Source organism: Eschscholzia californica, unplaced genomic scaffold (genome assembly GCF_041429995.1).
Source record: "Eschscholzia californica isolate CP2 unplaced genomic scaffold, dmEscCali1.0.p SCAF_6, whole genome shotgun sequence".
Taxonomy (NCBI): domain Eukaryota; kingdom Viridiplantae; phylum Streptophyta; class Magnoliopsida; order Ranunculales; family Papaveraceae; genus Eschscholzia; species Eschscholzia californica.
The window spans coordinates 42,693,895-42,901,816 of record NW_028238483.1 but is presented as its reverse complement, the minus strand read 5'-3'; the positions used below and the strand labels follow the sequence as shown (position 1 = coordinate 42,901,816).

General features: G+C 36.2%; 23 protein-coding genes across 31 annotated transcripts; 12 read left to right on the top strand and 11 right to left on the bottom strand.

Annotated features, from left to right (window-relative positions):
* Nucleotides 1–2,215: 2,215 nt before the first annotated feature.
* LOC147535234 (UDP-galactose/UDP-glucose transporter 2-like) lies at nt 2,216–5,971 on the top strand. Its single transcript, XM_086648212.1, has 7 exons — nt 2,216–2,687; nt 2,975–3,003; nt 3,091–3,292; nt 3,883–4,125; nt 4,542–4,643; nt 5,247–5,354; nt 5,426–5,971. Exons 1-7 carry the CDS (start codon nt 2,562–2,564, stop codon nt 5,678–5,680), a joined length of 1,065 nt encoding a protein of 354 aa, XP_086504338.1. The 5' UTR covers nt 2,216–2,561; the 3' UTR covers nt 5,681–5,971.
* An 833-nt stretch (nt 5,972–6,804) lies between these two features.
* On the bottom strand, nt 6,805–14,104 carry TWN2 (valyl-tRNA synthetase / valine-tRNA ligase (VALRS)). The gene is made up of 21 exons (XM_086648210.1): nt 13,600–14,104; nt 13,320–13,367; nt 13,163–13,225; nt 12,915–13,081; nt 12,758–12,830; nt 12,016–12,081; nt 11,853–11,936; nt 11,362–11,439; nt 11,171–11,254; nt 10,956–11,035; nt 10,743–10,800; nt 10,355–10,657; nt 10,063–10,233; nt 9,713–9,912; nt 9,189–9,591; nt 8,801–9,052; nt 8,203–8,706; nt 7,817–7,923; nt 7,558–7,657; nt 7,332–7,477; nt 6,805–7,190 (listed from the first exon to the last, which is right to left on the bottom strand). The coding sequence occupies exons 1-21, from the start codon at nt 13,627–13,629 to the stop codon at nt 7,022–7,024; spliced, it is 3,186 nt and encodes a 1,061-aa protein (XP_086504336.1). The 5' UTR covers nt 13,630–14,104; the 3' UTR covers nt 6,805–7,021.
* Nucleotides 14,105–17,240: 3,136 nt separating this feature from the next.
* Nucleotides 17,241–24,519, top strand: ABCB28 (non-intrinsic ABC protein 8). 2 transcript variants are annotated; one of them, XR_015227143.1, is made up of 17 exons: nt 17,253–17,892; nt 18,770–18,957; nt 19,218–19,241; nt 19,936–20,037; nt 20,193–20,283; nt 20,815–20,915; nt 21,321–21,371; nt 21,456–21,584; nt 21,795–21,857; nt 21,929–22,205; nt 22,450–22,598; nt 22,683–22,772; nt 23,013–23,147; nt 23,225–23,281; nt 23,363–23,419; nt 23,871–24,173; nt 24,266–24,519. XR_015227143.1 is itself a non-coding variant. In XM_086645038.1 (16 exons), exons 1-16 carry the CDS (start codon nt 17,475–17,477, stop codon nt 24,105–24,107), a joined length of 2,169 nt encoding a protein of 722 aa, XP_086501164.1. In that variant the 5' UTR covers nt 17,241–17,474; the 3' UTR covers nt 24,108–24,519. The 2 variants fall into 2 exon arrangements, 1 of the variants encoding a protein (XP_086501164.1); XM_086645038.1 differs by having other exon boundaries at nt 17,241–17,892; nt 23,871–24,519.
* A 1,432-nt stretch (nt 24,520–25,951) lies between these two features.
* On the top strand, nt 25,952–33,997 carry LOC147535231 (two-component response regulator ORR26-like). 2 transcript variants are annotated; one of them, XM_086649353.1, is made up of 9 exons: nt 25,952–26,037; nt 26,153–26,237; nt 28,095–28,248; nt 32,000–32,157; nt 32,274–32,621; nt 32,709–32,785; nt 33,056–33,433; nt 33,531–33,680; nt 33,795–33,997. In XM_086649353.1, the coding sequence occupies exons 4-9, from the start codon at nt 32,091–32,093 to the stop codon at nt 33,843–33,845; spliced, it is 1,071 nt and encodes a 356-aa protein (XP_086505479.1). In that variant the 5' UTR covers nt 25,952–26,037; nt 26,153–26,237; nt 28,095–28,248; nt 32,000–32,090; the 3' UTR covers nt 33,846–33,997. The 2 variants fall into 2 exon arrangements, with proteins under 2 accessions (XP_086505479.1, XP_086505481.1); XM_086649355.1 differs by lacking the exons at nt 26,153–26,237; nt 28,095–28,248.
* Nucleotides 33,998–47,324: 13,327 nt separating this feature from the next.
* On the top strand, nt 47,325–48,523 carry LOC147535230 (uncharacterized). Its single transcript, XM_086645786.1, has 2 exons — nt 47,325–47,603; nt 47,715–48,523. Exons 1-2 carry the CDS (start codon nt 47,325–47,327, stop codon nt 48,408–48,410), a joined length of 975 nt encoding a protein of 324 aa, XP_086501912.1. The 3' UTR covers nt 48,411–48,523.
* Nucleotides 48,524–51,955: 3,432 nt separating this feature from the next.
* LOC147535229 (uncharacterized) lies at nt 51,956–56,524 on the bottom strand. Of its 2 annotated transcripts, none has more exons than XM_086648837.1 (9): nt 56,256–56,524; nt 55,579–55,724; nt 55,244–55,331; nt 54,357–55,080; nt 53,965–54,018; nt 53,510–53,607; nt 53,147–53,272; nt 52,747–52,836; nt 51,956–52,340 (listed from the first exon to the last, which is right to left on the bottom strand). In XM_086648837.1, exons 1-9 carry the CDS (start codon nt 56,316–56,318, stop codon nt 52,224–52,226), a joined length of 1,506 nt encoding a protein of 501 aa, XP_086504963.1. In that variant the 5' UTR covers nt 56,319–56,524; the 3' UTR covers nt 51,956–52,223. The 2 variants fall into 2 exon arrangements, with proteins under 2 accessions (XP_086504963.1, XP_086504964.1); XM_086648838.1 differs by having other exon boundaries at nt 55,579–55,677; nt 56,256–56,472.
* A 5,813-nt stretch (nt 56,525–62,337) lies between these two features.
* Nucleotides 62,338–65,483, bottom strand: LOC147535228 (uncharacterized). Its single transcript, XM_086645076.1, has 6 exons — nt 65,232–65,483; nt 64,570–64,722; nt 63,995–64,435; nt 63,785–63,861; nt 62,843–63,703; nt 62,338–62,748 (listed from the first exon to the last, which is right to left on the bottom strand). The coding sequence occupies exons 1-6, from the start codon at nt 65,389–65,391 to the stop codon at nt 62,569–62,571; spliced, it is 1,872 nt and encodes a 623-aa protein (XP_086501202.1). The 5' UTR covers nt 65,392–65,483; the 3' UTR covers nt 62,338–62,568.
* Nucleotides 65,484–73,444: 7,961 nt separating this feature from the next.
* Nucleotides 73,445–78,784, bottom strand: LOC147535227 (uncharacterized). The gene is made up of 7 exons (XM_086647906.1): nt 78,524–78,784; nt 76,313–76,465; nt 75,458–75,862; nt 75,270–75,346; nt 74,996–75,146; nt 73,832–74,916; nt 73,445–73,731 (listed from the first exon to the last, which is right to left on the bottom strand). Exons 1-7 carry the CDS (start codon nt 78,696–78,698, stop codon nt 73,654–73,656), a joined length of 2,124 nt encoding a protein of 707 aa, XP_086504032.1. The 5' UTR covers nt 78,699–78,784; the 3' UTR covers nt 73,445–73,653.
* A 4,614-nt stretch (nt 78,785–83,398) lies between these two features.
* Nucleotides 83,399–88,339, bottom strand: LOC147535226 (uncharacterized). The gene is made up of 7 exons (XM_086648502.1): nt 88,028–88,339; nt 86,146–86,298; nt 85,457–85,861; nt 85,254–85,330; nt 84,983–85,154; nt 83,844–84,874; nt 83,399–83,756 (listed from the first exon to the last, which is right to left on the bottom strand). Exons 1-7 carry the CDS (start codon nt 88,176–88,178, stop codon nt 83,679–83,681), a joined length of 2,067 nt encoding a protein of 688 aa, XP_086504628.1. The 5' UTR covers nt 88,179–88,339; the 3' UTR covers nt 83,399–83,678.
* Nucleotides 88,340–92,792: 4,453 nt separating this feature from the next.
* LOC147535225 (uncharacterized) lies at nt 92,793–100,014 on the bottom strand. 2 transcript variants are annotated; one of them, XM_086647493.1, is made up of 16 exons: nt 99,539–100,014; nt 99,388–99,441; nt 98,990–99,126; nt 98,751–98,884; nt 98,419–98,457; nt 98,201–98,293; nt 97,958–98,074; nt 97,601–97,696; nt 96,860–96,973; nt 96,713–96,766; nt 96,482–96,529; nt 95,999–96,149; nt 94,775–94,940; nt 94,094–94,163; nt 93,734–94,005; nt 92,793–93,261 (listed from the first exon to the last, which is right to left on the bottom strand). In XM_086647493.1, exons 3-15 carry the CDS (start codon nt 99,063–99,065, stop codon nt 93,748–93,750), a joined length of 1,416 nt encoding a protein of 471 aa, XP_086503619.1. In that variant the 5' UTR covers nt 99,066–99,126; nt 99,388–99,441; nt 99,539–100,014; the 3' UTR covers nt 92,793–93,261; nt 93,734–93,747. The 2 variants fall into 2 exon arrangements, with proteins under 2 accessions (XP_086503619.1, XP_086503620.1); XM_086647494.1 differs by having other exon boundaries at nt 92,793–93,258; nt 99,539–99,715.
* NPQ6 (YCF20-like protein (DUF565)) lies at nt 99,832–101,642 on the top strand. The gene is made up of 3 exons (XM_086647495.1): nt 99,832–99,931; nt 100,067–100,100; nt 100,741–101,642. The coding sequence occupies exon 3, from the start codon at nt 100,772–100,774 to the stop codon at nt 101,237–101,239; it is 468 nt and encodes a 155-aa protein (XP_086503621.1). The 5' UTR covers nt 99,832–99,931; nt 100,067–100,100; nt 100,741–100,771; the 3' UTR covers nt 101,240–101,642.
* Nucleotides 101,643–103,651: 2,009 nt separating this feature from the next.
* Nucleotides 103,652–114,640, bottom strand: NRPD1A (nuclear RNA polymerase D1A). 2 transcript variants are annotated; one of them, XR_015227399.1, is made up of 20 exons: nt 114,492–114,640; nt 113,512–113,639; nt 112,409–112,529; nt 112,145–112,260; nt 111,594–111,662; nt 111,224–111,469; nt 110,462–110,617; nt 110,238–110,351; nt 108,261–110,141; nt 107,865–108,034; nt 107,703–107,763; nt 107,509–107,624; nt 107,279–107,406; nt 106,244–106,503; nt 105,846–106,019; nt 105,590–105,727; nt 104,969–105,279; nt 104,564–104,675; nt 104,238–104,447; nt 103,652–103,886 (listed from the first exon to the last, which is right to left on the bottom strand). XR_015227399.1 is itself a non-coding variant. In XM_086646824.1 (19 exons), the coding sequence occupies exons 2-19, from the start codon at nt 113,596–113,598 to the stop codon at nt 104,289–104,291; spliced, it is 4,419 nt and encodes a 1,472-aa protein (XP_086502950.1). In that variant the 5' UTR covers nt 113,599–113,639; nt 114,492–114,640; the 3' UTR covers nt 103,652–104,288. The 2 variants fall into 2 exon arrangements, 1 of the variants encoding a protein (XP_086502950.1); XM_086646824.1 differs by having other exon boundaries at nt 103,652–104,447.
* Nucleotides 114,641–123,998: 9,358 nt separating this feature from the next.
* Nucleotides 123,999–127,715, top strand: PEPKR1 (phosphoenolpyruvate carboxylase-related kinase 1). Its single transcript, XM_086646823.1, has 5 exons — nt 123,999–124,276; nt 124,849–125,771; nt 125,996–126,292; nt 126,568–126,981; nt 127,246–127,715. The coding sequence occupies exons 2-5, from the start codon at nt 125,183–125,185 to the stop codon at nt 127,524–127,526; spliced, it is 1,581 nt and encodes a 526-aa protein (XP_086502949.1). The 5' UTR covers nt 123,999–124,276; nt 124,849–125,182; the 3' UTR covers nt 127,527–127,715.
* A 365-nt stretch (nt 127,716–128,080) lies between these two features.
* LOC147535221 (SET domain-containing protein) lies at nt 128,081–136,034 on the top strand. 2 transcript variants are annotated; one of them, XM_086646822.1, is made up of 17 exons: nt 128,081–128,310; nt 128,425–128,524; nt 128,629–128,803; nt 128,898–129,003; nt 129,778–129,854; nt 130,593–130,619; nt 131,154–131,323; nt 131,509–131,622; nt 132,276–132,356; nt 132,648–132,712; nt 133,005–133,061; nt 133,268–133,339; nt 133,515–133,763; nt 134,371–134,486; nt 135,035–135,130; nt 135,396–135,589; nt 135,708–136,034. In XM_086646822.1, exons 1-16 carry the CDS (start codon nt 128,260–128,262, stop codon nt 135,550–135,552), a joined length of 1,713 nt encoding a protein of 570 aa, XP_086502948.1. In that variant the 5' UTR covers nt 128,081–128,259; the 3' UTR covers nt 135,553–135,589; nt 135,708–136,034. The 2 variants fall into 2 exon arrangements, with proteins under 2 accessions (XP_086502948.1, XP_086502946.1); XM_086646820.1 differs by lacking the exon at nt 135,708–136,034 and having other exon boundaries at nt 135,396–135,683.
* A 3,552-nt stretch (nt 136,035–139,586) lies between these two features.
* On the top strand, nt 139,587–144,828 carry LOC147535220 (SPX domain-containing membrane protein At4g22990-like). 2 transcript variants are annotated; one of them, XM_086646260.1, is made up of 11 exons: nt 139,587–139,873; nt 140,284–140,357; nt 141,061–141,181; nt 141,260–141,571; nt 142,045–142,149; nt 142,259–142,713; nt 142,875–143,170; nt 143,370–143,545; nt 143,711–143,901; nt 144,052–144,185; nt 144,269–144,828. In XM_086646260.1, exons 2-11 carry the CDS (start codon nt 140,305–140,307, stop codon nt 144,505–144,507), a joined length of 2,082 nt encoding a protein of 693 aa, XP_086502386.1. In that variant the 5' UTR covers nt 139,587–139,873; nt 140,284–140,304; the 3' UTR covers nt 144,508–144,828. The 2 variants fall into 2 exon arrangements, with proteins under 2 accessions (XP_086502386.1, XP_086502387.1); XM_086646261.1 differs by having other exon boundaries at nt 139,598–139,864.
* Nucleotides 144,829–146,659: 1,831 nt separating this feature from the next.
* Nucleotides 146,660–150,084, top strand: LOC147535219 (protein DJ-1 homolog B-like). Its single transcript, XM_086646819.1, has 8 exons — nt 146,660–147,094; nt 147,187–147,387; nt 147,841–147,990; nt 148,648–148,830; nt 148,926–149,009; nt 149,096–149,296; nt 149,486–149,626; nt 149,723–150,084. Exons 1-8 carry the CDS (start codon nt 147,056–147,058, stop codon nt 149,759–149,761), a joined length of 1,038 nt encoding a protein of 345 aa, XP_086502945.1. The 5' UTR covers nt 146,660–147,055; the 3' UTR covers nt 149,762–150,084.
* A 1,812-nt stretch (nt 150,085–151,896) lies between these two features.
* Nucleotides 151,897–156,735, top strand: LOC147535218 (Glucose-methanol-choline (GMC) oxidoreductase family protein). Of its 2 annotated transcripts, XM_086646816.1 has the most exons (6): nt 151,897–153,037; nt 153,549–154,190; nt 154,459–154,853; nt 155,532–155,821; nt 155,977–156,252; nt 156,484–156,735. In XM_086646816.1, exons 1-6 carry the CDS (start codon nt 152,953–152,955, stop codon nt 156,539–156,541), a joined length of 1,746 nt encoding a protein of 581 aa, XP_086502942.1. In that variant the 5' UTR covers nt 151,897–152,952; the 3' UTR covers nt 156,542–156,735. The 2 variants fall into 2 exon arrangements, with proteins under 2 accessions (XP_086502942.1, XP_086502943.1); XM_086646817.1 differs by lacking the exon at nt 156,484–156,735 and having other exon boundaries at nt 152,585–153,037; nt 155,977–156,256.
* A 1,103-nt stretch (nt 156,736–157,838) lies between these two features.
* Nucleotides 157,839–159,413, bottom strand: LOC147535217 (ubiquitin-related modifier 1 homolog 2-like). The gene is made up of 4 exons (XM_086646818.1): nt 159,256–159,413; nt 158,519–158,591; nt 158,327–158,409; nt 157,839–158,193 (listed from the first exon to the last, which is right to left on the bottom strand). The coding sequence occupies exons 1-4, from the start codon at nt 159,276–159,278 to the stop codon at nt 158,076–158,078; spliced, it is 297 nt and encodes a 98-aa protein (XP_086502944.1). The 5' UTR covers nt 159,279–159,413; the 3' UTR covers nt 157,839–158,075.
* A 1,549-nt stretch (nt 159,414–160,962) lies between these two features.
* LOC147535216 (hydroxymethylglutaryl-CoA synthase-like) lies at nt 160,963–166,528 on the top strand. Its single transcript, XM_086648493.1, has 12 exons — nt 160,963–161,376; nt 162,317–162,423; nt 163,217–163,349; nt 163,869–164,012; nt 164,177–164,335; nt 164,591–164,664; nt 164,753–164,828; nt 164,909–164,964; nt 165,106–165,193; nt 165,306–165,446; nt 165,595–165,744; nt 166,151–166,528. Exons 1-12 carry the CDS (start codon nt 161,305–161,307, stop codon nt 166,361–166,363), a joined length of 1,413 nt encoding a protein of 470 aa, XP_086504619.1. The 5' UTR covers nt 160,963–161,304; the 3' UTR covers nt 166,364–166,528.
* Nucleotides 166,529–176,053: 9,525 nt separating this feature from the next.
* LOC147535215 (transcription factor TCP19-like) lies at nt 176,054–177,783 on the top strand. The gene has a single exon (XM_086646814.1). The coding sequence runs from the start codon at nt 176,388–176,390 to the stop codon at nt 177,621–177,623; it is 1,236 nt and encodes a 411-aa protein (XP_086502940.1). The 5' UTR covers nt 176,054–176,387; the 3' UTR covers nt 177,624–177,783.
* Nucleotides 177,784–180,559: 2,776 nt separating this feature from the next.
* On the bottom strand, nt 180,560–183,033 carry NRS/ER (nucleotide-rhamnose synthase/epimerase-reductase). Its single transcript, XM_086646815.1, has 2 exons — nt 182,441–183,033; nt 180,560–181,193 (listed from the first exon to the last, which is right to left on the bottom strand). Exons 1-2 carry the CDS (start codon nt 182,897–182,899, stop codon nt 180,741–180,743), a joined length of 912 nt encoding a protein of 303 aa, XP_086502941.1. The 5' UTR covers nt 182,900–183,033; the 3' UTR covers nt 180,560–180,740.
* A 2,103-nt stretch (nt 183,034–185,136) lies between these two features.
* LOC147535213 (phospholipase D gamma 1-like) lies at nt 185,137–190,534 on the bottom strand. The gene is made up of 10 exons (XM_086646812.1): nt 188,305–190,534; nt 188,087–188,203; nt 187,781–187,975; nt 187,294–187,545; nt 187,144–187,212; nt 186,908–187,055; nt 186,625–186,773; nt 186,349–186,525; nt 186,051–186,248; nt 185,137–185,738 (listed from the first exon to the last, which is right to left on the bottom strand). Exons 1-10 carry the CDS (start codon nt 190,081–190,083, stop codon nt 185,445–185,447), a joined length of 3,378 nt encoding a protein of 1,125 aa, XP_086502938.1. The 5' UTR covers nt 190,084–190,534; the 3' UTR covers nt 185,137–185,444.
* Nucleotides 190,535–193,137: 2,603 nt separating this feature from the next.
* On the bottom strand, nt 193,138–199,935 carry LOC147535212 (subtilisin-like protease SBT4.14). Its single transcript, XM_086646592.1, has 12 exons — nt 199,907–199,935; nt 198,950–199,829; nt 198,765–198,856; nt 198,563–198,660; nt 198,249–198,392; nt 197,604–197,709; nt 195,677–196,190; nt 195,063–195,163; nt 194,659–194,886; nt 194,457–194,565; nt 194,106–194,319; nt 193,138–193,805 (listed from the first exon to the last, which is right to left on the bottom strand). The coding sequence occupies exons 2-12, from the start codon at nt 199,070–199,072 to the stop codon at nt 193,255–193,257; spliced, it is 2,280 nt and encodes a 759-aa protein (XP_086502718.1). The 5' UTR covers nt 199,073–199,829; nt 199,907–199,935; the 3' UTR covers nt 193,138–193,254.
* Nucleotides 199,936–207,922: the final 7,987 nt, after the last annotated feature.

The following is a 207,922-nucleotide window of genomic DNA, read 5'->3' as shown; positions in this document are numbered from 1 at the left end:
TTTTTCGTTTCAGTAGAGTATTCTGATTTTGAGTAACTTACCTAATTCTTTCATGACTACAACAGTTTTGATTGTGAGACAACCATATTAGCTAGGTTGCCCTATTTTTAAATGCCCAATGGCCATTTATTAGTATTTCTTAATTTATTCATTTTTAATTTTGTTTTCTTAGTATTTTGGGGCTCACAATTTCTCAAAGGCCAAACCATTTTGCACAAACTTTGACATTTGGTACTGAAATTTTGGTTGGGTCAACATAATTTTAAATTAACACTTTAATTTACAAAGTAATCTCATTAATTTGAGTAATTAACAATTATAAACAACTTTGCTTTCATTCCCAGTAAATCTTCAATTTCAAGGACCGTTGCTTCTTTTGTTTATTCATTCCATTACACGTAAAATAAAGTCAACATCTTCCTCTATAATCACAACCACATTAGCTGTAAATTTAGAGTTTAATCTATATTTAAATACTGTTGACAATAAACATAAATATTCCTCACGGCCATAATTTTAAATAAACATTATATGTATTTAATGTTTATCAATTTCAAATAAACATTACACTCAAAACAAAATAAAATTGGAAAAAAAAGGCAAAAGAATTTTAGATAGGAAGTAAGACACCAAAAAATGAAAAATAAAGAACAACAAATTACCCTTCATATTAATCACGATAATAATGATAGTAATTATTATATAATAATGACAATAATTAGAAGAAACTAAGTAATTTGTTTAGAGTTGTTCTGCATAATCTGTTAAGAAACTATTTTGTAGTTTTTTTCTTATCTATGTGAATGTAAGTAATGTAATTATGCGATGTATTTTATTCTTATAATATACAATGATTACACACGTACGAATAATTAAAAGAAAGAACATATTTCAACAAAAGAAAGTTAAAAAAAAGAATATTTTTGTTGAGAGCATGTCTTTCAAAGGACGAACTACCACCGTTGGGTTGTTGATACATAAACAGTCGCAAGTATTTTATATAAGAAGGATTATTAGTCTAAAAATATTAGTGGACAAAATAGTTTATTGATCAAATTTGGAGATAAACAAGCCAATTAATCATTTTTAGGGACTATTTAGTACTCAGTACTTTGATTTGACCCAATCCCTTTGGGTTGACTCTAGATATTGACATCTTGACTTTGTAGGCACTAAAATCTATTGTAGCCGTCGTGGGGGCCTACTTAGCCTAACTGGTATACATATCAACTTCAATGGCTTTGATTGGACAATAGAAAATAAAATATCTACAATCTTAAACATAGAGATACAAAAATTTATCTTCTAAAATAACATTATTACGATAGATAATCATGTACGATTTATAATCTTAAATATACAGATACAAAAATTTATCTTTCAAAATAACATAATTACGATAGATAATCATGTACATCGTACATTATTTAGTTTAGATGCATCACAAAGATAGAATACGTTCATAACTTTTATGGAACAGTTTTATTATACCCATGACTTATACTCTTAATAACGCAGTTTCGATAATCAGAATTTTCACCTCTGCTGAAAATTATGTTTGTGACTTTTTTGTTCTATAATAAATACCGGATCCCTACACCAAAAAATTGTATCGTAGACGAGGTGTCTTTTTTTTTTCTTAACATGGATTTAGAAGTTATTGGAACAAATGACATTAATAACCTCACGAATTTTTTATTTTTTTTTCACCTCCCTCTCTCTAAAAAAAAAATTTTTTTTTTTTCACCTCCCTCTCTCTCTCTCTAAACTCCGGAGAGGGAGGTGAAATTTATTTATTTATTTTTTCTTTTAGAGAGAGAGAGAGGAGAGATGAAAAAAAAATTTTTTTTTTTTAGGTTTGCCGGCGACCTTCCCGGAGAAGATGATGAGTTGGCAGGTTTTAACGAGGTGGCAGAGAGAGAAAACATGTTGTAGGAGAGAGAAAAGAAATGGAAGAGAGAGAGTAACGGTGTTATAACGGGAGGGGGCCATATGGACATTTCTCCTAAAGTAGGGGGCTAGACAGGAAGCTGGTCACAAAGTAGGGGGCCATTAAGGAAATAACCCTAAAAAAAACCATCAAACTACTTTTGAGGGTGAATGAAAACTGTCAAGAACAAAATCAACAATTGTTTTAATAATTTTAGAGTAATACACAACTAATTAACTAGCTAGTTGTGCCTAAATATATAGCCCCTTACCATGGGTTCAATTTATGCGCCACCTGTTTTTAAATAGTGACACCCCTCCCTCCTCTCTCTCTCTCTCTCTTTCTTTCTATAAAAGTCTAGAGAGAGAAAATCTCCGCCAAAAATAAAAAAGGAAATTAAAACCTCTCTCTCTTTCCTTGTCTATGGTGATACCTTCCTTGTTAGTTTGATAAAATAGTAATCCCCTTTTTAATTTCTTTACTTGTATATCCTCTTTGACATGCAAACCCAATATTATCTTCCCCTTCTAAACCACACCCTTTCCTCTTTCTCTCCTTAAAAATCACTTCTCACAATCCCCTTTCTTCTTCCTTCTTTCTTTTTTTCTCATTGAAGGAAATTACAGAGAAAATGAAGAACGAAGAACAAGTTAGGTCTTTGTTTGGGATTTCTCTAACTAGTAGACCTATTTGGCAACAATTTCTTATTTGTTCTTCTGGGTTTTTCTTTGGGTACCTCGTTAATGGCGTTTGTGAGGTTAGTTCTAATTTATTTTCACAACCCTTTTCTCAGAAACCCTTTTTTCTTCTTCTTAGTTCACAAATAGTAAAATTTAGGGTTTATATTCAACTAATTCTTGCATAAAGAAAATTTCCCATGTTTAATCCATCTTAGGGTTCATTCTTAGAACTCCCCCATGGAAATCTCAGCAAGGTTTTGGGGAAATTTTGATTTTTTTTTTTTTATACCTTGACTAGGAATTTTGACTTTTTAATCCTTTCTTAGTTGACCGTTTCAACTTAATTTTATTGCATTTGTTTCAGGAATATGTGTATAATAGACTTCAATTCAGGTATCAAAACTAACTACTGTGTTTCAATTTCATATTTTTTTTTAGGTTTTGATGATGATGGTATGTTTGTGGTTTGTTTTGTTGCAGCTATGGTTGGTATTTTACATTTGTACAAGGTTTTGTGTATTTGGTACTAATTTACTTACAAGGGTTTACCACAAAACAAATGGTGAATCCATGGAAGACTTATTGGAAGCTCTCTGCTGTTCTTATGGGTTCCCATGGATTAACTAAAGGATCTTTGGCTTTTCTCAATTACCCAGCTCAGCTTATGTTCAAATCCACTAAGGTAAAATTGATTTTGATTTTTTTAGGTTTACTTGACTTTTGAATTAATATCTATATGATCTTAGTTAAGAGAATTATGGGTTTTTTTTTTTTTTAATTATAAACTATAGGTTGCTTTTCTTTGTTTTGTAGTTATGAGTGATTATAGAGTCAAGTCAACTAATGGTTTCCGAAAAATCAAAGTTTGTTTTTGTCTTGTTTTCATTTAAAAAGTTTGGCGAAATCCCATTTGGACTCTATGGACTAATCCCAAGTTAGGTCAAATTGTTGAAATGATTTCTTTTTGAAACTTGATTTTGATGAATTTCCTATCACTAGTTTCTTACTATAAATTCTTATCGATATTGTGTCATTTTACAAGCTCAATTCTTCCTCCTTTGGCTAGTTATTCGTAATTTGAAATTCTTTTTATGGATCTTGGGGGGCTCCATTGGCCTAGTTCACGGGGCCACACGATTAGATGGTGTTGGATCGCGCCGGTAATTAGGCTGTATCGCCAGTTCTTTTCATTGATGTAATTAAACGTTTGCGGAAGAACTTTTCGTGTGAGTTTTTACCTGATTTGTGAGTTAAACAACTTCGGTAATTCAGGTTTTGCCAGTGATGATAATGGGAGCTTTCATTCCGGGTCTAAGACGGAAATACCCACTCCACGAATACATTTCAGCTATTCTCTTGGTAATCGGATTAATCCTTTTCACATTAGCGGATGCTAATACATCTCCTAACTTCAGTATGATTGGTGTTGTAATGGTATCGGGAGCTCTTGTAATGGATGCATTTCTTGGTAATTTGCAAGAAGCAATTTTTACCATGAATCCTGAAACAACTCAGGTAATTAGCATTTTTCAATTCATTACGTTTATGTGAGTACTAAAACTAAGTGAAAAGTAGTTCATGGAAAATGTGAGTTCTTTATTTTTATCAAGAAAAGAAATATTCTTTTTGGTTAATTTACAATAAGTAACTTTTACCATAAAATATTGAAACAACTCATGTGATCATCATTTCCACCTTTACTTTTATATGAAAGTTGAAAACTGAAATTAATATGGGTTGATGGAAATAGTGGTTTATTACTTAATTCGACTCTCTCTCTTTCTTTCTGTTAAGTTCGGGGTCATCCAACTCAAAACCATTTGCCAGTGAGTGGGGAGGACCTAGACATTATATTCTTGGTTGCTAGATTGGCTTGCTCCCATTTGGGACTATTCTCACACATTCTCTCTCTCTCTCTGAGAACACTACAGATGGAGATGTTATTCTGTTCTACTGTTGTTGGGTTGCCTTTCTTGATTCCGCCAATGCTTTTAACAGGAGAGCTCTTTAAAGCCTGGACTTCATGTTATCAGGTAAATGAAAGCTTACAAACATTCATAGTATTTTTATTGTATCTGCTTCTCCATTGATAATACCAGTACATTTTCTATACAACCAAATTCAATAACTTAAATGCACACTGGTAGCACTAAGGACCATTCTAGGCCAACTCCCTCGAAGTTCGCTTCGGACACTGTCAGAGAGTCCTCTCCCAGTGATGGTGATTATCAAATGGGGATGTGTGTAGCTAAACCCCAAAAAATATCAGGACCTACAGCACTTGGATTCCAACCACTTCACCGGGCACGAAAGAAGTGATCTGACTTAAAGCATTGATGACTCTACTCATACCACCATAAATGATCCTTTATTATTATTATTATTATATCGGCCATTAATAATATTTTTTGAAGTTGTGGAACTTTTCTTGGATTACATTCCTCACTTGTGTTAGCTTTTATAGGGTCTAGGAGGAAAATAAAATACACAATCCTAGAACGTTTGACCTCACTTGAACAATTAATTTTGACAAGACGGTCCTCTTAACGAGGACGTGAAATTTGTGGCAAATAGAGTAGTTTTGTAATTTCGAATTGAAAAATGAAAATTAACATCTTCAATTTGTTTCCGTGCAGCATCCATACGTATACGGAGTACTGGTATTTGAAGCTATGGCTACCTTTGTGGGCCAAGTATCTGTGTTGTCCCTCATTGCAATCTTTGGTGCTGCTACGACTGCTATGGTAATCTCTCTCATTCTCTCTCTCTCCCCCACACACACACCAACCATATTAATCAAACTCTGTCCTTGCAGATAACAACCGCAAGGAAAGCAGTAACACTGTTATTGTCATACCTTATATTTACGAAGCCATTAACAGAACAACACGGAACGGGGCTTCTACTCATAGCCATGGGCATTGTATTGAAGATGTTGCCCGAAAACAAGGTTACTATGGCAAGACATCCTCCTCCTAATAAGGAAATCTCAATGAAATCTTCTTTCCGAGACGAGAAAAACCAGATAGAAAACTACAATGAGGATGAAGAAAAGAGGCCCTTAGTCTGAAAATTTCCTCTTTGGTTTGTGTTCTGGTGATGTTAAATGGGAAAAATATAGAGAGGAGAAGAAGGTAGGGAAAGGGTTTGAGTTGTTTGTTGTTACGGTTGAAGCCAAGGTGATAAACAAAAGAAAAGAGTATACAATTGAGAAAGGTAAAAACTACTTTTACTCAATGAAATTTAGAAGGTAGAAAATTGTCTCTTTTTCATTCTTTTGTTGTTTACGTTTTGGAGGGTTCTTTTGTAAGGAAGAAAAACCTTTGCTTTTCTTAATATATTTCTTACTTCGGAATACAAACTTTATTAGTAATCTAATACAATTACATCAGTCCGATTTCAAACTTCAGAATCAACAACATTTGACATATAGAGTTGAATCCAAGTACGAGAAGTGTGTTCTTTGTCGCAACACACCATGAATGAAGTTCTAAAAATAATTCCGTTTCCAACGAGGTATAACAACGAGGTACAACGTTTTCTTAGGATAATGTTTTCTCGAAAGCCATTATAGTTCGTGTCTATGTACCGAAACTTTATTAGTAATCTAATACAATTACATCAGTCCGATTTCAAACTTCAGAATCAACAACATTTGACATATAGAGTTGAATCCAAGTACGAGAAGTGTGTTCTTTGTCGCAACACACCATGAATGAAGTTCTAAAAATACACCATGAATGAAGTTCTAAAAATAATTCCGTTTCCAACGAGGTATAACAACGAGGTACAACGTTTTCTTAGGATAATGTTTTCTCGAAAGCCATTATAGTTCGTGTCTATGTACCGAAACATGTGAACTTTATTTGGCTCGCCCCACCAATTTCAACTCTACAAGTCAAGATAGTGGAATTAAAATAGGTGAGCTCGAGCCGAATTTGTGAACAAAACTTGACACGACCACACTGTTTTGAACTTTAGTAACTTTAAGTGAAGTTACTCTAGTCAAAAACAGTAAACTCGAAACCAAATATGATTCAATAACTGGACTCAAGCCCACCCCTTTCAACTCAAGTATTACTCCAGTAAAAAAAAAGCACCTTGGAATTAATTGTATATTTTCAGGTTCAGCTAGTCAGATTAGATAGGTTCGAAATAAATTGAACCGGAAATTTAAAGTGGTCGGCAACTGAATTTCCATTGTAAGTCACCAAAATGCAATTACGAGATCAAGTTCAATAACCAAACAAAACTTCTGTTTATAACAGAAAAAAAAAAGTTAAAATTCAATCACATTGAACAATTAAAAAAAAAATCCAAAACTTCTGTTTCAATTTTTTAAGATCATTTTCACTCTGCACATTACAAAGTCAAGGTAAAACCTAGTCAGAACTGATGTGAGATTATTCTATTAATTACCTTCGGCGATGATATGTTCCAATTTCTTGCTTGCTTCATCAACAATCTTAAGTTCTTGCACCAGCTTCTCTAACTTCGCAATATTCTCGTCATCAACATGTTTTGGAACCTTCTGTTTATAACCAGATGCACTCATCTTCTGCGTCAAGCTTTCTTGTTGCCTGTCGAATACATAGATGATTAGAGGGCGCGAAGAGTCGGATAGAAATGTCAATTCCGAAATTCAAAAACAACTTTCGTAGGTCGAATGCGGATTAGTTCTTAGTGTTTGAGATAGTTGGAATAAATGGAAAAAGTCTTACCTTAGTATCTCATCTTTCTTTTTAAGGAGCTTTTCACGTTCGGCTTCTGCATTTAGTGATCCTTGCAGTAGGAGATAAACGGAAAGATGTTCGTTTACAACATCAACAGCACACTGGGCAAGTCTGTTGTCGTTCTCGCCCAGAACCTGCAAAAAGTTCGACCAGATATGAAGATTTTTAGTTGCTATAAAACATATTGATATGGAAATATGGAGAATAAACTAACCTCTAAAGATGATATAGAGCCAAGAGTTGATATCTCAAGTTCACGGCTTCTAATGATCTCTGCTACAGCGTCCTTCCGGGAAACCACAAAAGAGGGTCGTCTGAAAAAAGAAATACGAAGTCAAATATTTAAGTCGTCACCATTACCAGTGCCTTAATCCAATTTTAGATCCACTAAAATGCTGAAGCGGGCAAAACTAATGAGTAGAACTGAAAATCTAATCGGTTCAATTAAAACAATTGAAACGTTGGATTTATACCTTTCGTGTCTTTCATTTGGAGATAACTGAGAACGAAGAGATCTAAGTGATTTCACTGTAGATTCAACGAGATCCATCTCATACTCAACTGTTTCGTTTGTCCATTCCTGTTAGACAAGATCCACACAAATCAGATGCTGCAAAATCAATGAAGTAACCATCACACCGGAAATGTACACGGGAAAAGGGTATGGGAATTAAGCCGATCAGAGGATTATCAACTTATATACAAATAAGTATGGAAACCACGACTCCAAAGACATCAAAACAATCAAGAAAAAACGGATCGATGAGGATCCTAAGCAGGAGTTCATTTCTGAGAGAACCACCCAAAATCTATTACTAAACACATTCATCTTGTTCATCATTGTGGATAACAATCTCACCTTAACAACTGAAGGGTAATCGGAAACCATTATTGATCCCTTCTTGGCGCTGGTTCCGGCTGCTTGAGGAAGACGCTGCCATAATTCTTCGGTTACGAATGGCATAAATGGATGGAGCAATCGCAACCCATTGTCCAAACATACCCACAGAGTATCACGTGCAGCTTTCCTTTCAGATTCAAACCTGGGATTATCCCCAGCGAAGTAAGGTTTAACTGCTTCAATAAACATGTCACATAATTGGAATTGCCACCACGAATATACTGCACTAGATGCATCAGAAAACTCGTAAGATTCAAGAGCTGACACGATCTTAGATATGGCTTTGTTCAGTACAGATAATATCCACTTGCAGCTGAAAGGCATAGACTCCACTGCTAGACTCGAGGGAGGAATGTAATTATCTCCAAGCTTGGTCATGGCAAATCGGATAGCGTTCCATAGTTTGTTACACCATTGCCTGTAACCAACTACTCTTTGGATATCCAAATTTATCTTGTCTGACTGAAAAAACAATACATAAACAAATAAGTATTTAACACGTCCAAGGAAAATATATTAGAAAAAAAAACAGAAGACTATGAGCAGATAATAGAACCTGAGCTGTGTATGAAACTAGGGCGAAACGAAGAGCATCTGCTCCACATTCAGCAATACCATTAGGGAAGTCTTTGACTTGTCCTTCTTTGGCAACAACGAGTTCATTAGGATCAAGGTTACCCTCTTCCAGCCTTTTGTGGAGGCCTTCCAAGGATATCCCATTTATTACTTCGAGGGGATCAATAACATTCCCCAACGACTTTGACATTTTACGGCCATGTGCATCACGAATCATTGGATGCAAGTATACCTACAAACAATTTTCAATGTATCCTTAGCATTTAGTATTATTTTACAAGGGAATCTTAACTAGATTAGGAGTTTTTTTAGCAATAATTTTGATTCCTCGTGCATCTACAGGACTTTTATAGGAATATTCTACTTACTTTTCTAAACGGCACATCACCTCCGAGTTGCATTCCCAGCATTACCATGCGAGCAACCCAGAAGAAGAGAATGTCGTGTCCAGTTTCAAGAACTGAAGTTGGATAAAATGCCTTTAGATCGTCGGTGTTATCTGGCCAACCCAGTACAGATAATGGAAATATTCCAGAAGAAAACCAGGTATCTAACACATCAGGATCTTGTGCCATCTGAAATTTCTTTCCACCAAAGATTTTGTTCGCCTCAGAAAGAGCTTCCTCTTCGTTCCTCCCAACCACCCAGTGCTCTGGGTTTGAGCCAAACTCATCTGTTTGGTCATCTTCCAATGTAACATACCAAGCTGGAATTCGGTGTCCCCACCAAAGCTGCCTCGAGATGCACCAATCATGGATTTTTTCCAACCATCTAGAATAATTACCACCAGTTAGACTATATTTCCCAAAATTAAGATATTTCGATTTAAATTGATAGTTCTTTTGATTTCATTTTTCAAAATTAGGGAAGGAGTATATCATTCAACTGGCACCTGTTCCACTCAGCATTATAATGCTTTGGAATGATCTCTATCTTTTTATTGTTGTTATCCATAACAGCATCAAGAGCTTGCTTTCCCATATCCTTACAATTAACAAACCATTGTGGTTTTATCATCGGTTCCACAACATCATTAGTTCTGGAACAAACGCCAAGACGCATATCATTGTTCTGCGCCCCTCTGTAAAGACCCTAAAAAGAGACTTCAATTAGGATAAACATACTTCCCAGGACTAAGAAACAAATTAGCTAAAATTGCTATGACTAAGTATAGATAGATGCCAGAATGTTCAATTACAAGATTATACAAATATACAATGAGACATTGAGTTGCAAGACTACCTTCTTCTGCAATGCTTCAATAACAGCAACACGAGCTCTGAATCGTGGCATACCCACAAACTCTGAACCACCATTGCTATTTATTTTTCCATCATCTGTGAAGATATTTATAAACTCAAGATCATGCCGTTCTCCAACTCCGAAATCATTTGGATCGTGAGCCGGTGTGATCTGGCAAGAACCATGAAGAATAATGATTAGTATATTAAAAAGGGGCGAAGATTAGAAAACAACAGAAACTATTTTAGATGGCCAAAATTGATTAACAGTCGCTCAAAGAGTTACAATTTACCTTAACAGCACCAGTACCAAACTTTGGATCAACAATTACATCATCGAAAACAATGGGCAATAGCCTTCCATTGAATGGATGAATCGCATGCTTACCACGTAGATGACTGTATCGCTCATCATTAGGATGTACGGCAATACCAGTATCACCTAGCATCGTTTCTACTCTTGTTGTGGCAACAACTATTTCACCCAATTCTCCTTCCAGAGGGTAAGCAAAAGACGTTAAAACACCAAATTCCACTGGATCTGCATACCCAGGTACCTTTAACAGAGTCCTTTCTTTTATATCCTTGTAGTCTACCTATAAAACAAAGCAATGTCAGATCTCAGGAATTTGAATGCCCAGGAAGTTAGTTACTTGAATCCTTTGAATATCATTATCATACTTCAATCTCAGATATTGCCGTCCTCAGGATGCAATCCCAGTTCACAATCCGGTTGTTCCTGATAAAACAAATACCAAATAAAAATTGCTGGTTTTTTATCACTGGAAGAAAAATCTTGCAGATCGTTATTAAAGTGAGCTATATGATCGTTATTTGCTACATAACACATGCAGGCAAATAAAGAAGGTACAAAAATTTATTTGTCAAGAATACCTATAGATAAGTTTATCTCTAAAAAGTCGAACAAAACCTTCAGTCACCGCCTTTGATCTTTTCTCATCCATTGTGAAGCACTGTTGAGAAAGAGAAATAAAAGAAAAATGGGAAAATGCGAGTAAGTATAATTAGCTTATGGGAAGAAAGAGTATGCTATTCTTACTAGACAAATAAATGCTTCAAATTGATCAGAAATGTAAAGAATCTCTAACCTCACGAGACCAGTCAAGAGATGCACCTAACCGCCGCTCCTGATTTAATATGGTACCTCCATATTCGTTTTTCCACTTCCAAACCTTTAGAAACGTCAAAGATCCACAGGAGATTAAGAAACAGCACAACGAACAAGTTATAAGTACTCGAGAATTTCTCCTAAAGTTGGGATCAACTCATGAAAACTCACTTCTGAAACAAATCTTTCACGCCCAACATCATGCCTAGTCAAATTACTTTCACGCATTAACTTTTTCTCCACAACAACCTGCATGACATTGAAAGTTCAAAACATTAAACATTGCTCGACATAACATCATTAGTTACACATAAAAGGAGATTTTGGTTTGCTCTCCAGATCGTGTGTACTAGCAATCAGTATTCACACAAAAAAAGACAACGCAAAAGCGTGTGTCTCCATATTAGAAAATGTTATTGCAGTTAAACAAGCCGAAAACTGTTCATCATATTAGAAAATATTTTCATTCATAAGTTGTCTTTTGCTCAGACACGCAAAAGCATGCGTTTTTTTCTAACAGAACAGAGATGTGAAATAAACTAATTTACAGTTAAACACTAGATAGAGTTAAAATATACATAAAATCATGTAACCAACCTTAATAAATAAGAAAAACAAAACTGGACAAGTAAGAAAAAGAGCAAAAGAGAGAAAGGAGGAACCTGTGTTGCTATGCCAGCATGGTCCATTCCTGGAATCCACAAAACATTGTATCCTGACATCCGCCTCCAACGGATGATCGTGTCCTGCATTAGCAAACAAAAGAAAAAAAAATCAATATTATGAAATAGAAGTAATAGAAAAAGAAACGTAAAAGCTCGAAACCTGTATGGCAGCCGTAAGAGCATGACCGATATGTAGGGCACCAGTCACATTGGGTGGTGGCAAAACCTGCAAAAGACCACATAGATGTAGGTTATTGGAATAATATTATACTCCATAAAAGGCAACCCCCAAGCATAGTCTTACATCCTTCACTTTTTCCGTGGCATACGAGAAATTTAAAGTCGGAAGTTCTTACAATGACTATTTAGACATATAAATACTTGATACTACTACAAGAAAGAATAACTTATCTTGCCACTACCACGTAACCTTCACCACTCAGCACCATTTTATTATGTTAATCAAATATTTAATGTTACAGTAAAGAGTTCTCCTATAAGATGAATGCAACTAATTGCTGAGTTCTAGAATCACATCAATTTCAAATTGAGTTTTAGGAAAATGAAGTTGTCAAACCCCTAGTTTTATAGCGTGGTTGATACCAAACACTTAGTGATTCCACATAACCTCATATCTAGCAACAAAACCAGTGTCACCCACCATATAATATATGGAAATCATAATCCTATATAATCGACCAGTAGATGATTTCCAATTGAAAAGCAAAACTACTGTGGATTCAAAACAATTTGCAATTTTTACTGAATCTTAAAAAATACAGGAGACGCGATATCCCTGCTATTCAGTGATTAAATACAAAAACGAACACCTATAAAGCATGACAAACTGACAACAGCAACAAAATCAAATCCAATATATTGGTTTTCTTCCAGAAACTCACAATCACAAAAGGAGGTTTCGAACTATTGGCATCTGCGACAAATAAACCTGATTTCTCCCACCACGCGTACCATCTACAACAGAAACACACATAAGTATAGTTTACCAAGGAGAAGTCAAGTTAACTTATGTAGTACTTAAACGAAATTTGAACTTACGATTTCTCAACAGCAGCTGGACTATATTGCTTAGCCATTTGACGAGAAAGATGTTTCTTCTCACCAGGATTAGTATCTGGATCAACATAATCTTCGGGGTTTTCTTCCCCCGCGTCTCTCTTTACATTTTTCCTTTCACTCTTTTTTGGGTTTGCTGCTTTTTGTGCCTATAGTGATAAAACAACTTCTTACAAAACGATCTAAATAAAACAATACCCGCCAGCATTACGTATTGAAACCTAATATACCTGAAGTTTTGCTGCTTCTGCTTTTTGTTGAGCCTTAAGTTTCTTCAATTCTTTCTCTCTCGCCTAACCCAGAACATTGAAATTCAGATTTTAACATTAGTAGGTAAACAATCAAAGTAAATGAGATTTAATTAAAATGTGGGTATCTAAGAAACACCTTTTCTTCCTTCTTTTTCTTTCTTTCAAGATCTTCTGGTGTCTCCTCCTGAATCGACAAATTAAATACACTTATTAGAAATCTAACAAGAAAAACTACACCTCCCCTTAGTTAGATATGAAGAAATTAGGTTAAATTGAACTTCAAATTGGATTAAATTTAGACTAACAAACTTCAGTGAACTCGAAATTAGAAACTGGGTATCAACCAAAATCAAGAATTACAATCTAGAGAGAGAGAGAGAGAGAGAAAGGGTTGCCCCCTTGATGCTCAGACATACCTTGGTATCGATATTGGGTTGCTCAGACATCGTGTGGGAGATGATGAATTACAGAGAGATGGCGATGAGGGAAAAAGAACGACTCGTCAGAGAAGAGGAAGGTGATAATGATTTAGGGTTTATTCGTGGGACTTTTTAGGATTTATAGGCAACTGAGGTTGCCCCCTTTTTAATGTTCCATTAGGGTTGACCCCCTTAAAACTAACTGAAAACGTGAGACGGCGTTTCCCCATACGCAAATATTGACCGATATTACCCCCGACATGCTTCTTCCTCTTTTGCAACTTTCTTCGGTCCCTGTCGACTTCTTTTACACACAAACACATTCATGAACGGTACGATTTCAATTGCAACAATCAATAAACTGTTAGGTTTTTATTGTCGAATCGTCAGTTGAGTTTTTAATATAAATATTTGAAATTCTTTATTTCATAAATTAAAACTGTTTGTCCTTTTGCAATCTTTGTGTTCCCAAAAGGGAATTAGTTGTGGAAATCTATGACCTAATGTTCGGAGGATAAATGGTCTCTCATAAGAACTTGATGCTTAAGTTGAAATCTATCGTAGTAAATAACAAATAGCCACACCATAAAGGAAGGCGAACAATCGTATGTTTGTAACTTTTTGTTTGTTAAAGTGTTTGTAATAATTGTTTCTTCAAAATAATCTTGTTGTTACGGACGATCGGTCGGCTATTTTTGGTCCAATCCTTAGTGGTTTTACTAAACCGCCAGTAGACACTAACCCGATCAAATAGTCACCCAAATTATTTCAACTTGGTTGGATTCAACTTGATTGAGTTCAATTGATCGATACAACCAAACTTAATCAACTAAAAATTGATTAAACTTTTACGCTTTTACTTTTAGTTTTTGACATAAAAACAAAAAGTTGTAAGAGCATCTCCAATGCAAGACTCAATCTTAAAATCTTAAGTGTCAGGAATTTAGAGTTTTTTTTGAGAAAAAATCTCTCCAATGCAAAATTCAATTGAGATCTTAAGATGACGTGGAAGCATTAAGTTTTAAGATGTCTCAACTAGAAACTCTAATTTTGAGATCTCTTTTGAGAGTCTTAAGTGTCCTAGTCATCAAATTTAATTTTTGGACCAATAGAAAGTCTTTCTTACTCAACCACTTTTTCATATTAAATGTATGTATGACATGTGTATCTATTAGAGTTTTTTAGAGTGTTGCATTGGAGAAGGACTTGAATTAGAGACACTCAAGTTAGCCACATATGAAAGAGAATCTTAATTGAGACTCAACACATGAGCCAAATAATTTTTTTTTTTAAAGTTTTGCATTGGAGGTGTTCTAAGTTCAAATATAAAGTTAATCATAAAACTATTCTATATGATTTTAAAAACTTGATTCGTTATAGTGGTGGGAATCGATCTGGGTCGGTCTATACCGGACTCTAACTTCATCAAATCGGTTGACTCAGACATAAAATGTTGGTGACTACCTATTTATTTAGGCGGTCACTTTCAAGAATTGTTTGTCCATTGACCGTCCAATACCATTTATTTTACCGGGTTAGTCGAACACCAGACGGTCTCGGTTTGGGCTTTCCAGTAACAAGTTACAAATTAAAACTTATAATTTCATTTTCGTTTGCGTGAAGCAACCCTCAAACAACAACTATGAATCAAGCCAGTAAGTATGAATGAAACCAGTAAGTAACTAAGCATGCATCGAACTAGTAAGACTGAAGATTCAAAGAAAAACATCACACAAAGTTATACAAGCCTTCTTAGTACGATGCTCGATGCAAAATTTCTAATGGATGGGAAGATTCAGAGGGAGGAGAATATAAATGGAGAAGGAAAAGACCTAAGATGATCAGAGATTCCATTCTAGATGGAGAAATCAAAGAGAGACTGAAGAGTGTGAGGGATCGAAATCGCGGGTCAAGAAGTCAAGAGAACCGGGTCACTGACCGTAAGTTAAACCTTCACCTGTTAGTATTTTTATGGGTACCGATGACGTTTTTGGGCTTAACCTGTGACAAAAGATAAAACACACGTGACCGTAAGATCCTTGGGGCACCGGGATGGTGCCGGCCTAAGGGGGCTCCGATGGTGAAGTCAGTAAACTTGACAAATATTGAATACAAATTGTAAACTAGAGTTTGAGCTATCGAGATAAATATGTTATCTGAGTAAGACGATCGTTGAGAGAAAAGGTGATACAACCGGGTGTATGCTTGCCTAGTTCTCTGGTCACCGAGTGAGATAAAATACTTGTTTCTTGAGATCGTTAGGAGTGATGAAGGTCAACCATCCTCCTTGATAAAACAGTTGTCAAAAGAGAGAAAGATCAGTCGCCTTCCCTGATCAGGTGGTCGTCCGGAGAGAGAAAGATCAGTCGTCTTTCTTGACCAGGTGGTCATCTGGAGAGGGGAAGATTAGTCGTCTTCCTTGACAAAGTGAACGTAAGTTGTTTACTAGAGGGTTAGGTGATCTTGGTGAGAGAAAGTAGTCGATTGGTTCCCCAAAAGTTGGATGTCGGGTGTTGTTCCTCGTAATTGGATGATTTAATCGATAGTTGAAGTCGTCCGACTGTCTCCTTTGGTCAATTGCCACCTTGTGGTGAGATGTTGTCATGAGTGCGGTAACACATGAAGCTATCTTCATGAATACAAATATTGTAACTCTCATCCAACGGATATGGGGATGATATCCTTGGCCAACCATTATCTTGAATAATAGTAACGCCTCAACAGGCATAGGAGACAAATGTCCGCTTAGGAAATAACGACCAATCTTTTTGTCCAGGGCTGTCTTCTTTATCTAGGGCCAACTTCTTTGTTCAATGCGCGAGCCACCCATGATGCTTGAAGATGAATGGGACATACCCATTTGTCATTTGGTTTATGAGTTTGACCCTCATGTGGGCCCATTAATCGTGGATTTCACGGGGGTGCTCCTGATAACGTGTTTTGGCCCATACAAAGAGTCTCAAGACTTGTAGTCGACAACCGTTCAGGTTCGGAATTTAGGTTTACTTACTGGGAGCTTGGAACAAAAGAGAAAAAGAGAATTACGGTTGCTTAGGGAGGTAGTTGTAAAGAACTGGGCTTTAAGGTCGTTATGGTCTTCTATATCTAACGACCATCATAAGTCTATAAAATCCGATGGTTTATAACATCTGAAAATGAAGTCGGGTTTATTCTTTCACTAATACCGATCACACATTTAGAAGGGCCATACTTGTCGGTTGGTTAACCGACGTTCAGTCGACATAAAATTTTGACCGTTACCCTGCCAATTCGCTATGACCTGCGTACGTTGGCACTTTTCTCTCGTACAGACTGTGTAGTGGCCTTCTAGTTTTTTTTTCCGCTACTAATTGGTTAGATTACAATCCACGCTAGATTATTAATTTGTTATAATATATTAATTTGTTATATATTGATCTGTTCGACTTGGGCAGTTTTTAAAAATTGAAGTCAAAACCAAAAGAAGTCATTTATAGTTGGTAAGCTTTTTGATGGAGGCGATCGAAAAGAACGTTCACCCCACTCAAAAATCAAATAGTTCGTTTGGATGGGTTCGATCTCATTGATGTGGCCGACCCATGTTCACCCCAACTTGCTATGAGGACCATATGTTATTTCATTTAAAATAAAATGGCACTACTTTTGCTTCCATTTTAAAAAAATAAAAAAAAGTGAGTAATTTTCATGCCTTCAATTTTGGATTGAAAAAGCCCTAGCTTTCTACCCATCCATAATAAGGTAGAGTACAAAAATCCAACGGCTCAAGAGTTGAAGAAAATAGTGGTTGAAGATTTTCTCAACTACTAGTTCACTACATAAAAAACCGCGAAAAATCAATTCATTCATCCCTAACAATTCCATCTCTCACTCTAATGGCTTCAACTACAAATCCCCATTTCTCAATTACCCAAACTCTTTTCAGACGCCAAAATCATTCCTTTCTCAAAACCCCCAAATTAAACTTCTCATTTTCTCCCCAACCATTAAAACTTCTCTCTGTAAATCATTTACCCTATCATTCACAATCAAGTTTCTCTTCTAAATCAAGAAGAAGATTGAAATTCTCTGTGAATTCTTATGTAGCTGCTCCTGCATCTGATTCTAATATTAGTGATAGTGAACCTAAATTAGAGGGTTTGGATTCTTCTAGTGAAATTAGTCGATCTTCAAGTGCTATTAGTTGGGGTTTTGTTTGGAGTCTTATGGTTCGGCATAAATTAAGGCTTGCTGTTTCAGTTGGTGCTCTTGTTGGTTGTACTTCTTGTACTCTTTCTATGCCTATTTTTTCAGGTACTATATATATTTATATCTCTTTCTCTCTTTGATTTCATTAGTGAATTTTGTAATTTGAGTTTATGGGTTTTCAGAAATTGTGGGAAAGCTTTGATTTTGGGTTAAATTTGTTTTATTTTGAATTATGTAACAAATTTGATAAAAGTTCAATGTTTATGAAGATGGAATTTGAGTTCATAATTCACTAGTTGATCAGCCACTAAGTTAAGTTTGGATTAAGGACCTTTAATCACCAATGACCTCACGCCACCACAAACTAGCTTCCATCTTCATCCTCACTATCAACCATCCGCACCATTAACCACCACTATCTTCATCTTCTCCATCAACCACCATCATTTGTAATCAAAGGGGAAAAGCCCCTCTGCCGGCGTGCTGGCTGGAGAGCGGTTATTATAATAGAAAGAGAGAGAGAGAGGGGGATGGGGCTGGTGAATATGGAGATGAAGATGGTGAACGAGAAGATGGTGGGTTGTTAATTGTGAAGATGGTGGGTGGTGAAGGTGAAGATGGTGGTGGTGTTAAGTTTGTGCAGGTGGTGGCCGGAGGTGGTGGTTTAAGTCTCTTCCACTAGGTTGCCCCACATTAAAGTAGTAGCCTCAATTTTTTACCTTTCACGTAAAAAAAAATTCGGCCGCCACTGCTTTTTATGCAAGGGCCTTGATGTTTTTTTCCTCTTTTCTTTTGTCTGGGACTCTGGGGTTACTATGAACTTAGGAGTAATAATTATCCCCTCCTTTCACAAAGATGCATATATGATAACTTCTCTATCCATTACTGATGTTTAATCAGGGATAATTACCTTATCCTTCAATTGAAAATTGTAAATCCTCACTTCATATTCTTTTACTGACCGGTGATGCTAAATTTGCAGGACAATTTTTCGAAGTGCTCATAGGAGCAAGACCAGAGCCTTTGTGGCAATTGCTCAGTAAGGTTGGAGTACTTTACGTTATGGAGCCTATTTTCACCGTTCTTTTCGTTATAAATATGACTAGCATCTGGGAGGATGTGATGGCCGCATTAAGAGCACGTGCCTTCAGAAGAATATTAATCCAAAAGGTAAGCTAGTTGGTTTAGACCCTAAGAAATCATGTGAGAATCGATTAAGCCAAGCTCCCCAAGTACTTTTATTTCTTGACAATGATATTTGGTTTCTTTAGCTCTTTAGATTACTAAATTAATTGTGAATATATTCGAAGTGTCATTCTACAATTTTGACATTGTGATCACTGGTTGTATGGCGGAGCATCCCCCAATCCATATTGAAGTATTTTTTTGTCCTTTTGAAACTTACCATTTTGTGTTATTTCTTACTGCAGGTGGAGTTTTTTGACCGCTACAAGGTATGGGCAGTATGGCAGTTTTTTTTTTTCTTTTGTAGTATAGTTTACAATTATGATTCACAAGCAAGATTTGTACATTTGTTTGACCAATGCTCTAACTCAGTATAGTTTCAAAGTAGTAACTTGATCATGTCAGATTTTAGTAGTCTGGGAAAATTTGTGCTTTATGTTTGTATCTAAATATCTGGCATGCACGTATTATCGAGGAAAGTATGTTTTAAGAGACAACCTTGTGGGGAAAATTAATCTGTAGTTGTTAATAAGTCTTACTTGCCTAGGGTTGCTTGAATAAACTGATTGTCTGCTGGCAGCCTGTGATACGTAAATTGTACACTGAGTAATTTGTCAGTGTAGGAAGTAGATGTGCATAGTCTGCTGGAAAGTTGTTAGTTGTTTGGTGAAGTGGAGATTTAAACTAATATATGGGTGCGAGAGTTAACTCTTTATTTTCTCGTTAACCAAGTGAAATGACGGGACGGTTCTTTTGCACCTTCTCCTTAGAGAGATATAAATCCATGTCCTCCCACAAGTCCAATACTGTGCTTGACAGGGACTTATTCTACTGTCTAGATACTCTATCATTTAATCATGTTTGTGTATTTGTAGTTTCATGGTTAGCTAGATGCCACTAAAAGCTGTTATCCTCGTATCTCTAGACCACTGAACGACACATTTATTTTATTGTCTTATACAGGTTGGAGAACTGACAGGGTTGATAACATCTGATTTAGGTGCCCTAAAAGATGTTGTCAGTGAAAATATATCACGTGATCGCGGTTTTAGAGCAATTTCTGAGGCAAGCTACTCTATACTAACCAAATGTGAGCTTTACGCTCTGTTCTATTTTGCATGTCTGTTGGGTATTTGGTTATGTCCCTAAGCTTACACAGGTCTACTTTGCTATCTCCAACTTTAAAGATTTGATTGTGAAATGCATCTCTGCTGTTGCAGGTTGGAGGTACAATATTCATTCTTTTTACGCTTGCCCCTCAACTTGCTCCTATTTTGGGGCTACTAATATTTTCCGTCTCCCTTTTAGTAGGTAAGAATTTTTTTTCTGCATTGTTAGGTATCACTGATGGTTTTGTTTGCGAAACCATCTTAGTTCGAAATCCAATATTCCCACTAAAATTTTGCATGTTTAGTTTTTCAAGTTCTTCCGCAATCTATTACCAGAGTATGAAATTTGTAACAGAGGCCGTACAATTTGGGCTTCTTAGTTCTATATATCGTGTTTTGACTTGACCAAGATATATGAATTACCTATTTGAATTCATGATTTTTTAAGTTATGTTTTCTGGACACATGAGATTTTCTACCAATTTATGACTACTTTTGTTCATCAGTGTCAAACATTTTCTTGTTGATGTCAGCGAGCACTGTATTAGCTCATATTTTTGTTAACCTTTTCTCCATAACAATGACTCATTTTTCTTCTTGTACTTCAAAATTTCTAAACACATGTTTAGTTGCTTCCTTAAAGGTTTATTCATCCTTACTCTACTCTACTTATGCGTCTTCTTTGATTTTATGTTTATGTACTTGCTATTGACATAATCTCATACCTCAACAGCTCTATACAAGAGGTCCACTATACCTGTCTTCAAAGCACATGGGATGGCCCAAGCATCTATGTCTGATTGTGCAAGTGAAACATTTTCAGCCATTCGAACAGTAAGTTTTTAAAATTGTCCGAGTTTGTATTGTGATAACGACGCCTATCTAGAAATATTTGCAAATGTAATTTCAATCTATTTAACATGGACACCGTGATAATTGGTGCCCTACTCGTCTCCAATATAGAGTGAAGAAGGTGCACTAAACAGGGATATAGCCGCGCACACACAGATTCTCGTCTAGTTATTAGGTCCTTTATCTTACTTACAGTTTTCTACTTTTAATGTTAACAGAGAGTCTTATCTTATGGTCTCACAATTCCGCAAGTACATAAGAAAGCTTTCACATACCCGCTAAAGTGACCGAGATTATTCGACACGAGAACTTACTGAAAAGTAGCTTCATAGTTCTGAAAGGCCAGATTCTCCAGGATAAATATTTCCTACTGTTTTGTACTTGTAGGTCAGATCCTTTGGTGGGGAAAAACGTCAAATGTCGATGTTTGGCAAACAAGTAAGTTGATGATGTTTTCACTAATAAAAAAAATTATTTAAGTCCTCTACAAGTATTAAGTTTCTATGGATTTGAGCTCGACAGATTCTAGGCTACAAGACTAGTGGCATAAAGCTTGGAACTTTCAAATCGGCAAATGAGTCCCTCACTCGAGTAGTAATCTACATTTCATTGATGTCTTTATACTGCCTCGGTGGAAGTAAGGTGAAAGCGGTAAGGATTTCCACTTCTAGTACCTATCCTTTGTTTGATCGCGATCTACAGATATGGTTAATGAATACAATCAGGACTTCATGGACAGAAAAGCTGATATGCTTTCTCCGAAAGCGCTTTGTTTTGGACTTTTAGGGTTTGCAACTATACTATCTACTGATACAAAACCACTTGTTTGAAATCTGAAGTGTTCGTATGAATTTCGTACAGGGTGAATTATCTGTTGGGACTGTAGCATCTTTTATCGGATACACCTTCACCTTGACTTTCGCTGTGAGTTATTTTACCAATCCATTTTGACCATATTCATCCTTTATGTTGCTAAAACTTCGGAACCGGTTCAGGTGCAAGGGTTGGTTAACACATTTGGTGATCTACGCGGAAGTCTTGCTGCAGTGGAGCGGATTAACTCTTTCTTATCTGGGACAGAAATTGATAAATCCCTTGCTTATGGCTTAGAAAGAGAACTTCGTAAAAAAGATGCCTATACTGACAGTCTAGGAATATACAAAAATGATGAGTCCACAGAGAAAACAGATCTAAGCACACATTACATGTCGGACTTGAAATCCCTTACTAATGGGTGTAACATAGCTTGGAACGGCGACATTTCTCTAGAAGGTATTTTTCTGGTTGCATATTTTGTTCCCATCATCCTCATATGCTTAATATAAGTTTCGCAGCTCCATAACAAATCGTATTCATCTTTTGGTGAAAGGCTACGTTTTCTTCGAAGTTTGTAGAAAATGTGGTGTCTTAGTTTATGTTGAGTTGAATTTTAGTCCTTGAATTCTATTGAGCTGTGTTTGTTCATACGAGTTCTTATTCATCTGTCAAAGTAAAAGAACTCATGTTTCTTTTCTAGATGTTCATTTCTCGTATCCTCTGAGGCCCGATGTGGAAGTCCTAAACGGCATTAGCTTAAGGCTTAAATGTGGAACCATAACGGCTCTTGTGGGTTCCAGTGGAGCAGGAAAAAGTACAATAGTACAACTATTGGCTCGTTTCTATGAGGTATAATTTCCGTTTTTTAAAGTTGATTTCGTTAATCATGGAAATAGTAGTATGAATTTACCATCCACACTTTGTTTTCCGCAGCCGACCAGAGGTCGCATAACTGTAGCAGGCGAGGATGTCCGAACATTTAATAAGAGTGAATGGGCTCGTGTTGTCTCTATAGTGAATCAGGTAAATTGATCAAAACACATGTACTTGATTTCACAATTCAACATATTCTAGTCAAGGTATTTCTTTGTTTTTTTTGAGTTTAACTTTTAGCACGTAAACTTTTTTTGGCCGATTCCGTGTTCGAAAAATGATTTATAGAGAAGGACACTTTCCACCATTTGTTTTTTGTTAGAAGAATTCGTTAAATTTCAATCTTCGTGTACTAATGAAGGTAAATTCATTTCTGAAAACTTGACATAGGAACCTGTGCTATTCTCGGTTTCTGTTGGAGAAAATATCGCGTATGGTCTGCCAGATGATAACGTCTCTAAGGATGATGTTATAAAAGCAGCCAAGGCTGCTAATGCTCATGAGTTCATAATTTCCCTTCCTCAGGTTTTGTTTTCTTCGATATTTTTGTGATGGTTATTCATCCCTTTCTCTTACCGCTGACGAGTTTTGTTTGATTGAAGGGTTACGACACACAAGTAGGTGAGCGTGGAGGCCTCTTGAGTGGAGGACAACGACAGGTAAGTTTAAAGAAAAAAACAAAGTTTTGGTAACAGTAAAACATTTAGATAGTGTTGAAGTTGAGCTTAACTGATGTGCAGAGAATTGCCATTGCCAGAGCTCTGCTCAAGAATGCTCCAATTCTGATACTCGATGAGGTATCTTCTTTTATGCTACTCAATTTATATCAATATATAGGAGTTCGAAATTGTCGACCTAACACTGCTCAAGAAGATTACAGCACAAAACCGGTGGTAGGGCTATGGTCAGAAGGATGGCTAAATTGGCCATAATCCCTCATCTCTAATCACATGGTAAGACCAACCATGTGTTTGGGCGAGTGAGGCCATAAACCTAACCTCACTAACCTCATTATGTATCAACGACGGGTTGACCTTTTGTTCAAACCCACTGGGTTAAACTCCTTGTTGTGAATCATGACCGCTTCTCTTAACTGTTTCTGAAGCGGTATCTTGCTCTAAAAATCTTTTTAAGATAGGGCACTTTCGTGGGTCCTATTATAGGAGTTATGTTGACTAATGTTAAAAATTTGGTTACAAAAGTTGCACTCTTCATGTGTTAATCCTTCGAAATTGTTTTGTTATGTAGGCAACAAGTGCTTTAGACACAGTAAGTGAGAAGTTAGTCCAGGATGCACTTAACCTTTTAATGAAAGGAAGAACAACTTTGGTTATCGCTCATCGGTTAAGCACGGTTCAAAATGCACATCAAATAGCTTTGTGTTCTGATGGCAAGATTGCAGAGTTGGGTACCCACTCGCAGTTATTAGCAAAAGATGGTCTATATGCATCATTGGTTGGAACTCAACGACTTGCATTCGAGTAACTCCAAATTGCTCGACAACTTCTACTGTCGATCATCTTCATCACTATATCTTTTTGATAGTTATTCGTAAGTCGAAATTATGATTCTTCTACAACTTCACTACCTCGATCCGCAATCATATTATAAGTTATCACTATTATGATTGTGCTTTCTTCTAGCTTAAAGACTCGACAAAGGGCTGGGAAAGATCGACAACAACAGACAACAAAAACAAGAAAGAGTTCGACGAGATTGTAGTTTTGTTTGTGTTACTTAAGATTTTCCCACCCTACTCTTTATAACATGTGAAAAAGGTGAGAATGTATTATAGTTCCATTATGTAAGTTTTCATTATTTCATGTAAAAATTGTGAAAAACATTTGAGCGCAAAAAAAATATGAAATACAAATCAATCTATACCACTTCATGACTACAAGCTGTTTCTTGTTCAGTCACAACCACTTCCACCATCACCACCACCAACATTACCACTGAGACGGGAGCAAGCACCACCTCTACTACAAGGACTAGATTTAAGATCTTACCGTTACCCAAAAAAAATTATTGTATTCGTTCTCTCTCTCTCTCTCTCTCTCTCCCTCTCTTATACTTCGGCTACTGCTGAATTGTTACTCCCTCTCTTATACTTCGGCTACTGCTGAATTGTTACTGGTACTTGTTAGAAATGTACTTGTCATAAGAGAGTCGGTAGAGCAACTTGCTTGAATCGATTATAATATCTCAAACCATAGTTTTAAGTAATTATTTTCCCTTTGAAATTTTAGTTCTTATACATAGTATTTGTTTCGTTTTTTTTCATCCTTTTAACATCATTTTAACATGTGTATCTTGAGAACCTACTTTAGAAAAGAAGGAAACCGAAAACAAAAACCCTCACAAAACAAAATGGAAAACCAGAATCCTAAAACCGGAAAAGTCAAACTAGAGTTTTGACTAGTTTTGCGTCTTTCTTTTCTAAAGTAGCTCAAGAGGTAAGACTTTCTCCACACGATTGAAAATTCGAAGAGATGTTCATACACTGATAAGAGATGATAGTCAAAGCGCGCATTAAAGGCCTAATCTTTGAGATCTTTAGTTTTTTTTTTTCTTAATCATGATTTATAATTAATCATGATTTATAATTATAGTTTAATAATTTATTATTGTATAACGTGCTAATGGAGAACTACACTTCAGTTCCTAACATATCTTTTGGCTGACACAAAGTTGATAATGATTAGGAAACTCCTAGAATAACAATACCTGTAATGGCTTTTACAAAATTATAAATAATTATCTTGTAATTAACAAATTCACCTACAACTGTTAGCTGAAGTTAACTGACAGTTAATATCTATAACCATATTTCTAAATCAAAAGGTCACGTGTCTCTAACAAAATGAAGAAATTATCCACACCCCTTACATAAAAAGAATATCTCGTTTTATCATCACATCTTATTAACTTCCTTTTTTGTGTATAATAAAATATAATCATATGAAAAGTTTGCATTTTAACAAAAAAAAATGAATCGAAGAGTGTTTCATTATATAAGATCCTTAAACAATAAGGGATTGGAGATTTATTTTTTAAAATTACTGCCTTCGAGTCACGTAAGATGAAAACAATATATTTGTGAAAATTGAGCCTCTTACGTGTGACATTCAAAGCGGAATATTAGAAAAATATAAGCACATTGAGTCGCAGGTATTTGTAAAAACTAGAACCTTAGGATCCACGTCAGACGGGATAACTATTTCTTGAAACCTATGGTTTTCCAAAACTAGGTACTCACTGTCGCGGTTTGGAGAGATAACTATGGGCTTTAAGTCTATATAAAAAGATACACCATAGATGTTTTCTCTGCCATTCCTAAGAAAATTTCTATATGAAATGATAGACATAACGTCTGAGATACACAAAGAGCAGGTCAAGAGGCTCGAAAACGATGGTAAGTTTCTCTGATTTTGATTGTCCAAATTATTTTACTTATAAATGACTTTTATCCTCTAATTTATGCTTGGAACTAAGTTTTTCCAAAATTTCTTTCACATTTTTTTTTATAGTACTAAAATACCATGTCAGTAGCGATGTTGGTGAAGTGAAACAATCTAGGAATTTGTGGTATGGGAAAGCAACTGCCAAAATATGGTAACTATATCTCTCATTATATTTCAGAGTGTTTTTTTTTTAATTTTTAGTGCAAAATATTTTTACTCCGCCCAATTTTTTTTCTTAATTGTCAAGACGCAGGTAGTGTTTTTTTTTTCAAAACTCGATTAGAAACCTAATTTGATATTTGAATTGACTCGGGAGAATTTAAGGTTGTTTGATTATTTATGTGACTCATGCACCAGATTCGTTAGAATAATTGATTGAGGCTAATTTTAGTTTTATTTGAATCAAATATAAAATAAATCTGAATTAAAATTATTAATCTTAAATGACTATTGATACCCTAACCATAATAAGTTTGACCTAGATGACTCAAATTCAGATAAATCTGATCCTAATGGATTTGGGCAGTTTACGGATCGAATCAAGGGTTATCCAGATTGGCTCAGATGCTAAAAAGCCATAACCGAAAAGTGTGGTTCGTTGCATGGATTTGTTTGATGGATGACCGAAAAAACCAAAACAAATCATGTATTGATGTCTGTTATATATTATATACATAACGGTATATGATGGGCATGGTGAATGGTGAAGATTTAATGGTTAAATCAGTTCCATTAAAACATCAAAACACTCTCATATTGAAAAAAAATCATAAAATAAAACAAATAAGCCTTAATTCTTTTTCATGGTAGAGATATATATAATGATTAAGTTAAGCTTTAAAGTCGAAATTTTTTCCCGTTGAAAATTAATCATGTGGTTCGGCTATCCAACTGAACCAAACAGTTCAGGTATAGTTTGGTTCTGTAACTGAACTAAACCACTAATGGATTGGTACGATTAAGTTTTCCACTGACCGGCCCTCCCAGTCCGCTTATGGATAGACCCTAAAAGTCGATTATGATTCCAATGTATAGCCCAAATTAATTCTAATGAAAATTCCCTGTAAAATTGATAGAATAGATTTTCATTAATTGACCTAACACCATTGTGTATTTCTATCCTTAGAGCATTTCCAATGGGACACTCTAACAAACACTCTATAAATCCTAATTGTCAAGTGTCAATAGAGATTCTCTTTCCTAAATGTTAATATAGAGACACTCTAATTTTTGTTGATCTCCAATGGAGATCTAAGTTTCTATACTTAATACGCATGTCCATCTTTAATTCAATAGATAAAAAGTGGTTGAAAAGCAAAGTTTTCTATTGGTTGGAATATTAAAGTAACACTTAGAGCATCTCCAATGGGACACTTAACAAACACTCTAAAAATCCTAAGTGTCAAGGGTCAAAAGAGATTCTCTTTCCTAGATGTCAATATAGAGACACTCTAATTTTTGTTGGTCTCCAATGGAGATCTCTAAAGACTCCATAAGTAATACACATGTCCCTCTTTAATTCAATAGATAAAAAGTAGTTGAAAAGTAAGGGTTTCTATTGGTTGAAATATTAAAGTAACATTTAGAGAGTCTCAAGTAGACACTCTCATTTTAGAGTTTCTCTCTCTAGACACTCTATAATAAATGTTTCCACCTCACATTAGAGTGTCTAACAAGGTGTTCCATTGGAGATGGTTTTTTAACAAAAACTCTCAAAAATCAAATGTGGCACTCTAAGTGTTAGAGATTGAGTGTCCCATTGGAGATGCTCTTAGAGAGTCTCAAGTAGACACTCTCATTTTAGAGTTTCTCTCTCTAGACACTCTATAATAAATGTGTCCACCTCATATTAGAGTGTCTAACAAAATGTTCCATTGGAGATGGTTTTTTAACAAAATCTCTCAAAAATCAAATGTGGCACTCTAAGTGTTAGAGATTAAGTGTCCCATTGGAGAAGCTCTTACACCTTCCATTTTCTTTTCTTTCATTTCCCATACAAAATTTACAGGGGAACAGAGGTCTCTCTTTCGAGGTCTTCTTTAAGTTCTCCATATGGATGCCAACATGCCTAATTCTAAAACTCATTGTTTTTGTTATCGAGCTTTGTTGGTCGGAAGCAACACTAATGATCTTCTGCATATTGAGATTCTATCAGTATGAAGGTATATCTTCACTTTTCAAAGAAAATATCTATTTAGGTTTTTGGGTTTCCTTTCAATTACCAATTCAGTAACCCTAAAGGGTGTTTGATTTTTTTAAAAAAAATCTCTATTTACATTTTTAGATTTCAAATCTATTAATTAAATTGAAAGAGTTCCAGTTGTTTTATTTTTTTCAAATTTAGATCTAGGTGGTGTTTTTTTATTTGTCTGTATTGTCTGACTCCAAATTGACTAAAAGTCAACTCAAATCATCCCTGTTGACGAGTTAGACATAACGAGTCTGCAAAAACAAAAAACATTTTGAGAGCTGGCTTGAAACAATTCAAATCTCGACTCAGATTTCCGATTGATCTAGAAAAAACAGACTGCTTAAACGATGTTTACATATTTAAATTTTAGAGGTTTATTTAGCATAAATCAAAGAGGATTTTGGCATAAGTTTTTACTCGGAGGAATATCAAAACTAAGGTGGGTTCGATGTTGTCTTAATGGATGTTCGCATCGAATGACGAATTTTTATCGTTAATTTCTTGTTTTCCCTGTACTTAATTATATGTATTTAGGTTTAAAAATGTATTTGGTTTTTCAATGAAATAGATATTTTGATCACTTCTAACTTCGAATAATAAATTGACAAGAAGAAAATAAATTTAAACTTATTTACATATTTAAATAAAATATTAAAAAAAGTGAAATGGAGTGAATCCCCTTCACCGTTGGGAGTCCCACCTAACCATTGAAGACTCCCAACGGTAATAAAATGGGGTTGGGTTCGCTGGGAGCCCCTCGGCTCCCCGGTTGGAGACCAATGGGCTGGGACTGGGGAATTTGGAGCTCCAGTCCAACACATTGGACCTGCTCTAACTAAGAATTAATATGGAAAGCAAAATTTCTTCGGAAAGTTTTAAAGGCACCTCTCTTTAGTGTTAAAGGTGCCTCCTTGTCTCGCAACTTTCCTTCCAAAATTTGCCTGCCCCTAACACTTAGAGGGGAGCACCGAGCACCTCTCTTTAGTTCTTCTAAACAATCTTTGGTCTTGTATGTTTTTCATTATCTTGTCCCTTCTATACAAACTTTTTAGGGAAATTTTAAAAGGCCCCCCGTTTTTGTTAAAAGGCCTCCCCGCTAAAAGCGCCTCTCATTATAACCCATTTGGTTATAGGGCCCCCTCTACAAAAGAGCACCTCCTTCATCAATATTTGACCTAACGGCAAAGTTAACGCCGTTAGGTCAAACTTAACCCAAGACCGGTGATGTGGACCACGCCACATCATCATCTTCTCCGGCACGGTCGCCGGCCGGCCAAACTTCCGGCCGGCGACCTTCAAAAATTTTTTTTTTTTTTTTTCTTTCTCTCCTCTCTCTCTCTCTAAGAACTCCGGCGAAGGAACCCTTCGCCGGAGTTCTTAGAGAGAGAGAGAGAGGAGAGAAAGAAAAAAAATTTTTTTTTTTTTTTTATTTGAAGGTCGCCGGCCGGACAATTTCCGGCCGGCGACCTTGCCGGAGAAGGTGATGATGTGGCGTGGTCAAATGATGTGGGTGAAATACATCTTTAAAGGGGGTTTTTTTCACCCATTCAAAGAGGGGGCCCTTTAACCAAGCTAAGTCAAAGGTTTTTTTACCAAGTCAACGAAACCATGGGGAGGCCTTTTAACAAAAACGGGGAGGCCTTTTAAAATCTCCCAACTTTTTATTTCAAATATGCCACACACGAAAACAACCGTTATCTTTTTTGATATTTCTGAAACAATCGAAGAACAAATAAAGTATTTGGTTTTATGTCGTACAATAATCACTTCTAAATGACATGTTTAAACTCAGAAAATATTATATAACAATGTTGATTAGTTTACAAGCAAATAGATCAGGATAAGAAGAAGAAAATCAGTTAGATTTAAAATAGGATATTTGTGAAGGTATTAAATAGTAAACCTAAAGTAGTAAAACTAATTAAAGACTAACAAGTCAATTACAGTGAAGATTCTTAATACTACTTTTTTTGACACAAGTTTTTTTCTCATTTTAAAGCCAACCTAGTTAGAGTGACACATTTCAAAATATTCTAAAAATAAGTAATAAATGTTTTCCTACTTTAATTTTTTTTTTCTTTTGCTTTTTCACTATGTAAATTCTCTAGAATCTTTCAACTTATCTCATTTTCTCTCTACCCATATTATATAAGGGTCACCCTAGCTTATTATCTTTATCACAACACACATAGGAGAACACAACTCTCTTTCTCTATATTTTTCACTTTCAATAAGTCTTCTTCATATCATGGATAATAAAAATCATGGTGATGAAAGAAAAAATGATGAAGGTAACAAATCAAGCAATAGTTTCAAGGGTCTAGGTTTTGGTTATCGAGCATTGGTTGTCGAAAGCAACAGTAAGCATCTTATGTACATTCAGATGATCCTTAAATATCATCAATATGAAGGTATATATTTTTTCATTTATAAATGTAAAATTGTAATTTTCAGAAATTAAGGAGTACTCTAATGACTTCATATTACATATATATAGCCTATAATATTAAATCTAAAAGTACATTTAGAGATGGTTATTAATGGAGAGGGAGAGTGGTCTATAATTATGGTGTTCTTAAGCTTGCTTTTGTGTTGATGGGAGAAGATCCAAAGGATATCTTCACTTTTTAAAGAAAAAATCTATCTAGTTTTTTTTTTTAATTCTCTTTTTACATTTTTAGATTTTAGATGTGTTAATTTAATTGTATGAGTTCCATGTTGATTTTTTTTTTCAAAATAAGATGAAAGTGATGTTTTTTTCATTGTTTGCATCAATTGAGTCCAAATTGACCAAAAGTCAACTCAAATATCTATATAGACCAGTCAGACGAAAATGGACATTTTGAAATCTAAATGGAAATATTTACCCATTGAGTCAGATTTCTGATCTGACTCGAAAAAACAAACAAACAGAGCTGCTTACATATTTAGAATTTAGAGTCTTATTTAGCATAAAACAAAAACATTTTGGATTTAACTTTTAGAATAAAAAAATCTTTTAGGGTCAAAATAAAAACTGTTTAGGGCAAAATAATTCCCTTCCCTATATTTTCCCTAAAAATGTTCCTTTCAATTTTGTTCTGCATATTTGTTTCATTTTTTTGCAGCCACCTTTTTATTTTGTAACAACAAAATTGTAGTCCTTAGGACCTTAAGTTATATGTTTTAAGTACTTTGTGAAATCTTGATTTTGACTTTATAAAGTAGTCCTTTAATCATCTAAAAAGTAATGGCGAACTTCGATAAGGAGTTGACAATCTTTGGGGTTATTGATAACTCTAAATAGCGTAAGCTCGGTTTGTATCTCCTATTTTTTTAAAATTCATTTCCATGTAGTCCATGTAGAGCCTTTTAGTGGCATGTTTTAGTCCTCTTCTCCATTACTTATTGGAAAAGTACTGAGATACTGGTTCAGGTACAAGATACTATCATTATCGCGTGGATGATTAAACATCTCAATAGGCTTTCAGTCGGTAGTACATATATGAAGCATTTGGTTACGTCTCATGTCAATGACTACTACCACTACTAGTTGTCCCTTTTCTTAGATTTTAACCTTGATACTTATCCTATGAAAGCTATGAGAATTATACATCTAGTTAGGTTTATATGTTGGTCATAATAACCCACAAAAAAGAAATCCAAAATATTGGCTTTATCTATCATTTTATGTAGATCACTAGTCTTCCCCAAATTGATGAACGTCTCTATTTTCTTTTCAGTACGACTGCACAGAGTGAGAGGGAAGCATTCTCTTTACTAAAGGAGAATCAACACCTAGGTGGATTCGACGTTGTCTTGGTCGATGATCTCATGCCAGGAATGAAAGGATTTGCACTCATGCAATCTATAATGTATGGATTTGGGATCCCCGTTGTTCGTAAGTCTCACACTCAACTTCATTTTCTCTCTTCTTTCTAGCTAGATTAGAATATATACGTGTAGAAAATTAGATTGATAGTATATACATTGACTTGAGTTACTCTTGGAATACAGTAATGTCAGCCGACCCAATTGTCGAAACTAGATACAATGCTTCACATCTAAGTTACTGTCATTTTATCCTAAAGCCTATAAAGTATGAAGGAGAGATTAAAAACATATGGAAATATGCTTTTAAAGCAAAGATAAATGGTAATACGGATGAGATTGTGGAAAATGTTCGAAAAAGAGCACGACACTGTCGCTGGGAAAGGCAAGACACTAGTACGGATACAATATCATCAGGTACTCCGAACTTAGAAGTGGAAAATAAAGAAAATGAAGAAAAAAAGCGAAGTCTAAAGTGGGATTATGAGCTCCATAACAACTTCTTAGATGCTGTCTACGAAATTGGCTTGGAAAGTAAGAGCTATTCAAACTAACTTGATTTTGTAAAATACTTACTATTTTGGATTCTTTAACCCTAATTCGATTACTGTCGTGAAACAGATGCTGGGCCTAGACTTATAGAACTAACGATGAATAAGCCGGGTCTAACAAGACCACAAATTGCTAGCCACTGGCAGGTTCGTTTCTACTCTCTATATATATACCTTTAATCTCATCACACGCACACACCCCTACACACATATATACATATATCCAACTTTTTATCATGTTTGTGTGAGAATAGTCCCACATGGAAAAAGGGGCATCTAATCAATTATATAATGTTTAGGTCTTCTCTACTCACAACAAATTGGTTTGAATTGGATGACCACAAACTTAACAGTTTGATATTTTTCAGAAGTTAATTTGGTGAGAATGATCTTTGTATATACATATATATTTTGCAGAAATTTCGTAACTTGACGAAAAAACTTGAACGTGAAAACGAAGAGATATATTTAGGACCAAAGCGTATGGAGGTTGAACCATTAACCATACCTAAATATGTTTCGGATTATCAGTTCTCGACAAGTTTCTTAGAAAAAACATTCCCCAGATTCCGTGAAGCCACAGTTACACCCAACCAGCAACAGAGACATTCTGAAGCGAACCGTCTAGTCTTGAGTTCACTTACTCAAAACACAGCTCCCTTTGGTGCATTTCCCGTCAATCATCATATTGGAGAATCAATGCAAACTGCTCCAACACCACAACCACCAGCACCATTTGAAGTTGTTCAAGAACCCTTCAGAGCTGAAGAAGTTCCTTTTCGCGACGGTTTTCAGGTTAGTAAACAATACTTAAATTCTTCCATTTAAGTTAATGATTTTGATAAGTTCTAGTTTAAGTTTTCCTAGTGATCACTTTGTTGAATCAATGCAGAGAGGGTTGGAAGTAGTCAACAAACCATCTATTCCAGCAGCAGAAGCTGTTCTAGCAGCAGTAGCCGTTCCAGCAGGAGTGCCAATTGAAGATGATTTTTTCGAGGGTTTGCCCGATTTATATTCTTTGGATTCTCAATTTGGTGATCAGGCATGTTTAACTTCTTATGCTAACCTACTTAGTTTGTTGCATTTAAGTTCATGAATTTGATGATTTCAAAATGTAAGTTTTCTTATTAAGAATATTGTCTTTCAATCAATGCAGAGAGAACCCGGAGAAACAATTGGCGACCCAAACTTCGGTTTTTTGTTGTAAATGGCAACATCCTGCAGCAATGAGTAATTTAGATGTGGCAAGAAGGAGAAATATTGTGAACCTTTTGAGTTTGAAGTTATTAGTAACTTTGCTTTTGCTACATTATATGTAATTGGTGTTGCTTTTTGAAACTGCTTTTACATATTTGCAAATGGTTCTCCTATATGTGGCTAAAAGTGAAAGACTGACAACAGTTTGAAGAAAAAGTGTAGTAAAAAACTTGTAACCCTTTTATAAACAACTCCTACTTATTCTAATAATAATAATTTCCTAGTTAATTTTGAAACCAAGTTTTGCTCTACCAAAACAAAGTTTTTTGGTAAAAATAAAATACACAAAAAAAGAGTAGAAGTGAAATAGTTTAAACCAGGGCCGGCCCTGACAATGTGGTGGCCCGAAGCGAACGGTTAGAATGTGGCCCCTATACATTTCTTCATATTCATAGTTCATAAGCCATATAAAACGATAAATTTATAAAAAATAAAAAAAAAGTGGAGTTTCATGGTGATGTTCTAATTCTAATTTTTATTAAGAACACTTTGATTATCATTTCATATGCGACCTCACAATAAATCTTGTAAGAAAACAAAAGTTACTGGACTGGCTAGTCATCCTTTTTATTCTTGTAAGTAAACACTTAAAATAAAAGACTCAATCAAAACAAACTGTGGACACCTAGGTTTATTTTTGTAAAGCTAATCCATGTTTTCTTTTTTTTGGATAATAGTGAAATTTCATTGGAAAATGATGACAGTGAGTAGGAAGATTACAAAAGAAATTATCCCAAAACAAAAAAACAATTACGTAGAAATTAAAATTTGCCAATTTGGTGGAGTACTCTTCTTCCTATTTAACGGGGACTAGTGAAAACTATTAGTTGCTCGGGAGATATGTACTTCTTAGTGGAGATCACATCATTCCTCTCCAAACAAAGAGCTGATAAGATAGCAAAAGGAGAACAATAAATCAAGAATGATCTCAAAACTCTGTTTTTAATTTTTCTGGCAGCAACTATCACGCCTTCAATAGAATCATAAGAACTGTTTGTTTAGAAACGACCATAAAGATTGGATCAAAATAAATTTCTTTCTGTATAGACAATTAGAAACAAATAGTTGCAGGATTCTTCTTTGAGCATACAAAGTATACATCTATTAATCTCTTACCCCTTTTGGGAAGAGAGTTCGTAGCAGGGAATTGCTTTATGCCGAATAGCCCAAAGAAAGAACGAGATTTTAGATGGAACCAATATGTTCCAAATTTTACCTTTAGAAGATACTCTAGAGGGGTTAGAAGGAAAAAATTTGTTACTCTAAATGTTTATACAACAGAGTTAGAGGAGAAGAGGTCATTGTTCGACAAAATCCATGCTCTTGTGCTAGATAAATTGGAAAGTGGGGTGCGAAAAGCATTTAAACGAAGAAGAAGATCTGAAGCTGCAATGGCTTGAGTGGAGGAAAAATTGTTTGGCATCCTCAAGTTCCAATCAAAATAATTAGGATATTCAACTATTACCTCCGCAAGAGAAAAATTCTTAGATTTTGATTTCTTCCACAAAAGAAGACTCAAGGTCGTTGATTCAAAACAAGTATCCTCCTAAAATGAAGATTTAATGTCGTCATTGATATGCATGATAGAGAATACAGTCAAAGCATTGAAGGCCTAATCTTTGAGATCTTTAGTTTTTTCCTAATAATTATTTATAATTACAGTTTAATAATTATAACTGTTAGAACTAAAAGTCGCGGAAGCTATCGAACCTATCCTAGAAATTGATCCGATTATGAAGATTAATCGAAAAGCTAAGTCAAAATCAAATATGCGAACAGAATTTAACGAGGTTCGGCTTTAAAGCCTACGTCCTCGGGCGAACAAGAAATCTTTATTGAAGGATAGATGAAGACGACTAACACAACCCGCAAGTTCGTCCCAAGATGGTACCGCATAGAAATTAACCTTCTATACTAGATCTTCGACCCCGACCGAGAAATTTAACACCGCTAAAAAACTATGAAAAATTTCTCTCACTCTTGCTCTCTCTCTAGCTCTCTAAAGAAGAGTTGTTGTTGCTTGTGTTGGTGTGTTGATTACAAAGCACTCAACCCTTATTTATATATATTATAAGCCAAAAAATTGGAAACTGCCTATTGAGCCAAAAAATTGGAAACCATCCCAATTTGGAAACTGCCTATTGCTGCCTCTTAAACCTCCTCTTCAATTTTTAGAAACTGCCTCTTACAATTCTCCACCTCGTACACAATTTGATATACTTCAAATTTTGGACGAACACCAGGATACTCCTTGTAAGATATATCTTCTTTTTGTAACTTCATCCGACTGCACCATATGACCATGGTTGCCTACGTACCCTTTTACAGGATCAAGCCTACCGTAGTTCTACCAACCATTCACATAAAGATTATTTTGTCGCCATTACGCCCTTTCGGGCAACTTAACACGAGCCGATTTGTAGCAATTCCAGACAATGCTGAAACTTGCTACATGTCACCACTTTAGTCAACATGTCCGCGGGATTCTCATCCGTGTGTACCTTCATGAGAGAAACATCACCTTCCTCTATGACATCTCGTACAAAGTGATACCTGACATCGATATGCTTAGTACGAGCATGATGAATCTGATTCTTCGCCAAGTGGATCGCACTTTGACTATCACACCATACATCTACGCACTCCTGCTTAATCCCTAGATCATCCAGAAGACCCCACAACCACAATGCTTCCTTCACACCCTCGGCCATAGCCATATACTCGGCCTCCGTAGTAGATAACGCAACTGTAGATTGTAACATCGATCGCCAACTAACTGGAGCACCATGTACCCTAAATACATAACCAGTAGTAGATCGTCTTCTATCGAGATCGCCAGCATAATCCGAGTCAACATAACCGCTTACCTGACATGTGTCTCCACCAAAGCACAAACCCGTATCAACAGTACCCTTCAAGTACCTCAAGACCCACTTCACAGCTTCCCAATGTGTCTTTCCCGGGTTTGCCATAAACCTACTAACCACACTGACCGCCTGTGAAATATCCGGACGAGTACACACCATAGCATACATCAAACTGCCAACTGCACTAGCATACGGTACACGATCCATATGATCCTTTTCCACCGTAGTAGTGGGAGATTGTTTTCCCGAGAGCCTGAAGTGTGGTGCCAAAGGTGTTGACACCGCCTTCGCATTCTGCATCCCGAATCGAGTACTACTCGTTCGACGTAACCTTTCTGATTCAAGTACAGTTTCTTACTTGACCGCTCTCTCTTAATCTCCATTCCCAGTATTTTCTTTGCAGCGCCCATGTCTTTCATCTCAAACTCTTGACTGAGTTGAGATTTCAACTTATTTATCTCCACCATGCTTCGAGAAGCAATAAGCATGTCATCCACATACAAAAGGAGATAAATAAAGTCACCTTCGCGAAGCTTTTTGATGTATACACAACAATCATAGTCACTTCTGCGAAAACCATGCTTTAGCATGAAAAAATCAAATCGTTTGTACCATTGGCGAGGGGATTGTTTCAATCCGTAAAGAGACTTCCTCAAACGACATACTTGATTTTCTTTACCCTCAACCTTGTATCCCTCAGGTTGAGCCATATAAATTTCTTCTTCCAAATCACCGTGCAAGAAGGCGGTTTTAACATCGAGTTGTTTCAGCTCAAGATCACTATGAGCAACAATACTCAATAGCACCCGAATAGAAGTATGTTTCACGACCGGTGAGAAAATCTCATTGTAGTCGACCCCTTCTTTCTGTGCATAACCCTTGGCCACTAGTCTTGCCTTATACCTTGTACCCTTGATCTCGGAAGAATCCTCTTTCTTCTTGTACACCCATTTACAACCAATAACAGACTTTCCTTCGGGCAATGGGACAACTTCCCATGTCTTGTTCTTGTGAAGAGACTCCATCTCTTCTTGCATAGCAACCAACCAACTCTCTCTTTCCTCCGCGGTAATAGCTTGTTTGAAGGTGACCGGCTCGTCGTCTTCCACCGAGAGTGCATATTCAACAAGATTTGCCTGCCCATAATGCCTAAGAGGTTTGTCTGACCCTAACCTCTGTACCGGCTTATATAACCGTTTCGGCCTAGTGTGTACCGAAACATCCAGCTGTTGTTGTTGTAAAACTTGTGTATCTTCCCCTTGAACCTCCTCATGATCGGGTTCATCAATTTCCTCATCCTGAGTATTATCCTGATGCTCCACCTGATCATGATTCCTAGAAACCGGTTGGTCTTCGGTTTCTACTTCCACTACTTGAGCTTTGGTAGACCCAACATCACCACAGCTAGGCACCGTAGCTTTCGCCATAGCTACAATAGACGACTCATCAAACACCACATCTCTGCTGATTACAAACTTCTTGTCTTCCGTACACCATAGCCTATAACCCTTGACTCCTGTAGCATATCCTAAGAAAATTGCCTTCTTTGCTCTATTGTCAAGTTTGTTACCTTTAACATGGTAATAGGCCGTACAACCGAAAACCCTAAGTCTCCCGTAATCTGCATGTTCACCTGACCATACCTCGTAAGGTATGCCGCCATCTAAAGAAGAATGTGGAGACCTGTTCACAATATAACAAGCTGTAGCAACAGATTCTGCCCACCATTCTACGCCTAATCCCGAATTGGAGCGCATACATCTAGCCTTCTCAAGTAGTGTACGGTTCAATCTCTCTGCGACTCCATTCTGTTGAGGTGTGTTTACTACTGTCCAGTGCCTCACAATGCCTTCCTGATTACAAAACTCCTTGAATGCCCCATCCGTGTACTCGGTCCCATTATCCGACCTTAACGTCTTCAGCTTTCGACCAGTTTTGTTCTCAACCATTGCTTTCCACACCAGGAATGTGTTGAATACCTCATTCTTATGCTTCAGAAAATAAAGCCAGACAAATCTCGAATGATCATCAACGAATGTAACAAAATACCTGGAACCACCCTTGGAAGGTAACTTTGCCGGTCCCCAGACATCGGTGTGTACGTAGTCTAACACCTCTTTGCTCCTGTGCTTGCTTGTAGAGAACGTCACCCTGTGTGCCTTCCCGAACACACAATGCTCACAAAACTCCATGCAAGGCTTCTTCATGTCCTTCAACAAGCCTTTCCCGCACATCAAAGATAGACCCTTTTCTGACATATGCCCAAGGCGCATATGCCAAAGCCTCGTACTAGCCGTTGGATCCCTTCCACTGATTCCTACTGCTACATCTCCAGTAATTGTTGTCCCCAAAAGTTTGTATAAATTACCGTAACGAGTACCTCTCATTACCACCAAAGAACCCTTAACGACTTTTATGGAGCCATTCTCTATAATTATCTTACAGCAGTTCCGCTCCAACACACCAAGGGAAATTAGATTTTTCCGCAAATCGGGTATGTGTCTTACGTCCGTCAATGTTCTCACCACTCCATCGTGCATCTTGATACGTATTGTTCCGAGTCCCACAGTTTTACATATACTATCATCACCCAGTATAACTGTACCACCATCTATACTCCTATAGGTAGTAAACAACTCCCTATTTGGACACATATGGTGTGACGCCCCTGAATCAAGCATCCACTTATCGAAGATCTTCTCAGACACCTCTGTCACCGAGAAACATTCGTCCGCCTCTTCTGACACATATCCCGCCTCTTGCATCTCTTGTTTCTCCTTGTAGCCTTCGTTCTTTTGCTTCAACTTTCTCTTTGGACAAGCCGCTTTAAAGTGGCCAAGCTCACCACAACTAAAGCACATTTTCTTGAAAGAGCCTCTAGGTTTGGATCTAGATTTCCCGCCCTTTCCCTTTCCCCTTTCATTACTCCTCCCCCTCGTTACAAACAACCCTTGTGCTTGATCCTTGTCTACTCCACCCGACGCCATACTGCTAGTAGCAACCTTACGAAGGTCATCCGCTAATAGCGAATTTCTCGTCTCTTCCATGCTTAGACTATCACCAACAAGCATCAAAGTTTGAACAAGGTTCTCATAGGATTTAGGCAATGAAAGTAACAATATGAGGGCTTGGTCCTCATCCTCAACCTTAACATCGATATCCTTCAAATCTGAGATAATCCTGTCAAACCTATTCACATATTCCTGAATAGAAGAACCCTCTTCCATTCTACATGTGAATAATTTGGATTTTAAGTAGACCCGATTCGTTAAAGTTTTCGTTATGAAACTGCTTTCTAGCTTTAACCACACACCCGCCGCCGTTGTTTCTTCGTCTACTAGGAACGCCACGTCCCTCTCAAGACACAACATAATGGTAGCCCGTGCTTCGAGATCTAACTCTTCCCAATCCTCATCTGACATATCTCCTGGTTTCTTTCCCGTCAACGTCTTGTGTAATTTCTGCGAGATTAACAGATTCTTCATCTGCATCCGCCAATAAGAAAAATCGTTTTTCCCATTGAACATCTCTATCTCATATTTCCCTGATTTGACCATACCACTTCTCGATCCCATCTTCTCTTCGTTCAATTTCAACAAGGCTCTGATACCAATTGTTATAATTAAAAGTCGCGGAAGCTATCGAACCTATCCTAGAAATTGATCCGATTATGAAGATTAATCGAAAAGCTAAGTCAAAATCAAATATGCGAACAGAATTTAACGAGGTTCGGCTTTAAAGCCTACGTCCTCGGGCGAACAAGAAATCTTTATTGAAGGATAGATGAAGACGACTAACACAACCCGCAAGTTCGTCCCAAGATGGTACCGCATAGAAATTAACCTTCTATACTAGATCTTCGACGACCGAGAAATTTAACACCGCTAAAAAACTATGAAAAATTTCTCTCACTCTTGCTCTCTCTCTAGCTCTCTAAAGAAGAGTTGTTGTTGCTTGTGTTGGTGTGTTGATTACAAAGCACTCAACCCCTATTTATATATATTATAAGCCAAGAAATTGGAAACTGCCTATTGAGCCAAAAAATTGGAAACCATCTCAATTTGGAAACTGCCTATTGCTGCCTCTTAAACCTCCTCTTCAATTTTTAGAAACTGCCTCTTACAATAACTGTATAACATGCGAATGGAGAACTACACTTCAGTTCCAAGTATATCTTTTGGCGTGACAGAAAGTTGATAATGATTAAGGAACTCTTGGAATAATTATAGATGTCATAACTTTTACAAAATTATAAGTAATTCTCTTGTACTTAACAAATTCACCCACGACTGTTAGTTGAAGTTAACTGACAGTTTATATCTAGGGCGTTTCTGTAAGCACGGGGTCAAATGGTTGTAAGCGGGCGGCTATGTCATGGACTCAAGTAAATGACCATTGACCCGAGTTCTTTTCAACCTACCATTTCTATTTAAAGATTCATCATCAAAATCATCCTAATAAACGTAAGGAAATCCACCCAATTAACACTCCTGAAGCTATAAATCCACAAATAACGGCTGCCCATGGTTCAACTACAGAACAACCGTGAACCGACAGTGACGACGGAAAATCCACCTAACAATTCATTACAAACATAGTAACATTCCAATGACCAACTAGTAATCTTTTCCCAAATAGGGTTGCAAGAGCAGCTGTACAACCATCTACAGTTGTTGTTACTGCTGTTCTTCCTATAGCACTCCATTGACCATAATAATAAGTTTCGGTTCCGCCATTATTGTAAGCTTTCAAGATATTAAAAAATGAACCTGGGTTAAAATTCAGTGGCGTGGCTGAGAATTCAGGGGGCTGGTGCGAAATTTTAATCGGGGCCCCTTACTTAGAAGTCTCTTCTGACGGCCAACAAAAAACTTAACATAAGACTATCAACCATTTAGCCTAAATCAGGTCTGCCTACAAAAAAAAATTACATTGGGCCTTAGAGTGCCTACAAAGAAAATAACATGAAGTCTCCATGCTCTAAGAAAACGCAAAAAAGAATTCAGGGGCCCGGTGCGAAATTTTAATCGGGGCCCCTTACTTAGAAGTCTCTTCTGACGACCAACAAAAGACATAATAACATAAGACTATCAACCATTTAGCCTAAATCAGGTCTGCCTACAAAAAAAAATTACATTGGGCCTTAGAGTGCCTACAAAGAAAATAACTGAAGTCTCTCCATGCTCTAAAAAAACGCAAAAAACAACTTCGGATGCTCCTGGTCGGATTTGAACCTGCAACCTCCGTTGCCTGAGCCGTGTGGCAAACCAGCTGAGCTGTTTTGTTGATATGATGTAGAGTGGTGTTTAAATTATTTTATGATCTCTATATAAATTTTTCAGAAAAGGGGCCCTTAGGGAGAGGGGGCCCGGTGCCGTCGCACCGCTCGCACCCCCTCACCCACGCCCCTGGGTTAAATCCATACCAACCAAACCAGAGCAAAAAAAATACCCAAATTTACTAAAGAAGCACTATGGCCTTTTAGGGCAACTGATCTACCAGTATGATCAAATTTACCAATTCTTGGTCCTTCAATGAGAGTACGAGAGATTAGGTGGAGAGTTGAGTTTCAGTTTTAGAGAGGGCTTTAGAGAGAGAAACGTCTGGTGAAAAGAAAACCAAAATCCGGTGAGAAGGTTAAAGTGGGCATTAGAGGGAAAAGTTAGGACGCCGGGTGCCTATAGATTTTCCGGCACCTATAGAAAATCTAGTTGTTGGGGTCGGTGCTTATAGAGTGTTAGAGAATAGATAGTCTATGAGTGTCTTGAATGAATAGTCCCACATTGGATGGGCTAATATTGTGACTCTCTTGTAGAGCCTATATAAAGGGCCAAAGATGTAATAGCTAAATCCAATAACTATCAATACAACTCTTCTCTCCCTCTCATATTTATTTTATCTTACATGGTATCAAGAGCTTATATACTCTAAAGAGTTAGATCCTTGGGTTTTCCGATTAACCGGCGGCGGTAGTCCGTCAATGGCTACCGTCCGCCGGAGTGTTGCCGGAGCATTACCGAAATAGTTTTCTAGTTTACTTTTTCAATCTAAATAAGTTAAATCTTTTTTTTAGTAGTCAAGTTTCAAAGATTTTGAGTCTTCATGTAAGTCTTCAACAATGGTTTTCACCATTAAAGTTTGAAGGATTGAAGATCAATCTTTAATTCTTAGATCTATCTATCCCTACTTGTTAATAGTAGGAGATGAAGATCTAAAAGAGTATAACCAAACAACTATATTTGTTCAACTTTCATGGTAGCCTTCTTTTCAAACCCACAATATCATAAATCAATCTCTACCCCCATAACTTATTCTTCTTGGTGGTTGTTTTACACACTTTATATAGATCTTAAAGTTCACAAGTATCATCACTTTCAACCCCATTTCTCTACTTCATTTTTCTAAAAATAACAATGAAAATATGAGAAGTCAAAACAGAGACAAGGTCTCATTTCCTCCCTACTTATTCTACTACTAATTTCCTCTCTTCATCCATCATCTAAATCTACTACTCATGCTACGGCGTTTTGAATTTCACTCTTTGTCTTAACCTCACTACTCATACTACTCATAAATTTCGGCTAACATTCGTTTCTTGTTTGGTGTTAACAGTAGTAGTGGTGGTACTGTGAGGGAATGGAGTTTTTATTGTGGGAGTTTGTCTTTGTAATTGGATTTGTGTGCTTTCCTTCTCTTTTCTTTTCTTCCTAAAGATAGAATGAAGAGTTGTTTTCTAACAAAGATGAGGCTATGATTTTTAGTGAGTTGTTAGAGAGAGAAAGTGAGAGAGAAGAAGAAGAAGGCAGCTGCTGTCCTTGAATCAGAAAAAAAAAAAAAAAAAAAAATGGGGAAGGAGATTTAGGGTTTCAACTTCTAATTACGTGGGTGCCTACAAAATTTCGGTTGACTAAGTTTCAAATGGTTTGGCCTCTTCCCTGGTGTGCTCTCAAGAATGATGTTAAAACTTTGGTGCTTTCAACAAAAAAAAAAAAAAAAAACATAAGAATTGTGTTGCCTTTAACTTGGTGTGATGATGTGTTCAAGTGTGCCTCTAAAATCTTTTTCATACTTTACCTTTCTCACTCTAAATTTCTTACAAATCTTTCTTCTTAAATCCCTAATGGGCCAAGCTATTAAGCTTTTCTTTTCTCTATCAAGCCCAAATGAGCCAAGCTATTTAGCTTTTCTTTTCTCTATCAAGCCCAAATGGGCCAAGCTTTTAAGCTTCCCTCTTTCAACTATTTCTCTTTCAAGCCCAAGTGGGCCAAGTTATTAAACTTTTCTTTTCTCTTCTCAAGCCCAAGTGGGCCAAGTTATTAAGCTTTTCTTTTCTCTTCTCAAGCCCAACTGGGCCAACCTTTTTTTTTTCTCTTTCAAGCCCAAGTATGCTAAGCTATTAAGCTTTTCTTTAAGCTTTCTCTCTTCTCAAGCCCAAGTGGGCCAAGCTATTGAGCTTATCTCTTTTCTCTTTCAAGTCCAAGTAGGCTAAAACTACCACTACTCTACATCTTATTTCTCTCAAGCACACACATCAAAAGCTACACCAACATTAGTAGTACGAATTTGAAGCATCATCAAGGAAAATCTACTCAAACTCATGGTCTTCCACACTTGCAAGTCCCATTAGTTTGAGGGGGAGTATTATGGAGGAAGCCTATGGAGGAAGCCAAATCACCACTGATTCAAGAGAAGAACAAAAGTTGTTTTGCCTTTTTTATTAAATGTTAATGTAATGAGTGAAGTTTATTGTATCAAACCATTGCACTTATCAATCTGGATAAGTACATTGGTTTGAGGGGGAGTGTTAGAGAATAGATAGTCTATGAGTGTCTTGAATGAATAGTCCCACATTGGATGGGCTAATATTGTGACTCTCTTGTAGAGCCTATATAAAGGGCCAAAGATGTAATAGCTAAATCCAATAACTATCAATACAACTCTTCTCTCCCTCTCATATTTATTTTATCTTACATAGAGCCACCCCTTACAGCCATTTGGTCCACTGCTAATAGAAGCACCCTAATATCAAAGACCCTGTTCCTAATAAACCAAAAGGTTCACGTCTCTTTCACAAATTGAGGAAATTATCCACGCCCCTCACTGGAAAAAGAATATCGTGTTTTATCATCACATCCTAACTTCTTTTATCATAAAAATAGAATCATTGAAAAGTTTGCATTTTAACCAAAAAAATATATCAAAGAGTGTTTCATTATATAAGATCTTAAACAACAAGGGATTGGAGAATTATTGTTTAAAATTACTGTCGTCGAGTCACGTGAGATGAAAATGGTATATTTGTAAAAATTGAGCCTCTTACGATGTGACACTCAAAGCGGGATATTAGAATAGTTTAAGCACTTTGAGTAAGAGAGGTATTTCTAGAAACTATAACCTTAAGATCCACGTCAGACGGGAGACGTATTTCTTGAAAACTATGGTTTTTCAAAACTAGGGGCTCACCGCCGCAGTTTGGAGAGATAACTATGGGCTTTAGGTCTATAAAAAGATACACCATAGACGCTTTCTCTGATATCATATAAAAATTTCTATCTGAAATGATAGATGTGACGTCTGAGATACACAAAAAGCAGGTCAAGTGGCTTGAAAACGGTGGTAAGTCTTTCTGATTTTATCCAAATTATTTTACTTTAAATGAATTTTATCCTCTAATTTATGTTTGGAACTAAGTTCTTTCCAAAATTTCTTCACCATTTTTTATAGTATTGAAATACCATGTTAGTGGTGATGTTGGTGAAGTGAAACAATCTAGGAATGTGTGGCATGGGAAAGCAACTGTCGAGCCTACTTGGTTATCCCATAAACATGGTAACCAAATCTCTCGCTGTATTTCAGAGTATTTATTTATTTATTTTTATTTTCTAGAGCAAAATATCTTTACTCTGCTCCAATTTCTTTTCTTGATTGTCAAGATGTAGGTAGTGTTTGTTTTTTTTCAAAATTCGATTGGAAATCTAATTTGATATTGGAATTGACTCGGGAGGATTTAAGGTTGTTTGATTATTTATCTGACTCATGCATTAGATTCCTTTGAATAGTTGATTGAGGCCGATTTTAGTTGTATTCGAGTCAGATATAAAATAAGTCCGAATTAAAAAATTATTAATCTTAAATGACCATTCTGACCCTAACCATAATAAGTTCGACCTAGATGACTCAAGTTAGATAAATCTGATCCTAACGACTTTGGGCAGTTTATGGACCGAACCAAGGGTTGCCCGGATTGGCTCTGTTGCTAAAAGGCCATAACCGAGAAGTTTGGTTTGTTGCATGGATTTATTTGATGGATGACCGACAAAACCGAACCAAACCATGTTGATGTCTGTTATATATTATATACGAAACGATATATGATGGGCATGGTGGGTGGTGGAGATTTAATGGTTAAGTCAGTTCCATCAAAATATCAAAACACTCACATATTGAAAAAAAATCATAAAATAAAAAAAAAACAAAACAAATAAGCCTTAATTCTTGTTCATGGTTAGATATATAACGGTTAATTTGGTTTTGAAGTCGAAATTTTGTCAAAAGTCAATTTAATGAGAATGATCTTCGTATATACATATTTGCAGAAATTTCGTAACTTGACGAAGAAACTTGAACGTGAAAACGAAGAGATATATTAAATACCAAAGCCTGTAGAGGTTGAATCTTTAACTATACCTGAATATGCTTCAGATTATCAGTTATCGACAAGTTTCTTAGAAAATGCATTCCCCAGATTCCGCGAAGCCATAGTTTCACCCAATTTCCAACAAAGATATTCTGAAGTGAACCGTCTAGTCTTGAGTTCACTTACTCGAAACACAACTCCCTTTGGTGCATTTCCAGTAGGGGTGGGAATCGGTCCGGGTCGAGTCGGTCGGGTTCATGTCATTCATCGGGTCGGGCTTTGAAACTCTCTGTCCATTCAGGCTTTCGGGTTTAATCGGGCGGGTAATTTAAAAAATCTTAGTGCCCAAAACCTATCTAAATCCGTCAAATTTTTCGGGCTTCTCGGGTATCGGGCGGTCGAGTATCGGATTTTCACCAAAGTTTCAAAATATCTCGGTCGAAATGACCAAAATATTTCTTTTCCGATGATACCGAAATTTCTATCGAACTAAAATTCAATTAATTTTTCTCTTAACAACGTTGTGTCAATGGCACTCCACGTGGACAACAGTATATGTATATATATATATATATATATATATATCTATATTATACACTTCAAATACTTTTAAAATATATCTATATATATGTTATACATGCATACATACAAGCAAACATACATATAATGTGTATAGGTATTATCGTATAAATGGATGTCATTATTAAGCTGGTTATGTCGAGTAAAGATTATCGGGCGGGATGCCGAGTAGCACTTCACAACCCGTACCCGACCCGTTGATTTCATCGGATCGGTCGGGTTAAACCCGCCATCGGGTTTCGGGTACCCGCGGGCTCTAACAGACTCGGGTACCCGTGATGGCTTTTAGGTTTACAGACTTTTTTCCCAGCCCTAATTTCCAGTCAATCATCATATTGCAGAACAAATGCAAACTGCTCCAACACCACAACCACCAGCACCAACAGCACAACAACCAACACCAACACCACAACCAGCAGCACCAACACCACAACCACCAGCACCAACACCACAACCACCAGCACCAACACCAGTAGAAGTTGTTCAAGAACCCTTCAGAGTTGAAGAAGTTCCTTTTTGCGACGGTTTTTTTCCAACTTCAAGTTCTTTTCATGGGCTACACCCTCTTCCACCATTCGACAGGTTTTCTGACATAGAAAATTTGAATTCTTTTACTGTTGATCAGGCAAGTTGAACTTATTTTATAAACCTATCTACTTTCTTCCATTTAAGTTAAAGATTTTGATGATTTTTATTCGAGTTTGTCTTAATGTTTTACTTTGTTGAATCAATGCAGAGAGGATTAGGAGAACTAGATGTTGATCCAAGCACAACAGTAGGAGTTGTTCCAGCAATACCATTGCAAGATGCACAAGTTCCCTTCGAGGGTTTGCCGGATTTCAGAACTTCAAGTTCTTTTGTTGGGTTAAACCCTCTCCCATCATTCGATGATTCCTCGACTTCAGAAAATCTAATTACTTCTATTGGTTGTCAGGTTAGTAAACAATACTTAAAATCTTCCATTAAGTTAATGATTTTGATAAATTCTAGTTTAAGTTTTCCTAGTGATCACTTTGTTGAATCAAATGCAGAGAGGGTTGAAAGAAGTAGTCGGCGAGCCAGCTACTGCAGCAGCAGAAGCTGTTCCAGCAGGAAGTTGGGGCTGGAGTTAGCATTTAGAGCCGTGTTGCAGGAAGTTGAGCTTGGTCTTGATTCGATGAATATCAAGCTACTTCTTGCCAAACCACATCAGAAATTACCATGGAGGGCGAGGCGTTTATGGAAGAGAGTTCAGAGGCTAAGAGGCCAATTTTGGAGTTTTCGGGTTTTTCATGTCTACAGAGAAGCAAACCAAGCTGCTGATTATTTGTCAAAGATGAAGCTCAGATGGGGGGTAAATTACTTGAATATTGGTCAATTGCCGGTGGAATTAGTCAACATTGTTAATGCGGATTCTAGAGGGACAGTGAGAATGAGGAAAGGGTGGGGCTAATGAAAAGATGTAACTTTTGATTTCTTTGCTGTTTTTTGATTTCTTATTTCCTTGTATTCGGTTCGGGCTTCTCCCGCTTATCATTATAAAAAAAAAAAAACCCTCTCCCATCATTCGATGATTCGTCGACTTCAGAAAATCTAATTACTTCTATTGGTTGTCAGGTTAGTAACCAATACTTAAAATATTCCATTTAAGTTAATGATTTTGATAAATTCTAGTTTAAGTTTTCCTAGTGATCACTTTGTTGAATCAATGCAGAGAGGGTTGAAAGTAGTAGTCGGCCAGCCAGCTACTGCAGCAGCAGTAGCTGTTCCAGCAGCAGTTCCAATTGAAGATGATTTTGTCGAGGGTTTGCCTGATTTATATCCTTTCAATTCTACTGGGAAGATTGTACCATTCGAGGATTTTCGAATATAGAAAGTCCGGATTCTTGGTCATCAGGCATGTTTAACTTCTTCTATGAACCAGTTCAACAAAGAAAAAAAAAACTTCTTCTATGAACCTACTTAGTTTCTTGCATTTAAGTTAATGACTTTGATGGTTTCAAAATGTAATTTTTCTTATTAATAATACCGTCTTTCAATCAATGCAGAGAGAACCCGGAGAAGCAAATGGCGACCCGAACTTCGGTTTTTTGTTGTAATGGTAACATCCTGCAGCAATGAGTAATTTCATGATAATGATTGTTGGTTTGTTTAGATGTGGTAGCTAGATGGAGAAAGGTTATGTTTGTCGGATCGAGAACCATAGTGAGTTTTAGTCATTTGGTTTTAATTTACTAAGAGAAACAACACTGAGGTTATTGTGAACCTCTTGAGTTTGAAGTTATTTGTAACTTTGCTTTTGCTACATTTTATGTATTTGGTGTTACTTTTGAATCTGCTTTTACATATTTGCAAAATCTAAGGCCACAGTCCAAGATTAAACACCACAGTTCTCGTATATGTGGCTAAAAGTGAAAGACTTACAACAGTTTCAACAAAACACTGTACTACTGTAGTATGCCCTTTTATAAACAACTACTTATTCCAATACTAATTGCCTTGTTAACTTTTGTAACCAAGTTTTGCTCTACCAAAATAGTTTTTTTGATAAAAATATAATACACAATAAAAAGAAAAGAATAGAAGAGGAAATAGTATAAATAAAAGACTCAATCAAGACAAACCATTTCATCAAAAAAAAAAAAAAAAAAGACAAACCATGGGCACCTAGGTTTATTTTTGTAAAGCTAATCAATTTTCTTTTGGATAATAGTGAGATTTGATTGAAAAATGATGACAGTGGTCATCTCCAAGATTACAAAAGAAATTGGCCCAAGAGAAAAAAACAATTACATAGAAATTAAAATTTGTCAATTTTGTGGAGTGCTCTTCTTCCAAACCAACGGGGAACTCCATTAGAGAATCAATCCTTTAGTGAAAACTATTGGTTGCTCGGGAGATCTGTACTTCTCATTGAAGATCCAATCATTCCTCTCCAAGCAAAGAGGTCACAAGATAGCAAAAGGAGAACAATCAATCAAGAACGATCTCAAAACTCTGTATTTAACTTTCCTGGCAACAACTATCATCTCTTCAACCGAAACACAAAAATTAAAGTTTTGTTGGAAATTACCATAACAATTGGACCAAATTAAATTTCTTTGTGTATGGGCAATTAGAATCTTCGAGCATACAAAGTAGTATACATAAGTTAATCTCATACCCCTTTTGGGAATAGAGTTCGTAACAGGAAATTGCTTTATGCCGAATAGCCCAAGGAAAGAACGAGATCTTAGATGGAACCCATTAGTTCCAAATTTTACCTTTGGAAGATACTGTAGAGGAACTAGAAGTAGAAATTTATTGCTCTTAATGTTTATACAAGGAGTTAGAGGAGAAGAGATCATTGTTCGATAAAGTCCGTACTCTTGTGCTTAGACAAATTGGAAAGTGGGGTGCAGAAAGCATTTAAACGAAGAAGATCTGAAGGCTGAAGCTGCAATGGCTTGAGTGGAGGAAAAATTGTTTGACATCCTCAAGTTCCAATGAAAATAATTAGGATGTTCAACTATTACCTCCGCAAGAGAAAAATTCTTAGATTTTGATTTCTTCCGCAAAAGAAGACTCAAGGCAGTTGATTCAAGCCAAGCATCCTCCTAAAATGAAGATTTAGTGTCGTCATTGATATCGATGATAGAGAGAGCTTTAATAATCGGTAAAGTTAAGATTATATTTATATCTCTCTATGGACCTCCAAACTTGATCAGGACATAAGAGTTAGAAAACAAACTCCTGCATTGCCTCCATATCTGTTTTGGATAATCTGAGTCTGTAAACCCTTCGGCTCATTACCATAATGCCGAAACCATTCACTAAGGAGAGTCACATTCACCTGTTTAACTATACGAATGAATGACTATCCGACTATTCGACGTCCGATCCGCATCCATATTCGAACTTTAAAAAAATATTTGAAATTTCGGATATCGAATACGAATATTCCTTAACGAATATCTGCTTATCGGATATCGGATACGGACGGATACACTAATATTCAATCCGGTAAATATCCTTATCTGATAAGTAATATAAAAAAATAATAAAAATTTAAATTTATTCATAATAATATATAAAATGTATGGTTGAGATTTATTATTTAGATATAATGGTTACAAGTTTAAAGAAAAAATTTTAAATTTTGTTAAAATTTCGGATATAGGATATTATCCGATATCCAGTAATATTATCCGATTCGGATATTGATTTATAATGTCTGTCGGACAATTATCGGATAGCTTATCGGATTCGGATACCGATATGTCTATATCCGATCCGATAAGCTACCGTTTGGAGGGGTCGAGCCCTAACCCACCATTCGTAGTAGCTACACACTCTACTCCAACTTCTCCTATAAAGTTTCTTTTTATTAGGCCCCCCACCACCAGCAAAGAAATTCAGGAAATAGGTTTTTCATTTTCTTTGCAATACTAACTGGAATCCAGAAGATAGAAAGAAGAGAGGCGTAGAAGCAATCACACTCCTATGAGTCTGCCACTTTCAGGTAAAACATTCTTCTTCCAAGGAGCTAGTTTCTTTTCAATTTCTTCAAGGGTAGGTGTCCAAAAAGAAATAAGTAACCCACTTCACTTGGACATAGCCATTGTGTAGCACCCAAGTGAAGTTTTAAATGCACCTGTCTTGTCTTGGTCTAGAAACCCTAGACGGAGGATCCTAAACAAAATTTCGTCTAGAGAGGGATCTGTTTACCGACCGACAGTCTTTCATCAGACAAAGGTGATGGTGGTAAAAGTAGGGTGTGGGTGGTATGTTCGAATAGAGGTGAGTGGTTGTAAAAGTGGCGAAATTTGCATATAGAACTTCCCTAAAACATTTCACTTTCAACATAATTACAGATCTAGGGCACCACCAACAGAATCACAAGATTCCCCAAACTCCACAGCTACAAAACCAGAAAACCTGCTATTTCTATCAACAACTAAATAATCACCTCACTATTTCATTTGGGTTCAATTTAACCCAAAAATATTACAAAAAAAATGGAAGTACGAATTGTAAACTAAATTAACATAAAAATGAGTTCAGATAAGATTCTTGGGAGGAATATGACATAATATAATTCATTACTTCTCATTCTTTCCTCTGTAATACAATTCCCCTAAGCTAGCTTTGACAAAATTGGTATTACAGTAGGACTTTCTGTTTTGTTTTCCTCAGAAAATAGCACTTTACGAGTGTTTAATGTTTAACAATACAACATTGTGATTCTCTGTACCTCGAGAATGTATAGAGAACCATCGGTAGATACTCAAGCTGTTGGAGCATATTCTTGAATAGCTGAGGCTAGTTTATTCCTCTCGTCCTCTGTTTTCGTCCTTAACAAGTAAGTCCTAGCTACAACTTCACCACCCCCATCAGCATTACTCTATTACAATAAAAAGAAACACAATAAAGCGGCCGAGCAAAATAGTTTTGAGGTACCGATGTGCAGCCGTGCCATGGACCTGCCAGGGCGTGCCATGTCCACTACTTATTGGTGAACTGATCGAAGGGAGGTTGGGATAGTCCGGCTATGGCGCGACACTGTAGCGGGCCGAGCCATCTGGATGTGGCAGGTCGGAACGAGTCACCGTGACCAATAAACAGGTTGTCAGGCCGTTTTCGGGCCGACATGGCCCAAGGGCAACCTCTAGGGCTACGGCTGATCGACGTGTAATCGGTGAGGAGACCGTCAAACTCGATTTTAAACATTAAAAATATATTATATATATTATTGGATGAATAACTTAAAGAGATATAAGTGTAGCAAAAAGAGGTGTAAGATGACTTACCGAAGTATGGAATATTGCAGCTATGGCATTCTTTAGCAAATTCGTTTTGATTCCTGGATATAACAAAGCATTGAGCAACACCTTTCCAACCTGCAGTTAAGTAGATAACATTGTTGAAAGGTCGAATAAACTAAAAAAGGCAACAAAGAAGTGTGCGAATATTAAGTTAAAGATATAGCATATGCCATTTCGTACTAGGGTCGCAGACAATATAAGCCAAGTTTACTCGAACTAGTGAAACGGAAAATGAAAATTGGAGTACCTCAAGGTTCACATATAGATGGAAATTTCAACTATCAGTAATCATTTTGTAATTTGTTTTATCATAATCTGACAATCTAAGATAAGTAGGATACATAACAGTAGAACCTGGCATCCAAGGATATAAGACAAAACTTACATCGTTCCGAACAATTACTGTTGGCTTTGACTCTTTAGTAGCTTTACTAATACCCTCTTTACACTTGATAGAAAGCTGACCCATGCCTTTGTCTTTCCACGTATCTTTATCAGCAGGATCAGTTGACTGAACAAACAAATAAACGGTAAATAATGATGCCTTAAACATTGTGAAGAATCAACGCTCGAAATAAATCCAATGGTAAAACAATTCGGAAATCCTTGTCATAGAATCAACGGTAGCATTTCCTTTTCCCCTTTACTCTTTATTATATGATAACCTGGCAAACTTCCAACTCCTATCACAACTGTAGACTAAATCAAGGAGCCCCAAAATTTAATCCAGGGTTTGTAAGGAACAGACCTTTATATAAAGCTTGCATTTGACTTCATGAACGACGATGATACCCTTCTCTTCAGTCTTCTTAACTGATGGGCTGCTAGGTTTCTCCACTTCATCTTCTGATATCCATCAAAAAGAATTTCAGTTGTCACTCGTCAACTATGAACAAAAGCTCACATAGTAGCTAACAATACAAAATACTATATCCATTCGTTTTCTTTTAATATGCCTGCAAGACAACAAAGCTCAAATTTGCCCTTAAAGTATACGTATCAAGACGGGCCTAGAGGCTCTAGATCGCTTATATCGTTGTTTAGCAATAGAATAAGCATAGAATATCTAACATAAATTTGAACATCATGGGTTCAGACTGCGGCAAAAATTGGAAAAGACACTAAACTAAATAATATACGATCAAGGAAGTAAAAAATTATTTGTTTCATCACTGAAAACCAAAATTGTGGTTTCTGTCTCACCGGCATCTGCGTCATCTGAAGCGTCACGATTTACAGGCACCGAACTTGGGCTTCCTGTGAGAGAAACAGAGTAAGTTGTCAGTACCAACTGCACCAATACATACGATTAAACAATGTGTATCTCATCTAATATATAACTAATAATTTTATGCAAGAAAGAAGAAAAAATAGTGAGAGCGTTTTATTTATTTGCCAAGTCTCGCCGAACCCAAAGTATATTATACAAAAACCAATTTATGGTAGTTTCAATGTGATTTACTTTCGAGAGATACCTATTGGTTCGTTACTTACTCTTTTCTAGTCTTTAGGTGACTTGGAACTATTTCAATTTCCAACCATTATTGGCAAGACTAAAAATTTTACCATCAGAATTACAAAAGGTAAAGACCTACCAAACAAGACGGGTGATTGACTGTTTTTCAGTAAACCGGAGTTCCACGAACTCGCAAAGCTTGGAGATGAACCAATTTGACCAAAAACACTATTATTATTTAGCTGAAACTTTGCTTCAGGATTCTTCTTTTCAGGTTCCAATTTTTTCTCTGTTCCCTGCGAAAAGGTTGAACCGCCTAGGCCAAAAACACTATTATTATTTAGCTGAAACTTTGATTCAGGATTCTTCTTTTCAGGTTCCGCTTTGTTCTCGGTTCCCTGCGAAAAGGTTGAACCGCTTAGACCAAAAATACTATTATTGTTTAGCTGAAACTTTGCTTCAGGATTCTTCTTTTCAGGTTCCGCTTTCTTCTCAGTTCCCTGCGAAAAGGTTGAACTGGCTAGACCAAAAACACTATTATTATTTGGCTGAAACTTCGCTTCAGGATTCTTCTTTTCAGGTTCTACTTTCTTCTCGGTTCCCTGCGAGAAGGTTGAACCGGCTAGACCAAAACCACTATTATTAGGTTGAAACTTTATTTCATGATTCTTTGCTTCAGAACCCACTTTTTTATCAGACCCAGGCATAAAAGTCGAACCAGCTAGACCAAACACATTATTGTTATTAAGTTCAAAATTTCCCTCGTTACTCTTTGCTTCTGTTACTATTTTCTCGGCTTCATGCGCACTTCCTGGTTTTGCTGGATTTGCTTTGATCCAAGCAACAACATCACTGAATTTCTCCTACAATGAGGGAATACATCGAGATAGAGGAATTACATTACAGTGATACGCAATGGTGGTAATGAACCCATGAAACCACATTAAGAAACATACGTCGATGAGTCAAATTCAACATTCTTGAACTAAAAAATTGTTAAAAGAAATAACAGGTAAGATGTTCCACCTTTATGTGTGAAGCATGTGTTAGATAATCTTGAACACCATCTTCCCAAAGTTCATCTGGATGATCTTGTAACTGTGACTGAACCCAGCTGTTCACACAATTAAATAAAAACATGACGATACCCGAAGAGTAAATTTTGAACATTTAAACAGAACATCTACCAAATTATATTCACTTGAGCATCCATTTCAAATTCTATCCAACGGTGGACTCTCTATAATACATGGACACACCCACTATCTGGATGATGACCCAAACATTAAAAAACACGACAAAAATGAAAAACCTAGAAATTGAAGCACATGTTGTTGCAGTACAGGGTTTTAACTATGAACCTTAGAAATTGCTTGTTTAGAGCTCTCACGTGCTGGCGAGATGATTCAGCCCGTTGGACATCTAAATGGACCCGTTCACCCTCCTTCGATGGTTCTGCCCTGTTCGGATCAAAAGGGGACCCTGCTATTATTCTTTTACTCTTGAACTGCAACAATTATGAACAAAACAAAGCTTTACAAGTGCATAACTAACCGAATCTTCTAAAACCTAAATAAATATAGGTTAGTAGCTTTTGTCTTGAACTTTCTCTGATGATTAATGAATGAAACCCATATTCTCAGTTGAAATCAAGTAACCAGTCTCTTCTAAAATGCTTATGTCGATTAAAAAGAAATAATTTCCAAGAAGAAGCATCTAATTGAAGCTTTCAAATCAAAACCCTGTCAAAAAATCAATTAAAAATCGATTTTTTTTTTTTGAAAGGTAAAAATCCAAACTTTGAACATTCCAAGAAACAAAAACCCTAGCTTGATAAGCCCTAAGCGAGTAAAAGATCGAAAGCCCTAAAAATAAAATTGGTATAAACCCAAACAATTTGAGCTCCAAATAACATTTAAGAAACAAAAGAGAAAATCAATTGGATTAAACAGGAGAAGATTCAGATAAATAGAATTACAGTGTGATAGAGAGATAGGGGAAGAAGAAAGAAATTAGGGTTTTGAAGAAGGGAACTCACAACATTGTCGTTAGAATCTGGAGCTGGTCCAGATTGAGAGGCAAAACGCTTCGTTCCCTTCATTGCAGAAGTTATTAAGATCTGAAATGGGTTCGTTCTGATTGAGAGGGAGATTCGAAAACTGAAACTGAGAGGAAGTTCAAGCTAAAATAAGGGTTTTTCACAACTTTGGGGTTTTCTCGATATCTATTCTTCAGAAATGGAGTATTTCAAAATCTTTTACATTTTTGTGGGCTTAAAAGAAAATATTGAGTGGCTAATTTCAGGCTATTAGTTTTATTAGTATCAATGAACTTTAATCTAATATAGGGAAAAGACGAAACTGACCTTATTGCAAACGAGATTGCAAACCAGTTTGCAAAGCTCTGCAAACCAGATTTTGCAAAGCTTTTCAAGACAAATCAAATTGCAAAGCTCTGCAAACCAGATTGCAAAGTGTGTGCAAAGTCATTGCAAGGCAAACCAGATTGCAAAGCAATGCAAACGGGATTACAAAGCTCTGCAAACGGGATTACAAAGCTCTGCAAACCAGATTGCAAAGCTCTGTAAACTAGATTGCAAAGCAGCGCAAACCAGTTTGGAAAGCTTCCCAAGCTAAGATTCTAAGGGCAATTTCGACATAAAAATGGGAGTGCTTTTAGAATTGTCATTCAAGACTATTTCCAAACTATAATATGAGGCCTAAAAGAACAAATAGATAACGTGTCTTTTTGACAAAACATGAAATTGGGCCTCCGACCCAATTTCTTGTATTTGATGTCTGAATGTATCATGTACGAATGCCTGTTAAAAAACCGAGTGCTAATTTTTTTTTTTTGAAACCATTGAAACCCTTTTCATTCGTAAGTGAATAAATCACTGATTTACATGGATAATGTTAATTATTTCTCTCTTCAAACATCATGAGAGTTGCATACCTTTAAATGCAAAGTGCCTCATAATGAGAAAGAAATTGGACTAGACACGACACAAGAAAAAGAAGGACAAAAATGAAAGGATCCTATAGATCACGGATGAAAAGACCCTAAAGGTCACCAAAATAACAGAAAATACAAAATAAGAATAAACTAATTTACATCCCCATCACATTCGCCGGAAAGCTGCCAATTTCGCCGGAAAACCGCCATTATCGCCGGAAAATTGTCGCGGGGAAAACTGTTGTCGTCGTCGGAAACCGTCGCATCACCGGAGAACTGTCACCATCACAGAAAATCGTCGCCTCTGCTGAATTCTTCACCGAACTCATCTTACTTTCAGATATATGACCTAATTCACCAACAATATCACTACTTCCTTCTAATTCAACAGAAACTTTAACATAACCGTCATCATTTGAAAAGAAACCGACGAAGAACGAGAAGAAGAAGAAGAAAAAGAGTTCACTAGATCCACCTCCACAACTAATTCTTTAGAAGTTTATGTTTGTGAATTATGTATATTTGATGATTGTTCTTGATCAAACGAATTTCAATCTTTCTTTCCCGTCTCCATCAAATAGAGAGAGAAAGGAAGAGATCTGATTCTCTTGCCACTTCGTTAAGGGAAAATGAAAATTGAAACCCTAATTAAAGGAAGAGCATAAATGATAGAGATAAAAGACCGTTTAGACTTCGTTTGGGTAAAAATTTGTGGCAAGGGTTGTAGTTGTTGATGCAGAGAGAAGAATTAGGATTTGAATGTGAGATTTGAATTAGGGTTGTAGATGTAGTTGCAGAGAGAGATCAAGAGGAAGAAGAAGAAGATATTTTCCGACGGTAACCGCCACCGGAGGCGGCGCCACCAGGGAGCAAATCGCTCCGCCCGACTCTACATCAATATAACTATCCCGAGTGCTAATTTTTGAAAAATAGTTCGCGTGCTAATAGAGTCATCCATATATAAAAATATGGTGGGAGTGTCAAACACCCTGTTAAATTCATCCCAATATTTAGAATTGAAATTCTGTTCAGTTTAAGTTACTTTTTATTTTGGTTTAGATTTATTATGTTTCGGTTTGCTTTTGTTTCTAGGATTTGAAGGTGTTCTACTTTAGGATTTGATTTTCGATTTTTCTTTGAGATGAGGGTGAAACATGATTATTTGTTCGATTTGCTTCTGTTCGAGATTTTTCTCTAACTTCCGAAATGTTTAATTTACTTCCTGATTATTTGATTTATTTGCACAAATTACTGTTCCTCTTTTTATATATAAGATAGTAGAATGTTTTGAGCAAAGAAACAAATAACCAAAACAAAATGTAGTTTTATTGGTAAAAACAAAATAGTATATTTTAACATACTATCCTATATTGTTTTTCTTTTTGTTACAAGTCCATGGTGTATTGTTGGACAAACAAACAGGTGGTCGAAATACACTATTTTTTTTTTTGAAAGAAGGTCGAAATACACTATGGTACGACGGAAACAAATATGTATTCTTTCATATATTTTTACTTGAGAAAAATGGGAAGAAGGGTGAAAAAAAAAACTATGCGTCGGTGACAAACAATAACATGTATTCATGTGGGAACAAACAATTTCAAGAAGAAAAATAGTTATAAGTTAAATACAAACAACTCTTTGTTGTGGATGAACAATAGTATATTTTTACTTGACAAACAACTTTATGTTGCATATAATAGTGGGAAAATGGTGAATAGAAAATAATTAGGAAAAACCCGCGAAGTAAACGTTCAGATAGATAAGTAAAAATTAGTCAAAAAAAATAGATAGGAAAAAGACATGAGAAAAACAATTTTGGGATTTCACCCCCAGTGGACTAAACAACAACTTTTTGAAGGTGTAATGAATTTTTATGCCATTTCTGAAATATTTTTAGATTAAATTGCTATTTCCCCTATTCTTTTTTTTTTTTACCATTAAGTAATTATTCCAATTTTAACATAAAATAATTAGAATATATGCAAATATAGTCTTCAAATAACGGGTAATCTTACAAAGATTAGCTTTATCACGAATTCACGATATAACTTAGAAAATTATTTATGTAGCATTACTCTAGCAATATTGATAGATATGTGACATCTGTATAAAATAATGTTCAGTTTTACAAAAGAATATATGTAATAATCAATCTTATCTATCTATCAAATCTTTTTCAAATAATGCTTTATTTTACGGAGACTTGTGTAATTATGATGAGATGTGAAAATATCTTTGCGTTTGTACAATGATATGTAAAATTATGATGAGATTTAGGTAAATATATTCATATGGTGCAGTTGTTTCTTTAGTCCATTGAATTTAACAAATCTTGTCATTTAATAATTTGAATATGACAAAATTTATATACGTAGTCTGAAATATATCTACTTCACTATATAAATATCAGTATAATTATGACTAAATTCACTAAAATCTTCTAATGATTTACGAATTCTGTACATAGACAAAAATAATGCTCAACTTCCAAAGATAAAGGGTGATGTGACAATATCCCCTGGAGCAATCCTTTATTCTGAGACAAATCTTTTGAAATTTGAATCAAATTCAATTTGTAACCTTTTATTTATCCAGGGGAGTTATGCCCTAAACAAGTTTCAATCTCAAAGCAATGAGTCTTCACTTATAAAATATCCTTACATTTAAAACCTAGATTTTATTTCCGATATGAGTTTACCGAAGGGATAACAATATGCAAACACACGTGTCAAAGACGTAAATTACACATAATCTGATAATTAATCGACGAGAAACAGTGTGCATAATATGAAATAATGCTTAGACAGATACTACTATATAAAGAACAGTAGCAAAAGAGTTTGACTAGTCTCTTCATCAATGTGAAGAGGACCAAATCATCCTCTTTACCATGCTCATCCATGATCCATTCCTCCTTCTGCAATCTCTAAGCTTCAATTCTATGCATATATCTTTCTCAATAGAGACGAACGCTAAATAAAGGTAATATATTTCTTCAACTGGAAATACAAATTTCTCTATAGTTTGTTCTCTTATTATTCATATTTTACCAAGGTTGTCAATAATTATATAATCACCGATCTTGTTTTCACAAGTTTATGTTTATTTTGTTGGAGGGCAAGAATCATTTTGACAACGCATTTTGTTAGACATATTTAAATGAGAACTCCTATAAGTAATTTGTCTTTACATATAAATTCTTCGTAAATAATCCTACAGTAAAATTTTCCATAGAGATGATAAAGTTATTTTGCATTTCGGTACCATGCACGAAGATAATATTTACCAAAATAACACATTAAAAATCAAGTCCAGCCCTCTACCATTTACCCGGCAAAAGTCCAAATTTAACTAATAATTATTTAAGGTGTTTTAAAATTTAAATTTCTCGAAAACTTACATATCATTATAAAGAACTTTATTATCCTCTGCACCAAATTTCAAATGCTTCCTACGTATCTCTTCTTCCCACGAATTTGGCTGGACTCAAATGCCCATGGATATTTAAGGTCCGGGAATGACTTGTTAATAAAAATCATACCTCTTCTTCGAAGAATATCCTTGGTCTAAAGAGCTTTAGACTCATTGCTAGCACCAACGAAATTCACTCAGGAGAGCCACATTAACCTATATATGAATCATATACCTTGTAACTCTCTACTCGACTTCTCTAATGAATCTTCTTAAGGTCATCTGGCAGAAAAGTTTTATTGCGATTAGTTTGTTTTATCATCTTTCATGTGTTTATGATTAACGAAGATTGTAGATTAACAATAAGAGTTTGACGCATACCCATAATTTTTATTCAAGAACATACACAGTTCTTTTATAAAAGCTTTATGAGGATTCTGGTGTTAGAGAAGTCACTGTAAAGAGAAAAAAAAGTAGTAGAAAGAGAGGGCGAAAAGTTCAAATTCAAACTGCCTTGAGATGATATATCTAATTGTTAGATGTGTAGCGATTTTCTCGACAACCTGCAGTGGTTAATTACTTAATTTGCACACATCTTGCAGTGAATTGCAAGCAACTTGCAGTAGTTTGCAATAGTTTACAAGCAATTTATGATGGTTTGCAAACAAATACTTTGGAACAACACTCAAAAGAAAAACAAAAAAACTTTGGAATAGTTTCACAAAAATATAAGTTTGAGAATGGGTTGCATTTTAAAAAATTACTTTGGTTTCATTGCATTTGAATTTTTAACCAAACAAAATACAAATATGTAGATTTTTAACTAAATAATCTACAAATGTGTGCCGTTTATCCAAACTAAAATAGAACTTGTATTTTTAACAAAAAAAACTTGAAATTACGCCCCTTGAAATTTGGTTGGGCGCCTCAAAATTTGGCCAGAGGAAAAATGGATTGTGTTGGGTGTTGGTTGGGGCCATCCAAACCAGGTTGAAGTATCCAGGATTGGGCCAACCCAGGTTAGCTTATGCCCTGGCCCAACTCGAGACTAAAACTTGAACCGTTGAACTTGAGCCAGGTCAGTTTGGCCTCCGGAGTCACTAACGCTTCAGGCCAGTCCAAGTCAAAACTTCATTTTTTTTAAAAAAAAAAAATTACGTTTTGAAAAAAGAAATAAATTTAATGTTCTTATTTTTTCAAATAAAATTTTGAAAATATCAAACGAGTAGTTTCATCCCCCATAAATCTTTTGGGTTTTAAAAATTCTATCTCTACACATATTCAATAAAATTAAGACTCCCATCTTCTGCAATTGTTTTATACCATCTTCAATACTTGATTACTTTAATAATGGTAGAGCTAGAAGATGAAGATTACAAAGTTAGAAGATAAAAATTAAAAAGCAGAAAGATAAAATTTTTGGTGGAAATGAAGGAAAATGATTTGGTATTTATAGATAAAAGGATGTAAAACCCCCTAACTTGGAGTCCCTTTTAAAAGATTAAATATCTGACCGTTGAAACGGACCGAGCAGCCTGGTCCGACGGGCTTTGCTCAACCCGGGCTTCCTGTCGGGCCAGCCCCCGACGCCTGGTTCAGAAAAAGGGCCAGCCTGGGCCAAGATAAACACCACTAGATATGTACATACATAATGTATTTTTTTTATGAACAGTTTGGGACCAGTGACAATAGTGAAGGCTATAAGGCTAACCACCAACAAATAATTGCAGCCAACAAAAAAATAATACAGATTAAAACTGAACAAAACTCATGTTTTATATCACAATTTTATTTAAAAACATATTAAGTTTAGGTTCTGATCATGTCTATATTAAAACTGGCTAAAATGTTACTTCAAATTCAAATACCCAAATCTAGAGAATGTATATAACAGAGAAGAGATAGAAGAGAGAGATCAGAAGGAGAAGGAGAGAGAGAGAGAGAGAGAGAGAGAGAGAGAGAGAGAAGAGAAGAGAATTAAACTAGTTTCTCCACAACCCGATGTCGTCCGATACGGTGTAAGCTTCTTGATCCACCCAGCGGCCCACGACTCGTTGATGAACATGATTTGGAGCTCCCAGCTGAATATTGTCATCAGGTGGTGCCACATTATGCACACCCAAATTGAAGGCTTGGTCAAGAAATTGTTCTTCAAAGTCTCTCTGCAGTAATACACCAATATATATATATATAATTGAAAAAGTTTGAAGAAATCAAGTTAAAGTAAACTTAAACTCTAAGAGGATTACTACTTGCCTTCTCACCGACCCGCTTCATCTTCCTCACAATTGTCTCACCGAATTGTTCAAGTTTGGAGAGTAACGGGTTTGAGTTCAAACCTTCAAATGGATTCACTCCATGCTGGTTTACTGGTGTACCTTCTGGTAGTGGTGAAATAGTACTATTCTGGTGCTCACCAAAAACAACTGCATTTTCAGTTAAAAAACCAGGAGTTGTGAACATAGAATACCCACCGGGGAGGTTCGAAAAAGATGATACTTCTCTTCCTGCAGCTGCAACAACTCCAAAATCATTTCTCACTCCCATGTTTTCTTCACCATGAACCATCTGCTCCATCAGACCCATACCGCTTCTTGAATCTTGCAGCACACCGTTAACGTTATAAAGATTATGGGAAGGCGGTAATGGACTTGTTCTAACACCTTGACATGATGATGATTCCATGTCGAATATTCCAGTAGGATAAGCATAGTTAGGGTTGAGGTTATCAACAAATTGATGACTTAGAGATGGTACCAATGCATCATTTCCATAAGTAGTAATACTTAACAATGGTGGTTGCAGCATTGATTCTTGAGGAACAAGCTCTCCAAATTGAAGTGGCTCAGTCATGTACCCACTTGATGCATCAAAATTAGCGAAAGTATCGGAATGAGTCTGCGGGGGAATCTGAGAATCAACACCATGAGAGATACCTCCTAGTCCTAGCAGTTGGGACGACTCGGGAAATTGGGTTGTTGGTTGTTGGGGATCTGTTATTGTTAAAAGATTGTTTGAGGCAACGACGACCGGTGCAGATGTACTTTCACCACGCAAAGCATTTTGTTTATTCTTTTTGTTGATTTCCTTTGCCCTTTTTAAGAAAATACGGTATTTCTGCAAAATCATATGTTACTATTTGTGTAATACATGTATCATTTTAAACTTTTAAACTATACGAGGACTCGAACAAATTACCTGCAGATGGCTGGCAACATTTTCTCTCCTTATATTAGGCACTTTCATTAACTCATGTATCTTTTTCGGCACAACCTCTGATTCGATAAAGAAGAAACAAAAAGATATTAGTTGTTTTAGCGTTAGAGAATCGAACTCATGAAAAAATAGAAAGAAACTTTAGTAATATATATATATGAATGTCAAAAAAGGAAATGTAATATCTCTTACTATCGGTGCCAATGGTTGCGATGGCATCCAAGAACTTGTTATGAAGATTGTAATCCCACACCACTCTGGGCTTCTTTTGTGAGGATTTGGGTTTAAATTTTTGTTTACTTTGGACATTATGAAGCATTCCTTTGGGTCCCCTACATTTATTCTTTTGCACCCGAAAATTAGAAGCAGTATTCAGGGACGACGATGATCCAGAACCACTTTTATCCTCCACAATTTGATGTAGTGTACCATCTTCAACATTTCCCTCAATTGGTGGGTTTGATATTTGAACCATAATAAGTTGTGTGTTGTTCATCATTTTACCTCTCTTTCTTTTAATCACATGTTGCCATAACTCTTCTTGGATCAGTTTCAGGGTTATCGGCTTAGCTAGAAAACAACAAGCTCCAAGTTGTAGTCCTCGCTTTGCGACACCCTCATTGCCAGACATCACTGTACTCAAAGAATAATGTACGTATATACCGTTAGAAGCTACCCTTTTTAGACCTAAACCGACATTTAATAAACCAGACAACGAATCAAGCTAGGGCTATTATGTCAAGGGTTTAATATAGAATTAGACTTACGAATGATAGGAATATCGAATTCCTTCTGTATGTGATGCATGAGTTGAAACCCGTTCATGCCTGGCATGTGAACGTCAGTCAGAACAAGATCGAATCCGCCTCGAGTATCCCTCAATGCTTCTAAAGCTTCATTGCCGTTCTTGGCAGCCTTAACTGAAGGTACAAACAAAAAAAAAAGATGAGAAATCGAGAACTTTTCATTTTCACATAATAATAATAATAATAAAATTATAAGTGTTGATCTAATTTTGAATTATTTGTGAAACTTTGAGTACTATTGTTATAATAAAAATAAATTTACTGATTAACAAAATACTGAAAATAAGTATAAGTCTAATCATGGATTGTTTGTGAAATTAGGAGTATTATTCTTATCATGAACACAAAGACAATTAAATACTTTGTTGAATTATTAATTATTTCAATAAATGAGCTTCTTAAAGAAAAAGGGTACATTTTTCTTTTAGACAAAAGGTTCATTTCCTTCATACAAAAATCATCATAAAATCTATTCCCTACTACTAAAATGAAATATTCAATAAGATCGAGAAAATATTTTTGAGTGAAAATCTACTACTACTATACTGTCATCCTAACCAGGCGAATCGGACAGATTAAAACTATCTCCACTAATTAATAATCACTATTTGAGAATGATATACCTTTACATTGGGAAGTTGCAAGCTTCATTGCATAGACAAAACGACATGTAACATCATCGTCGACAATCAAAACACGTAAACCAGCACAATGAAACTTTCTAGTAGAACGACCTGAATCCCTCGCTCCTTTGTACATTGTTATCATCTTGTTAACATCCATGGCTAGCCTAGAGAGAGTGAAGGAGAGAAAAAGAGAGAGCTAGATTTAGACTTAGTGATGAGTAGAGAAGAAAGCTAGAAATGGCTCAGGGTTTCTAAGACAACAGATTGAACCATTTTATAAAGGAATTAGAGAGAGAGAGAGAGAGTACCAAATCCCTACAGATAATGACATATTTAATGCAAAGCTGGGACACTATCTTTAAATTCTAGATGATAATTTTGTCAAACCAATATCTATAAAATTCCAAGTAAATCCTTGGGATTGTGTTTAGTTACCTTTTTTTTCTTTCCCTTAATATTTGCAAACTATTTAAATTGAGTAAATATGTAATTGTTAGTTTGGTGGTTTTCTAAAAGCTAATTGTATTAACAAAAATGTTGTTTGGCCCGAAAATGAGGGCACACCTCAGTCCGGAAGCTGACGTGGCTAGCTCCCATTAGTTTAGAAATATTGGGAGGAAAGCGTCAAGCCTAATGGGCCGGCCACATCAGCTTTCGGGTTGTAGTCGGCCCCCTATTTTCGAGCCACACAACATTTCTCTTGTTTTAACTAGACCATTTTATGTGATATTTTGCTACTTAAGTAGAATACAAGTTTAATATATAATAGGTATTTAGGTATTAACTTTTTTTCTATTCTTAACTATGAAATATAAGATAAGGGTATTAACTTATTAAAAATAGAAAAGAAAAATAACTTAATATATATTAAGAAAACTTTTAGGATTTTGACCATAAAGTTTAAAGATGTGTAAGAATAGAAAGAATTATTAATTTAACATGTATTAAGAAATAAGCACATATTAAGACAATCCTAATTGCATTTAATTCATGGATTTGATTTTCCGGTTCTATCTTTCTGCTTTTGAGCTTATTCCGTCCAGCACACAGTCTGGTGGCCCTAGTTTCATCCCCATCTCATATGGGTCCTCCCGGCATATCAAATCACTACCGTTAAATTTATTGATTGGTCCTTCATCAATACGAAATTTCTATTGGAGTCAGTTGACTAAACACAGTTGACCGACGATTTTTTAGACTTTCCAATGAGTTGGGACCACTGCTAATCAACAGTCTTGATTTTATATGCTGGTGGGACCGACACTACAAAAACACAGTTTCTTGCCGACCACGATTTCCAACGGCACTATATAAAACCGTCGGCGATGATATTATAGTCTACTAGTATAGGCCGTTGGCAGCGGATGACCACTGCCAACACTTTCTATGAAAAACTGATGGCAAATATCACCCCGTGTTTCGCTTCACCGACGACCTAAAAACGTTAGTAAATAGAACCTACGGCGACGGTTTCCTATTGCTTGACGAAGAACCCGCACAAATTTTTTGGCTGAAACTTTGCGAGCAGTGGCAGAAATTTTGCGAAGTTCATTTTCCAGCGGGAAGTATTTCATTTTTTGCTGGCAGTGGAAAACATTTTCCTGAAACTTGTTTCATTTGAGACATGCTGACAGTTTTCTCTTTTGCCGTCAGGACAAAGCTTCTTATGCCCTAGGGTGCGGGATCGAACTGTTTTATCCCCAACTTCTTTTTTCTGTTAACTCTTTCCTCAATCTCTCTTTTCTCTCGAAAAAGTTGCCTAGCTATTTAAGCTTCAATCTCCTGTTCCTCAATCTCTACCCCGATTAACAGTTGAAAACTAGGTATTAAGTTGTTCTAGTTTTTTTACTGTCCCAATTTTGTTTCTTTCCTTTTTCTTTACTTGAATTAATTTACCGTCCGCAATAGAGCAGGCTTTTACACGGGAAAGGGTTTCCCAGGAAATGAGTTATAAGCTGCCAACGGTAATTTGAATTAATTATGGTTCGCTGAGTTACACCTAACAACCGTTTAGCGGACTAAATGCCAACACTTTTATGCCGTCCTCAGTATTCCTTGTGGGCTTTTTTCGATGACAAAAACGGGTAGGCAATAACATTGACTTTTGAAGTGCCATGTTGTTGTAAACTTCATGAGCCTAGGTTATGCGGGAAAGCTCAGAGGTTAGTAAGTGTACTTTACTCTTTAGAACCACTCGTGGAGTCTTTGGGGCGAAAAAACTTCATACCTATATAGCACGTGGAATTGTACACCAAAATCATTAAAATATGGGAATCGCTTAAATGACGCCCCAAACCTTAGTAATTATCGTTATTGTCCCTGATTTAGACACCTCAGGCCAAAGGCCACACGTACGGTTTTGTTCTTGGCGAAGGTGAAGGATATGGTGCCTAAAGTCTGAAGGAATGGTATCCTTCCGAAGGAGTGTCCTTCGACCAAGGATGCAATGCGTGCAATTTGGCTATTAGGATCTTAATGACCTTATTCGGAAGATCATTAGTCCGGTCCAATTAGGGGTCGTAATGCTTAGCTAGAAGCCAACTACGATCGTCGAATCAAGAGTTGATTCGCGGCTAACATAGACCGGATCCTACAAGGGTTACACAACAGAATAATGATTTGAACGGAGAGAATTGACTAGATGGATGAAGGCAAATAAGTGGATTGGATCCGTTATTGGTAAGTCCTGAAAGATTCGGAGAAGTCCGAAAGAGATAAACATGTCCGGGCCCAAAAGGGAGGCCCGGAATGGCTTTAAGGAAGCCGGCCATGTGATGGCCGGCCAAGGCAATAGGGCCGGCCATGTGATGGCCGGCTAGGCCCTAAGTGGGCCGGCCAAGGAAGCCCATAAAGGGCTATGTTGGCCGGCCACACTTAAGTGACCCAATGGAGGGTATTTTGGGTGTTGCCTAATAATTAGGTTTATGGAATCCTAGTTTGAGTCTAATACCTCTTCTAGGGACTTCTATATATACCTAATTATACAACCTAAAGGGGAGACAGAAAACTGAGTGTCTGAAAGAGTTTCAGAATATACATCTCAGAGAGAGAGAGAGAGAAAAGGAGTTTTCTCAAGTATCTAGTCAAGAAGAAGGAGTTCTTCATCTCAACCTTCAAGAAGGTCCTAGCTGACTGGAAGGAGGGAGTTCAAGTCATTATTCGGTGTCTCAAGTAGAGGAGCTACACTTGGAGCTCTTATCTTCCGAATACTGATCGGAATTTAGTTCGTGGGAAAGCGATTAAGAGGTAATCATCTTTCCAATCTAGTTCATTGGTATGTTCATGTATAGATCCTGAAATTAGTGTTAAACATATGATGTTTGAGATTCTGCTACCAACACTAATAGACAATTAGGTGTATGAGATACACTAGGTTATTCCCCATCAGAAGGTTCCACGAGCCTACTCAAAAGGCCTCGAAACTTACTTAGCTTGAGCGTTCACCTATATCTTATGCTCTAGACACTCTTGTGAGAGTGAAAAGTCGTCCTCAACTCTGATATCATTTGTGACGCCCTAAGCCTTAGTAGTTATCGATATTGTCTTTGTTGTAGACACCTCAAGCCTGAGCGCACAGGTACGGGGTTTTATTCTGGACGGAGGCTCTATTAACTCACACAAAAAGTCTCGATACTTACTAAGCTTGAGCCTTCACCTATATCCCAAGCTTAATTTGGACACTCTTGTGAGTGATGATATCACAACCCAGACTCGAGCCGCTATCTAGGACTCTTTGTCTTCTTTAATTTTTCAAATGACCCAATACCCACATGCCTCTATGATTGTTGTCTCCTCTTTTCTTCTCTAATTTTATAAAGAAGCCAAAACGCATCTAATCTTATATGATGGTGTGGACCAGCCTTCTGAGCTGCTAGTGATACTGTCCGCTTCGACACACCTGAGCCTCACGGTTTTAAAAGGCCTCACTAAGGAACGGTGCTTAACCTCTTAAGAGGAGCACCACACTACGTCTCATCACTAATGGGATTGATTTACAACACACACTCCCAAGACCACGTCACAGTAGAGCAAATCGTGCTGATAACGTATTATAGGATAGTGCGGACCAGCCTTTTGGACTGTTAGTGATACTGTCTGCTTTGGCACACCTGGGTCTTAAGGTTTTAAAAGGCCTCACTAGGGAAGGGTGCTTAACCTCTTAAGAGGAGCACCACACTCCGTCTCACCACCGATGTGGGATTGCTTTACAACATCTAAGACTATTTTCCTTAATTTTTTCTCATTTTTCCCACATGATTCTTTTCTCTCGCTCCTTTATCTCAAAAGACAAAAATACACTTATGACTATTTGTGTCATTTTCTCCTGAAATTTAAATGACAAAATTGCCCTTGCAATGAAAACACACACATCATACATGACACACCTTTGTTAGAATAGTCCATGGGTATAAGGCCCAAAATAATGTTCAGGGTTATTTAAATAGGTTTTTAGGGTCCAATCTTCCCAAAAAAAATAGGTTTTTAGTCCTTTTGCACTCGGGACATAATAACCCTTACTATATAAAAAAATACTGTCCATGTCCCGTTCAGATTTCCCGCTACTTTTTTAATTGGGGTCGGATCGATTTTGAAACAACATGTTTCAAGCATGATTTAGGGTGTTAAATAGGAATAACAGATATTTTCCAAATCAGATTTTCTCTCTTATCCTTTCAGATTTGGAAACCAAATCAAAACAACCTCTTCCCGAATCAGATCAAGGACCAAATTTTTCTGGGATCAATTTAACGTGATTTGGGGTTAATATACAAAACATATATATCACTTTCTCTCACATAACTTTCAGATTTGGAAAGAGTATATTTTTATGAGATCAATTTAGCGTGATTTGGGGTTTAATATACATAACGTATATATCACTTTCTCTCACTTAACTTTCAGATTTGAAAAGAGTATATTTTTCTGGGTTCAATTTAGAGTGATTTGGGGGTTAATATACATAACGTATATATCACTTTCTCTCACTTAACTTTCAGATTTGGAAAGAGTATCTTTTCTGGGATCTATTTAGCATGATTTGGGGGTCAATATACGTAACATATATATATATATATATCATTTTCTATCATTTAATTTTCATTTTTTACTTATACATAACCAAACATCCCTTACAAATTATAAAACATGTTCATAAATTATGTACTATTTACAACATTACAAAAGCATTTGTTTTCGTTTTTACTCATACATAACCACACATCAAATACAAATTATGAAATACGTTCGTAAATTATGTGTTATTTATGACGAGTAAACCATCATTTGTCATGTATACAACGTAATTTATCTGATGGTTCACATTATTTATACCAGAACTTAATAATTTTTACACATGTACACTGCAGTATCTTCTCAACTATCTGAGTCATTCAACAAACAACAGTTACATGCTTTAAATCATTCTTGACAAGCTTGAAATCATGTTCTGTGTTTAAATCATTGGATGAATCTGTAGGAATGTCCATTAGTAATAGCTAAACTACAAAACAAAAATGTAAATAATTGTCAACAATACGTATCATTTATGAAAAACTACAATGAAAAATGTTATAAAGTATATGTACTGTTTAATAAATCTCATCATGTGTTGGAGACAACAGAACTTTAGTTTGAATGACAAGGCTACTGTTATGTGAAAAAAATATATGTAAGATAAAATAAATTACATACAATTTTAGAAACGTTACACACTGTTTATCTTCTGTTACAATAAAATTGTACGGAATCTTCACTGGTTCAAATGTGTAAAGCGCAATAAAATACATATAATTGTTTGATCAATACACATTGTTTACATTTTGTCACAATAACATTGTACAGAATCTTCTCTGGTTCAAATGTGTCATGTTTAATAAATTACACATAATTTCTTTTAAATTACACATCGTTTACATTCTGTTACAAAAAAACGTACGGAACCTTTTTGGTTCAGAAATGGTACAGTTACCGGGATCTGATATCAAGAAATCTTCTAAACATCAAGATCTATAACCTAAATCTAATGAAAAATAAAATAATGCGTGGATACAGACATAACATAATCGAAGATAATGAATTAGTAAACAAGGATTTAACATTAACATCATAAATCGGTTATGAAGATCTTAAAGAGAGAAAATCATGAATAATGATGAATATTTGAAAAGACGATACAGAGATGAAACCGATTATAATGAAAATTATAAATATCTTTACAGATGATGATGAAGACATTAAATAGAATGATTAAACTTTTTACTTTAACCTCAGAAGTAACTGTTGATCTTAAAAATAAAACAAACTGAATCTTTGATGATGGAAATCGAAATAATTGATGGAGGTTTCAACTAGTGTAATAGATTGGAAGGAGATTTCGAGCTTCTTCAAATCCAGATTGAGTAGAGTTTTCGATTTTAGAGAGAGAAAAGTAATGGTTTCCGTTTTGAAGAAGAAAGAAGATAATGGTTTATGGTAATAAGATCGTGATTGGAGAGAGAAGGTGGGAGATGAAAACGGAAAACGGATATTTGGGGATTTTGATGGAAAATGAGTTTTTGTTTATATAGAAGGTTAGTTTAGGTATTATGATTTAATATGAAATCTAGGGATTTGTGTTTTCTCTAGAGATGGGTACAAATGGACTAGATTCCATTTTTTTTTTAATATTTTGGTTTATAAACCCATTTTAAGATTAGAGAGGATTAAAAGTGTGTTTAAGGGTAGATTTTTGGACCCTAGACCCAAAAATTATTGTTAGAATGATACTACTTGGAGTTAGGATCACCACTTTGACCCAAGCTGACTTGGACTTCATCTATTTTATAAGGAGTCCTTTGAGATGATTAACTTTTGTTGTCAAAGGTCCGAGTTTCTCTTCAAGATTAGGGAACTTATATTTGGGTTAATTTCAATTTAGTCCACAAATTGTGAACAATTAAAAATTTGATCCCAAAATTTGTCTAGTGTTTCAATTCTGTCCCCTAAACCACACCCCTTTTCTTTTTTACCCATATTTGATCATTTCCCCATTTCTTATGCGCCGAAAGAGTTGATAGATAATGTCGCTCGTAGACGATCAACAGTGATTGACGGTGACCTTCAACATAAATAAATTAAAAAGTAATCTCATCTAGTTCTCTACCCCACCACCACCATTTCTTACTTTCTTTCCTCTCCTCTTGCCCTCTCACTCTGTCTCAGCAAGTAAAAAACCTACTAATAAGGTTTGAGCTTCTTGAAATCAAATTAGGGTTTCTTCTTGCTGTGAGAGAGGGAGAGCAAAGCGAGAGAGAGAGAGAGAGAGAGAGAGAGAGCCAAAAGAAAAGGAGGGAAAGAAGTAAAGAGAGAAAAATGGTGGTAGTGGTGTTGGTGGTGAGAGGAAGGGGTGAGACTAAACATTTTTATGTGGAAGGGTCGTCTGTCGACGGCCTTTCTCGGCAAATCATCCGACCCATAATAACGAAAAGAAAGGGTAGAGAGGGAAAACTTTTGAAGTAGCTAGGGGTAAAAGAGGGACCGGAAAATCTGACTAACAAAAATTTGGTCTTGAGGGCCAAATTAGAACATTGGACATGTATGGGGGATCAAATCTTCCGTTTCGTCAGAAATCAGGGGCGAAGTTGGAATTAACCATGTGTCTTCAGAATACACTTTTAGTATAGGTTTGATATGCTGCAGTTTCTTGGCAAACACAAAACCAGGGGAGCCAGTGAATTTGAGGTTGGTCCAACTCCCAAGCATCTTTGAAGGAGATAATTTACTAAAGATAAATTTTGGAAAGGCTAGGTAGAAATTCATTAAAAGGGAGAAGAGTACAATTATGCTTAACAGGTTAACAATTACTATAATCCAAAACACAAACAAGAAGCAAAGCTTCACTGCATATCATTCTCCCTCGGCACAAGCAGATCTTCGATAAGAAATCATCTTATATATATTCCTCCAATAACTGATTTCGCTTCTTTTGCAGTCCTTGTCTAGGTATCATCGACGATTTCTTCTTCTTTCAGTATTCCCAAGCCTTGAATCCCCTTCTTCTTGGGCCCAAGTTCCAGCCCACTTTCCTGCTTTCTTCTCGAATCCAACTAACCTTTAGTGACACTTCAAACATGAGAGAACTCCTGTACTGATTAAGCTTTTGTCACAAATCCAAAAACTGTTTTACAAACTGAGTTTTTTCATAGTAATATTAACCTTAAACACCAAAGTACTTAAACGACTAAAACAACAAAGTACTTAAACTAAAACAAGAAATTAATATCCAAATACATAGAAAGTTTGATATTAAGTTTCTACATGAACATAAACAATTTATCTACTAGCTGAACTTCACAACACAACACGACCCCGATCGATCGAATATAAGCTCCTCCATCCTCCCATCCACGAATAACCAGTCGATCGATCTTCTTGACGAAACTCACAGCTGCATATTGTCATCATTAGCTTGCATAAAGTCGCTCACATCAAAGTCCATATCGAACTCTCCATATCCATTCTGCATTCATTAACCAAAATAATTTTGAGTTACCTTAAACTGTAGCTAATAAGTTTAAATTAAAGAACGTAAGTATCTATAAGAAACTAGTAAGTCATGCCTTGTCACCAATGTCCGCCAGAGTTTCGAAAAATGAATTGCTGAAGTCTTCTTCGTTGAATAGTAGTTCATTTGAGTTGAGTGATACAATAGGACTCAAGTTTTCTAAATCAAATAGACCGTCCAAATCATTCCATTCGTCTTGCTCTTGTGGTGCAGCTTCCGCTGGCGGTGGTGGTGTCAGCACTGGTGTAGGAATTCTAGTCTCTTGTACAACTTGATACCCTCCATTCTGCATAGGTGGCACATATTCCTGCACTAATGGTGTCAATGGTGTTTGAGAGATAGGGTTTTGTACTGATTCATATCCTCCATTTTGTATAGGTGCCACATATTCCTGCACTAGTGGTGCCACTGGTGTTTGAAAGCTTGGGTTTTGTACTGACTCATACCCTCCATTTTGCATAGGTGGTGAATAACTCTGTTCTGATGGTACCAGGGGTGTCTGAAAGCTAGGGTTTGGTAGTAATTCATACCCTCCATTCTGCATAGTTGGTGCATATTCAAGCACGGATGGTGCCGATGGTGGTTGAAAGCTAGGGTTTTGTACTGATTCATAGCCTCCATTCTGCAGTGGTGGTGCATATTCCTGCACTGCTGGTGACATTGATGTTCGAAAGCTCGTCTCATGCACAAACTGGTACCCATCATTCTGCACTAGTGGTGATTCAAGTGTTGAAAATCTAGGTTGTTGTACAAATTGGTACCCTCCATTTTGCAGTGGTGGTGTTCGCATGGTAGGCTGTTCTGGTATAGCTAGATTACCAAACATTGGTGGTAAGAGTTGGTTTGTTGGACCCGATGAACTAATCATTGGATATTGAGGAACGAACGATGGTCTCATATTATCTAACCCAGAATTGACATTTACCATGTTACGATTATCGATAGGTCCTCTGGCGAAAAACATTCTTTGTCTTGCCAAATTTTGTTCATGAACCATCTTCATAACACCCCTACCACTTTTCGATCTTTTTATCATCATATGCCTTCTTACATATTCAGATGAATATTCCAGACCGAAGTCGTTCCTGTATCGTTGTTGAAGACCCTCACCCGACTGAACCTGGGTTGCATTATATCCACCTGATACATCAAATTCAACATAAGGAGATATGCAAGCATTATAAGTAAAACAATGACTGAACTTGTGGAGACAACTTACAAAATCGCGGAAGTGCCTGCTGGACATTCACCAAAGATGAAGGATATTCTGAAGCAGCACCGGACGTAACAAAAGCTTCGTATGCTAAAGATGTCGTAATGTTTTTGACTTCCTCGTCATCTTTGTATTTTTTCAAGAAATTGCGGAATTTCTGCATATTTAAATATTATAAAGAAAATTAAATAATGTAGGACGGAATTTCTCCAGAAAGAAAAGTGAAATTTCTTGACTAATCGAATGCAGATTTAACTCCCAATATGGAGGAGAAACAAACCTGCAAATGACTTGCAATGTTTTCTCTTGTTAGTCCAGGAACTTTCATATAATCGAAAATCTTTTTTGGGACCACATCTAGTTCATCACAAAGGAAAAAAAAGTAGGGTTAGATATTCAAAACCATGTATGAATTAAAAAGAAAAATTAAACTTTAGGCTTTAAAAAACCAAAGATTATGTATCTTACTATCAAAGCCTATCCTTTCAATTGCTTCCAAGAACAGGTTGTGTAGCCTGTCATTCCACACCACCCTTTTCTTCTTTGGTTTGGCAGCTTCATTTTTTCGTGGCCTTAATTGTTTAGAACGACGTTTCTCCTTGTCTTCCTTACGCCTACTACATGTTCTTACCCTTGAGTTCACTTCATGTTCAGAAGGCGAAGATCCACTATTTTTCACTTCTTCCATTGCCACGTCCTGTGGTGGAATCTGTATAAAACTTGTTCTTTCGTTCATTGGATTCATCTTATTCTTCCGAGCATGCTGCCATATAATTCGAACATCATGCAGACTGACAGGCTTCGTGAGAAATAAACTAGCTCCACGTTGAATTCCTTGGCTTGCAATTTCTTTACTGGTATCTCCAGTCATCACTGTGTTCAATCGAAAAGCGTCTTTAAATTTAGTATGAACATTTTCTCAAGCTATTTTAACTTTTAAACTTTACCATAGAACAATATATTTCTTTATGACGACCTCTATATATATCAAGATAACATGGTAGAAACCGTAGCCAATACTTTTTATCAATTGTAAAGACATACACACCATGATACTATTAGCAACAGCTTTTGTGTTTGCAATGTATTTTTATATTGTTGCTAACAGTGTCACTCTTTATGGTGACATAACAACAACAATAATAATAATAGGATAAAAATTATTTTCTTAGATAGAGATTTAAACTGTAGATTTCCACAAAGAATAATAAAAACTGGTAAAGTAAGAAAGTTCTATCCTGGATGAAACATTGTAATTATTATTCTATCAGTATCGAAGTTAAGAAGCTTTTAAAGTATGAAAGGCGAAGAGAAGTTACTTACTAATGACAGGTACATCAAATTCCTGGTGAATGTGATACATGAGTTCAAACCCATCCATCTCTGGCATGTGAATATCAGTCAGAACAAGATCAAATCCACCTTTTGTCGCTCTCAGCACTTCTAAAGCATCCTTTCCTCTCGGAACAGCCTTCACTGAAAGTTGTAGAGACACGAGATTAAAACCATCTTAGAAGCTACAAAATTGAGAATCCTAAGAATGTCTTTTTTTCATATTTACATTAATGTTGATTGTATTCTATAAGATGAACAAGATAAGTGAAATATGATTGTTCATTTAACATTCACTTGTGTTATTTAAAATTGTTTGAGTCTAAACCTATCTCCCCGAGTTTGATACGGCCTTAGTTGTTCATTATAGCACAATAACACTCACGGTAATGCCTTGTCGATGGGACATACAACGCGTGATCTTATTTATTTGTGAGACATCATTTCCTATGTTAGAAATTTTGTCATATAATACAGTAGCTTTTGTACAACGTGTCTTCACTGCATATTTTAACATCTCGGGAATTTTTGTATTAGGTGATTCACCTCATTTGGTATTGTTTGATTATTCTTTTAATTGATCAGAGTGCTTGTTTTGATCTTTTAGTAGATAAATAGTATTACAAGATGAAAGCTTTCACTTTGTCACTTCCATTTGCCTTTGGTTTTCGTTTGGGGTTAATTCTGTCCTGGCCTGTCAGAGTCTAGACCAACTGACTATTTTTCCCCCAATTGTGTCAATGTTTCTATCTTGGCTCCCAATTCTGCCCAGAATTTTTTTTTGACCCCTATTTTTGTCAAACCTACCAATTTTGCCATTTTGGTATTTATTGATTTTTTTTTATTTCTTTTTCAAATTCTTTCACTTTCTTATTTCCCTCTCCTTTCTTCCACCTAATCGCTTTCTTTCCTCCAAGTCGTCAGTCTTGCACCTATCTTATCTCTTCCATTTGCACAGTCATCTGCATAAGATCGTTGCCTGACAATCCTTGTCAGCGACTTTGTTTTTTCCCTCTCTTATCCTTTTTTTCTCTCTTATCTTTTTCTTATTCTTCCTTGAAAACCTTTTTGTACAGTGAAAAGAAAAAATCCTCATTTCACTATATAAAAGGGATTTTTCCCCTTTCGTACAGTGTAGGGGATATTATCGCCTTTCATTACAGTAAAGAGGGAAGCACTTGTTCGCTATACAAAGGGGATTTTTGCCCTTCGTGCAATAGAAAGGTTATTTTGACATATTTTTTTTAACAGAATGTAGTTTGGGGAACCAAAATTTTAGTTGGTCAAAATATGGGGCCCAAAAGGGGAGTTTCTCACAAGATATGGGGTCAAATAGGAATCACGTCTATAAAAAATGATCCTTTTAGATTCTTTTTTGTTGAAAATCTATTTAGATCTTAAAAACTAACAAATTATATAATAAACTAAATCAAAATAATAAGCAAAAAAAATTCAATAAATAAACAAAAAAAAGTCTAAAATCTTAAGAGTAAGAGTAAGAAATTAAATTTAAAATTCGAAAAAGAAAAGAATAAATCCAAATGTTTTCACAATATCTGCATGATTTCATTAAAATAGATAGTTAGTAATGAGGATAAAAGGTAAATGCAAGACAAATTTTGCAGCTTCAAAAACATTGAGCAAATATTTAACCTTCTTTAAGAAGAAAATAAGAATCTTTCTTTGGACCAACATGCAACTAAACAAAGATCAAAGGACTAGGTGATTGAAAATTTATAAAATAACAAAAGTTATAGAAGATATGCAAGAAATCCTAATGACAATAGGTATAAACATGACATGCAGATGAAGATCCATCTCGAAAATGGGTCATTTAAGATACATCCCTTCAAAGACATGAACCAAATATATTTGATATAACGAGTAAGGATCTATTACAAATCCTACTCTGATCATAACCAAAACAACAAGCAGCGAGTGAGTTGAGTTTGTCACAGCCAACTTGATAAACTCATTATTATTATCAAGAGACCGTGTATTTCAAGCTCACTCTCTCATTAATACACCGCTTACACAATAATGAGAGTAAAAAATAATGCATGCAGTATGAAACTACTGACAGACGCTAAGTTAGTCAAAATCAACTTGATAAACAGATTAAAACCAGAAGGTCGGAGGTTAAACTCCAATCTCCCCAAAATGCAAAATTTTGAAATAAAAATTGAAACCAACATTATATACCTTCATATTGGGAAGTCTTAAGCTTCATCCCCGTGACAAAGAGACAAGTCTTATCATCATCAACAACTAAAACACGAAGACCAGCACCAGGAAATCCACTAGAACCTCCAGTACTTCGATTCACTCCTGGGTATGAAGATATTTTTTCATTAATATCCATGGCTAAACTTAACATGGAGAAAAATGAAGAGGGTTGTTTTCTTTCAGAGTTTAAGAAGAAGAAAGCTAGAAATCACACAATGTTTCATCAACCACAACACCTCTTTTTATAGTGGTGAGATAGAGAAAAAGATGACAAGGGGATGAGAGAAAAAAAAAATCTTAAAAGATTTCGATAGTAAATTTTGACACATAATCTTTGTAGTTCACTTTTTATCTTGAAATTTAATTTACTTCTGGTTTTTCAGATTTTTTTCATTTTGATTTTTTCTAATCTATGTGCTAATGTGGTTTTAGATTCTAACTAGTTAGGTTATTGTGAAAGTAAATAATGAATATACATAACGAATAACACATAAATATATAATTTATCACTAAAATCTTCGTCATGTTATTCCTCTCTAAAGGAAATAGGAAAAACATGAAATGTATATATATATTTTGTAAGTTTGAGAAAATAAAATAAAAAGCAAGAAAAAGGAAAAGAGGATTTTGAGCTAATCTTTTGTTCTTCTACACATGAACTTACTTACCATTTTTCGAAAATGGTCAGCGACATATTTATTCTGTTTGATCTCCAATCATTTTGTACGTATTTTGGTGTTCACGTAAATATCTATAAGTACGTGTTATATAGTTAATAGTTTGATTAAACAACGAAAGTTAAATGAAGGCTAGGTAGTTGATTTTGTAAACAAAAGGAAAATTAAATCATTCTCAATATAACATTTAAGAAATTTCATTAGATAAATATCTATTATATAAAATTCTATTATATAAAACAGAAGGGAAAACGATGACTGGGACAAACATCCTTTGTTAATAAAGGATATTGTCTAGGGATCTGTTGGTTTTTACATAATGGTCCTTCGTGAAATGGACGAACGGATTACTTTGCAATATGCTGACTTGGTTTTGAGGAAGATTCTGAATACCACGTGAGGAAGATTATGGAAAGTTTCTTAGCAAAAAATATGATTATGGAAAGTTGGTTTGATCTCCTTGGAACTTCAATCATTTAGAAGAGTTGGACAAGGTCTTCGATGATTATTTTCATCGTAAATCACTGGCAGAAAGCAATATACCCAAGACATACTAGAGGAATTTAAGCTCTTGAAGGTAATTTGTTATTGAACCTGTATTTCGAGGTTATCAATCCATCCATCCCTTATTGTATTAACATATTTTTATGATTCTTTAGGCTGTGATTGATGAATTGGGCAAGGACGGTTGGGCGTTCCTTAAATCTCTCCACAGAAACATCTATACTAATCCTCAATGAACATTGAATTTGAGAAAATTATAGAAGGTAAACCTCTGGTTGTATTTTACATGTATGAACAGGTGGGCATGGACAACGTGGTCAACAAGATGGATTTGGTTTGTCAAAATAAAAAACAAGATGGATTTGGAAACACTAAAGAGAATATCTATGAGGTAAATAGGTAATCAAAGTATAACACATTGTTTCTAACAATTTTCCTTATATTGTTATACTGTTGATAGATTGATGCCTTCCTAGAGACATCAGTTTACCAAACATTTTACGACCATTTAAGTAAGAAAGTTTGATATGTTTTTTGATTTTGCAGAAGTATGACTGGATTGAAGCATTTTATCATATAAATTGTCGCTGATTGAATGAATGTCACTTGAGATACTACTCTATCCAGTATTAATCTTTTGGTGTACATAATACATGATCTCACATATTGATTTCTTAGTTAGTATTAAAGTTTCTGAAACACTTTTTTTTCTTTGTTTTCACGTGATTTTTGTTTTACTTGTAGTGTTTTTATTTTACTGCTCATGAGAGCAAGACATGAGTAACACGAAATAACCTTAGATACGTAGCACATTTACAATAAAATATGCAACTACATAAAAATGCTCCACAAATTCTACCGTGCCAGAGGCACGGGATATACTCTAGTCTTTTAATATTCCACATTACATTTCATCTTAATTTTCCTGAGTTATGCCTCGGCGAATTGCTCCTGCAAGGAGCCAGTTGTATCTCGTACGTACATATATAAAAGAAGCTACCTTGCATAGACTCTTCAAACATTTGATTTTGAGATTTTAAAAACAAAGCTTTAGAAATATGGAATCTTCTTGTTTGAATTCTATTATGTGAAACCAAAATGCATTTGCAGGATTCCTACAAGAACTCTAAACAAATCTTGGGGTCAAGCAAACCAAGTATCTAACATCATTGATTTTATCTCCTATCTGAAGGCTAAAGACCACAAGAGTTCCTTCAGATTTGCTATTATTTGGAGAAATTCAAGGATTTGTTGAAAGGAAAAAAACAACTATAGAGAACTCTTTTTTTTTTTATGAGAGAACTATAGAGAACTCTATCGCCACATCAAAAGGACTTCTGCATTATTGGAGCAGCACAACGAAAGTTGGAACAAAAATACTCATTAAACATTGTGTAATGCTGTTGCCTTAGAAATTTGCTACGGTTTTATCCTCATAAAGAGAAACCAAACCCCGAAAAGCAACAAGTATTTTGCACCACAATTTATAAACTATGGTGTGACTAAATTCGTGGTTGAAGGCATACTTAAGAAAATTGTTTTCGCTGTAATATTTAACTTCACTTTGACAATATGGTTCCAAGTTTATATTTAAGACTGGTAATTTTTTTTTTAGAGAATGTAAAATAGTTTCATTGATCAAAGAAAAGCAGAGTGGTAGCTAAGCTAACCATCCCTAAGACAAAAAAAAAAAAAAGTGAAAGATCACATTAGAACTGGCTTATAGCCTCACCATGACATCCCAATTACTATCAAATTGACTGAAATGAGTATTGCTAATCCAATCCTGATTCGAGGCCCAAAAGTAAATTATATTCTGCACCTTGACGATTGTATTCTCTAGGGATTGTTCAATATCGTCTTCTTCCTCCAAAACTCGGTGATTCCTCTCGAGTCAGATTGTCCATATGATGGCTGGAGGGATACACAACTGAATAAAAGACTTTCTATCTGTAATCTTTGAAACTTTCCAATTACTAAGAACTTGAGAAATGGTATGGACCTTAATGCCGAAAGGATGATAAAGATATATTGAACCCTGTTAATGTAAACAAAATAGTTAGTTGAGGGTGTCTTTTTCATATTGTGTTCTGTTAGGGACTTACTAGTAGGTTCTGCACTCATGTGGACTCATTTGTAATTCCGTTACTTCTTCCTCTATTTAAACAGAACAGTTGCCCTAATTTGGGCATCTTGTTTTCAGCACTAACATGGTATCAGAGCCATTCCTCTAAAATCCTCTTTGGGTCTTGTGTTCTTCATCTCGACTTCTTCTTCATTTTTCTTGCCTCAATGGCCGACACCCCCATTCAAGCTTCTTCTTCTCCTATTGCTTCTTCTTCATCACCTTTTTCAAATGTTTCAACTCTTCCCACCCTCAACTAACTATTTTGTTTACATTAACAACTGGTTCCTGTGTATTTCTTGGTCCCAATCTCATTATGTGGACATCAAAGACTCAACCAACTGTGGCGAGATCATCTACAGAGGCTGAATTTCGTGCTGTTTCTCATACTTGTGCTGAGATTCGATGGTTGACAAACTTGCTATTCGAATTGGGGATTACTTCTTCATCAACTCCAGTGATCTATTGTGATAACATCAGCACCACCTATCTCTCTCTAAATCCTATTCTACACTAGAAAACCAAGCATGCTGCCATTGATTTCTTCTTTGTTCGAGAACAAGTTAAAGCTGGTAATATCAGAGTACACTACCTTCCAGGAGAATCTCAAGTTGCAGACATCTTCACCAAAGGATTGCCATCACCAAGGTTTACTGAGTTGAAGTTCAAGCTCTCACTCGTTAATGGCCGTTCGGCTTGAGGGGGGGTGTTAATGTAAACAAACTAGTTAGTTGAGGGTGTCTTTTTCATATTGTGTTATGTTAGGGACTTACTAGTAGGTTCTGCACTCATGTGGACTCATTTGTAATTCCGTTACTTCTTCCTCTATTTAAACAGAACAGTTGCCCTAATTTGGGCATCTTGTTTTCAGCACTAACAAACCCGACCCATACTTTAGATGTGAATGGGCAAAGGAGAAAAAGGTGAGAAGAGGTTTCACAGTTTAACTTACACAGAGAACATCCGTTTGGCATAGTGGATCCTCTTTTTATCATCATATCCATGGTCGGGACACCATCTAACATAATAGTCCAGAGAAGAAATGACGCCTTTGATGGGATAAATTTATGCACCTTCAGACTGGTAAATTTACTAAAGACAATTTTTGGAAAGGCGAAATAGAATTCATTAAAAGGGGAACGGTGCCGATATGCATAGCACCCTAGTACAGAAAAGTGAGACCGATAAACGACCTTAACAAAGAGGGGGGGATAGTGAAATAAAATATCAACAAACAATCCAAAACACAAACAAGAGACATTCTCCCCTCAACTATCAGAACTTCGAATTTCAATGCTAAATCTTTTGTTGTCCTTCCAATGTCTGGTTTCGCTTCTTTGTTGTCCTAGTCCAATTTTCCTTGACGATTAGTACTTCTTTCCATTCAAATCACTCTCCATTTCTCTAATGGGGTTATATTTCTCATAATTTTCAGCAACTATGAATCCCCTTCTTCTCACGCCCAAGTTCCGACCCACTTCCCCGCTTTCTTCTCGGATCATTTACCTTTAGCATTGTTTCCGTCTTTGTAGAGATTCCCCAACATGAAAGAACTCCTGCACTAAGCTTTTTTTCACCAATATTCCAAAACTATTTACATACTAGTTCTCTTCACAGTCTCATTCAAATTAAACAACTAAATACTTAAAGATAGGTACTAAAACAAGAAATATGCAACTACATAGAAAGTTCGATATTAAGTTTCTATATGAAAATAAACTAGTTATCCGCTGCTGATTTCCATAACATAGCCCGATCGATCGAATATAAGCTCCTCCATCCTCCCATCTATTAATGACCTGTCGATCGATCGTCTTGATGAAACTCACGGCTGCGCATTGTCATTGTTAGCTTGCATAAGTTCGCTCATATCAAAGTTTGCATCAAACTCTCCATATCCATTCTGCATTAATTCACAAAAATATTTTTTTAAAAACCTTATAAGTATAGCTAATAAGTTTAAATTAAAGAATGTAAGTATGAGTCATGCCTTATCACCAATCTGCTCCAGAGCTTCCATAAATGAAGTGCTTAAGTCGTCTTCATTGAATACTAGGTCGTTTGAGTTCAGTGCTGCAATAGGACCAAAGCTTTCTACATTAAACAGACTCTCAAACTCATTCCATCCATTTTGCTCTTTTGCTGCAGCTTCCACTGGCGGTGGTGGTGTCAGCACTGGTGTACGAATACTAGTCTCTGGTACAACTTGGTACCCTCCATTCTGCACTAGTGGTGCCAATGGTGCTTGAATACTAGGGTTTTGTACTGATTCATACCCTCCATTCTGCATAGGTGGCGCACAATCCTGCACTAGTGGTGCCAATGGTGTTTGAAAGCTAGGGTTTTGTACTGACTCGTAACCTCCATTCTGCATAGGTTGTTCATATTCTTGCACTGCTTGTGCCAATTGCATTTGAAAGCTAGGGTTTTGTACTGATTCATACCCTCCATTCTGCATAGGTGGTGCATATTCATGCACAGATGGTGCCAAGGGTACTTGAAAGCTAGGGTTTTGTGCAAATTGATACCCTTCATTCTGCATTGCTGATGGAAGTGTTGGAAACCTTGGTTGTTGAACAAATTGGTATCCTCCATTCTGCAGTGCTGATGAAAATTCCTGTACTCTTGGTGGCATATTTGGTGTTTGAATGGAACCATATTCTGGTACAGCTAGATTACCAAACGTTGGCGGTAAGAGTTGGCTTGTAGTTACAACCCCACCACTTTGGTTTATAGGACGTGATGAACCGATGACAGGATATTGAGGAACAAATGATGATCTCATATTTCCTATACCAGAATTAGCATTATAATCAATACGTCCTCTGCCATAAATCCTTTCATTTCTTGCCAAATTTTCTTCGTGAACCATCTGCATAACACCCCTACCACTTGTCGATCTTTTAATCAACATATGCCTCCTAACATATTCAGATGAAAATTCCAGACCGAAGTTGTTATCAATCATGTTCTGTTGTTGAAGAGCTTGTCCAGACTGAACTTGGGTTGTATTATAGCCCCCTGATGGATGCATTGAAAGACATTAGAATGAAATACCCAAATACTAGAAAAACAAAAAACGTGATCGAACGTTATTTCCAAATTATAGTAGGAATCGTATCAGCAAACCTTGTTGGGATGATACGGAGAATCCCGGAACTGATTGATGGGCATTCGTCAAATACGAAGGATGATCTGAAGCAGCTTCAGACGTAACAAAGGCTTGGTATGCTGAAGGCGCTGTAGTAAGGTTAAGGTATTCTTCGTCAACTTTGTGTTTTTTCAAGAACTTACGAAATTTCTGCAAATATATATATATATCAAAAAGAAAATTAGATAATGATCGATAATGTGTAAAGAAATAAACAAGAACCCAATATGGATAACTTAACAAATTAACCTGCAAATGACTTGCAATGTTTTCTCTTGTTAGTCCAGGGACCCTCATAAAATTGAAAATCTTTTTCGGCACCACATCTAGTTTATCACCACAAGAAAAAAGTTAGGGTTAGATATTAAAAACCATGTAAGAATTGAAGAAAATAATAAGATTAGTTTCACATATATAATGGACTAAAAAAACAGTGATTATGTATTTCTTACAATCAAACCCTATTTTTTCAACTGCTTCCAAGAACAGGTTGTGTAGCCTGTCAGTCCAAACCACCCTTTTTTTCTTTGGTTTGCCAACTGCAGGTTTTAGTTGCCTTCGTTCTTTACGATTCTTCCCCTTCTCTTCCTTACTCCTCTTACAAATTTTCACCCTTGAGCTCATCACTTGATGTTCGGAAGGCGGTGGTGATCCACTATTATTCCCTTCTTTCATTACCTCTTCCAGTGGTGAAATTTGCACAGAACTTTTTTCGATTGTTCCACCACTCTTATTCTTAAGAGCATGTTGCCATATAGTTCTAACATCATGAAGGGTGACAGGCTTCGTGAGATATAAACTAGCCCCACATTGGACTCCTTTGTCTGCAATTTCCGTACTGGTATCTCCAGTAATCACTGTATTCCATCAAAGAGCAATCTTCAGTTTAGTATTCAAGATATTTACTTCATAAAATCTTACCAACAAAGATAATCAGTAAGAAAATAAGTAACGACATAAACTGTCATCTTTGGTGACAAATAATGTGGCAGGTCTAGGCTGTCGCGAATAACAAGTTAACAGGCGACGGTATTACTCGTCCCCAAATATTTATTTTCATTAAATGTATGAGAAATTTATTCCTAAGCCACATTTAACAAACTAAGAAGGAAGGTTTAACTTAATTTCTAACTGGACTTACAAACGACAGGCAGATTGAATTCCTGGTGAATGCGATCCATGAGATCAAAGCCATCCATTCCTGGCATGTGAATATCAGTCACGACAACATCAAATCCACCTCTTGTTTCCCTCAGCACTTCTAAAGCTTCATTTCCTCCGGGAACAGCCCTCACTGAAAGTTGTAAAGACACAAGATCAAAATCATTTTATAAGCTACCTAATTATAACATTGATTACCATAAGTGAGATATGATTTCATTAACTTGTTTTATCAAAGTACTTCACATTTTATAGATTATAACAAAGAGAATCATTATTGGGTAACATAACATGGATCTCGATCGTTGTAGTGTGACATTATCTCCCTGCATTTGATGTGCCTTAACGCCTTAAGTAAGTCCGATGTGACATTAGTTATTCATTAAGGGCAATTTATTTTCAATAGTATATGCATGGGATTCTAAGAATATTTTTTTACAATAATAGGTTTCCTTAAAGTGAAAACCCTAAGAATATTCGCGCAATGCCTCGCTAATGAGACATACAACGCGGCTTCTTCTGTGTCACTGAAGTTATTTATTAACTCTTACCCGATATCTTAATAACACGTAACAAAATTAATCACCTGGATGATTAGGGGTTCACAATGCAGTAGCCCGAAGAAGAAGAAATTAAGAATACTTATGTAATAGGCCGCCTCTTTGAGGAAACACAGATTTTTCGGAGTATATATAAATTTTTGGGTTGAATTGTTTCCTTTCGTTAATTTCCTCAAACACTCACCACCCTTAGTATACGTTTGGTTAGTCTTTTTCTTCCCTCTTGTCCCCTTCTCACCACCACTAGCAACTCTGGCGCCACCATGAACTCTGGCATCGCCACCAACTCTGGCAGAGCTATCACCACTTTCTTCTCTCCTCATCTTCTTTTTCTCTCTCTTATCCCCTCCTCTTGTCCCTTATCTTCCTTCCCCCCTCTCTTATCTCCTCTTTTGTTTGAGCAAAGGAAATCGCCCCTTTGTCTTGGATTTGGGGGTTCCATATACTATCGAAGCAACCTTCTTCCAAATCTAGAACCCCCAGATCCAGCAGAAGCAACCCTCGTTTGGATCTGAGACCCCCAGATCTAGTTGAAGCAACCTTTGGCTGGATATGGAACCCCTAGATCCAAACAAAAGGCCCTCCCCTTCGTCAGAATTTAGAGAGAGGCATGCATGGAGAGAGAGAGAGAGACAACAGAAGAGAGAGAAAGATAGAGAGATCGATGAAGATGAGAAGGGCAATATATAAAAATAATTCTGGCGGTGGTCGCCCGCCGGTCGTCCGTGATGGGACGAAAGAGGAGAAGAAGACCGGAAAAAAATGAGGGAAAATCATATTTTTCTACCCAAATAGTCTTGTTTCCCCGAAAAATATTTTTGTTTTGTTTTCGAAAACACCCACCATGCATGTTATAAATATGATACAGGTCAGATAGGGAGAGAGCTAGGGGGCATGCAACTAAAGAAATCCAGAACATTACATAGACAAGAAACAAGATCAATGAAGACATGAAGTGATGATTTACTACAAATCCTCCTCTCATTTAACCAAAATAACAGGCAGGGCCGCAAGGGTAAACCATTAGCTAGTGAGTTGAGTTTGTCACAGCCAACTTGATAAACTCATTATTATCAAGAGACAGTGTGTTTCAAGCTCACTGTCCAATAAATATACCACCTAAACAAAACAAAAAATGAAAGTAAACAATGACGCATGCAGCAGAATGAAATTGCTGACAGGCGCTGAGTTAGTCAAAATCAACTTGATAAACAGATTAAAACGAGGAGGTTGGAGGTTAAAGTCCAATCTCCCCAAAATGCAACATTCCGAAATGAATACAAAATCTAACATAGTATATACCTTCATAGAGGGAAATCTTGAGCTTCATCCCCATCAGATAGAGACAAGTCATATCATCGTCAACAACTAAAACACGAACACCCGCACCAGGAAATTCACTAGAACTTCCATTCGGTCCTGGGTATGAAGCTATTTTTTCATTAATATCCATGGCTAAACCTAACTTGGAGAAAAATGAAGATGGTAGTTTTCTTTCAGAGTTTAAGAAGAAGAAAGCTAGAAATGAGACACTGTTTCATCAACCATTAGCACCTCTATTTATAGTGGTGAGATAGAGAAAAAGGTGAAAAAGGAGAGAATCCCTAAAAGAGTGGGATAGTGAGCTTTCACACATAATCTTTGTAGTCTCACTTTTTATTTTGGAATTTAATGGCTTCCCTTTTTTACTAATTGTTGATTGCTTTTGTTATTTTGGCTAATTTAAGTGGTAAAGTGGTTTGAGATTTAACTAGTTAGGCCATTGTGAAAGTAGATAATGAATGCACTTAGCTAATAACATATAAATATGTAATATATGCACACGCGTTTTATTAGAAAAAAAAAGATAACTAGAAAAGGAAAGAGGATTTAGGCTTTTCGTTATTTCATGTGAAAAACTTAGGAAGGTTCGAAAACAAGCTGCGATACGTTTGTTGTGCTCTACAATCATTTTGCACCATACTTCTTGTGTCGTTATATGGTAATATATGCACGTGTAAGCAGAGGTTAAAAATTTCAGATACGACAATAAAAGTTCGGTAAAACACGAATAAATTTTGTAAACAAAAGGAAAAAGAATTAAAATGTGATTTTGTCCGATAAAAATATTCAAGATTCCACATTGCATTTGGTTTTACACTATATCCAATTTAGTTATGATTACAGTAACATTTTTATCCTAAATTATCTTCTCTTTGATATATTATGATTATGTTAGTCTAAGTATCTTTAAACCATCTCAATTAAAGAGTTGCAACAAATGTTTGATCCTAATAACACTAGGCAAAATAGAGAATCTTTAGTTTAAAAAGTTACTATAAAGAGTCATTAACACAATATATCAATTACCCTACTACTAAGATTTACACACATAATCTTCATTTAATTCAAGGATTTGACTTCTTCAAAGATCTTCAATTGGTTCTATCTAGTTAGTGTTTTCTCTCTCTAAATTTTCTCTATCTAACTTTTCTTACAAGTATCTAAAAACAGAGCCATATAATGAAGCGTGTACAAATACTTTTGGATTGGAGAATCACAAAAAACCAGGCCCTGTTTTTTTTTCTCAGTACACAGTTTTGATACTATTGGCCCACAAACTCACATTGGTCCCACCTAAAGACTAATTAGAACCGTTCAGATTGTATTCTTCTAATTAGGATGATGCACCTTATGTACACTGAATACAAGATATCTTTAGGGTTTTGTTTTTCTCATTTATGGGAAGTGAATTTATGACATTTAGATTGGAAGAGAATTATCTCATCAAAAAAAAGATTGGAAGATAATTGGGTGGGGCCAAATCCAATTAGAGACCACCCATGGTTTTTGGAACTGGTTTTGAGTTGACTAAAAAATAGGGCTGATTGCCAATATGGGTCCGGCTATAGGCGCCTGCCTAAATTGTTATTAGCGCCGTAGAGAATAGATTGACCTTAGTCAATTTCAGTTGACCCCTAGCATCTATAGGCGCGAGTCAAGAAGTCAAGAGGACCGGGTCGTTGACCGGAAGTCAGACCTTCACCTGTTTATTTTTATGGACATCGAGGACGTCTTTGGGCTTAACCTGTTACAAGAAACGAAACAAATGTAACCGTAAGGTCTTTGGGGGACACCGGGATGGTGTCGGCCAAAGATACTCCGACGGTCAGCTCAGTAAACTTGTGAGAAAAGTAATAGACACGTGAATGATATCCCTGGAATGTTACCGTCGAGGGAGACGGTCACGAGTATGGCACGACTTGTAGAGTGGTCGGAGCTCGATCTCTACAAATAGAGTGACTTGCTTGGAGAGAGAATAAGACAGTTTATAAGGTTTGTCGTTTGATGAGGCAGCCCTTGTGAGGTATGTCGTTGAGTAAGACAACCCTAGTGTGGTCTGCCTCTTTCAGTGGTATGTACCGTAAATAAAACGGAACACCTTCCTTAGTGAAGGGTCGACCTTGTATAGGAAATCACGTGGACGATAAAGGAGTCGGACCTTCTAGCTAAAGCGGGCAGTCTCTTAGGAGAGATAAAGTAGCTTGCCTCCTTTATAATGTAGTCGTCAGGAGAAAGAGAAGGATGGGTCGTCAACCCTTCTTCATAAGTAGTCACCTGGTCGTCCATAGAAGGAAAGATAAGTCGCCTTTCCTTGATAAAGTGGTCGCCTGGTGTCCAAAGAGAGAAAGATAGGTCACCCTTCCTTAATAAAGTGGTTGTCTGATCGTCTAAAGAGAAAAATAGTAGCAGTCGTAGATTGCTCGCAAGAGGTTTGGACGATCGAGAAAGCGAAAGTACGTAGTAGGTTGATTGCCCGAGAATTGGATGTATTAGGTGATAATTCGATGTGTTTGGCGATATCAAATGATTCATATCATCTTCTTCTCAGAAGGCGGTTGTCCCCTCCTCAACAGATCTCCCTCTGTATATTCATTGAGGATACGTTCCTCCCTTCGTATATCCGTTAAGGAGACGTTACAGTCATTCAAGATGAAATTATCTCAAATAAATCAATTGGGGGGGTTACCATATCCGTATTTATGGTGAGAGTTAAATGCGTGCTTGATGATCAAATGATTCATATCATCTTCTTCTCAGAAGGCGGTTGTCCCCTCCTCAACAGATCTCCCTCTGTATATTCATTGAGGATACGTTCCTCCCTTCGTATATCCGTTAAGGAGACGTTACAGTCATTCAAGATGAAATTATCTCAAATAAATCAATTGGGGGGGTTACCATATCCGTATTTATGGTGAGAGTTAAATGCGTGCTTTGCTATTGCTTCGGGTGTCCAAAGTAGATGGCCCGAGTCCATTAGTCATTAATTTATGGGTGTGGTCACTGTGTAGGCCCGTTAATCGTGGATTTCTAGGGGCGCTCCTGATGACGGACTTTGGTCAATACATGCAACACTTCAGACTTTGTACTATGGTAGTAAAGTAGAAAAATTTGTTTTTCAACCAAAAAATGTAGAAAAACTTGTTATGTTACGCTTTTATATAATTGATGACGTCGTTGTCTTTAGCAAAAAGAATTTCAAATTTTACAGATTGAGGTGCGCCTCGAGGCACCCCCTCGCCTTGTGAGAACAAACTGCCTTGAGGTGTAAAAGCAGATTTTAAAACCTTGCTTGTGAGTGGCATATGCCGAAGTAGAGTACATTCCCATTTTTTCAATGAAGGTTCCTCTCACTGCAGCTGAGAAAACATCTGTCAACCAAATTTTTCAAATGACAATGTAGATGCAAATTAGGAGCAAAGAGTTGGTATGGATGTCGGGGCATTTTGTGACTGAATGTGTTTGAATCTCGAGACAGGCTAGTCGATTGGTTAAGAAAATTGGAAGAATGCATAAGTTTGTGATTTTGATAGACAAACCTTCGCTTAAAAAAAGTGTGAATAAACCGAAATTACAACTAATTTGTTAAAGAAGTGGTGCGTACGAAATCCACACACCAAAAAAAATGAAAAGTAGCACAAAAAAGTTTAAGTGTCCATTCAATCTCAAAAGGGATACCGGGTGGTGGGTGAAGGTGGTAGTTGTGTCTGGAATTCATAACACGAGTTAGCAAAACCTCTTCTCGGCCATGCATATACTAATAGGTTGTTTTTTTTGTTGCAAAACTAATAGGTTGAGTTGTGAAGTATACAATATGTAGTTTGAGATACATAGTTTGAATCAAGAAGTGCAATACAACAATTGATCAAGTTGTTAGCTATACACAATTTTGTTTATCATTTTCGAGGAATGAAGACATGCATGAAGTCACTAACTTATTTTGGGCATACCCCGACTCAATTCTTTCACAAGTTCCAATTTCGTCACCTGCCATTCGACACTGAACTCTACGAGTCCTCTCACTCCCGATAGGATACACGCGTTTATCCATGGCTCACATATAACCTAGGGTGGAAAAAGAAACATAACTAATAACAATAACTATGATAATTTAACGTAAACTTACTTCTCGGATCAAACATTCCAATAGCAATTGGAGGAGACATTCTGAAGGGTCACTGGCCAGAGATGGTCTGAAGTAACTTCAACAAACACGGACTATCTCCTCCGAAAGAATTCAGACCGACCAATCCGTTTGGAGCGTATTCAGTTCAGACAAGTCAGTCCAAAAGGAACTCATGAAAGACGGTCGAAGTAAGTCTTTTTACAAACGGACTCAGCTCCCCGTGACCAAACGGACTGGAACGAGTCTGAAACCTGAACAAAAGAATTTAGATTTGTAAAATATTACCTAAAAAGAGGAATGGAGGTCACTGCAAAGGCTTCTTCATCACCAAAAGCGCAAAGAGCCAGAGAAAGATCACAGGACAAGAAGATTGTCTCAGAAGCTACTTCAAACAAGAAATTAGGGAAGAAGAAGAAATCAGAGGGAGGAGGGAGAGAAGAATTTATGACATAAAGGGTTTAGGTTTGGACAGTTAGAACAAGCCCTAGCCTATGCAACCCTAAGAGATGGACTGAAACTGAAGAGATGCCTGCCTGCCTAGAATCCCATCAATTTTACCATTCAAGACAAATAACAATTACCATCTGAACAAGAAGAAATGTAAACTGAACCATGGAAATATAAATTAAGCAAATTTATTCAAGCCAAACTGATCATAACAAAAACTTATATCAAATATATGACCTCGAATATGTAATCGGGGGAATGTGTTCAATCGAAATGTTTCAAAATTTATAAGAGAGCAGTTTTACAGAGGAGTGCCTCTGAAAACCCTATTCAAACAAAAAAATAACGACTTATTATTCGACAATCATAACCAAACCCAATTACCGATCGTGCACCCAGTATATTTAGAACGTTTCCGACCTGCTACTATTATCATCCTTGGGCAACTCAGCCGTCCAAAATGGTCTGTCAGTAACTCCACCCTCATGAACTTAAGATTCTTGTTGCCATCACATGATGAACTCGTGAATTATTTCATCCAACCTGCATGATCACAGTAGTAAAGTCATCGCGAAATGTTCCAATATTTCCGGCACGATAAGCTCCAATGGTGACTGCCCCACTTCAATCGCGAAGTTTACTGCTGTAAAATTGCCAGGAAGTAGTATTATCAAAATACTGACATGAGCATGAGATGATAACTCAGGGAAAAATAAAGTGATGCAAAATGGAAGTTTCATGTGCAAGGCACTGAGTCCCACATTGCTCGCGAATACCTTCCAAACATGGGTTATAATACAACACCTAGTTTTACTGGTAGGTAACGGCTAGGCCTACTGGATGAGTTTGGCGCCTAGATTGGTCAGATGCAAAAGCTTGGAGTGGTTTTTAGGGTAGGCCCATGCCAAGGAAAAACTTGTAAAACGTGGAACTAGACTGGAGTCGGCCTCGGGGCGTGGTGCCTAAATGAAGGACAATATGGTTGGTAATGGGATTGGTGTTGCATAATAAAGAAACCAATTTCTTTATGCACATGAATCGCTTTAAGCATAGACAAAAGGTACGTAAGAAGAAAACAACGATTCTCAAATGAAACACTATTATAAGGAACGTACCGAAGTGAGGCAATCTATACATCGTGGTTGGTTGAGCCGAGTAATCTTTCTTCTTCCTTTGGTGTGTCAATCATGGAAAGCTGTGAGTTTTGTTTAAGTGCCATTTTGTTTGATTCGTTTTCTACTCGGAAAAAAACCCACTGAAATCGTCTTAACATCTCCAAGGCGGTAATTGTGAATACAGTAATGTAGTTATGACGGAGATGGGCGGATAGTTTGTATGTCCATGTGCAACGTAGAATGAGGTTGCTTCCTACTAACCAATAATAAACCTGCAAATAAATATCCATACTTTACTTATTAAACAACAAAATTCACGTTTTTTGCCTGAGAAGCGATAATAATAGAGTAAAAGCTTACCCATTGCTGTCCATGTAACAAGTTCGATAAGAGACTTGGGTTTCTGAACTTGAAAATCCGAGTTGGGGTACTGAAACAAAAATTGAGCACAGGCATGACATATTCTACCTTTTAACGATTTTCAGAGTAGTAGGACTTAAACTAGAACTGGCCCAGTCCGTAATGAGGGATGGATGTGAGCGTGAAATACATCATTGTGGGTTTCCAACTCAAAACAAATCGGTTATGAGTTGGAATGGCCCTTAATTCGTTCTACATGCAACTCCCAAGGTAGTGTTGGTCCATTTAGGAATATTCTCAACACGCCCTCTCATGTACCACTCACTTGAACCGGGCACTTGTTAATATTTTATAATTTTTCCTTGGGACATCGGGTTCATGTGATGAATTGACGTATCATTTACAGGCCTAACTCTCATACAAACTATGTTAGTTTCCAACTCTAAGCCAATTGATTTTTTAACTTTCAAGTTAGAAGGGTACAATCTTGATACTAACAAATGAGGACACTTTTATCTCATTGTGGCTCCTAATAAAACAAGGAAATTCCAAAACTATAGTTTTACGCCTTTGAGAGAAGGGCCACTAGGGGGACTCAACGCACACGACTTCATGTGCCACTAACAGATAAAGACGAGAGAAAAATAAATTGCATTGAAGGTGAAAAAAAGTTCTTCATACCTTAAGTCCCAATCTCGAGTTATATCCCAATAAAATGAATATAGAGAGTTTACAACACTTGAAAAGAGCCAAAGAGGGCGATAATATAATGTCCAGTTATCAGGTAAGACATGATATTTAAGGGCTGAAAGGAAAATCACCGGGATAGCCGTCGAATATTTTAAAGCTGGAGCAAGTGAAAAATATAATTACTGAGATAGAACAATTGCCAGAAAAGTGTCATTAAAAAAAAACTGAATGAGTAGATTCCGAAACACACAATCAAAAAAGAACAACTGAGCAATATTTCTTCATCAAAGAATGCTGGATTTAACTGAACCCACAATTAAATTTAAGGAAAGTTGAAAAAAATAGAATAGAATGGCATTATCATTTATTTATTTTCATTCAAAAAATTGGTAATGTAGAATATACGATATGATACTTCTATCATAGTCGTTATATGGAACAGAAGAAAATGGAAAACATGGCATTATCAATTTTTGTTGCTGATTCTCATTGATGATTTCATTTTAGTGATCATTAAAATTAGCTATTAATACCAAATGACATAACCAAATAAGAGGAAGATTGAAGAATTTAGAGAATGTTTTTATAATATGTGATCGCTAAAATGAGCCATTAATACCAAATATAAAAACTAACAACAGGAAGATTGAAGAATCTGGAGAATATTTTGTAATGTGATACAAACTGCATAATCTTGATATATAATGAAAAAAGAAGCTCCTCAATTTCCAGGATCCGCTCATAATAATTATAAGCAAAAAAGGTAATTATAGATAAATAGATATGTATATTATATATATATATATATATATATATATATATATATATATATATATGAATAATAAGTAATCAGACTAATTACTAGTGTTGAGAATAATGGACAAATATAGGTGGAGGGGCAATGGGGCATAGAAGGCCCACGAGAGCATCTGACTGGGCTTACCTTGCACTGGTCTACTAGCCGTGAGGGCTTTAGAGGTGTTTGAATTACCAATTTGTAATCGGCAACTAAATAATGACCAAAAAAAAGCAAGTCGCTGAGTTATTTTTCGTATTACTTTACTATCATATTCACTAAATTTATTGCTTCCCAGCTATAGATGTTGGTTAGTTTTAGTCTTCGGTGAGTGCTACATCAACTAATGTGCACAATCTCTCTGCAAAACAATAACACAAAGCTGAGAAGAAAAAGAAATTGTAAAAATAGGATCTTACCATTAAAAAGACTTGTCTTTTCTCTAGTATCCTTGTATTGCCGAAGGCATTGGAAAAAACGACAAATGTATGGGAAAACCAACACCAAAGGAATTGCAACTGAATGACTACCACATATGGAGTCAGCTTCAAACCATGCAATAGTAGCGACCTGCAAATAATTACATTAAGTTTGATCGAATGAAAGCTAAAAATAAGGAAGCAATATAAGAATGTTCCTGGCCAAGTCCTAAAGGAGTGCCAACTAGGCACAACCAACTACATCCTAAAGAATTTTCTGAATAATTTGATAAAGGAATCTAATATTTTTGTTGTTTTGCATGCTTTTATCTCTCTGATGAAGTAAGGTCCTAAAACACGTCTTCATATCTGATTAGATGGTTGGAGAAGGAAAATATGAATCCTGTAAAAAGTTCATTTCAAGTACCCAACATGGGTTAACTAAATAATTCACCTACCAATTTCAACATTTAAAAAGCTAACCTGTCGATGAACCATTCGGCAGACAGAACGCTCCAAATCCGAGAAAACCTGCAACAAGAAGAGTAGAAGACACATAAACAACTAAAGATAAAGACGAGCAAGCTACCATGTACCATACAGTCTTTACCAGCCAATTCAAGGAATTGTCCAGCTGACGTAGTAAATGCGGGGTAACTCGAAATATGCCTCATATTCCTGAAGTGTGTTTACATCGACTAATTGGATGCATACCTTTGACATGGAGGTGAAGATATCAGCCAAGAAAAAGTCTGGAAATGTTATTGCCTGTGTTCATTTTGACTCAGTTAGCACTGAAAAGATAAAAGAGAACATGAAAATTCTTGCTTCTCGGAATATTAAAAAGAGTACGGAAATTACCTGCAATGGAAGCACTATACGCCAAAATGTCCTCAGGAAGAAGTAGCGAGATGATAAGTAGAAAATATCAAAGGGGAAAACAAGAACCATTGCAAGAGCAGCATATAAGAGCACCTACAAAAATTTGAAAAGAAAACTGTTTAGACAATCTTCATGCTACTTGAGATTTTCTTATTCAATAAAAAAGGATCTTAACATATACTTTTCTGGTATAGAAAACAAGATGCTAATAATTGTCGTTTTCATAATCTTCAAGAGTAAAGCACGTGATTATTATACATCTGATGATAATTTTATAACATGAACTAGATTGTTCCAACTAAAGACAACACAAAGTTCCTTCAGGTGGCATAATGTCATCGTGCCAAATTGCAGTATTTCCAAAGATACGCCTGTATAACCTAGTAAATGAGCCAATATGTTCCAATATACAACCATTATACCGAGCCCCAATAAAATTTGTAATTCTGAAAAAGACCTGTTTTTCTTTTCATAGTTTTCTTCAGATTTACCTATTGTTCGAGCACTTAACCCAACCTAAATCTAGTTTCTAAATACTCCACTTTATACATGCCAATGTCATGATTTTACAAGTTATCGTCTCTCAGACCTTGGACCCATATATGTCCTTCACCATGAAATGTTGTAGTAGTTAACATACAAAAAACTATATTTTGAAGAAGTATATTATTATTAGTCAATCAGATATCGAATGCAATTAAAAGGAAGTAGATATTACACTGGCTGTGATGCGGCCAACGAGACTTCTCCATGAGAATAAAGGTAAAGGTATGCTGTCATGCTGGTTGGGACAATGATTGTCATCCAAGTCGCACACTGTAAATCCCAATGAATAATTTATATAGAAGAAGAAAACAAATCAATATTAAGTCTTAAACAAATAAACAGTAAAAAATTTCGTAATAAAGTATTATCTGACGAAAGCATACAAGTCGACTGAAATCAGTGTTTTTAAATGTCAGAGGCACAATAAAAAGCATAAATATATATAAATTTGTTTATTCTTGAGGATCTTGGATGATGAAAGTAAACAGAGCAATGATATAAACCATGTGGAGTTAGTTGGCGATGACCTACCCTCCATATTTCTCTGTGGGTGAGATGACTTTGATCAAGGTCAAATATTTTTGAATAATTCACACTGGATTGAGCAAACACCCATAGATTAACTCCCCAAAGCCAAACCATCATGGTCTGCATCATCCGGAGTTGAAAAAAGAAGACATAATGATGCGAAATCCGAGCAATTAAAACAATCCAATGGTACTAAATGAAGCTTAGATTGATCGTCATATTCCGTATGAACAAAAGTAAACTTACCACAAGAAGAAGAGGATTAAAATACAAAAATGCCTCGTACAAAAACAGGTCCCTCAAATCTACACTCATTCTCATAACCGAATCCCAACTAAGCTGCAACCAGAAAATGAATAAATACATCATAATCCATCTTTTCACACCTCCGAATCAAAGAGTAGTATCAACAATTGCCTATTATGTTGTTGTAAATTTTATCACATAAGAGGTATATAACTGACCTTACAACAACAAACACCCCAGATTAGAAACAAGAGGACCTGTAAAATCAATTCCAAATGAATCTTTAACAAAGTTAAGGGATACTATAAGATAATTGCATGAAAATACATACAAATAAATAAATACACATATGTGTGTCAGTGTGTGTGTCTGTGTGTTATAAGATTGTGCCAGCCAGCCCCATGGGCTGCTAGGGATACTGCCCCTTTTGGCACTTCAGGCCTCACGGATTTAAAACATGTCACCAAGAAAGGGTCTTATAAGGGGCACGACACTTCGGCCTCCCAAAGATTTGGAATTTCGTTACAACAATATACAATTCAATCCTGACCTTGAATCTCCATAAGAAAATCGGTGACGGCATTATTACAGGTGAGTGCATTTGCAAAGTTCCAGTCTTCATTTCACTTGAGTCTACTAGAGGCAGAAGAGACTCGTCCACGGCGATTCCTAAATCACTTATACCTAGAATTAAACAATATAATTAAACTTTCACTATAACAAATGCAATTACAACAAAAAAACGGATAAACTAGTTGGTTCCTATAGACAGCCCAAATTTTCTCTTACCAAGATCAAGAGCTCTACTACCAGAACGTCGTAGATGAGGGCTATTCGCGGAGATCATCAAAGGACCTCCAAGCATAGATGAAGATAACAAATAACTTTTAGGACGATTCTTAAATCTCTCACCCTATAATTAAACCCTACAAGCAGAAGATATAGTAGAAACATCAAAAAGTTTAGACCCCAAACTTCCTAAGAAAAGGCCTAATTGAATAAAAACAATCCAACATTTTGAACTAAGTTTGAAGGTGAAGCCTATAACTGAATCAAAAACTTGATTTAGATGATGACCCATTATTTAAAATTAACATAATTGGCTTCAAATCAGAATTACTAATCAAATTAATCAGTAATCAAACACAAAATAAGAACAGCATAAATAAAAGGGGAGTGGAAATTACTAGTTTCTGCAACTATGGAGACTCCAAAGCTTCAATATTTGGGAATTCCCTCTTCTGCAATTAAAAAGAACATAAGAAAGAAGAAATCATCTTCCTCAATAACATAAAAAAAAAAAATCCCCAGATTAAGTTAATGGGTGAAGAAACTCACAAATGTTGAAGTTAATTTTTGTTTTAAGTTTTGTTTCCAAAAATCATCAAATGAAATTTGATGAAATGGGTAAGTGAAAACTTAATTTTCCTGATTTTGTTCTTCTTCTTCTACTAATTTTCGGGAGGGATTAGAGATCTCAAAGTTTCTTTCTTTTAAAGTAAGAACATTTAGATTAATGGCGATTTTGTCCCTATTTAACGTTTTTCAAATGAAATCGAATCGGGACGAGTTTATGAGTCAAATCAACCGAGTTAGGTCTATACAACAACTAGCCATCTAGGGATAGATAATGGGATTCCTCTAAATTTTTCTGAGTGAAAACCCCCAAATTTGCATCAAATTGGGTATTCAGCCATTAGGGCTTTTTTTTCCACAGAAATCAGTAAAAAGGTCTTCCTTTTGTTCTTTCTTTCATTAATTAATGATATTTGAGAGATTGGTTTTTGATTATTTTTTTATAGAGTTAGGTTTTCATTTAGATTTTGGTTTTTTAGTCTAATAAATATTCAGTTTTTTTTTTCTCAGGTTTCTGGTTCAGTAAAATCCATCAACTCTTCAGGTAAGAAAGAAGAGCTCTTACTTACATCTGGGTTTCTCTTATTCTTTCATTTTTAGTTCTTATTACATGTGTACATAAACTGGAATTAGACTGAGAACCAAAACCCTAGCTGAAACTTGAATTCAAAAAACAGAAAATCAAGTTCTTCATAGTTAAAGTGGAAACCAGTTATAGTTGAATAGTATAAGTATGATTAAAGTGAATCCTTATTTACTTTTAAAGTAGTGAATCCTTTACCAGTTTCAGTTCATTCGCCGATTTTCCGGATTTTGAGATTGAGCTTTGTAAAATGGATATTGCCCAAGTTATACGTGATAGTCCCACATCGCTCACAAGAGTGTCCAGAGCTTGGGCTATAAGTGAACACTCAAAAGCTTAGTAAGTGTTGAGGCCTTTTGTGTGGGCTTGCAGAGCGTTTGCCAAGAACAAAACCCCGTACCTGCAGGTTTGGACTTGAGGTGTCTAAAGCAGAGACAATATCGATAACTACTGAGGCTTGGGGCATTACATTTTTTAAATCTAGACTTGTGGTTGTAATTTGTAAAAGCTTGCGGAAATGCATATGCTTTTTTCGCAGATATCCATGTTTTTACTTCCTCCTGTTTAAGTCTTATAATTACGGTAGAACTTTTCCGTTCAGAGGAAAGAAACTCAGACTACACGGTTCTCCAATGGCATATGGATTGAGCCTGATACACCCAGACCTCATCAACTTCAGCTCAACTCTTGGAACGAAAGTCCCTCGTGAAAGAAATAGAGCTTTCACTTCGAGAACTTCACCTGGTTTTATCAGTATTCGAGCCGTGCAAGATAATGAAGGTCCAAGGAGACTCGTTGACATAATTCGTATTGTTCCAGATATCTCCAAGAACTACTTCAAAAGCCCTTCTCGAAGAGCTTTATTTGGAGGAATCTCTTTATTGGGTGGATTTTATGTGGCTCAAACAATTTCTCTCTCTTTTGGGGCTTTAGGAGTTAACGACGTAATTGCTGCTGTTTTATGTGTTCTTCTCACTGAATATGTAACGAGGTTTTATTATAGCCGACCCAAGGTAACTTTTCCTCTTGCTCTACTCAACAATTTTAAGATGGGTTTTACTTATGGTCTCTTCATTGATGCTTTCAAGCTTGCTAGTTAAGTTGGAAACCTCACAAGAAAACATCAATGAGTTTGCCATTATACATTTATACTACTAAATTGTCTCTCCCAATGTCTTGATATCATGGAACTGCCTAGCTGATCATGGTTTTCGCTCTTTTGGTGTAAGAACCACAAATTTTCCCATTCCATCTAAATGCTTATAATTTAGATGAAAAGGGGATTGAATTGCAGTTATCAGAAAGCTCTTTCTCCATTTCCCTCGTCGATGTTTCCTGCTTTCCCTATATTTCTTGTTTCGGGCACATTATAGTAAGAAAAATATCGTAACTGCAGACATTAGTTTTTTTATAGAATTATTGATTTGGAACTTCTATTTGTCAATGATTCCTATCATTTTGTAAAAGAGGAAGCAATTTTTCTATGTAAATACATTTCTTATCTGTTTTGATCTTCGAGTAATTCGTTTGAGTTCTCCCTTTATTTTTATTGGTTAAGACTTCAAATTCATTGTGTGTACTTCCATTGGTTATATCAATACAAACTCTCATTCTTTCTTTGGTTTTTCATTTTTATTTGTTTTGAGTGATCGAACGGTGTGTTCCGTTTACCTGCTTTAGAAGTGGGTAAACAACATTGGCCTCATAATGTGGTAAAATTATGTTGAATCGGCCAGGTTGATTTATATGTAATGAAGGTAACAAAATGATTTGATTTCTGAGTTAACTCGGCAGAGATGGAGTCTCAATTAGAGGGCAATTCGGGTATTTTTGTACAGTGGTGTATGAAGTACTTTTCTTGTATGGAAATTGGGTGCATAAAAACGTGAATTACACGCCTGGTTGGCATCAAAACCCTAACTTCACTATCTTCAACTCTAATCAAGATCCTTTGATTTTTTTTTTTTAACTCTTTTTTTTATTTTTTACATTTTACCATGAACCAACCCAAACTAGATTCTAAGAATAAGTAATACATTAATTTTTAAATGAAATCAATTTTTTGAGATTTTATATTGTTGAATTTGAATAAAAAATAGTAAATCCAAAAAGGATTTAGACATTCGTAGTGAAATAGTAATCAGGCATTCTCAACGAAAAAAGAAAAAAAAATAGTAATCAAGCTGTCAAATATGTATATATATGTTGCCTGTCACATCTTAAAATTCTTAGAGTTCGTGGAATCTACATATCAATTGTCATGTCGTTGTAGATAATGGTAACAATATCCTTTATTTTCGACTAAATTTAATATGAATTATATATAAGATTTTCTTACATCAAAAACATTTAAGAAAGTTGTATTGATAATAAGAAATGAGTTAAACAATTCAACTAAATGAATAATATCTAATTGACTTCATAGCTCAAGTTTATCTTCTCATTGGGACTTTAGAGGGTTGGGATTTAGTCAGCTTTGACTTCTTACCTTTTTGACTTTTGTTGAGAGTTGAAAATGTAAAATATATTTGTCAAGTCACTCTCAAAGCTGGACCCAAATATTTTAATTTTAAATTTCAGATTCCAAACATCAGACTTTGAGATAATTGAGAAAAAAATCCTTGAAAAAAGAATCCCATAAATACGTATAAATCTGTCTAGTAGCTCGTTTGGTGGTACATCTACTCGGCGATAGAAATGAAATGGCTTTGTTGCATTTATGTTAATGTCTCAATATTTTTGTAACGACTCCCACAATTAATATAAAAAAGATAAAAATACAGGTAAAGTCCTATGCTTGCCCTACGGAAAAAAAATTGGCCCCAAATCCGTAGAGAAAATAGTCGCATCTCCTAGTTCCTTTTCGGCCATTTTTATTTTTCGGCCATTTTTATTTGAGTTGAACTTTTAGCAACTTATAATATTGTTTTTGAGAGTCAATCGATCAGGGTGGTGAAGTAGCTTATAATCTGTCAACAAAAAAGTAGCTTATAAAAGCAAGTCATTTTCCATTACAATCATCTTATTATATATAACTCAACTTTATCTTCAAAAAAAAAAACTCAGACTGACATAACTATCTCTTTTATCTTCATGAAATCTTGGATGTAGAGGATATTTTGGGATAGGTTATTGCAACTTGTACAAATTTTAGAAGGAAAATTATATTTTAAACCCAAAAACATTTGAGTAAGTGGGATTTACAAATTTAAAAATAAAAAATAAATATTTTTATAGTCAAAACTGAAATGGTCAAGTTACACAAAGATAACAACTAATCAGTTGGATGGATGGTAGCAGATGTGCTTCTTATTGTGGAAAGTTTCACTTTCAGGGAACTTTATTTTTTTTGTTGAAAGGTTCGGGGAACTTTATAAAAATGAAAAAAATTGTGTATTTAAAAGGCAGATAATTTGATGATAGTAACAAGATGTACCACTCTTCATCAAAAAAAAAAAACAAGATGTACAACAATTTTCAACAAAAGAAAAAAGCCAACATACCACAAAGAATATAGAACAAAATATATTATAAAGTCAAATTGATCGGGATTGCACTAGCTTGCAGGTTAAATTCATCCGAATACATGAGAATATGTAAAATGTAGAGAGAGAAAGATAGAGGGGCGAAGAACTGTAGCATAACGCCTGCTTCAGCAGAGCACTAACCCAAATGCACAACTATTCACGAATGACCCAAGAAACCCCACTACCTCTCTCTTAGCTAAGAGACGCGCTACATGTAGAACTGCATTGTATACAACGGATTCAGAACTAAGTTAAACTTTTCAGAGAGTTCAGCAATTTGGGTATTGGTTGGTGCTTTTTTATACAACTAGCATTAAACCGTTGAAAACCCGTGGTAAACGATTTGGTTGTAGAAATAGACTTTCTCCCAAGACAAACTTAGATATTTGGTTGTAGAAATAGACTTTCTCCTAAGACAGACTTATATATTTGGTTGTTGAAATAGACTTTCTCCTAACACGAACTTAGATATTTGGTTGTAATAGACTTTCTCCTAAGACGAACTTAGATATTTGGTTGTAGAAATAGACTTTCTCCTAAGATGAACTTAGGAAACGCAGACAAAATTTACCTCCCAGGGACTTCACCCATTCCTCCGATGTTTGAAAGGTCACAACAGACATCACCTTTGAAACCGCATCTTCACTAATTCAAGGCATTGAGGTGAGATTCTCTTCGCAGCACCTAATATACACTTTTGGTACGAGAAATCTTCAACTGTTCCATCTTCTCTTACCAAGTGGAAGCAACGAGATTTTTTGTGCTTTAGATGATAGCCGACCTATTAACAACATTGAGGACAAGATCATTATGAAATGATTTGCTGAATGTAAGGAATGTGAACAGAATGTAACAATGGTGAACAAAGAAAATATAGTACTTTTCCTTCAAAGTTACCTTGATGCTTATTGATCCAGCTCCAATTTTCTCTAGTCCTTGAGGGTGATATAGTAAAGCTTTCATTAAGACAGCCTTATCGGATTCACTTACGCATTCATCAATTTGGTACCTTCAATAAGGGAAAAAGTACAGAAATTCAATAGGACTTCACTTGATACTAAAACTTGATGAAATAACACGGTAATAACGGCAAAAAGAAGAAATCAAAACAATCTCTAATGTTGTACTCCATAGAACCCAAGCCTTCACTTGTATAGGCTTAGACGCCACTGAGTAAATATCATATGTTTAGAATTTCATTCATGAGAGAAACGGTTAGATGAATAGGTTCGCAGGCAAACAGAGGTTTGATGGCAAATCCACTAACAAGATTCAAATAAAAGTAAGGTGTCGATAACTTACTTCTTTAAGATGCTCTGCAAAGAAGAGCACATGTCCAAAACTTCATTTTCTGAGGGAAGTTTTCTGCCTGATTTAAGCGTGGAACCGAGTTTTATTTTCTGTCCCACAGAAATACCTTTGTCTGATTTAGGAATGGAGTTGAACTTTTTATGTGCTTTCGTGGCATATGGATAACGAGTCTTGTCGCCCCATTTGTCTTTGTTCCAAACATTATTCACGATAGGAGAGCTCTTATCTATAGTATCTCCTTCAGAACTTGATGAAACACACGATAGATTAAAGATATCCACTGGTGTATCAAGTTCAGGGCCCTGAAAAATAGTGTTTAAAGAATTAAACCAATGATATATCATAACAACCATTAACATGAAATAGTTTCTATAACGTTAAGAAAAAATACGGTAAAATGTCAAATGTCGGAGTTTAAGTATACGAAAACCAAGACGAATAAAGCAATAACTGATACCAAAAAAAAAAGAAGCTAGACTGTAGAAAAGGGACATATTGTTCAGAAATTTTTAAAACGTAGCTTATTGTGAATTTGTATCCTTCACCTTTAATTAGCTAATCCGCTTCCAATCAATACATTTAGTTAGCTATTTCAGGGAAGATAATATTTACCTCTCCAGTGTATAAAATATCAAAACTTCCTCCAGTGCCAACAGGGGCCCGTTTTCCCCATGCCAAAGAATCTAAAGTACCAACAAGATCATCCGATGCCTCCTCCTTGGCAGCTTTGATGAAGGACTTAATAGGATTCTACAAAGTGTAAACATATAAGCCAACTATTTTTATTTTTATGTAATATTAATCATTTAAGTGAGGTAACAAGGATATAGTAAAGCTTGCAATATTAACATATAGGAAAAGAACTAACAGTAAAGCATGCCCGTATGAAGGGAGATGAGATGGATGTCTGGTCCCTTTGCCACGTTATGCCTTTTGCATTTAAACCAAGAAACTCTCCTGAGGCAGAAAGCCGATCTGCAACGAGCAGCAAATGCTCTTCAAGTATAGACTTCCCAATCTCGGATGTTGCGGATTTCAAATTCTACATTTCAAACAGCCCGTCAGTCATAAAGCATGATGAATAATCAAGATTGGCACATGGGGCTGCAACCCAACTACTGTGTCCATCCAAAGTCCAGGAGGTCGTGGCTTCGGGGGTACTAATAAAGTTCATGTTGTTTCACAGAGTTATGTGCATATTTCATCCTTACGATGTAACGAGAACAAAAATTGAAATGTTGAAAGAGCTTTATGAGTGGAACTCACTTGAAGAAAGTATTTCCATGTAGCACTTATCCCGTAAGCTCGAAATACTTCATTGGTGTTATCGGGATGACTGCGTTGCCAATCAATTACATCCATTAATGGAAGACATGAGTTCTGAAGGGAACCCCAGAAATCAACTTTCTTGCATGTGGTGGACATTGAAACTCTAAGATACAGTTCACCAAAAGAACTCATACGAGACCTTGATGCCCGTGGAAAATCATTCCACAATATCTCTACTTTCTCGAACTCTGAGAACCCTATACACCAAATAAAACATAAACTGAAGGTCAACAAATAAAACACATAAAATGGGTGTTGCTAGGCACGAGTAACTAACCAACGCATTCATTCAAATAAACAAAATCAAACTTCATGTGGTAAGTTCGTAAAAGAAAATTAGTGAAATGTAACGTACAACGTCAAAAAAAATGATCAATGTGGAATCAAAATTATTCACATGATCGCATCCATACAATTATTTTACAACTTAAATGATTCCTTTCTACAATATGACCTCATAAGTAACTCTGAAATTTGTCATAGAAATAAAACCATAAATGAGAAGAAATTTCAACAGTTTGCGATATAAGCAATTAAGTTGACATACTAGATTCAAACAGCATATCAGACGTGCAAACCCTTTGAAGGATGGCAACGCCATGTAAAATAGAACAGAAACTATCACCAAAGAAAAATAGTCAACTTCTGGAATCTATAGAAACCTTTAATTATCACTAAAACGTGAAAAGAAAATTGAGAATATGTTTCATTTTCTAGCCAAATTTTAGATAATAGTGGAAAAGAGACGATCATGGACTAATGACAATAAATTGAAACAAGTATCATATTGGTAGAATGTAGTTCCTCATAAAGCTGAAATAAAGTCATTTTCTATCAGTTGCATGTCAGAATGGTAATAATTTGATGCACAAATGTGTTTCTTGGTTCCCCATACCAGTTTGACCACACTGTAAGAATTGGTTGAAGCCTTAAAAAAAATTCAGTCGAAAAGGATAATGGTGAAATATTTACCTCTAACAACGGTTCTTAGAAGAACCGGCATCACCAGATTACGAACCAAGTCTATTGGCACATCAAACCCCTTTTGGGCTTCAACTTCCACCGTGATGCAAAATGGATTAGCATCAATTTCACAAACCCTGTTACGCGGTCAGACAAGTCAAACAAAATTTATAAAGTAAAGTTTGTCTAGTTATTGTTTATTTATACTACCTATTATGTAATTATTCACAGAACATTACCTGCTTATAATCCGCAAGCTTGGAAATTGGACCTTTTTATCCTCGGGAAATCTACATTTTTGATTTAGGGTGCGTACAATTGATTGCACATTTAGACCTCTCCTCTTCAGGCTTTCCTGAAAAAGAAAAAAAGAAAAAAAATATTGGTATAAAACTGGGAATGTGCATAATTCAGCATATCTAACAAGTCCTACCTCGTCAATGTGAAAATGCACTACCCATGGACTGTAACGCGTTGACGGTTCACTAGAAAAGCTAATATCCAGGGTTAAATAAAAAGATAATTAGACTCGCAAATCAAAATATCACTTAGCTGACTAAGATCAATGAAAACATAATCAGGAAAAAAAACTCACATAATCATTACGTTAGAAACAACATCTGAAAGGAAAACTCTCTCCAAATGATTCTTGACTTCCATAGCTCCATACTCGAAACCGTAATTCCATCTTTCAAGTTTCTTTGATAAAAAGAGCGATATTGTTTGACCAGCAGTTGCCTTTTTTGTACCGGACTTCAATACTTTCTGTATAAAAGAGTTGGAAGTTTATCAAATAGTGTTCGTATTTTTTTTGACAAAAATTCATCAAAATAAAGTTAGGCGCCATAGTATGAGTGTTTAATAAATACTAATTCACAAGTGCTAAAGAAATGTTCAAATAACAAATCATCGCTAATATCATAACAATGAGCCAATGACAATAACGAAGAGTTTCTACATTCTAGTTAAAACAAAGGGAAAGGAAGAAGACCTTTAGCTTCAGCAGTGCAGAATCTTCCACTGTAGACACCGGTGTATCCAAGGCACTGTATGCAGCTTCAGAGAGGGAACATGCAGCCAATGAGCCAACTGGTTGACTAGCAACTCCATCAAAACCACAGTCATTGCCAGAAAGACCGGAAGGTGCATTACCCACAACAGATGAGGGCATATGACCATAAGAGAACTGCACCAGTTGATTTCCATATGCATTTCTCACTGTTCCATCATAGGCAACGAAAAGATCGCGCATATAAAACATAAGGTTCCGGGTTAAAGTTCCTGGAAGGTCAGCATTGTCACCAAAAGATGTAGACCGGTTTGAAATAGAGTGAACAAAACACTCCAAAGGGTCCAAACCGCTGAGAAAAGAGTTCTCCACCACGGCATAAGGAATGTTAGACCCACAAGTATCATCATTGCTATCATTCCATGAAGTACAAGAGAGTTTTCTGGGGAGCTTGAAAGATAATGGTACATTTGAATGTTGTAAGCCAAGGCATAGCCCTTGCTGAACTAATTTTAGAACACTGCCTTTGCTTCCAGACTTTACCATAGCAAGCATTGAGTTATCCCTGGTTGCGTAGCGATATATGAGATTTTGAAGATCACGAAAAACTTCCTTGTACGCAGTAACAGAAACTTGACTTAAACCCCTCTTGCTGAAATTACACCCCCTATGATCCCCTTCAAAAGCTTCGCCACTTTCATGATCTTCTCCATACTTAATATCATGTTCCATGGTTGGATCTACCAAGAAGTCTTTGATGTGAAATGCATCATTTGCTTCCTTTAAACCAAAACTTACTTCCTCAATCATATTTCTTCGGGAGTTTGAATTAGGAGAAAGGTAAATATCGCGAAGAGATACACTCAAACCCCTCAGTGATATCCATTCCAAAAGAACTGCCTGCGCAGAAAAGAGGATGTCTAGAGTTTTACTCCCATATCGGTTGACAAGACTAGAGAAAATGTTACCATCTACATCTTGCAGCCAAGCAGACTCGTGAGTAGAAGACAAAATCTCGCCCTTGGATATGCAAACACCATTCATTGGAAAATCAAAATCGAAGTCATGAGGTAGCAGCATGCTCAATAACTGCTTGCCTGTCCATATAGGACTCTGAAGTATCGGGGATCTAAGAATAGCAGGAGACAGAGGTTGAAAAGAATGAGTAGACAGCATTTCTAGTTGCTGGATATCTGGTTTGCTTAAGAAAATGTCATTCTCTCTTACCAAATAAGCAGCAGCTAAGCTATCATGACTTAATGAAAGTAAGCTCCGACCATTTTGCCCATTGATTAACTGCTGATCTAATGCAACAAGTTCCCTAAGCTCAACTCTAGATTCAAGGGACTGAGGAACATAACAGTGAATGCAATCACCGTCGAAATCACCACGTAATGGAGAACAACATAGTGGATTTAAGGAAGCTGTTGAATTTGACGGAAGGATCTTAACCGATAAAGCTATAAGAGAATGTTGATGCACAGAAGGCGGTCTATTTATCAACACGAGATCTCCGTCAACCAATTGCCTATAGATGGTGTCTCCAATTTCCAGCTGCTCTATCTTCCGTACGCAAACTAGGCGACCTTTTCTCCTCACAAATAACTCTCTTTTTTCGGGAGCCCAAGAATCACTTGTTTTTTTTAGTTTTTCCATGTTTAGTGAGTTGAGAATATCGGGAACTAATAGCTTTTGTGAAATATCAAGCGGTATACCAATTTCAGAGAGTTTAATCCTTGGATCACCAACAATGGTCATTCGGAATGCATGATCGGTTCGCTTGCCAAGTATAACATCTTTAAACCATTTCAATCCAGACTTGCTAGAAGCTGGATCGCCTGCGGATGACTTTTCCTTTAGTAGCTGCAGAGAAAAGTGCACACGTACAGAGATAATAAATTAGGCCATAAATTTCCAGTCTCAGGCGATAGTCAAATTACTCGATATTGATTTACTTGCCTTGGAAACACTCAGACAGTCATTGACACGTACACCAAGCTCATCAGGGTTCCTTTTGAAGTCAACCAGCCTGTTGTAATCAACGAGCCTTCTGTAAGCTTTGGTACGTGCATCCTGGAATAAGTATGCAAAACCTCATAAGATAAGAAACAACCAGCATCCATTACGGAGATAAACGGATAGTAGTTAATCTTAACTTACATAAACCATAAAGCATTACTTACAAAAATCAATTTCTGCCCATTAGATGCCACATGCATCATCTCCTCGACACGGTTAATATTGGGAGTAACTGGAATAGAAGTAATAAAAGCTAACTCCGGTTTTGAAATAATTTTTTTAATGAAGTCCATATCCACATCTTTCAATATATGATACACCTAAAAGACAAAGGGTAATAGGAAGAAAAAAAACAGAGTCAAACAGGTTTACATAAGAAACTCAAACCATGAGAAACGGTATGACTTGTGAGACTGATATAAGTAATTAATATGTTTCTTTCGTATCATCATGTCGGCCATGAAGCAGCCTGCATGATCACATCGTCCAGTGGCATCGAGTCGTTACAAATTAAAAGAACTCCTTTTTCTAATATTAGAAAACTACAATAAAAAGACAAGGTCAGTAATTCCTCGGCAATTAATCACAACTAAACCAATGGACTCCCTTTCAGATCCGACGCACAAGGAACATAATTCTCCACTGTTTCAATTTTACCTTCTGGCTTCCTAACAACAGTGATCTTATCCAGTTTCAGGATATCCAAACATCTATAGCACTGCGACATAATGGATATCAGACTCATCTAGATTGCTACTCTTCCGTGCCGAAAAATAACAAGAGAGATAAAGAACATGTATGTAAGATGCCAGACTCAAGTCCCACTCTCAAGAATATCGGAATGCATGATGGTCCACAAAAATACATGTAATGTAAGATGCCATAGTACAAGAAAATAATCCAACCAAGCAAGCATCTAATATTACCTGAAATGGTGATAGAGTTCTTTTATTAGGTCTGTACGCAGTTTCCTCTTGTTGTAGTTGTTGTTGTGGGTTTTCTTTGATAAAATCCCAATAATCTCCTGGAAGGACTTCATCAAGATTTTTATTTAAGAACCTCTGTGGCAATCTGTCATTAACTTCCACTGTTATCGCAGAAGCATTCTTTCCAAAGAGATCCTTAGAAGCAAGTTTAAACTTCATTCGTGGGTACCACTTGGTTGCTTCTCGCTGTAACATGAATATTTTATGTTTCTAGTAAATCATATGAGAAGGAAAACGATATAGTTGGACAAACTTAATTCAATAGGTAAAAAGTAGAAGAAATGGAGACAAAAAAGTGCAACAAACTTACAACACAGTATTTACAGCCCCAAGACTGATCGTCTATCAATGTTGACTTCTTCAACATTGCCATTGAGCCCTGTATACATATTACAAAGCTAGATCAAGACTGCTGATACCAGCAAAAATTATGATTCGGTACTTGCATATAAGAACATAAACTATAAGAAAAAATTGCAATAATAAAAAAGGTCTGCTCTTCGAATCAACAGTACTCCAATCTCAAATCTCAACCAATCTTAAGCTAAGAAGAAATAAATGTTGGTAAAACAATGTGGTTCCCTTGTACTATTTGAATCCTTGTGTCAACAGGTGGTAAATTAATCTTTCGGCGATTGAGAGATATTTGGAACCTAGCGGCCAGTAAAACTAATCCTTTTCTACCCTTTGTGATATCATTAATTACTAAAGAGAATGGGTTAGTGTTAAGTTCATTGGGCAGAAGGCACTCTGGATCAAGGCCTCCGGTATAAACTAGAAGGTCGCAACCAATTCAACTGCCCATTGATGTAGCTTTCCTAATTAATACTAAAGGAAAAGCATAGAGAATTAGGTACCTACCTTGTCTTTCCTAATGGTTTTGCAACCAGGGCACACTTTATTCAAAATTTGAACAACTTCCGACACGAAGTAAGGATGGAAAAGATCTGCCGGTAATGTGATGATCCCACAGTGACCTGCAAAAAAAATTGTGTAAGTTGGAACTTTTGAGTAAACAAAAGCAATATAGCCATCAGTAAATCTAATTCAGGTGACATAGCAACTTTTGAGTAAACAAAAGCAATATAGCCATCAGTAAAGCAATATAGCAATATAGACCCACACCTTCGCAGCTTTTAACGTCAAATGCCCCGCACGTCGCACACTGAGCTGATAGATTTGGCACACCCAACTTAGGGTCGGTGACATCGTTGGCAGCTTCGATGTTTATAACGGAGAATTTTTCCTGCAGTACATAAGAAAGATATAACACAAGATTTTAAAGGAAAAGGATGCACATTAAAAGATGATGAAGTATTTCCGGTATTACAAAAACTCGGGGAAAGTATAAGAACTCTAGCATTACAATGTGCATATGCAAAAAAATTTCTATATGAAACTCAAGTATGACTAAAGCATTCTCCTCTGTGAAATTTCAGTCGCTGACATAATTTTCCAGCATAGCTTGGTCTCTGACCACAAGTCAAGTAATACTGTCTATGTGTGCGCACGATTACATATATGTTTTTACCAAAATATAAATCTTTAAATCAAAAATCACTCCATTTTACAAGCTCTATGCCCTTCAGATGAACGCCTAAAAGATGGATAAATTTTAGACAGTTTTGTTTGTCGCTAGTTTTCTATAACCTTTTCATAATAGTTTTTGATAATGTTAAAATCTTAGAAGGGACTAAATCTTGGGTATGATCTATTACAGGGCATTGCAAATATGTTCCTTCTTTGTATTGTCGCTAGTTTTTGTTTGTCCTCGAATACACCAACACCTAAAAAGCTCTTGTGTCATCTCATGTGCAACCCACAAAATCAAATTACAGGGCATTGCAAATATGTTCCTTCTTTGTATTCTTCAGGGTCTTAGGAAGAGCTTAACCAGTAGCACAACTAATAAGTAATAACTCGTTGGACATCTTTTTGATGTTACATGCAGCAGAATAACTACAGAGAAAAATAAATTAACCAGTTCAATCTTTCTTAAATTGTAAAAATAATTTCATGGATCTTACAAACTCACAACTTAGATCCACCAACTTATGATTCTATAATCATATCATTTCGAGAACTGAACTCAAAGCGGATAAAACTAATCCAAGAACCTCCATATCAAAGGAGACAGTGCTAGATTACTAATTTAATATTTATGTCTCTCAAGCCCAGAAGTAATCACATTATATAGCACTGGGAGTAAAATGGAGTAGCTCACATACCGCTTCCTTTTCTGTCAAAACGCTAAACTTTATTCCTTTCAAGACCCCAGGCAATACTGGTTGCTCTAAAATTACGTCGCTGTCCATGATTTTAGGCTACTCTTCTTCTTGCGAACATTTCCATCAATCTATATCATAATACTTGATAGATTTAGAACAAAGTGAAAAAACAAACATTTGAAATCAACTGTGCACAGTTTCACTGAAGGACCATCTACAAGATAAGGAATATCAATATTAAAGATACGAAAAGATAAAACTAATTTGTACAGTTCTTGATGTAGGTGCAGGCTATGTTGTCTCGGGCGCGAGGCGAGGCGAGGCGACAGAACCATCGCCTTGCCTAAGCGAGCTTAGGCGAGCTGAGGCGTTTGTCTCAAACAAATAGTATATATATATTTAGTAATACATACATACCTAAGTACCTAACATAAAAATAACAAAATAAACACTCAAATGCCAAAATTAAAGGTATAAAGCTTAACATCCAAGCATTCAAAAACATTGTTAAGACTACTAAGTACTAACTAGTAAATAACATTAGTTAAGACTTAAGATTAAGAATAAGTAAAAATAAAATAAAATTAGTTGCTGAAAATTATAAAAAAAACAGCAAAAAAAGAGATTTTAATAGTATTAATAAGTTAGTAACTACTAACTACTAAGTACTAACTAGTAAATAACATAGGTTAAGACTTAAGATTAAGAATAAGTAAAAAAAAAAAAAAATTAGTTGCTGAAAATTATAAAAAAAAACAGCCAAAAAAAGAGATTTTAATAGTATTAATAAGTTAGTAACTACTAACTAACTAGTAAATAACATAGGTTATGACTTAAGATTAAGAATAAGTAAACAAAAAAAAAATTAGTTGCTGAAAATAAAATAAAAAACAGCAAAAAAATCGATTTTAAAAGTTCTTGAAAAAGAAACAAGAAGAGGGAGAAGATGAACAGGTTAGAACTTAGAATAACCGACTTACCTGATGATATTGATGAAGATTGATGAAGATTGAAGGAGAAGAAGATGAAGTTTCGGTTTCAAGAGCCGTCCGTGAGGTTTAGAGAGAGAAACAGATTAGGGAATCTGTCTTTGATTTGGGCTAAAGCCCTAAAAAAAAAAAAAAAAAAACTGAGGGCACCACCCTAACGACTTGGGCCGCCTCACGCTTCCCCTGGGGCGCCTAAAGGCGCTCGCCTAAGCGGCTAAAGGCGCCACCAGGGGAAATCTGGGTTTCTCGCCTCAATTTTAAGCGCCTCTTCCATCAACCTGGCGCTTAAGCTCGCCTAGGCGACGCCTTTTACAACATAGGGTGCAGGGGGTTTACATATAACGAATCCAAAGACACGTTAGCGAGTAGTTTTGCTCGTTTCTCCATTGATCCTAAAGATACGGTTCGTCCCCTTAACATATTCACTCTAATAAATCGGCGTATATTTATGAAGGGATCGGGCAGCCTAATGATCAATAAAAATCCCATACAAATTTCAAGTTCACACTTCCATTAGATTTTCTGCACTAGACCTAACACTAAAGAAGATTCTTTCCGAATCAAACTTCCCCGTATCAATAGTTGTAAATTGAAATAACTAGGTATGACCCGGAACAACTAAAGCACCGAATCGAAAGGCGAAAAACATTGTTATTGGCTTATAGCATTGTCTAATTATTAATTTTCAAACAATAAGATTATCTAAATTCCAACATTAATTAAAAATTGAAGATAAACTTCAACAGAACCCTGAAATTTTTTCCTCTCTATGAAATGGGGACCTGTTTTCTTCCATCTTTTCCACTAACACTTTTGTAGGGAGAATTACTGAAACCCCCAACTTTTCATAATACACATTACTAAACCCCCACCTTTTATTTATAATTACTGAAACCCCCACCTTTTCATAATTTACATTACTGAAACCCCCACCTTTTCATAATACACATTACTGAAACCCCATCTGTTTTTATGAAAAGGGGTGGGTTTCAGTAAGTATATTATGAAAAGGTGGGGGTTTTAGTAATTATAAATAAAAGGTGGGGTTTCAGTAATGTGTATTATGAAAAGGTGGGGGTTTCAGGGTTTGAAGAAATGCTCTCACTTAGAGATAGAAAGAGGTAATGAGAGAGATCAGAATAAACAAATACAACTACAAATAAGAAGAGTATGAGTAAACCCCTAGTAACTTTTTCAAGATAGAAAACTACAAACCCATTATAAGAAACAAAGAAACCCTAAGGCCATGTTTGGCGCGCGGGAATGGAATGTCATTCCCAGGAATCACATTCCCGTAATGCGATTCCCGGGAATCAGATTATTTTGGTTTAATGTTTGGTTCGACCAGGAATAGGAATTCCATTCCCGATGGATTCCTAACTTGTTGTTTGGTTTGTGTAGGAATAGGAATGTACTTTTTTACGAAAGTCCGGTTATATCCTTTTACTTAAACTACATAAATTATAAGTCAACTTTGTTATATATTTTAATCAGTATTGTCTATTCAAAGTTATAGATATGAAATAGTAACGTAATACACTAATTTAAGTTGTATTTAAAGATTTATTTAAAATAAATAAGGTCTCGACTAATTTTTTTAAACGTTATGAAATCAATTTTTAATGGACAAGGAGCAAGAGAGAAGAAATAAAACTAGAGATATGAAGAGAGAGAGAGGGTGGGAGAGAGAGATAGAGTGAATTGCTATGGTGGTGGTTGAAACCCTAGGTTTTTAATTTTTTAATAAAAATATTATGAGAATGACGATTTTAATATTAGTCATTCTAATATTTTATCAAGGATTGTTTTGTCCGGAAATATTAAATCAAATCATTCCCGGGAATGGGAATCACAAACCCACCCCCCTCCCTAGGTTTGCTATTACCCCATTTAGGGGGAATCCCATTCCTCCGGGAATAGGATTCCCCCTGCATTCTCGCGAGCCAAACATAATCGGGAATGTGATTCCCAGGAATCACATTCCATTCCCACGCGATTCCCGCGTGCCAAACGTGGCCTAAGATCAAAGCTAGAAACAACCCATACCAGATCTTGATTCAACAAAAACAAATCAAAATTCAAAAAACAGAAACTAAAAACAACCCATAAATTAGTAATGTGCTTTAAGAATTACTATGAAAGATCTAGAGAGAGAAACAAACCTGGAGAGAACCATTATGGAGATGATGAAGAAGAAGGGAGTTTGTCTGAACTCTGGTTGGGCTCTTCCTCCACCCAAAGCCGTCAATTTGGGTGTTGGGTTCTTCTCTCTGTTCTGGCGGTTCTCTCTCTCTCTCTTTTTCTTTCTAAATAAAAACTCTATATTGGTTACTTTTCAATGTTTCATCCTTACCAAACAAAAACAAATCAATGAAGTCCTTACATAATTTGTGGTATTAATTAGATGCCCTTTTCTATATTAGTCAACACGGTTCTCCCCACTTTCTCCTGTCCACGTCAATATTATACTTATTTTTTTTTTAAAATGTCGTGGTGATATTATGTGCGAAATTATTTCGTTTCCCAATCGGCTACTTTTTTTTTGGAAGTGGACTACGATCTACGTTAGTCGTTACATATGCCATTGATACATCATACATGTGATAAACTCGATAACCGCACACTCAAATTCAAACAAGACCGGACCTATAGTCCAACTAGACAATTACCTAAAGTCCAATTACATTATTTATATTTTATGCGAATAACAGAGAGAGAACATGATTGAAAAAAAATATTCTTTGTTTATATTATTTACACCAAACATAATGTGAAGTAAAAATAAAAATTATGACACAATGGTAAATCTTACATGTCTATTTAATACATTTAGTTCCATTCAATATTCTTACATGTGTTAAATTTTCCTAAAAAATATTAAAGTTGTCTTACTTCTCTTAAAGAACTTGGGGATGGATATGAATCTTAACATGTTTATTAAAGGGAAATGCTAAATGTACAAAGAATCTTTGACAAGATTCTTGACAAAATACTAAGTGAACGGTCCCGATCAAAGTCAAACTTTGAAAATCTTTGATCAATTTTTGTCTTTTAGTGAAAATCAGTCATTAAGTTATGAATTTTGTCAAGGACTTTGTACATGTAGCACTCCCGTTTATTAAATCCCAGCTTATGTGTATCTAGGAAAATAGGAATACAGACGCAACATCACACTGTTTGTTTCCCATTTTCCAACTATTGTCGAGTTGTACTAGGCAAGACATGACAAATGTGAATACTTGGATCAAAATCTAGTTGTATTCGTGATTTTCAAATATATTTATTGGATCAAAATCTAGTGTATTCATAATTTTCAAATATATTTATGTTTGAATGGATCTTGAATATGAAATCATATTATTCACTTGTAAGATTAGATCTCACACAGAATGTATTTGTTGTAACAATAATCAACTTTATATTTTCTATTATGTGAATTAAAATTATAATTTTTGTAGCGTTCAAGTCTTAGCAGTTGTCAATATTGTCTCTGTTTACCATTTCACACAGGTGCGAGAGTTTTGTTCATGGCGAAGACTCCACGAGCCCCTCCAAAAAGCCGTAACACTTACTAAACTTGAGCGTACACCTATGACTCATGACGCGGGACACTCTCATGAGCGATCTGAGATTATCACGATCCCCTCACCTCAGGGAAGAGTTGTCTTCGGCTCAGGTACCACTTGTGACGTCCAAAACCTTAGCAATTATCGAGTCGACACAGTCAAGCCGTCGAGGAAGGCTCTTCGCTGAGGGACGGGGGAATCGTAATATTCTCGTATCCCTCGCGAGAGTGTCCGAAGCTTGGCCTACAAGTCTACTCTCAAGCTTAATAAGTATGAGAAATTTTTTTGGGGGGGGGGGGGGGGTGGGAGTGGGGGGGTTGTGTAGCCTTCGCCAAGAACAAAATCTCGTGTCTGTGTGAGGTGCGAAAATCGAGGCCAATAACATTAACTGCTAAGATTTGGGGCGTCACAAATTCTCACTCTCAGCGATAGATATTTTTGTTCCCAGTAACATAAAAAGTTTCAGTGAATCCCTTTAAAATTTTGAATGTCCCGCCACAACTTTAAAGAACCCAACATCTTCTTCACCATCTCCATCACCATCATCGTCACAATCACGATTACAATCACAATCACAGACTATCATCACCAAAACAACAACCCACACTACATATTAGATACTCAATAATAATATACATATAATATACACTAGATAGATATTTAATAAGTATACTTCACTTTAATTTTTAAAAAGTAGAAAATCAGATTAATCTTTTGAGATCAGATAAGTTATGGATTTGTCTGAAAACTATCAGATGTAGATGCATATAATAAATGTACTACTCGTTTAGATATCGAATAATTATAAGATTTTCAAACACATGTTAAGTTACAAACTGAACTATCTGTTCTATTAAACATCCGTTGACACCCGTCAGATCTAATACGGGTCTGCCCGACCCAACCCGATCCAATACTATTATGTATCTCATACATAATGTATTTGTGGTGGCAATAATCAACTTTATATTTTATGTTACGTGTGTCAAAATAATAATTTCTGTGACGCCCAAGTCTTAGCAGTTGTTGGTATTGTCCCCGCTTTTACTACCTCACACAAGTGCAAGATTTTTTTGTTTTGGTGAAGGCTCCACAAACCCCTCCAAAATGTCTTGTCACTTACTAAACTTATGCGTGCACCTAGGCCATGCGCGGCCGCGCGGGACACTCTCGTGAGCGATGTAACAATCTCCCCACCTCAACGAAGAACCGTCTTCGCCTCTGAAACCACTTGTGACACCCCAAACTTAGTAGTTAATAATATCACTACATCTCGATAACTGTTAAGGCTTGAGGCGTGACAAGTGATATCTCGGTCGAGAAAGACTCATAACAGATAGTGGGGGAATTGTGATAGTCATCATCAGGGTTGGACCGATCCTAATGAACGTCAAAGTAAGGGAATATGTACGAGACAAAAACCAATGAAACTCATCTCAACTCAACTCTTTGAAAAGACTTTTGTTTTAGTTCCTAAAATCCAAACGTGACTGAACTTCCTTTCCTTTCCTCTCCTAGAAAAACACCGCCCTCTTTTGACACACTTCTCAATTCCACTCTCTCTCTCTAAACTTTCTCTCACTAAAACTTTCTGAGAATCCAACTCTCCACCCACAGTGATTTCTTCTTGAAGTTCCCTTAAACGAGGATTCTGTATAGGAGATACTATCTACTCTAAAGTTCTGACCTTTATCTCTCCAAGTTTCTCAAAATCCCCTTTTCTTCTCCGATTTCAAAGACCTAATAAGAGCAAGCAAAAGTATTGATTTTTCTACTTCCTCGCTGAACTTTGTGCGTTAAGTTTATCTTCAATTTTTTTACTTTTTTTAAGAGGTTATTGTTGTTGCATGTTTATGTGAACTTCCTAAATTTATTTTTCTATTAGTGTTCTTGCATGTTAGATATTAATTTTTTAGTTTTGATTTTAGTTCAGTCTAGTACCAATTTATTAGTTTTGATTTGTGTGGATGATATAGGTTTTTTAGATTTGGTAATAGATGATCTACATTGTCCATGATTTTAGGTCGCTGTCAAAACGCTAAACTTTATTCCTTTCAAGACCCCAGGCAATACTGGTTGCTCTAAAATTACGTCGCTGTCCATGATTTTAGGCTACTCTTCTTCTTGCGAACATTTCCATCAATCTATATCATAATACTTGATAGATTTAGAACAAAGTGAAAAAACAAACATTTGAAATCAACTGTGCACAGTTTCACTGAAGGACCATCTACAAGATAAGGAATATCAATATTAAAGATACGAAAAGATAAAACTAATTTGTACAGTTCTTGATGTAGGTGCAGGGGGTTTACGTATAACAAATCCAAAGACACGTTACCGAGTAGTTATGCTTGTTTCTCCATTGATCCTAAAGATACGGTTCGTCCCGTTAACATATTCACTCTAATAAATCAGCGTATATTTATGAAGGGATCGGGCAGCCTAATGATCAATAAAAATCCCATCCAAATTTCAAGTTCACACTTCCATTAGATTTTCTGCACTAGACCTAACACTAAAGAAGATTCTTTCCGAATCAAACTTCCCCGTATCAATAGTTGTAAATTGAAATAACTAGGTATGACCCGGAACAACTAAAGCACCGAATCGAAAGGCGAAAAACATTGTTATAGGCTTATAGCATTGTCTAATTATTAATGTTGAAACAATAAGATTATCTAAATTCCAACATTAATCAAAAAGTTCTGCTCAACTAAAAATAGAAAAAAAAAATCATTAATCATCCTAATACTAAAACTAATAGTTCACTATTAAACAATGTAGATCATCTGTTACCAAATCTAAAAAACCTATATCATCCACACAAATCAAAACTAATAAATTGGTACTAGACTGGACTAAAATCAAAACTAAAAAATTAATATCTAACATGCAAGAACACTAATAGAGAAATAAATTTAGGAAGTTCACATAAACATGCAACAACAATAACCTCTTAAAACAAGTAAAAAAAAAATTGAAGATAAACTTACCGCACAAAGTTCAGCGAGGAAGTAGAAAAATCAATACTTTTGCTTGCTCTTATTAGGTCTTTGAAATCGGAGAAGAAAAGGGGATTTTGAGAAACTTGGAGAGATAAAGGTCGGAACTTTAGAGTAGATAGGAGTATCTCCTATACAGAATCCTCGTTTAAGGGAACTTCAAGAAGAAATCATAGAAACGAAAAAAGCCCAGCTCTACCATAGATTAGGCTCGTAGTCAGACGAGCTGAGCTGCAAGAAGTCTACTCGTCGTTGAGTCTTTCCGTCTGCGAGAATAGCCACCCACTTTGATTATCCAGACGAGTCCTAGAACGCTTTGTTTTCAACATTCATGGCCATCGGTCGTCGTTCGAATCGGGGGGAGGAGAGTTGGATTCTCAGAAAGTTTTAGTGAGAGAAAGTTTAGAGAAAGAGAGAGTGGAATTGAGAAGTGTGTCAAAAGAGGGAGGTAGGGAATTGTTTTTCTAGGAGAGGGAAGGAAAGGAAGTTGAGTCACGTTTGGATTTTAGGAACTAAAACAAAAGTCTTTCCAAAGAGTTGAGTTGAGATGAGTTTCATTGGTTTTTATCTCGTACATATTTCCTTACTTTGACGTTCATTAGGGTCGGTCCAACCCTGATGATGACTATCACAATTCCCCTATTATCTGTTATGAGTCTTTCTCAACCGAGATATCACTTGTCACGCCTCAAACCTTAACAGTTATCGAGATGTGGTGATATTATTAACTACTAAGTTTGGGGTGTCACAAGTGGTTTCAGAGGCGAAGACGGTTCTTCGTTGAGGTGGGGAGATTGTTACATCGCTCACGAGAGTGTCCCGCGCATGACCATAGATGCACGCTTAAGTTTAGTAAGTGACAAGACATTTTGGAGGGGTTTGTGGAGCCTTCACCAAAAAAATCCTGCACTTGTGTGAGGTAGTAAAAGCGGGGACAATACCAACAACTGCTAAGACTTGGGCGTCACAGAAATTATTATTTTGACGCACGTAACATAAAATATAAAGTTGATTATTGTCACCACAAATACATTATGTCTGAGATACATAATAGTATTGGATCTGGTTGGGTCGGGCAGACCCGTATTAGATCTGACGGGTGTCAACGGATGTTTAATAGAACAGATAGTTCAGTTTGTAACTTAACATGTGTTTGAAAATCTTATGGTTATTTGATATCTAAACGAGTAGTACATTTATTATATGTATCTACATCTGATAGTTTTCAGAAAAATCCATAATTTATCTGATCTCATAAGATTAATCCGATTTTCTACTTTTTTTAAATTAAAGTGAAATATACTTATTAAATATCTATCTAGTGTATATTATATGTATATTATTATTGAGTATCTAATATGTAGTGTGGGTTGTTGTTTTGGCCATGATAGTCTGTGATTGTGACGATGATGGTGAAGAAGATGTTTGGTTCTTTAAAGTTGGGGCGGGACATTCAAAATTTTGAAGGGATTCACTGATATTTTTATGTTACTTAGAACAAAAATATTTATCGCTAAGAGTGAGAATTTGTGACGCCCCAAATCTTAACAGTTAATGTTATTGCCCTCGATTTTCGTACCTCACACAGACACGAGATTTTGTTCTTGGCGAAGACCACCCCCCCCCCAAAAAAAAAGTCTCATACTTATTAAGCTTGAGAGTACACCTGTAGGCCAAACTCCGGACACTCTCGCGAGGGATACGAGAATATTACGATTCCCCCGAACCCTCGGCGAAGAGCCTTCCTCGACTGTGTCCTACTCGATAACTGCTAAGACTTTGGACGTCACAAGTGGTACCAGAGTCGAAGACAACTCTTCCCTAGGGTGAGGGGGTCGTGATAATCTCACATCGCTCGTGAGAGTGTCCCGCAACATGAGTCATAAGTGTACGCTCAAGCTTAGTAAGTGTTACGCCTTTTTGGAGGGACTCGTGGAGTCTTCACCAAGAACAAAAATCTCGCACCTGTGTGAAATGGTAAAAACAGAGACAATATCGACAACTGCTAAGACTTGAACGCCACAAATATTATTATTTTAATACACGTAATAAAAAATATAAACTTGATTATTGTTACAACAAATACATTCTCGGTGAAATCTAATCTTATAAGTTACAAGTGAATAATATGACATTCATATTCAAGATCCATTACAAACATAAATATATTTGAAAATTATGAATAAAACTATATTTTGATCCAATAAATGTATTTGAAAATCATGAATACAACTAGATTTTGACCCAAGTATTCAGATTTGTCATGTCTTGGCAAGTACAACTCGACAATAGTTGGAAAATGAGAAAAAAAAAAAATGTGATGTTGCGTCTGTTTTCCTATTGCTTTTATAGGAAATTGATTTTCAAACATCTTCATGTTTTCATATTTTCCTAGATACACATAAGCTCGGATTTAATAAACATGTTAAGATTCATATCCATCCCCAAGTTCTTTAAGAGAAGTAAGACAACTTTAATATTTGTTAGGAAAATTTAACACATGTAAGAATATTGAATGGAACTAAATGTATTAAATACACATGTAAGATTTACCATTGTGTCATAATTTTTACTTTTACTTCACATTATGTTTGGTGTAAATAATATGAACAAAAAACGTTTTTTCTCTCTTGTTCTCTCTCCTATTCGCATAAAATATAAATAATGTAGTTGGATTTTAAGTCATTGTCTAGTTGAGCTAAAGGTCCGGTCTTGTTTGAGTTTGAGTGAGCGGTTATCGAACTTATCACATCTATGATGTATCAATGCCATATGTAACGACTAACGTCCATTGTAGTCGACTTCCCAAAAAAAAAAAAAAAAAAAAAAAAAGTAGCCCAATGACAAACGAAATAATTTCGCACATAATATCACCATGACATCTTTCAAAAACAAATAATATAATATTGACCTGGACAGGAGAAAGTGGGGAGAACCGCGTTGACTAATATAGAAAAGGGCATCTAATTAATACCACAAATTATGTAAGGACTTTATTGATTTGTTTTTGTTTGGTAAGGATGAAACATTGAAAAGTAACCAATATAGAGTTTTTATTTAGAGAGAAAAAGAGAGAGAGAGAGAACCGCCAGAACAGAGAGAAGAACCCAACACCCAAATTGACGGCTTTGGGTGGAGGAAGTGCCCAACCAGAGTTCAGACAAACTCCCTTCTTCTTCATCATCTCCATAATGGTTCTCTCCAGGTTTGTTTCTCTCTCTAGATCTTTCATAGTAATTCTTAAAGCACATTACTAATTTGTGGGTTGTTTTTAGTTTCTGTTTTTTGAATTTTGATTTGTTTTTGTTGAATCAAGATCTGGTATGGGTTATTTCTAGCTTTGATCTTAGGGTTTCTTTGTTTGTTATAATGGGTTTGTAGTTTTCTATCTTGAAAAAATTACTAGGGGTTTACTCATACTCTTCTTATTTGTAGTTATATTTGTTTATTCTGATCTCTCATAACCTCTTGCTATCTCTAAGTGAGAGCATTTCTTCAAACCCGGTACCGGTTCGATCTCCATTTTACAAAATTGTTAGTGGAAAAGAAGGAAGAAAACAGGTCCCCATTTCACAGAGAGGAAAAAATTTCAGGGTTCTGTTGAAATTTAACTGGAGTACTTTTTGAAACCAATAACGTTGATAGAAGCTGGGTTTTGAGAACCCATGTAAGATTTAGGGTTATACTAAACAGTTTTGTTGTGGATTTATATTTGGAAGAATGAAATTTGGAGTTTTAAAGGTGAAACCTTTAATGTTTTTGTCTTGATTTTGACAGGAAATAAAATAGGGAGGTGATGAAGAAAGTCTAATCTCTGTAAGGGTTTTAATCTTCAATTCTCGGGGTTTGTTCAGATTGGTTAGTTTTCTTCACTACCAACATCAATTGTGAAACTTCGACGATAAGTTTGGGTTTTGACTCATTTTAAGGGAGGTTGGTTGATTGTGTTTCTTCATAATTGATCTCATTTTTGACTTCGAATCTTAGTTTCACATTTGCTCCAAAAAAGGGGTTTCTGTTATAACTAGACTATTAGATAGATTGAGAAAAAGCTGCCAACTTAATTGATAGTTTTATCTAGAGAGAGAGAAAGGGTTCTGTGAGGTTTGGCATGGCTGTTGCCCACAACAGCGGCTCGAACTTGGCATTGATCCATTCCTGCAACTGTTATGGAGTTTCAACACTTACTCATACGATTTTGGACACAGAAAAATTCGCTCGTTTAGAAGATCGGTACCGTTTGGGAGATCAATTGGGGTTGGGCCAATTTGGTGTTATCCGTTCTTGCTTAGATAAATTAAATGGAGAGATCTTGGCTTGTAAATCCATTTCGAAAGAGAGGTTAGTAACACTTGATGATCTTCGAAGTGTCAAGCTTGAGATTGAAATAATGACAAGGTTATCCGGGCATCCAAATGTTGTGGGTCTAAAGGCAGTTTACGAGGACGAGGATTACGTGCATCTAGTAATGGAACTTTGTGCTGGTGGGGAGCTTTTCCATCATTTAGAGAAACATGGAAGGTTCTCCGAGTCTGAGGGTAGGGTTCTTTTCAGACATCTAATGCAGGTGGTTGTTTATTGTCATGACAAGGGAGTTGTTCATAGAGATCTGAAACCCGAGAACATTCTCTTGGCGATGAAGGATTCAACCTCATCCATTAAATTGGCGGATTTTGGTCTTGCAACCTATATCCAACCGGGTAAACTCTATTTCCGCTTGTGATGTTAGGGTTGCATAGTTCTTGAATACAATCATAGTAACCCAAAGTTAAGACGGTATTCTAGTTTCTTGAATACAATCATAGTAACCCAAAGTTAAGACGGTATTCTAGTTTCTGAAAGCTTATTTTGACCATGAACCTCAGATGAGCTTTGATCATTTTATCACTTAAAGTTTTGTTTAAATGTAAGTTTGTTCGTACAGGGCAGAAGCTGCGTGGAACTGTTGGAAGTCCATTCTATATCGCTCCCGAGGTTCTCTCTGGGGGCTATAATCAGGCAGCTGATGTCTGGAGTGCTGGTGTTATCCTTTACATTCTTCTCAGTGGGATGCCGCCTTTTTGGGGAAAGACAAAGTCGAGGATATTTGATGCGGTTAGGGCTGCTGATCTGAGGTTCCCATCTGATCCTTGGGATCGAGTATCTGCATCTGCCAAGGACTTGATTACTCAAATGCTCTGTACTGATCCTGCCAAACGGATCACTGCCTCTCAGGTTCTAGGTATGAATTTTGAATTTGAACTTATAGTCTGAGTTCAGGATACTTCTCTAATTAGCAAAAGTTTTCATTTGAAAGTTGTTTGGTATGGAAGTGAAGTCTTTTTATAGTAGTAACTGCTCTTGAGAGCAGATATTTGGAAGCAACTCTAAGGATGCTTTATAACTTCTTACGTAGCAGTTTTTTTTTAATAACCTGATATACTTAATACAATTTGATTCCTCAAATATGCATTTCTCTGAGTTGCCTCCATCATAGTGACACCCTTTTCCTTGCAGATCACTCGTGGATTATGGACTGTGTGTTGCAGGAGAACAGAAGCTGTGAACCACAAAACATATTTGGGCGAGCGGAGTTGAGTCAAGGCTCTTTCTCCCCACCATTCATCTCTAGGAATCAAGATGTTAGCTTTGGTTACGAATCTCCTGTCCGTAGCGATGCACAGTCTGAGCAATCACCGACATTCACTTGCCGATCATCATTTTCGTCTTTCTTGCTTGATGCTTCGACTCCTCCTTCAGCTGTTCGACGTTTCTCCTTCCGGAGTTGTGAATCAAGCAGTCCGGATTTAACTTCTCATGTTCTTTCTTTTCCAAGCTTTGCATTTTCTGGCCCAAGTTCTCCAGTTAATGAAGTGAACAAGATATCAAGTGTCAGAGTCGATGATTCAGCAGTTTTTGCCATTCGGAGAGGTACCCTATCTTTTTCTCTTTCTATCTTTAAAGCAATGTCAATATTTTTGTCCCCAGTATCTGAGTCCGACTCATCCATATCTATTCTATTCTAGGAAAAAGATAATAGAATATCTGACTAAAAATAGTTCAAATCGAAAGTTATCAGCGAGTTAGAAATGGAAAATAAGACAAACAGCTTACTACCTGACTTGGGTCGAATAAGGTATCGAGTCATATATCGGATCATTCTACCTAACTTCCAGGCTTTCTTTTATCGTGCAGAGACAAGCTTGGGGAAGTTTTCGATATCTTCGGATCCATCTATATGCTTAGTTCACGATAACGATGAAACAAACAACAAGAAGAAGTCATCTGAGATTCGACGAGTTGGTGAAACAATAAGTGGAACAAGAGCAACAAGCCTCCTTAGTAGGAGGAACAATACGATAGGACTGGGAGAGCTGGAGCAACTGGATCTAATGGTTACTGAATCAGTTATCCGGTGGGCATCGTGTACTCATGATCCAAGTGCTCAATCTCTGAGATCTTCCCTTGTTTGTTGAACTTCATTTTGATGATACTGTGTGAAGAAAAAAAAAAACCAATTTGAAGAAATTGAGTAAAGACCCCATGTCATGTGTGTGAAATTGTGATTGATCTAAAAATGTAAAACCTATTTGAATCTGAATTTTTAATTGGGGACTTGTTGATTGTGTTAACTGTGATTGATGAATTAAAGTTGCTTTTCCTTATTTGAACTGGTTTTAGGGATCAACAGCCATACCCGAATTGTTGCTCGTTGGTTTCAGTGAACTTCAATTACATCCTTCAATCTTGAAAAAATGTGAAAACCTAGGGACTCTTGAATGTGTTTTTTCCTCTCTTTTCTTCCCTATGTTATACTGTCAATTCCAAAGTGTGAGTAATTTCTTCTTTTCGCACTCTTCTACAGGGCAGTCTTGTTTTGTCGCACTACCCGTTTTATAGGACATGCAGTAAGTGAGGGAGTAAGGTGGTTGACACTTTAAACATTTTTGATGTCATTGTATGGTACGACGTTCTATATCATACCTATAAATTACACGATATAAACACAAAAGAGTAATATAGGAACCCCAGAAACCGAACTTAGGACTTGTTGGATTTAGGGAAGGGCCCATCCGTCCATATCCGTGGACTGAAAGGGCCATGACTAAAGCTCTCATATAGCTAGGAAAACTCACTCTATGCCCCAAACACTCGAAAATAAAAAACAGTGAAGAGTGGAGTTTTGTCGCTCGAAGTTTCAAACACCAAATGGAAAATCACGAAGAAGCCAAAATCCAACCATTTCTTCAATGGTTACAGGTATCTCTCTCTCTCTCTCTAAATTCTCTAGAATTTCTCTCTCTCTAGATTCTCTCTCTACCTTTGAAGTTCTGAAAAAACATCTTGAACTGAAGAACTCTATACAAATCGCAGGCAAACAAAGTTGAATTACGTGGTTGCAAGATCAAATATTGTGGACCTAACAAAGGATTCGGTCTCTTCTCCTCTTCAAACTCCATCATCAACTCTGACGGTAACTCAAACTTCCAATCATTTCATTGTTTTACTTCAAATTTTAGTTGTTGTTGTTGTTGTTGAAATTGATAATCGATCTTTTATATGTAAAATTATGTTCAGGAATTCTTCTAGTAGTTCCACTAGAATTATCAATAACACCAATGAGAGTACTTCAAGATCCTTATTTAGGACCTAAATGTAGAGCCATGTTTGAACAAGGAGATGTTGATGATCGCTTCTTAATGATTTTGTTCTTAACTGTTGAGCGTCTTCGTAAGAACTCTTTGTGGAAACCGTAAGTTTTGTTTTATTAATTTCTATCTATTTTGTTTTTTTGAATTTCAAGTGTGAAGTTGTTGAGAATTGTTTGTTCTTTATCTGGTATTTAGGTATATTGATATGCTTCCACTTACATTTGGGAATTCGCTATGGTTCACTGATGATGAGTTGTTGGAGTTAAAGGGGACTACATTGTATCGAGCAACTCTATTGCAGGTAAAATACACACAATCAAGAAAAGCCCGAGTGTTTAACATTACCAACCAATTACTCTAGCGGCCCGAGCACTTATACACTACCACCTTGATGTGCTATGATTCTATCAGACATGGCTTATTTGAAACCTGCAAAGTGGGAACTCCACGAAACCCACTAGCCGCAGAATAGCAGGAACAACCCATCTATTTTTTTTACTAATTAAAATTTATTTATGCATAAAAATAAAAGGTTAATTGTATGCACCATGCATGGGACTTATTGGCGGAATAAAGCTTAAGATCCATAGTAGACCACTTAAGTGGCTCAAATCAAGTAAGAACTTGAGTTGCAAAGTAGGTCATTTTAATTGTACAAGTATACCCACTTTAGTTGGTTGGCAATATGTGTCTCTCTCCACTGGGGTGACTAGCGTTCGAATTTTACTTGTTCAATAAAAATAAAAATAAGAAGGCTTAAATGAACAAGAGGGACCAATTTCTAGGAAAGGAAAATAAAACAAAGATTGGAAAAGTTGACACGGGAAGACATGGACAATTTGTGGCACGTGTCTGTCCGAGCTAATAAATCTGTGATCTCCTTTGTCCTCATAAATTGTAGCTTGTTAATTACCACAAACTGTAGCATATTGAACCATTGGAGCTATCGTAGTAGTTTTATATAATATTTGGTTGTCGGTATCTTTACTTTGTAGTAGGTTTAGATGTTGGTTGTTTAGCTCTGTATGATGAAAAATATTTTTCTCCAATAGCTGAAGTCAGGTTTCTGTAACAGAAGAAGAAGTTGCAGTCTTTGTACGAAGAAAAAGTGAAGGATTTGGTTAAGGAGCTTCTTGACGGGGAAGCTGAAAGGTAAATGGTTTTTTGCTTCATTATTCTCTGTCTCTTTTGGTTAAATTTTACGTCTTGGTAAATCACTTAAGTTATGTTGATGTGGATTACAAGGGTAGATTAGTTTGCTGATTTGTAGCTTCGTGTTAAAAATTCGTAAGCAATAAGACGATTATGGTTTAGTTTCAACTGATAAGGTTAGAATAATCACCAAAATTGTGATGAAAGACTTAGAGAATCTTATGCTCTAAACTTGAGGCTGACTTCATGTATCTTCTACCGAAGAATTTGAGACCTACTAACAATGCCGAAACATGCACGCTAGTCATCTAGTTACCACAGCGTCACTTAAGTTATGCATGTCAACGTCAATGAAACAGTACTTCATGCAAACATTAATTATGCTATAAGTACGGTCATGGGTGATGCTCCTGAATGTATATTTGTATAATGTAGCACCACAGCTCTTCTGTTGACCATTAAATGAAGAGATAAATAAGTTAGTGTGTAATCAATTGTACCATAATCATAACATTCTTTATCTCATTATATTTTCACCTGTAGTTCATTAAATGCGTTCCCATACTTGTCATTTCGTTAACGCTGAATACAGCGTCTGTTCAATATCTGTTCGCTTGTTTTATCAATTTTTTAAACGCTATTATTACATGGTTTGGTACTTAACTCATTATTGCTTTCTAAGAATTTCCTATCTCGATTTGATACTAAGGGTATTGTTTATGTTTGTTGTCTTACCAGAGAGGTGTGCTTCGAAGATTTCCTTTGGTATGCATCTTATTAATGATTTCTCCGACTCTTTTATTTTACATTCCAATTATCTCTCGAGCATAGTGCTACAGGGTATGTAGCTATTACTATTAACTAACTCAATACAGGTTAGACATGTGATATCTTTCATTTCTGAAGTGTATTTAATCATTATTACTAAACAATTGTCGATAATTGGGAATCTCAATATGGTTCGATGTTTTCGAGACGGCGTATTATTTGTTAAGTTGGGCTAGTTCTAAGATTGTAAGCCATTTTAGCTTTTTAGTTGGTAATGCTATAACTGGGACTTCGTTACGTTGAAATTAAAAGTCCGTACACTGTAGTATTGCCCTGGACCTATTTACTGAGTTCTTCTACTCCATCTTGACCGAGATTTTCCTCTTCTTTGCTACATCTAAGCATAAAATAATATAAAAGGGTCTTTCTAACCTTGTCTGATCAAATCATATGAAAGTTTAACATTTTATTCGACAAACAGATTATCAGTTATTTTTTAAATCTGATTGTTCCATCTCTGAATGTCAATAGGGCCAACTCCATATTTTGGACTCGTGCTCTGAACATACCTTTTCCGCATAGTTACGTTTTCCCACAAATTGTGGGAGAAGAGAGTTGTTCTCCATCCATCAGTGGAGTAGCTGGAGCCCCCACTTCAAGTAGTTCTAGTGAAGTTGTTACTCCTCTCATGGGTGAAATAGGTGATGCCATATCTGACTGATTGTTAATCTTGTCATTCTTTTGTAGTTACTGTTTATCTTATCAGTCTCTCGTTACCCTATACTTTGACTTTTTTTTTTAATGAAGAATGAAAGATACCGGCTTATGTTTTGGACAAACAATTTTAGCATCCAAGTTAAACTGACAGGACCTAATTTTCATTTAGGTGGCAATGGTTGTGATGTTGAAAAACAAGTTGCTGAAATAACATTAAATTCAAAAAACGGAGAACCTGTTTGGGTTGAGGGCCTTGTACCTGGTATTGACTTCTGCAATCATGGTAATCAGCTAGCCCATATTGTTTCATAATTGTTGTTCTTCTTCATATTCCATTACTGTTTCTATTATGGTTCTATTATAACTTGACCGAGTTGTAACTGTTGTATTACATTATCATTTGAGTATTCTGCATGGCCTTTTACTGTTTCCTATCTGCCTTACAACATAAGTACTTACAAATTAACACTGTCTTAATTCCATGGAGGCACTGTAACAAATTATTTGAATGGCATTTAGTAGGAGATGGTTGCCTCATGTTAAAAAGTTCTCTTCTAGTAGATTGTGCATATAAATGTTATAGTTATCTTATCATTTTTTATTTAATGTCAACATTTTTAATACTGAAGTGATTTCAACTCTCCGAGTATGAGTTCTTGAATCCGCCACTGCCAAAATAAAATCCTTTGTCATTTTTTGTCTGGATTTTTTTTCCTGAAACTGCGAATGTATTCTTGTACGATTCTCTTAGAGCTTTTTGCTTAAAATGGATGTGAAGCTTGGACTCCAGGTATATTATATTACAATTCACTACTTAAAGAAGCACTTGGAAACTTTCTAATAGCGTCAGATTGGAGATCTGAGCTTGATTGTAAGTTCTATTTAAGAACTATGACATATTTCTAATGCTACCTAACTTTCGGGTATGTTTTCCAGCTATAAAGGCTGCAGCAACATGGGAAGTTGATGGGGCAGGATTGACCACTGGAGTTCCTGCATCTATGTACCTCATATCAGGTTAATTTCTAGTGCATTTGTTCGTGTTGCCTATCTCAATATGTTCTAAGTTTGAGTTTTCCGAATCCTAGAAATCGAGATGCTCTATGCTGGAAATCTCTACCAGGCTTTCTTGGCATTCTATCTATTTGATTTTCACATTGAAAACATTATTTGCATTCTTACTTTATTTGGACTTTTCGTGTAAATCCAATAGCCACCCATAGAGCTTGATAGTGAAATGTTAATCAATTCTTTAGTATCTACTCCTTTCGTATAAAAACTAAATTTTCCCTTTTATATTCTGAGAAGCTGAACAGAGTCCAATTCAAACTGATAAAGAGATATTCATAAGTTATGGTAACAAAGGGAACGAGGTACATCTGAGCTGAATATTTGATGTCATTTTAAGATTTTACCTTGTTTGTTCACGGGTGATATTTCTTGGTTCTGAAGTGGGAAACTACTTTCTTTTATTAGACTAAAATAAGCTAAATGCACGTAATATAGTCTCAGGTACTTCAGTACATCAGTCTAATGATTGATTGGTAGAAAATCGAGAATGTTTAGATTCTTCCTTAAGGTGTTCGCTCTTGTCCACTGACAAACTTTTGATAACAGTATAACTTTGCTTCTCTAAAGCTTCTGAACTACTCGTATGTTTTTCAGGAGCTACTGTATCTGTATGGATTTGTCATTGATGATAATCCAGATGACTATCTCATGGTAATGACCTTTAACAATGTCTGTGATGTTTTCAATCAATATACAAGTTTTCTTCTTGGAAGTAGAATAAGTAGAACCTTCTCTTGGTTATTGTAGAACACTCTTTAACTCTCTAAACATTTTGATGATTCAGATATTATGGTTCTCTCGTTCTCCAAAATTTTTGTATATTAACACGAAATATCTGGTTTTGCTGAGCATTACAGGTTCATTATCCTGTAGAAGCTCTCCAGAGTCTTCCTTTTGCTGATTCCAAAGCACAACTTTTAGAAGTACAGGTCAGTAATTTGTCTATAAAGCTTTATATGTAGTGAAATTTTTTATATCTTGCTAAACACTTGCAAGTTCCGTTTATTTTTTACCTAACTTTCCAAAGCATATTTCGAAGTGTCCTTTTCTGATTTTTTTTTTTTTAATAAATAATTCTCTCGTAAACCTAATTGGTATTTGCAGAAATCTGAAATGAGATGTCTTCTACCAAGAAGTTTACTAGCTGGTGGATTTTTTTCTGCCGACTCGTCACAAATTGAAGACAGTAGTCAGTCCCAGAATAGTAATGTTTGCAGCTATAGTTGGTGTGGGCAGCGAAAGATACCTTCTTATTTGAATAAACTGGTTTTTCCTGAGGAGTTCTTGACTACCTTGAGAACCATAGCTATGAAAGAGGAAGAGCTTTTTAAAGTTTCGTCACTGCTGGAAGAGGTTCATTACCACCAAGAACTTTCTGTTTAAATTATTGCCTTTTTTGAGTTTGTTAAACCTAGAATCTTTTTTGATGCATGCAAAATTATAAATTCAGTTTTTCTATAGTTGAATTTGGACGGGATGATCTATCCAAGAAGTTCAAGATTTTCAATTGTGGTAGTAAAAATTCTCTGCCTGTATGATCTAATAAGAAACAGCTTATAAAGGGCGTTTAATATAAAGAAAGCTATAAAATTTCAAAAGAAAAATAAAGAAAGCTGTTTGGAGCATTGAACTAGTAATAGGACTGTTTGCTTACTTTCTTTTTTTACTCTCCTCATTCTGGTTTTGCTCATTCAACATAAACTAGTGAGAGTGCTCCGACTTGGACGTGCTTAGCCAACCATACATTTATTCCGTGTACCTTTCTTATGCCTTTGAACCATTAAAAGAATTTGTGGTAATCTATAACATATAATTCAAAAGTAGTCGGGAACTTGGCATTTCCAGTTATTGGTACTTATTCTCGATTAGCTTTAACCAAGCACATTTACAGAGAGCTTATGTGTAGTGCATATAACCCACTAATCCTCGTTTGCTGTTCTTTTTTTTCTTTTTCTTTCAGCTTGTTGGAGGGGAAGAAGAAAAGCAGCCATCTGATTCAGATGTTAGGGCAGCAGTATGGGAGGTTTGTGGCGATTCAGGTGCTCTGCAATTGCTTGTTGATCTTCTTCAAACAAAGTAAGTATCTCAAACCAACTGATTAGTCGTCATTTGGGATCATCCTTTGAATAAATTATTATTAATAACAGTAATAACAATAATTATGGATTGATGGGAACCCAGCACATTAAAAAGCCCCATGCCGGTATTCCCCCATCTTTTGTTCTTACAGTGTAATTAACAAACAATATTTCTAAATCTGGACCAATATTTCGAGTGAAAATAACTGGACGAAGTCGCCTGTGGATTTTATGAATTGATCAAGTCTAATTCTGTATTTCTTGAACTATTTTCCTGGAATTATAATTCACTCCACTACCTTATTTGCATGTATGGTGATGATTACAATTAGTTGTATTTGTTAAAACATAATTGTAATAAGTAGAAGTAATTCGAAGTACAACTTAACTTACAGGAAGATCTAGACTCTAGTTGTAATTCCTCTTAGTTATATGACCAAAAAAATCTCCACATAGAACTTCTAATTTAAAACTGTAGCATTCAACTTTTATGAGCATATAATTTATATTCACTCTGTGAAATTTCTGAGGTTTTTCATTTACCAGGATGATGGAGCTTGAAGATGGTTCTGGCACCGAAACTTCTGATACCGAGCTGCTTGAAAAGGTTCAAGTGATAGAGATATCTGATGGGTACGTGAGGTATGTCAAGTAATCCTCCTTTAGGTTCTAGTAAGTACTATACTATCTTTATTTGGTTTGACTTACATATTTTGGAGAAATAAACTCTTCTGCGTGCTATGTTTATTCCCCTAAATGCTTATAATATATTGACTATATATCCTCTATTGGACAGAAGAAAATGTGGGGTATTGAGTGAAGAGTGACTTTTATTTGATCGCCTTACTATAATCAGATGCATATCAATATCTTTAGTTCTATACTGACGTATCATGAAATTTTGCAGAGAAGATACTGAAAATGCAAGTGGAAAGAAGCTGATCAGCAGAAACAGTTGGTGTGGTATAATTTATCGACGGGGGCAAAAGCAACTCACTCGTCTGTTCTTGAAGGAAGCTGAGAAAGCTCTGCAACTATGCTTAACTGAGAACAGAGCTGAGTGATGAAACAAACATTTTTGACATTTACATTTCGATAAAGGTCGAGTTTAATTACTTCACTGGCTCTAAAACATTTGAATCCTACATAAAATATTTGAATGCTACTTCAATGACATTTCATCTTTGACCTTCAATCTTGAACAAACTTTTGGCAACAGAAAGGATTTGAAGCCTTGTGAATTAAAGTGTAGTGGAAAGTGCTACAAAAGCATTGTTGATAGAGGGCAAAAAAAGTGTAATAGAAACTGATGCAAAAGCGTATTTTGCAAGTGCCCCGGTTTTTCGGTGCACCTACATCATCCTGTAAGATGGCCGATGGAAAAATCGGGCAATATAGAACTCTCCTCCAGCCTGTCTATTTTTACACCTTTCTTTTCTTATTTGTCTTTCTAGTTTCTATCATTTGATTGTTTTTGTAGAGAATTATTATTGTGTACTTTGCCTATTTTTATGGAAAAATCGGGCAATACAGGATGTATTTTTCATATTTTCTATTTTTATAGCAAGAGATGTTCATTGTCGGCAGGCCCGTGCGGTGCCCAGTGCGAGCAGGGCGCCCGTGCGGTGCCCAGTGCGAGCAGGGCGCCCACACTGGGCCCACCACAACGTGGGGCCCAAAATTTTTTAGTTTTCCACTATAGTACTTTCCAGCTGTATGTCGCTTGTTTATTAAGGTCGCGGTTTTGGGGAATAAAGAAAATTCTCCGGGGAATAAAGACTAAAGGAGCATATTTACATTTTAGACCGAAAATTTACAAAGTTGTATCTTGCCCCCCTAATCTTCATCTTTCACTAAGTTTATCTTCTTCTTCTCTCTAAAAACCCTAATCCAAGAAACCTAATAGTAGTACTACAAATCAGAATCCCGAATAAATCAAGAGAAGAAGATTGAGGAATTTAAAGACCAACGGGGTTCTTCCTCCATCAAATTCGTGTTGGAATGGATACTAAATCATTGTCAATCAACTCACCCAATTTTGATATAACATCACTTTGTAGGTTTCAAACTAATTGGATTTTTGAAGGTGTATGAATATTTCTTCTAAATCTCAATTTGTAACCCTAATCCAAGAAACCTAATAGTAGTACTACAAATCAGAATCCCGAATAAATCAAGAGAAGAAGATTGAGGAATTTAGAGACCAACGGGGTTCTTCTTCCATCAAATTCGTGTTGGAATGGATACTAAATCATTGTCAATCAACTCACCCAATTTTGATATAACATCACTTTGTAGGTTTCAAACTAATTGGATTTTTGAAGGTGTATGAATATTACTTCTAAAACTCAATTTGTAACCCTAATTCCTCAATCTTCTTCTCTTAATTTATTAGGAATTTTGATTTGTAGTACTATTATTGAGTTTCTTGGATTAGGGTTTTTAGAGAGAAGAAGAAGAAGATAAACTTAATGGAAGATGAAGATGAAGATTAGGGGGCAAGATACAACTTTGTAAATTTTTGGGTTAAAAGTAAATATGCTCCCTTAGTCTTTATTCCCCGAAGAATTTTCTTTATTCCCCAAAGCCGTGGCCTTATTAAAATACTAAAGTGTTTCCGATTAAAAACAATAAAGTAAGTTTGAAGAAGTCAAATTAAAAAAGGAATTGAGGGTACATATATTGAAGGTAAATAGGGGCGCACTCTCAGCATGCATTACTCTTTCTCTCTCTAATTTCTATTCTTATTAATCTTTCTCTCTCTAGTTTTTTTTTTTTTTCACTTTTCCTTTATCCTCTCTTTTCTTTATCAGGAAAGTGATTTACTTGATACTAAAAAAATATGGTAGTGTATTGGTGCAACAATACACCGGGTGGAACAAGGAAATCACTTTCTTAATTAAATTTTTTCTATAAATTGTAGGTTCAATAATTTTTTTAATTATCCTATTCAAGTCTTCTTTCAAACCCTTTGAACAAAAAAAAGTCTTCCTCCAAATTAATACTAGTGTATTGGTAGTGTGTTCTTTGTGAGTGCATTATTCTATAAAATTATATTGAAGTTGAAATAATTGCATCAATATCACCAGATAATATATCTTTTTTCTATTTTTATTTCTCTTCTTGTTGTTATTTAGTCGTTATAATTTGTTTTTGATGGAACTAGGCAAACGCCTTAATATCAGCTACTAGAGCAATAATTCATTGCTCTAGTTTGAAGAAAGAAGAACATTTTGATGTTGAAGCAGATGACTTGTTTGTGGAGTTGATGAATAAATGATCAATTATCTTTATAGTCAAATTATTTTGAATTCGTTATCATTTTTTGTATAATTTGTTATATCTTGATGATACGAAGGGCCCAAACTAAATTTTTGCACAGGGCCCCCAAATTCTCAGGCACGGCCCTGATTGTCGGTTCCGATTCGCTTTTGCGACAAGTATACTTTGCCTGGTTATATTGTCACTTAGTTATGTCCTGTTGTGTACTGAGTGTACATTTGGTCGAATTCCAGTGATGACATACATCCCATTGCTACGCTTCTTTGCATATATGTTATAGTTTATTCGCTGTGCGGTTGTCTCATATCGCTTGCAAGAGAGTCTCGATTATAGGTGCACGCTCAAGTTTTGTAAGCGGCAAGGCTTTTTGGATGGGATCGTGTAACAAAATCTGTTTGAGTGTCTTGTCTGCCACAAGCACCTAAGCTTGCCATGTCGACACGGCACATGTTAGCACCACCCTATGTCACGTTGGGTGGTTTTTTTGCTGAACCACTACTATCATTTTTTAGAAAGGGAGGTGGGTATATCATTTTTCAACGTTACTCGGTAGTCAGTTAAGTCCTGGATGTCACACCACCTAAAATCGGTTAAAAGATTTGGCGCTAAAATCTCTTTTTTTTTTTTCTTCTTTGGACATTGAAAATCAATTACTTTTGAAGTTTCAACAATATTTAAAAGTATTTTTGTTTAAATTAAGAAGCATTTTTCACGTTTTTTCTTATGCATTCCTCTTTTACATAGTCCAATACTCCAATAACAAACGAAATTGCACTTGAATCTTCAAGAAAATGTTTTATTAGTTTGTTACTCCTTACATTTTTGTGATGATTGTTATTCTGTTGAAAATATTTTTTCTCCTTTCCACAATTTATTCCTATTTCATCCAGTTTTATGAATCTTGCATGCAATAAGGACAAAATTTGATTCATTCTTATTTTTAAGGCCACATTAAGAAGTAATTCAGAGTTGTAGTTTTGTTGAGATAATCAAATGGTATGAGATGTGTACGCTAAAATGTGGTTATCGTATCAAACATGTCTATTTTACTAAGCAAGGGTTTTTTCCTGTCAATATTGAGTATGTATACTTAAAGCAGTAATAATATTGTAACGTACTGCTATAGTCACATTTTTTCAAGATAAATCAATGTCGTGACAGAATTATCAGATCCAGTTCTCCAGTTGGTGACTATGTTTTGCAATTTTGTTATTTAAACAATAATTTGAATAATTAAGCTATTTTTTGTATCAAAAAAATTATGTATTGAAAAGTTTTATTGAAACAATAACTCTAAAATGGCTTAAAATGGGCTAGTCTATATTAAAACAATAAACATAGATCATCCACCTATTTGATTTTCTAATAAGAAAGAGAAAATAGGAAAAAAGTCAATCTATCAAAGCTAAGTATCTCCCTTTGTACTTGAACGGACCAAATCAATCTAATTCAAAAGATATATCTTATAGTCAGAAATAAAAATATCATATAATAGTAAAACAAAAGAAATACAATATAATAAAAAATAGTTAATTTTTAAAATTAAAAATTATTGATTTGGTTATTTGGCCGAACCAAACTATTCAGGGCAGATTGGCTTAGATTGAATAATTAAACAAACAAGTCTTTCAGATTAGTTTGTGGATTGAACTGAAAAGATTAATTTCTGAAGCGTTATACAACCCTATTGTCAAATTATCTAGACGATCAAGTGGGGATGGAACAACTAGCCTTGTTGATAATGAAATTTATAGGATTAGACACATTAAGCCAAGTTTGTAAGAGTGACATACCATATTTATATCAACATAATGTTGGAAGTATGTTGTTATCCATTTGTTTTTGCAAAGTGATTTTTCTATTGAGAGAATATACATCTCTCACATATTCTATATATACTCTTATTTTTTATTTCACAAGATATTTTAATATAAAAATCCTTACTTTTAGTAAAAAAGAAAAAGTTGCCTATTTTGTGGCTTATAAATCTACTAGAGTTATGTGCTGGGTAGAATCAAACAGTTTCCATTGATTTTTTTTTTTCCTTCTTTCTTACTATAAAGTGTTCATTTTGGAAATAGTAGAATCAACAAGGTGAAGAAGGTTTATGCAATTTCCCTTCTTTCTCTTTCTTCATTTCATTTTCATAATCTTCTTTTTTGCATGAATGTTTATTTTTCTTAATTTGTTTTGAATCCCAAGTTCTATATTGATATTCAAAATTTGGGTAACTTCAAAAGGAATTGAAGTCAAGCTTTTGTAGTAATCTATGGTGGAAATGAATTGATTTAGTGACAAATGAAAGAAGATTTTAGTAGATTGATGAAATTCATTTAGATTTTGTAAAATGGGTTTTTGTATTTGTCTCTGTTTTGACAATTAAAAGCATGGTCCATGGACTGTAATTAGGCAATGTGGTGTTTGTGTTTATGTCTGAAGGGATTTGTTTAAATTTGAGAGAGAAGTTCAATTAGAAAGATGGTGTTTAAATTTGATTTCTATTTTGTTTGTAGTGTTATTGAGCTTACTAAAAGATGGTTGCATTTGGGAAGAAATTGAGGGAAAGACAAATTCAAGAATGGCAAAAGTATGTTTTTCTTCATCTATTTAACATCCCATATTGATTGATTCGTCAATGTTTTTAGCCATTATCTTGTGAACAAATCAAACATCATTAGCAATCCTTGGATAGAGAATTCATCTTGGTTCGACAATTTCTTTTGTAAGTGAGAATAGTTCAACATGGACCAAGAAAATCTCAAAAGCAAGAATTTAGTATCTAGGATCAAAACCTCATTGCCAATTGGGTTTGAGTTGGATGTTTACAAACTTAACAAGGTAAAATAGCTAAGCCAAAACATTACAGCCCGAAAAACTAAAAGACCAGAACTCTTCATGACACCCAACAAAGAGACACATGAAGGCTCAAAGAAAGCCCCGGTTGAGGGGCGTGAGAGACTAGTCTCACATGGACCAAGAGAAGTTTCTTTTTTTCTCGCGAAAGACCAACCGAAGTCTCGTGACCATGAACATAGTATCTAGGACCTCTCCATTCGTTACCAGCTGGTCCTGAGTTGGATGCTCACAAACTTATACTCCACTTCATTATCTAATGCCTTAAGATGGCTTCCCGATGAAGTTTTTTCACTTTTATCATTCAACCTCAATATGTATGATATTCATATCTACGACTATGAGCTGAATCTTTATATGAATAACGATTCAGTTTTGTTTGCATTTCTTCATTAATATTTTGTTTTACTAGTTAGTCTTTATCCGTATGTGTCTAGTTATTACATCAACTACAAGTTGATGAAGAAGAAAGTAAATCAATTTAATCAACAACTCATAGCTGGAGCTCAAGATCGTCGTCATGTCCTCAAAGAATTCTCTCGAATGCTGGATACTGAGGTTGAGTGAAACCATTTCTGTTAATTTTTATTAGATATCTCAAGTCGTGGGAATCTTTAACATTTCATTTTTATTCAGATTGAAAAGATTGTTCTGTTCCTTTTGGAACAACAAGGGGTACTAGCGAGCAGGATAGCGAAGCTTGGAGAAAGTCATGCAGAACTTCTGCAACAACCTGATATATCCAATATATCTGAACTTCGAGAAGCATATAGAGAAGCGGGCCGTGAACTTTTAAAGCTTCTGAATTTTGTTGAGATGAATGCAATTGGAATACGTAAGATACTGAAGAAGTTTGACAAACGTTTTGGTTACAGATTCACTGATTACTATGTTTCCTCTCGTGCAAATCATCCTTACTCGGAGCTCCAACAAGTGTTCAAGCAAGTGGTAGGGTATCGATTTCAGACTCGATCATTTCGTTTAGCAACATAGCGATCATTAGGGACATCTAGGGGTCCTTCAAACCCTTCAAGTCAAACTTTTTTCCATTTTAAATGTGACCATGGTACTACGTGTGAGAATAGTCTCGCATGAGAGTAGGGCGATCTAGCAACCAAGAATATAATGTCTAGGTCCTCTCCGCTCATTGCCAATTGGTTTTGAGTTGGATGACCACAAACTTAACACTACAAATTCATATATCTCGGCTGAAAATTTCAGTTAATAAGGCACTTACACCAAATTCCACACACCATGGATATTTATGCTTATTTCAGTCGAAATCATGACTTGACATGTACATGAACAATGATTCTTATTGAAATATGGGAAACCCACACTCTAGATAAAATTCATACATACTATTACTCCTCTAGAATGCCTAATGTTTGGGTAATACTTGCGCTTCAACGAACGTGCAGGGCATTGGAGCTGTTGTGGGGGCTATATCTCGCAATCTAGCAGAGCTTCGGGATCATCAAGGGAGCTATCACTCAATCTATGATCAACCTGCTTTTTCATTTCAGGTTTTCTCTAACTTCCATTCCGATTACAACCTATCGTTTTTTTAGTTATTGGGGAATATGGTTAAAACTTAAAACTTGCAGAGATAATATATCACGTAATTATCTGCAGGATCCTGTTATTGATTCAATAAAAACAGCAGTGGACAGGCTAACTCATTCCACAAACTTCCTCCACTTTTTAGGACAACATGCACTTATTGTGCAAGAAGAGTTGCCAACGCCCTCCAACGAACAAGTTAATGACGAAAGATACCATTTTATGTCCCTTGTATTGAACTTAGCAAACACGTTTCTTTATATGGTCAACACGTATATTGTTGTCCCAACAGCTGATAACTACTCCATGAACCTCGGAGCTCAAGCAACAGTTTGTGGCATAGTGATTGGAGCAATGGCCATAGCACAGGTGTTTTCTTCTGTCTATTTCAGTGCATGGTCAAATAGATCATACTTTAGACCTCTTGTATTTAGCAGTATTGTTCTTTTCGCCGGGAATGTTTTATATGCATTGGCATATGATATCAATTCAATTGCAGTTCTTCTAATTGGCCGTCTTTTATGCGGGTAAGGCTTTTCCTTGTTTCTCCGATATTTGAGTGAAATTTCTTGTTCCTTTTCCTTCATTTTCTGTTTAGACGTATCACATATTCTATCCATATCCGAAATCTATCTCGGGATATATATGATTTTATAGAATTTACATGATTAATTTATAACTGTTTTAGGTTCGGATCTGCGAGAGCTGTAAATAGGCGTTATATCAGTGATTGTGTACCTCTTAAAATACGGATGCAGGCTTCGGCAGGATTTGTTAGTGCCAGTGCTCTTGGGATGGCGTGTGGTCCTGCTCTTGCCGGCTTACTTCAAACTAATTTTAAGCTTTTCAAGTTAACATTTAATGAAGATACTTTACCAGGATGGGTTATGGCTTTGTCATGGTTAATCTACTTAGTATGGTTGTGGATTTCATTTAGAGAACCTGCTCGTGAAACTGATGAAGGTCCACAAGAAGCTAATTCTCGTAAGCAAAACTCTGATCTTGAGAAACCGTATTCATTAACCTAGTTCCATATTTGAAGCCTATTAATATTCTTGTGTAATGTATAGAATGTCGACTACATATTTCACGAAATTCTAGCAAGACCGTAATCTATATCAAAATAGTAAATTACTGTCTTGGTAAGCAAAACCGTGATTGTGTTATATGACATAAATTACAGAAAATAGTGCGTTAGAAAAAGGACTCGTGCAACCTCTTCTCTTAAGTCAGAAAGAAGACGATGACGATGAAGATGGAGAACAAGAATGTGATGTTAGTGATGAAGCTTCTGAAGATTCACACTCTCCTGCAACTTCAATTTCAGCAGCATATAGATTACTTACACCGTCTGTCAAGGTTCAAACCTAATTCTTGTTTCTTTCCTAAAACTTCAAAATGATATTTCCTAGTATCCGCCAACTCTTTTTTTGTCCCTTCGTATAGTTGTCATACCATATTTTTACTACATAAATATGATTCATGAAAGTAAATATATATCACTTTCGTCCGAAATCGTTTCAGGTCCAATTATTTATCTATTTCATGCTCAAATATGCAATGGAGATTTTGCTCTCAGAATCCAGCGTCGTTACCACATACTACTTTAGCTGGTCAACTAGTACAGTGGCCGTCTTCCTTGCGTGTCTTGGTTTAACAGTTCTTCCTGTAAATATTCTCGTCGGAAGTTATATTAGTAACATGTTTGAAGCCAGGTAAACTTTCCAACAGAAACTCAGAAAGATATACATAATTATATTGTTTAGCCCAACTTGGCGAATCTTTCAGATAGTATGACAAAATCATAAGAAAGAATGTGATTCAATATTATATGTTCTTCATCTTACCCGTTGATTTGATTGTAGGCAAATATTACTGGCATCGGAAGTAATGGTATGCATCGGTATATTGCTAAGCTTTAATGTAGTAAGCACGTATTCTGTGCCGCAATATATATCCTCTGCTCTTATCACCTTTGTCTCAGCCGAAGTTCTTGAAGGTAATCTTTTCTCATTCCCTAGCTTTACTTTGAAATTTGATTCGAACTCCTAAGCCAACAATGTGATTTCTTGATTAAACTAGGTGTGAATCTATCACTTCTATCGAGAGTGATGTCATCAAGGCTAGCCCGTGGGACATACAACGGAGGATTACTTTCGACAGAAGCTGGGACATTAGCTCGGGTTGTGGCAGATGGTACAATAACATTGGCAGGGTATTTAGGTGAAGGAAAGTTATTGAATGTCACCTTAATTCCTTCACTTATCATCTGTGTTGGCTCTATAATTGCCACTTTCTTCACCTACAACACTCTCTACTAATCATCCCATCTTATTTCCACTTGTATTTAAATCTCTATAACTTCATACGTTCTCTAACCAAGTCTTCTCTAAGAAAAATGAATAATGATATCGACCTCCCCTGGCACTGTGATACATTCAGCTCGAGGTTATAGTCGTAGATCTTTACGTGATACAGTTAGACGTGACACTGTCTTGTTCATGTCTTTCCAAAATTCAATATGTAATAAGTTTAGTTCAAACTTTGATGTTTCAGCTAGGGTTGATTAAGTCATGGCTCTTTTTAAATAATCAAATGTGAATATAGCAGTAGTACAATTCATTTAATGAGTTCTTTCTTTAGTACTTGGTTACACTTCTTTCTTTGATCTCCTTTTTTTTCTGTTCGAATTTTTTTCCTTTTTCCTGTTTGATAGCCAATAAATGTTGTTTCAGTAAAAATGTGTAAATAATGGGAGCCCATTATTTTAGGATAATAAATTTAGGTGGTCAATATATGGACAACCGATTATTTTAGATGGACAACTATTTTTGAGTCCCAACCTAATTGACTTTGATTTAATAAGGGGCAATTCTATAAGGCCTTGATATCAAAACCTAATTAATTTGAGGACTATAAACAAATGTACTAATAGATTAATTAGATTAGAAACTCTAATTGTCATTCATCTTCTTCATCATTCTCCTTCATCATCAATCACCTCCATCCCAACACCAACAAAACTCTTTCAACAAAAAAAAAACACCAACAAAACCCCCACCATCACCACTACACCTTCACTGGTCACAATATTTTCACCTACCACCGAATTCACCAATTAATACCATCATTATCACTACCATGACCATCACTAGCTAACATCTTAATCTTCTCCTTGACAAACACCTAGTGATTAAGAATGAAGAGATTGTGGTAAGATGAACTTCTGGTAGCTTATTCCACCAATTCAATGGCTTAAACATATAGAGGATCAAAGTCTTAGTGATTACTCCGATTTCACCATTATCACAACCGTCATTTTCAAATTTCCCGCATTTCCCTTTTAAATGCCCCTATAGAAACCAATTCCATCCCAAAATCAAACTTCAGAACTTACCCATACCACTCAAGAAGAAGATGATGGAACATGATTATCATGAATACCATGTGCTGATTTTGTAATTGTACTAGAGAGGCACAAAAGTACCAATTTCATCAGCATATACCTTATTTCATCATGGTGTGATGGATCATCTTCATCTGGACTCGTCTTTGCATCGAGAAGGTTGATAGAAATCGAACGAAATCAATTCCATTTTGTCTAGGTCTAATCTGTTTATAGCTTCAGTGAAGGTGGCTTCTTGATTTGGTAGGTCACTAGTTTATAAAATTTCTGCAACTAAAGACGGCAAGACATCGATGCACTTGGGTAGTTTAGGGTTTTGGGATTCATGACATTTTCATGTCAAATTGAGAAGAATTCAGATCAAAAGAACGGTGGAAATACAACTCGTTCTATTGATTTCCCACATTTGTAACTATATGAGAAGGAGAAGAAGATGAGGGTGAGTTGAGTTCTTCCAGCTTGTTTGAAACCATATAAATCTATAAAAGCTCCTGAGAAAACAAGATTAATTCGTAAAAGAAAAAGAGGGTTAGGCAGTTCAAAAAGAGGGAGGACTTAATAAAAGCTATAAGTCTTGGAGGACATAAGTGAAAAATAATGAAGTGATGTCCCCTAAAAGATATTGTGTCCACGTAAAATAGTTGTCCACATAAGATAATTAGTTGTCCATATATTGCCCACCTAAATTTAGAGGTGAAAGAGGTTTTAGGCATTCAATTTCTAGGTGTACGAAATTGGAGCGGGTAATAAATTTAAATCACGTATACATTGGTAAAACTACCTACCTATATGTGATATCTTTAAAAAGATAAATGTAAAATAAACGAAACTGCATTTTGATTAACACGTATTACTCGATAACATTTTGATTGTTAATGTCCCACAGAGAAATAGAATAATTTGAGATAAGCAATAGAGAGAATCAGATAAATAACTAAATGAGGGTAATTTTGGAAAGTAAAAAAAAATTATTAACAATCAAGGGAGGAATTTTTTTTTTTTTTTTGGAAACTCACTAGTTAAACCTTGAAACAAACATACTTAAAGTCCAACTAAACTTAAACCATGGATTCCATCACTTCTCGGAATCGAACTTGGGATCTCTAGAACTTTGAAGTTTATGTCAACACTTTCGACCACTTGAACAACCAAGTGCCAACCAATGAAATGTTAACAAAGGGAGTTAAATTTAAGTAAAATACAAGGTTGAAAAGACAATTGGTCACAAATTAGGAACCCAAACCTTATTTCTTGTTTTGTTATGGTTAGTTATTTTTAGTGCATTTTGTACCAAGAATTAAAATAGAAGTAGTTTGGTGTAATAAGTAAGATCCCTATTCATTCGTGAATGAGTCATGAATTCCTTGACGTTTTCTCACTCTTCACTTGAACCCTCCTCCCTCTTATAAAACCAACATTTTCTTCATCTTCTTAAACGACAAACTCTCTCTGTTTCATCAAAAATGGCTTATTCCACTACTACTACTACTCATCCCAATAAGGTATAGTAAATCATCTCTTTCTCCTTTTTTTTTTTTTTCATTTTTCATCATCATTGGATTGGATTGGATTTCTGAACTTTGTAACTAATTAGGTGTTGTTTGCAATTGGACATGGCAATGAACCTATGGAGTCGGTGACGATTATTGACGTTCTTCGTAGAGCTGGAGCTGAAGTTACTGTTGCCTCGGTTGAAAATACTAATGTTGTTGAAATGGGGTTCAAGATTAAACTTGTTGCTGATGATCATATTACTGCATTTACTCATACTACTTTCGATCTTATTACTCTTCCGGTTTGCTTCACTCCCTCTCTCTTTCTCTCTTTCGGAGTTGGTTTAACATGCATGAAACTCTAGGCAGGAATATGATGTGGCTTCCCATAATTTTCTAGACTCCTTAGACTTGGCGCACATCCCAACAATTCATTCCACTAGTTAGACAAGTTCAGATGTGGACAGTCTGTCTCCTCAACTGATGTTTAACACCAACTGGCCTAAATCTTAGTCAAACTTTCTTAAGTAGTGACTTGTCTAACTAGTAGGTTATATCGTTAGACCCTCGGTTTAGCAAATCTTGGTTATTTTGTAATTACTCTTTAGGATTCGTAGCTACGTTTTGTTATGTTTCGTTGTTATAATTGGTAGAGTTTGTTTCAGAAAATAATTTTTATTTGACTCTAAAATTTTCGAAATATATATATATATATCCATCTTAATTTCTTTAATTTTTTTTTTTGTTGAATTTAGGGGGGAATTAAAGGTTGTGAATCTCTAAGAGATTGCAAGGTTCTAGAAAACATGGTGAAACAACAAATAGAGAAAGAGAGGATTCTTTCTGCAATCTGTGCAGCTCCTGCAATTACTCTTGAACCATGGGAGGTGTTGAAGGGAAAGGAAGTATGATTTTATCACCATACTCAAAATCTTTTTTTTTTTTTCCTTAATGCATCTCTTTTGGCTTGAAATAAAAAATGTCTTTGATGTGAGTGTATATAACAAAAATGGTGAGTGCATTTAAAATTTCCCTCAGTCGACTTAAAACCAAGACATCTAAAGCGGTTGCTTCGGGACCCAAGCCGAAGAATAGCCCACTATAAGCAACCATGAGGTATACAAGATTATAAGAAAAAAACATAAAGAACTCCACTCTAGGCACGCGCAAAAATATTTAGCACATAGAAACTACGTGGTGTATATGTGAAGGTTGGATTGAACTTTCCGAGACAAAACTCAGGATCTTTTAAGTGGTGTTTGTTTTTTCTCATTGTCTGAATTTGACTCATCTAAATATTAAATCATTTGAATCAAATAAAAATATTAACAGTCATTTAGATGATTTATAGACATCACAAGTTTGACTAAAAAAAGAACATTTCAAAATCTAGCTCAAGTTAATTCAAACTTCGAGTTAGATTTCAACTCTGACTTAGAAAAAAGAAACACTACTTTAGTGCTTTTAGAAGGAAAGCATTGTGGAACTAGGTCTGTTATGTCATAATTTAACCGATTTTTATCGTCATGTGATTCTTATTTTTCGTGTCTTTGAGTGAAAAGGTCACTTGTTTTCCGGGTCTGAAGGATAAACTATCTCCTGAGGTGAAATATGTTGAATCAAGAGTACACCATTATGGGCAACTTGTGACCAGTCAAGCACCTGGTACAGGAATGGAGTTTTCTGTAGCACTAGTTCAGACATTATATGGAAAAGAAAAATATGATGAAATTGCTAAACAATTGGTGAGACAATAAAAAAATACTCTTGTTTATACTAATTCTATACGCCATACATTATTTATTGTCCTAACTCGTTAGAGATATTTGTTTTTACTCAGATACTACGTCCCCGATATGGAATAGAATATGAGTTCACTGAGTTTAATCCGACAGCGTGGACATTCAACGGTATAGAGCCACAGGTACTATCAAAGTGTAGTATAATTCGATGTGGAATTATATATGGATTTTCTTATATTTCTTTTTCAACTCATTTGATTGGGAACAGGTCCTTGTACCGATCGTCAATGACATAGATGCAATCGAAGCTACAATAATCATCGACATTCTTCGACGAGGAGGTGCAAATGTTATAGTGGCATCTCTTGAAAACGAGTTAGAAATTGTGGCTTCTCGGAACATAAAAATTGTAGCCGATGTGCTCTTCTCTGTGTTAGCTGAACAATCTTTTGACCTTATTGTGTTACCGGTAAGTTGTGTTTAGATTTTAAACTAGGTAATTAACAAGTCGGTCGTCCACTCAAAATGTCGGTCGTCCACTCAAATTGTGTTTGTTTTCTTCAAAGTCTAATACAAGTCGATCAGATGATTCAGATTAAGACAATGCACCTTAACTTTCTTATCAAAATATTTCTTAAGAATAGATCTTTTCTTCTAGGGCGGACTTCATGGTGCCCAAGCTCTTGCAAAATCGGAAAAGTTGATAGATTTGCTCAAGCAGCAAGCAAAATCAGGAAAACTCTATGGAGCAATAAGTTATTCTCCCGCTATCGTTCTAAATCCCAACGGCTTACTCGAGGTATACTCTGAACCATGTTTCAATAATCATTATTTCTCCAATTTTGACATTGTCGTATATTTTTTGATGTATGAATGTCTATTACTCGAATTATAGGGAAAAAAAAGCTATTGGGTATCCAAACACGTACAATGAGCTATCCGATAAGAGCGAAGATGAGATCAGAGTGTTGATTGACGGAAACCTTATAACTAGTAGAAGCCCAGGGACCTCTATGGAATTTGCTTTAGTAATGGTACAAAAGTTCTTTGGACACGAAGAAGCTATGAAACTTGCTAAACGTATTCTCTTCATAGATCCTAATCCTAAACTCGCCTAGTTTCAATCGGCCAATCAAAGTTTGAGTGTATTTCTAAATACCAAATAAGTTCTCTAGGCGGGGGCAGTTCATGGTTTTGCTAAGTTTATCTTTATTTACGAAGATTTATGTGATACTTCATAAGTTAGGGAACTTGTTTATGCTTGTTGTTTAGTACAATTTGCCTCGTGACTATTGTTTTTATCAGAGGTAAAATAGTCATTTGAAGTTATTTTAGATACTCCACTTGCGTCTTATATGAGTCTCATTTTTATGATTTTAATGAACGGACGTAGTTATTTCGACAAAAAGAAATGGACCAATCAAGTCACCTATTTGCTTTATATTAGATTGAGTTGTTAGGAGTTGTTTGTTCTTTGTTGCTTGATTGTTTGGGAAGTATTTCTTTTTTCTGATTTTAATGAATGGATGTAGTTATTTCAACAAAAAGATATGGACCCATGTTTTTCAAACTGACAATTTTATTTTAGTTAAGAGCACCATCTACCTAGGAGAAATGGAAATATAAAGGATTCAGCTACTCTCATAAATTGTAGTAGTTGGGTTTCATTAAAACCTCCTCTTAGGTTTTTCTTCATCTAGGAACTTCCAAGTCCATAATTCTTTTTTGTTTTGAACAAGTTTTTTTAGTTCAACAAAAAAAAAAAAACAAGCTTTTTTTTTTTTTTTGTTGAAAGAACAACAAAGTAGTTTAGATACCCTTTTTTTAACTATTGGAAATTTCAATTTCTTTTGGTTTCTATTAAATTTTTGGGGTATTTTACGAAAAGATCGTAGATAAGTGCCGTATTTTGCGAAAGGAACACGACCGCTTATTATTTTGCAATGGGATCGTGGACTAGGATTGACCAGTTAAGTTTTAACACCGTTAACTCTATCTACATTACTTAAAAAGTTATGGTTATATTTAAGTAAAGTTGTCTAATCTGACATTTGTTTTACACGAATATATCTTCTTCTGTTCATCTTCGATCTTTTTTTTTTCTCCAACCTTTGATTTTCATTGGATAATAAAGAGGTGTTGCGGATTGATCTTGTTTAACTCTTGATTTTCTTTCTTCAAAAAAGTCAGCATCTTTCTTGGCTGAAATCACTAAGTACGTAAGAGTTTTTTGCTTTGCGTTTTAGGGTTTTTTTTACTTTGTGTTTTAGGGTTTATTACTTTGTATTTTAGAGTTTTTACTTTGATTTTCACTGTATTTTAGGTTTTTTTTTACTTTGTGTTTTAGGGTTTATTACTTTGTTTTAGGGTTTATGTCAGATTAGGCAACTTTACTTAAATATAACCACAACTTATTAAGCAATGTAGTTAGTACTAACGTTGTTAATATTTAACAGTGTCAAAACTTAACGGCGTTAAAATTTAACTGGTCAATCATAGTCCACGACCCCTTTACAAAATAATAAACGGTCATGTCCCTTTCGCAAAACACAGTACTTATCTACGACCCTTTCGCAAAATATTAATCCGATGAGCTAACTCCGTTATTTTTTAACATATGATCAAAAGAATGTTTGAGTTTTTTCTTTACATAATTTTTTAATAAAACATTCTAAATTTAGGAAAATAGATTTTAAATTGTTGATTTTTGAATCGATCTGATCTTCACATTGACACCTTGTAATCATCCCATGCCCTGATCAAAGAAATAGTACTATGGTCTAATTTTTCTATAATTTTTATATAAATTTTGAAAAACAATTTTGTGTTTTGGATTGCAACCCAACTCTAAAAGTAACTATCTTTTTTTTTTTTCTTTCGGGAAGAACAACTATCTTTCTCTTAATTTGCTTACTTTTTCTGTTTCCTTGCCTAAAAGCTGAAATTGATGGATTTGGTCACAATTAAATTAGAGTTAAGAGGGGTAGATGGGTACCATTAGGTCTGCAATAAATAGTGACTAGGACCTCTTCCTTAATGAGCAATCCTTATACACCATTGATATTGGATAGTTATACAACGTGGTTAGAAAAATGATCTTATATAATTGATGTAATACAGTTGTGTGCGATCAAATCGATTTCCACGTTATTTAAATAAAATCTATTTGTGGACCTCAACGTAATTAAGGAAGCCTAACGTAATTGATTTGTAGATGCATCATCAAAAGTTATTATTGCCATCTGTTGTTGTTTTCAATATTTTTGAGATTTGGAACAGTAAAATATCCAAAATTAATATTGAGATTCAGAACGATAACAAATCCAAAATCATTATTGAGATAACCAGTAGTGGAACGCAGAGACAATCACCCCACATACCTAACTTAGTATCCATTGTTACTGTAGTCCTTTTTATTTTCGAAAAACACTAGCTAGGGAAGGAACAAATTCTTATTTGTTACCATGTAATGTCACGCTAATAATGTTTGTTTTGTACTTTTGTGTTATATTATGTTGTTAACTAAATATGGGTCGAACATTTAAAATATAACAATAAGAAGAGAGACATACCACTGTCATTATTTTTGTTTCAAATGGTTATTTATCTTTATGATTTCTATTGTTGGTCATTTTTCAACCATATTTATTTCCACAAAAGCTTTTATAAACACCACTTTTTTTTGTGGTTTCTAAAAAATATTTATGATTAATGATATAATTACCCTTATAAGAACCACAACAAGGTGGAAAAAGACATGCTTGTAGACATATAGAGCTCTGAGTGAGAGAGTGAAGTTAAAGAGAGAAAGTAGAGAGAGAGGGAATGAAAGGGTAATTGATCTCATGCATTTTACATTTCAACAAGTATATAAAAAAGAAGAAGAGAGAGTTGAAATCTTTAAATGAGTGAAAGTTGATAATTTTTAAATTAGTGAGGTTTCTTTAAAACTTTCTTTTGTTGAAAGAGGTTTCTTTAAAACTTGGGGGGGTTAAAGTGCTCTTTGTACTTGTGTTTATAGTCGGCGTTATCATCGATTATATTCAAGACTTTTAATTATTTAAAGGACATCCGTCCTTATTCACTCATCTTCAATTCATACCCACCATTTCCCTCTAAACAAAAATGGCCATCTTTGAGTTCTCACTCAGATTGGTTGGAATTCTTACCATACTATTCTCTTTTCATGGCTTTTGCTCCTCTCAACAAGGTATGTTAATTTATTTACTTACATTTTTGGATCATATATTTTTCCCATATAAATTGAAACAATAATGTAAAAGTTCTGCGATTTTGATTTCAATCATCTTATGGTTTTCGAATAATAAGGATACATAATTTTTGTTTTTCGTAAATTTCGTGTTTTAGAATTTGAAACAATTAGTTGTGAATTTAGGTTTCAAGCACATTTTTTGTAAATAGAGATATTTTCTTATGAAATGATGGGTTTCCCCTTCATGTCAGGTTTCTTATTAAAGCATATCTATCGAGTGAAAATTGAAAACAGAATGTCGTTGTTTCAAATTTTTATGATATTTCAAAGTCAAATGTTAATGAATTTTTTTTCACAATTATTCTTTTAAAAAAGTTCATAGTTTTTCTTTATAAAATTTTAAATATGTTGTTACTTGTTATGAAATTGAGATAATAATGTAGCAATTGGGATTTTTTTTTTATCCTTGTGACAAACTTTTTATACGTATGCGTACATGTATTTGCAGATCCAAATTACAGCTTTGTTCAACACGCAACATCAGCACCAAATGTGTCATACTATGACTACATAATCGTCGGTGGAGGAACGGCAGGCTGCCCATTAGCCGCTACTCTATCATCGAACTACAAAGTTTTATTAATCGAAAGAGGTGGATCACCTTATGGAAACCCAAACATCACAAATTTAAGTTCATTTGGTTATCCACTTTCGGATCCCTCTCCTACTTCACCTTCACAACGATTTATATCAGAAGACGGTGTAATTAACGCACGTGGCCGAGTTTTAGGTGGAGGAAGTTGTTTAAATGCGGGCTTTTATACACGGGCAGCCCCTGAATATGTTAGAGATGTCGGATGGGATGGTAAACTCGTAAATGAATCGTATAAATGGGTAGAGAAAATTGTAGCATTCGAACCTCAAATGCTAGGGTGGCAAACGGCAGTAAGAGATGGATTATTAGAAGTTGGCATTTTACCTAATAATGGATTTACTTATGATCATATTAATGGTACTAAAGTTGGTGGTTCAATCTTTGATCGTAATGGACATCGACATACTGCCGCCGATTTACTTCAATATGCTAACCCTAAAGGACTTACTGTTTTATTACATGCCACAGTCCACAAGATCTTGATTAGAACCAAAGGTAACTATTTTATGTCGACATTGTACGATAAAAATTCAGAAATTCTTAAGTGTTGCAAAACCAATTATTAAAACAATTGACAAAATACAAATGAAATCCGAGAAGCAAAATCTATATAACAAAAAGAGAAGTCTAAAAACATATTTATTTTGAAAACAGTAAGATTCGAACTCTAACAATCAGTGTCATTTAAATGAAGTGTGCTTCAAAATGAGTGAAAACACAAGTTATAGAGTTCTAAACTTGTTGACTATTTATGTGGAAATAGGGAGAGCAAGGCCAAAGGCACACGGAGTCTTATTCATGGATGAAAATGGAGTGATGCATAGAGCTTACTTGAACAAAAAAGGTTCATCAAAAAATGAGATCATCATATCTGCAGGAGCATTGGGGAGTCCTCAATTGTTAATGTTAAGTGGTGTGGGACCAGCTGAACATTTAAGGTCCCACAATATTGATGTAGTAGTTGACCAACCATTAGTAGGTCAAGGGATGTCAGACAATCCAATGAATGCCATATATGTCCCTTCACCTCTTGAAGTTGAAGTCTCACTCATTCAAGTTGTGGGTATTACTCAACTTGGTACATATATTGAAGCTGCTAGTGGTGAAAATTTTGCTTCTGGTGGACCTCAAAGAGATTTTGGCATGTTTTCACCACAGGTATATATATATTTCTTCACCTTTATAGGTGCTTTTTTTTTAGGGTTTATGAATATTTTAGGGAGTCTTTTGGAATTTTTCACCTTTTCAGGTATGTATATACAAAAAATCTCAGTATAAGATTTTTTTTATACGTCTCTCTCTCGTTAAGAAAACGTAAGTTTTTGCCCGGCCACTATCTTGTCCGGGAATGTGGTTGGCTAAGATATAAAGAGAGACCAGGCCTGAGTTAGAGGCACAACATTCTATCTCGGTTGTTCTCATTGACTCTCAGCTCTTGGTTTTGGTTCCCTCTCGTGCTAAGTCTGAACTTGTCTATACAGAAACCCCACCAGAATAAAAACTAGAGTTCTAGAAATTGAGTGAAAATCCTAATATGGTTTCCTCTTGAAACTAGAGGAAACTCTCGATCTGGGTAGTAATGGGACTATCATCTTTGATATAACAGTTTACTGATTTTTGTAAAAAATGATTAAGATCTTCAGATCCACATTTTGCAAAAAGAACAAAAGAAATAATAACGTGAATTTTCAACTCCCGCTAATTTCATAGTTTGATTAAATGTATCGTCTTAAGTTCTTAACCAAAAATCTGATGAGTTCATGAGAACAAGATAATTTTTAGTAGTAATAGTTAAGAGATGAGGTTAATTTGTGGATGTGAATTATTGATAAACAGACAGGGCAAATCTCAATTGTGCCACCAAAGCAAAGAACACCAGAAGCAATAAACAAAGCAGTGGAGTTGATGAATAGTCTTGATTCAAGAGCTTTTAGAGGAGGATTTATACTTGAAAAAATCATGGGTCCAATCTCAACTGGTCATCTTGAGCTCACAACCAAGAACCCTAATGCCAACCCATCTGTCACTTTCAATTACTTCAAAGAACCTCAAGATCTACAAAGATGTGTTGATGGTGTCAAAACCATTGAGAAGGTTGTCCAATCTAAAGCTTTCTCAAAGTTCAGGTATATCTATCACCTCTTCGCCCCGTATTATTCTTACACTTCGTTTACACCCTTGCGTTCTATCATTTCCCACCACCATTACAATGAATATTTTCGTATAGTATTTCGTTTTTCCAACACAACGACATATCTAACTAACTATGTGAAAAGTATAGGTACCCTTACTTATCATGGCAAGCTCTAGTAAACATGACAGCAGGATTTCCAGTGAACTTGCTACCAAGACACAACAATACTTCAACATCATATGAACAATTTTGTAAAGATACAGTGATGACAATATGGCATTACCATGGAGGTTGTCAAGTTGGTAGAGTTGTCGATCACGACTATAAAGTTCTTGGTGTCGATGCTCTTCGTGTTATAGATGGTTCGACATTTCACTATTCACCCGGTACTAATCCTCAAGCGACAGTTATGATGCTCGGAAGGTAAATATGTTTGTCTATTCCGTACCACCAATACCGCCGATATTTGCTACAAACTTTTTGCTAGGGTCTATACCGTAACTATATATCATTAAACAGTCGAGAGTTCTACAAATTATCACCTTTTCTTACATATTATGGCGTACGCTTTAGTTATCGAATTGTTTCACTAGTAAATATATCATAGCTAGAGTTATTTGTAACGACACTCTCTGAATGATAACGATGATGTAGGTACATGGGCATAAGGATTCTTGATGATAGGATTACAACAGAAGAAAGATCTGCTTAAGAAATACTTAATCTCAGGGTCCTAAAAGGAAGAAAAATACTTGAAAGGGTGTTTTTGTCTTTCTTTTGTTTACTCTTTTTTCAGTTTTTGGTTTTGGAAGTCTATGAACTTCACAATTAAGCTTTTCAAATTTTAGGGTTGTTTATGTAAAGTGAAAAAAGGAAATATAATTAAATAAATAGTTGTCTTTTATCTTTTTCTTGTTTAGTTGTGTCTTATATGATTAATGATATTTAATGAGTTAGGCTCATATTAAATGAGTTAGGCTTGGTGTCAACCCACTATTATCATGGTAATCTTTTGCCAACTCTTTGTGTCCAACAAAGGCCAAATGATATCAAGCAAAAGATGTAGTCTTGGGTGAGGTGTGGTTCTGGGTCTCTCTCACCCCAAAAGCTAGCTCAAGCGCTAAGATTTTTTCCATACCTAGTGGTGGTGGTTTTGAGCCTCTCTTACTCCTAAAACTAGCTCAAGGGGTAAGGTTTTTCGCAAAAGCTAGTCAGTCTTGGGTAAGGTTTTGTTGCCACATTTCGTGATCTCTTCATCAAAAGAAAGCATCTCTTCAATCTCAACATGAAGCATGACAGAGAGATATATCTAGAGAGATTTAGAGAGAGAAAGAGAGAAGTCTAATAATGGAAACCAGAATCTAACATGTTGGCAAACGAACATTTCAAGACTTAGCCCATCCTGAGACTGAAAAGAAGGAAAGGAAAAAAAGGATGCTGGGACTTCAAATGTGGGGGCAAAAGCAAACAGAGAATTTGGATATCCATAGGATAACTCTAATTGGATATGCCATTTTACCAGGGCTTATTCTAACTTTTTAGGGTCTGTAAAGAGAAGAAATGTCTTATAAAGCTCAACCCACATCCATCCAAGAAAACCCAAGAAGCGAAAAATGGTGGAAGCGAGTCAAATCGGTTTCTACTTTCGACTACTACTACTACTATAAGCTAACTAGTTGTAGGGCGTCTCTCCATTGGCAGGTAGTAGCTATCTCCTAGCTACTCCCGTGAAAAATGCAGCTAGTTGCTAGTTTATGATCTTTTACCCCGCCAAAGGAGAGTTGCCCTCTGACTACTTCAGCTTAATACTTCTCATGTTTCCTTCATAGGTTTATATGTATATCTATGTGTGTGTGTGTGTGTATCTAGTCTCAGTGGTTGTGATTGTGTTCATGACATCATTAGAAACTAAAAGTTCGAGTGTTTATATTTCCCATCGGGTCACTCAATTAGGTGTTAATCGAAGAACATACGTGACACTGACAGTATCACACAAAGAGAGTAGATCATTAGCATCAAGAACCATTTTCTTATGGATTAGACATTCAGGATCTTGAAATAGAATCCAAATACAGAGTCAAAGTAGAACAGTAGCGAGTAGCAATTCACTTACTATATTGAAAGTTTCAATATCGTTAAAACAGAGAAAGTATGATAATTCATACCTTCGTGAGTCGTGACAGATCTTAACTAAGTTGACCATACTTGGTGTATAATCATAAGTATGACATAACAGGTGTCCATATTTATCCACCATGTAAAGTCGAGATAAAAACTATAACATCCTTGTCTTCTAAAGTTGTATCGAGCTGCCCACTTAGTTCCCAATCACAATCATTTATTAGAACTAAAACACCAGGTCTCCTGCAAGTATTATTCAAGAAATGTCAATACAAGACCGAGAGGAAGAACGAAACGGGAAAAACAAGATTCTGTGAGAAATGGTAGTATTTCCACGATCATTTTGAGGAACCCTTTTTTGTTTGTTGGAACTTACACTGTATCTCCTTTCATGAACATTTCAGGCCTCTCCTTGATTAGATTAGTTCGAACCCAAGACAGCAAGCCTCTCATTGTCAACTGAGACGATTACAGGAAAGCTTAAAGCTTGAGTTAAAGTTTAGAGAGAGAAAGAACATACTTCAATCAATGTAAGCGTTTTGTTAAGATAAGAGGAAGAGGGAGTTACCTTCTCATTTCCAACTTGATCAACTACAACATTATGGATTTTCACTGATTGGCAAAGAAGCTCGAGTCCACCACTGCAACGGAATAACACATTAATGACCAAAATGGACCAAAGCAAGAGAAAAACATAAGCACGAGTAATTCAGAACTGCAAACGAGGACCATGATAGGACCCAAGATTATGTTAGCATAGGGAGCATGATTGATGATACCTCGCGGATAAGCTTACTTTCTATAGCCCGTAATTTGGATCGTCTTTGGTCAAAGAAGAGTCTAAAGAGCGACTAGGTTGTTAGCTAGCTTATTGAACAAACCAAACAAAAGCATGAATCAAATTGTATGTAGTATGACCCTCGTTCTAATTTCGAAACAAGTCTCTACTGAATAAAGAAAACCATATCATTTTATCTCAAAGGGTAATTGATCTCTCCCTGAGTCGGTATTATCTTCTTAAAAAGGAAAATTGGGAACTAAATTAAGCCCAAATTGGATTTTTGATCAACAATTCAAATATTTGGTTATGCATCAGCTACAAGTTTCAGTATTTAGTATTTTGTGCATCAATACAGTGCTATGCACCAAAGAAAATGACCTAATTTCTGGTTTGAATTGAGTTGTTATGGGGTAAAAGATTAAATTGGGATATCAAGGCTGAGAATTCATAACAGAGTTAATCAGAAATTAGAGTTGAGATGAATGCAAATTTGCAACTAAAATCAAGAAATAGAGAAGAATTACCCGAATTCGAGAGTAAGTTGCATCTTTCAAATTTGGCTCTTCAAGGGGTTCTCTGAAAACCCTAGTTTTTGCTCCAAGCTTGGACTTCGTTTTCCAAGCAATAAATTCGCGGGATTACCTTCCCGGGAATGGCTGAGGGCGCCCCTCCTTTTCACGGTGGGCCTCATAATTTGTTAATGCCGCTGCTTTAGAAACGACAATGTTTAGTGACACCCATTATAAAACTTCCTAATTTTTTTTTTTTTTGTAAAGATATCACTCTTCTTCTTCACCACCATAACGGCTCCACTTCTATCGACAACCACCACTATTTTCGACGTTGGTGGTGCTGACCAATGGGAGTGACTTGTGACGGTGAAGACGAACAGGCGAGAGAGAGAGAGAGAGAGGATGACCATATAAATATATTCTTAGGTCTTTAAGATTAGTCTACCCTTTTGCAACCAAAAAGAAACACATAGTCTGCACTCTAGGATTAGCACCATGCCCACCCAATAATATGAAAATTAAGACAGGACTTGTCGATTTGGACCAACATGAGCCATTATAAACTATTATGCAGTACCCATCATATTCAAATTTGACTTGTAAACCAAAGAGTTGGTAGTTCGATATTAAAGTTGTGTAGTTATTGTTTTTCAGAATTCATACGTAACATGTTGTATCTTCTTTTTCTTTAGTAAAATTTGTATTTATATCATAATTAGGGATCTAAAAATAAGTAAGTAGATCGAACAACAAGATAAGCAATTATGGTAGCTAGGTTTGTCAACTTAAATTTAGCTAAGGAGAAGTGTGAATACTCTCTACCTAAACTAAAATATGGATCACAAGATCCAATTCCATCAAATCTGGGGCTGGAATTTGAACCTTTCCAAAATGACAGCCGAGTATAAAACACAAATATAAAAAATTGGGATTCTTTTTCTTTGAATCACATGTTGTGCATGTGCACAAATGGACAGCCATCTCTTTATTATTTTATAGACACACAAAGATTTTCGATCTACTTATCACACTCCCCGAGTCACAGTCGGGACGCAAATATTTTTTTTATTATCCATGATTAACTAGAATATGAAAATTTAGAGACTCAATTTTTAGTAGTAAATAGATTGTTTTACGAGGCAATTCACTTACTATTCTAGTATTAAAAAGAAAAGTAGATGCAATCTAGTGGCGAAAAAAGTTAGTCGGAAATATTAAAAAGGCCAATTCACTTCTTCCATCACCGAAGAATTTTACAACAAAAAAAATACCGAAGAAAACAAGATAATTGACCGTTTCAAATGTCAAAATTGTGAGAGCAATTATAGATAACTCTGCACGAACTTAAACTAATCTATAAAATATAATAAGATATTAGATTTGACATATTACTTATATAATTGGAGAGGAGTGTATTTTTTTTTTTTTAATATATTCTCATCTTTAACATTTAAAATTTTACCTCTCAAACTTATCTCTGAATGGTCGAGAATATATCTTCCAAACTTGTCTCCAGAAATTGAGATTATACATTTGATAGGACTATATGTGCTCGTCGAACGCGGATAATACCCTTACACATAAGTATTCTTGAACATTGAGGTCAACCATGATATTTTATTTTGAGCATTTTGTTGTCGAAGAAAATACAATTTAAATTCATACTATACTTTACTTCGGTTAAAATCTTTTAAACTCTTTAACATTAGCTCCCTATTTGTGATTAACTAGACATGTTTAACATTCATAAGTGTGAAACAGTTTGTTTTATTCTTCGTAAGGCTAAAACGAATCGGTAGACATTTATAGGGGCAAAATGATCGTTTAGTCCCAATTAGGGCCTAAAAAAGAATTAATTAACAGATGAGAATCATGACCAAAATGGGGAAAAATTCTCCCGTTCGCCTTCTTTTAAGGTCCCTCTCGCTACCACCAACTCTGCATTTGTAATTCCCGTCTCTTCTCTCTCTCTCTCTCTACTTTCTCTCTCTAACTTTGAGCTCCAATCTTTTGGTTCCTGAGAAAGAAATTTGGAGAAGTTAATCAAGAGGTAGCACTAGCATGGGTTCAAATCAGAAAGATGTTGGAATTCTCGCCATGGAAATCTATTTCCCTCCTACTTGTGTTCAACAGGTAAAGAAGAATATTGATAGATCAATCCATCTCATTTTCTGTTTTTTTGTTTCTTTATTGATTGGTTTCAAGGCAGTAAGAAATGTCATCTTTGATACTAAAATTCTTCATTTTGATCTTAAAATTCTTGTTTTACTTGACGATAATATAGTAAAAATTGAATCTTTGATCTGGATTTGGTTTTCTAATTGTAGGGTTCTATTTATAAGATTGATTCTGGTTGAATTTTTAGTCTTAATTTGTTCACATACCCTTTTCCTGTTAAATATTGTTTTTGAACAAAATGCTGGATGAGAACAGATTTAAACCTTCAAAATATTCACATAAGATGTTTGATTTTTGAACCTCCCCAAATTCAAGTAAGTGGTGATAGGAAAGAGTAACACTAGAAGAGGCTACAAATCATAGCCTACTCCAGGCCTACACGAAATCAATAGTCTCTATTTTCAAGTCGACTCTCTTTTCCTCTCCTGATGGACATTTAAACTTTCAATGAATGGTTGATTCCTATTTAGGTATGGGGTAGGTCTACATTTGTAACCTCTTCTATCAAAAAAGAAAAATGACTGAAGAGGGTTCAAAAATAAACCTACTCCAGACCTAAATAGGGTTCAACCGTCCGTCAAGAGAGTGAAGAAGTTCATCAAGGGAGGGAGAGTTGACCCGAAAATTAGAACCGTTGATTTCGTTTAGGTCTAGGGTAGGCTTTGACTTTTAGTCTTTTATAGCATTGCTCAAAGGGAGATGTTGCATACTGATCATATTTGCTTTATAATTTGATTTTTATGTTAGTGTTTTTAAAATTAGTTAATTGCTTAAAGTAGCTTGTTCGCTTGAAGTTCCTTTTATCCTCTCCATCTATTAGAACTTGCTAGAGCATATGACAAAATGTTGTGTATTATGTCATTCACCTTTTTCTACTTGTTACATGGATGTATAGGAAGCTTTGGAGGCTCATGATGGTGCGAGTAAAGGAAAATACACTATTGGACTCGGACAAGATTGCATGGCATTTTGTTCAGAGTTGGAAGACGTCATTTCAATGAGGTTTGTGCTATTTATTTTATCCCAAACGCCATCGTATTAAAGAACACGTCAACCTAGTAGGCTAGTATTTTGTAGAGATAACAAGAAAGGTCGGTTGTTAGATTTTGAGAAACCTGAAAAGAAATATAAGTTTCATAGTTAGCAATAATTTTGAATCTAAAGCAAAGGAATAAGTTTCTTCGTGGTAACCCGACTGTATCATTCTTCTCAAAATATCAACGGTGATAAGAATATTGGAAAAACTAGATTATAAGTATAAGTAATTTATATTTGCTTCGCCTTCAAATAAACTCAATTAACGGTACTACGGTGGTAAAAGTACAACTCATAATTATTTTGATGCTACATGTGGAGTAATGGTCCAAATAAACAGAGGAGAATTGACACAAACTTTATACCAATGGAAAACGCGGACAAGGATACTTCACGTATTTTCCTTTAGATGCATAGTCCCAACTCCCAACGTCTATGCCAATAAACATGAGTAGATGAAAATTTTGAACTGAACCTACCTATTATTTTGTACATTTTGACACCGCTAACCAAGATTTTGTTGTTCTTTGGTAACTAAGTGGACCTTCTTATATGATTAACTATTCAGCAGTTAGTAATTTCTTTTTTTGCTTTCCACTGAAACTTTAATTTGCTAGAAACTCGCGTAGTTGTTGACACGGTGGCAACATGTGAATTTTAAGGGTGTTGCTCGGTTGCCCCAATTTGTTGGACTATTGGTCATTCTTGGTTTTTGTGAATTTGGACATTTGGTTATTGATGGAGCCCTACGTTTTTCTAGTTTGACAGCTGTTGCTTCCCTCCTTGAAAAGTACAAAATTGACCCTAAGCAGATTGGACGTCTGGAAGTCGGCAGTGAGACCGTGATAGATAAGAGCAAGTCCATAAAGACCTTCCTGATGCAAATCTTTGAGGTTATCTTTCAAACCCCTAAATTACTGTGCTATATTCAAATTAAAGTTGGTGCCAATTGAATTTGTAATGTCCAGAGGTTAATAATGATAAATTTAAACACTCGAAGATCTAGTATTCCGTATTGAGTTGTGCATAGGAACATACTCAATGAACTGACTATTCAGATATGTGAAAGGTTAGTAACCTTGGCTGCTGGTATCAGAAATAGCAGCTATATTGTGCTCCTTATACCTCAGCTTCAGAAGTCATGTTCATATAAACCTTATTCGTTATTAATGAAAGCTTTAGAACCCTGAGTTCCAGATTTGTTAAATTATAGACTTAGATTCTAATTCCGTTTAATAGAAGATGAAACAAAAATCAAAATTGCCGTAATTTGCTCCGCTTTGTTTTCGATATTATAATTTCCTTATTTGGAATAGAAGATTTACTCATTCAAGTTACATATGAATTGATCTCCACAACTTCTTTATTTTCCACTCTACTGCTCCTAAGTTTTTCATCTATAAAACATGCAGGAATGCGATAATACCGATATTGAAGGAGTTGATTCAACAAATGCTTGCTACGGAGGAACTGCAGCTTTATTTAACGTTGTGAATTGGGTTGAGAGTAGTTGCTGGGATGGACGTTATGGACTTGTCGTGTGCACTGATAGTGCGGTATGGACTTTCTTATTTAAGAATTGGTATTAATTGTTTGACATTAGTAATTTAGTATCATGTCTAAATAAGTTAGTAAAAATTTGCATACCACGCGAAACTTTTATTCAAGATCAAGGTATTCTTTAAATTATTTTCACATTAAGAAGCTTGCCCGTTTTTAGGTTTACGCAGAAGGCCCAGCTCGGCCCACTGGAGGAGCAGCTGCTGTTGCTATGTTGATAGGTCCAGATGCTCCAATTGCATTTGAGAGCAAATACAGAGGCTCACACATGTCTCATGTCTATGACTTTTACAAGCCCAACCTTGCGAGTGAATACCCGGTATACACTCATCTCTTCTTTTCTTTCTTATTTTCTTCCCAATTTACGTATTAATTATAAATTTTTAGAATTTCCCGATACCTAATTCAATCTCTCCGAACGAAAGAAGAACTTCCTGTGCATCGGCAAAACATAAATCTCACTGTTTCTATCGATAATAAACAATTGGCTCTATGTTTGCTAATACCTTATGTATCATATCATAAAAAAACTATTTTGTCAATGAATTGTACTCATTCGTAAGTTCCCTTGTAGGTCGTTGATGGAAAGCTTTCACAAACGTGCTATCTAATGGCGCTTGATTCCTGCTACAAACGTTTATGCGCCAAGTATGACACCATTAAGTGGAATTGTTTTGGTTATTATTTTATTATGCTTTATTTCGTATTAAATGATTTCTTTCCTTAATCTCTATAGGTATGAGAAATTCGAGGGCAAGCAATTTTCAATTTCAGATGCAGATTACTTTGTATTTCATTCTCCTTATAATAAGGTACCAATTTGCACGTCGATTTTCTTGTACGGTCCAATTTATGAATCTAAATTCAACTGTTTGTTGAACTGTAAATGCAGCTTGTGCAGAAAAGCTTTGCTCGATTATGCTTCATGGACTACTTAAGAAATGCCAAGTATGAACTTATCATAACATTTTTTTAGAGAAACAATCATAATTAAGTACACAGCTTATTTACACCATTCTTTCTAAACTGAACTGCATAAGGAGGTTAATATTGCAGTACGGTAACTAATATTTTGCTTTTATTGGCCAGTTCAATTGAGGAATCTTCGAAAGAAAAACTTGCCCCATTTGCAGCTTTATCTGGCGAAGAGAGCTATGCTAGTCGAGATCTTGAAAAAGTAATTCTAGATCTTCTAACACAATCTAATTAGAATTTGTGGTTTACTATTTGCAGCGTTCTTTTCTTCTCTCTCTCTCTCTTGAATGTTTAGTTTGTATTGTGCTCAACAGGCATCCCAGACTGTTGCAAAAGGTCTATACGATGAAAAGGTACAACCAACCACTTTGTTACCGAAACAAGTCGGCAATATGTACACTGCTTCACTCTATGCCGCATTTGCATCTCTTTTGCACAACAAAAATAGCTCACTGGTAACATTTTCTACCACTTTCTTTGTTTCACTGGTTGAGTCCATACATATATATTTGTGTGTGTGTGTGTGTGTGTGTGTTTGTGGAGAGAGAGAGAGAGAGAGAGAGAGAGAGAGATTGTAATTTGATATTTTGTTTACTTTTACAGGATGGTAAGCGGGTAGTAATGTTCTCGTATGGAAGTGGTTTAAGTTCAACAATGTTCTCATTCCGACTTAAGGAAGGTTCGCATCCATTCAGCTTGTCAAACATTGCAACTGTAATGAATGTCGCCAAGAAGTTGGAATCAAGACATGAGGTATTACTTTTGCTCTTTCAATTACCAAGTAAAGATTTTCATAGAGCACGTGTCAAGTCATAAATTTTTCTACCTTACAAAAAGTAAAAGTTCAATGCACTCAATTAATTTTACCAATTTTAATGTTACTCGGGGAAAGAATTTAGGACTCTCCAAGAGTTACACGAACGTTTCAATGTGACTCCAAGAGTCATCTTAATCGTGAGCCCCCCACTAGCCATCTCTCATACCTTCGTCTTTGTCCTCTCCATCCAAACTTAAACCTAAGATTAACTTGCATAGTCTTGTTATATCAAAATTATGAACTTCCTTTACTGCATGATCCATTTCATATTTTGTTCCTACGTGAATATACCGATTTTCTTCAAAATGCAGTTTTGATGAACCCAATTCTTTCATATAACAGGTTACACCCGAAAAATTTGTCGAAACAATGCAACTGATGGAGCACAGATATGGAGGTAAGGACTTCGTAACAAGCAAGGACACAAGCCTTATACCATCGGGCACTTTCTATCTCACTGAAGTCGACTCCATGTATCGAAGATTCTATTCCAAGAAGAAAAGTGAAGCAACCACCACAACTGCTGATAATGGTGCAGTTCTCAATGGTCACTGAAAATGTTAAAGAAGAGAAGGAACGTTTGGTAGCAGAGAGAAGCCAGCAAAGGTTTTAATTGTGATTTTGGGTTTTTAATGTTTTGTTGATAATCTTTTTAGACGATTAATGGCTTTCTGAACTCTGTTTTCGATTCATATTAGCAAGTTTAACTGGATTTTTTCATCCTTTCTTGACTAATTTACCCTCCCCTATTAGTTTTGCGGGAAACTTGGAATTATGTCCATGAACAATTAAGCTAAAGAGTTGGCCTCAAAATTGTGCCTCATCATCTACAACAAAGCTATGGTTTCGATAAATTTTCTTCTTCCGAAGCTCTATTCCAAGTGGACCTCTTCCATCTAAGTATTTTCAGGAAGTCAATGTCAAAATCTTAGTAATTGTCGATATCGATAGTTAACATTACACGGGAAACCATTGGATGTAGCTACCTGATCATGTTAAGGTGAGAAGCATCGATATCAAATTCCTTCCTATATGGGAAGAACTCTATAGGATAATAGGATATAGGATGGGGGGCCATTCACTATCCCTAACGTGAATGTTCTAGAAACCTGGGCCATACTTATATATACCGTCACGCCATTTCATTAAAGCACTCAAAAACACGTGTTGACTAGACATTAGTTGATACAGCAAAATTTTGGAACAATAAAGTAGTCACTATAAAATGAGAGTGGGACCCAGCACGGGTAAGTTTCTTTCGAAGATGGGACCACATAGGGAGAAGTGTGGGTCGCGGTCATCAACCAAAAGGGCGTAGCAAACGAGGTGTATGTATTGGTGGGGTTCTGTTTGGTGGTGGTGGACCAGCAACACCCCAAGACATCAAAAACTGGTAGGGACCACTAATTTTGTGTGGTAAATGAGGAACTACCAAATTCAATTTAACACTTTGACCACACCTCCACCCTCCACGTGTCCTCCATCGAGTGTTGTGTGGGGGTCCTTTTTCGCTCACTTACTGATGTGGCCTGCGTTTAACCTCTCATCTCTCTTTTATTTTCCCCAAGGAAAATATGCATTCATGTACGACGGGTTCGCGACCATCCTATGTCCTCAATAGTTTGTACCCGCCTGATCGGAAAAGCTTAAGCAGACGGATGCAGACATAAGTCCTTATCCAGTGATCTGATCGAGTCGATCCGCCTATATAGTCTGCCCGACCGATCCCATACATACCCATCCGTTTATCCTACCTGTTATACCCGCGCCAATATGATTGGTTTTAAGCCTTCAGATCTGTAAGGGGCTACAACCATTAGATTTCAAGAGTAAAAATATAACCCTATAAATCACTTTTCTTAATTTTGTCTTGCTTCTGTACTTCTATAGTTTCTCTCTCCTCCAAAATCTCAATATCTAATCAGTAACCCAAAAATCCGACCGTAATCCATGAGAAGAAGAATAGAATCGATCGTAATCCATGAGAAATCTTAATGATTATCTTTTAATAATGTATTCATATATTTTTTTGAATTGTAAAGTGGAAGCTAAGAAAGTTGTATTTAGCTACTAAACAATTTTAATTTCGAATAAAAATTTCTTTATTTCTTCATTAGTGACCGGTGCCAGACCGGCCGATACCCGGTTGTCCGATTATCAAAATAGTCACGTACGGGGGAGGGAGCACTTATTTGGAGAAAGATCCTAAATGTCCACCCGTTTTTCTGGATGTCGGAGTGGACACTTAGGACTTGTGCGCGTTCCACCAGACCGGATTGAGTTAGTATCCGTTTCTCGCCGGTCTGGACCGATCCCCGCTCCTAGTTTAGTGTGTAATAATTCTTGACTTGACGGTAGAGTTAATGTTAGATTCTCTTTTTAGCCCAAAAAATTGACCAACTCATCCTCTTGCTCCATTTTCGTCTGTCATTTTGCCCCAATGCCTACCAAAATTCTCGAGATCTCCTTGCCCTTGTCTTTCTCCCAACTTGGTTGTTTTTCTCTTCTCCCCCTCTAAAATTTTTCGTGAAGGTTAAGTCCATGCCCACGCTTCAATATCAATCCTCATCCTTACGTTAAGTCTGCGTGATTAGAAGTCAATTTTGTCATGGATAATTAAACCTACCCGGTCGAAAACACCTACTACTAACCAAACTCCCTAGAAATCAATCTACTCAAGATTATCGATCTATATTACCTCTCCTTACAATCCAAAGCTTGTATACCAAAAGTTAGCACGGTATTTCAAATGTCTTTAGAGTGTTAGCCAAAATGAGAGGTAGGATGGGATAACAAACTAATTACCAACCCTAGCTATCACCCTCTAGTCGGCCTATTGACTAACTAATTAAAATTACCACAAAAATGATAGGCAAGTAAATCTAAAACTAAATTTCATATGTGAATTTTTGGCCCGAAATGGTAATCACAGTTCATCAAGTCAAAAGATAAGTTTGGCATCTCCTACTTAAAACAAACCTTAAGAGTAGATGGATCAAGTTGACGAGCCCATTTAACTACTTCACTAAAATTGACACATTCACCTCTAATTAAAATATGAAATACTCCATAATAATAATAATAAACTGTCTCCCGTAATTGTTTTAAAAAACATGAGGAACAATGTCTAAAATATTAATGAAATTTTTTAATTGAGACAACAATTATATAGAGTTGAATTATGTTCTTGTTAGTGGAGCAACATACATGTTACAATTACATGATCAAATATGGATGTTGCATGGACTATTCATGTATAATTTGTCATCACATTTTCTATATGCTGAACAATATTATTTTAAATCGTTTAGGTTGGATCAATGGATAGAGAGGGCTCCTTTCATAGAGCACAGGTATTTAGCTCGAAAAATTTAGATTAAAATCCACTCTAACACTATCTTTGGGAAATATATATCATCTTCTATTCTTCTAAAAGCAAATAAAGAATCTCAATAACATAGAAGGAAAAGCTCGTGGGGTTTCAACTTTCAAGTTCAGGGAAAGTTCAACAAAATATTCATCAATTTTGGTAAAAACAATAAAATTAGAAACGAATAAAAAGTTAACGCTACAAACTAAATAACTCAAGCAAAAAATGAGCCATCAACTGTTATAACTGAAAATCGCGGAAGCTATCGAACCTATCCTAGAAATTGATCCGATTATGATGATTAATCGAAAAGCTAAGTCAAAATCAAATATGCGAACAGAATTTAACGAGGTTCGGCTTTAAAGCCTACGTCCTCGGGCGAACAAGAAATCTTTATTGAAGGATAGATGAAGACGACTAACACAATCCGCAAGTTCGTCCCAAGATGGTACCGTATAGTAATAACCTTCTATACTAAATCTTCGACGACCGAGAAATTTAACACCGCTCAAAAACTATGAAAAATTTCTCTCACTCTTGCTCTCTCTCTCTAGCTCTCTAAAGAAGAGTTGTTGTTGCTTGTGTTGGTTGATGTATAACAAAGCACTCAAGCCCCTTTTTATAATACTATAAGCCGGTGGAAAAATTGGAAACCATCCAATTTTTGGAAACTAAATTGGAAACCGCCTATGCTTTGGAAAATTGGAAACCGCCTAGCTTTGGAAACTGCCTCAAATTGTTTCAATCCAAACCGCCTCTTACAATTCTCCACCTCGTACACAATTTGATATACGTCAAATTTTGGACGAACACCAGGATACTCCTTGTAAGATATATCTGCTTCTTGTAACTTCATCCGACTGCACCATATGACCATGGTTGCCTACGTACCCTTTTACAGGATCAAGCCTACCGTAGTTCTACCAACCCTTCACATAAAGATTACCTTGTCGCCATTACGCCCTTTCGGGCAACTTAACACGAGCCGATTTGCAGCAATTCCAGACAATGCTGAAACTTGCTACACGTCACCACTTTAGTCAACATGTCCGCGGGATTCTCATCTGTGTGTACCTTCATGAGAGAAACATCACCTTCCTCTATGACATCTCGTACAAAGTGATACCTGACATCGATATGCTTAGTGCGGGCATGGTGAACCTGATTCTTCGCCAAGTGGATCGCACTTTGACTATCACACCATACATCCACGCACTCTTGCTTAATCCCTAGATCATCCAGAAGACCCCACAACCACAATGCTTCCTTCACACCCTCGGCCATAGCCATATACTCGGCCTCCGTAGTAGATAACGCAACTGTAGATTGTAACATCGATCGCCAACTAACTGGAGCACCATGTACCCTAAATACATAACCAGTAGTAGATCGTCTTCTATCTAGATCGCCAGCATAGTCCGAGTCAACATAACCGCTTACCTGACATGTGTCTCCACCAAAGCACAAACCCGTATCAACGGTACCCTTCAAGTACCTCAAGACCCACTTCACAGCTTCCCAATGTGTCTTCCCCGGGTTTGCCATAAACCTGCTAACCACACTGACCGCCTGTGAAATATCTGGACGAGTACACACCATAGCGTACATCAAACTGCCAACTGCACTAGCATACGGTACACGATCCATATGATCCTTCTCCACCGTAGTAGTGGGAGATTGTTTTCCCGAGAGCCTGAAGTGTGGTGCCAAAGGTGTTGACACCGCCTTCGCATTCTGCATCCCGAACCGAGAAACTACTCGTTCGATGTAACCTTTCTGATTCAAGTACAGTTTCTTACTTGACCGCTCTCTCTTAATCTCCATTCCCAGTATCTTCTTTGCAGCGCCCATGTCTTTCATCTCAAACTCTTGACTGAGTTGAGATTTCAACTTATCTATCTCCACCATGCTTCGAGAAGCAATAAGCATGTCATCCACATACAAAAGGAGATAAATAAAGTCACCTTCGCGAAGTTTCTTGATGTATACACAACAATCATAGTCACTTCTGCGAAAACCATGCTTTAGCATGAAAAAATCAAATCGTTTGTACCATTGGCGAGGGGATTGTTTCAATCCGTAAAGAGATTTCCTCAAACGACATACTTGATTTTCTTTGCCCTCAACCTTGTATCCCTCTGGTTGAGCCATATAAATTTCTTCTTCCAAATCTCCGTGCAAGAAGGCGGTTTTAACATCGAGTTGTTCCAGCTCAAGATCCCTGTGAGCAACAATACTCAATAGCACCCGAATAGAAGTATGTTTCACGACCGGTGAGAAAATCTCATTGTAGTCGACCCCTTCTTTCTGTGCATAACCCTTGGCCACTAGTCTTGCCTTATACCTTGTACCCTTGATCTCGGAAGAATCCTCTTTCTTCTTGTACACCCATTTACAACCAATAATAGACTTACCTTCGGGCAATGGGACAACCTCCCATGTCTTGTTCTTGTGAAGAGACTCCATCTCTTCTTGCATAGCAACCAACCAACTCTCTCTATCCTCCGCGGTAATAGCTTGTTTGAAGGTGACCGGCTCGTCGTCTTCCACCGAGAGTGCATATTCAACAAGATTTGCCTGCCCATAATGCCTAAGAGGTTTGTCTGACCCTAACCTCTGTACCGGCTTATATAACCGTTTCGGCCTAGTGTGTACCGAAACATCCTGCTGTTGTTGTTGTAAAACTTGTGTACCTTCCCCTTGAACCTCCTCATGACCGGGTTCATCAATTTTCTCATCCTGAGTATTATCCTGATGCTCCACCTGATCATGATTCCTAGAAACCCGTTGGTCTTCGGCTTCTACTTCCACTACTTGAGCTTTAGTAGACCCAACATCACCACAACTAGGCACCGTAGCTTTCGCCATAGCTACAATAGATGACTCATCAAACACCACATCTCTGCTGATTACAAACTTCTTGTCTTCCGTACACCATAGCCGATAACCCTTGACTCCTGTAGCATATCCTAAGAAAATTGCCTTCTTTGCTCTATTGTCAAGTTTGTTACCTTTAACATGGTAATAGGCCGTACAACCGAAAACCTTAAGTCTCCCGTAATCTGCATGTTCACCTGACCACACCTCGTAAGGTATGCCGCCATCTAAAGAAGAATGTGGAGACCTGTTCACAATATAACAAGCTGTAGCAACAGATTCTGCCCACCATTCTACGCCTAGTCCCGAATTGGAGCGCATACATCTAGCCTTCTCAAGTAGTGTACGGTTCAATCTCTCTGCGACTCCATTCTGCTGAGGTGTGTTTACTACTGTCCAGTGCCTCACAATGCCTTCCTGATTACAAAACTCCTTGAATGCCCCATCCGTGTACTCGGTCCCATTATCCGACCTTAACGTCTTCAGCTTTCGACCAGTTTTGTTCTCTACCATTGCTTTCCACACCAGGAATGTGTTGAATACCTCATTCTTATGCTTCAGAAAATAAAGCCAGACAAATCTCGAATGATCATCAACGAATGTAACAAAATACCTGGAACCACCCTTGGAAGGTAACTTTGCCGGTCCCCAGACATCGGTGTGTACGTAGTCTAATACCTCTTTGCTCCTGTGCTTGCTTGTAGAGAACGTCACCCTGTGTGCCTTCCCGAACACACAATGCTCACAAAACTCCATGCAAGGCTTCTTCATGTCCTTCAACAAGCCTTTCCCGCACATCAAAGATAGACCCTTTTCTGACATATGCCCAAGGCGCATATGCCAAAGCCTCGTACTAGCCGTTGGATCCCTTCCACTGATTCCTACTGCTACATCTCCCGTAATTGTTGTCCCCAAAAGTTTGTATAAATTACCGTAACGAGTACCTCTCATTACCACCAAAGAACCCTTAACGACTTTTATGGAGCCATTCTCTATAATTATCTTACAGCCGTTCCGCTCCAACACACCAAGGGAAATTAGATTTTTCCGCAAATCGGGTATGTGTCTTACGTCCGTCAATGTTCTCACCACTCCATCGTGCATCTTGATCCGTATTGTTCCGAGTCCCACAGTTTTACATATACTATCATCACCCAGTATAACTGTACCACCATCTATACTCCTATAGGTAGTAAACAACTCCCTATTTGGGCACATATGGTGTGACGCCCCTGAATCAAGCATCCACTTATCGAAGATCTTCTCAGACACCTCTGTCACCGAGAAACATTCGTCCGCCTCTTCTGACACATATCCCGCCTCTTGCATCTCTTGTTTCTCCTTGTAGCCTTCGTTCTTTTGCTTCAACTTTCTCTTTGGACAAGCCGCTTTAAAGTGGCCAAGCTCACCACAACTAAAGCACGTTTTCTTGAAAGAGCCTCTAGATTTGGATCTAGATTTCCCGCCCTTTCCCTTTCCCCTTTCATTACTCCTCCCCCTTGTTACAAACAACCCTTGTGCTTGTTCCTTGTCTACTCCACCCGACGCCATACTGCTAGTAGCAACCTTACGAAGGTCATCCGCTAATAGCGAATTTCTCGTCTCTTCCATGCTTAGACTATCACCAACAAGCATCAAAGTTTGAACAAGGTTCTCATAGGATTTAGGTAATGAAAGTAACAATATGAGGGCTTGGTCCTCATCCTCAACCTTAACATCAATATCCTTCAAATCTGAGATAATCCTGTCAAACCTATTCACATATTCCTGAATAGAAGAACCCTCTTCCATTCTACATGTGAATAATTTGGATTTTAAGTAGACCCGATTCGTTAAAGTTTTCGTCATGAAACTGCTTTCTAGCTTTAACCACACACCCGCCGCCGTTGTTTCTCCGTCTACTAGGAACGCCACGTCCCTCTCAAGACACAACATAATGGTAGCCCGTGCTTCGAGATCTAACTCCTCCCAATCCTCATCTGACATATCTCCTGGTTTCTTTCCCGTCAACGTCTTGTGTAATTTCTGCGAGATTAACAAATTCTTCATCTGCATCCGCCAATAAGAAAAATCGTTTTTCCCATTGAACTTCTCTATCTCATATTTCCCTGATTTGACCGTACCACTTCTCGATTCCATCTTCTCTTCGTTCAATCTCAACAAGGCTCTGGTACCAATTGTTATAACTGAAAATCGCGGAAGCTATCGAACCTATCCTAGAAATTGATCCGATTATGAAGATTAATCGAAAAGCTAAGTCAAAATCAAATATGCGAACAGAATTTAACGAGGTTCGGCTTTAAAGCCTACGTCCTCGGGCGAACAAGAAATCTTTATTGAAGGATAGATGAAGACGACTAACACAATCCGCAAGTTCGTCCCAAGATGGTACCGTATAGTAATAACCTTCTATACTAAATCTTCGATGACCGAGAAATTTAACACCGCTCAAAAACTATGAAAAATTTCTCTCACTCTTGCTCTCTCTCTCTAGCTCTCTAAAGAAGAGTTGTTGTTGCTTGTGTTGGTTGATGTATAACAAAGCACTCAAGCCCCTTTTTATAATACTATAAGCCGGTGGAAAAATTGGAAACCATCCAATTTTTGGAAACTAAATTGGAAACCGCCTATGCTTTGGAAAATTGGAAACCGCCTAGCTTTGGAAACTGCCTCAAATTGTTTCAATCCAAACCGCCTCTTACATCAACTTATACACAAATATTGAAATTTAACAAAGTATTTCAGTAATGAGTTGTAGTACTTTTTTTTTTTTGTTGAAAATGAGTTGTAGTACTTGTTTAAAAAAAATTGACTACGAAAGTCATTACGAAAACATTGATACATAAATATATGTTATAAGTACTATAATCGCCGAAATTAAACTTTACAAAAATGAACCTATAACCCAACTAAACTAAACTAACAACCTAAAGCCCAACCCATAAACTACTTTATTTATACATTTAATAACTCAAATTCAACCAACAATAAATTTCACTTCACCTGAAAATCAAATTTTGGACCTCTATAATATTAAAATAATAATTGACCACCAAATGTTCATCAATGTCCACAAAAATTCACGGATGTCTACGAAAGTCGAAAAATATGTTTTTGAAATGTTCATACAAATATATTATTTCATGTGATGAAACAATAATAATAATATTAAAATAATAAATACCCACCAAATGTCCATCAATTTCCACAAATATTCACAGATGTCTACGAAAGTCGAAAAATATATTTTTGAAATGTTCATGCAAATATATCATTTCATGATTAAACATTAATAATGATATTAAAATAATAAATGTCCATCAATGTTTGTAGATATTTAGAGATGTCTACGAAAGTCGAAAAATATATTTTGGAAATGATCTTGCAAATTTATTATTTCGTGTGATTAAACAATAATAATAATATTAAAATAGTTAATGTCCATCAATGTCTGCATATATTCAGAGATGTCTATGAAAGTCGAAAATATATTTTTGATTAGTATAAATATAATATGCATTACACATTTTGTCAATGGATTCAAGATCTTGAAATTCCCCCAGGACATTTTGTCTATGGATCAAATGTCTTGAAAATGTCTATAAAGACATTTTGTCTATAATAAATCACCCGAAATGCCCCCAGGACATTTTATCTACAAACTTCAATGTCTTGAAAATGTCTACAAAGATATTTTGTCTATAATAAATCACTCGAAATGTCTTGAAATGTCTACGAGACATTTTGTCTTATAAATGTCTGCGAAAGTCCCTATCCATTACCCCTCTAATGGACTGGGCTTTTTCTTCGTGGGTTTTTGGAGCCATCACCACCAAACCCTTTGACCCAAATTCTGTTGGAGCGTGGATATTCCCTCCTCATCTGGTCCCTTAGTTGCTGTAGCGTCCACGTGTCTGTATCAAATGGGTCCCCAAAATTGTATGACAACCGTTGATCTTTCTATTATATCGGATTGTGTATTATTATTTAATAACAACTCTTAGTTTAGGGGTGTAGAAACAGAAAACCACTTTCTCTCTCTCTCTCCATCTCTCTGTATGAGAAGTTCATATTTCTCAAGGCAAAGAGGGCTTTCAATCTAGGGTTTATTTTTCTTCTTCTTCTTCTTACCTTATCTTTCACCCTCTTTAATATCATTTAGTCTTTGTATTGTTAATAAGAAATTACTAGTAGAAGATTAACACCTCTGTTTCTCTCTCTAGAAATACTATTGCTTTTTGGGTTTTCTCTGTATTTTCAAGTTTCAGTTTTTCTGTTGTTGGGTATACAGTGTTTCTGGAATTGTAGATTTAGGGTTTTCTTTTGTTCTATATGATGGATTCGATTCAGAAACAAGAAGTTGAAGAAGAAGAAGATGATAAAACTTCATTAAATCAAAACCCAAATCACCAAATAGAAGAAGGAGAAAAGGGTACTTCTTCTTTTGATCAATCAAATGCACAAACTACAGAACCCGTTCAGTTTCTCTCTCTAAAAGATGAACCAACTGAACAAGAGGAGAAATTTCATGGGGGTTTACCAGTTTTGCCAATGGAGATGCCTGTGGCAACAAAGACAACAACAGCAAAAAGGGCTTCAACTAAAGATCGTCACACGAAAGTTGAAGGTCGAGGAAGAAGGATTAGGATGCCTGCAACTTGTGCCGCTAGGATTTTTCAACTTACTCGAGAATTAGGGCACAAATCCGATGGTGAAACCATTCGGTGGCTATTAGAACATGCCGAACCTTCAATCATCGCTGCTACAGGAACTGGTACTATCCCTGCTATTGCTGTTTCCGTCGGCGGCACTTTGAAAATCCCTACTACATCTTCGGCAGCTACTCAAGGCGGCGCCGCCGCTGGTGATGGTGGTGAAAGTGCTACAAAGAAGCGGAAGAGACCCGTTTCTAGTGAGTTTTGTGAACCCAGTGATAGGGTTTCTGTTTCTTCTGGTTTAGCACCGATTGGTGGTGGTGTTGCTGGTGGTGGCGGTATAGGTGTAGGAGGCGGCGGTATAGGTGGTGGTTTAGGTGTAGGAGGCAGCGGTGGTGTTGCTTATCAAGGGCTTATTCCGATGTGGGCTGTGAGTGGTGGAGCATTTTGGATGATACCACAAACAACCACCACTGGCACCACCAACATTAGTGGATCTTCTTCTTCTTCTTCAAATCAACCTCCACAGTTATGGGCGTTTCAACCAACTCCTCTGGTTAATATATCAGCAAGACCCATTTCTTCATTTGTTTCATCTATGCAACCAACAGGTATTAATCTATTTCAAGTTCAAACTCCTCTTCCTGTTTCCTCCTCCATTAACAATAATCAAATTCCAATTCCAATTTCATCAACACCACCATCATCTGTTTCCCCTGTGACTTCATCTTCTCCTAAATCTTCAACCATGGCACCACCAACTTCATCAACTCCTCCTCCAACACAAATGCTTAGAGATTTTTCTTTAGAAATTTATGATAAAAAGGAGCTTCAATTCATGGGTCATTCTTCAAATCAACATCTTCAACAAGATCAGAATACCACAACTACTAGTACTAGTTCAAAATCATGAAGAACAATTTATGTGATTTTTGTTCTGTCATTATAAAAGGTTAGATTTTTACCTTTTTTAAAAACTTGGGTGTTAGGTTTTCTCATGATTCTTCATAGAAAAGTCTCATAGCTCTGTAATTCATCAGCAGCCATTAATGAACTTTTCATCACTTTCTGGATTTTTTTTTTTGCCCCTTTCTTTCATTCTAATGTGGAAGTTGAAAGTTTGAAACTGGTAGAAATTGGGTGTGTATTTCGTACGTGTGAATGGCATGTGTGTAAATTTAGTTAGTTGATTTCACACGCTTGTGATTAGGGGGGGTCCACATTTATATATTGCTGTGTCAACACGAATTTAAAAAAGTTACTCGTGGACCGTGCTGAAACTGTTTAAAGTTGTGTGGCCCATTTAATGTGGGTAGGGGGGGCCCATAACTCCTCCCAACCATTCATCCTCATCTATATGGCTATTGCGGGCCTACTAAATTTGGATGGTTGGATTTTACGAAGAATGTGTGGCTCAGATCATAAGCAAGAGCTTTGCTGACTGTGACTTGGGTGAGTACAGTCAGAATAAGACGTGGCATATGCCACTTGTCATTATTTTTTAGTTTAGAATGAGAATGATAGTAATCAATTTCTTAACTTGTTCTACCTCGCCTTAACTTAGGTTGAGAAATCATAGTTAGAAAATCAAGAGAGAAGTGGTGCAGTTGATTTGAAATTATCCTTTTGTTCTATCACTAAAACCAAATTTATAGATCTGACTCGGATAAATAAAGATTGTGGGAGTCTGATTTGTTTTGGCCACTGAATAAAAGGTATTGTAAGACAATATTTGTAAAATATTTGTAAATCAGACGTGTTTATATTTGACGATTACATTAGAGTTGGTTTGCAACTCAAACACTTTGAAATGAAATCCAATCAAACTACTTAGACCATTCAATCTAAATTAAGAAAAGTAAATAACATCTTAAACAATTAGATATTTTTCAATTTTTTGGAGTTGAATTGGCATAAGAATATAGTGCCCTACTAGACTTGCACTCAAACCAGAAGAAGAAAAACAGATGCTCCATGCTATTGGGTAAGTGGGGCCATCCATGGAGGAGGGAGGAGGTGGTGGTAGGACCCATCCCCACCATCACCACAACTAACGAGTATCCCCACCACCAACCTATTCTATCTAATTAAAGTAGGTCCCGTATATAGTTTTCTATAGCATGGACCATCCATCATCTCTACTAATTGATTTCATAAGATAATAACATTCATTAACCGTTGGATTGTTCCTACTATAATCTTCACCATTGATTCTTGAAACTATGGCGACCAAATCAATGGACATTATAAAAAATAGGTGGAGACATTAGCTTCTTACCTTCCAGTATGGGGGGGCCCTGGCCCTATCTATTACTTATAAGTACACAAATAACTGGGGTCGCCTGCCTTCTTTCCGTTGGGTATTAGAAAGGCTACCATTTTTAGATTGGCCAGTTTCCATTGTGCGGTTCTTCCTGTACCTTGTGTACCATTGGTAACCATACAAGAGAATATAAAGTAAGAGAAAAATGCAGCCTACCAAGTAGTGGTGCTCATCGCCTGGGTCGGTCCAGCCGTCCGGGCTTCAAACTAGCGCTACTATGCGCCGTCAAGCCGTTGAACCATATATCCCAGGTCGGTTTGGGTACAGGACCAAGCCTACTAAACCCCGGATCAAGCTAGGTCGGGCTTGGTTTTTTTTTTTTTTGTCGAAATTGGTCGGGGCTTGGCTGGGACACTAAATTGGTCCGTCAGTGAAGAGTAAGTCTATAAGCTTCTACTTTCAACAAAAAAAAAGTCTATAAGCTTCTAATTTTTCTCTGAAGTATCAAATTTCTTCTTTAAAACTTGTTAGAAGAAGAGAAATGAAGGGAGAGTTCTTTCTCGAAGGGAGCACAATTCTTCACAAGATAAGTTTGCTTGTTTTTGGAATTCATTGGAGATTGACCTAAACATCTCATTCAAATTGGCTGAAAAACAAAGAGATGTGAATAATCATAAGTGCATCGAACTCATTATTTATTTTAAGAAATTGACTACGATCTACGTTAATCATTACAAGGTATTGATTTATCATTAAGATGTGATAAGCACTATAACCGCCGAAGTTAGGCCTAAAGCCCAACAACAAAATGAAATCATCAAGCTCATCATGAATGCTTATAAGTATGTGAAAAAAAAAATTGAGAGGAACCGAGCCAGACCGGACCAGACTGGCCCGTCGAGTTCGAAATCAAAACCAGCCCAGAGCCCCGGACCAAAACATAACGGGCTGGCTTGGCCCATCTACTTGTCGGGCGGACCAGACTGGCCCGTTGATAACCGATATTGAGTGCCCTTCATTTGGAAGTTGAAATAGTGCAATTTGTTAATCTAGACTGGGCGGGGAAACACGGGCGGTGCTTTTATCCGGAAAGCAAAGGTGGTAGGGGTGTCCATAAGTTTCCCCACGCTTGTACCCAAATTTTAGTTCGAGTAAGAGCTGTGATGCATCTTAATTCTTAAGCTTGTAGTTCCTTTCCGTTTCAGCCATTAGAACAACAATATCTCCCAAACTCTCGATTGTTTTCATATCAGACACAGTAAGAGCATTTCAAAAGCAAAAAAATGACCAACTTTTTCCCATGTAGTAGGAAAAAATAGTAGGGAGGCAGAGTAATTCATATATCGGGCACCAATATCTGTCAGAACTTCGCTCTAATTAGGTGATAACATGTCCCTCTCATGCAGAGAGCAGGATCCAAGTCTTGGTGATGGAGGTTTCAGATCCTCCATAAACCAGTCAGCCGGTACAAAGATAACTTGGAGTGTCTGGTTGTGACTTGTGGTTGATAACAAAAAAAAAGCAGGAAACCTATAGGCATTAACTTTTGAGCAACTTAGGATATAATCAACAACAGCAAAATCTAATGGAACGGAAAACCTCATCAATGAGTTTATTATGATCCAAGTCGATAAGAATTACAGCAAATACATGCAACAAAATAACCTAGCGTGCAAAATGGAGTGCAATGGTTTATTATCCAATCTTCTTGAACTAAACATAAAACAAAAATATGAGAAGATAAACGGAGAGAAAAACGTACGTGTTTCAAGCTGCAGTAGTCTTCTGGTTTGGCTTGAACACATACTTTATGAGTGATTCCTTGATGGATAAGAGTTCAGGGAACTCATTCTTCAGTTTGGAGGCGTCTAGTTCATTGTTACTCCTCGGGGCAACAATTACTTTTGCTTGCTCTTCTAGGTTGAAGTTCTTCCATGTGAAGTTTGGGTCGATATAGTCCTTGTACATCTGCAAGATCTCGTTGTGGCTAACCACTTCAGGGTTTGTGAAGTTCCATATCCCGGTAAGGTTTCTCTTTGCCATCTCAATTGATATCGGAAGGAGTTCATCCAATATCGTCATTGAGTTGGGAATATCAACCACTTTGTCGTATCGAGTAATCTTCGTGATGAAGTTGCGGGGATTGGTCAAGTCGGATGATATTGGCATCCTTACACGAAGGGTGCATACATTCTCATAGTTCTTGAGTAATTCTTCTACCTGGAAAATTCAAGGACGGAATAACTTATTAAAAAAGGCCTCATGATGCTTGGACTAAATGCAACTAATCGTTTAAGAAAGTGCATGAGTTGTTGTTTTGGCAAGTTTACAGCAAAAATGGAAGAAATTACTGCCAATTATCTCAATTAAACATTGCATCGATGAGATTGAAGTACTTCTATAAAAAGAAATCGAGATATCGTTCTAAATTTCACAATTCATTATTGCCTATACTTATGCACGTATACGTAGTTTTGCACACATGTTTGAAACTAGTTAGCGGGCTCAATAATAGAACATAATTACTATGGAATATTACAGGTTTACAGATTGTAAATTACCCTGTATTTAGAAGCAATATAAACATATGATCTGTTTAATTTTAGAAACATGTTCAAAGTTATGCACATCGGATTTTCACACAGTCTAAATTGGTACTACGCCTATAACACTCATCCTCTTCATCCAAAGACAACGATACGTTGAAATGGTAGAAGTAGAACTATAGGGACCTACAGACGTATGGGAGGTGTCATCGATCTGGAAGGCCCTTTTGGGTTGTCTTGGCCTTTGCCCCCCCCCCCCCCCCCCCCATCAAAACTTACAAACTGACTACCTACCTCTTCCACAACCGACATAGGATTACCCAACACCCCTGATTGCATAAACACATCATCTAATAGAAATATCTAACGGATTGTGGGGTTGAATCTTATTGGTTTTTATGCGCGAGCCATTAGGTATCAATAGTATCGTTGATGGAAAAAAATGTGATGGTGAAATATATTAACTCTGATTGAGAACTAATTTCCAATTATAAAGAGAAAGATCTTGACTAATCACTACTTTGAACCATATCTTTCTCATGAAACACCTCAATAAGCATATATAATGTATTTAGCTAGAAGACATGTTCTAATTCTCAATCAACAAATATTTCTGAATACGATCCCATCAAATATTCATAGTGAAGCAAATCACATTTCAAAATTTGGATTCAGAAACTTACATACAAAATTTTCACAAGCTAAAAAGATCAAATATTTTCTAATTCAAAATGTTGAAAAATGAAATCAACCGATCCATATTCTAATCAAAAGATTAATCAAGTACTACATTTATAGTATCAAATTACTACCTTTGGCAAGAAATCAATAAAGATCTTAACTAAAACTAAATATGCACAAATCAAGTAAAAATCAGATCTAATTTAACAAAATAAGTGAGATAGAAAAAAGAATACTGACCATAGCTTTAGTTTTGGAATAAAAAGATCCAATGAAATTAGGAGTATCTTCTTCTTTGAATCCAATTCCTGATCCAAGAGTATGATTTTGATCATACTCAAAAATGCAACCAGTAGCATAATTAATCAAAACCAAACCTTTGTCTCTACAAACATCAGCTAGGGTTAGGGTACCAACAACATTAGTTCTAATAGTTTCAACTTTATGAGATTCACACCAATCAACATTAGGTCTACCAGTAACACCAGCAGCATTAAAAACATGAGTTGGTTTTATAGTTTCAAGATCTGAAACTAATGAATTTCGATCTTCAAGTCTACCTGATCCATATACATAGGTAATTCCTTGAGCTTCACAGAGCTTACCTAGTAAACCTCCGATCCAACCAGTTCGACCATAGATCAAGAACTTGAATGGTTCATCTGATGCAGATGAACTGTTGGTGGTTGGCAAACCCATGTTTCCCAAGTAAGAGTTTTAGAGAGAGAGAGAGAATCAGGCGAAGAAGAAGAGAGAAATGGGTGATGAGATCCGATCTGGTGGTCATCGGACACCATGTGTTTTTAAATTGAGAGGCGAGCTGGAGGACGGGTATCTGATGTATCCGGGTGTATTTTCGAAAAGTAGTTGATTTGGGTATCGACGAATCACCTTCGGATACGTGGAACATAGACTTTCGGGAAGAAGACCAAAATTGGCTTAGGGTCCGTTTGATAGATAGAAACATCACTTTGGATGAATGTTTAGCTGTTTGATTCAACTAAAACGTTAGAAAATCAATTTTTTCGTAGAAAAAAAATCTGGTAAAAGAGGTCCAAAATTTTACCACATATTACATGATAAAATGGTTTGCCCACCCTCTCCCTATTCCATCGCGTGACTCACTCTCTCTCTCTTTCTCAGTATGTCTTACTCTCACGATCTCTCTTACAACCTCATCTCATCTCTGTAAATCTAACTTGATTTATTATTGAAATCAAGAATAACCTAACTCTTATTTGATTTTCTCTGCAACAGTTTAATTTATTTAAATATTCACATGATTGATTCTAATATTTTATGAACCCTAGTTTCTTGGCAACACTTCAAGTGATTTAAGTACTATAAGAATACTTTCGGAAAGAACAAGAAGAAATGTTATTTGGAAAACGAAATAAGGGAATAAGCTCGTTTGGATGTGCGTATGGAGGTGGCTACGACGGTAGGTGTCGAGGTGGCTATGTAAATGATGATTTACCCCCGTATTAACAAAATAGTTTCTTTGTAGTTTTCATAAAATGTCGTACTAGCTCAATTTGTAGTTTTAGTAAAATATTATATTAGTTTTAATTTGTACTCAAGTATTGTACAATTAGTTTCTAATAAATTAATTATATTATTATTTACTAAAAATGAGTTAAAAATAAAATTTGATGCGATAAATAGTGATTTGGTGAAATTTTAGAGTCCTGTATTTCGAACCAAAAATCCGAAAACACCATAAAAATTTGGTATAGTTTTGTTTATGGACTTCTTTTATGCGAACCCTTGGAGATGCTCTGTTAACCACAGTTGTTAAGAGATAGAGAGGAGAGAGATAGAAAGATGGAATGATGATGACTTCCTACTAGGCAGACCTACATGGAGAGACAGAACAGGTAGGGGAGAACTTGAGGAGAAATTTTCCTATTTTTTGTTAAAAAGGCCAAGTACACGCGTTAAAATTTTAATTAAAACTTAATAATTCAAAGCAAATTCAAATTTTGACACATGCAGAAAAATCAACACAACCTAAGAGTGAGACAGATACAATTACAATTACATTTTTTTGGACCAAAATATTTTACATTCTATGCTAAAGAAATCGTTTTCTACTTTGATGTAACTTATAAAGAAAGTGAAAACATTTCATAATATTTTTTTTTACATTTCATGATATCACCATGGCTTAAGATTCAAGCTAGGTTTATTTTTTTTTGTTGAACTTTTAAGATAGTTTATGGTTGCTCATCAAAAAAAAAAAAGATAGTTTATGGTTCAAACATAAAAGAAAATATGTTTTTAGTTTCCAAGAAAACCCATACAGTCCGGAGTTACAAAATTCTTAACTTTACTAATTTTACAAGTCTTATCAACTCATTAGGCGATAGCTACGCTAAATCACATGTTGATCTCCATCGAGCTCAAGCAAGGCTATATGTGGAGCGAGTGAGTATATCGACAACTTATATTTTCTAATGCAATTTTCATTACTTTTGAAACAACATAGTATACTGCATAAGGTTTTGTAGATACATCTATCTTTTGGCAATATAAATTAAGTTCATTCCAACTTCTCAGTCTCACTTGCTCAATGTATCTTACAAGTATATAACCTAATCTTTCCACATAAAGTTGTTCTAATGACATTGTAGATATGAAGATTGCTAAGTAATAAAAAATTACAAAGAAAAACAACTTTTATAAATAAAATGTCATGAAATAAACAAGTGAAAACAAACTGAGTCATTTTTCATGAATGGTTTAATTAGTGTTTTAAAGCCATGCAATATTAACCTTTCATCTCTAAAGTATCATACATGAATTTTACCGATGCTCATAACACTTCCAAAGCCAGTCTTACCAAGAGAGAAAGGTTCAGCTGCATCATGACCTCTTAAAAACCAATCCTAGACTTGCCACAAAAGAAAGAAACAACCCAAATCAAGCTAAGCTAGTTTCAAGTGAAAATTAGTGTGCATATAGACACATTTCATAACCAAAATATGATATCTAATTATTACAATAAGCTTGAGCTGATCTGAAACCAATTTAACTTGTGTAATACAACATCTCACCCACAATAAATCGCGTATGGATATCAACTGAAGCAATAGATTATGATGCTATTTTCACAAACAAAAGGTTGTCAATTTATCAACATCCGGGTCAGCGAAGAAGACGGTTCTGAAACTTCCCGAAAGGAATCATTAAGGCATTAAAGAGTTAAATTTTTCTAAGTTTAATTATTATAATGGGTATGGGTTTATATGGTAAGATTTTCTTGAATGGCAAAAAATGTACCGGTTATGTTACCTCCAACATCCGGAAAGGTTTCACACCCGGGAATAGGCCTAACTTTGCCCTTTCGATCAACCTCAACCGGGTACTTCATGAGATGTGCTCTCATCTCTGTTACGTCCTCAGCTGCGAACTGTTTCCAATTGTATTCCCCCATTGATCTAACTCTTCTCACGCATTCTAAGCTCTCTGGTTGTGTAAAGCAATCCTCGAGAACTCCAATATGCTCTGCCCATAATGACATCCTATAACCGTAAATCTGAACAGATAACATGAAGTGGAATCAGATAATAAGGTTAGCAAAATATATCAATTTCAAGAACTATTTTCTGAGTTGCTGTCGAACTACTGCGAGTCATAAGCTCTGCCCATGATGACCATGTATTAGTGCTTGACTTTTTTTAGATTAAGAGCTCAGTATTTGTAAGCCGGTTTGGTTCTTAATGATTTAGTCTAATTCAAAACAAAACATTTAGGGTTCAAAGTAGTTCCAAGTTCAGTTCAGCTCTCCTAGTAAACTGGTTATCTCTTGAGATTTCAAGGTTATGTTTAGCGTTCAATCAAAGCTTACTTGTCCATGAGGACTAGATCGTTGTTTCGCCCATGTATGCTGAGGCTGGTAGGCCCCCATTGCTATCTCAGTATCTCTTGTGCCCTCCATAGATCGTTGATTGATGTTTGCAGACCCAATTATAAGATACTCATCATCCACTATCATTCCTTTTGAATGAACATATATCATGAAGCGTCGACTCTTTCGCGCTAGTGCCTACAGTGGCCAAGATGCAAATTGATTCAAATTATGGACAACCAACTTTAAGAGATAAAGAAAACGAGAAACATTTTGTATAGGTGGATTTGAGAAATACTTGAGGAGTGTTTGCTGCAGTAGGACTTCCACCAAATGAAGCCTCACTACCATCCAAAGCCTCGCGATTGCCTAAGCAGAAGAAGTTCAAATAGTCCTGTGGATGGGCCACATTCTCAAGTCCAACCTCTTCCAGGGCCTTGTAAATTGTTTCATACATCATTTGCATTGTCTTATGCTGAAAAATCAACATTCGTCGTGTTAATAATTGCACACCAAGGGTTTGAGACTTAGAGTTATTATCAACTTTGAGTAATCAGTAGTTGTTGGAGCGTACCTGCCAAAAGAGAATCCTTTGTGTAGCAGCACCTGTTGGAACACCCTCGGGCCACATCGGGATAACTATATACGCAGCAAATCTTTCATTCTCTCTGATTTTATTTGCAATCTTAAGAGCAATTTCCATTGGTATTAAATTGTTTGCACCTGAAATATAGAAATTCTTAAAGTTTGGTTTGCGTGAAAAGAAACTGAAATCTTAGAAGGGTCTGAATATCACAAAAAGTGAGATAGAGACAGTCATATCAACATCATAATCTAAGCGATATATATAGGCATACCTAGTTCTTTGTACTGAGTCCAATTATAAGATGACCCAAGGAAATACTGATTCTCGATATAAATGAAATGTTGAGCAGCTCGGATGGCCTTTACATATGCTGTGTGAATGCTCATATCAATTAAAACATTCTTCCCACAAACCAAGTTCTGTTGCATAAAAGGTAACCGATGAGTTAAATTTAGTGACGAAATAAGCTTAAACCATGAAGAAGTATTACAATTTTATCTTCCTCACCTTGCTTGTAGCATCTTTTGGATCCTTTGGAAATCCTTTTACAGAATTTGAATCAATTGAACGAAAAATCTAGAAGTCAAAAGGAAAATATAAGTTCCTGTAAACCGATAGATAATTGCAAAAGTCATTCCAGAAGGGGAAGCTATTTACCTGAACATGCCAATTCTCTGGATCATCATCGGTTAAGCATGAAGCTTCGTTAATTCCAACAATCTCCGGCATTCTTTCTATCTTCAATAGCATATCATCACCAGATGATTTTTTTAGCTTTTTTAACCCATGTTTTTTTGAAGCCTTCATCCAACGCTCCTCAAAGTTGGTAAGAACATCATACGCTGCCGGGCCATCAATCTTAGAGTGCATATCGTGCCATGGTTCTCTTGGACAACCAGTAGTTGGACCCTGAAAAATTCAACAACAAAGAAAAGATAATCTAAGAACACAAATTTATATCTGCCTACCAACTTGCCTCAGTCCTCGTTAGTTGACCAAGTTGACATCCGAGATTCCGACTACCACACAATACTTAAATATAAGTAAGTTCTCAAGGTACAACTAATTCCCCATATTCAATTCAGAAAACTGACAAAAAGTGTATAAAACTTGAATCATAGAAGAACAATGATTGAAATATCACCGTGAAATTGGGTTGGTGATAGTCATCTTTATGCAGTGTTTCTAATGTTCTAAATATGGGATGTTTTGGATTATCATATCGCCCATCACATAAATCAAGTCCTCCCACAAAAGCTACAATTTTTCTCCTATTGTTGCCTGCATCAGCATCCACGATAACAGTCTTCTGATGATGTGTATAGATTGTTCCAACTTCCTGATAATAAAAAATTGAGAACAAGTTGGACATATTTTTGTTCAGTTTGGATAATAAAACAGAAGCTAATACAAAATTTTAGAAAAATACAAATAATCATTTATATATTACCTGCTGTTTAGCCCAGCTATGCCGTTTTCCAGCAGACCTAGGACAGAGCATCACTTGCACCGAAGAGTGCTTGAAGAAGCGACGAGTCTCTTCATCATGAGTTGCCATGAGTCCATCCTATACATCGACAAATATTATACTCCAGTTTAGAATCAACAAACTGCATAGAATCCAAGATGAATGGAAAAAGATATACAAAATAATGCTGCTTTTGTTACCGTATTATAACCCAAGATGCTCCTTGAAGTAGGATCATCCCATATAAGAAGCAGAACTCTCACTCCTTCCTGTGACTTAGACTTAATAAGATCTCCTAGAGTGTACTCAGGTCCATGACCAGCATCTCTGATCAATCTGACTTTATGATAAACTGACCATCCTGTTATATAGATTAAACGACGAGCCTTACTTATTGAATCCATAATGTCACGCCAACATTTCCCATGATCATAGTGCTTGTCGTTATCAAGCTTTAAGGAGGGAAGGAACCCATCGGGGACATGAGCATCTTGATAGAGGGTAACTTTTCCACCTTTTCTAAGTGGAAAATATGTACCAGGAACCCCAGTGTAATCTGGACCAGCTCCTACACCACTATGGAAAACTGTCAATTGTTGAATCGGGGTATACTGAATTGAAAGCCTCAACTGAGCCCCTGGTTTACAAGGTTTCCCACTGTTATTGAGAATATCAAATACTCCTTCGACTTTTGCTCCATAGTAGATTTGCTCTACTGGGATTAGAACATTCCCTATAACCTGTGAACCCAAAAAGTCATTATCTTTAACAACAAAGACTACTTCAGCACCATTATGTGCAACTGGAACACTAAAATGTTGCATCCAAATTGGGTTCTCGCTATTAGTCATCACAAACGTCCTACCAATTACAGCATTAGCTATCGAAATTGTGACATAAGGATCACTTGTTATCTTATCCACTTTTCCTCCCATTGGTAAACTTCCAATCATATCTGTTAACTTTTTATGAAACATGTCCATATTTGGAAGATTTCTCGCATCACAAACCCATATATCCAAATTCCCATGTAACAACAATACTTTTAAAGAACCTCGTTTAGATGGTGAAGCAGGGACCATCTGTAAAGGTCCAACAGGCACCATTTGCAGTTGATTATAGTGTGAACTATTATCAAATGAGGATGAAGATCCATAACCAGAATGAACTGGTGCACTTGAAGAATGATAAGAAGCATCACCACTACTCGGATACGAGTGATTAGGAGGAGGAGGATAAATATAGCTATCTCGATCATACCTTTTACTATGGCTGTGAAGAGAAGGAGCAGAAGTCAACACAGGCCGCATCGATGGCACTTGAGCAGGAGCAGGATGTTGATCAGACAAATGCAGATTACTTAAAGATTCATCCAGATGAGGATAACCAGCACCAGAATCTTTTTTCGGCGATACCCCATTATTAACAGAGGCTGAACTATCCTGCCTTTGATAAGCTGGGAAGCTATTAGCATGGACAGGAAGCGATGGATTATCATTACTAGAAGAAGGATAGTGAAAACTACCATGGTGTTGTAAGCTTGATTGATGAGAAAGTTGAGGAACAGGTGGTGGTGCACTTGGGGCTACTACACTAGGATTGGGATTTGGATTGAGATTAGGATTGGGATTGGGATTTGGATTAAGATTAGGATTAGGGTATGGATATGGTGGGTATGAGGGGTAAGGAGAATAGGGATATTGGAGATTAGGGTTTGGAGGTGCATAATAAGGAGGAGGAGGTACAGGGGGGTATGGCTGTTGATAATCAAGAGGTGGAGATGGATTAGGGTAAGCATGAGGAGGAGGAGGTTGATGATATGGGTAAGGGTAGTAATTAGGATATGGAAGATCAGGTCTAGGAGGATATGAAATTGGAGCATATGGATCTGAATTTGGTGGTGGTGGTGGTTGTTGACTTGGTGGTGGATATCTATAAGGATCTCCATAAGGAAATGAAGAAGGATTATGATTATCCATTAATCAAAATTAAAAAAATTTCTACTACAATTATACCTATAAAAGTTAGAATGAAGATTTTTTTTTTTTGAATTCTAATCAAATCAGATCAATCAATTAAGAACAGATCAACAATAACAGGTATCTGAATTGAATGTGAGATTGAAACTGAGGTATAGAAACAGAGAGAGAGAGGTGGTGAAGATGATGATGATCCTTGCCTGGTTTTGTTGCGTCTGTCTCGTTTCTTTCTCGGTAGTAACGAACCTCTATGATCTTCTCCTACGTTTCTTTTTTCCATTTTGCCGTGCTAGTAGTTGCTACTAGGAGAAAAACTACCTTCATTTTGATTTTTGGTCAGAATCCAAAAAGTATTAAAAAATGCTACTTGGTCCCATTTTCTTGGTCAAAAATGTTGTTTGCCCCGAAACAGGGCCGACCTCAGCCCGAAAGCTCATGTGACCGACACCCATTCATCCAAACATGTGGAGAGGAAAACCCTTGGACCATTGGGAGCCGGTCACATCAGCTTTCGGGCCGAGGTCAGTTCTCATTTTGAGGCCAAACGACGTTTCTCTTTTCTTATCGTAGATCAAACCAAAGGATGATGTGACATACGCATACTAGAAAATTAAGCATGTTCTGTTATTTCTGGCGAAATATTAGCAGACAAAAGGTTTGAGTCTGTAACACCCATGAAAAAATACGAAAAATGAAAAAGGACCTATCACTACACTCTATTGTTTAGGTGAGGAATATGACAAGTGATATTTTAATCTTAATTTTAAATTGTGAAAGCATTAAAATACCCCTTGTCTTAATTGTGGGGAGTGTACTGGGGAGTTCTTCCAAAAAAAAAGATATTCAAATGAACATTTTGATTTCCTGATTGATGGAACCTAATAACTGTTATGGACAAATTCCTATATGGTCCTCATATTAAGACATTTTACTTTTAGGCCCTATATTTTGGCAGAGAGAAATTTCGGCCCCCTAACTAATTCTGTTACTAATCAAGTCGATAATGTTGAAAGATGATATTAAGTAGTCCATATCAAATTGCTTGTATAAATTAGTCGTTTAGAGAGTCGGAGCTAATGATGGGTTGGTCTGGACTAGAACCTATGTTTATTCACCAGATAAAAAATTGAACAACCATATCTCTAACACTGGAAAGTATGTAGCCAAAGTTAAAACGCTTGCAAACTGAGAAAGGGATGTAAGGATTCAAATCGGCTTAACTATCATTATTAGTGTTGGCTTAAGAAATTTGCTAAGAGCGCTTTGGCAACCCCAACCTCTTATTTCATATTCTTCAAATAAAGGTCACAATGCCAAACTCTTCCGTTTGAATTTTTCATCAGATTAACACAATGTCATCATCTTGATTAATTCTTATAAGACAAACCTAATACGAATTAATTAAAGGATTATTTATCCTTTTAAGACAACTTCCACGATTTAGTTTTCGACGTGTTTACTTTTTATACCCTTCCATCAAAACCTTCATTTTTTTCTCTATTCAAATACTAAGATTTCTTCCTTCCTTTTAAGACAACTTCCACGATTTAGTTTTCGACGTGTTTACTTTTTATACCCTTCCATCAAAACCTTCATTTTTTTCTCTATTCAAATACTAAGATTTCTTCCTGATGGTGAAATATAATTAATAAGTAGTTTTCGTAACAAAAAATGAATGGATGCAATTCCACTTGTATAGAGGCCGCATAGTATGACGAACTTCGAATTCTTGGTCTCCGAACTTAAATTTTCTTGTTTCCCCTAAACATTTGGGGCTATTAAGAACTTTCTTATTCTTGGTAGAAATATGGAGATTCATATACAGAAGTTTTATTTAATTTTCACTTTAAAACAAGTACTCCAATACACATATGCATTAATTTGGATGCTAACATCTGACTTCGGAATAGAATGGAGCTAAGTACTGTTTTTTTCGAGCCAGATAAGTGAAAGTGAGTGTAACTCCTCGAATGATTGGCTCGCCATGTTTGATCAAACAATTTGCTCTAGCAGGTTTTTGAGGCTCAATATATCTGGGGTCGTACAATGTATTGTTATAAAACAGAGGACAACTAACTAGCAAGTTGTATTGAGGGCATTCACATTTATTTGTTATGTCAACTTCATACATGATATATCCATTTTCAGGTCTTTTTGGTACCCTTCCTTGATATATTGATATATCAGACGTTCTACAAAAGGCAGCCTCTGTACCTATACACATATAAGTAACTTTCGTTAATGAAAACCTAGACGATCATTATTAAGAGATGCACCTCTAATATTCTACCACAACCCAAACAACATATATGAATTATACTACGTTACCTGGATCCACGAATAAGATAAACACAAGGAAAGCAAAGAAAAGCCTAAACGTCATCGTCATGGTTGAGTTTTGTATGGTAGGGTTTTATTAGTTTTGATTTTGGGATGGTGAATGTAATGAAACCATGACAATGTTTATAAATATTGAAAGGTCCCATAGTTAGAGAATCTAATGAGAAATCTTTAGAGTAGATGAATAAAAAGTTGTCATATTGGAGAACAAGAGATATGTTTAGATTTAGTTTTACTGATGAAAACTCAACCTAGCTTAGTTTTCAATAACCCAGGACCTAGCCCCTCATTCTTCCATAATCAGAAAGATTCTTTTCGAGTTTGATTTTGTTTATTTGGAATCTGAGTTATCCTACTTATTTTTTTATTTTTACCTTTATTCTTTATTTCTATTTTCTTTCTCTCTTTTCTTTTTATTCCCTTCCATCATTCCTTTAGTCCCATATGTTTGATTTTGTAGTTGTAGAATCTTTGTTTATTTCCTCTATCCCTACCCCTGTACAACGTTTGAATCAATAGAGGACTTTTTCTTCCAATATGCCTACACGTGGAGCCTGTTTTGAAGTAGATTACTGTCCTTGTCAAAATTTTGAAGCAGATTTTACCGTCGCGTTTACAGAGGTTGGATATTTTGCGTTCACAATGTGATCAGAGATGCAGATAACTCAGAATTGTGAACTACAAAGAAGCTAGCTAAACCCACTAGTCTAAATATTATACAAGCGAACATGATTCTTTAAAAAAATGTTCACAAAGAAACAAGAATCATCATCCATAATAGTCATTGAAATTTATTTGAATGTTGATTCAAATTTGAAACTACAACAAATTTTAATAATACTCTGAAGTGTATACAACAATAGGACTTCTAACAGTATGAATATCACTCTTCCAAACAAGTGAACCAGATATTATTTCTTCATCTTTACCTACTTTCTTTGCTCTTACCACAACTGTGAAACTTTTCTTCTGAAACCTTTTAGTGAAGATCAAACTCATGGGCCTTACTGTAATCTCAACATTTTTAGGCCCATTAATTGTAGCATTATATATTGATCTAATTGGGCCCACATTTGTTACTCTTCTTCTGAAAATAGCAACTCCTGGCTTTGAATCAGTTGTTTTCATACTTAGTTGCATTGTTGGGTAATTTAGGGCATCAGTTCCTTTTGGAGGTGGTAATTGTGAGCAATTTACAGTTTTAGAACCAACTATGACTCTAATTGGGCCATTCTTATAACCTTCATTACATAAGAATTGGATATAGGTTAGTTGATCCATATCATAGATTAAACCAGGGTGAACAGCTTGTAGTGGATTTAGTTGACCTGCTCCATATGAGAATTCCGCGCCTGGGTTGACTTTTGAACTCATCGGTATCGCTGTTATAAAATAAAAATGATCTTGAAGTAGAAAGAAACATAAGAGTAGTGCTACATTAACTCTTTACTTGACTTCCTACTTGACCTTTATGCGGAGATGAGTATTTTCTCGTCTCGAAAGTATCTAAACAATGCAGATGACCCAAAGGGTCATGGCTCAAGTAGTGAATGCTTCGGTTTAGGAGAGAAATTTAGTTAGGCTCAATCACCGGCAAATAAAAATTAGCATAAAATCATTTCAGGGGGTGTTAAGATAAGATCGGAATGGCAAAATACAATGAATATTGATGTTAAACGTACCAGTTGTAATGATAGCAGATTTAATGGCAGCAGGAGACCACCCCGGATGGAATGACTTGACATAGGCAGCTATACCAGCTACGTGTGGGCAAGCCATAGACGTACCAGACATAATCGTGTATTTAGAGTGTTGTGTATCACCTTCTAAACCAGTAAGCGTTCTGAAAGGCGTATATGCAGCTAATATATCAATACCAGGTGCAGAAATATCGGGCTGTATAAAAATAGAACAATTTTAATGACAACGAAAACAAAGAACAATCAGTCGATAAAGAAAAGGCAACGGTTTTTAAAACCGATGTTGTAACTTTCTCTTTACTGTCATTGTAAATAACCGTTGTTGTTACTTACTTTCAATACGTGATGGGAACCCATACTCGGCCCACGAGATGAAAAGGATGCCACAACAGGAGCTAAAACACGAACCTCTTGAGTCCTATATATCACAGCCGAAGGCGATCTGCATAGATGAAAAAGACTATTATTATTATGGTTCTATCTATATATGAGAGCCAAAACAAGAAAGTTAAGAAGTTGGAACAGAAAATTTTACTTTGTGGAACGGATGTAATCTGTAACAATATCGGCAGCGGTGTAGTTGATCATGGTTCCAGGAGCCATGAAAATTTGGGCAGTATCAGGATTATATGAGCTTTTGACAAGGGTTCCAATTCCTCCAACTTTTTTAACAACAGAATCAACTCCCCATTGTTGTAATTCACATAGAACCAATTTCCCTTTCACCTTCTTTGGGTCCAGTGAGTCTTCCATACAATACATACTGAAATATTCACACAATTAAAACATTTTTTTTTGTTCTAAACTTCATTATTTTATTTTTTTATCTCATTAGAATCGTCTCACGTAAGAGACCCAAGTTCTGGCAGATTCTTCTCTGTAAATAGAACATAATACGTATGAGGGTATTTGGCATATCGTTGGATAAGCAACACGTACCTTTCTCCAAAGGGATCTCCAGAGGAATTGAAACCAGCATTGGCCCCGTTAATTAGAGGATACAATTTTTGCTTTGGTTCGAAGGAGTTAATTCCAATTCCCTATATGAAAGAAAAATATAATTTTGATTATTCTGTCAAAATGTTTTTTGAGTTTGCTACTTCAATGGGTTGATAGTCTTGGGGTGACACCATTAATAAGCTAACGGAGACTAAAATAGTTTATGTTTTGTCTCAAGGCCTAAATTGATCTGACTCAAGATCTGAATTGTCTCAAGGCCTAAATTGATCTGACTCAAGGTCTGAATTGACTCAAGGCCTGAATTGATCCGAGTGGTATTTTAGAATGTTTGTTTTATCTGACTCGTCTGATTGACTGATTTAGGCGTACTAACGGATTTTGGGTCCATTTGAATATTCAGGCGAATCAAATTCAACAATGTGAAAGAAAAAAAGCAAACACTATTGGAATCTAGTGGACGTATTGATCCAGACGAGTACCCTAATGAATCAGTTTACTTTTTTAGGTTGTTGTCACGTTAGAATCTCTCTTAAAAAAGTACTTGAACGTAAAACGGATTTATGTAATGACCATGTATGAAAAGAAAGACTTACAGATAGAAACTTGCCATTACCCAACATAACTTTACTGATAAACTGTCTGTTAATACCAGTGGCAGCTACTGTTAAAATCCATGGGGCATGATTAACAACAGAAGCCAAAGATGGTCCATCATTTCCACCTGAAGCAACTGTCAATATTCCTTTTTTCATTGCATGAAATGATCCAATTCCAATTGAGTCCTTTAAATAATTTTCAGATGAACCCCCAATAGATATAGATATTATATCTACTCCATCTTCAATTGCTGATTCAAAACCAGCTAATAAATCCATATCTGAACAACCTGAATTTGCCCAACATACTTTGTACATTGCTATTCTTGCTGATGGTACTGCTCCTCTTGCCGTTCCTTTTGCTAGTCCATTCAGACTCGCGCCTCTTACTACGTTTCCTGCTAATGTTGATGATGTATGAGATCCATGACCTTCGACATCGACCGGTGATAGTATGTCTGACGGATCCGGGAATCCGTCAAGTTTGAAGTATTTTGCTCCTATCAGCTTGCTTCACAAAACGAAATTGTAATTTAGGATGATATATATTTGCACTATTTTGAATGGAGAAGTTGCGGGTGAAATTGCGCGCCTATAAAATCCTAAAGTCAGTTGACTGTAGTCAAGGGCACTACAGCGCTTTTATAAGAAAACAATGGGGCGCCTTCAAAATTTCTGTTTTGCTATAATTCGGAGCTTCCTATCCTATTTAGTTTTAGTAATATGTCTTTTCAAAATGAGATCTACCCATATAGTAGCGGACAACCTTTTTTTCCTAAGAAACCGAATAGTCTGTCGGGGTGCAAAATCTTGGCTGTTGAGGGATGATGTATATAACTTTAAAAGATACTTTAAATTTCTTTTCAGAATTGCTTAACTTTCTTTTCCCCTTATAGTGACACTAAAAAGTTCTTTATAACGGCAAAAAGTTAAACGGAGTACTAAGATACAAGTAGAAATAACAGTTTCATGCCTTTAATTTTGATAAATGTAGATGGTGTAACCTTCTTTTTGTTTTTCTTTTGTTGAACTCTTTTATTTGTTATGCACATTTATACTTTCTTTTATTTTATTTTCTTTTCACAATAAGGGCATTTATAATTCTTTTTATGGGAAGGATTCCTAATTCAAATATTAGTGTTGCAATATACTTATCTAAATTGGTGAAGTATTTTCTTTTCAAATATGTCTATGTTAAGTAGGTTTACAAATGTTTTAGAATCATCAACTATATTTTGTAGTGACAAATGATGCTTATAATTAAGACAGACAACAATCAAATTTATAACAAGAGAGATAAGAGATATGGTATAAGAAAAATGATAGAGAACAAGAAAACCCAGACATACTCTAGACATACATCCTATGTGGCTTGCTGTGATTCGTGTTTTTGATGATTCTAATTCACTAGACAACTAATTACAGCAAGCCACATAGGACGTATGTCTGGGGTATGTCTGGATTTTCTTGTTCTCTATCATTTCTCATGGTATAACAAGAGAGATAAGAGATATAGTCGTAAGCGAGCTGGTCTCTTTATTGTCTCATTATGTATATATATTGAGCTAGCTCTAGATCGTATTTTTACACTTGATTCTAAATTCTAATCCTGATACACATGTATTGCCTCATTATACAAATGTACATCAACAAAAATCACCTATTCAAACTCTACTAGACTATTACATGATTTCAAACTTCATGATCCTATGAATTAGTCTAGGTTCATAAAGTGACCTAGCTTACCACAATTATAAAAAGAGAAAAAGAAAAGATAGTTGGTGAAATATGTATAAATAGCAACATTTCAAGCTAAAAGGACAACCTAGCATTTTTTTTTTGTAGTTTAGGCCAATTAACTGCAAGAAACCAAAGCTTTTAATCCAAGATTAGTTAAAGAGAATGAGAAAAACTTAAAACTTACTTGTTACACCCAGAGAAGTTAGTAAAAGGTCCACAAGATCCCTTCCATTTTGCAGGTGGTGGACCAAATCCCTTATCACTAAAGCTCTCTGATCCTGGTGTAATCCCTATAATCAAATCAAAGTACCCATTTTATCAATTCTTTATTCACATCTATTAATGAACATTAGCTTATTACATACAATAAAATTTGTCAAGTTTTGGAAGGAAGGGTAGATGAAATTCCATATATATACCTTCCTAAAATCCATAAATGCATATACACTGCGAAAATACTAGTTGGCCCGAAAATGAGCGTCAATCATAGCCCAAAAGTGGGCGTGGCTAGCTTCCATTGGTGCACACATGTGAAGAGGAAAACACTCGGACCAATGGACGCCTACCACCATAGATTTCAGGTTGTGGTCTGCCCCCATTTTTGAGCCAAATAGCATTTCTCGACCGCAGATAGAGATTGCCATGAGTTAAATGCAGGACTATATTCCAAGTTGTTTTTTTTCGTTGAAATGACTATATTCCAAGTTAGAAAAACATATTAATACAATTAGATGAACTATTCATCTTTTTTTTTTTTTTTTGTTGAAAGATGAAATATTAGTCTATGATAATGCATGTTAAAATAGCCTTTATATGCACAAACACACACCTGTGTCTAATAAACCCACAATAATTTTGCTCTCAACTTTCAAATTCCTCTTAATATTTTGAGTAAATCCCATAAAGTCCCATGTTTTCGTCGTGTGAAGTTTGTGGTATCGATTAGGGTAGACTGAAATCACACCGGATGAACCTACAAAAAAATTTAATCAGAAATTGTAAAATTCAAACATGGTATCAGCCAGTAAATTAGAGATGTAAATGTTACAACCCACCCAAAGTGTACTTGAAAAAACAACCCATTAAATGAAATTACATAATGATATCATGAAGATCATATATATTATATAATGTACTACTTACTTTCAAGTTTTTTAGCCTCTTGAGGAGATAGTTTTGCAGCAATTGCATTGAAGTGTTTTGTGTAGCTATGTACTATGGAGTCCTTAGCAGCACCAACACTATATATAATCATTCACACAATCCCTAATTACAACTCCATCAATTCATTCATTCTAGAGAGAGAGAGAAAGAGAGAAATATATATAGAGAGAGAGAGTACCACCTTCCACAGACATCAGAGAGAAGATTTACATGAAAATCAGCAATATTATCCTTAACAACAGGAGGATCGCCCATATATACAATATAGAAATCCTGAAAAATTAAGACCCATATTTATTATCAAGACACAATTAGTTTCTACTTATATGGTGGAGTAATTAATTAGAGAAAAATGTAATAATTAACCTTTTGTAGATCTCCATTTACAGGAAAAACACACATACTGATAATCAAAATGATCTTAATAAGAAGAACAAGTAAATAACAACAACATTTAAAAACTTGTATAGATTCAAATACTCTAGACATGTTAATTAATTATAGAATCAATCAATACTCTATTTCTCTCTCTATTACACACACACATACATATACACACTTTCTCTCTTTCTTCTCTCTCTCTCTCTGTAGATGTGCCCTTTGTAATAACTGGGTCAGGGGGTGAATCTAAATATAAACAGTTATATTTGTTAGAGAGATGAAAGACTTGTTTGAAGAAAAGAGTTTTGAATGGGAAATTTAGGGTGTGGTTTTGGTTGGTGCAAAAACATATAAGAAACCAAAGACTCGGGATCATCCCCCATCACTCTTACGCCATGTTTGTTTATTCACTAAATTCTCCCATCATTTAACTACACCCCTCAACAAGTTCATTAATTTTTAAATGCACCCCCCTACTTTGGGATTGTTTGCTTCACAATTTGAAATTTGCATAATTCAATTTTATGTTATTTTTCCTAATAATGGATTGGTTGTATCTGTATATGTACTGGTTGTGATAGTATTACATCTCTTGCCAGAGCAGTGCATAGTCTAGGATATTGGCCCCCATTCTCAAGCTTAGTAAGTGACGTGGTTTTTTTGGGTGGATTCGTAAAACTTTCACCGAGAACAAAACTCTGCATCTGTAAAGCTTGGGTCTAAGTGTTTAAGGTGGGGAGAATATAATGTATTGCGAAAGCTAGTGGTGTCATAGCGATAGAAGAACAAAATTCCAAGTGATTTTGAAATCGAGAATCACTAGTCGTGTCTCATGTGCGTGTGATCAAGTTTTAGCTGAACCAACCTGAAATTAACAAAGAAATGTAATCATATTCAGAGTTGAATTTCAGGGGGGGGGGGGGGGGGGGGGGGGGAATATACCTTCATGGCTTGATCAAACGAATTTCAACAATAAAAGATTATTGGAGTTAAATTCTATATATGAAATCATCAATTTTTAAATAATTGAACTCACTAGGTTGAACCAAACGACCCTTAGAAGTCAATTTAATGTTTGATTAATAGCCGTTGGATTAAAGTATTCTATTACTCATGCATGAAGACTTGGGATTTATTTCATCATAAAAACAGAGAAACTGATAGATTGGAAGTAAAGAAACCATATCCATACACTTCTCCTGTTCTCTCGTCTCAAGTCTTTCTATTAATTACTTCATAATATTCTAACTTTAAATTGACATAACTACCCTATTCATCTTAATTTTTACTCATCTCATCACCAAATTATTTTGTTTTTATAGCCAAGGGTACAAAAGATGGAACGAAATTTTAATTTTGTCTGAAATTTTGGTCAGTTTAAAAGTGAAAACGTTTCATAAGTAAACATTTTGGTTGTTAGTGTGAAAATCTTACAAATCTACATAAATGATAACAATATGGTGCAATTATGTATAATGAAGCATAAAAATGGTGTTTGTAACACATTAACAGAATCTATTAATTTGAGGGAGTATTAACAATTACACAGTTACGTCTAGAGGTAAATTGAACACCTTTTTTGCTATAACATTCAAAAGATAACATTTTTACCGATAATAGTTAATAGTCAATAAACTATATTAGTTTATTAAGGTATCGCCAATTACACAGTTATATCAGGAGTGTTACTCAGATAAAATCAATTTAACCAGTTAAGTCAGGGTAAATCGTTCAAATAGATTTCAAAACATTAAAAACATAACATATAAATCAAGAGATATCTCTGGGAAATGAAGATGATAAAGATGAAGGAAGAAATATGTTTCTTTTTTCTTTTTTTTTTTAGTACAAGCCAAACTTTCATTAATAAGTGATAACGATCACGAAGTTACATTGTACATAATTCTTATTTCTCTCCTCAACTTCATAAGAGTTACATAAGATAAGTACATAGTACTTTCAAATGTAAAGTACCTCATTAAGGGACAGAAATTGACATGACACAGACGCAAAAAGACCCTAAAGATCGACAAAAAAGATCCTGAAGATCGAGAATTAAAGACCCTAAAGGTCGAGAATGAAAAGACCCTAAAGGTCGACAAAGATTGAAAAAAACTAAAACAAACACCGCCGCTTTCACCGGAAACCACCAATGTCGCCGGAAAACCTCCACTGTCGCCAGAGAACCGCCACCGTCGCCGGAAAACCGCCACTATCGCAACCCACTGTCCACCATAAACGCCATAACAACACCCCCATAAACACGACTGCCATGAACATCGCCACCATCATCCCAGAGAACCACCAATCCTCATCCCAGCACCGCCACTAATCACCCCTCCACCAGATCCGTCCACTATCCCACCATAAACACCATAACACCACCACCAGAAGCACCACCACCATGAACATCACCACCATCATCCCAAACCACCACCAATCCTCATCCCAACACTGCCTCTATCACCCCCACACTAGATCCGTCCACTATCCCACAACTAAACCCGCAACCACCACCATGACAGCAACCCTAAACACCACCATAAAACCATCGCCACCACAACCAGATCATTCCATACTCAAATCTCATCACCCCAAAACCATAAAACAATACAAGAGAGAGAAAGAGGGAAAAATAGAGGAAACCCTCGCCAGATCTAGCGAGGATTGAACAATACAGAGACTGATTAACGAAGAAACTTTGAAGGCGAAATCAGATTTAGAGAACAGAGAAAGAGAAGAAGAAATGAAATCAAGATATGTTTCTAATATTAGTTTCTCCGAATTTTTTTGCTATATTTCTTAGTGTTTGGGGCATCTACATTAAGGGTTATTAGACGCCGTTACTTTTTGAACGATAAAGGTAATCAAATTAGTTCCAAAAGAAATATATATTCATGTCCCAAATTTATCATCTGATATTTATGTTTGGCCCTTCCTCAAAATAACTCTTGTATATAAGCTATAAGTGTTGCCGCCTAGATACCTTATAAAGTAGTATATGCTCTTTTAATTGGTAAAATCTAGCTTGATGTTTTTGTTGTTTCTTCTCGTACTCAAACTTAATGTTGTTAACCACTCCTAATTAAGGGTAGCAAATAGCAATTTATAAGTCTAAAATATTGATTTCCAATAACCCAAAGTCAATAATTTCAATCATCTTAATTGACAAAGTTATCTATACAATATACATGCATGGAATGAATGTTTGATGTAAGTTTGAGTAGTCTCCATTTCAAAGCAAAGATTACTTCCCATCAAATCCTGTTACATTTACAAGTAATTTGCATATTTAATAGAGAATATATGCAAGAATTCCAGTTTAGTACATGATTTATGACCAGAATCCTGTTTGTGTTGGGTTTAGACAATAGTTGGGCCCATTTGGGTGATTCCATGGTTGGGCCCATTACCATCTAATAATTAATTGAGAAGTGAGCCTCACCCACTCACTACTAGTCAAGACAATTTGTCTTCTAGTTAGCACATGGGTGGGGTCCACCTCTAGATGTAAGATGGCATTCAAAGCTCTCTTTCTCTAGACAATTAATGTCCCACATCTCTCAACTAGTGAAACTAAATGTGCCTTATAATAAGTTGCTTGACAACTCATTGTAAAGCACATGGTGGAGTAGAAAAGGCTCCCACACGCGCGCGCACACATGTGAGGCATTTGGGCTTTTAACCAATTTGGTCTCTTTGGTTATTTGGGCTATTTGGACCACTTTGGTTATTTGGGCTATTTGGACCACTTGGGTTGTTTGGGCTATTTGGGCTTATGGGCCTTTGGGCCTTTGGGCCTTTGGTCCTTTGGCCCTTTGGGCCGTGGCCCGTGAGCCCGTGAGCCCGTGAGCCCGTGAGCCCGTGAGCCCGTGAGCCCGTGAGCCCGTGTGCCCGTGAGCCCGTGTGCCCGTGTGCCCGTGTGCCCGTGTGCTCGGGTGCTCGGGTGCTTGGGTGCTTGGGTGCTCGGGTGCTTGGGTGCTTGGGTGCTTGGGTGCTCGGGTGCTTGGGTGCTTGGGAGCTTGGGTGCTTGGGTGCTTGGGTGCTTGGGAGCTTGGGAGCTTATAGTGAAAAGACTCTTTTGCCACGAAGAGTAGTTTTTCTCAAACTCGGATGTTGACTAAGTCGGTGGGATTAACCTAATCAGTATTTGAGTATATCTCTAACTGATTTCGTAGGGTTAATTAGTTTCCGAGTTTCTCTCCCACTCCCTTAACTTCTCTACCACGTTTCCTAGGCGGTTAGGGTTTTCTCAGAGGCTATATATACCGGCCGAACTCAAGAGAGAAAATACACAACTCAATTTCGGCTATCTTCCTCTCCCTGACTGTTCAAGCTTTCGAGTTCTGTTATCTCCATTACTATCTCTGTTAGTGCAGACAGAGGAAGTAAGCTGTGGTCAATCCTTGGGGAGTGATCGGAATCAAGTAATTAGCACCCCGGTTACTCCGAAATCACTTTCAAGGCAGTGGCCTCCATACCACGACACAGTGAATTAGTTGTTTTCTATCCGACAGTTCCATTGATCTACCCTAGTTTTCCAACAATTTGAAAGTGATTTTCTGATCAATGGCTGCTGTTAATCTCAAAACCCTACCTGATATGTCAATGATGATCCCTCTTGATGGAACTAACTACAAGAGGTGGTCACAGAAGCTGCTTATCTTCTTCGAACAACTCGAAGTTGATTATATTCTGTTCGAGGATTTATCTACTGGTTCTTCAATCGACATCGATATTACCCCTGTTAAGGATAGGTCTTCTACTTCGAATGGTGATGTTGTCAAACAACAGAAAGACAACAAAATCGTTCGAGGACATCTGCTGAATCATATGGACAACAAGTTATTCGACTTGTTTGTCAACTACAAATCTGCTAAGGATATCTGGGATACCCTTCAAAAGAAATACGGAGCTGACGATGCTGGAAGGAAGAAGTACATCGTGGGAAAGTGGTTACAGTTCCAAATCAACGATGACTCTTCCATCATGGAGCAGGTTCATGTCTATGAGAACCTGGTTGCTGAAATACTTGCTGAAGGCATGAAGATGTGTGAAATCCTTCAAGCCAATGTTCTGCTGGAAAAGTTTCCTCAATCCTGGAGTGACTACAGAAACCATCTGAAGCACAAGAAGAAGGACATGTCCCTTCAGGAGTTGATCAGTCACATGAGGACTGAAGAGGCAAATCGCCTCAAGGATAAGTTTGCTAACCTCTCTTTGAATTCCCCTTCTGCTAACTTGGTTGAATCTGTTCCCTCTGGAAACAAAGACAGGTCCAAAACTAATAAGAAGAAGAAGAAGTCTGGAAAGAGTAAGACTGGAGGAGTCAAGTCCAACTCGAAGATCCAGAAATCGAAAGGTCTCTGCTATGTCTGTGGAAAATCAGGACACAAAGCATACCAGTGCAACCAGAGGAAGGACCAACGCTCAAACGTTGCTGTACTGAATATCGCTGAACCTGAAGAGATCATTGCTGCAGTAGCCGAGACTTGTTTGGTGGAAAGCAAACATGAATGGGTGCTAGACACAGGAGCTTCCAGGCATATGTGTGCAAACAGAGAGATGTTTCAGACCTTCGAGGAGATGAACGATGGATCCAGCGTCTACATGGGCAACTCTGCAAAAGCTGGAATCGTGGGCAAAGGAAAGGTTCTTCTGAAACTCACCTCTGGAAAGAATCTGTCTCTGAACGATGTTCTCTACGTGCCCACCCTAAGGAGGAATCTGATCTCGGGATCTCTTCTCAACAAAGCTGGTCTAAAATTAGTTTTTGAGTCTGATAAAATTGTAATTTCTAAGAATGGAGTCTTTGTTGGGAAGGGATATCTGAGTGGGGGCCTTTTTGTAGTGAACGTCGATTCAGAAATTAATAATACTACTAGTTCTGCTTATATCGTTGAGTCTTCCAATTTATGGCATGGTAGACTAGGACACGTTAATTACGCTTCTATTAAGAAACTTAAAGAGAATGGCATCATCAGTGCAGACGATCTTGATGATCACACTAGATGTCCCATATGTGTAGAAGCTAAACATGCAAAACTGTCCTTTAAGAATGTCACAATTAGAACGACAGAACTTTTAGAACTAGTACACTCAGACTTAGCTGATTTCAGAAACCTAGCTAGCAGAGGAGGTAAGAGATACTACATTACCTTCATAGATGACTACTCAAGGTACACGAAAGTTTACCTCTTGAGGTCTAAGGATGAAGCTGAAGAAGCTTTTCTGAATTATAAGGCTGAAGTAGAAAACCAACTAGACAGAAAAATAAAGAGGTTTAGGTCTGACAGGGGAGGAGAGTATAACTCTAACACCCTTAAATCCTTCTGTGAAAAACATGGAATCATCCATGAATTTAGTGCTCCTTATACGCCACAACAGAATGGTGTTGCGGAGAGGAAAAACAGGACACTCAAAAACATGATGAATGCCATGCTTCTAAGCTCAGGATTACCCGATGAACTGTGGGGGGAGGCGATCTTATCTGCCTGCCACATACTCAACAGAGTACCCCACAAAGGGCTAGACAAAACACCTTATGAATTATGGAAAGGTTATGCACCTAACCTGAAATTTCTAAGAGTGTGGGGGTGTCTGGCCAAAGTGGGTATACCTGACTTTAGGAAAGTCAGTGTCGGACCAAAGACAGTTGATTCTGTATTTATTGGTTATGCTCAAAATAGTGCAGCCTATAGATTCATGTTATTGGAAGATGAAACAATAACGGAATCTAGAGATGCTGAATTCTTTGAGCATGAGTTTCCTTTGAAACTACCTGTTGAAAATATTCCTATGAATGATTCGTCACTTACTAGTTTACCCACACATGAAGAAGTGCCGAACAGTATGCTCCCATCTATCTCCACCACAGATAGTGTAGAAGATGGAACAGGACTTAGGAGAAGTAAGAGACGTAGGATAGAGAAAACTTTTGGTCCCGACTTCATTACTGCTTTTCTATCTGAAGGTGTAGACTGGCTTAACGATGAGTTTGTATCTAGTTTCTTAATTGAGACTGATCCAAAGACTTATCATGAAGCCATAACTTCAGTAGATGCAAGCTTATGGAAAGAGGCCATAAAAAGTGAGCTAGACTCTATCCTAGTTAATCATACGTGGGAGCTGGCCGACTTACCTAAAGGGTGTAAACCCATTAGCAGTAAGTGGATCTTTAAGAAAAAGATTAGGCCAGATGGGACCATAGATAAGTATAAAGCCAGACTGGTGATCAGAGGCTTTACACAGAGAGAGGGACTTGACTACTTTGATACCTACTCCCCAGTGACTAAAATCACCACAATTAGGTCTCTTATCGCGTTGGCTGCCATGCATGACCTGGTAATACATCAGATGGATGTTAAAACGGCCTTCCTGAATGGAGATCTAGATGAGGAGATTTATATGTCTCAACCAGAGGGATTGGTAATCCATGGTCAGGAGAGTAAGGTATGTAGACTGAAGAAGTCCCTCTATGGTCTAAAACAGGCACCCAAGAAATGGTATGAGAAATTCGATGATACCATGTTGAGCAATGACTTCACTGTGAATAACTCAGACTCATGTGTATATTCTAAACGGTGTACGTCTGGATATGTCATCATATGTCTGTATGTTGATGACATGCTCATCTTTGGTGCCAATGAAGATGATGTGAATGAGGTAAAAACCTTTCTGTCATCTAAGTTTGAGATGAAGGACTTAGGAGAGGCAGATGTTATACTAGGGGTTAAAATCAAGAGAACCCTAGATGGCATCTCTCTGAGTCAACCTCATTATGTTGAACAGATACTGAGAAAGTTCAACTCCTATGATGTGAATCCTGTGAGAACTCCCTATGACCCTAGCACAACTCTGGTGAAGAATGAAGGACTAGGTGTCTCACAATCCGAGTATGCTAAGATCATAGGAAGTGTGATGTTTCTGATGAATCACACAAGACCTGACATTGCGTTCGCAGTAAATAGACTCAGTAGATACACACACAACCCTAGTGAAGAACACTGGAGAGCACTTCATCGCCTGCTTAAGTATTTAAGAGGCACAATTGATCTAGGCCTGCATTATGGAAAGTTCCCAGCAGTGCTGGAAGGCTACTGTGATGCTAACTGGGTCACTGACAATGATGAAGTCAGTTCAACTAGTGGTTATGTTTTTGTGTTGGGTGGAGGTGCTGTGTCATGGAAGTCTTCCAAACAGACATGCATAGCACGTTCCACTATGGAGTCTGAGTTTATTGCTCTTGAACTGGCAAGTCAGGAGGCAGAGTGGTTGAGGAGTCTCTTGGGAGACATACCACAGTGGGGAAGGGAAACTACACCAATTTCCCTTCATTGTGACTCACAGGCTGCCATTGCTGTTGCAAAGAATAATGTGTTCAATGGCAAGAAGAGACACATCAGGATAAGGCATGCTGCAGTGAAGCATATGCTGAAAAATGGTGTAATAGCCTTGGATTATGTGAGGTCAGAACAGAATCTGGCAGACCCACTCACTAAAGGCTTAACGAGGAGACTAGTTCTCGAGACGTCTAAAGGAATGGGGCTAAAGCCCCTGTGCTGATTTTCCATTCCTGCGACGTGGAGCGGAGTCAGCTAGAGTAAAAAAAACTAGCAGAGCTCCATTAAGGGGTCAGAGTTGGACCTGAGGATGAGCCTAAGGCTCTTAATGTATTCATAGCCCTTTGTGGTGGTTCTAATGAGACGGACTTGATGAATACACCGATAGCTAATATATCCATTACCGTAATGGTGGTCCTATTGAGACGGACTATATGGTGCTTAGCTGCTGATGATGATGATGAGGATGAACTTCCAAAGTTCTTAATGATTTCAAGACCCGAGTAAGGGGTCAGAGCCTGCGATGAGGTAGACTCAAAGAGATCACCTAAGTGAGCCCGAGGGTGTAAGGCCGCCCTCTATAGAAGACAGACAGCAGTCTTCTTAAACCTCACCA

What these genes read in the sequence shown, in the direction of transcription:
- LOC147535221 (XM_086646822.1), top strand. Translation starts at nt 128,260, where the DNA reads ATGGAAAATCACGAAGAAGCCAAAATCCAACCATTTCTTCAATGGTTA. An exon ending in CTTGACGGGGAAGCTGAAAG is followed by an intron (nt 129,855 to 130,592) that starts GTAAATGGTTTT and finishes TTGTCTTACCAG; the next exon opens with AGAGGTGTGCTTCGAAGATT. An exon ending in TTTCGTCACTGCTGGAAGAG is followed by an intron (nt 133,764 to 134,370) that starts GTTCATTACCAC and finishes TTTTTCTTTCAG; the next exon opens with CTTGTTGGAGGGGAAGAAGA.
- LOC147535212 (XM_086646592.1), bottom strand. Translation starts at nt 199,072, where the DNA reads ATGTCTAGAGTATTTGAATCTATACAAGTTTTTAAATGTTGTTGTTAT. An exon ending in TAAATGGAGATCTACAAAAG is followed by an intron (nt 198,857 to 198,949) that starts GTTAATTATTAC and finishes TTAATTTTTCAG; the next exon opens with GATTTCTATATTGTATATAT. An exon ending in AGAGGCTAAAAAACTTGAAA is followed by an intron (nt 198,393 to 198,562) that starts GTAAGTAGTACA and finishes ATTTTTTTGTAG; the next exon opens with GTTCATCCGGTGTGATTTCA.
- LOC147535216 (XM_086648493.1), top strand. Translation starts at nt 161,305, where the DNA reads ATGGGTTCAAATCAGAAAGATGTTGGAATTCTCGCCATGGAAATCTAT. An exon ending in ACAACAAAAATAGCTCACTG is followed by an intron (nt 165,447 to 165,594) that starts GTAACATTTTCT and finishes TTACTTTTACAG; the next exon opens with GATGGTAAGCGGGTAGTAAT. An exon ending in AGTTGGAATCAAGACATGAG is followed by an intron (nt 165,745 to 166,150) that starts GTATTACTTTTG and finishes TTCATATAACAG; the next exon opens with GTTACACCCGAAAAATTTGT.
- ABCB28 (XM_086645038.1), top strand. Translation starts at nt 17,475, where the DNA reads ATGGCTTCAACTACAAATCCCCATTTCTCAATTACCCAAACTCTTTTC. An exon ending in AGTTTTTTGACCGCTACAAG is followed by an intron (nt 19,242 to 19,935) that starts GTATGGGCAGTA and finishes TGTCTTATACAG; the next exon opens with GTTGGAGAACTGACAGGGTT. An exon ending in CAATTCTGATACTCGATGAG is followed by an intron (nt 23,420 to 23,870) that starts GTATCTTCTTTT and finishes TTTGTTATGTAG; the next exon opens with GCAACAAGTGCTTTAGACAC.
- LOC147535225 (XM_086647493.1), bottom strand. Translation starts at nt 99,065, where the DNA reads ATGCTTGGAGGTCCTTTGATGATCTCCGCGAATAGCCCTCATCTACGA. An exon ending in TTTTCTTATGGAGATTCAAG is followed by an intron (nt 98,458 to 98,750) that starts GTCAGGATTGAA and finishes TTGATTTTACAG; the next exon opens with GTCCTCTTGTTTCTAATCTG. An exon ending in TCTTCACCTCCATGTCAAAG is followed by an intron (nt 96,530 to 96,712) that starts GTATGCATCCAA and finishes TTCTTGTTGCAG; the next exon opens with GTTTTCTCGGATTTGGAGCG.
- LOC147535227 (XM_086647906.1), bottom strand. Translation starts at nt 78,698, where the DNA reads ATGTTAAGTTTAGCCATGGATATTAATGAAAAAATATCTTCATACCCA. An exon ending in TAAGACTTCCCAATATGAAG is followed by an intron (nt 76,466 to 78,523) that starts GTATATAATGTT and finishes TACAACTTTCAG; the next exon opens with TGAAGGCTGTTCCGAGAGGA. An exon ending in ATTTGATGTACCTGTCATTA is followed by an intron (nt 75,863 to 76,312) that starts GTAAGTAACTTC and finishes GATTGAACACAG; the next exon opens with TGATGACTGGAGATACCAGT.
- LOC147535234 (XM_086648212.1), top strand. Translation starts at nt 2,562, where the DNA reads ATGAAGAACGAAGAACAAGTTAGGTCTTTGTTTGGGATTTCTCTAACT. An exon ending in TATAATAGACTTCAATTCAG is followed by an intron (nt 3,004 to 3,090) that starts GTATCAAAACTA and finishes GTTTTGTTGCAG; the next exon opens with CTATGGTTGGTATTTTACAT. An exon ending in TGAATCCTGAAACAACTCAG is followed by an intron (nt 4,126 to 4,541) that starts GTAATTAGCATT and finishes AGAACACTACAG; the next exon opens with ATGGAGATGTTATTCTGTTC.
- LOC147535230 (XM_086645786.1), top strand. Translation starts at nt 47,325, where the DNA reads ATGCAAACTGCTCCAACACCACAACCACCAGCACCAACAGCACAACAA. An exon ending in ATTCTTTTACTGTTGATCAG is followed by an intron (nt 47,604 to 47,714) that starts GCAAGTTGAACT and finishes GAATCAATGCAG; the next exon opens with AGAGGATTAGGAGAACTAGA.
- LOC147535220 (XM_086646260.1), top strand. Translation starts at nt 140,305, where the DNA reads ATGGTTGCATTTGGGAAGAAATTGAGGGAAAGACAAATTCAAGAATGG. An exon ending in TACTTACACCGTCTGTCAAG is followed by an intron (nt 143,546 to 143,710) that starts GTTCAAACCTAA and finishes AAATCGTTTCAG; the next exon opens with GTCCAATTATTTATCTATTT. An exon ending in AGTAACATGTTTGAAGCCAG is followed by an intron (nt 143,902 to 144,051) that starts GTAAACTTTCCA and finishes ATTTGATTGTAG; the next exon opens with GCAAATATTACTGGCATCGG.
- LOC147535219 (XM_086646819.1), top strand. Translation starts at nt 147,056, where the DNA reads ATGGCTTATTCCACTACTACTACTACTCATCCCAATAAG. An exon ending in TCAACGGTATAGAGCCACAG is followed by an intron (nt 149,010 to 149,095) that starts GTACTATCAAAG and finishes GATTGGGAACAG; the next exon opens with GTCCTTGTACCGATCGTCAA. An exon ending in TTGACCTTATTGTGTTACCG is followed by an intron (nt 149,297 to 149,485) that starts GTAAGTTGTGTT and finishes CTTTTCTTCTAG; the next exon opens with GGCGGACTTCATGGTGCCCA.
- NRS/ER (XM_086646815.1), bottom strand. Translation starts at nt 182,899, where the DNA reads ATGGGTTTGCCAACCACCAACAGTTCATCTGCATCAGATGAACCATTC. An exon ending in ATTCCAAAACTAAAGCTATG is followed by an intron (nt 181,194 to 182,440) that starts GTCAGTATTCTT and finishes TGAATTTTCCAG; the next exon opens with GTAGAAGAATTACTCAAGAA.
- LOC147535217 (XM_086646818.1), bottom strand. Translation starts at nt 159,278, where the DNA reads ATGCAACTTACTCTCGAATTCGG. An exon ending in ATCAAGTTGGAAATGAGAAG is followed by an intron (nt 158,410 to 158,518) that starts GTAACTCCCTCT and finishes TAATCGTCTCAG; the next exon opens with TTGACAATGAGAGGCTTGCT. An exon ending in TTCATGAAAGGAGATACAGT is followed by an intron (nt 158,194 to 158,326) that starts GTAAGTTCCAAC and finishes TAATACTTGCAG; the next exon opens with GAGACCTGGTGTTTTAGTTC.
- NPQ6 (XM_086647495.1), top strand. Translation starts at nt 100,772, where the DNA reads ATGGCATATGGATTGAGCCTGATACACCCAGACCTCATCAACTTCAGC.
- LOC147535226 (XM_086648502.1), bottom strand. Translation starts at nt 88,178, where the DNA reads ATGGATATTAATGAAAAAATAGCTTCATACCCAGGACCGAATGGAAGT. An exon ending in ACATTGCAAGTCATTTGCAG is followed by an intron (nt 85,155 to 85,253) that starts GTTAATTTGTTA and finishes ATATATTTGCAG; the next exon opens with AAATTTCGTAAGTTCTTGAA. An exon ending in CTCCGTATCATCCCAACAAG is followed by an intron (nt 84,875 to 84,982) that starts GTTTGCTGATAC and finishes TGCATCCATCAG; the next exon opens with GGGGCTATAATACAACCCAA.
- LOC147535231 (XM_086649355.1), top strand. Translation starts at nt 32,091, where the DNA reads ATGCCAGGAATGAAAGGATTTGCACTCATGCAATCTATAATGTATGGA. An exon ending in AAATTGCTAGCCACTGGCAG is followed by an intron (nt 32,786 to 33,055) that starts GTTCGTTTCTAC and finishes TATATTTTGCAG; the next exon opens with AAATTTCGTAACTTGACGAA. An exon ending in ATTCTCAATTTGGTGATCAG is followed by an intron (nt 33,681 to 33,794) that starts GCATGTTTAACT and finishes CAATCAATGCAG; the next exon opens with AGAGAACCCGGAGAAACAAT.
- TWN2 (XM_086648210.1), bottom strand. Translation starts at nt 13,629, where the DNA reads ATGTCTGAGCAACCCAATATCGATACCAAG. An exon ending in AGAAAAAGAAGGAAGAAAAG is followed by an intron (nt 13,226 to 13,319) that starts GTGTTTCTTAGA and finishes GTTCTGGGTTAG; the next exon opens with GCGAGAGAGAAAGAATTGAA. An exon ending in TTGGTACTGGTGCTGTTAAG is followed by an intron (nt 10,234 to 10,354) that starts GTAAATTGTAAC and finishes GGTTCTTGCCAG; the next exon opens with ATCACACCGGCTCACGATCC.
- PEPKR1 (XM_086646823.1), top strand. Translation starts at nt 125,183, where the DNA reads ATGGCTGTTGCCCACAACAGCGGCTCGAACTTGGCATTGATCCATTCC. An exon ending in TGCAACCTATATCCAACCGG is followed by an intron (nt 125,772 to 125,995) that starts GTAAACTCTATT and finishes TTGTTCGTACAG; the next exon opens with GGCAGAAGCTGCGTGGAACT. An exon ending in CACTGCCTCTCAGGTTCTAG is followed by an intron (nt 126,293 to 126,567) that starts GTATGAATTTTG and finishes TTTTCCTTGCAG; the next exon opens with ATCACTCGTGGATTATGGAC.
- LOC147535218 (XM_086646816.1), top strand. Translation starts at nt 152,953, where the DNA reads ATGGCCATCTTTGAGTTCTCACTCAGATTGGTTGGAATTCTTACCATA. An exon ending in TTGGCATGTTTTCACCACAG is followed by an intron (nt 154,854 to 155,531) that starts GTATATATATAT and finishes ATTGATAAACAG; the next exon opens with ACAGGGCAAATCTCAATTGT. An exon ending in ACAGTTATGATGCTCGGAAG is followed by an intron (nt 156,253 to 156,483) that starts GTAAATATGTTT and finishes ACGATGATGTAG; the next exon opens with GTACATGGGCATAAGGATTC.
- NRPD1A (XM_086646824.1), bottom strand. Translation starts at nt 113,598, where the DNA reads ATGGACAGCGACGTAATTTTAGAGCAACCAGTATTGCCTGGGGTCTTG. An exon ending in ATGGGCAGAAATTGATTTTT is followed by an intron (nt 110,352 to 110,461) that starts GTAAGTAATGCT and finishes TACTTATTCCAG; the next exon opens with GATGCACGTACCAAAGCTTA. An exon ending in TTGCAGAGCATCTTAAAGAA is followed by an intron (nt 104,676 to 104,968) that starts GTAAGTTATCGA and finishes CCCTTATTGAAG; the next exon opens with GTACCAAATTGATGAATGCG.
- LOC147535229 (XM_086648837.1), bottom strand. Translation starts at nt 56,318, where the DNA reads ATGAAGGGAACGAAGCGTTTTGCCTCTCAATCTGGACCAGCTCCAGAT. An exon ending in TTCAGATGACGCAGATGCCG is followed by an intron (nt 53,608 to 53,964) that starts GTGAGACAGAAA and finishes GATGGATATCAG; the next exon opens with AAGATGAAGTGGAGAAACCT. An exon ending in CTGCAATATTCCATACTTCG is followed by an intron (nt 52,341 to 52,746) that starts GTAAGTCATCTT and finishes TTATTGTAATAG; the next exon opens with AGTAATGCTGATGGGGGTGG.
- LOC147535213 (XM_086646812.1), bottom strand. Translation starts at nt 190,083, where the DNA reads ATGGATAATCATAATCCTTCTTCATTTCCTTATGGAGATCCTTATAGA. An exon ending in CAGAGAATTGGCATGTTCAG is followed by an intron (nt 187,213 to 187,293) that starts GTAAATAGCTTC and finishes TTTGACTTCTAG; the next exon opens with ATTTTTCGTTCAATTGATTC. An exon ending in GACTCAGTACAAAGAACTAG is followed by an intron (nt 186,774 to 186,907) that starts GTATGCCTATAT and finishes TCTATATTTCAG; the next exon opens with GTGCAAACAATTTAATACCA.
- LOC147535228 (XM_086645076.1), bottom strand. Translation starts at nt 65,391, where the DNA reads ATGGATGTTAACAAGATGATAACAATGTACAAAGGAGCGAGGGATTCA. An exon ending in TGCAACTTCCCAATGTAAAG is followed by an intron (nt 64,723 to 65,231) that starts GTATATCATTCT and finishes TTGTACCTTCAG; the next exon opens with TTAAGGCTGCCAAGAACGGC. An exon ending in ATGTTGCCAGCCATCTGCAG is followed by an intron (nt 63,704 to 63,784) that starts GTAATTTGTTCG and finishes ATGATTTTGCAG; the next exon opens with AAATACCGTATTTTCTTAAA.
- LOC147535215 (XM_086646814.1), top strand. Translation starts at nt 176,388, where the DNA reads ATGATGGATTCGATTCAGAAACAAGAAGTTGAAGAAGAAGAAGATGAT.